At 35.6% G+C, this 288,358-nt stretch overlaps 1 protein-coding gene and 1 non-coding gene across 4 annotated transcripts; one reads left to right on the top strand and one right to left on the bottom strand.

Moving 5' to 3' along the window:
* The first annotated feature begins 6,942 nt into the window (after nt 1-6,942).
* Nucleotides 6,943-14,682, top strand: LOC107951949 (putative metallophosphoesterase At3g03305). Of its 3 annotated transcripts, none has more exons than XM_016887138.2 (5): nt 6,943-7,371; nt 11,591-11,838; nt 12,345-13,919; nt 14,360-14,479; nt 14,617-14,682. In XM_016887138.2, the coding sequence occupies exons 1-4, from the start codon at nt 7,107-7,109 to the stop codon at nt 14,474-14,476; spliced, it is 2,205 nt and encodes a 734-aa protein (XP_016742627.2). In that variant the 5' UTR covers nt 6,943-7,106; the 3' UTR covers nt 14,477-14,479; nt 14,617-14,682. The 3 variants fall into 3 exon arrangements, with proteins under 3 accessions (XP_016742627.2, XP_016742626.2, XP_016742628.2); XM_016887137.2 differs by having other exon boundaries at nt 14,360-14,484; XM_016887139.2 differs by having other exon boundaries at nt 6,964-7,371; nt 14,360-14,484; nt 14,603-14,682.
* Nucleotides 14,683-167,580: 152,898 nt separating this feature from the next.
* On the bottom strand, nt 167,581-167,687 carry LOC121217194 (small nucleolar RNA R71). The gene has a single exon (XR_005913347.1). It is a non-coding gene; the product is annotated as a small nucleolar RNA R71 (small nucleolar RNA).
* Between the last annotated feature and the right edge of the window lie 120,671 nt (nt 167,688-288,358).

The raw sequence follows: 288,358 nt of genomic DNA, 5'->3' as shown, positions 1-288,358 counted from the left end.
AATAAATAAATAAGAAGTATGTGCAGTATGATTTTTGCCAGTTGTAAATTTTTGTTAAGTATTTAAGTATTGTGGCATCCTATATCTGGGTATGATAAATTGGGTTAGGTATAAGGTGTTACAACCCCATAACCAACCCAATTGCGAAATCCAAGCTACAAGATGCCACATTCGTTGCCAGAGCAACTACGATCAAATACTTTAGTTTACACCATTATACATTTAATTACAAGCAATTCATGCATATAATATGATATAAAATCATTTCTGATTTTAAACAAGCTTACAAAAACTCTATTGTTAACTCGAGGTCAAATTACAACCAAATTTTAAAGTTTTCAAAATCTCAGGTTAACATCACGGCTTCAGGGGTTCTCAACGTAACATAATGACTTGGTGTTGTCGCGACAAGAAAGGTCCAATGTCGCGATGTAACCGTCTGTTTCTAAATGGTCAAGCTTTGCTACCTATTTGCAATCACCTAAACATCTCAAACACATTTGCAATTATAATTTCAGCCAAATAGACACATCCAATGAATTCAATTATAGTTAAAGTACCTTTTATACATATATACTTTACATCCATTTCAAAAATTTCATTTAAGTACACAATTCATTTCATCATACTCGTCATTGAACTATTTGACATATATGCCCATGTATATAGATACATTACCATATAAACTAATAGCATACCACAAGTTATGCCAAACCAAATATTGTGACATTCTCAATTTCATATACTTAAACATATGACCATTTCCAAAATACCAATTCCAACTTCAAAAGTTCACATGATCACATATTATATCAAAAACTGACTCAACCTAGGTACATGTTATATAATGAACAAAAAGTGACTATACAAACATTGTTGAGTCGGGGATCGCTTTCTGGATGTTGGAATCACTTCTCAAGACCTCAAACTGAACCTATACTTGTGCAAGGGAAAACAAGCCCTACACTGAGCAATAATACTTAGTGTAATTTCCATGATTAAAAACAATATAAAACAAGTTTATATCAATTGTATATATATTCAATAACAAATTCTAACATCAAGTAATACGTATACAATTCATACTAATTCTCAATCCACATATCAATATGTATATGCTACAAGGTGTACCATTCATGCCAAAAGAATCAATTATTCATTACCACAATTAACAAGCTATTTGAACATATTCTACCAATGTCATTAATGTTCACATTTCTATTCCATTTAACATATTCAATCCAAAATTTTATTTCATTTTCGAATCAAAATAATTCATTAGCCATCTTTCCATATCAGCTCTCAAGCTCGTTTAACTGGACGCATGGTCTTTTGTATGCTATAAATATTCATATATCACAATTTACTTTTGAATCGTCAAATCATGATATCAATTTAATTCATATTTCAATTAACTTATTCACATGTTATAACTCTATTAATTTGGCTTGGACTCGAGCCAAATACATAGATTAACCAACCTGCATCCCAATTTAGCATCATAGTGCATTATTGGATAAACCAAAGAAAATATACTAGCACACATAGTGCGTTATCAGATAAACCGAATCAATCATATTGGTACATAAGTGCATCATCGGTTAAACCAAAGTAAGGGAAACTAACACATATAGTGCATATTGGTGCACAAAGCACATCCTGGCCCACAAGCGCATACTAGTGTCACGGGGCTAGACCTTTCGTCTCGCAATCCGTACGGCCTTAGGAAATTTGCTCGTCCAAACTCGCCCAAGTCAGCCTTTGCACCCAAAAATGAGGATTCCTTAAGAACTCCTCTAAGGCAGCAATTTGTATAGTGGAAGCGATTATGCCAAAAGAAACTATAAATAAGCAAAAGAAAGCCAAAGAAAGAATGCACACAAGGTGTTTGAGTAAATGCCCAAGAATTCTATTACTCTTAAGAATTCAACATAAAATAGATGGTTTACAAATGAGGAGGAGGCTCTCTATTTATAGTTGAGCTCCCCCAGAACCGACAGTCAAGATACATTTACATCGACGGACGAGATTAACGATATCCCATGAATTAAGGGATTTACAAGATATGCCTTATCAAATCTAATCTAATCTTTACAAGATATGATTCTCTCTATCTTTTAAGATTAGTTGCCTAAAATAGCCTAAGTTTCCATATCTTCGCTATTGGGCCATCCAGGCTTCAATCTGACAGGCTTTTCTAACAATTCTTTGAATTGGGCCAGTTCTTGAGGTCTGAATGATCCCCATCTAATTGATCGACCTCCATGGGTCGCATCTTGTGCCATGGTCACGGGCTTGGAACTTTGGCCCGTGACATTCTCCCTCACCCATTCTCGCAACGCCTTAGTTGCGACTTTCGAATGGCACTGAATTGATTCATCTCGAAACTCTCTCGTTGCCTTGGCTTCTTCTTGACTTGCCTTGTAATCGGGTTGTCCCTTTCTTCGGAACCTTTGCCTTGACTTTCGTCTCCTCTTAACTTGAACCATTGCACTCGTGGGTACATCTCGTTGGCAAGAAGTCTCCACTTTAACTTGCCCCAATTCTAACTTGGTCCCATTCGAATCCCCTCGATTCGTACATCTTGGCTTCGTTCCACCCATAGTCCCTCAGCCTTCTTGCTTATGAACTTTAAAAGGGCCCCTACGATCTTGCCAAGCCAACAAGTCAAAAATCATAACACTATCAGTGTGTTTGCAATATACCTTACTCATGGCATCCACTCGTCTCGATTGCTTTCGCATGACTTCTTTCTCCTTGAAGTCTGATGCACAATCCACCTTCCCCAAAGGTGGCGCTTCCACAGTCGACTCTACAGGTCTCATATCAGACTCACGCTCCACTAGCTTTTTCGAAGGTTCTGTCGAGTTAATGCTTCCCCCATAGGAAACATCTTCGACTAGTTGAATTGACGAAAACACTTTGGTCCCAACCTTCATATCCCAATGTACTGGCACAACAATCTTTGACGACGGACCAGTGACAATATGGATTTCATCAGCCTATGGAAACAGCACTGTCTGAATCCTGTCAAGGAAGTTCAAGCCAAGCACATAATCATAATCATCTAATTGGATTACTTCAAAGTCTTCCTTGCCTTTCCATTCGCTGATTTGTAGCTCCACATTACGAGCTACTCCCACAGTTGGGGCCTCCTCAGAATTTACTGTCTTGATCTTTTTATTCGATTTCCTAATCGATAGACCAAGGTTCTTGGCAGCCTTTTTTGATATGAACAAGTCTGACGCTCCCGTATCAATAAGAGCACTCAGCTTCTGACCTGCAATGTTGATGTCCACAAACATCAACCCCTCTCTACTATTCCTTTTGTTAGGAATAAGAACCATCGAACCGACCCTCAATGTTCTTCCCTTCATAGGCTTCGCCTCTTCTTTCGGCTCAACTTTCATTTGGATAGCCGATATCATCGATCTCTTCGGACATTTACGCAACATGTGTGGTCCTTGAAAAAGAAAGCATTTTATTTTCTCCCCCTTGTCCCTTGGGTTGTTGGATCCCCGCTTCACATCTTGTGGTCTCTCATTGCCACTTGTGCTATCAGTTCCTCGCTTCGTATCTCGTGGTTTCTCATTGCCACTTGTGCTATCAGTACTGCAGCCATCATCGCTATGTCCCTCTTCATCTTTCTCATAGTTTCTCTCACCATTGCACTTTTCATTGGGCTGAAACGATTCAAACTTATTTTTTAGACCAAGTTCAACAAAGGACTTTGCTTCAACCATGGCTACAGTAAGTTCGGTGATCCTTTGCCTATGCAATTCTTGCTTTGCCCACGACTTTAACCCATCCTCGAACTAATAGAACGCTTCTTTCTCGTTCAAGTCGGAGATTTGAAGCATCAACTCACTAAATGTCTGAACATACTCCCGAACAGCGCCTTGTTGCGTGAGACGGCGCAACTTAGCCCGAGCTTCCTTCTCGGCATACTGTGGGTAAAATTGCTTCTTCAACTCTCTTTGGAACTACTCCTAAGTCCCAATTACATTCCTCCATGTTTCTCATCCGTGGACCTATGACGCCACCACAAGAGAGCCACATCGGTAAAATAGATTGAAGCAGTGTTTACCTTAATTGCATCATCCTCGATGCCCATTGCTCGGAAGTATTGCTCCATTTCCCACAAGAAGTTGTCCACGTCTCTCGCGGACCTTGCACCTTTGAACTTCTCCGGTTTGGGAATATCCATTGCTTGTTGCTTCGGCTTTGAAGACAACATCCCATTACTTAAAGTAGCTTTGTAAATTGTGAGCTCCCCCTTAAGCTCTTCGATTTCTTTCTTCATGGCTAACATCATTTCCTCGAGATTCTCATCCCTCTCTGCCAGCTTTTTCATAGTGGAGTTCACTAACTCATTCAACTTTTCTGCATTGGCCCCGAGAGAATCCAACACAAAATCTCTGAGTTGCTCCTCTATTGAGTCGAACCCATCTGTGCGTCCCTCGACCAATTCAAGCGTCTCCTTCATGTTCCCTACGGACTCCTCAAGTTTAGCAACTCGATCTTCCAACGCTGACAGCATGTCCCTCGAGCGACTTGCTTTTCTACCCCTCCCATGGGTCTACATTGGCTCATTCTGATCAACAACTTCTTTTGACATCCCAACAGTGCCTTCGAACCAATAGCTCGGATACCACTTGTCACGGGGCTAGACCTTTCGTCTCGCAATCCGTGCGGCCTTAGGCAATTTGCTCGTCCAAACTCGCCCAAGTCAGCCCTTGTACCCAAAAATGAGGATTCCTTAAGAACTCCTTCAAGGCACTAATTTGTATAGCGGAAGCGATTGTGCCAAAAGAAGCTACAAATAAGCAAAAGAAAGCCAAAGAAAGAATACACACAAGGTGTTTGAGTAAATGCTCAAGAATTCTATTACTCTTAAGAATTCAACATACAATGGATGGTTTACAAATGAGGGGGAGGCTCTCGATTTATAGTTGAGCTCCCCCAGAACAGACGGTCAAGATACATTTACATCGACGGACGAGATTAACGATATCCCATGAATTAAGGGATTTACAAGATATGCCTTATCAAATCTAATCTAATCTTTACAAGAAATGATTCTCTCTATCTTTTAAGATTAGTTGCCTAAAATAGCCTAAGTTGCCATATCTTCGCTATTGGGCCATCCAAGCTTCAATCTGATAGGCTTCTCCAACAATTCTTTGAATCGGGCCAGTTCTTGTGGGCTGAATGATCCCCATCTAATTGATTGACCTCCATGGGTCGCATCCTGTGCCATGGTCACGGGCTTGGAACTTTGGCCCGTGACACTAGCACACGAAGTGCATACTGGCGCATAAGCGTATTCTTGCACACGAAGTGCATAGTAGCACACAAAGTGCATATACCTATACAACTAATAGGATACCAATAATACAATCATATCATATAACCCATTCATATATCATCATTCTTAATTCATTTCATTCTCAATCCATATAACATATTATTATCAAATTCATATCATCGCATATTCAACACCATTGTTCCATACCATTTCTATCATCAATTCCTAATATAAGGCATTTATCTAAGAGTTTCCATTACCATTTATCCTTCGTTTGTTGACATGGGGACACCCATGCGTTTATTTTGTATTTTTAAAACAATGGTTAAATTTTAGTTTTGGTCTCTCTATTATGTCTAAAATTGAAATTTAATCTCTATAGTTTTATTTTTAACATAATTTGGTCTATATATTTTTATAATATTATTGATTCGTCTAAATAGTTAATATTGTCAACTTTTTAATTAAAATATTACGTATTTAGGAGTCTTAAAAATTGACATATGGTTTCCCATTTCTTTTAGGTTTCCATTGTCTTATATATATATATATATTATAAGACAATGGTCAAATTTTAATTTTGACCCTTAGACTATACTAAAACTTTAGATTTAATTTATATACTTCAGTTTTTGACATAATTTAGTCCATCTACTTTTATAATTTCATTAGTTAATTTAAATAATTAATATTACTAACTATTTAAATCAAAATGCTAACGTCAATTTTTTAAGAACACTATTCTAGTAGAAAGAATTTATTTTATCATGATGAATTTGAATTGGTGCTTTTAAGGAAAAAAAATCTTAATCAATATTTTTAATGTTGTTTTTATTATTACATGACTACTAAATGAATATATATATATTTTAAATTTTAAAATGTCACGTTAGAGAATTTAATTGAAGAAATATAATGGTGGTAACAATAGGCTTGAAAATTTTAAATCCAAAAGCAAACAAATTAAATTCCTAAAAATAAAAAAACAGGAAAATTCCAAATGTACAAAATATAGGATTTAGACCATATTTTAACTTTCAAATTTTAACTTTGTAAATTAACAAATATATAATCTACCCAACATGAAGCATAGGGTGAGAACCATACTAGTTATTATAATTTGAGGGTTTTTTGGTCAAATATAATTTGGGTCTATTATGATTTTTTTTTGTATGTATCATAACTTATAAAAGTTTTTTATGAATATTTTTTTTATGTATGTATCATAATTGATAAAAATACCTTAATACTAAGAGTTAGGTTGCGCTTTGCCCCATTTACTCAAAAAAGGTAAAATTAGTCATTATTGTTAGATCAAAGAGTAAACGAGTCCTTTTATTAAAATATTTATTAATTTTTACGGTTGAAAACTAATCCTTATACGATAGTATGACGTACACGTAACATGCCATGTGTAATTATCGAGTTATTTTATTAACCACGTCAGCTTTTAATAATAGAAATTAATATAATTTTTAATAAAAAATCGATTATTAAGTTACAAAAATTAATTCACATTTTTTGTGTAGAAGATGGAAAATGTGAGTTTCGATGGTCGATTTACCACCATAACCCCCATCATTCAATCTGAAACTTGTAAAATTATAAATAGATAAATAACAAGAAATACGGATGAAATACTACCATAAAACTAGCTCGTTGAAGGCAGAATCAAAAACGGTTGCCCAAAAACTAAAAACTAAAAACATAACCAAACGGTCCAAAGACCAAATTCCAAATCAAACCTCCGTCTCTGTTCTCAGAGTCAAACGCAAGAAAATTAAGAGTAGTTGTGAACATGGGCATTCTCCTACAGCTTTTGTTATGCCTGATTATACCCATTTGTTATGCCCAACATCAACACCAAACATCCTCCTCCTCTTCGCGTAGAACAGTTATAGATGTAAAACACGGTCCGGATTCAGTTGTATGGGCTGTTCAACTCTCTGATCTCCATTTCAGTGTTCACCATCCTCAGAGAGCCATCGACTTTCGGAACCTTGTTCCTCCTGCTCTTTCCATGATTAACCCTTCTCTTGTCCTCATCACTGGTGATCTTACAGGTTTAAATTTCATTTCTAGCTTGATGAGATTTTCATGTTTGAGTGTTTCTTTTATGAGAAATCATGATCCTTAATTTTGGGCTTGTGTTGATTTTTTTTAAATGTCTTGATTTCGCGTTCTTTTGTCAAGCGCTGGGTCATGGGTTTAGTGGCATTATATGATGCCACTAAATGTGCTTATTTTGGTCATTGACTTCATTGGCTTATTTATTAAATTTGGTTGGAACGGGGTAGTATTTGGTAAAGAGCCTGTTAATGTATATTGTGCTTGTAAATTAGGTGCTTGTTTGATTGAACTGGGAACTGTTAAATGACTTTTCCTATAAATTAAAATGCTCAGTTTAGAAATTTTATGTTCATGTATGACTTTCCCACCTCTGTTTATAGTATTCTACTTTATAGATATTACTGCTATTAAGGCAAAATGTTGGAAAAGACAACACTATGCCACAATTTTCTTGCTACTTTGTTATTATGTCTATCTACTTGCATCCCTCTGTCTTCTGTTTTTACCCATTTACAGAAAATTATACGAGATCCTTCCCCGGGGGGGGGGGGGAAGGAACATCTCTATGTACTTCAAATTAGTAGTTTGGTTTCTATTGTTTTCTCCCACTGGAATTGAGTAACAAATGGTCACAGAGCCCAGAATTTGCATAGTGTAGGTTTTTCCTGATCCTGTAAGCTCAAATCTGTTCCAGCTTTTTCAGGCCCCTTCTGTCTATTCTAATATTATCTTGCTGATGTTAGATCTTAAGGTCACAAACATGCATCCAAGGTGTATAGGATGGTAAATTCATGAACTTTTGCATTAATCAGTATTATGACTTATGGCATCACTGACTTGGTACAATATGAGTGGAGTATGAAATATGTTGTTTGGTATGTATGCTTATGGTGTTCTCACCAACTTTAATGTTGTTAAAGGGTGCAAAGCATATTGTAGGTGCTAAAACTAAGATGTATAATTATGATAATAAACTTTTTGGTCTAGTTCATCCTGCAAAGCAGGTAATGTGATACCTCACACCCGTTTTGACATCCGGTATGGATGGAAGATGCCACCGGAGCACAAACCAAAAGGAAATCTTGAAAATAAATAAGATTTAAATCTTTGAATCAATTTCATAAATTCAGATAAATGAAATAAAATCAATTTAGAGGTTTTAAATTCAAGTCGAAATCATTTAGAAACAATTCCTGGGTGATTGGAGGTGTCCAGGACCAATAACAGGATTTAACGAGTCCAAAGTTCCAAAATAGTGCAGGGGTACTGTCTAGGGGCTAGGTATCAATACCTAAGCCCCATGTTCCGATACCCTTGGGCAAAGTATAAGTACCTGGGTGTTAGGTATATCAGCACCTGGTTCCAAGTACCGTAGTTTTTAGCTACTGACTTTTTGGGATCCAATTCTTTAATATATGTACCGGAACCTGGATCCTTGGGACCAAATTTTTGGTCACTGACTTGTAAAGTTCTGATATCCACACCCTAAGTTCCGAAACCTGGATGTAGGGGGCCAAAATTTCACAAAGAAGCAACCTCAAACACACTTCAAATCACCCTAAAACAATCCAAACATAAAACTTTCACGAGGGATCAATTCAAGGCATATAATAGTAATCCCAAACACATTCTAACTTACCCTAAATTTAACTAATACTGAAGACATTTAAAAATCATATTAAGACTACCAAAATGAGTATCATGCATAGCCACAAATAGCTCAAATCAAGATAATTAAGAGCACGCATGCTTTTTTAGTATTGGTGATCATCTAAGTTTTTAAGCCAACCAAATGTATACTACAAGGTAAGCATCAAAATCATCCAAAATATCAAGACTCATAGTAAGATAAAACTAGTCTATATGCATACAATAAGAATGACCCTCTAGTACATGCCACTAGGAGGCACTTATACAAATAGACAAATTTCATACTCTTCGAGCCTAGCTAGTGGTGATGTGATTTGGAAAGGACGTGTTGGCGTCACGAACGCTTCTCAAAACCTACTCGCAAATAAGCAATAGCGCGTTTAGCTTAAAGCTTAGCAAGAAAATAGAAAACACTCGCTTACCTTGCTCTGAGAATGAAAGGGCTTGCAAAGACAAATAAAGCTATAATCTTGTCATTAACAATTCTAATGGCATGAAAGTTCATTAATCATAAACAAAATCAAATAATAAAGATTTGTTAATACATATCTTAAACAAATAGTTATACCACAACACTTTTAACGTCATCTAATTACAAATTCCAAAATTTATGTGTGTAAGAGATCTCATGTCAACATTTTCATTAATAACCAACAATTATCTTGACACATTTGTCAAGTCAAATCATAGTATCATCAATACATAGCCCTCAGTAATCTTAGTGAACTATGATTTGGACACTTAGGACTCCCACCCTGACTCCACATATATTGCACTTCAAGTGCATTTCCATCCTCAACACCAACATCGTTCCATATCATATCGTCGCCACAATGCACGCAATCTAGTATGTATTGGCATGCCAACCATAACCTAGCTATTTTATAGAGTTTACAAGGGCAAAACTTTCAATAATTAACCAATTTAAATTAGCAAGACCCTTGGCCCTCCAAGTCATGTATACATTCATATACATGTACCATTAAAATTGTTTATTCCACATATCAAGCAATATGTGAACTTCATGACTCATGTCACATATATCCTATTCCCATTATGCACATTTCGTATCAACATTTGTTTCTCACATAGTTCATATCATTTCACAATCAAAATCCCATATGTTACATTTCTTGTTAACTATTATTAAACTTCACCTTAAAAGAAATAATGTTTCATGCCATTTAATAACCATTTCACTACATATATACATATACACACACCCATCTCTCTCTCTCTCTCCCCCTATATATATATATATATATTAAAAAGAAGTAAACATTTTCCTTGAGATTCTTACCTTCCAAAATGTACATAAACAAAAGGAAGGCTTCTTCCTTTTTCTTCAACCGTCAAGCCCCTCTTTTCCTTTGCTTGAATTTCCACCTTCAAGCTTTTTCTCTTTGATAATATGAATATCCATAATAAATGCAAGAATCATAAATGACCATATTAATGGCTCAACCACAAGGAATGCACAAAAGTGATAAGTGTGCCAAGATGAAAAATGCCAGAGCTCTTACCTTACTATAAGTTTTCTCACTCTATTCAAGCTTCCTCACTCTAGATATTTAAACCCTAAGTGGTAGGTGATGGGAAAAAGATGAAAGGATTGGCTCAAATGTGTGTTTTATAAGCAGATTTCAAGAAAGAGTGAAGAGAAGGGGTGGATTTGAATGGATTTAGAGGAGGAGATCAAAGAAATAAAAGAAGGGAAGGTTTTTTTTTTCTCACCTTGCAATGGCTGGCTAGGAGGGATGAAAACGGGGGTCTTCTCCCTTTTTCTTGTATTTTTAAATTGTAAAGAAGAGTCAAAGTCAAGTTAGTAAACAAGTCAAAAAGAAATGCGTGGTTAATATTTGTTCTTAATTAAGAAAAATGATCTAATGGCTCATAGTTCATCCCATCACCACCATAAATCATAATTTCCAATATTCTAACATGTTCTTATACAAAATATCTAAAATACCCTTGTGGGAAAAATTACTTTTACCCCTCACTAAAATCTTACCCAACCAAGTCCAAAAGCTTAAAACATATCACTATATTGTCTCATCATACAATAAATGCTCAAATCTCATTAAATTCAAAGAAATCATAATTCTACAACCAAATTATGGATAGAATTCTCAAAATCAAATCATATGGTAAACTGGAAAAATTTTAGGGTGTTATTTGCAAATTTTTCTCCTGTTGTTGGCAAATATGCATGATTTTCTTATAGTCATGTCTTTTGTTGAATAGTCAAAACATTGAGAGCTAAAATGCTTGACATTATCCTCTTTTGTTACTGATAAAAGTACAACTAATAACAATATAAAAAATTAAAGTAAAACTTCAATTAGATGGACATATTTTGTGCCTACCGCCTTAGAAAGGAAGCGTGCCTAGGTGGCTAGGCATGCGGCTAATCAAATGAGCTTTAATTGAAAGGTTCTGAAGCACTTTTATTGTTTGGCACTAAGGTGTGATATCTAGGCATGTGTCTAGACACATGCCTTTTGACCAATTTTATGATCACAATGGATTATTCATCTTAAATAAAATATTTTCTATCAACAGATGGGAAAAGCAAGGATTTGTTAGTAATGAAGCAAAATGAAGAGGAATGGGTAGAATACAAGAATGTAATGGAAGATATTGTGAAAAGAAGTGGACTCGATAAGAACATCTTCTATGATCTTAGAGGGAATCATGATAATTTTGGCGTACCAGTGATTGGTGACTCATTAGATTTCTACTCAAAGTATAGCATCAATGGGCAATTGGGAAGGAGTGGACATGTAAATGGTGTCACACTCACTCTTCAGGTCACTTGCTCTCTCTCCCATTTTATGTGTGATTTATGGTTTTATCTGGAAAGACAATGTTAGATTTTTAACTGGAAATATAGGTCTTGTTTGTTTTCATATCTGAAAATTTGTTCAGATTTTGTGCTGCCTGACTGATTGGCTCTTTATTTTTTTATTTATTCATTCGTGTTGCTGTATTTCAGATTAGTGGTTAAATTTCAAATTCACGTAAATATTAATATTGCTGGCTTTCATATATGCAAATATTTGCTTTAATCCATGACTGGCTGCAGTTTTCTCCACTCATCTGCAGACAATTAGTTAAAATCTGCATGAGAAAAGTGCATGGAACTCTAGGTTTTCACTTTCTGTTTCCCATGATGCAAAATGATGAATGATGATGAGATTGAAAACTTCTATCATGAATTCTGAGGACAGGCTCAAATGCTTGTTAATCCATTCATCCTATTTTAAACTTAGGAAATGTTTTGGTTATTTATCTTATTAGTTTGTGACATCACCAGGCTGGTAAGCAGAAGCATCTGTTCGTGGGGTTGGACAGCACCATGTCTGTTGGGTTACGAGGTCCGACTAATCTTTTTGGGCATCCAACTGACCAACTCTTGGCTGAAGTAGATTTGGAGCTATCGCAATGGGACTCTCAACCACTTAAACCAGTAAGCAAGATATCTTTTGGACATTTCCCTCTTTCATTTTCAGCATCCTCTCAATCTGGGAAGACCCTGAAAGATATTTTCCTAAAGCATTCCCTTTCTGCTTACGTATGTGGGCATCTTCATTCAAGATTTGGAAAGAACTTAAAGAGGTACCACTTGTCAAGTCATAGATTTTTATCTTCTCAGAAGTTTTTCCAGTTTAATTTAAATCAAAATCCTTCAGAAGGCAGTAAGAATTGTTCATTTGGAGCTCCTCCGGTTCAAGAATTTTGGGAATGGGAAATGGGTGACTGGAGGAAGACTAGAGCCATGCGAATCTTGGCCATTGATAGAGGTCATGTTTCGTTTGCTGATATTGACTTTCAGTCAGGGTCCAAAAAGACTATTATATTACCCACATTTCCACTTGACTCACGTTTCATGTCAACATCTTCATCGCACCACGAGTACGAATGTGAACATATGCTCCCTTCATCTTATGAGACAGTGAGAGCTCTTGTGTTTTCTGTTTCTCCAATTGTGTCAGTTGTAGCTAGAATCTACGATACAAGATATGGAAATCTTGACATTGTTGTGGATGCACCAATGACCAATCTTGGAGATGAGTCCTCTAGGGGAGATCTTTATGCAGTTCCTTGGAACTATAAGGCATTCCAAGACCCATCTGCTGATAGATTCTGGCTGCAAATAGAAGCAACTGATATCATGGGCCGGACAACTATAACTGAACTAAGACCGTTTTCTGTAAATGGGCTTCATGGTAAGGTATCGTGGACTTGGAAGGAGTTTTTTGTCATGGGTTGTCAATGGGAAGCCTTGTATTACCCAATTCTTTGGGTGTCTCTGTACTTTCTACTCTTAATCCTCCTTATCCCTAGAGCTTTTCTCTTTTTCTCTAGGAAACAAATAACTTACAAGAATGTTCTTGCTTCAAAAGGCTTCATAAGTGGCGTAGGATTGGTTTTGCAAGAGCTCTGCAATGTTCCTATAGCATGGTTTGGTTTCCTGGGATATTTATTCTACCTGATTATGTTTCCCTGGTTTACTGGACAAGTTTTTACTGATGGTGAAGATAAGGGATACATGACATACATGGGCTGGGTAGTGAAATTTTCTGATAATAAGAGCAACCATGATTATATTGGATCTCCTGATGTCATGGTAGTTGTTCTTCCTCATCTCATCTTTGTGGTCTTGCCGGCTATTTTATCCTCTGGAGCTCTGGCAGCTGAGAGAGTTGTCCATAGAGGCAAGTTTCTATCAGTTTCAGGAAAGAAAAAGGATGACTACAGCGGACTGGATCAGAGATCTGTTAGGTATGATTCCCGAGGCAATAGAAGATCAAAATTCCATTTTGGTGGGCACTGGATTCGGTTAATTCTATTGGTTCTTTGCTTGGTTATCTGTTGGAAGCATTTCAAGGTAAATCGTCTAACCCCTATCAGGCTAATATGGAACAAATTGGATTTTAAGATACTAGATCCACATCAGTTGGTACCATTTCCTCTAAAAAACTGTGGGAATGAATCACATAAACATGGATTCCTTTCTCACACGTAATTGTGGGTATTATATTCTTCATTCTATAATTTGAAAAGATTGCAGCTAATGACTTAGTTGGCTAACCATTTATATCTTGTCTGCTAATAGTTTTTTTAAGTTGATGGATCTCACTAGACATACTATGTTCAAACTCTCATCTGGTAAAATATGTAATGATTTTGGAAGGCCATAAGTAGATCTTTTTCATTTTCCACCCCACTTTTTGTTAATGCAAAGATGTAAACGATATACTCATTCCCAGTTCCATGATTTCTCTTGTACCTATCTCTTACTTCAATATGTTGCCTTCTTTCCTGCAGAATTGCAGAGCCCTGATGAAAGCTTATGAGATGAATCCATTGCTCCATTTTCCGGTGTATACTCTTGGGATTCCACTATTGTTGGTTTATGTTATCCACAAAACTAAGAGGAATTAACAAGTACAGTAGGTTTTCTCTTCTCCATTTCTGTTTTTCATGCTGTGTCACAGACAGCCCTTTGTAATATGGCATAAATGCATTTCCAGTATGCTTGGCTTAATATTTGGCCTAAAACACAGTCAGTCTGCTGCTTGCAGATGTTCAACGCTTCCGCTGAAAGTACATCGAAAGGATCTCGAAGATGGTTACACCATTAACCTGTTGAAAACTCAGCTGAAGACACCTGGTTTAGTTGAAAACGTAGTTTTAGCCTGTTAGCTACGGTAAATACTAACTGGCAATTAACAAGGGAAGCTTTTGGAAGATGTATTCTCTTTGGATATTGGACCTTTCTGTTCTGATTACGATTTTGCCATGTACCAGAATTGACGATAAACAAATGTGGTACCTGAAGGCCTCTTGATAGTAGGACTACATAAGGTTCAACTTGATTCTGAAAAAGAAAACGAAATGGAAGAGATAAAAAAAATAGGAACAAATTTCAAAATTACACATGAAATTTGATTTATGTGCAATGTAATGTCTTTTGATTTGGTGTAATTATGAAAATAAAAAGTTTATATAAATCTAATTATAAAAATAAATTTTCTCAAAATTTGCATAACATATTGCAATTTTTGTCAAAAAGAAAAATAAATGATAAAATTTTACAAAAGTAAATTAAAGTTGGCCGATTGGGATTATTCAAACTACCTTCCATGACAGACATGAGGTGAAATTTGTTCTGAACGTGAAAGACCAATTAACCATGCAAAACAGTTTGTAACATTCATTTAGATTTAGCTTAAGTTTCTTAAATTTTAAAATTTATTTATTTACATTTATAACATAGTTAAGAAAGAAAGATACACGGTAAAATCCTTGTAGATGTTCTACTCCAATTTTGATTTTTTATTTCTATTATCTTTTGGTTGGGGTGGGAATTTTTTTTAATGCTAAAAATGGGAAAGAGAAATGAAACGAAAGAAAGTCAGACGTGGAAAAGAAAGACAAAAAAATGTTGTAATTTTTTTTTTGTGTTTAAAGTACATTAAATTTAATAATATAAACTTGCATAAATTTTTTACATTTTAATAAATTATTTAATATATTTTTTATGTTAGTATTCACATATAAATTTAAGTCAAATATTTAGGAAAGAAATTCACTTCCACTCTTTTTCAATCACATATTGGTTGTTTATGTTATTTTTTATATTATATTTTAATTATTTTTGCAAAACTTTGCCTAAAGAATAATTAATCAGTGATCAATTAAAATAATTATTATGCTTTTCCGATGTAACACTTCAAATTTTTTTATGTCGAAAAACTTAATTTGGGGCCAAAAATTTAAGCCGACTTATTATGTGAAGTTAAATAGTAAGATTTCTAAGAATGAGTTTTGGGTTAAGTCGCGAATCATTAATTAAAGTAATTATTATGTTTTTTTAGTGTTATTTAGTGGGTAGTGAGATAATGATTAAATTGAAATGTTTATAAAATTTATGAGATTAATATGTAAATAGAAAAAGTTGAATTTTGTGACATAAGAAATTTTAAAAGGTAATTTACCAAAATCCCATTAACAAATGCACCATTGGCAGTTTTTAAAAGGGGTGAACAGTTATTGGGTTTTGCTTTTCAATCTTTCTCTTGAAATTCTCTTCATCTGTTTTCTAAAATCTTAGATTTCAATCATCCAATTTTGAAAGGTATTTTCCAATAAATCCATCAATGTTTTAAGCATTAAAACTTTTTTATTTTTTATTTTTGAATAAAGGGATTTCAAAGCATTTGATTTTTTTTAAAAATAGTATCAATTAAACTTTTATATTTTTTTCACTCAATTGAGCTCTTAAACATTAAAATTTTAACTAATTAAAAATTTTGACCTTTCACGGTCAACCGTTATAGAATAATGACAATTATTTTTTTTAGTTTTTTGCCACATGGAATGTCCAAATTGTGCCACGGAAAAAAAATGGTATTTCACATATAAAATTATTAAAAAATCATTAAAAAAAACACTTAATGGTATTTTTGGCCCTTAAATTTAAAAAAAAAATTAAATCCCTTCAAACTTTTTGCACCCAATTGAACCATTGAACTAATAAACTGACAAATAAGTCTTCTAGCTAACATTGAGCATTAGTAGTTAACGGCAATGCTGACATGGCCATTAACAATGCCATGTCAACACACATAATCACGAATTGCTGACATGGCAGTACCATGTCATTGTCGGTTGCTAATGAAGCAACAAAAAGTTTAAAAATATTTTAATATTTTAAAATAAGTACACAATGAATTTGGACAAATTGTTGTCTAGGTTAGTTCGAATCTAGACAACCGTTAGTCTAGATTCATTTTGGAATTATAAAAATATAAAAAATTATTTAAAATCATTAAAATTTATAAAAAACTTATAAATAAATTAAAAAATAAACTTTTATAAAATTTATAAAATAATTTATTAAAAACCATAAAATTTAGAAAAAATAATTTATAAAAGTTTCTAAAAATGAATTAAAACCCATAAAATTTTATAAAAATAATTTTCTTGTTTTTATTAAATTATTTGACTAATATAACTTATTTTTAAGTATATCAAATATTGAAATCCCGTTTATTCTCATGCCAACTATTGAAAGTTCTTCTAAAATGTTAGACCTTGTAAATAATCAAAGGCTAAACTTTAATAAATATGAGAAAAATAATTTTAATAAAATTTTATAAAATATTTAATTATTTTTATAAAATTTTATGGTTTTTAATTAATTTCTAACAACTTTTATAAATCATTTTTTCTATTTTTTATGGTTTTAATAAATTAATTTTTTATAAATTATATGCTTTTTAATTTATTTCTAATAAATTTTATAATTTTAATTTTTTTTATTTTTTATAATTCAAGAATGAATCTAGACACTTGGGTGTTCTGATTCAATTGAACTTGGACAGCCATTTGTTTTCATAAATTGCGTAAGAGACATCTGCTTGTTTATTAAGTTGTAAACAATACTAAAGCCAACAAAGTCCTTAGACAAGTTTTTGAACATTATCTCGATTTGAGTATTCACATCTAGTCTGGCCCTATTATCTTCAGCCTTAGCGAAGTACCCCATAAGCGAAAACATATAGTTTTTAATCGGAGTATCAAGCTGGTAATAGCAGATTGTCAAGCCAAGATAGTTTGGCCTCCAATCATAACTTCTAGCTTGTCCATCATCTCTTTAGTGATTCCATAGTATACAACAACGAGCTAACTCATTGGAATCCTTCCATCGAGTTCCAACCTCAAGTTGGTTTACACTAGGCCATTTAGTATTAATGATTGTTTTGTGTTTCTCACAACTGAGAACAATGTGAAGATTAATCTGATTTATTATATTGAATTGTTTCTGGGCTTTCGCATTACTCTCTAGAGAAGGCTTCTACTTACATAGGCTATTGGGTGTCGGACTCCACTTTATCGAAAAGTAGAACCTCTTGTAAAAATATAACTCTACAAGAATGAATTTATGATGATCAAGGCCCATGTTGGTTATCCTCTCGAAGAGTACATCTGCCATATGTAACATCCCAAATTAGGGTCTAGTCAAAATAGTGGTTTTGAGACTACAAATCCAAAATAGATATAATTATTTTGTAATTATTTGATGACCCATGATATGATTGCATGTTCGTGTAAAATTTCTATGAAGAAATTCTATGCCTAAAGTGTCCAATTTGACTTTAGGGACTAAATTGAGTAAGTTGTAAAACTTGTGTTCTAGAAGCTTTAAGCATGAAATTGGAGTGGATTATTAATTAAAGGTCCTTAAATAGCAATTTGACCAAGTTCTAAAATTTTGGACAAAAAGGGGCATGAATAGGAAATTTTGAAAGAAAGGCCTTAAGGGCATTTTGGTCATTTGGTAAATAAAAGAATAAAAAGGGAAAAATGAAGAAAAATTTTCTCATCTTCTCCATGTGTGTGCCGAAATTCCAAGAGACACAATAGTTAGGGTTTCTTCACTTTTCAAGCTCAAAAGTAAGTGCATCCTAGTCTCGTTTTTAATGTTCTTTGCATTTTTGAAGTTGTCATCAATCGATCTACCTGTTTCTAGCCATATTTTGAGCTAGGGTTCATGTATGAAATTTGACCCATGTGAGACATGGTTGTATTTTGATATTTAATGGAGGAATATGAAAGTTTGATGTATGATAAACATCTTTTACTAAGTGATTTTTAGTCAAAACACCTAATAAGGACTTGTTTGTAATAGGTGTAAAAATGAGTAGTAAAATGTGAAATAAAGGAAAATGTGGATTGATATGAACATTGTAACATCTTGAATTAGGGCCTAGTCGGAACAATAGTTCTGAGACCACAAATCTGAAATAAAAATAATAATTTTATGATTGTTTGATGGTCTATGATATGTTTGTATGCTTGTGTAAAAATTTCATGAAGAAATTTTATGTGAAAAATGCCTGATTGGACTTTAAGGACTAAATTGAATAATTTATAAAACTTGAGTTCTAGAAGTTGATGTGGATTATTAATTAGAGGCCCTTAAATAGAAATTTGACCAAGTTCTAAAAATTTGGACAAAAATGGGCTTGTATGGTAAGGTTTGAAAGAAAGATTAAGGGCATTTTGGTCATTTGGTAATTAAATGGACTAAAAGACAAAATAAAAGCCAAAATTTGTCCATCTTTTCTTCCCCATGGCCGTGTGAACCAAGAAGACACCATGGCTATTGTTTTCAAATTTTCAAGCTCAATAGTAAGTGTATTCAAGCCTCGTTTTTGATGTTCTTTGCATTTTTGAAGTCCTCGTAGGATGATCTACCAATTTCTACCCATATTTTGAAGTAAGGTTCATGTTTAAAATTTGAACCATGCATGGCATGCTTGTGTTTTGATGTTTAATGGAAAAATATGAAAGTTTGATGTGTGTTTAACATCTTTTACTAAGTGATTTTTCATGAAAACACCTAAAAAGGACCAAAGTGTAAAATATGAAAAAGTGAGTAGTAAAATCTGAAATAAAGAAAATGTGGGTTACTATGAGAAGGAATATGAATTGCTAGGCTTGGGTAATCAAGAAAATGCATGCATTTCATTTTACGAGCCTAGGGACTAAAGTGTAAATATGTGAAACTTTAGGGGTGAAAGTTTAAGGGCAAAATTATAAATTTGCTAAAGTATGATTTTTGGCTCAATTTGAATAATGTGAGAGTTAAATAAATTATACTTGATATGTTAGATCAAGAGAAACGAGATTTGGGCTTAGATCGGGAAAGATCGAGATTATAGACTAAATCAGAATAAATAGCCGTATTCGCATTCGAGGTAAGTTCCTGTGATAATAATAATGCAATGCTATACTTGAATTATAATGTTATACTATTATCTCATAAATTGAATTATTTGTTAAATGGATGTACACGACGAGAACTCGACAAGTAAGAACCTACGATAATGTTATCGTTGTTTGTGATTGAACCTAAATTGGTATGTTAATTCGATTAAGTGGAGTTAAAGGTTATTGATGCTAGGTATGTAATGATGACATACCCTATAAAATTATATTTTATGCTATGCATATGAAGTGATCTACGATATGTCTATGACACGTGATGACAATGTAATGAATTGTGATTTTGAGTTAAAAAGTGATTATCATGATTATTATCATTATGTGAAATCATGAGCTTAGTTACCATCATGAGATATGTGATTTGATCCTAAGAACAAGTTCGATGAGATGTGTGTTCAAAGAAATCCTAGTTGAACCTTAGGAATAGATAGGATACAAATGTCATGACATTAGGGTTATTGCGATCCCGTATAAGACCATATCCGGGATATGACATCGGCATCGATGTGAGATCCTGTATAAGACCATGTCTGGGACATGGCATCAGCATCATTATGAGAACCCATATAAGACCACATTTTGGACCTGGCATCGACGTCGTATGAGGTCCCGTATAAGACCATATCTGGGATATGGCATCGGCACCGAGTTAAGATCCTATGTAAGACCATATCTGGGATAAGGCATTGGCATCGTATGATATGTATGAGATATCCTGAGTATCCTTTAGTATTCCAAGTGGTTCAATGGGTAGTTTAGTGGATAAATCGACATGAATCAAATGAGTATGACAAAGGTGAGGAAATAAGTTTGCTTATAATGAGGCAGTACAGGTATGCACTAGAAACTAATGATTAACGAATCCGGTGCATGATGAACATATGTAAGGCTTGTGGGCCAATGTGACTGAAGATTTAACGTGTTCATCCAATGAAGTTTGTGATTCGTTGATTGATGTTAAGCTATATGAATCGAAAACATGAATATACATAAGTATGATGCACTTTTGGTATATGTGCTGAGATAATTAGCCAAGTGTGGAGATGTTTATTTATGAAGTGATTATGTCTACTTGACTAAAGCCTAAGTAGGATGAATTATGATTATAGTTTAAAAAGAATAAATTTTATAATGGAGTAGTTTGCTATTTCGAGAGCATATTGATGAATTTTGATAAGTGCATGATAATGAAATACTTATTATTTTCATACGGACTTACTAAGCTTAAAGCTTACTCCCTCCTTTCCATTTCTTTTAGTGTTGTCAGGTTAGCTCGGGGTTGGAGATTGTCGGAGGCAGTATCACACTATCTAGCTATCAATAGAGGGTATTGATATATTTTAAGTGTTTCTGAGTGAGTGGCATGTATAGGGACTATAGGGACTTAGTTATTATGATGTGTGCTCTTATGATTTGGCCAAATGTATTGGCTTATATTGATTTATTTGTATATGGCCATGAGATGTGGCTCATAATGATTATGGTTTTTAAGTTTATCTATCCATGCTATGTGCTATTATTTTGAGATGTGATGTGATTATGCTTGTTGCCATGAATGATTAGTGCTATGACATATGTACATGATGAATGCTTTATGACCAATCGAAATGGTCATAGCCAAGGAGCAATTGTGTGATATGGTAATAAGATGATGATGATTAAATATGAGTGCTTGATGATCAAGTTAGGATTAATTGATAAGTTGATAATAATGAATAAATGGTAAAAGTGGTCATCAAGATGACAAGGGCACAAAATATGAATTGTTGTGTCTAGATTTGGGATTACATGAGTATGTGAAACATATGAATGATGACGTACTAATGCTAAGAACATGTCTTAAGGAAGAATGCTTAGTCATTAAATTGATGTTATGATATGCGTTTTTGATGTGTTTAAGTGTGTGAGGAATTAAGGGTAGTTAAAGGCTTGGAAAATTGCCTAAGTGCTAGCCACACGGGCAGACACACTGCCGTGTGTCTCAGTCGTGTGAAGGACATGACCTGGAGACATGGACATGTGTCCAATACGTGTGAAGTCTACACTTAATTTGCGAGAATTTAATTCGTCACACGGCCTAGCACACGGGCGTGTGGCTTGGTCGTGTGGTTCTTTTGGTTTGATGATGTCATAAACAGAGAGTTACACGGCCTGAGGACACAGGTGTCTCCATGTGTCCACACGGGCATGTGACCCTATTTCATGGAAAATTTTTTAAGTTTTCCCAAAACCTTTCAAAGTTCTCACTTTAGCCCCTAATTACTTTTAATGCATGTTTAGGGCCTCGAAGGCCCGTGTAAGGGACGTTATGCATGTGTTTGAATGATATGGATTTCAATGAAATTTGGTAGCCAAGTTTTGCATGATTGCTTATGATTAAGTCTAGTAATGCCTTATACCCTGTCTTGGTGTCAGACACGAGTAAGAAGTGTTACAAACATGGTGTAGGTTCGGCTAGGCTTGGGTAACAAAAAAAATGCATGCATTTCATTTTACGAGCTTAAGGATTAAAGTGTATATAAGTAAAAAGTTAGGGGTAAAAAGGTAATTTTACCAAAGTATGTGTTATGGGTTGATATGAGCAATGTGTGTATTGAACAAGTTTACGAGGATTAAGCTCGTTTCTATCATTTTGTACCGAGGTAAGTTCATTTTCAAATAATGTAACATGTACCATACTTTAAATGCTTTAATATTGCATGTATGATAAGTACATACATATTTAATGTGATGTTGTATCATGTGTTTATTGCCTAAATTTTATCATGAATTATACTTTGATTATTCCATGAATATGTGATTGGTGCTATGAGTATTGAAATCGACATTACGAGCAAGTTCGATAGAAATGTGGTATCGAAGAATCCCGTTTGAACATTAGGAATAGTTTAGGATACAAGTGACATGTCACTAGGAAATATGTGATCTGATCTCATGAGTTATGTTCTGAGTTCATGATATATGTGACATCTGAACTCATGATTTGAGGTCTGAGTTCATAATAAATATGACCATTGTTTTGGCGTTCCAGGTACTGGTCTTGTATGTTCTACTGGGGGCTGGGAAGTCTGGCATGAGTTGTGGATACTTGACAGCTTGTATGAGTAGCCCGTGTAGCTACATCCTAACCTATAGCTTGTGCAAGCAAACCTGTGAGATGCAAGATTATGTTCATTATGCTAAATGTATGATTAATACTTGTTTAAGTTGCATTTTATTTGCATGCGAACTTACTAAGCTTTAATGCTTACCTCGTTTCCTTTCCCTTTCTTATAGTGTCACCAAGCTAGTTCGGGGATCGGAAGATGTTGGAGACTCAATCACACTATCAATTTTGAGTATGGCATGTATAGGGACTTGGTCTTTTTGTTATGTGTCATATTGATTAGCCAAATGAGTTGGCTCATGAAATTATAGTGATTATTTCGTATATGCTCATGAGAGGTGGCTCATATTGATTATTTGGGTTGTAACCCTAATTATTGGTGCATGCATGCAAATGTGTTTATGCTTTAATGTGGTTATAGTTGCTTATGGTTAATGAGTGTGATGTATGGCATGTATGTTTGGTGTATGAAATATGATTAATGTGTATGAAAATAAAGGTGATGCAAGTTTGTAACTTGAAAGTAGGTTAGTAAAGATGATAGACAAATGTGAAATTGGTGTGGAATGCCATATGAAAGCATGATAGTTTGAATAGGTGATATGTTGACATTACCAAGTTATAAATTAACCATGTATGTGAATGCTTGAGTAACCAAATGTGCCATGAAGTGAGTCTAAAGTGTGTGAGTGCTTAAGGGTGGCAAATGGCTTGGAAAACAGCCTAGACATTGACTACACGGTTAGAAACACGGGCATGTACCTTGGCTGTGTGTGACACACGGTCTGCCCCATGGGCGTGTGATCCGGCCGTGTGTCCCTTGCACCCTAATTATGCAAAACAGAATGCCCAGTAGTAAACACACGAGCAGATACATGGCCGTGTGAAGGACAAGGCCTTAGGACATGGTCGTGTACCCAGGTTGTGTGAAGTATGCACTTAATTTTTGGAATTTAATTCACCACACGGCCTAAGCACACGGCCGTGTGACTTGGCCATGTGACCTTATTTTGTTGATGATGTCATAAACAGAGAGTTACACGGGCTGAGGACACAAGCGTGACCCAAGCCATACAGGCGTTTGTGACCACACGACCTACCTACACGAGTATGTGACTATCTAAAAACAAGGAAATTTTCTAAGTCTCCCTATTATTTTTAAAGTTCTCGGCTTAGTCCCGAACTACTTCCAAAGTATGTTTTGGGCTTCGTAGGCCCATATAAGGGACATTATGCTTGTAAATGAAAAATTTTAAATTTGGACGAAAATTCATGTCTCAATTTTGTATGTTTGAATGAGTTTAAGTCCGATAATACCTCGAATCCTATCCCATCATTGGATACGAGTAAGGGGTGTTACACCATAAGCGTGTTTCCTTGCCTCTTGGTAAAATATAACAATCTCGACTATTTGGTAGTCGTGCCTCCGGATAGTTGGAACAAATCCTGGAAGACTTTTAACAAAGGGCACATACTTCTTGCTTAACAAAGGATGAACTCTATGATGATCCACCAAGAGGCCCTTGACAACTACTTAGGAGCAAGGTTGTAAAAGTTAAGTACTTTATGAGTGAAAGCATGTAGTGGCAGGGTAAATCCACCTTCAAGCGCATGTAGCGACAAAAAGAAGATCAATCCCTCATTATCGTATCCAGGACCATAAACATCGTTGAAGGTGTATGTTCCCTTCATAAGGCTAAAGGCTTACTTTTGGTGTTTTAATAATAAACCACGACACCAGAGCAACAATTTTACTTCCCTCTCTTTAGTGGTATATTCAAATGCATCTCCCACCATAAATTCCCTCATCTCCCTTGGAGGATTCCTTTTCCTCTTCTCACTATTGTTAAAGTGGTGGCCTTTCTGTTGCGATTACCACTGGCCATCAAAATAAAAGCGGTCATAGGCAGGTGAAAAAAAAAGGAAGAAATATTACCCTAGCAAAGAGAAAAATCCCCAAATCCAAGTAGAAATTAACACCTTCAATCTGATCTGTTTTGCCGGATCCGAATCTTGGGCATTACTAACAAATACAGACACAAACTTAGTCTATTTATACGAATTACAGGCAATTATGCCTTATTTAATTACAAAATTTCTAACTTGAATACATGAGTATGTACAAGAAGTGAATACAACTACAACACGTGATAATTAAAATACAACAATATTTAATTTGAAATCCTAATCTATTGCAGACGCCCCAAGGTATGGAATTCTCGATGACAATTTAGACTTTGATCGTGCCGCCAAACTTTCTTTATATGCATAATAACTTGATACACCCTTTCCTTTGACGTAGTCTTGGCATTATTCCTCTTGGCGTATACTCGTATTCAACCTGAAAAAAGTATAAACTCATGTAAGCTTATATGAACTTAGTGAGAGAAATGCTTTCACCTGTGCAGTAATTGCTCATTGTTATTGATGAATCATTTTGACAATCTCATTGTTGTTTTCGTTCAACTTGTCTCTGGCGAACGCTTTTCTCAAATTTCGTTCTTCATTCACTATAGGTTAACATAACATACTCTAAAATCATTACTTACCTATTAACATCTTCAATACATCACTTACATTCTTCAATATGATCTTTCATAAATTTTTATCCATTTCTTTCTAGAGGTCCTTACAACCGAAACACCATTACTTTTGCATGCATAACTCAAAGCCATTGTTTTATCATAATTCATGAATGATCAAGTACACAGATAACAGATACCTCTTTCAAATATCAAACTTGGAATACTTACTCAAAAACCACTTTTCTTATGTTAACCCATCACCTCTCTATATCTCTTCAATTCCTATTTCTTTCTGATCACACTTACAAACCATACTGAACGTACCAAAATGATTTAATATAGAATCCACCACAAGAATCATTTCTTTAGGGTACGCCATTGAGAGCTTTACTATGATACACCACAAGGGCATTATTTTCAGAATTCTCCATGTAAGTCATTCCTTCAGAGTGCGCCACAAGGGTTGATCTCTCAAATTATTTCCATAAAGGCTATCATTGCAGGGTTCACCATAGAGGCTATCCCATCATAACTCACTACAAAGGGTTTTCTTTCTTGATGTGTTTACAATATGGATTTGCCTAATCTCACTTCATGTGAGGTTTGCCCATCATCATCTTGGCACTAGCAAAGAACCCTATTAGGTAATCACCATCCTTTAGTTCCTTTCAGAAGGTGCCATGGCCATGGACTTTCCATTTCATAGTTTGTGTTTAAAGTCCCGACTGACCCATTTTGACAACTCCACTGAGAAAATACATAGACTCAATTTATAGACTCTTCATGAACTGGCATTTTAGACTCACTTTGTAGACCCTTCATGCACTTACTATATACATTCCAAGCATGTATACATAACCATATTTCAATATCACATTATCTATACACCATTCATCATATACTTGAACCTATTAATTTCCATATGAGATATACATACTATTCTCGGCAAACAATCATGCATTCACAAATATCCTTTTGTAATTACTCATATAGCCATACACATAACATACCATACCTTTCATGATTTTAGTTTTATATTTCAGTTAGTATGAACAATACACATGCAAGGGTCAGAATAACATCACGATTTTGGGTACAGTCAGAATAGCGGTTTCAAGACCACAAATCTGAAGTAGAAATAATTATTTTATGAATGTGTTGAGGTCTATGATATGTTTTCATGATTGTGTGAAAATTTCACGAAGAAATTTTATTGATAAAGTGTCCAATTTTACATGTAGGACTAAATTACAAAAGTTGCAAATATGTGATTCTAAAAGATTTAAGAATGAAATACCTATGGATTATTAATTAGAGGTCCTTAAATTGCAATTTGACCAATTTCTATTTTTATGGACAAAAATAAGCATGAATAAGAAAATTTTGAAAGTTTAATAGGAATGGCATTTTGGTCATTTGGTTAATAAAAGAATAAAAAGGGAAAATAAGTAAAAAAATCATGTCTATCTTCCACATGCTTAGCTGAAATTCCTAAGGTCACCATAGCTAGGGTTTCTTCACTTTCCAAGCTTTACATTTTTGAAGTTATTATCAACCGATCTAGCCATTTCTACCATTTATTTGAGTTAGGGTTGATGTCTAGGGTTGACCTATGTGTGACATGCATGTATTTTGATGTTTCATGGTAGATTATGGAAGTTTGATGTGTGAAAAACAACTTTTACTAAGTGATTTTTCATGAAAACACCTAAAAAGGAACTATTTGTAAAAGTTGTAAAATGTGTAGTAAAAATCTAATTTTGATGAAAAATGTGGGCTGATATGAGCATGTGCGTGGGTCGGCTAGGCTTGAGTAATAAAGAAAATGAGTGAATTTCATTTTACGGGTCTAAGGACTAATTTGTAAATATGTGAACGGTTAGGGGAAAAATTATAATTTTTCCAAAGTATGGTTTTTGGACTAATTTGAATAATGTGATAATTAAATGATCTAAATTTGCTATTATAGATAAAGAAAAACGGAGTCCGGACCTGGACCGGGGGAAAAATAAGGTTATGGACTAAATCAAATTCGTATTTTGTACTGAGGTAAGTTCATGTGTAAATAATGTAATATTATAATCATATTTTTAATGCATCAATGTTGTATGAATTGTATAATTGAGTCGATGAATACATTTGACAAGTTCTGACAAGAAAGAGAAAATCTTGTATTAACCTTAGGAATAGTATAGGATACGAGTGACATGTCACTAGGAACCCTTGTGATATATGTGATTTATGTGGTCCGGTGCTGGTCTCATACGTCTACCAGTGGCTAGGTAGTTCGGCATGTGTTGCCGATACCTGACAGCTTGTGTGAGCAGCACTGCGTAGTTATGTCTTGACCGTCAGCTTGTGTGAGCAGACCCATGATTAGCTCGAGAGCAAGCCTTTGTGTGATATGAAATATGAGGTAGCTATGGCTACATATGTGGCACTTGTGTGCAAATACCTTTCGTGTATCCGTTTAGTATTCCAAGTGTTCAACGGGTATGTCAAGAACGAGAAAGAGTATGTTAAGTCACGAGTTGGTACAGGTATGTACGAAAAACTCATAAGAATGTGATTGTTAAGTGATGAGCTTCTGGTAAGATTAGGAATGATAAAGTTATGCTTATGAAACCGTGATGATAAATATGTGATTTTAGTTAAGTTAAATTGTATGATATTCATGCTAAATGTTGCTTAATATTGTTTATTATTGCATGTGGACTTACTAGGCTTTATGCTTACTCCCCTTCTTTTCCATTTTTCTCATGGTGTCGCCAAACTAGCTCGGGGATCGGAAGTTGTCGGAGCATCGATCACACTATAAAATTAATCCTTTAGGTATTTATGATTTCACATTTTGAGTATGGCATATATAGGGGACTTGGTCTTTTTGTTTACGTGTCATATTAATAATTTGACCAAATGCGTTGGCTTGTAATGGTAATTGATTCATTTTGTAAATGGCCATTTGGTATTGGCTAATATTGATTAAGTATATATATATACATATGATGTAACAACCCAGTTTTAGCTAAATCAGAACAATGGTTTTGGGACCACAAATTTGAGGTCGTAATATTATTTTAATATTATTTTTGGTGTTTACAGTGTGAAAATTTTGTTAGCTAATTTTATCATTTAATAGCTCAATTTGAGAAAAATGACTAAATCGCGTAAAATAAAAAAGTAGCATGCTATAAGTTAAAAGTGTTAAATTGCTATGGTTGATTAAATGTGAGGTCCTTATTATGTTATTGGACCAATGATAGTGGTGTTGATCATAAATGACCTTATGATATGTGAACTATGTTTTATTTTACTAAGGTTAATTATGTAATTTGGTAATTAAGTTAATAAAAATTAAAACAAAACAAATGATGTTCATTTGTTCATCCTCTTTGACAGAAATAGAGAAAATAAAGAAGCTATTAAAGCATTAGGTATTCGGCACCTTTAATCCTTGATTAATGTATGATTTTTGATGATTTCGACGTTTTTGTGATCGTTGCTTTGAGTACTAGCTGGCCCATGCCTCAATTTTTGAAAGTGTTGATGATTTTAAAAGTTTCCATTGATGAATTCATGTGTTCTTGAATGTTTGATGATGGAAAATGAGTTTTTGTTGATAGATTATCATGTTTTGTACAGTGATTTTTAGTGAAATTGCATAAAAGGAACTAATTTGTGAAAAGTGTAAAATGTGTGGTTAAATGTGTGAAATATTGAAAATAATGGGCTATTAAGGAGCCTATAGATATTTGGCTAGCTTGGGTTTAGTTGAAATTGTTGTAAATTGTGTTTTTATGAACTAGGGACTAAACTGAGAAAATGTGAAATTACAGGGGTTAGTGTGTAAAATGTCCCAAATTGTGTGTTTTGGATGAAATCGAATGAATTGAGGAATAAAAGAGTTAATTTTGAATGTATATAGATCAAGAACGAAAGAAATCGGATTTAGATCAGGGGAAATCCAAAGTTATCGAATAGTCAATCTAGTCCCTCTATTCCTACTACGAGGTAAGTTCATATGCAAATAAATGTCTTTAAATTAAATTGTATGTGTTTACTTGCCATTGAATTGTTATGAATGTGAAACGAGCAAATATGATCAAGAAAAAATGAAGTTTCGATATCCGAAATTCCCGTACGAACCTAGGAATAGTGTGGGATACGAATGTCATGATATTAAGTTATCGAGATATGATTACATGTAAGACCATTTCTGGGACATTGGCATTGTGTCGCTGTAACACCCCTAACTCGAATCCGATCGCCAGATTAAGGCTAAGAGGTATTACCGAACTAAACATTTAATAATCTCATTCACATTGTAAATAAACATAAATAGAGATCGAGCTGAAATACATACTGATATTTAAGTTATACGCCATTTTCGTATGGCCAGAATATTTACAATTTCAAAACATCATTATCATCAGCCTAACCTATACATGCCATATCGAGTCCAAAATATAACTGTACCCAAAAAGATCGATAGTGTGATTAACTGCTGACGATCCTCGAGTCGGTGGCCAGAATCAACAATCTATAAAACAAAGAAATAAAGAACAGAGTAAGCTTTCAAAGCTTAGTAAGTTTTAAGCAATACAAACAATTAAAACTTGTCATTTAAATCGAGCATTTAGTATCACAAAACTAATATTCTAATTAGTTATCACTTGGTCGAATATACACAAGTACACCAATTAAAAAAAACCTATTGGCCGAATATATATGTATATAAATATATGAATACACAAAGAAATTTCAGCACATACTTTACTTTACTTTATAGCTCATACAATTAATTTAAGTCACATACTTTCATATAATGACAGACATCGACTGAGTAGGTCATGCTCTTATTCGTAGATATAGTAATCATTCACACACATATATCGTTCTTTGATACTAATAATTCACCTTAAAAATCAATTCACATGCGAGTACATAATACGTACCTGACTATCATAATGTATCATACATAATCAATAGTAGTTTACCTCGAACTTTCGAATTCATAATCTTACTTGAATCACCGGCGTTAAGCCTGCTAGGTTTAAAACCCGAATCCAGCACCAGCACAAAACTTGCGGGATTTTAAGCTCAAATATAATACCAGCACTAAGCCTGCGGGATTTAACCCGGATATAATACCAGCACGAAGCCTGCGGGATTTAACCCGGATATAATTTCAGCACGAAGCCTGCGGGCTTTAACTCGGATATAATACCAGCATGAAGCTTGCGGGATTTAACCCGGATATAATTCCAGCATATAGCCTGCGGATCTTTAAGCCCGGATACACATCAAATATCATGCATATTTAATCATATATTAACACATCTCAATCAACATATCACATTAGTAGTCATTTGCTACATTCGGATACAAGCTCCATATGAACATCATCGTTTACATTTCGGTTCAAAAGTCATACATAAATATCACATATCCATTTCACCATTCAAGCTTAACCCATAGTGACCATTCAACTATATGTCATATACATAAATTATTTATCACACAAGTTAATTCAAGTAGAACCAAAAGGTCACAATTCATCTAATATATACATATCAAGGCATCATCAATTATATACTAAAGGTGACTACTTAAAACTTACCTCAGATATACTTAACGGTTGCAGAAAGGCTACTCAATTACTCTCTCCTTTCCCCTATCTAACTTCGACCGTCTTTGCTCTTGAGCTTAATAAAACAAATAGATTTGTTTAATTACTTACTCAACTTTATTTCTTAATAGTCACATTTGACAATCATATATAACTTCAATATGTATTATATTTTATAAAATATGCCATGACTCGGTTCCATGCTTATTTAATCTATATCTAATTCACACATACAAGCAAAGGTTCACATAACTTATCATGCTTCCTTATACATGAATTTAACCATATTCCCGAATGTCTCTATAAGCACAAGGTACATACATAAGGCATATATATATACCTATATATGACTATCACAATTTAATCATTTACTCATATTTATGCACAACCGCGTATACACATGCATATATATAATGCATGCTTTAAAATCATGTACTTTTATTTATTTTTCAATTTTACACTATAGCTCCAAGACATATAACTAACTCCGAATGTCAACATATTACACATTTACCACATTACCAATTGCCATTTATCATCAATGCCGCACACACAAATACATACATACTCATATGCATAAAATCCATTTATGATTAATATATAACCCATTCAACCCTAACTACTCAACTTACCTTTCATATTCAATTCCATTTTATGACCGAATGTAGCAAAATTCATATAGGTTTCACCTATGCCAAACAATGACCGAACCATCTAATCATGCTTATGGCCAATTCTATCTTGCTCAAATCAAGGTCATAATTCACTTAAAAGAAATTCTAACCTTTCATACACTCATATCCAATGTTCTAAGTAATGCCGAATGCCCAAACTTAACCAAACTCAAAATTTAACCTTCATCATTTTAATTAATCAATACCTATTCTTCAAAACCTCAAATATAAGGTAATTAGCACCTATACACTTATACCGAATTAGCTAGCACATATAGTCTTTGGCCGAATGTTACTAAACTCAAGTCACCATAATCTTATTATTTATCACCTTATATAATATTATCAAAATGGATTAATTATACTTATATATATACTATCAAAGACAAACATAATAATTTCACCTATGCATAACATTACTCACATTCCATGACTTACATTATTCAAAATCATACCCTTAAAAAAATCATGTACAATGCCAAACCCTTAGATATTCAACCATCTAATTTATTCATTTCAAATCACCTTGTGACAGCCCTAATGTGACCCTAGTCGGAAAGTGGTTTCGGGACCACAAAACCGAGTCATAAAAATAATTAATTGTTATATTCTATGCTTATTATGTGTGTACATGTATATGTGGAAGTTTCATTCCCTAATTTTGCCAATTGCATGAGGAATTATTAAATAGGGATCAACATGAGACATGGTGAAATATGATAGGCTAATTTTAAAGGGCTTATTAGTGCATGTCAACACAAGGGTGGACTTGCATGTCAAATTGCCCAATTCCCTTATAGTTGCCGACCAAGATAGATTGATGATGGGCAATATATTTGTTTGAATTAGATATTATAATAAGAAATTGGGTTATTGGAGATAAAATAAATTAAAGAAAGGAATTAAAAAGGAAAAAGATGAATAAAATAAGGGAGGAAGAAGGAGTGTTCATCCTTTTCCTTGTTACAATTGCCGTGAGTGAGGGAAAGAAAGGTGAAGAAGTTCGGCCATGCTTGTACTTAGGTTGAGGTATGTTTGATGTTATTTTTTTTGAAATTCATGCATGTTTTTAGTTGTTAGTTTAAGTTCTACCTAGCCCATGGTTTAAATTTTTGCTATTGATAGAGATGATATTCGACCATGGGTGTTGTCTTTCTTGGTTGGTGTTTTGATGTTGTGGTGATGAGGCATGAAGATAATTGAGCTTGAGTGTTTAATAAAAAGGATTGGATGTGAGAGTGTGTGAGGAGTAGAAATGATGGGTCTTAGCAACTTCATGAAGGTTCGGCCATGGTGCTTAAATATTGTACTTGTGTTTAACCCTAGGATTAATTAGTTATATGGTTAGTATAGGTATGGGTGACCGAATATGAGAGCATGAATAGATGAAGAGTTTGGTGAATCGATATGTGGTAAATGTTAAGTGTTAAATGAAATGGAAATGATAGATTAATGTTGCACATTCGGCTATAGTTAGGCATGTTGATGATTTTATCTTGACTTAGATGAATTATAGGTGATAGTATAGATATACATATTCGGCCATCACTTGGGAGCTTATGTGATGTTGAGTTTAAAATTAGCAAAGGTGATTACCGAATGTCCAAGTATGCATATGCATGTGTGATTAGATTATTGATAGTATGGTAATTGCATAAGGTTATTAGCCGAATAGCTAAGAACATAAGGTAGCAAGATGAAAATTTTACCATGTCGTTTCGTATGTCATAAAATCATTAAAATGTGGATACCAATATATGTAGCAAAGCGGTTAAATGAGTTAATTTATTTGTTTAAGCTCAAGATCCTAAAGGAGAGGCGTCCAACAAGGGAAAATCGAAGGTCATCGAGTAGCCGACTTGGAACTATTTTACCTAACACAAGGTAAGTCATTAAGCATATCTTTGGTATTGATTTAAATGATCGTAATACCTATGCAATTGTGTTTATTGAGATGAAATGTATACAAATGTATATGTATGTAGAGATGAAATTGTCGAATGTAAAAAGGAAGTGAAGCATATAGAGTGGCTGGTTTTCGGCACTAAGTGTGCGGGCAATAAGTGTTCACGGTTGTGAGATTGGCACTAGGTGTGCGAACTTGAAATGCATGGCACTAAGTGTGTGCGGTTGATTATTAAGCACTATGTGTGCGAACCCACTATATATTTTCTATAAATTATTTACATTAAGGGTGCGACTTTACCGAGTCGATTTTGGACAGCGGAAAAGGTAAGTACCTTGAGTTCATGGCTAATAGGCGCTATGTTTATATTTGGAGTTGAGCTTGGTAAGTTTTGAACCTATGTGATGATTATAGTTGAAGTCACGTACATAAGGTTCATCGTGGAATAGGTGAAAGGTCGTTTAATTGTATGATTGTAACGAAAATAAAATGATGTATGAAAGGTCAATGTAGGACTTGGTATGAGATTGAACCGTAAGGTTTAAGGAACTATGGTATAGTTCGGTATGGATGGAGTACTTAGCCTCATTTCATTGTTTCCTGTTGTGATAATTTTATTAATGGATGGTTGTGGAATGCTTATGGCTTACTGAGTTATATACGCATTCGGTGTTTGCTTGTCACCTATTTTAGGTTTCTTGGACTCGTCTTTTTGCCGTGCTCGGGACCGTCATCGAAGTCATCACACCGGCTAGCAACTTTTGGTACTTTCTTCTTAGTTGGTCTAGGAGAACATTTCGGCATGTATAGGCTATTATGTTTTGTTTGAAATTTGGTATGTAAACTTTTAGCCATGCGAAAATGGCATAAATGTTCGTTTGGATTTGGTTCTATGATGCTTGGTCACAAGTCTTGGTAATTCGGTTGGGGTTGAGTATTGGTTGAGGTCTACTCGATTATTACGCCATATGTCATGGCTAATTTATTTTCGGTGTTAAATTCATGATTTGGTAATAGTGTAGTGGGGAGATGCTCGGTGATGATTAGTCTTTGGCATGGCTAGTCATGGTCATAAATTGTGACATGTATGATGAATTATTAGTTAGATCAAGGAAAAATCACAAAATAGGCATAGTCTGCTTTAGTAACAGATGCTGACAGCAGCAGTGTTGTGAGATTGAAAAATCACTAAAAATAGTAGAAATGGAATTAAATAATGAATAAATTAGGTAATCGAAGCTTGATGAGTCTATTTTCATATGGAAGAAACGAAACGACCATATGAACTTTATGTTAGGAGATAATTAAATTCTTGTGAAACAGTGCCAGAGCAATTTCTGGATCCCCTGTTATGACTTAGAAAATTCACCGTAAATTTTATCGAGATAATTAGAGGTCGTGACTTATATTTACAGATTTTTTATCGAGTCTAGTTTCATTAGAGACAAACGGAATAGGCATTGAAGCCCTTTACAGGGAGATATTTAAATCGTAAGGTACAGAGGTCAGTGTAGTCGAACCTTGAAACAGGGGAAACTTTAACAAATAAACTGTACTAATTGGCCCAACCAAAAATTCTAAAAAAATACCACCATATAGATGTATGAGTATAGTTTCGGGGAAAATTTACAGAATTGGATTTCTAGTTTCAGAACTCAAAATATTATTTTTAAAGCGACCACGATACAATAGCCAGCTTGCCTGGAACAAAAAAAAATATAGGGGGAAATAAATGAAATAAGCCGGTAACACCTCGTGTTCGATTTCCGGTAACGGCCATGAGTTCGGGGTGTTACACACCCAAACGGCATTTGCTCACATTTTAGCATTTAAATAAAAAACACTTGTTCAAGTCATTAAGCAAGTCCAAGTTCGACTATTACACATATAAGTACTAGCAATTTAAATTTTTGACTAGCTCAAACTTCTTTCATCAACAATTCTTCATCAAAACATAAAGGCAATAATCCAATCCCTTCCTTATCTACCATAACCGAATGCTCAATTCATCACCCAAAATTCAAAGTTTTGACATGGGCTAAGTAAGAAACTTGATAATTAACTTAAAACAAGCTAAAATTTCAAAAATCTAACATAATTTACTAACCTTCCTCAAGCTTAAAATGACCGAATGTCTTGCCCCTTTTTTTTTTCCTTTAAAATTCGGCTAAGAAGAACAAAGATGAAACTTTGTTTTCTTCACCCTTTTTTTATTTTATTATATTCATCAATATTATAAAATACAAAGCCATTTAGTTGCCATTAAACTAATAAATAATACATATATTTTATATTAAACATCAACATGGCCGGCCACTACATTAAAAATGGATAATTTGACATGCAAGTCCATTCTTTTTATATCATGCATTAATACACCATTTTTAAATTAACCTATCACATTTCAAAAATGTCTCACATAAGTCCTATTTAATAAATTTCACATACAAATGACAAAATCAAAGCAAGAAACTTTCACACATGCATTTACACATATAATAAGCATAGAATATAACGATTAATTATATTTTATGACTCGATTTTGTGATCCCGAAACCACTTTCCAATGAGGGTCAAATTAAGGTTGTCACAGTCGTGCCCCGAATTTAGGCCTAGAAGTATTGGGCCTTGTGTATGGGTCCGTAAGGAGGTTATATATAAGCATTTAACTGTACAAGGAAATAACACAATTAAATGTCTGCTTTGGTGGTAAATGGCCCTGAGAAGTGTTGGAGAAATCTTGGGTTCAAACCTGGGCTTTAGCAAAAATTTTGGTTTTAAGTGAATAAAACCCCGAGTGCTTGGATGAAGGCCTTTTATATTATTGTGGTAAATAATGACATAAGGAAGCATGTGGTCTAGTGGTTGTGGCATCATTAAGGTTACAAGGAAGCCTGGGTTCAAGTCTTGGCTCTTGCAATTTATTTTGGTTTTTCTTTTAAAGGAACCTGGACTTTGGCCTATATACCTTATAATTAATTGAGGCTAAAATGGTGACACAAAGAGCCTTGTGGTGTAGTGGCAAGGTGGCGTGTTGTGTAACTGTGATGTCTAAGGTTCAAGTCTTGGGATACGCAATGGGGTATTTATCTTGCTGTTTGAGCTGTGTAGAAGGTGGAGTTGGATTGGAACTCTGTGGTTGAAGTGGTCATATAAAAATGAAGAATTTTCCTAATGGTTGAAAGTAATCCCACATCGGGAAGCTAACATGAGAATTGGTGAGAAGCTGACTTTAAATAGAGCGAAGAAGATGAGTTGGTGAGGGAAAAAGTGATTACGACTCTATGCAGGATGTGCCAAGGTTAGTGATCGTGGACTTCTGTAACACCCCGTACCCGAGTCCGTCGCCGGAGTTGGACACGAGGGGTTTGCAGACTTAAATCACTTCTTTGCACAATCCATTTTAAATTTTCCAGGCAAGCTGGCTAACTGCGTCACTGTCACCTTAAAAATCATATCTTGAGTTTCACAACTCAAAAATCAGCTTCGTGATTTTTCCCTGAAAATAGACTCATATATGCATCTAAAAAATTTTTTCTAGAATTTTTGGTCAGACCAATTAGTACAGTTTATTAGTCAAAGTCTCCCATGTTATAGGGATCGACTACACTGACCTTTGCGTATTACGACTTGGATATCTCCCTGTACAGGGCTTCAATACTGATGTCGTTTGTTTCTATAGAAACTAGACTCAAAAAGGAATATATGCATATATGGCATGACTTCTATTTATCTCTGGTTAATTTATAATGAATTTCCAAAGTCGGAACAGGGAATCCAGAAACCGTTCTGGCCCTGTCTCACGAGAACCTGAATAACTCTTAACATACTGTCCATATGATCGTTTTGTTACTTTCCTATGAAAATAGATTCATCACGGTTCGTTTACATAATTTATTCACTATTTAATTCCATTCCTACTATTTTTAGTGATTTTTCACATCCACATAACTACTGCTGCCAGCATCTGTTTTTTTAAGGTAAACTTTACCTATTTCATGATCCTCCATGGATCAACTAGAGTTTGTCATACATATTCCAAAAGTGATCAAGAATAACCCTTCCCATGGCTAACCGTTACCAACATTTCCATACCTCTCGACGGAAAACATACAAAACGATTATAATGCTATGATCAAAGTATATTTAAGCCATTTTCGCATGGCTATCCAAATTTACACAAAACCGAAGGGTACATGACCAACAACAAAAGGGTAGTCCTATACATGCCATTTCAAAGTTCAACCAAAATTGTACCAAAAGGGGGCTTTGATAGTGTGGGAGACTTCGACTTCCAAAAATCCCGAGTCCGATAGCTGACGAGCCAAAATCTATAAAACAGAGAAACAAAGAAACGGAGTAAGCAATTTATGCTTAGTAAGTTTTGAGCAAGGGATTCCAGCACAACAAAAGTATAGCATTCATATAGCTAAACGGATAATTTCATATGCACAAATTTTCAATATCATACTTACTTCACATTACCAACCCTTATGTTCATACACAAAAGATCAACTTAGCCAAAGGCCGGTAGCTCATTTATCGACTGAGCGAATACAGATGTGTAAGGGATCAACTAATTCAAAGCACACACTAAACATACCTCATCGCTGGGATTTTACGAGCGTATTAATTTAAATTTTTACAGCAAGATCGCTCGTTCCCAAATCAAGCATCTTCGGGGTTTAGCCGGATATAACCACTCGCACAAGGCCTTTTGGTCTTAACCCGGATATGGTCACTAGCATAAATGCCTTCGGGACTTAGCCCGGATATAGTCGCTAGCACAAATGCCTTCGGATCTTAGTCCGGATGTACTCGCTTAGCACAAAAGCCTTCGGGACTTAGCCCGGATATCATTCGAGTAACCATGCACATATATCAATAAATCATGACACATTCATATTTCATTTTCATTACCAAAGCTCAAACACAAGACACTTATCACATTTACAATTTCGGCTCAATGGCCACATATAAGAGCATGATTTTGATTTACTTAAGACATAATCTAATCGAATCATAATTTAAGTCCCATTACTCGAAAACTTACCTCGGATGTTGTCGAACGATTCCGATGGCTATTCGACCACTTTTTCCTTCCCTTTATCGGATTTAGTTCCCCTTTGCTCTTGAGCTTAATTTAACAAATAAATTGATTTAATCATTTGAGCATCGAAAAGAGGAACTCAAGGTACTTGGCCCACATATATTCATTAGACATTAAAGTCACATATGTACGGAATCATGAATCAAACTCAACACATTAGTTAATACTCTCTTTAGCCGAATTTTCTAAGTCAAGATAAAGCCTTCAATATGCTTACCTATGGTCGAACAACACATCAACCTATGTACTCATTCATGTGGCCGATTATGCATGTCTATGTTGAGGCCAATTATATACTCAATACCACACACAAATGGCATACCTTTTACTAACTAATGCATTACATATTATAACTCAATACGCATCCATCATGTACTCCATAACCGAAACACCATCATATGTAAATATATACCTTGAGATATTGTATATGTCATACCAATACGTCATGTGCAAACATATATATATATGTGCAAGAGCCGAATCTCAAAGTTGATTATAACTAAACATGAACATAAATCCAAAACACAAATCTTACCTACCATGCAATAAGCATAAATCATACTTATGGATATACCATGGCCGAATACATCACAACACCATACCATTTCAATTTTGGTCATGGTTAAACAAAGAACTTAATGTCTCACTTAAAAATGCTAAAAAGAAAATCCAAGAGTCATCAATCCACCATCACATGTATCATTAACAAGCTTCATATTTAGCATGCAATGGCATTAACAGAAAATCAACCTAGGCCGAATACCATCCCCATGACATAGCAAAGATTTGAACCATGGGCTAATTAGAACTCAAGCTAGCAACTAAAAACATGCATGAATCTCATGGCACAGCCTCAAACATACCTTAATCTAGACACAAGTATGGCCAAACCTCCTCCTAATCCTCTTCCAAACCAAACATGAAGCAAGAACTCCTTCCTCCTTCCTTAGAATTTTCGGCCAAAAGAAATGAATTCCTCCTTCCTTAGAATTTTCGGCCAAAAGAAATGAAAAAGGATGAACAAATTTTTTTTTCTTTTCTTTAACTCACGGCAATGGGGGGGGAACACTCACACATATTCTTTCTTTCTTTTTTCCATTTCTTTATTACCCATACTCCTTATTTTATTTTTCCTAACATACCTCACTAACATAACATGTTTGTGACATGTTTCCACTCATAGCATGGCCAGCCACTACTAATTAGGGGGGGAAATTTGACATGCAAGTCCTCCCTTTTTATTACATGCACTATTAGATCCTTATAGATTAGCCTATCACATTTCAAAACTGTCACACAAATCCTACTAACTGAATTCACATGCAATCGACTAAATCGAAGCTTGAAATTTTCACACATTCATAATTACATATTCTAGACAATAAATATCACATTCAAACATTTTGGTGACTCGGTTTAGCGGTCCCGAAACCACTTCCCGACTAGGGTCAATTTTGGGCTGTCACAACTCTCCCCCACTTAAGAAATTTTCGTCCCCGAAAATCTTACCGGTAAATAAGTTTGGGTATCGTTCTTTCATGGCATTCTCGGTTTCCCAAGTAGCTTCTTCGACTCCGTGTTTGAGCCATAACACCTTTACTAACGGAACCCTTTTGTTTCGCAACTCTTTCACTTCACGAGCTAGGATACGAATCGGTTCTTCTTCATAACTCAAGTCAGATTGAATTTCAACTTCTGATGGATTAATCACGTGTGACGGATCAGATCTATAATGTCGAAGCATCGAAACATGAAAGACGTCGTGAATCTTTTCAAGTTCAGGGGGCAAAATCAATCTATACGCAACTGGACCAACTCGTTCGGAGATTTCGTACAGCCCAATGAATCTCGGACTCAACTTGCCCTTACGGCCAAATCTGAGTACCTTTTTCCAAGGCGAAACTTTAAGAAACACTTTATCTCCCACCTGATATTCAATGTCTTTTCGTTTCAAATCCGCATACGATTTCTGACGATCTGTGGCTGCCTTCAGACTTTCACGGATTACCTTTACTTTCTGTTCGGCATCTTTAATCAAATCAACTCCGAAAATTTTACTTTCACCGAGCTCGGTCCAAAACAATGGTGTACGGCATTTACGACCGTACAAAGCCTCGTAAGGTGCCATCTTAATACTTGATTGAAAACTATTGTTGTAAGCGAATTCAATCAAAGGTAAATACCGTTCCCATGAACTACTGAACTCGAGGATGCAACATCTCAACATATCCTCAAGTATCTGAATTATCCGCTCGGATTGACCATCAGTCTGGGGATGAAAAGCGGTGCTGAAATGCAATTTGGTACCCAAAGCTTCTTGAAATTTCTTCCAAAATCGCGATGTGAATCTTGGATCTCTATCCGACACGATAGAAATAGGTACCCCGTGTAATCTCACAATCTGAGAAACGCACAATTCAGCTAGTTTATCCAATGAAAAATCCGTACGCACGGGGATAAAGTGAGCCGACTTAGTCAGTCTATCAACAACAACCCAAATCGCATCCTTCTTACTTGCTGACAATGGCAGTCCGAACACAAAGTCCATTGTGACTCGATCCCATTTCCACTCGGGTATCATGATCGGCTGAAGTAATCCTGAAGGCACTTGATGTTCCGCTTTCACTTGTTGACATATTAAACATCTTGAAACAAAGTCGGAGATGTCTCGTTTTATACCATGCCACCAAAACCGACGTTTCAAATCGTTGTACATTTTCGTACTCCCTGGGTGAATTGACATTCGGCTACAATGGGCTTCGTTCAGAATCATCGAAATGAGTTCCGAATTCCTTGGAACACACAAACGACTTCTGAACCTCAAACAATCATCATCATCAATTTGAAACTCCGATTCCTTGTTTGGAACACACTCAGCCCGTTTTGCAACCAATTCATCGTTGACTCTCTGAGCTTCACGAATTTGATGAATCAATAATGGTTCGGCCTTTAATTCAGCTACTAACACATTGTTGGGTAGAACAGACAAGAGTACATTCATCGCTCGTAAAGCAAACAGTGATTTCCGGCTTAAGGCATCCGCAACCACATTAGCCTTTCCCGGGTGATAGTCAATGACAAGCTCATAATCCTTTAACAACTCGGGCCAACGTCTTTGTCGTAGATTTAAGTCTCTTTGAGTCATCAAATATTTGAGACTTTTGTGATCCGAAAATACATGGCACTTTTCACCAAATAAGTAATGTCGCCATATTTTTAAAGCGAATACGATGGCAGCTAGTTCGAGATCATGGGTCGGATAATTTTTCTCATGTGGCTTTAATTGTCTCGACGCATAGGCCACAACTCGACCTTCTTGCATCAATACTCAACCTAACCCAAGTAGGGACGCATCACTATAAATGACAAACTCTTTGCCTGATTCGGGCTGCACTAGAATTGGAGCTTCGGTCAAATAAGTTTTCAGTTGATCAAAACTTTTCTGACATTTTTCCGTCCATTCGAACTTAACATCTTTTTGAAGTAGCTTCGTCATCGGTGTGGCTATCATCGAGAAACCTTTTACAAACCGTCAGTAGTAACAGGCAAGTCCCAAAAAGCTCCGAACCTCAGTAATATTTCTCGGAGGCTTCCAGTTAAGTATGGCTGAAATTTTGTTTGGGTCAACTCGAATACCCGATGCGGATACCACGTGGCCCAAGAAGCTAACCTCTCTTAACCAGAACTCACACTTACTGAACTTAGCATATAACTGCTTATCCCGTAAAATTTGCAACACTAATCTCAGGTGCTCAGCATGTTCGGTCTCATCTCTTTAATAGACCAAGATGTCATCAATAAACACAACTACGAACCGATCCAAATACTGTCTGAAGATCCGATTCATCAAGTCCATAAATACCGCAGGGGCATTAGTGACCCCAAACGGCATCACTAAGAACTCGTAGTGGCTGTATCTCGTTCTGAAAGCAGTTTTGGGTATATCCGAATCTCGAATTCGCAACTGATAATAACCCGATCTCAAATCTATCTTTGAAAACACTGAGGCTCCCTTTAGTTGATCAAACAAATCATCAATACGCGGTATCGGATATTTATTCTTTATTGTCACTTTATTCAGCTGACGATTGTCGATGCACAACCTCATGGTTCCGTCCTTCTTCTTCACAAACAATACTAGTGCACCCCAAGGTGAGAAACTTGGTCGAGCGAAACCTCTATCAGTCAACTCTTGCAACTGAGCTTTCAACTCCTTTAACTCGGTTGGTGCCATACGATACGGAGCTATCGAAATTGGCGTAGTTCCAGGTACAAGCTCAATACCAAACTCTACCTCCCGAACAGGTGGTAAACCCGGTAATTCTTCAGGAAAAACATCCGGGTATTCACAAACCACCGGCACAGATTCGGGTTTCTTTTCTAATTCTTTGTCATCAAGTACATACGCAAGGTATGCTTCGCACCCTTTTCTTACATATTTCTGGGCCAACATTGAGGATATTACAGCGGGCAACCCATCCAAGTCCGTAGACTCAACTCGGATCATCTCGTTATTTGCGCACCTCAAATCCATAGTCTTGCTTTTGCAATTCACAACCGCATCATGCACGGTCAACCAATCCAAACCAAGAATAACATCAAATTCATCAAACGGCAAAAGCATCAAGTCCGCCGAAAAACAGGAACCTCGAATTACTAGGGGACATTTCTTACACATTTTGTCGACAAGCACGTAACGACCCAAGGGATTTGACACCCGAATTACGAACTCAGTAGACTCAATAGGTAAAGTCTTACTGGATGCTAAGGTTTCGCATATATAAGAATGAGTAGAACCAGGGTCAATCAAAGCAATCACATTAGTATCAAAGAGAGTAAAAGTACCGGTAATAACATCTGGCGAGGAAGCATCCTCGCGTGCGCGTATAGCATAAGCCCTAGCAGGAGCGCGAGCCTCAGATCTGGTCGTAGCATCTCTAGATCCTCTCTGACCACCACTAGCATTGCCCGTATTTCTAGATGGTCTACCTCGAGCAGTGGTAGCACTCGGTTTCCCACTTTGATTTACATTCTGTTCAGACAACCTCGAGCAATCTTTAATGAAGTGGTCAACTGATCCGCACTTGTAACAGGAGCGGTCATGGAATCTACAACTCCCCGAATGCCATTTACCGCAATATCGACATTCCGTTCTGTCCCGACGATCATTTCCAACACTGGCGACCGAAGTGACTCGTGTGCTCACAGGGGGTCGATCGCGATCTCGTCTAGAGAAACCCAAAGTGTCCCTAGACCGGCCTAAGTCATCTCTAAATTTCTTCGATGACTGTGGGAAGGACTTCCCCGAAGACCTCTTACGAAACTCCTTTGCTCCCATATCAGCTTTTCTTTTCTCCATACTTAGCTCCTCGGCTTTACAAGCTCGCTCAACAAGTACCACAAATTCTCGGATTTCCAAGATGCCAACATACAGCTTTATATCATCATTTAGTCCATCCTCGAAACGTTTACACATCACAGCTTCTGAAGAAATGCATTCTCGCGCATATCGGCTAAGCCTCACAAATTTTCATTCATAGTCGGTAACCGACATGGAACCTTGTTTGAGTTCAAGAAATTCCTTCTGTTTTTGGTCAATGAATCTCTGATTGATATACTTTTTCCGAAACTCGGTTTGGAAAAACTCCCAAGTTACTTGCTCTCTAGGCACAACAGAAGTCAACGTATTCCACCAATAGTAGGCAGAATCACGTAGCAAGGAGATAGTACACTTTAGGCACTCATCGGGTGTGCAAGATAGCTCGTCGAGTACCCGGATAGTGTTGTCCAACCAAAATTCAGCTTGCTCGGCATCATCGCTGTCCGTAGCTTTAAATTCAGTAACCCCGTGTTTTCGGATTCTGTCAACTGGGGGCTTATTTGACCTTATTTGGTCAGTTGCCGGAGGTATTGTAGGTGCGGGGGTGGCATTAGTCGGGAATGGAGGTTGTGGAACAGCCGTATTAGTTCGAATGTATTGGTTGAACCAATCATTCATTACGCTATAGAAAGCTTGTCTAGCTTCGTCATTCGGATTACTAGCAATCGGTTGAGAGTCCGCCGGAGCTGTCCCTTGTGCGGGAGCAGGCGCCACACTCTCAAGATCATCAGCTACCGCTCGGTCGGGATCGGGATCCATTACTATAAATAAACACATTTTCAATCGTCAGAAATCACCACACTATCAAATAATCACAAAATGGCATGTATAGCTAGACCCAAACGTATTACGGTAGTCCTAGAATCGAATAAACCGTAGCTCTGATACCAATAAAATTGTAACACCCCGTACCCGAGTCCGTCGCCGGAGTCGGACACGAGGGGTTTGCAGACTTAAATCACTTCTTTGCACAATCCATTTTAAATTTTCCAGGCAAGCTGGCTAACTGCGTCACTGTAATCTTAAAAATCATATCTTGAGTTTCACAACTCAAAAATCAGCTTCGTGATTTTTCCTTGAAACTAGACTCATATATGCATCTACAAATTTTTTTCTAGAATTTTTGGTTGGGTCAATTAGTACAGTTTATTAGTCAAAGTCTCCCATGTTACAGGGATCGACTACACTGACCTTTGCGCATTATGACTTGGATATCTCCCTGTAGAGGGCTTCAATACTGATGTCGTTTGTTTCTATAGAAACTAGACTCAAAAAGGAATCTATCATATATGGAATAACTTCTAATTATCTTTGGTTAATTTATAATGAATTTCCAAAGTCGGAACAGGGAATCCAGAAACCGTTCTGGCCCTGTCTCACGAGAACCTGAATATCTCTTAACATACTGTCCATATTATCGTTTTGTTACTTTCCTATGAAAATAGATTCATCAAGGTTCGTTTACATAATTTATTCACTATTTAATTCCATTCCTACTATTTTTAATGATTTTTCACATCCACATCACTGCTGCTGCTAGCATCTGTTTTTTTAAGGTAAACTTTACCTATTTCATGATCCTCCATGGATCAACTAGAGTTTGTCATACATATTCCAAAAGTGATCAAGAATAACCCTTCCCATGGCTAACCGTTACCAACATTTCCATACCTCTCGACGGACAACATACAAAACGATTATAATGCTATGATCAAAGTATATTTAAGCCATTTTCGCATGGCTATCCAAATTTACACAAAACCGAAGGGTACATGACCAACAACAAAAGGGTAGTCCTATACATGCCATTTCAAAGTTCAACCAAAATTGTACCAAAAGGGGGCTTTGATAGTGTGGGAGACTTCGACTTCCAAAAATCCCGACTCCGATAGCTGACGAGCCAAAATCTATAAAACAGAGAAACAAAGAAACGGAGTAAGCAATTTATGCTTAGTAAGTTTTGAGCAAGGGATTCCAGCACAACAAAAGTATAGCATTCATATAGCTAAACGGATAATTTCATATGCACAAATTTTCAATATCATACTTACTTCACATTACCAACCCTTATGTTCATACACAAAAGATCAACTTAGCCAAAGGCCGGTAGCTCATTTATCGACTGAGCGAATATAGATTTGTAAGGGATCAACTAATTCAAAGCACACACTAAACATACCTCATCGCTGGGATTTTACGAGCGTATTAATTTAAATTTTTACAGCAAGATCGCTCGTTCCCAAATCAAGCATCTTCGGGGTTTAGCCGGATATAACCACTCGCACAAGGCCTTCGGGTCTTAACCCGGATATGGTCACTAGCAAAAATGCCTTCGGGACTTAGCCCGGATATAGTCGCTAGCACAAATGCCTTCGGATCTTAGTCCGGATGTAGTCGCTTAGCACAAAAGCCTTCGGGACTTAGCCCGGATATCATTCGAGTAACCATGCACATATATCAATAAATCATGACACATTCATATTTCATTTTCATTACCAAAGCTCAAACACAAGACACTTATCACATTTACAATTTCGGCTCAATAGCCACATATAAGAGCATGATTTTGATTTACTTAAGACATAATCTAATCGAATCATAATTTAAGTCCCATTACTCGAAAACTTACCTCGGATGTTGTCGAACGATTCCGATGGCTATTCGACCACTTTTTCCTTCCCTTTATCGGATTTAGTTCCCCTTTGCTCTTGAGCTTAATTTAACAAAATAAATTGATTTAATCATTTGAGCATCGAAAAGAGGAACTCAAGGTACTTGGCCCACATATATTCATTAGATATTAAAGTCACATATGTACGGAATCATGAATCAAACTCAACACATTAGTTAATACTCTCCTTAGCCGAATTTTCTAAGTCAAGATAAAGCCTTCAATATGCTTACCTATGGCCGAACAACACATCAACCTATGTACTCATTCATGTGGCCGATTATGCATGTCTATGTTGAGGCCAATTATATACTCAATACCACACACAAATGGCATACCTTTTACTAACTAATGCATTACATATTATAACTCAATACGCATCCATCATGTACTCCATAACCGAAACACCATCATATGTAAATATATACCTTGAGATATTGTATATGTCATACCAATACGTCATGTGCAAACATATATATATGTGCAAGAGCCGAATCTCAAATTTGATTATAACTAAACATGAACATAAATCCAAAACACAAATCTTACCTACCATGCAATAAGCATAAATCATACTTATGGATATACCATGGCCGAATACATCACAACACCATACCATTTCAATTTTGGTCATGGTTAAACAAAGAACTTAATGTCTCACTCAAAAATGCTAAAAAGAAAATCCAAGAGTCATCAATCCACCATCACATGTATCATTAACAAGCTTCATATTTAGCATGCAATGGCATTAACACAAAATCCACCTAGGCCGAATATCATCCCCATGACATAGCAAAGATTTGAACCATGGGCTAATTAGAACTCAAGCTAGCAACTAAAAACATGCATGAATCTCATGGCACAACCTCAAACATACCTTAATCTAGATACAAGTATGGCCAAACCTCCTCCTAATCCTCTTCCAAACCAAACATGAAGCAAGAACTCCTTCCTCCTTCCTTAGAATTTTCGGCCAAAAGAAATGAATTCCTCCTTCCTTAGAATTTTCGGCCAAAAGAAATGAAAAAGGATGAACAAATTTTTTTTCTTTTCTTTAACTCACGGAAATGGGGGGGGGGGGAACACTCACACACATTCTTTCTTTTTTTTCCATTTCTTTATTACCCATACTCCTTATTTTATGTTTCCTAACATACCTCACTAACATAACATGTTTGTGACATGTTTCCACTCATAGCATGGCCGGCCACTACTAATTAGGGGGGAAATTTGACATGCAAGTCCTCCCTTTTTATTACATGCACTATTAGATCCTTATAGATTAGCCTATCACATTTCAAAAGTGTCACACAAATCCTACTAACTGAATTCACATGCAATCGACTAAATCGAAGCTTGAAATTTTCACACATTCATAATTACATATTCTAGACAATAAATATCACATTCAAACATTTCAGTGACTCGGTTTAGCGGTCTCGAAACCACTTCCCGACTAGGGTCAATTTTGGGCTGTCACAACTTCGGCGTGTTCTCATAAATAGGTGTGTATTTCGCACTACTCTAACTGTAGAACGGCAAATGCCGGAATGCCAAAATACCGGTCACAAGGCGATGGTAGCCACACGAGCATGGGAGCGCACGTGTGGGAGCTTTGACGTGATGGTTGAGGCCATCATGAGTGCTCTGTGGGCTTAGGTTGCTTTGGGCCACGATGGGCCATGTGGCCCATGGGCCCAAGTGGATAAATTGTATGATTGTGTAGTAAATATTGGATTGGACTATGTGAATCTCATATCTGTAGGCTAGTATTACTGAAATGCCCATGTAGGGTAGAATTACTAAAATACCCTTGGTTTACAAAATTACTGAATACCCTTGGTTTAAAAAATTACCAAAATACCCTCGATTAGAAAAATTACCAAAATACCCCTAGTTTATAAAATTACCAAAATACCCTTGATTTGTGAAATTACCAAAATACCCTCGACCTGTGAAATTACCGAAATACCCTCGATTTCTAAAATTACCAAAATGCCCTTGATTTGGAAAATTATCGAAATACCCTTAATTTAGAAAATTACAGAAATACTCCTAATTTACAAAATTACAAAAATACCCTTGACTTTCAAAAATTATAGAAATACCATTGGTTTGCAAAATTATCGAAATACTCTTGGTTTGTAGATTTACCAAAACATCCTTGTAGGGTGAAATGACTAAAATACCCCTAATAGGTAAAAAGACTGTTCTGCCCCTCTAGGGTATATGACTCACTCATAATACAATTTGATTGGTTTGACTATGTTTTGACTGAGAATGTATGACTGTGATTGGACTGTTGTGACTATGATTTGTATGATTTTGTATGCCGTGTGTATATTTGCTGCATTCATATAATATTATGTTGCACATGGGTGGGGATTATGAAACGGAGGAAGAAATTGAGGATCGCATGGTTGCTTGACGACCGTGGATCCACCGATTGTGGATCTCATGGTTGCTTGACGATCATGGATCCACTGGTGGCTTTTAAGCCCAATATATGATTATTGACGACTCTGTCTCGATCATATTTACCCGAGGCTGTGTGCAGACTATATTACCGTCGTTGATGGCTATGCCAATTATTCTAATTATGGCTTTTCACCAACCTACATATAGCTCTGTACCAACCTGATTATGGCTGTGTGCCAAACATATTTGCCTAAGGCTATGTGCCAATATATGATTATTAACGACTTTGTGTCAATCACATTTACCTAGGGCTGTGTGCCGGTTATGTTACTCTAGTTAAGGGCTATGTGCCTAACATAATGCAGTTATCGATGGTTTGTGCCATTGTGCCATTCTGCTTACGGCTTCCAGCCGTCTTGTTATCTGGCAGTGTTGCTGCGATGTTTACAGCTATGTGCTGTCCTGTTTACGGTTATGTGTTGTCCTATCTACGGCGTTGAGCCATCCTGTTGACTTAGTGCCGCAATTGGTGCTAAGCTTGGTGTGTTGGCTGGATTTATCCCCACATGGTGTGCTAGTTGGTACGGGTGGTGTGTTGGTTGGATTGGGCTGGTAATCTGTCTGCATATCTTCATATGATACTGATTCTGTAATCGGCTCTAGCCCAGACTGATTCTAAATTCTGTCTGTTTACTAACTGTTTTAGTTTAATAGGGGATTACACACTGATTTTTCATAAACTCACCCCGTTTATTAATTGTGCAAGTAATCCCCAGCATTAGGAGGATCGGTGCTGCGAAGGACTTGGAGGTGGCCATACAACTACTATTGTTTCCGACTTTCTTTTAAGTTATCTATTTACAAGTAGTTATATTTGATATGGGTTGTAACAAGGCCTCTTTTAATTTCTGGTTCTAAATTTGGAATTTTATATACTGTTTTATAACTGCTAGAGTAAAACACAGTTTTCTTTTCCAAAACAATAACTGTTTTTCAAAATATCACGTTTTCGTAAAACTTTAAACTAAGCTTCTGCAGCAAATAAAGTTTTAAAGGTAATAATGTTTTACAAGAGAAAGTCTTTTAATAAACCAACGAAAACTGAGGTTTTCACAAGTTTTAAAATGGCCAGAGGTTTTAAATAGTAAGAAGGGTTTTCAATGAGAACATGGTTTTCGAAAAACACTTCAATGTGACACGCCAGATTTCGGCCATAGCGTCTAGGCCGGGTTTGGGGTGTTACACATTGTATTGAGATTACGTGTAAGACCATGTCTAAGACATTGACATCGTGAATCAATTTCATGTAAGACCTTGTCTAGTATAATGGCATCGATATGTAATAACATGTAAGACCATATCTGGGATATGGCATTGTATGAGTTTATGTGATTTTCAAGTATCCTTAACGATTCTGAATGGTTCAACGGGCAAAGTCAAGTCAAGAAAGAATATGTGAATGAGCTAAGTGACTCAGGTACGTACGAAATTCGAACAAGTATTGAAAAGTTTGTAAATTTATATTCAATCAGAAAGGTTTGTAAATTTGAATGTGATTAGCTATGTTTAGCATATTGAATTGATATGCAAATATTCATGTGATGACTTTATTTGTATGTGGCTTACTAAGCTTTTAAAGCTTACTTTGTGTGCTCTTCCCATGTTTTATAAATTATCAAAGCTAGCTCAGACTCAGGGGTCGTCGGGAAACATCATCACACTATCGATCATCTCGTTGGTACTTTTAAAGCTTTGTATATATTGTATATGGCATGTATAGGCTAGTGTCATTTTGGTATGTTTTAAGTCATGATATTAGCCATGAGATTTGGCTTGTAAATGTTGATATGTATGGCCATTTAAGTTGGCTTAAATTATATTTTTGTTAAATGATATGTGTGATGTATATAATGTCCTAAGTGTTGGCTTGTTTGGAATGATGGTATGGATGCTCTTTTGGATAGTAATATGTTGTGGTATTATTTCTTGGAAGTTGGTATATTTTGGTATGATTTGAGGATGATGAATTGGTATTTTTGAGAAGCATGATTTGGTTGATAAAAAGGTAGGAAAATTTATTTAGGAGTTAAGTAAGTTTTGATGATTTTTGCATATTAAATTGGTATGTTTTTGAATATGGATTTGAGTATTTGAAATGGTTGTGGATAGATGGCATGATGTGTGAATGGAATAGCATGTTTTGGTTGCTAAAATATGTATTGAAATGGTATCATATGGGTTGCTTTGTGTACATGTGAGTAGGGTGGCAAATTGGCTTTTCAAATGGCCTATATTTGTCCACAAAGGCAGAGACACGGGCAAGTGTCTCAGCCATGTACGACACACAGTCATGCTACATGGCCGTGTGTCCCCTGGGGTACCCTTCGAATTAAAGTTAGTATACCCTATAGGTTTGGTATGGTCGAGACACACGGCCGTGTCTATTGGCCGTGTGTGGCACACAAGTTGGTACATGAGCGTGTGGTTGACCGTGTGACCCAAGTCAGTAACCTCCCTAGTTTTGCCATGGCCATGGTACACGGGCGTGTCCTTGGCCGTATGGCACAAGTTAGTATGTATGTCCTGTTTGCACACGGCCTATGACACGGGCATGTCTGGTAACCGTGTGAGGCACATGGCCTGTTCACATGGGCATGTGACCTTTAAAAGTTTGAAAATGTTATAAGTTTATCAAAGTTTTTGAACGTTATTGGTTTAGTGCTGAACCACTTCTAAGCATGTTTTAAGGTCTTGTAGATCTTATAAGGGACAATTTGTTTGATATGAATGTATTTTGATTATGATTGCATATATGTATTCGAATGAGGCACAAGGCCTGTTCACACGGGCGTGTGACCTTTAAAAGTTTGAAAATTTTATAAGTTTCTCAAAGTTTGTGAATGTTATCAATTTAGTCCCGAATCACTTCTAAGCATGTTTTAAGGTCTCGTAGGACCTTATGAGGGATAATGTGTTTGATATGAATGGATTTTGATTATGATTGCATATATGTCTGTGAATGAGGTGTGTTATCTGGTAATGCCTCGTACCTTTATTCCAGCATTGGATACAGGTTAGGGGTGTTACATTTAATTGATATTAGAGCTACGGTTTAGTAGATTCTAGGACTAACATTGCATGTGAGAGTCTAGCTATACATGCCATATATATAAACTGTGATAGTGTGATGATTCCTGGAAGTTAAAATGTGTTTTTATATAGTAAATGTATCCCAATCGTGCAATAAATGACGATGTTGAAAGTAATGCGCCCGTTCCCGCTCAAGGGGTAGCGCCAGTCGATTCTAAGCCTATTTCAAGTAGCCAAGGGGGAGAGGCTAAGCATGCGTTCTTCCAAATGATGAGTGAGTGGTTCGTGGAGTTCGTTCAAATGAATCCGGCTACTCAACAACCTCCACCCCACCTGTTCCTCAACAAGTCCCAGTTGTGCCACAAGTGATAGATCCGATTTGATTAAGTAAGCCACCAATGGATAAAAGACGTAAACACGGGCCCGAAGAGTTTCGGGCTATAGTTGATGATAATGCTGAGAGGGCTGAGTTCTAGCTCGAGAACACAATCAGAGTATTTGATGAATTGTCCTATACTCCAAATGAATGTATCAACTATGTTGTATCCTTACTCAGAGACAATGCATACTATTGGTGGAAAATGTTGATATCTGTAGTTCTGATGGAACGAGTCACCTGGGAGTCTTTCTAATTTGAATTCCAAAAGAAGTACATAAGTCAACGATTTCTTGGTCAGAAACATAAAGAGTTTCTAGAATTGAAACAAGGTGGAATGACTGTTACTGAGTACGAAAGAGAATTTGTACGATTGAGCAAATATGCTCGGGAATATGTTTCTACTGAAGAGATTATGTGTAAGTGGTTCATTGATAGGTTGAATGAAAATATAAAACATCTAGTTGGGATTCTGGAAATCAAAGAATTCATTGTTTTAGTTTAGAGGGCTTGTAATGCCAAGGATCTCAGCAAAGAAAAGAGAAAAGCTAATTTTGAAGCAAGAGATTCGAGAAAGAGATCAACTAGTAAATCTTATCAGTCTGCAACGAAGAAATTTCGAGACTTATTTATTCGTTCCAATGCATTTATGGGACATGCAAACAGAGGTCGAGTGAGACAATAGTCTAGCTTCAAAGCTCCAGCTACTTTGATAGCTAGTGTTGGGAGTGTGAGACCTAATCGACCAGAAGGTAAACATTGTGGTAAATGACATCCCGATGGTTGTAGATTGAATGATAGGGCTTTTTTTAAATGTGGTTCATTGGATCATTTTATCTGTGATTGTCCTGAGTTGGCTGAGCAAGATACAGTATAGAATATGAGGCTGAGTAACACTGCAGCTAGAGGTAGACCACCCAGAAACAAGGGAAATATGAGTGGTGGTAGAGGTGCGACACGAGACACAGTTGCAAGATTTGATGCTAGATCCCTTACACGAGCTTACGCTATTCATGCTTGTGAAGAAGCGTCATCTCTAGATGTTATTACCTATACTTTTACTCTTTATGATACTAAAGTTATTGCATTGATAGATCCAGGATCCAATCATTCGTATATATGTGTGAATTTAGTATCTAGAAAGACTTTGCCTGTAGAGTCTACTGAATTTGTAATTAGATTATCGAACCCCTTAGACAAGTGTGTGTTGGTTGATAAAGTGTGCAAGAACTATCCATTTATGATTCAAGATAATTACTTTCTGGCCGATTTGATGTTGTTACCATTTGATGAATTTGATATAATTCTAGGTATGGATTGGTTAACGTTGCATGATGCTATTGTGAATTGCAAAAAAAAAAATGATAGACTTGAGATGTCAAAATAGTGAAATTATCTGGATTGAGTAAGATGACCTCAATGGCTAGTGATTACATCGATGTTAACTCAGAAATATGTAAGAAAGGGTTGTGAAGCTTACTTGGCTTATGTACTTGATACGAAAGTGACTGAAAAGAAGATTGAATCAGTGTCAATTGTGTGTGAGTATCCATATGTGTTTCTTGAAGAGTTATCAGGTTTATCACCGATACAAGAGGTTGAGTTTGGTATTGAGTTAATCCCCAGAAAAACTCCTATATCGATAGCTTAGTACAGAATGTCTTTGATAGAGTTAAAAGAATTGAAATCTCAATTGCAAGAATTAACCGGTAGAGGATTTTCATGACCGAGTTACTTAACCTGAGGTGCTCTTGTATTGTTTGTGAAAAATAAAGATGGCACGATGAGAATGTGTATAGACTACAGACAACTTAACAAAGTGACGATCAAGAACAAATACCCCCTACCGCGAATTGACGATTTGTTTGACCAATTAAAAAAGGCTACAGGGTTTTCAAAGATAGATTTGAGATCGGGTTATTACCAGTTGCGAGTTAGAGACTCTGATGTGCTAAAGACAGCTTCCTGAACGAGGTACATACATTACAAATTTTTAGTTATGCCTTTTGGACTAACGAATGCACCCGCTATCTTTATGAATTTAATGAATCGTATTTTCAGATCGTACTTAGATCGATTTGTTATTGTGCTTATGGATGACATATTGATATATTCACGAGATAAATTTGAGCGTGCCTAATATTTGAGAATTGTATTGCAGACTCTGCGTGATAAACAATTATATGCAAAGTTCAGTAAATGTGAATTCTGGTTCCGTAAGGTTGGTTTTCTAGGGCATACTATGTTAGCATTGGGTATTCTAGTCGATCCAAGCAAGATTTCTACGATTATGGATTGGAAGCCTATCTGAAGTCCACTGGTTTCTAGGACTAGCTGGCTATTACCGATGATTTGTAAAAGGCTTTTTGATGATTGCGACTCCGTTGACGAGATTGCTTTAGAAAGATGTAAAGTTTGATGGTCTAAGAAATGTCAGAAAAGTTTTGATCAGCTGAAAACTCTTTTGACTGAAGCTCTAATGTTAGTACAACCAGAATCGAGTAAAGAATTTGTGATTTGTAGTGATGCATCATTGAATGGTCTGGGTTGCGTTTTGATGCAGGAAGGCAAAGTCATAGCTTATGCCTTGAGACAGTTGAAGTCGCATGAAAAGAATTATCCGATGCACGATTTAGAGTTAGCAGCAATTGTGTTTGCGATGAAGATTTTGTGCCATTATCTGTTTGGTGAGAAATGCCATGTTTATTCAGATCAAAAGAGTTTAAAATATCTGAAGACTCAAAAAGATTTGAATTTAAGGTAGCGGATATGGTTAGAATTGCTAAAAGATTATGAGCTAGTAATTGACTACTATCCAGGAAAAGCAAATGTTGTTGCTGATGCATTAAGCCAAAAATCTTTGTTTACTCTACATGCAATGAATACTCAATTGGCTCTATCTGATGACGGCTCAATTATAGCTGAATTGAAAGTGAGACTGTTGTTTTTACAGCAAATTTGTGAAGCTCAGAAAGTTGATAATAAAATTTTAGCAAAACGAGCCCAATGTAATTCAAATCTTGATTCAAAGTTTCAAGTTGATTTAGATGACTGTTTAAGATTTAGTGGTCGAATATGTGTTCTGAGAAATTCAGAGTTGATTCAGATGATTTTGACTAAAGCACCTAGAAGTCGTTTGTCTGTTCATCTGGGAAGCACGAAAATGTATAACGATATGAAACAACTATATTGGTGGCATGGTATGAAACGTGACATTTTAGAGTTTGTTTCTAAATGTTTGATTTGTCAGCAAGTTAAAGCTGAGCATCAAGTGCAGTTTGGTTTATTACAACCTACTATGGATATTGTGTCAGGATTGCCCCTATCTCCGAGCAAGAAAGATGCAATCTGGGTAGTAGTTGACAGATTGACAAAATTGACTCATTTCATTCCTGTATGAATGGACTATTCGCTTTAAAAGTTAGCTGAGTTGTATATCTCCGGGGTGGTAAGATTACACGGTGTAACACCCCTATCCCGTATCCGTCGCCGGAATAGGTAAAGGACATTACTAGACAAACAAAACATTTCACACCAATTCAGAATCACAAATATCATATAACCTCATTTCATAAGCAATCATCTCTTAAGATGGTCCACGAAATCTAAAATGTACTTTTAAGAAAGGTCTGGACTAAAACGAACACATTCAGAATTTTCAGAACTTAACCAAATCTTTCAAAACTGTTAAAGTCACACGCCCGTGTGACTAAGCCGTGTGACACACACGGGCACTCAATATGCCCATATGATCCAACAGTGCTAAAAAGAGGTCCTATACTGACTTTTTTCACATGGCCAACAGACACGGCCGTGTGTCACAGCCGTGTGGTACTTAGCTAGCTACTGACTTAAGCCCACGGCCAACAAACACGCCCATGTGCTATGGCTGTGTGGCACAATGTAGGCTTGGTTTAAGCCAATTTGCCACCCCTTTATGGGTCATTCCTACTAGCCAAATTAAACAACATTCCTACAAAAATATTAAGCCAATTTCATGCTCAAAACATGCTTCATTACAACTATTTCATCATCATTCAACAACTTATTCAAACCATACCAAAACTTAACACAAACATACCATTTGATAGCCAACTTTATTGCATAACCTATATTTACAATTCAAAACTTAATACATAAACCTTCTACCTATACATGCCATACTTTAAAATATTTACACTTTCAAAAGTACCAAAATGAGATCGATAGTGTGGTGACGATCCTTGACTATCCCCGAGCCTTCAGTAGCTACGATAACTGTAAAATAGGTAGAAATCAGATCGAGTAAGCTACAGAGAGCTTAGTAAGCCAAATACAGTTGGTTTAACTACTAAAGCATAAAAGTACAATTCAACCATAAAGATTCATAACCATTTCATAGAACAATTCATAAGCTTAACCGTGCTATTTTGTTTGCATTTATGTCATGCTTTATTTCCAAATTCCATACATATTTCACAGAGATTCATATTCAAAAATTTAGTATGATTCATACGTACCTATATAGATTCGAACATTTCACCATTTCATAAAATGCATATACTCTTGAATATCACCTGTTTAATACATATTACACCTTAGTTGGCCGACGCATATAAACCAAACTCCTTAACATTACATATATTGGACATACCTTTTATATAAGTCCAAACCAAGGTCAATTGTAAACATAACCATGAGCATTATAATCAACCGTATTCATTATCTCATCTTAACAAAGCATATCAACCAACTTTACACATATTTATATATATAAATACCATAGCCGAATCAACTAATATACTTACGAACATGTATATTTATTTGTACCATGACAAATACATCATATACTTAGATATATAAATGCAAAAGCTGAATCATCAATCAATTTATTCAATAAATAAATCCAGCATCACATCGAATTTACTTATCAACCAAATTTAACTATTACTATCATCATAAGTCATAACTGAATCATTTTAACTAAGAGTGACACATCAACATAATTCATACCATATGTATGTCATGTCCAACTGTTTCAAACCACATCCAAATCATCAAGCAACTTCAACGTACAAAGGCACATATCACATATACTTCTATCCATGAATAACTTTAGCCGAACCGTTCACATGCACATCCTAAGTCGTCAACCATTTTTAAAGCATATAGTAACTAACACAAATATTTTACATTCATAGTACGTAACCTCATGACTAAAATGGACATAAACCATACTTACCATAATCGAATTCAAACATAAAAGATTAGCTATTTTCACATGGCTTAGATTACACACAACCAAAATCCAAAATTTCAAAATGTAATCTAGCCTATACATGCCATAGGTCTGAATATTTAGCTTATAAATACCAAAGACAGTCGAAAGTGTGATAAGCTTCTCTGGCGATTCTTGAGCTCGTAACTTGAATCCAAAATCTATAAAATACAAAACAAACATACACACACAAAGTAAGGTTTTATAGCTTAGTAAGTCATAAGCAAATAAACCATTCAAGGACATAATCCATACATTTAAACTATATCAAATTATACTATCATATTCAAATTAAACTTCAATTTTATGATTTAACATTTATCTTATATTTTCACATATAACTTATTTATGGCTGTATATATATATATATATATAAATTATCAAGGTACCTTTCGGTTTCAAAGCTCAATCATTAAATGACCAGTATACACATAAACATATACTCATGAATTAAAATATAGCTTCTTATGCATAATCATATCAGTGACCTAATGAACATTTATATATATATGGATACATTAACAAACTATCATTCAATGGCTAAGCCAAAACATCTTTATCATACCAAATACACATATACTTATATGCATATACTCGTAAGTCAAAGCATAACAATTACACATACATGTATTTATATCAATGGCCGAACATACCACCAATTGCACATATTCAAAAATCTTTTCAATAATACTTATATTATTTATTCACAAGGCTGAATACATTTTTCACATTCACTTACATTCTTCCTTCACTTCAAATATGAGTTGCAACAAATATTAAGTAACTTACTTACCTTGTTCAAGTAGGTGATAAACCAATTCATACCTGATCACTTTAGCTCATTTTACACATTCGATCACAACTTATCGATGCCCGATGAACCATTCAGAATTGGATAAGACACTCCGATAATCACACATATCGTACAATGCCAACGTCCTAGACGTGGTCTTACATGTAATCACATACCGAAGCCACTATCCCAGACAGGGTTTTACTCGCACACATATATCAGAATCACATTTCGATGCCAACGTATAAAACATGGACTTACTCACACACATATATCGGAATCACATATCGCTGCCATGGTCTTACTCGCACATCACATATCAGAATCACATATCGATGACAACGTATTAAAAATGGTCTTACTTGAGCACATATATATGAATCACACATCGATGCCATGGTCTTACTCGCACATCACATATCAGAATTCACATGTCAATGCCTCATATACATCCTTGTATCAACTTTGAATTGGTCAGAGCATACATATGTTTATTAACAAAATTATCATTTACTACCAAAATCACAATATCATCGTATAATCGAATGTGTATATATATGTCCATGATTCATACTTTAACATCACATACATAAACATATCTTATTTAGCCGAATATAAACTTGCAATTTATATACAAATAATCAATATTTTAATATGTATAGCTCACGTCACCACTTTCAATACTAGAACTCATTCATTACTTTATCATCAAACGTAAATTATTTTCATTACTCAATGCCAATTCATAATTTACTTCATATTATTACAGCTATTTATTGATCACATATATACTAAAATTTGACCACATCTATTTGCTTATAAACTTACCGCGGGCGTTATAAAACGGAACGGGATAGCTAGCCGACAACTTTTGTTTTCCATCGATTAAAATTTGATTTCTTTGGTTCTTGATCCAAACATATTCAAATTAAGCTCATTCAAACATATTTTCATTCAATTTAGTCCAAAAACATATAAATGGGAAAATTACCATTTTATCCCTAACATTTACACTTTTTACAATTTAGTCCCTATTGCATAAAACACAAAATATGCAAAATTTCAACACACCCATGTTAGGTCAAATCTTACCCACATTCATACAAGTCCATATATTTCATTTATTTCACATTTTAGTCCTTCAAATCATTATTTTTGAAATTTAGTCATAATTACTCAAAATCATCAAAAATTCCAATACAAAACATGTTAACTCAAAACATATCTTTCATATTTCATCATCAAACAACAAAAATCACAAGCTTTCAACAATGGCATAACTCAGAAAATTGAACACCCTGAATTTGGGCCTAGAAGTTTTGGGCCTTGAGCATGGGAGCGGTTGAATGCAGCTTATAATATTTTGTTTTGCATGTAAATTTCATTAATGAAGGCTTGTTTTAGTGGTTAAGTGCGCTGAGAAGTGTTGGAAAAGTCCTGGGTTCAAACCTGGACTCTACCAAAAATTTTGGTTTAAGGTGAATCAATGTAACACCCCCAACCCGAGACCGACACCGGAGTCGAACACGAGGTGTTAACAGACTTTAAACCCTTTATAAAAATATTTCTCAGACACTGCCAATCTGCGTACTAGTCGCTTTAAAAATCATATCTTGAGTTTCACAACTCGAAAATCAGTTTCGTGATTTTTCCCTGAAACTAGGCTCATATGCCCATCTACATATTTTTTTCTAGAATTTTTGGTCGGGCCAATTAGTACAGTTTATTAGTCAAAGTCTCCCATGTTACAGGGATCGACTACACTGACCTTTGCGCATTACGACCTGGATATCTCCCTGCACAGAGCTTCAATACTGATGCCGTTTGTTTATATAGAAACTAGACTCAGAGAGGGATCTATCCATATATGGTATGACTCCTAATTGTCTCTGGTTAATTTATAATGAATTTCCAAAGTCGGAACAGGGAATCCAGAAACCGTTCTGGCCCTGTCTCACGAGAACCTGAATATCTCTTAACATACTGTCCATATGATCTTTTCGTTGCTTCTATATGAAAATAGACTCATCGAGCTTCGAATACATAATTTGTTCATCAATTAATTCCACTCCTACTATTTTTAGTGATTTTTCAATCTCACGTCACTGCTGCTGCCAGCATCTGTTATGAAAGCAACTATGCCCATTTCGTGATTTCTCCTTGATCTAACTAGTAATTCGTCATACATATCACAAATTATGATCATGACTAGCCATGCCAAAGGCTAATCATTGTCAAACATCCCCCTACTACACTATTGCCATATCATGAATTTTAACACCAAAATAATCAACCATGACATATGGCATAAAAATCGTATTACCAAGACTTACGACCCAACATTAGAACCAAATTCAACCGAACATTATGCCATTTTCGCATGGCTAAAAGTTTACATACCAAACTTCAACAAAACATATTAGCCTATACATGCCGAAATGTTCTCTTAGACCAACTAAGAAGAAAATACCAAAGGTTGCTAGCCGGTGTGATGACTTCGACGACGGCACGATCACGCAAAAAGAGACGAGTCCAAGAAACCTAGAATAGGTGACAAGCAAACACCGAATGAGTATATAACTCAGTAAGCCATAAGCATTCCACAACCATCCATTAATAAAATTATCACAACAGGAAACAATGAAATGAGGTTAAGTACTCCATCCATACCAAACTATACCATAGTTCCTTAAACCCTATGGTTCAATCTCATACCAAGTCCTACATTGGCCTTTCATACATCATTTTATTTTCGTTATAATCATACAATTAAACGAACTTTCACCTATTCCACAATGAACCTTATGTACGTGACTTCAACTATAATTGTCACATAGGTTCAAAACTTACCAAGCTCAACTCCAAATATAAACATAGCGCCTATTAGCCATGAACTCAAGGTACTTACCTTTTCCGCTGTCCAAAATTGACTCGGTAAAGTCGCACCCTTCATGTAAATAATTTATAGAAAATATATATTGGGTTCGCACACATAGTGCTTAATAATCAACCGCGCACACTTAGTGCCATGTACTTTAAACTCACACACTTAGTGCCATGCATTTCAAGTTCGTACACTTACCTTTTCCGCTGTCCAAAATCGACTCGGTAAAGTCGCACCCTTAATGTAAATAATTTATAGAAAATATATATTGGGTTCGCACACATAGTGCTTAATAATCAACCGCGCACACTTAGTGCCATGCACTTTAAACTCACACACTTAGTGCCATGCATTTCAAGTTCGCACACTTACCTTTTCCGCTGTCCAAAATCGACTCGGTAAAGTCGCACCCTTAATGTAAATAATTTATAGAAAATATATATTGGGTTCGCACACATAGTGCTTAATAATCAACCGTGCACACTTAGTGCCATGTACTTTAAACTCGCACACTTAGTGCTGTACAATTTAAACCCGCACACTTAGTGCCAATCTCATGACCGTGAACACTTATTGCCCGCACACTTAGTGCCGAAAACCAGCCACTCAATAGGCTTCACTTCCTTTTTACATTCGACAAATTTCATCTCTACTTACATATACATTTGTATACATTTCATCTCATTAAACACAATGGTATAGGTATTACGATCCTTTAAATCAATACCAAAGATATGCTTAATGACTTACTTGTGTTGGGTAAGATGGTTCCAACTCGGCTACTCGATGATCTTTTCTTTGCCTTTGCTCGATTCTCCTCCTTTAACTCCTTGAGCTTAATCAATAAATCAACTAGTTTAACCGCCTTGCTAAATATTTACAATCCAATGACACATGCATATGTATGTTAGTATATTCGGCAATCACCCTTACTAATCACCCACTTGATCAATTATGGAGAATCAAAGTTAATATCACAATGTGTACCCTATATGGCCCATTATACATAATCAAATTTAACATCATCTATATATTTACTCATATGGCCGAATATACCTAATCATACATACACCTAAGCAAAAATAATTTCTAAAATCTTTATATCATTTATACACTAGTAAAGCATCCTCTCCCTTTCCATCAATTTAGCATATGCATTACTCATTAACCTACAAAAATTATATTCGACCTTAGCACACAACTTGCTAGCCGATTCTTCCCCATCTAGCAACCAATGCACATATGTGCTCACTCAAAAATGCTAAAAAAAAGAGATTCAAGAATCATCAATCCACCATCACATGCATCATTAACAAGCTTCATATTTAGCATGCAATGGCATTAACACAAACTCCACCTAGGCCGAATCTTAACTCATCTTCATGCCTCATCACCACAACATCAAACATCAAAATACCAACCAAGAATGTAACATGCATGGCCGAATATCATCTCCATCATTTAACAAAGTTTGAACCATGGCTAGGTAGATTTCAAACTTACAACTTAAAATATACATGAATCTCAAAGAATAATATCAAACATACCTCAATCTAGTTACATGCATGGCCAAACTTCCTCCTAATTCTCTTCCAAACCAAACATGAAGCAAGAACTCCTTCCTCCTCCCTTAGAATTTTCGGTCAAAAGAGGATGAAAAAGGATGAACAAGTTTTTCTTTTCCTTTCTTTAGCTCACGGCAATGGGGGGGGGAAACAACCACTCATTTTTTTTGTTTTTCCTTTCTTTATTACCCATACTCCTTATTTTATTTTTTTCCTACATACCTCACTAGGCCAACATGTTCCCAACATGTTTCCACCCATAGCATGGCCAACCACTAGCTCAAATTTTGGGTAATTTGACATGCAAACCCATCATTTTCACAACATGCATTAATAGACCATTTTAAATTAGCCTATCATATTTTCACCATGTCTCATATCGATCCCTATTTAATAATTTCTCATACAATTGGCAAAATTGGAGAATGAAACTTCCATATACTCATGTACACACATAATAAGCATAGAATATGGAAATTAATTATTTTTATGACTCGGTTTTGTGGTCCCGAAACCACTTCCCGACTAGGGTCAATTTTGGGCTGTTACAATCAAACCCTGGGTGTAGTAGGTAGGCCTTAAGAATATTGTTGGAGAAATTATGCAACAAAAAGCCTTGTGGTCTAGTGGCAAAGTAGCGCCACATAAGAGGCAGGAAGGTGGCGTCATAGAGGTGGCAAGGAGGTCCAGGGTTCGAAACTCATGGCAATCAAAGAGCATTTATTTTGCTAACAAGGGGCGGCAAGAGTTGGAGTTGAATTTAAACTTTGATGATGGAGGGGTCCCACATCGAGAAGCTAACATAAGAGTAGATGCGAAGCTGGCTTTAAATAGAGAGAACCATGAGGAGAGTAAAGGTACCTTTCTTGATTGATCCATTTCACTTTATGGCCTGCTCATTTGGGTTGGGCGTCGGCTAAGAGCGCTCGGAGCACGGATTAACTCCAGTCTCCTATCAGGTGTGTATTTCTCACTACTCTAGCTATAGGATGGCTACTTCGGGCCACGATGGGCCGAAAGGGGCCATGTGGGCCCAGTGGGCCTACGGTCCCAATTGGATAAGTTGTTTGATTGTGTAGTAAATATTGGACTAGGCTAGGTGAATCTCATATCTATGGCTAGATTTGGGCTAAAAGGGCCACACGAGCGTGTGGGCCAATTTGGGCCGAGAATAGGCTTTAGGCCCATCCGTATTGTTATCCCTGTTTAGAATACTTTAGTTTACCAAATTACTGAAATACCGTCGACTTGTAAAATTACCAAAGTACCACAGATTTATAGAGTTACCATTTTACCCTCGATTTACAAAATGATTGAAATACCCCTGTACGGTAGAATTATTGAAATACCCCTGTAGGGTAGAATTACTGAAATACCCCTGTAGGGTATATTTATTGAAATACCCCTGTAAGGTAGAATTACTGAAATACCCCCGTAGGGTAGAATTACCAAAATACCCCTGTAGGGTAGAATTATTGAGATACCTTTGTGGGGTAAAATTACCATTTTGCCCCTAGGGTGTTAAATGACTTTTTGCCCTTGTGGGCAAGTGACTGACTTGGACTGTGTGGTTGACGGATTTTATTTTGAATATATGTTGATGATATGAATGACTTGACTATGATTGTTTGATTCAAATATGGGCATGACATTCTGCATGCATGACATGTTGCATGGGTTGGGATTTTGTACGGAGAAAGATCTGATCTGTTAGGATCGCATGGTTGCTTGACGACTGTGGATCCACCGATGGCTTTTAAGCCCAATATATGGTTATTGATGACTCTGTGTCGATCATATTTACCCGAGGCTGTGTGCTGACTATATTACCGTCGCTGATGGCTATGTGCCTAACATGATACAACTACCAATGGCTTAAAGCCAATTATTCTGATTATGGCTTTGCGCCAACCTAAATATGGCTCAATGCCAACCTAATTATGGTTGTGTGCCAAACGTATTTGCCTAAGGCTATGTGCCAATATATGGTTATTGACGACTCTATGTCGATCACATTTACCTAGGGCTGTGTACCGGTTATGTTACTCTTGTTGATGGCTATGTGCCTAACATAATACAATTATCGATGGCTTTGTCCACGTATTCTGTTAAGTGGCTTTGCCACATTATCTATTTGTGGTGGCTATGCCACAAATATCTATTCTGGTGGCTATGCCACAAATACCTGTTTTAGTGGCTCTGCCACAATATCTGTATCTGGTGACTCTGTCACAATATCTGTTCTGGCAGCCATGCTGCAAATTCTATGGTGTGTAGTGGATGGGTGGGTTGAGTTGTCTCTCCACATGGTCTAAGGTTGGTACGGGGGTGTATACAGATGGATTGGGTTGGGATTGCATTCACATTCTGATTCTGATTCTGTTACTTGATACTGATTCTAATTCTGTCACCTAATTCTGATTCTGATTCTGTCACCTAATTCTGATTCTGATTCTGTCACCTGATTCTGATTCTGATACTCATTTTGATTCTAGTTCTAATAATGTTTCTTCTTCTGTAATGGGCTAAGGCCCATCTGGTACTATCTGTTATAATAGGCTACGGCCCAATTGATACTGAAACTATAAGTAGGGCTGGTGCCAGACTTTTAATTCTTTTATATGACTGACTGTTCCTTTTATATAGTAGGGGATTTCACACTGAGTTTTCGTAAACTCACCCCATTTATTAACCTTTCAGGTAATTTGCAGCCTTAGAAGGATCGGAGCTATGAGGGGCTCGGAGGAAGCCACACACACTGTTTATGTCACAGTTTTGATTATTACTTTTAAATGTTTTATGTGGCTTGTAGTAAAGCCGTTGTAATTTTCTGGATATCAAATTTGGAATTTTATTTATTGTTCTTATAATTGCTAGTATTAGAACACAGTTTTCCAAAGCAACTACTGTTGTTCAAAACATCACGTATCCGCAATTGTTTTTAAATTAAGCTTTCGCAACTACCAAGATTTTTTAAAAGTTGTTAAGAATGTTATTCAGCTGAGGTTTTCTAACAAGGTTTAAAAAGGGTCTAAGTTTTTAATTATTAAGAAGGGTTTTTAGTGGAAACATGGTTTCCGAAAAATACTTCAATGTGACACACCAGATTCAAGCTAAACTTCTAGGCCGGGTTTGGGGTGTTTCATTTAGTGGAATCAGAGCCTGGGTTGCAGCAACTCGACTGTGGATTGGGTTTTCAAAGGTTGAATTTCAGAAAATTATTTTCAACCACATGCTTTGTTTGAAGTATTTCTCTTAAAAAGTGTGGCACATCGAGCTTCCGGCGCCGAATCCGTAAGTCTTCTGAATACTTTTGTCTATTTAGAAATTGAAATGCTATGGATTCCTTAGATATTGGTCTGAATTTAAATTTGGTATTTATTTTATGTGGATGTGATGTTTGGATATAGAAATTTTATGTATGTGTGATAAATATGTGTCTGCTTAAGTGAATAAGTGTTGTATGTATGAGATGTTTCAAGTTTTAGTTGAACTGTGATAGTGATAGTAGGATCAGAGTGCACAGCGGTAGCGTAGTGGGGTAGATGTTACACGGTTACCCTGTTAGATGGAAATTTCGGGGACGAAATTTCTTTAAGGGAGGTAGAGTTGTAACACCCTGAATTTGGGCCTAGAAGTTTTGGGCATTGAGCATGGGTGCGGTTGAAGGCAGCTTATAATATTTTGTTTTGCATGTAAATTTCGTTAATGAAGGCTTGTTTTAGTGGTTAAGTGTGCTGAGAAGTGTTGGAGAAGTCCTGGGTTCAAACCTGGACTCTACCAAAAATTTTGGTTTAAGCTGAATCAAACCCTGGGTGTAGTAGATAGGCCTTAAGAATATTGTTGGAGAAATTGTGCCACAAAAAGCCTTGTGGTCTAGTGGCAAAGTAGCGCCACATAAGAGGCAGGAAGGTGGCGTCATAGAGGTGGCAAGGAGGTCCAGGGTTTGAAACTCATTGCAATCAAAGAGCATTTATTTTGCTTATAAGGGGTGGCAAGAGTTGGTGTTGAATTTAGACTCTGATGATGGAGGGATTCCACATCGGGAAGCTAACATAGGAGTGGATGCGAAGTTGGCTTTAAATAGAGAGAACCATGAGGAGAGTAAAGAGACCTTTCTTGATTGTTCCATTTCGCTTTATGGCATGCTTGTTTGGGTTGGGCGTCGGCTAAGAGTGCTCGGAGTGCGGATTAACTCCAGTCTCCTATCAGGTGTGTATTTCTCACTACTCTAGCTGTAGGATGGCTACTTCGGGCCGCGATCGGCCGAAAGGGGCCATGTGGGCCCAATGGGCCTACGGGCCCAATTGGATAAGTTGTTTGATTGTGTAGTAAATATTGGACTAGGCTAGGTGAATCTCATATCTGTGGCTAGATTTGGGCTAAAAGGGCCACACGAGCGTGTGGGCCCATTTAGCCGAGAATGGGCTTTAGGCCCATTCGTATTGTTATCCCTATTTAGAATACTTTAGTTTACAAAATTATTAAAATACCCTCGACTTGTAAAATTACCAACGTAACCCCAATTTACAAAGTTACCATTTTACCCTCGATTTACAAAATGATTGAAATACCCCTGTAGGGTAGAATTATTGAAATACCCCTGTAGGGTAGAATTACCAAAATACCCCTGTAGGGTAGAATTACCGAAATGCCCCTGTACGATAGAATTACCGAAATACCCCTATAGGGTAGAATTACCGAAATACCCCTTTAGGGTAGAATTACCGAGATACCCCTGTAGGTTAGAATTATCGAAATACCCCTGTAGGGTAGAATTACTGAAATATCCCTATAGGGTAGAATTACCGAAATACCCCTGTAGGGTAGAATTACCGAAATGCCCCTATAAGGTAAAATTACCGAAATGCCTCTATAGGGTATAACTATTAAAATACCTCTATAGGGTAGAATTACTGAAATACCCCTGTAGGGTAGAATTACCGAAATACCCCTGTAGGGTAGAATTACCGAGATACCCTTGTGGGGTAAAATTACCATTTTGCCCCTAGGGTGTTAAATGACTGTTTTGCCCTTGTGGGCAAGTGACTGACTTAGACTGTGTGGTTGACGGATTTCATTGTGAATATATGTTGGTGATATGAATGACTTCACTGTGATTGTTTGATTCAAATATGGGCATGACATTCTGCATGCATGACAGTTGCATGGGTTGGGATTTTGTACGGAGGAAGATCTGCTATGTTAGGATCGCATGGTTGCTTGACGACTGTGGATCCACCGATGGCTTTTAAGCCCAATATATGGTTATTGATGACTATGTGTCGATCATATTTACCTGAGGCTGTGTGCCAACTATATTACCGTCGCTAATGGCTATGTGCCTAACATGATACAACTACCAATGGCTTAAAGCTAATTATTCTGATTATGGCTTTGCGCCAACCTACATATAGCTCTATGCCAACCTGATTATAGCTGTGTGCCAAACGTATTTGCTTAAGGCTATGTGCCAATATATGGTTATTGACGACTCTGTGTCGATCACATTTACCTAGGGTTGTGTGCCGGTTATGTTACTCTAGTTGATGGCTATGTGCCTAACATAATGCAGTTATCGGTGTCTTTGTGCCACGTATTTTGTTAAGTGGCTTTACCACATTATCTGTTTCTGGTGGCTATTCCACAAATATCTGTTCTAGTGGCTATGCCACAAATACCTGTTCTGGTGGCTCTGCCACAATATCTATATCTAGTGACTTTGTCACAATATCTGTTCTGGTAGCCATGCTGCAAATTCTATGTTGTGTAACGGATGGGTGGGTCGAGTTGTCTCCCCACATGGTGTAAGGTTGGTACGGGGGTGTATACGGATGGATTAGGTTGGGATTATTCATATTCTGATTCTAATTCTATTACTTGATACTGATTCTTATTCTGTCACCTAATTCTGATTCTGATTCTGATTCTATCACCTGATTCTGATTCTGATTCTCATTTTGATTCTAGTTCTGATAATGTTTCTTCTTCTGAAATGGGCTAAGGCCCATCTGGTACTGTCTATTATAATGGGCTAAGGCCCAATTGATACTGAAACTGTAAGTAGGGTTGGTGCTAGACTTTTAATTCTTTTATATGACTGACTGTTCCTTTTATATAGTAGGGGCTTTCACACTGAGTTTTCGTAAACTCACCCCGTTTATTAACCTTACAGGTAATTTCCAGCCTTAGACGGATCGGAGCTACGAGGGGCTCGGAGGAAGCCACACACACTGTTTATGTCATAGTTTTGATTATTACTTTTAAAAAGGGTATAAGTTTTTAATTATTAAGAAGGGTTTTTTAATGGAAACATGGTTTTCGAAAAACACTTCAATGTGACACGCCAGATTCGAGCCAAACTTCTAGGCCGGGTTTGGGGTGTTACATTTAGTGGTATCAAAGCCTGGGTTGCAACAACTCGGCTGTGGATTGGGTTTTCAAGGATTGAAATTTAGAAAATTATTTTCAACCACGTGCTCTGTTTGAAGTATTTCTCTTAAAAAGTGTGGCACACCGAGTCTCCGGCGCCAAATCCGTAAGTCTTCTTAATACTTTTATCTATTTAGAAATTGAAATACTGTGGATTCCTTAGATATTGGTCTGAATTTAAATTTGGTATTTATTTTATGTGGATGTGATGTTTGGATATAGAAATTTTATGTATGTGTGATAAATATGTGTCTGCTTCAGTGAATAAGTGTTGTATGTATGAGATGTTTCAAGTTCTAGTTGAACTGTGATAGTGATAGTAGGATCAGAATGCGCAGCGGTAGCGTAGTAGGGTAGATGTTACACGACTACCCTGTTAGATGGAAATTTTAGGGACGAAATTTCTTTATGGAAGATAGAGTTGTAACACCCTGAATTTGGGCCTAGAAGTTTTAGGCCTTGAGCATGGGTAAGGTTGAAGGCAGCTTATAATATTTTGTTTTACATGTAAATTTTGTTAATGAAGGCTTATTTTAGTGGTTAAGTGTGCTGAGAAGTGTTGGAGAAGTCCTGGGTTCAAACCTGGACTCTACCAAAAATTTTGGTTTAAGGTGAATCAAACCCTGGGTATAGTAGGTAGGCCTTAAGAATATTGTTGGAGAAATTATGCCACAAAAATCCTTATGGTCTAATGGCAAAATAGCGCCACATAAGAGGCAGGAAGGTGGCGTCATAGTGGTGGCAAGGAGGTCCAGGGTTCGAAACTCATGGCAATCAATGAGCATTTATTTTGCTAACAGGGGGCGGCAAGAGTTGGTGTTGAATTTAAACTCTGATGATGGAGGGATCCCACATCGAGAAGCTAACATAAGAGTGGATGCGAAGCTAGCTTTAAATAGAGAGAACCATGAGGAGAGTAAAGGTACCTTTCTTGGTTGATCCATTTCGCTTTATGGCGTGCTCGTTTGGGTTGGGCGTCGGCTAAAAGTGCTCGGAGCGCAGATTAACTCCAGTCTCTTATCAGGTGTGTATTTCTCACTACTCTAGCTGTAGGATGGCTACTTCGGGCCGCAATGGGCCGAAAGGGGCCATGTGGGCCCAGTGGGCCTACGGGCCCAATTGGATAAGTTGTTTGATTGTGTAGTAAATATTGGACTAGGCTAAGTGAATCTCATATCTTTGGCTAGATTTGGGCTAAAAGGGCCACACGAGCATGTGGGCCTATTTGGGCCCAGAATGGGCTTTAGGCCCATTCGTATTGTTATCCCTGTTTTCTACTTTAGTTTACCAAGTTACTAAAATATCCTCGACTTGTAAAATTACCAAAGTACCCCCGATTTACAGAGTTACCATTTTACCCTCGATTTACAAAATGATTGAAATACCCCTGTAGGGTAGAATTATTGAAATACCCCTATAGGGTAGAATTACTGAAATACCCCTGTAGGGTATAATTATTGAAATACCCCTGTAGGGTAGAATTACTGAAATACCCCCGTACGGTAGAATTACCAAAATACCCCTGTAGGGTAGAATTACCGAGATACCCTTGTGGGGTAAAATTACCATTTTGCCCTTAGGGTGTTAATGACTGTTTTGCCCTTGTAGGCAAGTGACTGACTTGGACTGTGTGGTTGACGGATTTATTTTGAATATATGTTGGTGATATGAATGACTTGACTATGATTGTTTGATTCAAATATGGGCATGACATTCTGCATGCATGACATGTTGCATAGGTTGGGATTTTGTATGGAGGAAGATCTGATCTGTTAGGATCGCATGGTTGCTTGACGACTGTGGATCCACCGATGGCTTTTAAGCCCAATATATGGTTATTTATGACTATGTGTCGATCATATTTACCCGAGGCTGTGTGCTGACTATATTACTGTTGCTGATGGCTATGTGACTAACATGATACAACTACCAATGGCTTAAAGCCAATTATTCTGATTATGGCTTTGCGCCAATCTACATATGGCTTATGCCAACCTAATTATGGCTGTGTGCCAAACGTATTTGCCTAAGGCTATGTGCCAATATATGGTTATTGACGACTCTGTGTCGATCACATTTACCTAGGGCTATGTGCCGGTTATGTTACTCTAGTTGATGGCTATGTGCCTAACATAATGTAGTTATCAATGGCTTTGTGCCACGTATTCTGTTAAGTGGCTTTGCCACATTATCTGTTTCTGGTGGCTATGCCACAAATACCTGTTCCGGTGGCTCTGCCACAATATCTGTATCTGGTGACTCTGTCACAATATCTGTCCTGGCAGCCATGCTGCAAATTCTGTGGTGTGTAGTGGATGGGTGGGTCGAGTTGTCTCCCCACATGGTGTAAGGTTGGTACGGGGGTGTATACGGATGGATTGGGTTGGGATTGCATTCACATTCTGATTTTGATTCTGTTACTTGATATTGATTCTGATTCTGTCACCTAATTCTAATTCTAATTCTGATTCTGATTCTGTCACCTGATTCTGATTTTGATTCTCATTTTGATTCTAGTTCTGATAATATTTCTTCTTCTGTAATGGGCTAAGGCCCATCTGGTACTGTCTGTTATAATGGGCTAAGGCCCAATTGATACTGAAACTGTAAGTAGGGCTGGTGCTAGACTTTTAATTCTTTTATATGACTGACTGTTCCTTTTATATAGTAGGGGATTTCACACTGAGTTTTCATAAACTCACCCCGTTTATTAACCTTACAGGTAATTTCCAGCCTTAGACGGGTCGGAGCTACGAGGGGCTCGGAGGAAGCCATACACACTGTGTATGTCACAGTTTTGATTATTACTTTTAAATGTTTTTATGTGGGTTGTAGTAAAGCTGTTGTAATTTTCTGGATTTTAAATTTGGAATTTTATTTATTGTTCTTATAATTGCTAGTATTAGAACACGGTTTTCCAAAGCAACTACTGTTGTTCAAAACATCACGTATCCGCAATTGTTTTTAAATTAAGCTTCCGAAACTACCAAGATTTTTACAAAGTTGTTAAGAATGTTATTCAGCTGAGGTTTTCTAACAAGGTTTAAAAAGGGTATAAGTTTTTAATTATTAAGAAGGGTTTTTAATGGAAACATGGTTTTCAAAAAACACTTCAATGTGACACGCCAGATTCGAGCAAACTTCTAGGCTGGGTTTGGGGTGTTACAAAATATTCACCAAAATAAAAAATTCAAGCATGGGTTTACTAGTACTCAAAGCAACGATATCAAAAACGTAAAAATTATCAAAAATTGAGTAAAAACAAACCTTGAATCCAGCTTGGAAGGTGGCCGAATATTTGAAAGCTTCAAAACCCTTTTTATTTTCTTTTGTTTTGGAAAGAACATGATATAAACACTAAATGGCTTTTAATTTTTATGTTATAATATAACATATATTACTTAATGTTTAATTTACAATTTTAACCTTAATAAATTAATATGAAAAGTATATAATAAATGCCTAATGCCATCCATTCATTTGGTCAATGGCATAATTGCAACATAAAACCTCCATATTAAAAGAACAACAACAATATGGCCCTTTTAGAATTAACCGTCAAATTTTTATTTTACGCGATTAAGTCCTTTTATTTAATCAGGCACTCAAACGATAAAATTAAATCACGAAAATTTCACAGATATTAATTCAGACATAATAAACACAGAAAATAATTTTAAAATATTTTTTGACTCAGATTAGTGGTCCCGAAACCACCGTTCTAATTAGGGTCTAAATCAGGCTATTACAACTCTCCCCCTAGGGATTTTCGTCCCCGAAAATCTTACCGATGAATAGATTTAGATAATATTCTTTCATTGCGTCTTTCTTACTCAATGTCAATGGTAATCTGGATATAAAATCCATCATCACTCTGTCTTATTTCCACTCAGATATAATAATCGATTGAAGCAATATAGAAGGTACCTGATGTTCAACTTTTACTTACTGACAGACTAAACATTTCAAAACAAAATCAGAGATATCTTGTTTCATACCATGCCACAAGTAAAACCATTCATTGATGCATTACTGAAAATCATAAACTTTTTCTTCAACTTAGTCTGAATCAGAGCTGATGTTTCAGTTGACAATATCTTCGTGCAAAATAAACTTCAACAATCGAACTAACATTAATTTACCACAACATTTCTTAGATAGAATTGTTCCTAAAATATAATTTTGTATCAAGTCTTCAAGAGTATGAATTCTTCCTCCAAACTATCATTCATTTCACACATGTGTGTTCAAAGTTTATTTCCAATCCAGTGAATAGATTCAAACACATATAACCCAGTTAACTTTTCAATCAAATAATTTCAGATCAGATTAAACTACTGAATCAATCTTATCGAAGAAATCTTTTCTTCTCGTTAAAAAGAATAACCCAAACATATCATTATACAGATACCACAATCATCAAATAGAAATCATATGTCATAACAAGACTGACGTCTTACTCGTAACAGTGGATAATATCCCGACTGATAATAAAGTATCTGAACCCAGAAGAAAATCAAATATGATTTAAACAGCGATTAATGTAGAAGCATAACTTTTATAACTCTAATAACAGTATTGCAGTACTTCCCAAATTTCTAGAACAGAAATTATGATTATAACAGATATAGCCATTTTCGTCAAATAGATATCCCGTATAGATAATCATATAGAATCATAAGAAAACTAGAATAGTGAAATTTCAACGTATGAAGCCACATAGGACTTCTGAAAATTACAACCCATATATAATGATAACAATTTTGATGATATCCCAGAAATTTTCCAAGAAGAATGACGTCACTCATAAATAGTGAAATTCACAATAACAGAAGCAATATAATCTTCACATATGTTCAACAGAACAATAGCCAGTAGAAACATAATATTAACATTATACAGAGTTTTACTGTCAATTTTAATATCCACACAATGGAATAAATATCAGAGAAAGACAGAGCAATGTCGAACATAACCCAAACAAACCAACGATGCTTTCCTCTATAAACATATTTAGTTACTATTCTCATACGGTAAGAATTCCTTCTGAACTTAAACAGTTATATATAATTTCAAAAATAAATATACATGTAGAATACTCAGAAGTAGTCATAGTAACTGCCCGATTATAACCACAACACTTAGCCATCAATACAATTCAACCATTATTTTAACTATCCAATTCTGCCATCAGAAATTTTCATATTATCCCTTCACTAACAAAAGTCAATCCAGAAAAGCTTCTAGCTAATATTTTCCTTAGATACCATACCTAAATAGATCATTTGGTCAGAGATAACTTCTTCTGTAACAATGATTTTACATAATCTGAATAGTTTTTAAAACTATCCAATACCTCTTTTAATACCGTCTTTATTTGCTGATTCATTCACTTTTCTAACCTCATTATTGATCTTCCAAACACGAACTTCTGTAATTCCACACTCATGAACTTATTCAACCCAAATCTTACAAATTTCACGTAATATTTCACTAATAAGGGGGTTGAGGGTAACAAAGCCTCAAATTTAACTTTCACATAAATACATATAACACATACTTTCACAAATAATCAATTCATTAATAATTTCACATTGTCCAAACATTGTACAAACATTTTCTTTTAATCACTTTTGTTCTTAGCATTTAATTCATATACCAACTCAATTCATTACTTCACAATCAAAACATTTTAGATAGCAATCACAACTCAAATATCATATTCTATATACTCATATAATTGTAACATTTCTCAACATCAATATATCATACATTTTGATCCAGACCTTTATGAGTTTCAACACATCATCAACACTTCCATTTAAACATTTGAGTACACATTCTATACTATCAAAATTAGCTCGCTTGAAAACTTATCTGTCTCATCAAAATAATTTTTGTCGGAGTCAGGAGATATCACTGTAACGCCCCGTACTCGAGACCGTCGATGGAGTCGAACATGAGGTGTTAACGGGCTTAATTCATTACATAAACAGCTCAAACAATTTATTTTTAAAATTTCCAGTCAAGTTGGCAATCTGCATCACAGTTGATTAAAAATTCATATCTCGAGTTCTGAAACTTCAAATTAAGATCTGTAAATTTTCCCTAAAACTAGACTCATATATATATTTACTACTTTTTTTATAGAATTTTTGGTCGAGCCAATTAGTACGGTTTATTAGTTAAAGTCTCCCCTATTTTAGGGTTTGACTACTCTAACTACTGTGTATTACGAATTAGATATCTCCTTGTACAGAGTTTCAATGACTATACCGTTTGTTCCTCATAAAACTAGACTCAATAAGGATTTCATACATGAAAGGAAAAACTCCTAATTGTTTTTTTACAATTTATTGTGAATTTTTAAAATCAAAATAGGGAATTCAAAGATCGCTCTGAACATGTTCCACCAAAACTTAAATATCTCATAAAATATAACTCATTTAGCTGTTTCGTTTCTTCCATATATTCATACTCATCAAGCTTCGATTCTATAAATTATTCATCATTTAATTCCATTTATACTATTTTTAGTGATTTTTCAAATTCACGTCACTACTGCTGTCTGAATCTATTTTATGGTAAATTTTATCTATTTCATGGTTTCCATGGATTAGCTAGCAATTTGACATACATAACACCAAATATGATCATGATTAGCCGTTCCAATGGCTAATCATTACCAAGAATTTCCATACCACTCAATAACCATATCATAAGACCATATATACGAAATGACTATAATGCTATACATGCCATACTCAAAATATACAAGCCATTATGCCAAGATGGTATACGGATAGTGTGAGCGAGCCTCCGACCGTTCCCGATTTTCGAGCTAGCTTGTCAAAACTATAAAGAATGAAAAGGAGGGAGTAAGCATAAATGCTTAGTAAATTCACATGCAAATAGCAAGTAACATAACCATATAAGCAGACATAAAACATCATTTGCATAATCATCACCAAGACATTCATATCATATTTTCATTTATCATCTTACCATATTGTTGTTATATTGAGTTTTCAACCCGAGGGTTAAGTACATACCTATTCAAAGTATCCATTTCACAACACTTACCAATACGTCCCTTTCATCTCGAGTATTCCTCCATTTGAGTAGAAATTTACCCGTTGAACACATCGGAATATAATTCGGATACATGGAAAGTTTGCACATAAGTGCCACATATGTAGCCAAGCTACCATGTAACCCGCCCATAAGCGAACTCGGACTCAACTCAACGAGCTCAGGCATTCTCATCCATAAGTGAACTCGGACTCAACTCAACGAGTTCGGGTGCCTAGTTACATCTCACGAACTCGGACTCAACTCAACGAGTTCGGATATTCGCATCCATAAGTGAACTTGGACTCAACTCAACGAGTTCGGATGGCCAAATATCCCAGTGACATGTCACTTGTATCCTAATCCATTCCTAAGGTTCAACGGGACCTTTTCCCAATCATGTGTCTCAACCATCTTCTACGGAATGCCAATACCGATACTCGGTAGTATTTCACATTTTCCAAGTATATCACATAATTTGACATATTATCAAACAATTATCACAAATATAATATTTCATAATAATTATCATATCATTTAAATAACATTAAAACATTTAAATAATAACTATGTTACCAACATTTACATATGAACTTACCTCGTATGCGAAAATGGCTACTTTTACCATTTTGTCCACAACTTGGTATTTTCCCCATTTTAGCCTGAATTTCAGTTTTCCTTGCTCTATCATTTAAATATAGTCTAATTAGGACTCACATTACTCAAATTGACGCAAAATCATATTTTGGAAAAAATACAATTTTGCCCCTAAACTTTCGCATATTTACACTTTTGCCCCAAAGCTCGTAAATTAAACTTCAGCCTATTTTCTTATGTTTTATGACATGCTGACCATTTTTACCTTCTATAGAAACATCAAATTCTCACTCTAACATGTACTTATGGACACTAGGTAGTTTTACCGATTATGTTGTTTTACTCGTTTTTACATAAAATCACTTAGCAAAAATTGTTTAACACAATTTCAAGCTTCAGATTCTACCATAAAACATCAAAATAAACACATTTAACCTATGGGTATTTTTCCAAATATGAACCCTAGCATGAATTATTGTTAGAATAAGCTAAATCAAGTTACCGGGACTCCAAAAACGTAAAGAACATTAAAAACGAGGCTAGAACGGACTTACAATCGAGCTTGGAAGCTTGAAAAACCCTAACCATGGTTTCTCCTTGCATATTCGGCCATGGGGTTGAAGATGGACACATTTGGGTTTTAAAATTTGTCTTTTAATTCATTTTACCCCTAAATGACCAAAATGCCCTTTTTTACTATTCTCTAAATTTTTACCCTTCCAAGCCCATTTTTGTCCAATTTTTTTAGAAATTGGTCAAATTACTCTTTAAGGACCTATAATTAATAATCTAATTCAATTTTATGCAAAATGCTTCTAGAACACAAGTTTTTCAATTTATTCAATTTAGTCCCTAATTTCAAATTAAGCACTTTATGCATAGAATTTCTTTACGAAATTTTCACACAATCATGCAATCATATCATAGACCTCAAAATAATTATAAAATAATTATTTCTATCTCAGATTTTTGGTCTCGAAACTACCATTCCGACAAGGCCCAAAATCAAGATATTACAACTCTCCTCCCCTTTAGGGATTTTCGTCCCCGAAAATCTTTCTAGAAAAGTGGTTTTCACTTTTAATCTCATATTCGGTGACAAAGAACTTTCGCTTAGGCTGTACCTCCAATACATCTCTTTAATTTCTAATATGATCTGAAAGTTTACAGTCTCAACTCTCAACTGTTCTTAAATTTTCAACCCTTCTCAATTTCCCATGATATCATGACATAAAACCCGGATCTCAACTTTATTTAATGGAGACCGGAATTCCAAGAAATCCAACAATCAAAGAGACCTGAAATTCCATGAATCTGATGAGTAGGAATTCATTCAATACCGATATGATTTATATATCTCGCCAAACATTTAACAATAGGATACATCACATTTTCCTCTTTCCGCCATGGAAATAATTCTGATATGGCCTCAAGAATAATCCTTCTCATTTCCATCCCAATATCAACACTGACAAGGATAATTTTGATAGATCCCAGTGCTCGGCTTTAACCCCTTTAACAACTCAGATTTTATGTAACATCGAATGCTCTAAACTATCACATTACCTCACTGTCTTGAAACACATCACAATTCATACAACAGTACATTACGGAAAGTCAGGAAGTCTTTACTCAATGTAGACTAGTCTAGTTCAGACGCTTCGGTTACCAATATTCTCATCTATCCGAACTTTGTCAACATGTAATAAACTTTTCAGCTTTCACAAAACGAAAACCTTATCATTCGTAGTGACTTTAACAAATATCAAACTCTTTCTAATAAATATACACTTCTCGTTCAGACTATTTAATAAATATACACTTCTCGTTTAGACTATTTACTCTTTTATCCGTACAAAATGAAATTCTATTATCATACTTGGGAAAAATAATCCTGACATAATTGTCACATGAAATCTTTCAAACAAATAATTCACCATACCGACTGAAACTTGCGCTTTTATCACTTATGCCTTTACTAATGTCAAATCCTTACACAGATCAATTAGAAAAAAAACCCCCGATACTAAAATCACCACATTACCAAGATCAAATTAGAAGTATAGTCATATTTGACATGATTATCATGAGCTGAAGGACGCACTTCGAACATGAGTCATAATTGACAAATTATGGAACAAAGATAACATGAAAACCGAATAAAGAAATCCAGAATAAAAAGATCCAGGATAAAGAAACCTAAGATACGATACTCTGCCGGAGAATTTAAAACCAAACTCATAGAGAAAATACAGAATACCCCGATAATTCTTCAAGAAAGAAAGTCCAAAAGAAAACATCATTTAATCCCACTGGAATCAAATATAACAAGAACAATATATCTTCCCATACATATATATCAGATGAAGCATCAAGTAGAAGAAACAGAATCATAATATCATATGTATTTTCTCATCAATTCTTATCAGACGAAATGAAATAGAATACCCGATGAAATAGAGCAATATAAATTATAAACCAGTCAGACTACCAATGCTTTCATCCAACACCAGAATTAGAAGACATTCCCATGTAACAAGAATTTCTTCAGAAGATCAATAGCCATAGAAATATTTCTGAGAACGGGTAAACACATAGAACATCTCAAAAGAGACTGCTAAATCTGTCCAGTCATAACTGTCACACTCAAATAGTTCACATTTCAAATATCATTTCCCCAACTAGTTCTGCCATCACAAATTTCATATTAAACCATTCACTAAAGAAGGCCAGTTCTAAATAAATTTTGATTTACACTTTTCTCGACCTTGCACCTGAGTAATTCGATTTACCAAAGAGAATTCCTTCTTTAACTGGGACAGTGCATAACTCCAATAATCTTTACGTCAATCTGATACTTTACTAGCTCTGACTTTACTTATCAGCTCATTTTCAATCTCTGATCATACTTATAATTATTCTATCACTGAACTTTTTGGGTTCTCAACCGGAAACTTATTCAATACAAATCTCATGAAATTCCATTATAAGGACCATTTCGGTAAGGGGGAGGGGTTGTAGGACCTCTGACTCGACTTTTTTTATACATACACATATGACACAACTTCCACCATCATAACAACATCTTCAAAATCATGTCATTCATTCAGGCAATGCAACATTCATGTTGGCTTACACCAATTTTCCTATTGTCCCATTTAGACAATATACTTATGCATACATTCTATGTTTTCTAGATAGCTTTACTTATCCATTCATTTAATTAAATTAAGTCATGCTCATGACATCATATAAGGCCAAACAAACATAGATATTTGCATCACAATCACAACTTTCATTTCGTGCATCATCAGGTACATATCATTACAATCATATAATTCAGTCCAACAATTTAACATAGATAACTTCATTTCATTATAATCCTTTATCTCATAAAAATTATATATCATTAACATTCATCAACATTCGACGTCCAATCAAGATAAGAACATTTTCATTCGTATCATAATATTATGACCTTTATTCATGCCTCTACTACTTTCTATTTATTCCGTTCATCTTATCAAGTAAGCCACATACACTACATCATATGAGCATTAAGCAAACATGGATATTTATCACATATGTATCATAAACTTTTATTCATACTTTTTTGAACCGAGACTTATCATAATCATAATTTTACTCAAACACCTTCACATAACATTGAACATGGTCGGCGCAGCTCGGTTGGAGAGTACCCTGTCTAAATAAGACGGTACTCATACGCGTCAGAAGACATCACACTATCACAGATCAACGGCATGTATAGCTAAACTTTTACACATGCTAGGTTAGTCCGAGAACCGACTAAACCTGGCTCTGATACCACCAAATGTAACGCCCCGTACCGAACACCGTCACCGGAGTCGAACACGAGGTGTTAACGGGCTTAATTCATTACATAAACAGCTCAAACAATTTATTTTTAAAATTTCCAGTTAAGCTGGCAATCTGCGTCACAGTTGATTAAAAATTCATATCTCGAGTTTCAAAACTTGAAATTTAGATCCGTAAATTTTTCCTGAAACTAGACTCATATATATATTTAATAATTTTTTTATAGAATTTTTGGTCAATCCAATTAGTACAGTTTATTAGTTAAATTCTCCTCTATTTTAGGGTTTGACTACTCTGACTCCTGTGTATTTCGAATCAGATATCTCCCTGTACAGAGTTTCAATGACTATGCTGTTTCTTCCTCATAAAACTAGACTTAATAAGGATTTCATAAATGTTAGGAAAAACTCATAATTGTTTTTTTTCAATTTATGGTGAATTTTTAAATTCAGAACAGGGGATTCAGAGATCGCTCTAAACCTGTTCCACTAAAACTTAAATATCTCATAAAATATAAATCATTTAGCTGTTTTGTCTCTTCCATATGAAAATATACTCATCAAGCTTCAATTCCATAACTTATTCATCATTTAATTCCATTTATACTATTTTTTATGATATTTCAAATTCACGTCACTACTGCTGTCTGAATCTATTTTATGGTAAATTTTATCTATTTCATGGTTTCCATGGATTAGCTAGCAATTTGACATACATAACACCAAATATGATCATGATTAGCCATTCCAATCGCTAATCATTACCAAGCATTTTCATACCACTCAATAACCATATCATAAGACCATATATACAAAATGACTATAATGCTATACATGCCATACTCAAAATATACAAGCCATTATGCCAAGATGGTATACGGATAGTGTGAGCGAGCCTCCGACCGTTCCCGATTTTCGAGCTAGCTTGTCAAAACTATAAGGAATGAAAAGGAGGGAGTAAGCATAAATGCTTAGTAAATTCACATGCAAATAGCAAGTAACATAACCATATAAGCAGACATAAAACATCATTTGCATAATCATCACCAAGACATTCATATCATATTTTCATTTATCATCTTACCATATTGTTGTTATATTGAGTTTTCAACCCGAGGGTTAAGTACATACCTATTCAAAGTATCCATTTCACAACACTTACCAATACGTCCCTTTCATCTCGAGTATTCCTCCATTTGAGTAGAAATTTACCCATTGAACACATCGGAATATAATTCGGATACATGGAAAGTTTGCACATAAGTGCCACATATGTAGCCAAGCTACCATGTAACCCGCCCATAAGCGAACTCGGACTCAACTCAACAAGCTCAGGCATTCTCATCCATAAGTGAACTCGGACTCAACTCAACGAGTTCGGGTGCCTAGTTACATCTCACGAACTCGGACTCAACTCAACGAGTTCGGATGGCCAAATATCCCAGTGACATGTCACTTGTATCCTAATCCATTCCTAAGGTTCAACGGGACCTTTTTCCCAATCATGTGTCTCAACCATCTTCTACGGAATGCCAATACCGATACTTGGTAGTATTTCACATTTTCCAAGTATATCACATAATTTGACATATTATCAAACAATTATCACAAGTATAATATTTCATAATAATTATCATATCATTTAAATAACATTAAAACATTTAAAATAATAACTATGTTACCAACATTTACATATGAACTTACCTCGTATGCGAAAATGGCTACTTTTACCATTTTGTCCACAACTTGGTATTTTCCCCATTTTAGCCCGAATTTCAGTTTTCCTTGCTCTATCATTTAAAATATAGTCTAATTAGGACTCACATTATTCAAATTGACGCAAAATCATATTTTGGAAAAATTATAATTTTGCCCCTAAACTTTTGCATATTTACACTTTTTCCCCAAAGCTCGTAAATTAAACTTTTGCCTATTTTCTTATGTTTTATGACATTCTGATCATTTTTCCATTCTATAGCAACATCAAATTCTCACTCTAACATGTACTTATGGACATTAGGTATTTTTACCGATTATGTCGTCTTACTCGTTTTTACATAAAATCACTTAGCAAAAATTGTTTAACACAATTTCAAGCTTCATATTCGACCATAAAACATCAAAATAAACACATTTAACCTATGGGTATTTTTCCAAATATGAACCCTAGCATGAATTATTGCTAGAATAAGCTAAATCAAGTTACCGGGACTCCAAAAACATAAAGAACATTAAAAACGAGGCTAGAACGGACTTACAATCGAGCTTGGAAGCTTGGAAAACCCTAGCCATGGTTTCTCCTTGCTATATTCGGCCATGGGGTTGAAGATGGACACATTTGGGTTTTAAAATTTGTATTTTAATTCATTTTACCCCTAAACGACCGAAATGCCCTTTTTACTATTCTTTAAATTTTTACCCTTCCAAGCCCATTTTTGTCCAATTTGTTTTTATAAATTGGTTAAATTACTCTTTAAGGACCTAAAATTAATAATCTAATTCAATTTTATGCAAAATGCTTCTAGAACACAAGTTTTACAATTTATTCAATCTAGTCCCTAATTTCAAATTAAGCACTTTATGCATAGAATTTCTTCACGAAATTTTCACATAATCATGCAATCATATCATAGACCTGAAAATAATTATAAAATAATTATTTCTATCTTGGATTTTTGGTCTCGAAACCACCATTCCGCCAAGGCCCAAAATCAGGATATTACAATCACACTATTACAGGTTAAATATGGCATGTATAGCTAGACCCACATACACTATGGTAGTCCTAGAACTGACTAAACCTAGCTCTAATGCCAATAAAATGTAACACCCCTAACCCGTATCCGTCGCTGGAATAGGGTCCTGAGCTATTATTGAACAAAAGAACAACTCTGAACATTCACTCAAGTCATATTCATATATGTAAACGAATGTCCAAGTAATTGTTAATCATGAATTTATTAATACATAATATAAAAAAAATACAAATCATATAATGAACATAGTAATGATATTCGAATATCTAGTAAACATCAATCATTTTAAGTCATATTTCTATAATGTATAAATTAATTCAAATAAAATCTAACACATGGCATTTTAGTCATTAACTTATACTGCATTAATAATCCATAAATGGTTAAATAAATTTCAATAAATAAATAAAACTTATACACATTTTAATCATATTGAAATGGAACTATTGCCGAACATCAATAATGATGCTAATTAAGCTTAGTTTACATACTAAAAGAATACTTAATCATTTATTTATAGTTATCCATTTTATAACACAAGTAGCGACTTGAATTGCACTCATTTTACATGCCAAAATGTATATACACAACTAGTCTTTTTAGCCAATTCAAACATTTAAACATTTCATAAAACGCATATACTCTTGAATATCACATGTCTAATACATATTAAACCTTAGTTAGCTTAATAACCATTATTTATCTTGTGGCCGACGCATATAAGCCAAACTCCTTAACATTACATATATTGGACATACCTTCTATATAAGTGCAAACCAAGGTCAATTGTTTAAATAACCATGAGCATTATAATCAACCGTATTCATTATCTCATTTTAACAAAGCATATCAACCAGCTTCACACATATTAATATATATAAATACCATAGCCGAATCAACTAATATACTTACGAACAGGTATATTTATTTGTACCGTGATAGATACATCATATACTTAGATATATAAATGCAAAATCCGAATCATCAATCAATTTATTCAATAAATAAATCCAGCATCACACCGAATATACTTGTCAAGCAAATTTAACTATTACTATCGTCATAAGTCATAACCGAATCATTTTAACTAAGAGTGACATATCAAAATAATTCATACCATATGTATATCATGTTTGACTCTTTCAAACCACATCCAAATCATCAAGCAACTTCAACGAACAAAGGCACATATCACATATACTTCTATCCATGAATAACTTTAGCTGAACCATTCACATGCACATCCTAAGTCGTCAACCATTTTTAAAGCTTCTCTGGCGATTCCCGAGCTCGTAACTTGAATCCAAAATCTATAAAATACAAAACAAACATACACACACAAAGTAAGCTTTTCTAGCTTAGTAAGCCATAAGCAAATAAACCATTCAAGGACATAATCCATACATTTAAATTATTTCAAATTATACTATCATATTCAAATTAAACTTCAATCTTATGATTTAACATTTATCTTATACTTTCACATATAACTTTTATGGTTGTATACATATATAAATTATCAAACCATCTGTAACACCCCAAACCCGGCCCAAATGTTATGGCTGAATCAAGAGTGTCACATTGCACAACTTTCCGAAAATATGAACTCTGTTGGTTTTGAATAGTTAAAATCCTATTGTGGTTTGATAAGTATGTTAAATTCCTTGTTATTAATCTATCAACTAGTCAAAACATTTGTCATATTAAATTGCCAATATATTATTACACTGATTTAAACGTAGAAGCCTTTCAAAACTATTAAGGTTAAATCGTGTGTCTTTGCAAATAATCGATCCTTTGAATACCTGTCTTCCCCCTAGACTAGCAGTTTAATGTAAGCAAGCAAATGCCCTATTAAAATTTAAATCCATAAAAAGCCTTATTACAGAATTAAAAACCCAAAATGAAAATTCAGATAAAAGTAAAATCATGCCTAGCATAATTACGGTCATGTGGCCACCTCCGAGTCCCTCATAACACCAAATCCTCTAAAGCTGGGGATTACCAGCACAGTTAAAAAAAGGGTGAGTTTACAAGAAACTCATTGTGTAATCCCCTATCTAACAGTCAAAATACAGTACGCAGTAACAGTCCGGGCCTGAGCCCATTACAGTAACAGTAACAGTGTCAGTGCAGTAATGCAACAGTGAAACCCACCCCAACCATGTGGGGACAAAGTCGACCCACTCAGCCAGACACACCAATATCAGTATCGCAACAAAGTTGCCAGTAGCGGTATCGTAGCAAAACTTCCAGTAATCAATATAAAGGCTAAAGCCAACAGTACAGTATACTTCCTCCATAAACAATACCCTAACCCCATGCGATATGTCATGTTATAATCTCATTCATGAATGCAGAATGTCATGCTCAGAGAGAACAGTCAAATCATAGCACAAATCAGTCTTTTACCCTCGAGGGGTAAAATAGTCATTTTACCCTATAGGGGTATTTTGGAATTTTTACCTGCCTTGGGGTCTAGGTACTCTTATCGATCCATCAGAAGGTCTATAGTATCCTTGAGCGAACCGTGTAACCTCAATGATCCTAATAGTGTAAATGGGCCTAAGGCCCATTTTGTAGCCCATGTAGGCCCATACGCCTGTGTGGCCCATCAAGCCCAAAATTTACCACGACCATGCGAACTACACAGCCTAGTCCAATAATTACCATATATTGCAAAATTTATCCATGTGAAGCCCACAAACCCATTAGGCCCACACGGCCTATTTCGGCCCAACACGGCCCAAAATAGCCTAAGCTCATGAGGACGCCCATGGTAGCCTCTACAGTCTTACGCCAATGATTCGTGGGCTTGGTTTGCCACATGAGCGTTCACACGCTCGTGTGGCCTCAAACGCCGTATTTTTGGCTTTTCAGCTTTTGCCGATTTACAGTTGAAAGGAGGTGTGATTACACACCTGGTTGCAAATACTTGCAAAAAGCCTTCGTACATCAACCTACATTAATCAAGACGTTTGGTTAAATGTTTGGCACTAGAGTTAACACCCACATACTAATACTTAATCCCAAAAAGAATAGCATCAACACTTGCCTTAATCCTCGAATGCAGTTTAACCCGTCAATAATTTTAATCGTAGGCTCGCCACACCCTCTTTTACTAAAAAGCTGCATTATCCAGGGTACCTATTAACAACAATCGCATAAACCAAAGACTTGAATTGATACCTATTGCCTACATAAAACTCAAAACTAGAGGTAGGGCTTTCGGCCAACACCCCAACCTGTTAGCCCACATACTTACTCTAAGTCGAGTGAAAAGAAAATGATTTCATCAGCTACAAATCACCCAAAAACGCCTTCACTTCTCGAGGAAATTTGAGACTCAAAAGAATAGCACACCTAAAAGAAGATGACAAGAATCAGCCATAAGGGAATAAGAGAAGGGAGGACCATTCGGCTTTAAGTAGAGGTTACATAAAAAGGTTAATGAACAACAAGCTAGAGTCGAATGTACGTACCACAGTCATCAAGCCACAACAAGATGAAAAGATGAGGAGGAGAAGAGGTAGTGAGCAATCGGTTCACCAACAAAAATGGACCAAAAAGGGAACAAAGAAAAGAAACACAGAGAAGAGAGAAAAAAGAGGTTCAGCTAGGAGGAAAAACCGAAAGGCAGAATAATGAGGGTGAGAAAAGGTGTATTCGGCCTACCAAAATAAAGAGATTGAGGGAAAGAGACTTGGTTACCCGAGAACAAAAACCACAAACTCAAGAGGTACAAAGAAGCACTCAGCTTACTAGCAATTGACCAAATTGTGATTTACGTTGTTATGAACCAATAATATTCGGCCAGAGAGAAAAATGCAAAAGAAAAGTGACCAAAAGAGAAACTAAAACAAGGAATACTCCATCAAAAGAAGTTACAACCGAAATTCTGAGTAGCTAGAAACCCAATTCGACACTACCACATCCACACCCTCAAAATCCTTGTTCTTCTCCTAATATCTCTCCCTGATTCTCTCCACAAAACACTCCAACATCCCATTCAGACTCTATACAAACTCTCATGACCAATTGAACCTCAAAGTCTCTGTCTAACTCCACTACCTACCTAGCTTACACAGCAAAATAATTACTCCATTGCACAACCCAGGACTCGAACTCAAGTCCCTCAGTAGAAGCAACATGCCACCTTACCATTAGACCATATGCTCTCTTTGTGTCATAAAACTAGCACTATTATTTATAAAGCCTATATGATAGTGTCCAGATTCATTTAAGAGCAATACTAAAAATTTTGTAAAAGTCAAGACTTGAACCCAGGCTTCTCAAACACTCCCAACCCACTCAAATCACTTAGCCAATAAAGCAAACATGTAATTCGTGTCGGATAATTCAAAATTAAAGATCCTAAATTTTTAGGGTGTTACAACTCTACCCCCTTAAAGAAATTTCGAGGTTGAAATTTACCTGATCAAAATAGATGTGGGTATTGTTGTTGCATAGTCTCCTCCGGATAAAGATAGCGAACTCATTTAGAAGATTTTATGAGAAGCACATAGTGGTAGTTTGTCCGTCCATTCGGGTAGTGTAAAGATGTACAACGACTTTAAGAAAATGTATTGATGGTCAGGTATGAAAAGAGATATTTCAGAGTTTGTTTCCAAGTGTTTAGTGTGTTAGCAAGTAAAGGCTGAACACCAGGTACCTTCTGGGCTACTTCAACCAATTACGGTTTTAGAGTGGAAATGGGATCGTATCACCATGGATTTTGTGACCAGCTTGCCTCTAACCTCGAAAAAGAGAGATGCAGTATGGGTTATTTGCGATAGACTCACTAAGTCAGCCCACTTCATACCAGTGCGTACCGACTACTCCCTTGAGAAATTAGCTGACTTGTATGTTTCCGAAGTTATGAGACTACATGGTGTACCGTTGTCGATTGTTTTAGATAGAGACCTGAGATTCACCTCGAGATTTTGGAAGAGGTTGCAAGGGGCTTTAGGAACCAAGTTGAGTTTCAGCACGACTTTTCATCCATAGAGTGATGGACAGTCAGAAAGAGTAATACAGATCTTAGAGGACATGTTGAGATGTTGTGTTCTTGAATTCCAAGGAAGTTGGGAAAAATACATACCATTGGTTGAATTCGCCTATAACAACAACTATCAGTCGAGTTTGAAAATGGCGCCTTATGAGGCTTTGTATGGGAAAATGTACCAAATGTCCTTATTCTGGACTGAGTTGAGAGAGAGTCAAATTCACAGGGTTGATTTGTTCAAAGAGGCTGAGGAAAAAGTTAAGGTGATTCGTGACTGTTTGAAAGCTGCCTTGGATAAACAAAAATCTTATGCGAATTTGAAATGAAGGGAGATTAAATTTGAAGTCGGGGATAAGGTATTGTTGAAAGTTTCTCTATGGAGGAAAGTCCTCAGATTTGGTAGAAAAGGAAAGTTGAGTTGTCGTTTTCTAGGACCTTATGAGGTTACCGAGAGAGTAGGGCCTGTTGCCTACCGTTTGGGTTTGCCGCCAAAGTTAGAAAATTTTCATGATGTATTTCACGTGTCCATGCTACACTGATACAGATTAGACCCTTCACATGTAGTTACACCAACTGAAGTTGAGATTCTTCCAGATATGACTTATGGTGAAGAACCAGTCAAGATTTTAGCTCGAGAGGTCAAAGAGTTAAGAAATAAGAATATACCACTTGTCAAGGTTTTGTGGCATAGACATGGAATTGAAGAAGCCACATGGGAACCCGAGGAGTCTTTGAGAAAGCAGCATCCGAACTTATTCACTGGTAAGATTTTCGAGGACGAAAATCCCTAAGGGGGTAGAAATGTAACAACCCGATTTAGGGCCTAGTCAAAACAGTGGTCTCGGGACCAAAAATTTGAAGTTAGAAAATTATTTTTATTATTTTTATGAGGTTATTGTACGATTATATAAGTGCATGCAAATTTTGGTAAGTTAATTTTAGCGATTTCTAGTCCAATTTCGAAAAATGACAAAATCGAATAAAAGGCAAAAGTTACATTTTAGTACCCAAATGTGTTAAATAGCTAGAGAATCAAAATTGAGGGCTTTTAAAGGGAAATTACACCCTTTTTAATAGTGTTAACTAGCCATGGAGTGAGAGAAGACAAAATTGTCAAAGTTAGGTGAAGCTTAGGTTACCAATTTTGACTAGTTTCATTTTTAATAAAAGAAAAAGAAAAAGAAGGAAAAAGCTATCATCTTTTCTCCCTTCTTAGCCGAAGATATCAGCAAATATGTGGGGTTTAAGAGCTTGAAATTTTAGAAACTTGAAGCACTCATAAGTAAGTGATTTTGAAAATTTCTCTTAATGATTTTTGCATTTTTGAGACCCTTGAAGCATGAGCTTTCAAATGAGGGTGATATCTTACAAAATAGTCAAGAGTTTAGGATTTTTCCATGGATGTATTTATGATATATTCTGAGTTTTTATGGAAGAATATGAGTCCTAGTTGTGTTATAAACAACTTTTGTGAAAGGTGTTAGCATGAAAACACCTAAAGGGACTATTTTGCATAAGTTGCAAAATAGGTAGTTAGTGTGTGAAATAGTGAGAATTTGGGATTTCCCTAGTAGTAAAAAGAGTTTATCTAGGCTTGAAATACGAATAAATTTGATAAAAATCAATTTTCGGGCATAGGGGTAAAATGGTCATTTTGCCAAGGCCTAGGGGCAAAATGGTCATTTTACCAAAGTTGTGATTTATGAATGCCTAATTGTGTTAAGTGACTAAGTGGATGCATATTGTTATTATAGATCACGATTTTCGAAAACTGAGCCTAGACCGGGGCAAAGCCAAGCAATCCGAATAAGCCAACTAGTCAAGAACTTTTTGTAAACTAAGGTAAATTGTATGTAAATGATATTGTATTCATTTTGTCATTGAATTGATAATGTATGAGTTGTTAAGTTATAAATTGAGAATGCCTTGTAATATTATTTGAGATAGTAGAAATATCCCGTTGAAACCTTAGGATATGAACTGGATATTCGTGCCAAGACATTGGGTGATTTGTGCACTAGTGTAAGACATGTTTGGGACATGCTTCAGCCACATTATGAGAGCCAGTGTAAGACCATGTCTGGGACATGGCATCGGCACAAAGATGAGTGGCAGAGTAAGACATGTTTGGGACATGCATCGGCCTCGACAGAGATAGCCAGTGTAAGACGTGTCTGGGACACGCATCGGCTAAGAGTTGTGTTAGTGAAAGACATGTTTGGGACATGCATCAGCATGCATCTATGAGAGCCAGTGTAAGACCATGTCTGAGACATGGCATCGGCATAGAGATGAGTGCCAGAGTAAGACATGTCTGGGACATGTATCGGCCTCGACAGATATAGCCAGTGTAAGACGTGTCTGGGACACGTATCGGCTAAGAGTTGTGCTAGTGTAAGACATGTCTGGAACATGCATCAGCATGCATATATGAGAGCCAGTGTAAGACCATGTCTGGGACATGGCATCGGTAATATATCCCATGTTGAAGGTTCATAGAATATCCAGTAGTATTCCAAATGGTTCAATGGTGAAAGTTATAGTTCAATTTTGATAAAGAAAGGATGATCATGTTGTGAGTGTTACAGGTACCTATATGATAAGCATGAGTAACGAGCTTAATTTAGAAAATGAGACTTGAGTAGATGATAATGGGTAAGTTAAGTTATGTTTACCTTTGAGCTATAAGCATGATGGCAAATGGTGAGATTGGTTGTTGTGTATTTATTTATATGCAGCTTACTAAGCTTTATGCTTACTCTTTTTCCTTTCCCTCTTCTTTCAGTATCGTCAGGCTAGCTTAAGGATCCCATAAAGTCTGAGATATTGATCACACTATCAGCCGTAGCACTCGGTATAGTTTGATTTATATTTTTGAAGGTGGCTTGTATAGGTCTAGACTAGGATGTTGTATTAAGAGAATTATTCATGTATTTTTAGCTTAAGTCAAAGGCCCTTCACTTTGTATCAAGCCTAGAATAATGGCTATTATTCATTTTGATGAATGCATATAATGTTCTTTATATGGATGAATTGGTGTCCATTGTGATGAAAATTGTATATTGACATGATCTTGTGTAGGTTGTGCAAAATGGGTGACAAAATGGCTTGGGAAATAGCCTAGTTTGTCCACACGGGTAAGACACACGGGCGTGTGTCTAGGCCGTGTGTGACACACAGCTCACGCCCATGGGTGAGTGTTATGGTCGTGCCTCCCTTGCACTTAAAACTTTAAAGTCATTTTAGTACATGGGCAGGCCATATGGGCGTGTTCCCGGGCCATGTCATAAAGTCAGTATGCATGCTAGTAGTACACGGACAAGAGACACGGCCATGTGTCTTGACTGTGGGAAGAACACGGTTATAGGACATGGGCGTGTTCTTGGGCCGTGTGGTTTTGACAAAATGCCTAGGTTTTCAGACACAGGTTTGGGACATGGGCGTCTCCTCGCACACGGTCGTGTGGAGCCTTGATGCATGAAATTTTCTAAGTTTTTTCATGAGTTCTCGGTTGGGTTCCGAACCACCCCGGATGTATGTTTTGGGCCTCATAAGCCCGTATATGAGACAGACTACTTGTGATAAGAGAAGTTTTTAAATTGTTTGAGATTTCACGGCCCAGTTTTATTCAGTTGGTTGAGTTTAAATCACCACGAACCCTATCCTAGCGTCGGATACAAGCGAGGGGTGTTACATATAGTGGAAATGTGGCGGAGTCTAGGGCTACACCTTATGTGTTTATTTTATCAAACTTCTATTTTGTAATAAGTCTGTAGTAATAAGTTATTTTAAATACTTTCCTTTGTTTTTGGATATTAAGTCCTTCAGTTAAAGAAATAAATAAAATGTAATATTTAAAGTGTTCAACTGATTAGATAATTTGTTAAGTATTGTGTTTCGTAACACCCAAGATCCGAGCCTGATGAATCGGGTCGGGCTAGAGCGTTACAAAACCTATGCCAAACGAGTGTCTAACAGAAGCTTTAATCACCACTCCATTCAAGTTAAGATAGAAGGAAATAATTTAAATAATTCTTATCAATCCACGAATGATTTTATAGACTAATTTGTTCAAATATCAATTCAAAAATATTTTTTTTAAAGTAATCAAATACGAATTCAAAATCAAATTGCAATCATACATTAAGACAAATCCTTTAAATAAAACATTTAAAATTCAAATAGAGTAGTTTTTTTTTTAAATATTGTATTTTATTTTTTTTTTCAGCCAAATGAACTTGAATTCTAAATCGGCCAGTGAATCTACCCTTTTAAAACACACAAAATATAATTATATATTAAGTTAAGAATAATGTATATAATAAATATATTTTTTTTAAAAAAAATTAGTATGAATATTATTTAGATAATTTTAAAAGATCATTATGAATGATAAAGATGAACATAAATATTTTGTAACATTAAAAAACAATTTATACAAAACATTAGATGAATTGATATATTGTAAAAACATCTTATAAAAATAATTACGTAAAAATAAAATGCTTAAATTACCAATAAATGAAATGTCAATATATATAACAAACTAGTAACAAATAAATATTCATATAAATATATAATAATTCTGTAATAGCAATTTAAGCATAAAAATTAACACAGACAAAAATAAAAGTTTCTTTTCCGACCTTTCTCTTTCTTTTTCTCTATCTCCTTCCTTTCTCCGTTTACTCCACATCTCCAAAAAAAAATAAAATAGCTATCATATTTTAAAGACCAATATTTACATTACATCATCGTATACTAGTTTAATATAGACTTTAGATGTTGACTAAAAAAACTTAATACAAATTGAACTAGCAGCACCAATACTCACCGAATACTATAATGTCTATTGGTAGCATTGGTGAGATTTGATAATTTGTGAATTTATATTTTTTTTATAAATCCCTAACAAATAATGATCGTGTTTACTGTAAAATATAATAATTCATAATTTTGTAAGTTCATAATTTATATTATATTTCTTTCAAAAAAGTAATTATATTAATTAATTTTCACTATATTTCATATAATTTTTTGCTTATGTCTTATTGTATTATATAGTAATTATATTCATTATATTATATTTAAACATCATAATTGTATCAAATTTACTAGATCTAAGATCGAGTAGACACACTATGAAAAATAAAATAAAATAAAGTAAAATAAAATAAATAACGCACAGATTTTTACGTTGAAACCCTTTTGGGAAAAAACCACGAGCAGAGGAGAAGTAAATTCACTATGTCGAATTCGAATGATTACAAGAGGAATAGACTATGTCTATTTATAGGCTTGTAAAGCAATATTCTAATAGGAGTGTAGTAAGATTGAAACATCTTATTCTAATCACTATAAAATAGATGGAGTTTAATAAGGTTTTAAAAAACCTTATTCTAAAACAAAATAACAGAACTGTAGCTCTATATAGATTTTACTTTTATTTTATTTTACCATTGTATTTTATTTAAATAAGGATTCGGCTCACTTAATTCTAACAATCTCCACCTTGACACGAATTCTTAATGAACAAGTTCTTCATCATGAACTCTCAACGAACAAGTTCTCCATCTCCTCCATAAAACCCCTTAAGGGTTTAACTTCAACAATAAACACCAATCAAGTCTAAGCAATGCTCAAACTTGGTTATAGGAAGTGACTTAGTCATCATATCTGCAGGATTTTCATGAGTAGTAATTTTGCTCACAACAATATCACCACGAGCAAAAATATCACAAACAAAATGATATCGAACATTAATGTGTTTTGTTCTCTCATGAAACATTTGATCTTTTGTAAGGAAGATTGCACTCTGATTGTCACAAAATACTGTACTGATTTGAAGGTCTTCATTGAGTTCACTAAAGAGTCCCTTCAACCAAATAGCTTCTTTACAAGCCTCAATAATTGCCATGTACTCAGCTTTGGTGGTAGACAAAGCGACTGTAGTTTGTAAAGTGGCTTTCCAACTGATTGCACAACCTCCGATTGTAAAGGCATAACCTATGAGAGATCTTATTCTATCAAGGTCTCCAGCAAAATTAGCATCAACATACCCAATGACTCCATCTCTAGTTCTTCCAAACTAAAAGCAAACATTAGTAGTACCTTGTAAGTATCTTAAAATCCACTGAACTGCTTTCCAGTGTTCTTTAGCAAGATTTGCCATGTATCTGCTAACTGCACTGACTGCATATGATAAATCTGGACGTGAACAAACCATAGCATACATGAGAGATCCCATTGCACTAGAGTATGAAACATGTGACATGTACTCAATCTCATTATCTGATTGTGGAGACAAAGCTGATGAAAGTCTGAAATGGGCTGCTAAAAGAGTACTAACAGGCTTAACACTCTATATATTGAACCTGCAAAGAACTTTCTCAATGTACGACTTCTGACTTAGGTACAAATTACTTGTTTTTCTATCTCTGAGGATCTCTATACCAAGTATCTTCTTTGCTGGTCCCAAATCTTTCATCTCAAATTCTTCACTTAGTTGGGCTTTGACCTTTCTTATCTCTACTTTATCTTTTGCTGCTATCAACATGTCATCAACATAAAGAAGTAGATACACAAAAGAACCATCACTGTTTTTCTTAAAGTAAACAAAACTGTCAAAACTACTTCTTTTGAAATCATGAGAAGTCATAAAGGAATCAAATCTCTTGTACCACTATCTTGGTGACTATTTCAAACCGTAAAGGGACTTTTTCAACAAGCAAACATAGTCTTCTTTTTCTGAGACTGTAAAATCCTCTGGTTGTTACATGTAAATATCCTCCTCAAGCTCTTTATGCAAAAATGTAGTTTTTACATTTAACTACTCAAGCTCCAAATCATGCATGGCCACAATACCAAGCAAAGCTCGAATCAAACTATGCTTAACAACTGGGGAGAACACATCTGTGAAGTCTTCACAGCTTTATATCTAGGTTCTTCAACTCCTGGAGTCCCTTCTTTCTTTTTAAACACCCATTTCCAACGAACAACCTTTTTACCTTTAGGAAGTTTCACAAGATCCCATGTTCTATTTTTATGGAGTGATTCCATCTCCTATTGCATAGCAAACATCCACTTTTTCTGAGTCTTCACAGCTAACCGCCTCAGAATAATTAGATGGCTCTTGATTCGCATCTATATCTTCAGCCACATTTAAATCATAAGCAACTAGATCAGCCTCAGCATACTTTTTTGGAGGTTTAATTTCTCTTCTAGTTCTGTTTTTGGCAATAGAGTATTGCGATGAAGAAGCAACTTAATTCTCAATTTTTGCACTGGCTTGAGAAGTCGACTCTGTATTAATCTGACGCTCCACCTACTTTTGATTTTCTTTATTGGAAGAGTCTTTAAGGGATAAGTTAAGCATCATAGCAGTTTCATCAAAAACAACATCTCTTCCAATAACAACTTTTCTATTTTCTAGACACCATAACTTATACCCTTTTACACCAGCTTTATAACCAAGAAAAACACATTTAATGGATCTTAGTTCCAATTTTCCATTATCAACATGAGCATACGCAGGACACCCAAAAATCTTTAAATCAGAATAATTAGCAGGATTACTAGACCATACCTCTTGTGGAGCCTTTTTTCTCAATGGCAACGAATGGGGATCGGTTGATCAAAAAACATGCAGTAGAGGCTGCTTCGGCCCAAAACAACTTTGGTATGTTGGAATTTGACAACATACATTGAACCATCTCCATGATCGTTCTATCCATTCATTCTGCAATGCCATTTTGCTGTGAAGTATGGCCAACTGTCAAGTGTCTCACGATCCCTTCTGACTTGCACAATCTATTAAAATCATCAGAATAGAACTCTAAGCCATTGTTTGTGTAGAGGTATTTTATTTGTTTTCCCTTCTATTTTTCAATCATAATTTTCCAAGACTTAAATGTGGGAAACACATTGATTTTCTGCATCAAGAAGAACGCCCAAACTTTTCAGGAAAAATCAACAATAAAGGTTAGCATATAATTAGCTCCACCTCTTCAAGGCACTCTGGATGGCTACCATAGATCAGAATGAATATACTCCAACGTTCCCTTCGTGTTATGGATTCTTATAGTGAATCGAACTCTCTTTTTCTTCCCAAAAATACAATGCTCACAGAAATTTAGTTTGCAAATTTCTTGCCCATCAAGAAGTCCTTTTTTGCTTAATTCTGCCATGCCATTCATATGCCCTAGTCGAATATGCCAAAGTTTAGTAATATCATCATCTGACAAGGAAGAGGAAGCGACAGCTGCATCACTAGTAATAGTAGAACCCTGCAAAACATATAATTTGGCAGTCTTTCTCTACCCTTTCATCACAACAAGGGAACCTTTGGAAATCTTTAAAACCCCACTTTTAGCTGTGTATCTGTACCCTTTTGAATTAAGAGTACTCAACGGAATTAAATTTCTTTTCAATTCTGGAACATGTCGTACATCACTAAGTGTTCTGACAATTCCATCAAACATCTTAACTTTAATTATTCCAACACTTGTGATTTTACACGAAGCATTATTTCCCATCAAAACAACACCTTCAGACACTATTTCATAAGTTGTAAACCAATCCCGGTTGGGACTCATATGGAAGGTGCAGCCTGAATCAAGTATCCACTCCTCGCTCACTTTAATATTGTTGACTGAAGCGACTAGAATTCACCATTGTTGTAGTCTTCTACAACATCAGCTTCACGGAAATTTTCTGGTTGTTTTCCCTTTTGATTCGTAGCCTCCCTTTTAATCTTGTTTTGTAGCTTATAGCACTCAGATTTAATATGCCCTTTCTTTTTGCAGAAGTTACAAGTTTTACCTCTGTTTGAAGACTTTGATCTACCCTTAGACTTACCGCGAGGATTCCGTTCCTGTGTCCTTCCATGATCATCATCAACATCGATCTTGTCTCCCACGAACAGTGAGACCCTTTCCCTGAGAGTCAAGTTTAACCACAAGATGCTTCATCTTATCATATCAGGTCAAAGAATCATAAACCTCATCAACTGTGAGAGATCACGGCTATATAAAATCGTGTCTCTAAAGGTTGAATAAGGCAGGAGCAACGAACAAAGTAGAATCAACCCTAGATCTTCGTTATCATACTGAACCTCCATGGCCTCCAAGTTTGAGAGAATTTCTTTAAACACTGTTAAGTGTTCGTGTACAGACGCACCTTCTTCCAAACGATGAGCATAAAGATGCTACTTCATATGCTACTTGCTTGTTAGAGTTTTCGACATACATATTTGTTCTAGCCTCTTCCATAATGCAACGACAGTCTTCTCTTTCATTACATCCTACAAAATTTCGTTGGAAAAATGCAGATGTAATTGTGTTAATGACTTTCGATCCTTACGCTTCTTCTCTTCATCTGTTCATGTCAAAGGCATCTTATCTGTCCCTAGCAGGGCATCCTCCAGATCCATCTGTGCAAGAACTGCTTGCATCATAATCTTCCAGAACGCAAATCTGGTGTTGCGATCCAACAGCGGAATTTCATACTTCAATGATGCCATTACCGTGATCGAGATGAACAACCTGGAAGCTCGGATACCAATTTGTGAAAAATAAAGTAAAATAAAGAACACACATAGTTTTACGTGGAAACCCTTTCAGGGAAAAAACCACGAGCAGAGGAGAAGAAAATTCACTATGTCGAATTCGAATGATTATAAGAGGAATAGACTATGCCTATTTATAGGCTTGTAAAGCCATATTCTAATAGGATTGTAGTAAGATTGAAACACCTTATTCTAATCAATATAAAATAGATGGAGTTTAATAAGGTTTAAAAAACCTTATTCTAAAATAAAATAAAAGAAGTGTAGTTCTATATGGATTTTACATTTATTTTATTTTACCATTGTATTTCATTTCAATAAGGATTCGGGTCACTTAATTCTAACAGACGCAAAACCTTTGGCATCACAACAATGCAAAGCCAAATCATAAATCATGATTAAGTGGAACCAAGTTATGTAAAAGAAAAAGATAAATAGTATTAATCATGTTGCATTAATATGAAGAGGTTTTTATATTTATATAAGAAATATATCATCACATATTATCAAAATATTCTTTAACTTCCACGTTGCCAGGGATTAACAGCTTCTTGGAGAAGGCGACGGTAGGAAATAAGACCGGGAACCTCTGGATGGTGAGTTGTCATAGCAACATCGATTTGGATCACCTCTTCCATCACCACTATGCCGATTAGAGCCAAACAAATTAACCATGTTTTCATATTTGAGACTACCATGATTGGTCTTTGGTTTCATTGGAATAATTTTTATATCACCTATTTATAAGGTTCTGGAATGAGACCCTATTTTAGAAATTACGTCAAATTAGGTGATATTGTTTTGATCTTTTCTTTTTTAATTTCTTGTTGTTTAAATTGTAAAATGTGTTAATTTTTTTAAATAATAAAGTTTAGAAATTGGACCCAGTAATCTAAGGTTTTTTCTCAATTAGTTGAATATTATGGAATGTGTTTGTGTGTGCACGTGTGTGTGTTTTGGCAAAAAGAAAGAGAGTTGAGCTCCAATCTCAATATGATGCAATCTTAATTACATTATATCTTTCCTATGTTATACCTAGCATATCATTAAGAAACAAAATATATCATCCGGTGGTCCGGAATCCAAGCAGAGTCTCATTGTTCCATGTATAATATACATATATGTTATAACGTACTTTCAAATAAATAGTTTAGTAATAATTTTTTTGTTTATATATAAAAACATATTTATATATTTTTATTATTACCTCTACCTTCATATATAATTAGTTTTAATGCCTAATGTGAAGCAAGTGATTTTACGCGGTTAATTTTTAATTAGTCCTTTATAAATATTGTATTCTTAATTAATGTAAAATAACATTTCATATTTGAATTCTTGATTATTATTAAAAAATGATAGTATATTAAAGCATTTTTAACATATTCATTGTACAATAAAGTTTTGCTTCATCTAATTAATTGAAAGTAGCATTGCTCAAAATAATAAGTAATTAACTTAATTTGTAACACCCCCTACCCGTGTCTGACGCCGGGACAGGATACGAGGCATTACCGAACTTAAACGCAAGCAATCATGCAAACTGAGCCATAAAATTTCATTTATTTTTCAAATCATTCAATCACATGCACATAGTCCCTTATTTGGGTCTACGAAACCCAAAACATACTTTAGAAAAGGTTCGGGACTAAACTGAGAACTTTGGAAAGTTCTGGGAAAACTTAGAAATTTTTCTCATGAAACAGGGTCACACGCCCGTGTGGACACAGGGGCATGCTCGTGTGCCATCAACACGTCCCTGTCCTCAGGCCATGTAACTCTCTATTTATGACGTCATCAAACAAATTGAACCACGTGGCCAGGCCATACGGTCGTGTCACCAAGCCGTGTCCTTCACACAGTTGAGACACATGGCCATGTCTCAACTCGTGTAGTCAATACTTAGGCTATTTTCCAAGCCTTCATGTTACCCATAAATCCTTACAACCTTATATACATTAAAGCCACAAATCATGGCATCACTTTAGTGATTAAACACTCTTTATCAAGACATATTCATAACATTTACATGTCCTCTTACATGCAATGCATCTACTCATGAAATACCAATATTAGATTCCTTAATTCACATTCATAAGACTTGTCATATTGATGACCACTTTTACCATTATACTGTGGTTATTAACTTATCCATCGAGCACTCATGTTCAACCATTATCACGTTGTTTTTATAACGTATAATAATTTCATTATTATGACCACCTCAATTGGTCATAGAGCATACATCCAACACACATATCATACTACCAAACATGCATGTCAAACAACATATTCAATCATCGTATCATATGCATTAACATATGACATGATTACCTAAACTTACAAACCATAATCAATATGAGCCACATCTCATGGCCATATATAATAGCTCAATATGGGCCAATACATTTAGCCAAATCATAATAACACATGTCATAGAACTAGGTCTCTATACATGCCACTTACCTAAAAGTTCTAACATATGTATCAATACTCTGAAGGTATTGGCTTGATGGTGTGATGCTGCCTCCGACGATCTTCAACCCCGAGCTGACTTGAGAACACTAAGGAAATGGAAAGGAGGGAGTAAGCTTTACGCTTATTAAGCTCGCATGAAAAATAATAAGCAATGTATTAACATGCCATTTTCAAATTCTTTCTACTATTCAAAGTCTAGTCAAGCTGTTTTCTCGAGTTATAGTGATTAAATTATTTATATATGGAGCTACGGAACTCCAAATTAAGATCTACTAATTTTCCCTAAAACTAGACTCACATATATTCTTACCATAAAATTTTTAGAATTTTTGGTCTAGCCAATAAGTACAGATTATTCTTCAAAGTTACCCATGTTTTGCTATTTGATAGCTTCGACCTTTCTTTACTAAAAATTAATTATCTCATAGTACGAGATTCAGATAATGTTCTCGTCTATTTTTCACGAAAATAGACTCATTAATTAAGGATTTATTCATATGAATTCAACCCATAATTATTTTTTTACAATTTCTAGTGATTTTCCAAAGTTGAGACAGGGGGCCTAAAATCACTCTGACTCAGTCTCACAAAAGTTCAAATATCTCATAATATGAATTTCCTTTGCTTACACTGTTTCATCTATGTGAAACTAGACTCAATAAGATTTAATTTCATATTTTATTGAGCCTCTATTCGACTTTCACAATTTTTGATTGGTTTTCAAGGTCGGACTACTACTACTGTCCAAAACTGTTTTAGTGCAACAAAATGATAATCATCGTAAGATTGCCATAAAAATTATTCACATATGAATCACTCATTCATTTGCATTCTTACCACAAATCCATTTCATTTCACATGTCAAACACATGTTAGTGGGTTTTGAGTATGTACCTGTGCTATCTCTTAGCACAACCAGTCGTCCAAACATGACAATCATATATATATAAAGAACTTTTAATTCATTTGTCGTATTAATCCCGTTGAATTTCTCAGAATCCCGAAGGATGTCCCATTTACTATCAATCCATATAAGTGATCATTTCAAGTACGAACTCTCGCAAACCTCGCATCCTACGACAGGATTACCAGTCCAGGCTAAATCCTTTGCAACGACAAATATTCCAACGAGCTCGGATCTGAATTACTAGTCCAAGCTAATTTCAAATCCTAAATCGGATTACCCGTCTAGGTTAAATCTGTAACACCCCTAACTCATATCCGTTGATAGAATGGGGTTAAGAGGCATTACCGAACAAGACACAAATTCGGAACATTCACATTTACACATGTGTTATATTCACATAACTAAAACATAAATCTGTTTAAACATTAATCACATAATTTAAACCAGAAAATTCAAAGTCATATTCATTGATATACATGTGCTTAATAACCAAACATATCATATAACAAAATTTATTTCATATTAACATATACGGCATTAGTTTATGAAAATATAATCAATATACATTTGTATATTTACCATATTACCCTATATCATGGTACAATATTCATTATCATAAAAGATAATAGCTAGCATTACAACATGGCCAAATATACTTCTTTTACATTAAAAATTTATGTACATATTACCAAAACAAAATGAACCATTTTGAGTACAAATATCAACCAAAAGTACACTTATTTTGCATGCTTATTACTATGTTTATAATTACATATTCACTATCAAACAATTAGCCAACATACGGCCAATAGAAAATAACTTCAATATGACTTTTAAAAATTTTATTCATTCATTGATATTCATGACCGAACCTAAATAGCTAATTCATAAGTAAACATATCCTAAGTAAACACTTTTATTTTGACTAGGTTTAGTCGTATATAATCATGCATTGAAACCTATTTTAACTCATTAAATAACCAAGAAATTGTACACATACTTCCTCACACATGACACTAACATTTAACTAAATAATCATATTCATGACTATACCAAGTTTCATCATTTCTCAAACAGAAACACATATTAAAACATCACATGTATACCATGAAGCATAATTTCTACGTTAGTTCTAAGTATAAACGAATGCACATAAGTAATATCATATATAACCAACCAAAACAATTATATAACCTATTCATTACTTTTCATTTAACAACCGAACATATAAAGCTAATATTGAATCAAATACATATAGACCACAGAACATACTTACCAAAATATACTTACCCCATGTCAAATTACTCAATCATCAATTAACCTAATAGTCAAGCCAAACCGTATAAACTAATACCACACATATATATACCATGAAATACACTTCCACATTAAATTTAAGTCATGGCCATAAACACTCAAACTCTAACATTATAATCAAGCCATTTTTGCATGGCTTATATATATATAGACAAACCAAAATCCAACATTTCCAAGTAATATCTAGCCTATACAAGCCATAGGTTTGAAATTTGGCTTATAAAGTACCGAAAATAGTTGATAGTGTGATAGACTTTGCCGACGACCCCCGAGCTCGTAACTTGATTCCAAAATCTATAAAATAGATACAAACATACACACACTGTAAGTTATCACAGCTTAGTAAGTCATAAGCAAATAATAACTTAATCTAATTAAACCAATTTGTGATAACATAATCACATTTTATATTCATAGGCCGAATATAATCATTACATATATTTGCACATAAATCACAAATAAGATATCACTATACATAACCTTTGGCCGAATGTACTTTTCATATACACATATATTCTCATTTACAATATATATGATTTGCAACACATTTCAAGTAACCTACTTACCTTATTTAAAATAAGTAATAAGCTATCACATACATAATCACTTTAGCTCATTTTACACATTCAATCACAACTTATCATTGCCTGTTGAACCATTCAGAATTGAATAGGATACTCGGATAATCACACATATCGTACAATGCCAACGTCCCAGACGTGGTCTTACATGTAATCACATATATCGATGCCAACATCCCAGACGTGGTCTTACATGAGAACACATATATCGAAAATCTTATGTCATGACATATGTATCCTAGCTATTCCTAAGGTTTGTACGGAGCCTTCGGACATTGTAACTCGGTCGAATCGAACTCGTATAGATAGCTTTCAAGCATATTCACATTCGGCTTTCATATATAAATTTTCATATAATTCATTTCAGCATATAAAACTCATATTTATTTAAAATTATCATCTATTTGCTTATAAACTTACCTCGGGCAACGATAATAGGAACGAGACGACTAATCGACAACTTTGGTTTTCCCCCGATCCAAATCTGATTTCTTTGGTTCTTGATCTAAATATATTCAAATTAAAATCATTCAAACATATTTTCACTCAATTTAGTCCAAAAACACATAAATAGGCAAATTACCATTTTACCCCTAACATTTTACACTTTTTACAATTTAGTCCAAATTACACAAAACACAAAACATGTAAAATTTTCAGACACCATACATTTCATTTATTTTACATTTTAGTCCCTCAATTTATTATTTTTGCAATTTAGTCCTACTTACTCAAAATTATCAAAAATTTCAATACAAAACATGTTAATCCAAAGCATATCTTCCATATTTCATCAACTAACATCACAAAGCTCAATTATTCATCAATGGCATAACTCAAAATATTCATCAAAATTAGGAATTCATGCATGGGCTTTGTACATTACACTGCAACGATCTCAAAAACGTAAAAAAAATCAAAAATCAAGCTAGTTACATACCTTAATCAAGCTCCAACAATGGCCGAACCTATGAAATCCTTATTTATTTTTATTTTCTTTTATATTCGATCATGCAAAAAGAGTATGAACACATGGTTTTAATTTTATGTTTTATTTTATACATATTATTACATATTTTACTAAATTAACCTTTATAAAATAATTATACAAACCATGTCCTTAACAGTCCATGATTTATAAATATGGTCTAATTGCAACATAAATACCCCATGCAATAAAGAAAACAACAATTCGACCCTTACAAATTAAACCATCAAATTTTCCTTTTACGCGATTAAGCCCTTTTATTAAATCAGACACTCAAACGACAAAATTAAAACACGAAAATTTCACAGATATAAATTCACACATAATAAACACAAAAAATAATTTTTAATATTTTTCTGACTTGGATTCGTGGTCTCAAAACCACCATTCTAAATAGGGTCTAAATCGAGCTGCTACAACTCTCCCACTTAGGGATTTTCGTCCCTAAAAATCTTACCAGTAAATAGGTTTGGATAACTTTCTTTCATTGCATCCTCTGGCTCCCAAGTTGCTTCTTCAACTCCGTGTTTATGCCACAATACTTTCACTAACGGAATTTTCTTATTTCGTAATTCTTTAACTTCGCGAGCCAGAATACGAATCGATTCTTCCTTATATGTCATAATAGACTTAATCTCAATCTCTGACAGATTAATCACATGTAAGGGATCAGATCGATATCTAAGAAGCATCGAAACATGGAATACATTATGGATCTTTTCTAACTCAGGTGGCAACAAATGTCTATAAGCAACCGGCCCAATACGCTTTATAATATCATACAGCCCAATAAATCTCAAACTCAATTTGCCTTTACGACCGAATCTGAGTATTTTCTTCCACAGTGAGACTTTCAAAAAGACATTGTCCCTGATCTGAAACTCTATATCTTTTCATTTTGAAGTCCGCATATGATTTCTGACAATCTAACGCTATTTTCATACTTTCACGAATTACTTTCACTTTCTGTTCAGTCTCTCTAATCAAATTGACCCCATGTAACTTGTTTTCACTGAGCTCGGTCTAATACAATCGTATACGACATTTATAACCATACAAAGCCTTGTAAGGTGCCATTTTGATACTCGATTGAAAGCTATTGTTGTATGCAAATTCAATCTAAGGTAAGCATCGTTCCCACGTACCTTCGAACTCGAGAACGCAACATCTCAACATATCCTCAAGTATCTGAATGATTCTTTCAGACTGACCATCTATTTGTGGATGGAAAGCAGTGCTGAAATGTAATTCCATACCTAGAGCATCTTGCAGTTTCTTCCAAAATCGCGATGTACACCTCGGAAATAGGTACTCCGTGCAATCTCACAATCTGAGAAACATACAATTCAACTAGCTTATCAAGCAAGTAATCTATGCGAATTGAAACAAAATGAGTCGATTTAGTTAATCTATACACAATAACCCATATTACATTTTTCTTACTAGGTGTCAATGGCAAACCAGATACAAAATCCATCGTGTCTCTGTCCCATTTCCACTCAGGTATCATGATCGGCTAAATCAATCCAAAAGGTACCTAATGCTCGGCTTTTACTTGCTAACAGACTAAACATTTCAAAACAAAGTAAAAAATGTCTCGTTTCATACCATGCCACCAATAAAGTTGTTTCAGATTATTATACATTTTCGTACTACCCGTGTAAACCGATAACCAACTGCTGTGAGCTTCGTTCAAAATCATCTGAATCAACTCTGAATTTCTCGAAACACATTCGATTTCTGAACCTCAGACAACCTTCAGCATCAATTCAGAACTTTGAATCAACATTCAAGTCATATTGAATTCGCTTTGCTAACAAATCATTATCAACTTTTTGAGCATCACAAATCTGTTGTATATATAAAGGTCTTCCTTTTAACTCAGCTATTATCGAACCATCATCAGACGTAGCCATATACACATTCATTGCACGCAAAGCAAACAGTGATTTTCGGCTTAGAGCATGAGCAACAACATTAGCCTTTTCCGGATGGTAGCCAATCACAAGCTCGTAGTCTTTTAACAACTCTAACCAGTGACGCTGTCTCAAATTTAGATCTTTCTAAGTCATTAAATATTTCAAGCTCTTGTGATCAGAATAAACATGACATTTCTCACCAAACAGATAGTGACACCATATCTTCAATGCAAACACAATAGCTGCCAATTCTAGGTCGTGTGTTGGATAGTTCTTTTCATGTGGCTTTAACTGTCTCGAGGCATAAGCTATGACTTTGCCTTCCTGCATCAAAACACAGCCCAAACTTTTCTTTACTCGATTCTGCCTGAACTAGCACTGGAGCTTCGGTCAAAAGGGTTTTCAACTGATCAAAACTTCTCTGGCACTTTTCTGACCACTCGAACTTAACTTCTTCCTGTAATAGTTTTGTTATCGGGGTTGCAATCATAGAGAAAACTTTCACGAACCGTCTATAGTAACCAGCAAGTCCCAGAAAACTTCGGACTTTAGAAACATTTCTCAGAGGTTTCCAATCAAGTATAGCTAAAATTTTACTCAGATCTACCCGAATACTTGATGCTAATACAACATGCCCCAGAAAACTAACTTAACGTAACCAAAACTCACATTTGCTAAACTTTGCATACAACTATTTATCTCAAAAAGTCTGTAACATAAGTCTCAAATGTTCGACATGCTAAGTTTCATCATGGGAATAGATCAAAATATGATTTATGAACACAACCACAAATCGATCCAGATATTGTCTAAAGATCCGATTCATCAAATCCATAAAAAAAAGTAGGTGCATTAGTAAGTCCGAAAGGCATAACCAGAAACTCATAATGTCCATACCTCGTTCGGAAGGCAGTTTTTGGCACATCAGAGTCTTTAACTCGCTACTGATAGCAACCTAATCTCAAATCTATCTTTGAAAACACTGTACCTCCTTTCAGTTGACCGAACAGGTCATCAATCCGTGGCAATAGATATTTATTCTTTATAGTCACCTTATTGAACTGTCTATAGTCGATACACATTATTGTAGTTCTGTCTTTCTTTTTCACAAATAAAACTGGTGCACCCTAGGGAGAGAAACTGGGTCATGCAAAACCTCTATCTGTTAACTCTTGCAACTAAGCTTTCAATTTTTTTTAATTCAGTAGGTGCCATTCTGTAAGGAGCTATCGATATCGAAGTCGTCCCCGGCACTAACTCAATACCAAACTCTACTTCTCGAATAGGTGGCAAACCCGACAATTCTTTAGGAAACACATCCAGATACTCGCACACAACTGGTACTGATTCAATCTTTCTTTCAGCAACTTTACTATCAAGCACATATGCAAAGTAAGCTTCACAACCCTTTCTCACATACTTTTATACTAACATCGAAGATATCACTGCCGGTAAACCATTCAGATCATTAGATACAATCTGAATAATCTCATAATTCTAACACCGTAAATCAATAGTCTTTCTTTTGCAATTCTTACACACTTTGTCAACTAGAACATACCGGCCCAAGGGATTCGATACTCTAATGACAAACTCAGTAGACTCAACAGGAAAAGTCTTACTGAATACTAAGGTCTCACACACATAAGAATGAGTCGAACCAGGATCAATCAATACAATTACACTAGTATCATAGAGAGTGAATGTACTAGTAATAACATCTGGGGATGAAGCCTCCTCGCGTGCGCGTATAGCATAAGCTCTGGTAGGTGCATGAGCCTTAGATCGAACTGCTGTGTCCTTAGTTCCTTTCTGACTGCTACTCACATTACCCGTATTTCTGGGAGGTCAACCTCAAGCTGAAATGTTACTTGGTCTAACATTCTGTACTGTGTTTTGTTCAACTAACTCAGGGCATTCACGAACGAAATGATCCATCGATCTACATTTAAGACAGGCCTGATCATGCAATCTACAACTGCCAGGATGTCGTTTACAGCAATGTTTACACTCGGGTTGATTTGATCTAACAATACCAACACTAACTACTGAGGTAGCTCTCGAGCTCATAGGTGGTCTATCTCGATCCCGTCTAGAATAACCCACAGTAGCCTTTGAACGGCTAAAATCATCTCAAAATTTATTTGATGCTAATTGAATTGACTTACTCAATGATCTCTTATGTGAATCTCTAGCTTCAAAGTCAGCTTTTCTTTTCTCTTTCTCGAGCTCTTCGGCTTTGCATGCTCGCTCAACCAGTACTACAAACTTTTTTATTTCAAGTATGCCAACTAGCAGTTTAATGTCTTCGTTCAACCCGTCTTTGAATCTTTTACACATTATGGCTTTGGTCGAAACACACTCGCGGGCCTATCGAATGAGTCTCACGAATTTCTATTCATATTCTGTCACAGTCATGAGACCCTATTTTAACTCGAGAAATTCTTTGTGTTTCTGGTCAATAAATCTCTGGCTAGTGTATTTTTTACGAAACTTAGTCTGAAAGAACTTCCAGGCTACCCGTTCTTCCGGAACCACTGATACGAGTGTATTGCACCAGTGATATACGGTGTCTTGTAGCAAGGATATGGCACATTTCAAACACTCATATGGAGTACAAGATAGCTCATCAAACGTACAGATAGTATTATCAAGCCAGAATTCAGCTCGGTCGGCATCATCATCATAAGTAGCTCTGAATTCCTCAACCACGTGTTTTCTGATTTTATCAATAGGGGGCTTATGTAATCTCAATGGATCAATCACTTGAGGTATAGCAGGTATCGAAGAAGGATTAGTTAGGGGTGGAGGTTGTTGTACAGCAGGATTCATCTGAATATATTGAGTAAACAAGTCATTCATCATTTGGTAAAAGGTTTGTTTAGCCTCTCCCTTTTGGTTACTCGAGGCCAGTCGAGAATCAACTGGCACTATCCCTTGCACGGGAGCAGTGCTATACTTTCGACATTATCAGCTATGGCTCTATCGAGACCCATTTACTATGCGAAAACACATTTTCAAATGTTAGAAGTCATCACACTATCGTAGTATATGATATGGCATTATAGCTAGACTCACACGCGCTACGTTAGTCCTAGAATCGACTATACCGTAGCTTTGATACCAATCAAATGTAACACCCCTAACGCGTATTCGTCGCTAGAATGGGGTTATGAGGCATTATTGGACAAGACACAAATTCTGAACATTCACATTTACACATATGTTATATTCACATAACTAAAACATAAATCTGTTTAAACATTAATCACATAATTTAAACCATAAAACTCAAAGTCATACTCATTGATATACATGTGCTTAATAACCAAACATATCATATAACAAAATCTATTTAATATTAACATATGTGGCATTAGTTTATGAAAATATAATCAATATACATTTGTATATTGTACCATATTACCCTATATTATGGTATTATATTCATTATCATAAAAGATAATAGATAGCATTACAACATGGCCAAATATGCTTATTTTACTTTACAAATTTTTGTACATATTACGAAAACAAAATGAACCATTTTGAGTACAAATATCAACCAAAAGTATTTTGCATGCTTATTACTATGCTTATAATTACATATTCACTATCAAACAATTATCTAACATTCGGACAATAGAAAATAACTTCAATATGACTTTTAAAACTTTTATTCATTCATTGATATTCATGACCGAACCTAAATAGCTAATTCATAAGTAAACATATCCTAAGTAAACACTTTTATTTTGACTAGGTTCAGCCGTATATAATCATGCATTGAAGCCTATTTTAACTCATTAAATAACCAAGCAATTATACATATACTTCCTCACACATGACACTAACATTTAACTAAATAAACATATTCATGACTATACCAAGTTTCATCATTTCTCGAACCGAAACACATATTAAAACATCATATGTATACCATGAAACATAATTTCTGCTTTAGTTCTAAGCATAAACGAATACACATAAGTAATATCATCTATAACCAACCAAAACAATTATATAACCTATTCATTACTTGCCATTTAACTACCGAACATATGAAGCTAATATTGAATCAAATACATATCCATCATTCATCACCCAAATTATTCCACATTTCATACTTCCAAAATGAACTAACTATTAAACCGATTATACATTATAATTACCATTTCACATTACCAAATCATTTAACTAAACATCACAAACATATAGACCACAGAACATACTTACCAAAATATACTTATCCCATGTCAAATTACTCAATCATCAATTAACCTAATAATCAAGCCAAACCATATAACCTAATACCACACATATATACACCATGAAATACACTTCCACATTGAATTTAAGCCATGGCATCAAGCTATTTTCGTATGGCTTATATATATACACAAACCAAAATCCAACATTTCCAAGTAATATCTAGCCTATACAAGCCATAGGTTCAAATTTTGGCTTATAAAGTACTGAAAACAGTCGATAGTGTGATAAACTTTGCCGATGATCCCTGAGCTCGTAACTTGATTCCAAAATCTATAAAACAGAGACAAACATACACACACTGTAAGCTATCATAGCTTACTAAGTCATAAGCAAATAATAACTAAATCTAATTAAACCAATTTATGATAACATAATCACATTTTATAGTCATAGGCCGAATATAATCATTACATATATTTGCACATAATCACAAGATATCACTATACATAACCGTTGGCTGAATGTACTTTTCATATACTCATATTTTCTCATTTACAATATATGTGATTTGCAACACATATCAAGTAACCTACTTACCTTATTTCAATTAAGTTGTAACATCCCGAAAATAGGGCCTAAACGGAACAATTGTTGTGAAACCATGAATCCGAGAAGAAAATTTTATTGCGATTAATTTTATGATTTACCGAGTGATTAGATGCATGTGTTAGAATACCGATAAGAAATTTCAGTTATTGCATGTCCGATTTGCATATTAGGGTTAATTGCAAAAGTTGATAAATATGAGTTCTATATGCTAAGGGATTAAATTGAAGTGCATAATTGAAGTAGAGGTCCTTAAATGGTAATTAGACCACTATACCTTCATGGACAAAAATGGATATACATAGGTAGAAATAACTAAAAATTTTAATGAAGGGCATTTTAGTAATGTGTCAAATAAAAGAATTAGAAAGGGAAAAAGATGGCAAAAATGTCCTCATCTTCTTCCTTAGGCTGAATTTCAAGGGTTCTCCATAGCTAGGGTTTGTTTCAAGCTTCCAAGCTCCATAGTAAGTGATTCCAAGTCCCTGTTTTAATGTTCTTTATGTTTTTGGAGTCCTGGCAACTTGATTAAGCTTATTCTAGAAATAATTTAACCTAGGTTTTATATTTGGAAAAATACCCATAGGTGAAATGTGTTTATTTTGATGTTTTATGATATAATATGAAGCTTTAAATTGTGTTAAACAACTTTTGCTATGCGATTTTACGTGAAAACAAGTAAAACGACAAAATCAGTAAAAATACCTAATGTTCATACGTACATGTTAGAGTGAGAATTTGATGTTTCCATAGAAGGGAAAAATGATCAGCATGTCATAAAACATAAGAAAATAGGATGAAGTTTAATTTCTGAGCCTTGGGGAAAAAGTATAAATATGTAAAAGTTTAGGGGAAAAAGTGTAATTTTTCCAAAGTTTGAGTCAAGGAATGTTTCAATAAATGTGAGTATTAAAAAAGCTAAATCCTTTATTATAGATCAAGAAGAACGAAATTCGGAGTTAGACCGAGGAAAGAAAAAGATAGTGGACTAAATCGATATAGTTGATCGTATTTTGTTTCGAGGTAAGTTTGCGGTAAATAAATGCAATATTCTATTATTTTATGTTAATGTTTTTAATTTCCAGCATGTGTATATTTATTTTATGAAATTATTCAAAGAATACTCAAGCATGAATTGACGAAGAAGTAATTTCAGAAAGTCCCGGTTGAACCTTAGGAATGTGTAGGATACAAATGTCATGACATTAGGGTTTCAGGATACCATGTAAGACCATGCCAAGGCATGGCAATTGGTAAGGTTTCTAAAGTTTCTAAGGCAAGGATACTATGTAAAACCATGTCAAGACATGCCATTGATAAGTTACTATAAGGAAAAGTTCCCATGTAAGACCATTCCAAGGCATGGCATTGGTGGGTTCATAAGGCAAGGATACCATGTAAGACCATGTCGAGACATGGCAATGGTAAGTTTCAAAGGGATACCACGTAAGACCATGACAAGTCATGGAAATGGTAAGGTACCCGTGTATCCTTAGTATTCTAAGTGGTTCAACGGGAAAATTTAAAGAGAATATCAAGGTAAGGTAAGGTAAGACGAGTTATACTAAAAAGGTAAGACTAGTGCTAGGAGAGCAAAGGTAAGTATATAATGTTCATGTATGCTTGATAAGGAAAAAGGTAAGTAAAATGTATTAATAAATTTGATTAAGTAAGCAAGTATTTAAGTAAGTGAGTAAGTGAAAAAGTTAAAATATGTCTATGACAATTAATGTAGTTGCATTAAGTAGTATCATGCCAAGTAGTAAGATAATTATTATGAATTTTGTTATTTATTTGCATGCAAACTTACTAAGCTTAATGCTTACCCATTTATTTTCCTTCTTTTTATAGTTTTGTCAAGCTAACTCAGGGATCGTAAAGTACGTCAGAGGTCCGGGAAAACTATCACAAGGATTATTTTGGTATAGATAGACGTTTCATTTTGAGTATGGCATGTATAGCATCGTAGCCATTTTGTGTGTATGATCTTATGATATGGCTAATGAATGGTATGTAAATGCTTGATAATGATTAGCTATTGGAATGACTAATCAAGGACATGTTTGGTGTTATGTATGCCTAAATGCTATTTATTCCATGGAAATCATGAAAAATGTGAAATTAGCTTTAAAATAGTATCGGACAGCAGTTATAACGTGAATTTGAAAAATCACTAGAAATAGTAAAATGGATTTAGATAGTAAATAAGATATAGAATTAAATCTTATTGAGTCTATTTTCATATGAAAGAAACAGAGTAAATAAAGGAGTTGTATTTTATGAGATATTTAAATTTTGGTGAGATAGGGTCAGAGTGATTTCAAAATCCCCTGTTCTGAATTTAGAAATTCACTAAAAATTGTACAAAAATAATTAGGAGTTATACTTTTTATGTATAGATTCCTTATTGAGTCTAATTAAAAGGTATGGTTATTTGAATTCTGTACAGGGAGAAAATTAATTCGTAGTGAACAGAGGTCAGAGCAGCCAAACACTGAAACAGGGGAAACTTTAACTAATAATCTGTACTAATTGGCTGGACCAAAAATTCTGAAACAAATTTAGTAAGAAGATATATGAGTCTAGTTTCATAGAAAATTTACGGATTTGAATTTTGAGTTTTTTAACTCGAGTTATAATTTATTTAGTGACTATGACGCAGATGGATAGTTCATTTATGAAAGATGAAATAAATTGTTTTGATTTGTTTAAGTGATCGAAAATTTTTTATTGATTCCGGTTTGTTCTCGAACCGTTTCAATTTCATGTTTTAGGGTCTTGAGGATCATTTTTAGGGACATATTGAATGAATAAAACTAAATTAATTTTAAAAGCAAATTTTTATGCCCCGAATTAATAAGTTAAGTCGGGTAACGCCTCGTGCTCGACTCCGGCGACGGTCTTGGGTAAGGGGTGTTACATTTATTGGTATCAGAGCAAAGGTTTAGACAGTTCTTAGAATATTTAGTATAAGTAAGAGTCTAGCTATACATGTTATACTTATATGTTGATAGTGTGATGACTCTTGACGATTTTAAAGTGTTTTCTTTTATAGTTATGGATCTCAAACAAGCTGGTTCAGATGATGTAGAGAGTAACGCGCCCGCTCTCGTAGAAGGGACGGTGCCACTAGATAGTAGTGAAATGCCCGTTACAGTTAGTCAGGGAGGAAGGGCTCGAGAAGCCTTTTTCCAAGATATGAATGAATGGTTTGCCAAGTTTGTTCGTACGAATCCGGCTGTTAGACCTCAACCACCTCATGATCCTCAGACCACCCATGTAGCTCCCCTAGTCACAGGTACGGTTATAAGAGAAAAGCCACCAGTTGATAAAATCAAAAAACAAGGAGTCGAAGAGTTTCGAGCTACAAAAGATGATGATGCAGAAAAGGTAGAATTTTGGCTCGAGAATACTATCAGAGTCTTTGATAAGTTATCCTGCACACCTAAGGAATGTATGAAATGTGTTATATCATTTCTTAGAGATTCGACCTACCATTGGTGGAAGAAAGTTGTATCAGTTGTACCAAAAGAGAGAGTTACTTGGGATTTCTTTCAAGAGGAATTCCGTAAAAAGTACATCAGTCAAAGCTTTGTTGACCAGAAAAGAAAAGAGTTTCTAGAGTTGAAACAGGGCAATATGACAGTGACTGAATATGATCGCGAGTTTGTTAGACTCAACAATTATGCTTGAGAATGTGTGTCTACAGAGGCTATTATGTGCAAAAGATTTGAGGATGGGCTTAATGATGATATCCGATTGTCGGTTGGTGTCTTAGAAATAAAAGAGTTTGTTGTCCTAGTTGAGTGAGCCTGTAAGGCAGAGGAGCTATTAAAAAGAAAGGGAAAAGTTGAAATTGAGACGCAAGACATGAAGAAAATACCAATAAGCAAGTCATTTCATTCTACATCCAAGAGGCCTAGAGAGTTCTCCACTAGATCTAATTTTTCAGCTAGATATTCTAGCCAAAACAGAGGCAGAAGATTTATGAGTTTGAAAGCTCAAACCATTTGATTGCAAGTGTTGGTAGTGTTTAGCCTGATAGACTAGAGTGTCCCCGACGTGGTCGACGTCACCAAGGTTAGTGTCGAGAAACTGAGACAGGTTGTTTCCGATGTGGTGCACCAGACTATTTTATTCAGGAGTGTTCCGAGATGATTAAAAGAGAAGCAATACCGAGTGTAAGATCAGGCAACACTCCTGTCAGAGGCAGACCACTGAGAAATCCGGGAGCTGGGGCAAGTAATAGAGGTACATCTAGAGATTCAGCAGTGAGGCCAGATGTTAGAGCACCTCCGAGTACCTATGCTATCCGTACTCGCGAAGAGGCATCCTTCCCCGATGTGATTGCGGGTACATTTTCTCTCCATGATACTAGAGTTATTGCTTTGATTGATCCGAATTCAACCCATTCATATGTTTGTATGAGTATACTTATAGAATCTACAGAATTTTTTATTAAAGTATTTAATCCATTAGGCAAGCATGTATTAGTAGATAAAGAATGTAGAAATTGCCCTTTGATGATTAGAGGTCACTGTTTCCCGGTCGATCTCATGTTATTGCCGTTTAATGAATTTGATGTGATTCCTGGTATGGATTGGTTGACTACACATGATGTGATAGTGAATTGTGGAAAGAAATTCATTGAGTTGAAATGTGAAAATGGTGAAATTCTTCGGGTTAATTCAAAAGAGTCAGATAGTTCATTTGCCATGATTTCTGTTATGTCTGCTCAGATATGTTTGAGAAAAGGGTATAAAGCTTATCTTACTTTTTTGTTGAACACTAAAGATCTAGAATTGAAAATTGAAGCAGTGCCTGTGGTATGTGAGTTTCCCGATGTGTTTTTGGAAGAACTACCAGGTTTGTCTCCTGTTAGAGAAGTTGAGTTTGGTATTGAGTTGATTCCAGGTACCACACCCATTTCTATTGCTCCTTATAGAATGGCCCCATTGGAATTGAAATAATTGAAAGCTCAATTGTAAGAATTAATAGATAAAGGCTTTCCAAGACCCAGTAGTTCACTATGGGGTGCACCAGTGCTATTTGTGAAAAAGAAAAGCGGATTGATGAGATTGTGCATAGATTATCGGTAGCTTAACAAGGTAACAGTAAAGAACAAGTATCCAATGTCTAGAATTGATGATTTGTTTGATCAATTGAAGGGAGCCACTGTGTTCTCCAAGATAGATTTGAGATCTGGATATTATCAGTTGTGAGTTAAAGAGTCAAATGTCCCGAAGACTGCTTTTCGGACTGGGTATGGTCATTATGAGTTCCTTGTGATGCCATTTGGCTTAACTAATGCTCCTGCCATTTTCATGGACTTAATGAACCAAATTTTTAGACCATACTTGGATAATTTTGTAGTTGTGTTCATTGATGATATATTGATTTATTCTCATGATGAGACTGGGCATGCAGAGTATTTGAGAATAGTTTTACAGATTCTGAGAGATAATCAGTTGTATTTCAAGTTCAGAAAAAGTGAGTTCTAGTTACGAGAAGTTGGTTTTCTTGGACATATTGTCTTAGGTGAAGGTATCAGGGTTGATCCGAGCAAGATTTTAGCCACTGTTGATTGGAAGCCTCCTAGAAATGTATCAGAAGTCAGAAGTTTTCTTGGTCTTGCCGGATATTATAGACGATTTGTAGAGGGATTTTCCATGATAGCTACCCCGCTGACAAGATTGCTATGAAAGGATGTCAGGTTTGAATAGAATGAGAACTATCAACAGATTTTTGACAAGTTAAAGGCATTGTTGACTGAAACTCCTGTTTTAGTACAACCAGAACCAGGTAAGGAGCTTGTGATTTACAGTGATGCATCCTTAAATGGACTTGGTTGTGTACTTATGCAGAAAGGTAAGTTAATTGCTTATGTCTCTAGACAGCTAAAGCCACATGAGAAGAACTGTCCAACACAGGATTTAGAGCTAGCTGCAATTGTTTTTGCGCTGAAGATCTGGAGACATCATTTGTACGGTGAGAAGTGCTGAATATTCACTGATCACAAAAGTTTGAAATATTTGATGACTCAAAAAGATTTGAACTTGAAGAAAAGAAGATGGCTAGAGTTGATTAAAGAAGATGACATATTGAATGAATGAAACTAAATTAATTTTAAAAGTAAATTTTTATGCCCCGAATTAATAAGCTAAGTCTGGTAACGCCTTGTGCTCGACTCCGGTGACGGTCTCGGGTAAAGGGTGTTACATAAGTAATAAGGTATCACATACCTAATCACTTTAGCTCATTTTACATATTCAATCACAATTTATCATTGCCCGTTGAACCATTCGGAATTGAATAGGATACTTGGATAATCACACATATCGTACAATGCCAACGTCCCAGACGTGTTCTTACATGTAATCACATATCAATGCCATTGTCCCAGATAGGGTCTTACACGAATCAAATACGATGCCAATGTCCCAGACATGATCTTACACGTAACCACATATATCGATGCCAACGTCCCAGACGTGGTCTTACACGAGAACACATATCTCGAAAATCCTATGTCACGACATACGTATCCTAGCTATTCCTAAGGTTCGTACAGGGCTTTCGGACGTTGTAACTCGGTCGAATCGAACTCGTGCACATATCTTTCAAGCATATTCACATTCGGCTTTCATATACATTTTTATATAATTCGTTTCAGAATATAAAACTCATATTTATTTAAAATTAAAAAACATCTCTTTGCTTATAAATTACCTTGGACAACGATAATCGGAACGGGACGACTAATCGACAACTTTGGTTTTCCCCTGATCCAAATCCGATTTCTTTGGTTCTTGATCTAAACATATTCAAATTAAACTCATTCAAAGATATTTTCACTCAATTTAGTCCAAAAACAAATAAATGGGAAAATTACCATTTTACCCCTGACATTTTACACTTTTTCCAATTTAGTCCAAATTACATAAAACACAAAATGTGCAAAATTTGCACACACCACGCTTTGGCCGAATGTTCCTTGTGTTCATATAAGTCCATACATTTCATTTATTTCACATTTTAGTCCCTCAATTTATTATTTTTTCAATTTAGTCATAATTACTCAAAATCATCAAAAATTTCAATACAAAACATGTTAATCCAAAACATATCTTCCATATTTTGTCAACTAACATCACAAAGCTCAATTATTCATCAATGGCATAACTCAAAATATTCATCAAAATCAGAAATTCAAGCATGGGTTTTGTACATTACACTGCAACGTTCTCAAAAATGTAAAAATTATCAAAAATCGAGCTAGTTACATACCTTAATCAAGCTCCAACAATGGTCGAACCTATGGAAACCTTATTTCTTTTTCTTTTCTTTTATATTCGGTCATGCAAAAAGAGTATGAACACATGGTTCTAATTTTATGTTTTATTTTATACATATTATTACTTATTTTACTAAATTAACTTTTATAAAATAATTATACAAACATTATATTCATGTCCTTAACCATCCATGATTTATAAATATGGTCTAATTGCAACATAAATACCCCATGCAATAAAGACAACAACAATTCAACCCTTACAAATTAAACCATCAAATTTTTATTTTACACGATTCAGCCCTTTTATTAAATCAGGCACTCAATGTAACACCCCAAACCCGGCCTAGACGTTATGACCGGATCTGATGCGCCACATCGAAGCGTTCAAAACATTTCATATTACTTAGTTGGAAAACTTAGTTGGTATTGTAAAAGACACTTTTAAAAGTAGGTTAAAGTGAATGGAAGCTGTGCACCAGGTAGGAAACCAAGAAGAAGAGGAGGTGAGCCCGTCGGACTGCTTAAGTACCAAGCTCCCTTCGGATCCAATCCTAGACATGCACACTGCCATTGCCACACTCTAATATCTCGTATCATTTTGAGAAAACTGTTTGGTTATGTCCATCTTAAGAAAATGATTAAGGTTGAAAACATTTGCTTAGCGGAAGTCTTACTTGTATTCGTGTTATTTTGAAATCACTTAATGTTTTTGAAAACGCGTCCTAGAGCTAATCTATTTCGTTAGTTATCATAGATCAGTTTTATCATAATAGAACTAAATAATAAAGAAACAACCCAAACCATAAAAATAATTAGCGGCCTTATTACAAAATAAAACCCAAAACCATAAACGAAAAATATTGAAAATCTAGTTCACCGGAAAAAAACGAATTTGCAGAAAATGTGTGGCCACTCTGAATCCCGCCCAGCTCCAAGTCCACCAACTAGGGCTCACCTGCAAGGATGGAAGAAAATGGGGTGAGTTTGGGAAAGCTCAGTGTATACAGAAACCCATCCAAAGCCCAAATCAGCTCGAGCCCATTGGGCCTAAGCCCCACTCAGATTACAGTACACAGTGGACCGAAGCCCTTTTCAAAATACAGTAGCAAGGCCTTAGCCCCTTTTTACATAACAGTGTGGCCCATAGGCCCAGTTCAGTACATAAGTAACAACAGTAGTAATGCATGCAAACCTATCTGGGGAGACTACTCAACCCACCAACCGCTACACTGCCCCGTACCAGCCCTACACTCCATGTGGGGAATATCTCAACCCACCCAGCCCTACACTCCACAGTTGCAGCAACGCTGCTCGAATATCAGTAAGTTGAGGCAAAGCCTCCAGTACGTGGATGAACCAGTTTCAATAATTCCTCCATCAATACCCCAATCCCATGCAACAGATATTAATAAAAACATATCATGTACAATACAGTATCATTCAATCATGCAGTTTAGCCAATTTAAAAACCTAGGGGTATATCGGTAATTTTGCTCTTTAGGGGTCATTTTCGTAACTTAGCAACTACACAAATTACTTCAAAAATTTTCAACAGTTTTATGCAATTTGGTTCCACCATCTAACTAACAAGCTAATTTGCCCATCTCCTACCCATATTGGTCCGTAAGCCCATTGGGCCCAGTTTTGGCCTATCTGGCCCCTTTTTCCGAAGTACGCTAAAATGTCACACGAACTTACTTACCACTTTGCGGTGCTAGATCTAACAATTACTCTATGTCTTGAGAGCATTCACATACTCACAGGCCTATGAAATGCCGGAATTTCGGTATTTCGGCTTTTGCCGAAGTGAACTAAGAAAGGGTGTTCGGTACACACCTGATTCGCGACGACTGCTACCAAGATCCCTTTCGATGTCCTACAATTGATTAGCACAGTTCTTATTTACAAACCATAATCACTAAACCCAAAACTTGCTCAACCAAAGTCGAACCATGTTCCTAAAAAGCCTTTGAACCCTTACCTTTTTGCCAAAACCGACAGGTAGTTCCGAATCCGATTGCTCCAATGATTCACGCTTTTGATCAAACGCTTAAGAAGACTTTAATCACCGAAAGAAAACATCAGTTACAAACCCTTAAAGCCTTATGCTCAAATCGACAGCCTCCCTAATTTTTAGGGATTTCGGCTTTTCCTAACATCGTAAAATAAGAACAGATCTGAGATGATAAGTACTTACCCCTTACTCCTACTTGATTTCCATGCAATCCGGTGCAGATTTATCCTTAGAACAATGGTAAAACCCGAATCCAAGGGTTGAAGAAGTTTCAGCTTTAAACCCCTAAACCAATGGTACTTTCGGCTTTTGGGTGGTGAAGGAGATGACGATATGAGGCTATGACCTTGAAGTAGAATTGCCGTCAGGTATCTAGGATTAAGAAAAGATAATCGTAGATTTAATAAAACAAAAGAACATAGAAGGACCTGGCTTTGAAGAAATCGGCACAAGCAGTGATCACAGGATTTCGGCTTTTGCGACTTCGGCAAAGGTGCTGATGAATAGCAGGTTTGATGGACGGCTTTGGAGAAGAAAGTAGAGAAAGAAGAACAGGATAGGTGAAAGTTTCGGCTAGGGAGAAAAAGAGAGAAAAAGAAAAACCCTTGTGGTGCCTGAGCAGAAGAAAACGGCACCTCACAAAGCCCTAGGTTCCGAAATATTAACCTAAACCCTCTGCCGAATTTTCCCTCTTCAATTCCCTAAATTCGGCCAACTCTCAGTCTCTCACCCAATCCCTTAAATTCTCCCCGTATCACTCCTTAATTCAAGCATTTAGACTGATTCAAACTTTCCTTTAGCATAATCCACTTGGACTCCAACACTTACCCCTCCAGCACTTAAAAATAAATGCATCTATTTGCCAACACTGGGAATCGATCCCATGCCTTCCCTAATGCTCCACCCGCCACCTTTTTAGGAGCCTAGTGGCGTCACCCTTGCCACTCTACTAAGGCTCTTTTTGTGGTGCCATTTACCCATAACTCTATACAAGGGCCATCTAGCCAGAACCCCTAACTCCTAAGTCCAAAAATTCAAAAATTCAACCGGGTTTTGGCCAACACATGGGCCTTCTATAAACCCATTTACCTACCCAACACATTAATTTCACATTCAAATACAAAATTTTAAAATCTTTACAAGATATTGAAAACCGCTAATAAATCCGAAAATCAGGACGTTACAACTCTACTCTCCTTAAAGAAATTTCGACCTCGAAATTTTACCTTATTAGAACAGTTGAGGGTACTGTTGACGCATAGCCTCCTCAGTCTCCCATGTAGCTTCTTCTTTGCCATGGTTCCTCCAAAGTACTTTCACTAGTGGAACTGATTTCCTTCTCAACACCTTGACGTCACGATCAAGTATTTGCACAGGTTTCTCTTCGAATGTTAAATCTGACTGTACTTCGATTTCTGCAACTGGTATGATATGAGTTGGGTCAGATCGATACCGCCTCAGCATAGATACATGAAAAACGTCGTGGATACGATGCAGTTCTGGTGGTAACTCTAGCTGATAAGCCACTAGTCCAACCCGCTTAACAATTCGGTAAGGCCCAATAAACCGTGGGCTCAACTTACCCTTCTTACCAAATCTCAAAATTTTCTTCCAAGGGGAAACCTTCAAGAAAACCATATCCCCAACAGTGAACTCAATCTCTTTGCGCTTCAGATCCGCATACGACTTCTGTCTATCAGATGCCTCCTTTAACCGATCCCTTATCAGCCTAACCTTGCTTTCAGTGTCTGCCACCAATTCCGGTCCAAGCACTCATCGTTCACCCAACTCTGTCCAACACGTCGGCGTACGACATCTTCGCCCATAAAGCGCTTCATATGGTGCCATCTGAATACTTGCTTGGTAGCTGTTATTGTAAGCAAACTCCACCAGTGGCAAGTAGTCCTCCCAACTTCCACGAAAATCAATGATACAACCTCTTAACATATCTTCCAGAACCTGAATAACCCTTTCTAACTGTCCATCTGTCTGTGGGTGAAAAGTAGTGCTAAAATCCAATCGTGTACCCAACACTTCCTGCAACTTCCGCCAAAACCGAGATGTAAACCTAGGTTCTCGATCAGAAATTATCGACACTGGCACCCCATGCAGTCGCACTACCTCCACCACATATAACTTGGCCAACTTTTGCAGTGAGTAGTCGGTACGAACAGGTATGAAATGAGCAGATTTTGTTAACCTATCCACAACCACCCACACTGAATCTTTCTTGGTGGGTGTCAAAGGTAACCCACTCACAAAGTCCATTGTTACCCTTTCCCACTTCCATAGCGGAATTTTTACAGGTTGCAGTAATCCCGAAGGCAATTGGTGCTCAGCCTTAACCTGCTGGCACGTCAGACATTTCCCAACCAATTCAGTCACCTCTCGTTTTAATTCGGGCCACCAGTACACCTCTCGCAAGTCTCGATATAACTTATTCCCCCCAGGATGCATGGCATAGAGTCCACCATGAGCCTCTTTTAGAATGAACTGCCTCAATTCGGGGTCCTTTGGAATACAAACCCTTCCACGAAAGCACAGAACTCCTTCAGTGTTCAACACAAAACCCTCGTGCTCACCATTTTTAACTTGCTGGAACCGAAGAACTAATGAATCGTCCTTCAACTATTTTTCCTTAATCTGCTCAGTCCAAGTAGGCCTTACTTGCAGTTCTGCCAACAAGCTTCCATCGTCGTACAGACTTAATCGTGCGAACAAGGCTCTCAAATCAGTAACAACCCTTCGACTCAACGCATCCGCCACCACATTAGCCTTTCCTGGGTGGTACTCTATCGAACAGTCGTAGTCTTTAAGCAACTCCACCCATCTTCGTTGCCTAAGGTTCAACTCCTTCTGAGTTAACAAATACTTTAGGCTCTTATGATCTGTGTATATGATGCACTTTTCCCCATATAAGTAGTGTCTCCAAATTTTTAACGCAAAAATCACCGCTGCTAGCTCCAAATCATGCGTAGGGTAATTCACCTCATGAGCCTTAAGCTGTCGCGATGCATAAGCGACCACCTTGCCCTCTTGCATCAGTACGCAACCTAACCCCACATGCGACGCATCACTGTATACAGTAAAGTCCTTCCTAGACACCGGTTGAATCAACACTAGAGCTTCGGTCAATACCTTTTTCAACTGATCAAAAGCTTTTTGCTGTTTCTCGGTCCAGACAAATGGTACTCCTTTCCTTATGAGTTTTGTCAAGGGTGCCGCCATTACCGAGAAACCCTCTACAAACCTTCTGTAGTAACCTGCTAACCCTAGAAAACTCCAAATTTCCGATACTGACCTAGGTGGCTTCCATTCCAGAATTGCTTCAATTTTACGAGGATCCATCTTAATCCCCTCGGCAGAGACCACATGCCCTAAGAAGGTTACCTCCTTCAACCAGAATTCACACTTGCTGAATTTTGCGTAGAGCTCCTTTTCCCTTAACACTTGCAGCACAATACGGAGATGCTCATCATGCTTCGCCTCCGTTTCAGAGTATACCAGGATATCGTCGATAAAGACGACTACGAACCGATCCAAGTAAGGTTGGAATACTCGGTTCATCAGATCCATAAAAGCTGCAGGTGCGTTCGTCAGCCCAAACGGCATGACCACAAACTCATAATGTCCATATCGAGTTCGGAATGTTGTTTTATGAATATCCCCTTCTTTTACCCTTAGCTGATGGTATCCAGAACAAAGATCGATTTTGGAGAATACCGAAGCTCCCCTCAGTTGATCGAACAGATCGTCAATCCTTGGTAGTGGATACTTATTCTTAATCGTCAGTTTGTTCAACTGGCGATAATCGATGCACATGCGCATCGTTCCGTCCTTTTTCTTCACAAACAGGACCGGTGCTCCCCAAGGAGACACACTAGGCCTAATGAAGCCTCTATCTAACAACTCTTGGATTTGAGCCTTCAGTTCCACTAACTCCTTCGGTGCCATGCTATAGGGTGTAATAGATACTGGAGCTGTTCCAGGCAACAAATCGATTCCAAACTCAACTTCCCGATTCGGAGGTAATCCAGGAAGCTCTTCCGGAAAAACATCCCGGAATTCCCTAACAGTTCTAGTGGTCTCCATAGTCAGATCCTCAGTTTCAGCTTGGCTTACAAAAGCCAGATATGCCTCGCACCCCTTGCGCATCAGTTTCTCAGCCCTCAACGCCAATACTACATTGAATAAGTAATCCCTCCATTCTCCAATAATCATTACCTCTTCATCATTGACAGTCCTTAACACCATCCTCTTAGCTGCACAATCCAAAGTTGCCTTATGCTTGGTCAACCAATCCATCCCTAGTATCAAATCGAATTCTTCAAGCGGTAACTCCATCAAATCCCCACAGAAAACCCCGGATTGAATCTCTAGAGGCACCTCCTTGAAGAGTTTCTCTACCTTAACCGAATGACCTAAAGGACTTATCACAGACACCCCACATACAGTCTCCTTGGAATACACACCCAGTACCCCAGAAATGTTATATGCCACATATGAATGGGTTGATCCCACATCAATCAGAGCAGTATAAGGTACACCATAGATAAAAAACGTACCAGTTATGACATCAGGTGCGTCACCCTCCTCGCGGCGACGAGCAGCATACACCAAAGCAGGCTGACGAGCATCCGCGTTACCAATACCCCTGCTGGGTGCCCCACGTCCACGGCCATTACCACTGCGACCTTGTCCACGACCTCTTGGCAGCGGCGGTCCATCCCTCACAGGTTGAGCCGGTCGCACAGCCCCTTGTTCGGCCCCCTGAGCCTGAGTGGCCCTCCTAGGACAATCCTTAATCCTATGCTCCTTAGACCCACAACGAAGACAAGCCCCAGAACGCTTCCAGCAGTCTCCTTGATGCATTCTGCCGCAATCCCCACAAGCTTGCGGTCTACCTGTGTTCACCGGAACTGCTCGAACCGGTTCCTCCATCCTAGCTCTCTTAACATTTCGATTTGCAGCACCCGCTGGTCCTGCATCCCTCCTGAACCGATTCCGATCCCTATCACGATTCTTCCATTCAGTTTATTTCACCTCATCGGCTATCTTAGCCTTCTCTACTAGTGCAGCGAAATCTCGCTCTCTCTGTGGAGCTATGAGCACCCTTAACTCATCTCTGAGGCTATCCTCAAAACGAACGCTGCGCTCGTATTCGGTGGAAACGATGCCATTAGCATACCGACTCAATCGTAGAAACTCTGCCTCGTATTCAACAATGGTCTTATTTCCCTGAGTCAGATTCAAGAACTCCTTTCTGCGTGCGTCCACATAGCTAGCTTCAACATATTTTGCCTTAAAGGTCTGTTTAAACAGCTCCCATGTTACCCTCTCAGCTGGGGTACACTCTCTCACAGTAATCCACCACTGATACGCTTCATCCCGCAGCAACGACACCGCCTCTTTCAACTTCTGTTCTACTGAGCAGTCCAGGTCATCCATGATCCGCTCTGTGGCTTCCAACCAGTACTCAGCCACATTTGGGGCCACTCCAGATACGCCCCTAAAAATCTTAGCTCCGTTGGCCCGAAGTCGTTCAGAAATGGACCCTCAATTCATGGGCCCGATGTTAGCTCTGGCCACCCTTTCCAACACCCTCAACATAGCCTGAGACAAAGCGTCATCCCCTGCGGCCCGATCATACGGCCCATTTTCATTAACCGGTGGTGGACGTACCTCGCCAGCTGGCATGTGTTCAGATGACGCAGATGCAGCTTGAGTGCTACCTTGGCCTCGACCACGGCCTCTTCTCCGAGTAGCCCTTGTACTCATAACGATTTATCTGATTACGAATTTTATGACATTAGTTTACTGGTTCCACTGTTTATTACAGAATGTCTTATGAACAGATAGAGTTTCAGAGTTATTTTCGCGTAATCACGATTTAGCTACGGTCTCAGTTTTGTAGCCCTAATATCAAATTATCAATAGCACTATCTCTAAGGCTCAGTACTATCTACAGTATTACTTCCAGTCCAGTTCCATAAATATTTAAAGCAGAAAAAGAATACTTACAGACTTGGTGCCGGGGATTCAGTGTGCCACTTCCTTATCAGTCCATGTAAAAATTAAAAACCATGTTTTTGTTTACCGAAAATAAAAAGATTTCATTTGAAACACTTTTATTTTAAAACTATTGATTTAACCTCGTTCAATAGAAAAACTTTGAACATCTTTGAAAGACTTATAGAAAAAAACTTTTTTTTTAAAAAAGATTTTCGGACCTGATCCACAGTCGAGTTGTTGCAACCAGGCTCTGATACCACTAAATGTAACACCCCAAACCCGGCCTAGACGTTATGACCGGATCTGATGCGCCACATCGAAGCATTCAAAACATTCCGTATTACTTAGTTGGAAAACTTAGTTGGTATTGTAAAAGACACTTTTAAAAGTAGGTTAAAGTGAATGGAAGCTGTGCACCAGGTAGGAAACCAGGAAGAAGAGGAGGTGAGTCTGTCGGACTACTTAAGTACCAAGCTCCCTTCGGATCCAATCCTAGACATGCACATCGCCATTCCCACACTCCAATATCTCGTATCATTTTGAGAAAACCGTTTGGTTATGTCCATCTTAAGAAAATGATTAAGGTTGAAAACGTTTGCTTAGCAGAAGTCTTACTTGTATTCATGTTATTTTGAAATCACTTAATGTTTTTGAAAACGCGTCCTACAGCTAATCTATTTCGTTAGTTATCATAGATCAGTTTTATCATAATAGAATTAAATAATAAAGAAACAACCCAAACCATAAAAATAATTAGCGGCCTTATTACAAAAAAACCCAAAACCATAAACGAAAAATATGGAAAATCTAGTTCACCGGAAAAAAACAAATTTGTAGAAAACGTGTGGCCACTCTGAATCCCGCCCAGCTCCAAGTCCACCAACTAGGGCTCACCTGCAAGGATGGAAGAAAATGGGGTGAGTTTGGGAAAACTCAGTGTATACAGAAACCCATCCAAAGCCCAAATCAGCTCGAGCCCATTGGGCCTAAGCCCCACTCAGATAACAGTACACAGTGGACCGAAGCCCTTTTCAGAATACAGTAGCAAGGCCTTACCCCTTTTTACATAACAGTGTGGCCCATAGGCCCAGTTCAGTACATAAGTAACAACAGTAGTAATGCATGCAAACCCATCTGGGGAGACTACTCAACCCACCAACCGCTACACTGCCCCATACCAGCCCTACACTCCATGTAGGGAATATCTCAACCCACCTAGCCCTACACTCCACAGTTGCAGCAACGCTGCTCGAATATCAGTAAGTTGAGGCAAAGCCTCCAGTACATGGATGAACCACTTTCAATACTTCCTCCATCAATACCCCAATCCCATGCAATAGATATTAATAAAAACATATCATGTACAATACAGTATCAATCAATCATGCAGTTTAGCCAATTTAAAAACCTAGGGGTATATCGGTAATTTTGCTCTTTAGAAGTCATTTTCGTAACTTAGCAACTACACAAATTACTTCAGAAATTTTCAATAGTTTTATGCAATTTGGTTCCACCATCTAACTAATAGGCTAATTTGCCCATCTCTTACCCATATTGGTCCGTAAGCCCATTGGGCCCAGTTTTGGCCCATCTGGCCCCTTTTTCCGAAGTACGCTAAAATGTCACACGAACTTACTTACCACTTTGCGGTGCTAGATCTAACAATTACTCTATGTCTTGAGAGCATTCACATACTCACAGGCCTATGAAATGCCAGAATTTCTGCATTTCGGCTTTTGCTGAATTGAACTAAGAAAGGGTGTTCGGTACACACCTGATTCGCGACGACTGCTACCAAGATCCCTTTCGATGTCCTACAATTGATTCACACAGTTCTTATTTACAAACCGTAATCACTAAACCCAAAACTTGCTCAACCAAAGTCGAACCATGTTCCTAAAAAGCCTTTGAACCCTTACCTTTTTGCCAAAATCGATAGCTAGTTCCGAATCCGATTGCTCCAATGATTCACGCTTTTGATCCAACGCTTAAGAAGACTCTAATCACCGAAAGAAAACATCAGTTACAAACCCTTAAAGCCTTATGCTCAAATCGACAGCCTCCCTAATTTTTAGGGATTTCGGCTTTTCCTAACATCGTAAAATAAGAACAGATCTGAGATGATAAGTACTTACCCCTTACTCCTACTTGATTTCCACGCAATCTGGTGCAGATTTATCTTTAGAACAATGGTAAAACACGAATCCAAGGGTTGAAGAAGTTTCGACTTTAAGCCCCTAAACCAATGGTACTTTCGGCTTTTGGGTGGTGAAGGAGATGACGATATGAGGCTATGACCTTGAAGTAGAATTGCCGTCAGGTATCTAGGATTAAGAAAAGATAATCGTAGATTTAATAAAACAAAAGAACATAGAAGGACCTGGCTTTGAAGAAATCGGCACAAGCAGTGATCACAGGATTTCGGCTTTTGCGACTTTGGCAAAGGTGCTGATGAATAGCAGGTTTGATGGACGGCTTTGGAGAAGAAAGTAGAGAAAGAAGAACAGGATAGGTGAAAGTTTCGGCTAGGGTGGAAAAGAGAGAAAAAGAAAAACTCTTGTGGTGCCTGAGTAGAAGAAAACGGCACCTCACAAAGCCTTAGGTGCCGAAATATTAACCTAAACCCTCAGCCAAATTTTCCCTCTTCAATTCCCTAAATTCGGCCAACTCTCAGTCTCTCACCCAATCCCTTAAATCTCTCCCCTTATCACTCCTTAATTCAAGCATTTAGACTGATTCAAACTTTCCTTTAGCATAATCCACTTGGACTCCAACACTTACCCCTCCAGCACTTAAAAATAAATGCATCTATTTGCCAACACTGGGAATCGATCCCATGCCTTCCCCAATGCTCCACCCGCCACCTTTTTAGGAGCCTAGTGGCGTCACCCTTGCCACTCTACTAAGGCTCTTTTTGTGATGCCATTTACCCATAACTCTATACAAGGGCCATCTAGCCAGAACCCCTAACTCCTAAGTCCAAAAATTCAAAAATTCAACCGGGTTTTGGCCAACACATGGGCCTTCTATAAGCCCATTTACCTACCCAACACATTAATTTCACATCCAAATACAAAACTTTAAAATCTTTACAAGATATTAAAAACCGCGAATAAATCCGAAAATCAACATGTTACACTCAAATGAAAAAATCAAAACACGAAAATTTCACAGATATAAATTCACATATAATTAACACAAAAAATAATTTTTAAATATTTTTTGACTAGGATTCATGGTCTCGAAACCACCATTCTAAACAGGGTCTAAATCGGGCTGTTACAAAATCCATATTGCACACATATTCTTCGGGAGTCTAGATCACTTTAGGAACATCCGTCTGAGTTAGATCCTTTTTACCGCCAATTCATTTCTAGAAATCCATTGATTATCTTTTTCATTCAACCAGGATTTTCTTCCTCTGTTTTATCAATTACATCAATGTTTCATAAATTTCTTATACAATGGGCATTCAATTCATAGTCACATCAACAACATACAATTCAAACATTTAAGAATATAATTCATCATGTTAATAAAACATTATAACATGATACATCATTGCATTAACCAAGTTAACATTTATCATAAAATTATCAAGTAAGCATTCAAAAGCATTATGTTCACAATATATTCACTATCATAAAGCAAGTCATCATTACATGAACTATCAAACATTTCATGCATTACTAGTCATGTACCATTTTTATCACAAGTTTCATGTACCATTCCTTTATATCATTTTCTCACATTATAAATTCATTCTATCACCTTTTCAATATACTTAATCATACAATTTATGCCTTATTAACAAAGAATTTAATCCTTAAATAACATTGCACTATTATTAACACACGAACTTACCTCGAATATGGAAATGACAAATTTACCATTTTAGTCCATAACCTTGTATTTTCCCTATTTAAGCCCGAACCTCGATTTCCTTGATCTATCATCTCAAATATATAGCCTATTTAGCACTTACATTATTCAAATTGACCCAAAAATAATATTTTGGCAAATTTATAATGTTTCCCCTAAACTTTCACATATTTGTAATTTAGTCCCTAGGCTTGTAAAACGAAATGTGTTCAATTTCTTGATTACCCAAGCCTAGCCGACCCATATTCAAGCTTATGGCAGCCCACATTTCTCATTAAAATAGATTTTTAGTTACCTATTTCACACCTTTTTCAATTTAGTCCTTTTCAAGCTTTTTCATGAAAAAATCACTTAGTAAAAGGTGTTAAACACACACCAATCTTTCATATTCTACCATTAAAAATCAAAATATTAGCATGTCATGCATAGGTAAATTTTTCAAACATTAAACTTAGCTCAAAATAATGGTAGAAATGAATAGGTCATGCTACCGAGACTTCAAAAATGCATTGAATGTTAAAAACGGGGCTCGAGATCACTTACTATTGAGCTTGGAAGCTTGGAAACCCTACCCATGGCTCCCTTCTTCATTCACGCGACCATGGGAGGAAGATGGTCACTAATTTGGCTTTTATTTTGTCTTTTAGTTTATTTTACCCCTAAATGACCAAAATGCCCTTTTTACTAATCTTTCAAATTTTACCCGTCCAAGGCCATTTTTGTCCAAATTTTTAGAAATTAGTCAAATTACTCTTTAAGGACCCCTAATTAATAATATAATTCAATTTCATGCAAATTGCTTCTAGAACACAAGTTTTACAAATTATTCGATTTAATTCTTAAAGTCTAATTAAGCACTTTTCATATAAAATTTCCTCATGAAATTTTCACACAAACATAGAGACATATCATATACCTTATAATAATCATAAAATAATTATTACCATCTCGGATCTGTGGTCTCAAAACCACTGTTCCAACTAGGCCTAAATTCAGGATGTTACAATTCTCCCCCCTTTAGGGATTTTTGTCCTCAAAAATGTTACCAGGAAAGTGGGTTTGGTTGTCACTTAGATCCCTCAATCTCATAATTGATGCCAAAGAACTTTCATTCAGGTTGTGCCTTTAATAAATCTCTCTTTATCTTCTCATACTAGTATCATAGGCGGTTCATTACTATGTTACACATTGGCTAAATTTCAACCTCTATCCGAGAGTGTTCAGATACACAAAGGCCAAATCTATGTCATCATAATTCAATTACTCACATGCTTTAATCTTTTTTATTTCGAATGATGAACTAGTCAGTCATCTTGGCCTTATACTCTCTAAAACCATTTTACAATTCATTTGTTTTCCAACTCAACTCTCAATTGTATTTATATTCCAAAACCTCCTTTAGATTTCCCAAGGTATCAAGCAGTAGAACCTAGATCTCAATCCGATTAGTGGAGATTAGAGTTCCAAGATATCCAACAATCACAAAGACACGGAATTCCATGAATATGGTGAGTGGACATTCGGGCATACCAGCATAATTTACAAATCTCATAACATTTAACAACACGCTACATATCACTTTCCTCTTTCAAGGACAGGAATAATCCAGACTAGAAAATCCTTCTCTATTTCTATTCTAATGCCCAAACGGCAAAAATAATTCTGATGATGCTTACTATACATCCTCAAACTTTCAACATTTCAAGAATTTATACTTAAAGATCAACAATGATCATTTCATCATATTTTTATACTCAGATCTTTCCATTGTATCCAAGTCTTCTAAGAAACATACACTTCTCAATTAGACTATTCGTCTTTTTACCCATGAAGAAATAAAGTCTTATTTTCAAAAATGAACATCTCATTAAATATTAAACATAAATTCCACATAAATTGAACAGTCAAGTCGACCTTATTCATTCGTAATTGATTTTTCAAGAAATCCTCTCTTCTAGTCAATAGAATGATTCAACATGCATCATTCCAAGTTCACTCATCATGCTAACCGAAGACCATAACAAATGCATTAGAATAAGTAATACTAATACCTTCACTGAATACATTAACTCTGATTAACTTACTTGGGAAAAGAAATCCACCATATAAATTGGGACTTGAAGTTTCACCACATTATCAGGATCAATTCGGAGGTATAGTCATACTTGTTCTATATATATATATATCAATCACAAGCTAGAGGTCATGCTCTAAATGCAAGCCATGATCAACAAGTTACAAGATAAAAATAACCAGAAAACCAAGATAGAGAAATCCGAGATGGAGAAGCCCAGAATAAATAAATCCAAGATAAAGAAATCCATGATAAGGAAATCCAAATTATAATACTGCATCAGAAGACCAAGAACAGGACTCATAAGAAAATATGAAGACCTCAATGGTCCCTTAGAGAAAAGAAATCCAGAAGAAAATATCATTCTGACCACCAAAGATAGATGCAACAAGAATAATAAACCTTCCCATATACATATCGAAAAAATCAACTATTAGAAGAAACCGAATCATAGCATCATAAACACGTTCTCATCAATTCCCAACAAACGAAAGGTAATTGAATACCAGAAAGAAATAAGATCATGTAGATTATGTACCAATCAGACTGACAATGCCTTTGTCTATCATTAAGATTAGGGAACATTTTCGTATTACAAAAATTCATCAGAGAATATACAACCACTACAACAAATTTCCAGAAATAAATGGACTCATAGAGTGCCTTAAAAGAGACAGTCATCATCTGCTCACTATAATTACCATACTCAAACATCTCACATTTCGAACCTTATTCCTTTAACTAATTTCTGCATCAAAATTTCCATATCATTCTTTTCACTAAAAGAGATCAACTCCTGAGGGAATTTCAATCAATACATTTCTCGACGTCATACCAGGATAGATCATTTTACCAAAATTAACCTATTTTACTAACTGCAATGTTGCGAAAATTAAACAATCTTTCGATCAATCCCATATCTTTCTAGCTCATGTCTGTACTTATCAACCCATTCTCAATCTCTAATTATGCTTATAACCATTCTATCACTGAACTCTTTAGTTTATCACCCGAGAACTCATTCAACATAAATCTCAGGAATTTTCATTATAAAACACCACTTTGGTAAGGGGGAGGGAGTCGTAGAGCCTTTGACTCGACTCTCATATACATATACATGTGACACAATTTTCATCATAATAGCAACATTATCACAATCATGCCATTTATTTCGGGTAAACTAACTTTCATATTGATTTTACGCTCACTTTCCAATTATCTCATTTTAACAAGAATACTTTGCATGCATTCCATGTTTTCTGGATAACTTTACTTATCTATTCATTTAATCATACAAGTCATTCACATGATATCATACAAGGGCCAACAAACATGGATAAGTTTATAACAATCTATACTTTTACCTTTTACACCATCATTTAGACATATCATTACAATCATATAAATCAGTCCAAGCAATTTAACACATTTACTTAAGCTACACGAGCTTATCAACCATAATCTTTCATATAAGCACACGTGAATATTCATTCCATCTATATCTTTGGTAAGTTACTTAAACACATGCATTTACTCAAGTAATTTAGCCACGTACATCATGGAATTATCAATCAATCATAGGTAAGCTTATTATGCCATATAATCCTTTATCTCATTTCAATAATTCTTTACAATCCATCAAATTTTAATATCCAATCAAGACTATGACATTTTATCCATAACAGGGTATTATGAATCTTATTCGTACCTTTCCAAGTTTCAACTTCTCATAACTGCACTTTACTCAGATACCTTCTTATCACAATCAATATGGTCAGATGAAGCTCGGTTGGAGAGTATATTTTTCTAAACAAAGTGGCTATCATACGCATCGGGAAACATCACACTATCTTATATCGGTGGCATGTATTGCTAGACTCTCATACATGTGCTAGGTTAGTCTGAGAATTGACTAAACCATAGCTTTGATACTACTAAATGTAACACCCTTTACCCGTGTCTGATGCCGGGACAGGATACAAGGCATTACCGGACTTAAACACAAGCAATAATGCAAACCGAGCCATAAAATTTCATTTATTTTTCAAAACATCCAATCACATGCACATAGTCCCTTATTTGGGTCTACGAAACCCAAAACATACTTTAGAAAAGGTTTGGGACTAAACTAAGAACTTTGGAAATTTCTAGGAAAACATAGAAATTTTTCTCATGAAATAGGGTCACACGCTCGTGTGGACACAGGGGCACGCTCGTGTGCCATCAACACGCCCATATCCTTAGGCTGTGTAACTCTCTGTTTATGATGTCATCAAACAAATTGAACCACACGGCTAGGCTTACATCATTTACAATTCCTTTGCTTACATCATTTCCTTTATGTGAAACTAGACTCAATAAGATTTAATTTTATATTTTATTAAGCCTCTAATTCTACTTTCACAATTTTTGATGGGTTTTCAAAGTTGGACTACTGTTGCTGTCCAAAACTGTTTTAGTGCAACAAAATGATAATCATCGTAAGATTTCCATAAAAATTATTCACATATGAATCACTCATTCATTTGCATTCTTACCACAAATCCATTTCATTTCAAATGTCAAACACATGTTCGTGGGTTTTGAGTACGTACCTGTGCTATCTCTTAGCATAACCACTCATCCAAACATGACAATCATATATATAGTAAGAAATTTTAATTCATTTCTCATATTAATCCCGTTGAATTTCTCAAAATCTTGATGGATGTCCCATTTACTGTCAATCCATATAAGTGATCATTTCAAGTACGCACTCCCACAAACCTCGCATCCTACAGCGAGATTACTAGTCCAGGCTAAATCCCCCATAGTATAAACTCATAGAGTAAATGTCAGGATTACCAATCCAAGCTAAATCCCCTGCAATAACAAGTACTCCAATGAGCTGGATCTGAATTGCTAGTCCAGGCTAATTTCAAACCCTAAATCGAATTACCCGTCCGGGCTAAATTCATATTGCACACATATTCTTTGGGAGGCTAGATCACTTTAGGAACACCCGTCTAAGCTAGATCCTTTTTACCGTCAATTCATTTCTAGAAATCCATTGATTATCCTTTTTATTCAACCGAGATTTTCTTCCTTTTTTTTATAAAATACATCATTGTTTCATAAACTTCTTATACAATGGGCATTCAATTCATACTCACATCAACAACATACAATTCAAACATTTAAGAATATAACTCATCATGTTAATAAAACATTATAACATGATACATCATTGCATTAACCAAGTTAACATTTATCATAAAATTATCAAGTAAGCATTCAAAAGCATTATGTTCACAATATATTCACTATCATAAAGCAAGTCATCATTACATGAACTATCAAACATTTCATGCATTACTAGTCATGTACCATTATTATTACAAGTTTCATGTACCATTCCTTCATAGCATTTTCTCACATTATAAATTCACTCCATCACCTTTTCAATATACTTAATCATACAATTTATGCCTTATTAACAAAGAATTTAATCCTTAAATAACATTGTGCTATTATTAACACACTAACTTACCTCGAATACAGAAATGACATATTTACCATTTTAGTCCATAACCTTGTATTTTCTCGATTTAAGCCCGAATCTCGATTTACTTGATCTATCATTTCAAATATATAGCCTATTTAGGACTCACATTATTCAAATTGACCCAAAAATGGAAAATTTACAATTTTGCCCCTAAACTTTTACATATTTGTAATTTAGTCCCTAAGCTCGTAAAACGAAATGCGTTCAATTTCTTAATTATCCAAGCTAGCCGACCCATATTCAGGCTTATGACAGCCCACATTTCTCATTAAAACAGATTTTGAGTAACCTATTTTACACCTTTTTCAATTTAGTCCTTCTTAGGCTCTTTCAAATTTTACCCATCTAAGGCCATTTTTGTCCAAATTTTTAGAACTTGGTCAAATTCCTCTTTAAGGAACCCTAATTAAAAATCTAATTCAATTTCATACAAATTGCTTCTAGAACACAAGTTTTACAAATTATTCGATTTAGTTCTTAAAGTCTAATTAAGCACTTTTCACATAAAACTTCCTCATGAAATTTTCACACAAACATAGAGACATATCATATACCTTATAATAATCATAAAATAATTATTACCATCTCGGATCTGTGGTCTCGAAACTACTATTCTGACTAGGCCCTAATTTAGGATGTTACATAATTAAAATAAATTAATAATTTTAATAATTCAAATATAGTCCTAATAAAATATCTATAATATTTATCGAAGTATTTATGAAAAATATAAAAAACGACATTGTAAATTAAACCTTACATTATTCAATTTTTAATTTTTTTCTTAACAGTAAATAAATTGACCATGATAATTTGTAGATAATATATAATCACTATAAATGTTATTATGTTACATTATTTCATATTATAAACTATATTAATTATTCATTAAAATAATTAAAATTTAGTATTTAAAAAAGTAGTATAGTTTTTTTTCTTTTACTATTTGGTTAACCGAAACACAATAATTTAAATAGAGAATAACTCAATTTAAAATTTGAACATTTCATTTTTTATTATAGAAATTGATTTAAATTTTTTTATTACTAAAATCTAGTATTCTTATATAAATATGATAAATTTTAATATCAAATAAATTTTAAATTAATTATTTTAGTAAAATTAAAATTCATATTGATAAATGTAATAAATTTTATAAATAAAAATATTTAAAATTATAAATCCAACAATTTAATTAACAACAAAGGTTATAGAGTCATTTCAATGTTTCTTTTGACTTGTGTTTTTATATAAATTATAGATATATGCATTTTCAAATTGTTAAATTTGTAATTTATCTATATTAGTATTTAAGTGCAAACACCAACTAATAGAGACTGCTACAAGTATTTGGTTGAATACTTGCTTATTTCATTCAGTTTTGATCTAATTAACCTAACCTTATCAATATTAGATTAATTTCATAAACATGCTGCACATTCATCTATGTCTAGAGATTATACGCATGTAATTCATAAATATCATTGAATGAAACAGTAAATTAAAACTAATCTTGGCTTAGTCATTAAAGGAAATAAAGGTTTCATCAAGCAATCCCAACCTTATGAGATTAACTCATGGGCTATAAAATAACATCAAAATTTAGAATACATTCAACATCATTCTTCTCAATTCAATTCACAAAATAGTAAATAAAGAAGTAAAAAGAAGAACTTAAGGAAGATGGATTTCGCCTATCCAGCCCCACAACTTCGACGTCGTAATCTAATGGTGGCCAAGAGGAACTACCTTATTCTTTTCTCTTACGATTTTGCCTTGTTCACAACCGTAACTCTACTCCCGTTCAAGGATCTTTTTTTTTCAATTGTCTCCTCAACTATATACCCAATTTTTAGTTTTTATTTTTATGTTTTATATCTCCTCCCTTAGGGTAGATCCATCATCCCATGATCCAATGATATTTTTCCTCTTTTTTAGGTTGAATTTTTTGGTACACATATAGCAGGACTGCTAACGGTTAAGTGTTTACTAGGTCGCTTCTTGGCATTGCCACGACATTCGTGTTGGTAAACTATCCAACCTTTTGCCACGACAAACCTTCACTTCTTTATTTCTTTTCCTCATTCTACATCTGCCACTTAACAAACAAGTCATTCCTGCAAACAATTAGTAGTAACATGTAATAACCTTTAAGCACAGTCCAAACCTTTTAATGCAATTTCCTAAAAACACTAGAGGAAAATCCTAAAATGCACTAAACTTAGCTAAGTACAGGAAATTAACCAGGTCTAAAGGCATAAAATATAACTCTTTTCAAAAGTTATCACGCCATCAAACCTAAGTTATTGCTTGTCCTCAAGTAAGATATACATGAATGCATATATGCAAGAATTGTCCATCGCACATAACCACCTTGAACTACTGGTCTACTCAAAGAACAATATATACATCAGTTCTCAGTAATCTTCTTTCTCCAAAAACTTGTTCAAATGTCATAGGTTTGCTCAACAAAGGTAGTACAAAAAATTTCATCTTAAAAACAAAATTTCCTAAGTGCTCATGTTTGCTTTCTGGCCACAGCAAACATCTCCTAATTCACTTAGTGCATTTGTTACCTAAACTCAAGTTGCTCTATGGCTACTCAAAATGTATATATATTATTCATATATATTTGTTAAATTAACGTAGGGGATTTAGCATGTCACAAAATTTTGTGACTGGATAATCACAATGGAGCAAACACTGAATTACCGAGTACTTAATCATGTCACAATTTAAATAAAAATCACTCTTGAAGATAAGGCTTTTAACTTAGAAGATGAATTGAGCAAACAACTACCTTTTTAGCTACTCAACCTGCTACTACAATCGAGTGCCCTTTATTCTTTTTTTCCAAGTACACACTCTTACTCAAACTCACCTTTCTAATCAACAACACAATGGAGCAAACAAAGTAATGTTGACTTACTTGGAAATTCTAAGCCTTGGAGTGCCTACTGTCCTTTATTTAAGTAATGCTTTGGCAATTTGACTGAGTTTGGCTTCAAGAGTCCCTAAGATCATTGAAAAAAACTCGTTATAGCCCAAAGCTAACTGAGGTTAGGACATCTCATGTTTAGGAATTAAATTTCAAGCAACCTATCCAAAGCTAAATTCCCCTAATCCACTGTCTCATGTTCTAAATTTATTAAATAAATTTAAGCTCATCACTGAACATCACAAGTAAAAGTTGTACTCATCATAGGCAAATTAGTCCTTGGTAGTTATGTGGCAAAACAAAATTCACTACAATGAACATGCTTACTAAATATAAACAAAGTGTTTACTAAATAGAAAATGCATCCTAAATGCTCAATACACCCCTAACCCAAAAGGGTGTATTGTTCCCAATTCATTTACATGTTGGAAACATGAATGCAAGAAGATATATATGAACAAAAAATGACATGCCAAAATAAATGGAATTCATGATGCAAGGAAATGAAGAAAACTTCCCTGGCTTGGAACATTGTAATGCCCCAAATTTTGATAATTTGTTTATGAAAATAATTGACACACAACTGTAACACCCCAAACCCCGCCTAGACGTTATGGCTGAATCTAGCGATGTCACATTGCAGTGTTTTTCGAAAAACATACTTTCGTGGAAAACCCGTTCTATATATTTAACCTCTTTGTATGTTTCTGAGTCATGTCATTCATTTCAGAACTTGCGTCACTATCCAAAAAGTATTTACTTTAAAATCGATATTTATTTTTAAGAATATCATTTACTAGCGGAAGCTTTTTAAAACAATTGCGTACTTGCGTTTACTTTGTAAAAACATTGTTTCTTTTGAAAACTCGAGTGTTCCTATCTATAGCAGCTATAAACCAAAGCAAATAAAACCCAAAATTAAAAGTTAAAAATTTAAAGAGGCCCTATTACATAAACAAATACCCAAATTAAATTACTTATAAAAATAATCAACTATGATAGTGAATGCGGTTGTGTGGCCGCCGTTGAGTCCCTCGCAGCATCGATCCGCCTAAGCTTAGGGTTTACCTGTACAGATAATGTAACACCCCGAACCCGAGGCCGTCGCCGGAGTCGAACACGAGGTGTTAACAGACTTCAAACCACTTAAAAAATTTTCCCAGACAAGCTGCCAATCTGCGTACTAGTCGCTTTAAAAATCATATCTTGAGTTCTGAAACTCGAAATCCAGTTCCGTAAATTTTCCCTGAAACTAGACTCATATACCCATCTACATATTTTTTTCTAGAATTTTTGGTTTGGCCAATTAGTACAGTTTATTAGTCAAAGTCTCCCATGTTACAGGGATCGACTACACTGACCTTTGCGCATTACGACTTGGATATCTCCCTGCACAGAGCTTCAATACTGATTCCGTTTGTTTATATAGAAACTAGACTCAGAGAGGAATCTATACATATATGGAATGACTCCTAATTATCCCTGGTTAATTTATAATGAATTTCCAAAGTCGGAACAGGGAATCCAGAAACCGTTCTGGCCCTGTCTCACGAGAACCTGAATATCTCTTAACATACTGTCCATATGATTGTTTCGTTACTTTTCTATGAAAATATATTCATCAAGGTTCGTTTACATAATTTATTCATTATTTAATTCCAATCCTACTAGTTTTAGTGATTTTCCCAAATCTACATCACTGCTGCTGCCAGCATCTGCCTTTAAGGTAGACTTTACCTATTTCATAGTTTCCATGATTCAACTAGCCCTTTTAGCATAAATAGCACAAATTATGATAGTGATTAACCATTCCATACCAAATGATTATAACATTATGCTCAAACATATATAAGCCATTTTCGCATGGCTATATACATTAACCAAAATATTCTTCCGCCACTAGTCTATTTTATACATGCCATAAGATAATCCAAAACATAGCAGTACCAAACAGTGGATAGTGATAGTGTGACTAGTTGCTGACGATCCCCGAGCCTGTAGCTTCGCAATGAGATCTATAAAACAGAGGAAACAGAGTAAACGGAGTAAGCATTACAATGCTTAGTAAGTTTTAAGCAGTGTCAACAGATAACAATCAAATTATAACATAGTTGTTCGTATTTTTATTTCACTCTTCCTTCGGGCATACCATCCCTTTACCGAATATGCACATCTCATCATATACAATAGGCAGATAAACTTTCACATAAAAGTGAGCTCATGTGACATAGATATATCGTATGATTTCACATCACCTCTCACACTGATCCGATGTCACATAATCATAGGAATAGTCTCATAGATTGCTCTCGTATGCATCACATAACTACCTTATGATTTAGTGCAAATCAAGCTCACATATAAACTTGGAGTACATACCTGTTTAACCATTCGCATTGAATATATTTATAAGCAATTCTTATTACGAAGTCTTACCCGGACATAATCTCCACACGAAGTTATCGGGTCTTACCCGGACAAAATTCCCACACGTAGTCATCGGGTCTTTAGAGCTCGGATATAATACGAGCACGAAGCTTACGGACATTAATCAGTGATAATATTCTCGCATAAAGCCTACGGGGTTTTAACCCGGATATAGTACTGACACAAATGCCCTTCGGGACTTATCACATTTATGCACTTTCACATCCATCACGTTGGCCACTCGGCCCTGTCACATATATACACTTTCACATTCATCACATCGGCCATTAGGCCTTACCACATATATACACTTTCACATTCATCACATCGGCCATTAGGCCTTATTACATATATACACTTTCACATTCATCACATCGGCTATTAGGCCTTATCACATATATACACTTTCACATTCATCACATCGGCCATTAGGCCTTATCACATATATATACACTTTCACATTCATCACATCGGCCATTAGGCCTTATCACATATATACACTTTCACATTCATCACATTGGCCATTAGGCCTTATCACATATATACACTTTCACATTCATCACATCGGCTATTAGGCCTTATCACACATATACACTTTCACATTCATCACATCGGCCATTAGGCCTTATCACATATATACACTTTCACATTCATCACATCGGCCATTAGGCCTTATCACATATATATACACTTTCACATTCATCACATCGGCTATTAGGCCTTATCACACATATACACTGTCTTGGCTGAATCTACATCTATCATTTTCCAATATCACAATTTAGAATTCACGTATGGGTTTAATCAATAGCTTATGAGCAACTAGAACAAGTTTATCAAGGTTTACAACACAATCTCAAATTCAGCACAAGCTGTTTTTCCTGAGCAATAGTCACTAAATCATTTATAACTGGAGCTACAAAACTCCAAATCACTTTCCATTAATTTTTCCTGAATATAGACTCGTATATCTTCCATCCATAATATTTCCATAATTTTAGGTTTGGCCAATCAATACCAGGTTTTTCTTAAAGTTTCCCCTGTTTCACTATTTGACTAATCTGACCACTCTTCACTACGAATCAGATTTCTCATTTTACAGAATTCAAAATGTGTTGTATTTGATTTCATTTGAAGCTAGACTCATTAAGGAGTCTAAGCATATAAATTTTATCTTATAACCATTTTTGTACAATTTATAATGATTTTCTGAAAACGGAACAGAGGATTACAGTGTCATTCTGCACTGTCTCACACAACTTTAAATATCTCATTATCGGAAATAAATTTTCTTACACGGTTTCTTTTATAAGAAACTAGACTCATTAAGATTTAATTTCATAATTTATTCAGCCTCCCATTCAACTCCAACAATTTATGGTGATTTTCTAAATTCATGTTACTGCTGCTGTCCTGAGCAGGTTTATCACAATTTTACTCTTCTGACATATCCTTTTAGCACTTCATAATATCATATCCATTTGGCAACATATCATATCAATAACTTACCTATACTTCATAATAGCCATTAGGCTATATGCATAAAAAATTTACAATAGAGTTATGATTCTTTTAATATGTGCTTAACATATCATACTCAATCACATTATAGGCTTTAATACTTAAAACTTACCTCGATCGCTAATGTACGTCAATTCCGACTATTCGACCAATTTCCCTTTTTCCACGATCCGACTTTGTTTCCATAAGCTCTTGATGCTCAATCAACAATTTTTAACTTCAAATTTGCAAACAGCAATGTCATCACTTTACATAACAGAAATTAAATTTCATTACTTAAACTATCCACGACAATCACCTTCCGAGCACCTTAATTTTCTTTAAGCTAAACCACCTCATAGTATACATATACACATTCGGCTAATTATAAAACAAATCAGCACTCATAACCGAATCATTGACTAAAATCACATTCGGTAATATGCTTTTAAATAATTTCAATATTTATTAACATCTAAAACTAATTTGCTTGGGGTGCCACGAATTATTCAAATCGGCCGAATATCATTGAATCTCTAAAATCATGCTTATAACCACTTGGCCGAGTTTCAAATTTCAAAGCCACATATATATATTATTCAAAGTATTTAACAACACTTAAAAATCCAAAACCATAAAACTCAATTCATATAACACCAAACTCAATGCTAAATCACCCTAGGCACATTCGGCACTAGCACAAGCACACACACATTTAACTTTTCTAAAATTCAACTTTAACAAGCTTCCTATGCTTCCATGATAAAAACCGAATGCTCATCTTACCACCAACATGCATATTTAATTATCTCAAGCCTCTCTTAATCAATTTTATTCATAATAGCATGAACTCAACAATCCATTACTCATACAAAACAACATAACCGAAAACCTTACTCATTCCAAAAATTCAAATCTCAACTTGGTCACAAAAATAACTTGATATCTCACCAACACAACATCAACACCAAGCAAGAATGATGCATCCATGGCCGAGTGTCATTTCCATCACATAGCAAGATTTAGACCATGGGCTAGGTAGAACTCAAGCTAACAACTAAAACATTTATGCATCTAATGGAACATCATCAAACATACCTTAGCCTAGTTACATGCATGGCCGAACCTCTTCAATCTTTCTTCTTCCTTCCTTCTTAAAATTTTCGGCCAAGGATGAACCAAAGGATGAACACTTTTTTTTTGTTTTTCTTTTCTTCAACTCACGGCAAGGGGGGGGACAATCACACATATCCTTTCTTCTTTTTTTTTTTGTTTCTCATCCTACTAACACTAATATTTTATTGCCCATGCTCTTTATTTTATTGTTTCCTCCCATGATGCACCAACACAACATGTCTATGACATGTTTTGCCCATCACCCTTTGTCCATCCTAATGTCATGGCCGGCCACTACTAGATGGGGGGGGGGAAATTGACATGCAAGTCCCCCCTTTTTCAACATGCACTAATAGGTCCTTATGTTTTGGTCTATCACATTTCAAAAATGTCACACATAAGTCCTATTGACTAAATTCACATGAAATTTACTAAATCGAAGCTTAAAATTTTCACACATTTATTTTAGACAATAAATATCATGTTCAAATAATTTGGTTACTCGGTTTAGCGGTCTCGAAACCGCTTTCCGACTAGGGTCAAATTAGGGGTGTCACAACTCTCCCCCCTTTAGGGATTTTCGTCCCCGAAAATTTCCACCGATGCATAGTTTAGGATAACGTCCTCTTATTGAATTATATTCATATAAACATTAGCTTATCGATAGCAATTGTAATTCATTATTGATTTCGCATCGATCTATAAAATCATTTTCTTATCTTAAAACAAATACATAAACATTTCTACAGGTATGCACAAATATCTCATTTTCTTGATTTCATACGCAATAATCACTTAACTTAATTCACAAATGCATTTCAAACACATATTAAGCACATATTAACATGTATAATTCACATCATCAACCCACATTTTCATTCATGAATAAGCTGTAACCTAACCGAAAGTACACATATACTCAAACATCCCAATAAATATCCTTTATAACTTTATCACATCTCAATATTCAACTTAACTCATTTCCAAACGAAAAGTCAACTTCCACGTACCTGAACATTTAGTTCATTTAGCACATTCAATCATAGTTAACGTTACCCGTATACAGTCGAATAGGCATAAAGCCTAATATAATACACTGGCATGAGATTTATTCTAGCGCATAACTCGTATATCCAAAATTATCAACATTCATCAAAAATTCTTTCAAACTTTCGAATGTCGAAACTTAATCAAAATAATTTCTTGAACAAGATTAACAAAATAGTGTCCCATTCAGCAATAGCACATATAGCTCTTACAATGCCATATCCTAGATATGGTCTTACATATTCTCACATATCGAGCCGATGCCATGTCCCAGACATGGTCTTACACACTATCTCAAATCAATGCCTTCGTCCCAGACGAGGTCTTACATGAATTCCACTTCACACACTTAGTGCCCACTGACCGATCTCGCACTCATAGTGCTCGGTTAAAGGAATTCGCACACACACAGTGCCTCTAATCATTCACACACATAGTGCTCTTATTCATTCGTTATTACACATTGAAATGACTTAACCAAGTCTATAAACATCATGTATGTACACTTGTAAACATATCATCTCATTTAAATTTGAATTCGTATAGTAATGAACACTTAAACTTTGCTCAAATTACCGGTACGAAGCCTACTAGGCACGAAGGCACGAAGGCCCGAATACACGTCACCAGCATGATTGCTCTTCGGGACCTAGCCCGGATATAACACCAGCATGAATGCTCTTCGGGGTTTAGCACGGATATATCACTAGCATGAATGCTCTTCGGAACTTAGTCCGGATACATCACTAGCACGAATGCTCTTCGGAACTTAGTCCGGATATGGTCACTTAGCACAAAGCCTTCGGGACTTAGCCCGGACATCATTCAAATAACCATGCACATTTAACAACAAATCATGGCACATTCGTATTTCATTTTCGTTAGCAAAACTCAAACACAAGACACTTATCATTCTTGCAATTTCGGCTCAATAGCCACACACAAAGAGCATGATTTTGATTTGCTTAAAACATGATCTAATCAAATCATAATTTAAGCTCTATTACTCAAGAACTTACCCCTTTCCGCTATCCGAAATCGACTCGGTAAGGTCGCACCCTTAATATAAATAATTGATAGAAAATATATATATAGTGGGTTCGCACACATAGTGCTTAATAATCAACCACGCACACTTAGTGCCATGTACTTTAAACTCGCGCACTTAGTGCCATGCATTTCAAGCCGGCACACTTAGTGCCAATCTCACAACCGTGAACACTTATTGCCCGCACACTTAGTGCCAATCTCACAACCGTGAACACTTATTGCCCGCACACTTAGTGCTGAAAACCAACCACTCTATACGCTTCACTGCCTTTTTACATTCGACAATTTCGTCTCTACATACATATACACATATAGCAATACACATTAGTATATCATTTACATTACTTGAATACAAACACAACATACTTATCGACCATTCAACTTCCAGTTGCATAGCCACATACAAAAATCACATTTATAGTCATAACACTCCTTCAAAATTGCATCACTTATACCCTTATAATTCAATCCAAATCGAAATTCAAATACGAGTACATGATACGTACCTGATCAACTTAATAATTTAGGCATATCTAAATGAAGTTATATCACAAATTCTCATAGTCAGAAGCTTGCTACAGCTCGATCGGGATCAAGATTCATTACAATACAGCAAACACATTTTAATAGCCAAAAATCATCACACTATCATTTTATCACTTTATGGCATGTATAAATAGACTCACGCGTGCTACGTTAGTCCTAGAATCGACTAAACCGTAGCTCTGATACCAATCAAATGTAACACCCCGAACCCGAGGCCGTCGCCGGAGTCGAACACGAGGTGTTATTCAAACCACTTAAAAAAAATTTCCCAGACAAGCTGCCAATCTGCGTACTAGTCTCTTTAAAAATCATATCTTGAGTTCTGAAACTCGAAATCCATTTCCGTAAATTTTTCCTGAAACTAGACTCATATTCTCATCTACATATTTTTTTCTAGAATTTTTGGTCGGGCCAATTAGTACAGTTTATTAGTCAAAGTCTCCCATGTTACAGGGATCGACTACACTGCCCTTTGCGCATTACGACTTGGATATCTCCCTGCACAAAGCTTCAATACTGATGCCGCTTGTTTCTATAGAAACTAGACTCAGAGAGGAATCTATACATATATGGCATGACTCCTAATTATCTCTGGTTAATTTATAATGAATTTCCAAAGTCGGAACAGGGAATCCAGATACCGTTCTGGCCCTGTCTCACGAGAACCTGAATATCTCTTAACATACTGTCCATATGATCGTTTCGTTACTTTCCTATGAAAATAGATTCATCAAGGTTCGTTTACATAATTTATTCATTATTTAATTCCAATCCTACTATTTTTAGGGATTTTCCCAAATCTACATCACTGCTGCTGCCAGCATCTGCCTTTAAGGTAGACTTTACCTATTTCATAGTTTCCATGATTCAACTAGCCCTTTTAGCATAAATAGCACAAATTATGATAGTGATTAACCATTCCATACCAAATGATTATAACATATGCTCAAACATATATAAGCCATTTTCATATGGCTATATACATTAACCAAAATATTCTTCCGCCACTAGTCTATTTTATACATGCCATAAGATAATCCAAAACATAGCAGTACCAAACAGTGGATAGTGATAGTGTGACTAGTTGCTGACGATCCCCAAGCCTGTAGCTTCGCAATGAGATCTATAAAACAGAGGAAACAGAGTAAACGGAGTAAGCATTACAATGCTTAGTAAGTTTTAAGCAGTGTCAACAGATAACAATCAAATTATAACATAGTTGTTTGTATTTTTATTTCACTCTTCCTTCGGGCGTACCATCCCTTTACCGAATATGCACATCTCATCATATACAATAGGCAGATAAACTTTCACATTAAAGTGAGCTCATGTGACATAGATATATCGTATGATTTCACATCACCTCTCACACTGATCCGATGTCACATAATCATAGGAATAGTCTCATAGATTGCTCTCGTATGCATCACATAACTACCTTATGATTTAGTGCAAATCAAGCTCACATATAAACTTGGAGTACATACCTGTTTAACCTTTCGCATTGAATATATTTATCAGCAATTCTTATTACGAAGTCTTACCCGGACATAATCTCCACACGAAGTTATCGGGTCTTACCCGGACAAAATTCCCACACGTAGTCATCGGGTCTTTAGAGCTCGGATATAGTACGAGCACGAAGCTTACGGACATTAATCAGTGATAATATTCTCGCATAAAGCCTGTGGGGTTTTAACCCGGATATAGTACTGACACAAATGCCCTTCGGGACTTATCACATTTATGCACTTTCACATCCATCACGTTGGCCACTCGGCCTTGTCACATATATACACTTTCACATTCATCACATCGGCCATTAGGCCTTACCACATATATACACTTTCACATTCATCACATCGGCCATTAGGCCTTATTACATATATACACTTTCACATTCATCACATCGGCTATTAGGCCTTATCACATATATACACTTTCACATTCATCACATCGGCTATTAGGCCTTATCACATATATATACACTTTCACATTCATCACATCGGCCATTAGGCCTTATCACATATATACACTTTCACATTCATCACATCGGCCATTAGGCCTTATCACATCTATACACTTTCACATTCATCACATCGGCTATTAGGCCTTATCACACATATACACTTTCACATTCATCACATCGGCCATTAGGCCTTATCACATATATACACTTTCACATTCATCACATCGGCCATTAGGACTTATCAAATATATATACACTTTCACATTCATCACATCGGCCATTAGGCCTTATCACATATATACACTTTCACATTCATCACATCGGCCATTAGGCCTTATCACATATATATACACTTTCACATTCATCACATCGGCCATTAGGCCTTATCACATATATACACTTTCACATTCATCACATCGGCCATTAGGCCTTATCACATCTATACACTTTCACATTCATCACATCGGCTATTAGGCCTTATCACATATATATACACTTTCACATTCATCACATCGGCCATTAGGCCTTATCACATATATACACTTTCACATTCATCACATCGGCCATTAGGCCTTATCACATCTATACACTTTCACATTCATCACATCGGCTATTAGGCCTTATCACACATATACACTTTCACATTCATCACATCGGCCATTAGGCCTTATCACATATATACACTTTCACATTCATCACATCGGCCATTAGGACTTATCAAATATATATACACTTTCACATTCATCACATCGGCCATTAGGCCTTATCACATATATACACTTTCACATTCATCACATCGGCCATTAGGCCTTATCACATATATATACACTTTCACATTCATCACATCGGCTATTAGGCCTTATCACACATATACACTGTCTTGGCTGAATCTACATCTATCATTTTCCAATATCACAATTTAGAATTCACGTATGGGTTTAATCAATAGCTTATGAGCAACTAGAACAAGTTTATCAAGGTTTACAACACAATCTCAAATTCAGCACAAGCTGTTTTTCCTAAGCAATAGTCACTAAATCATTTATAACTGGAGCTACAAAACTCCAAATCACTTTCCGTTAATTTCTCCTGAATATAGACTCGTATATCTTCCATCCATAAAATTTCCAGAATTTTAGGTTTGGCCAATCAATACCAGATTTTTCTTAAAGTTTCCCCTGTTTCACTGTTTGACTAATCTGACTACTCTTCACTACGAATCAGATTTCTCATTTTACAGAATTCAAAATGTGTTGTATTTGATTTCATTTGAAACGAGACTCATTAAGGAGTCTAAGCATATAAATTTTATCTTATAACCATTTTTGTACAATTTATAATGATTTTCTGAAAACGGAACAGAGGATTACAGTGTCATTCTGCACTGTCTCACACAACTTTAAATATCTCATTATCGGAAATAAATTTTCTTACACGGTTTCTTTTATAAGAAACTAGACTCATTAAGCTTTAATTTCATAATTTATTCAGCCTCCCATTCAACTCCAACAATTTATGGTGATTTTCTAAATTCATGTTACTGCTGCTGTCCTGAGCAGGTTTATCACAATTTTACTCTTCTGACATATCCTTTTAGCACTTCATAATATCATATCCATTTGGCAACATATCATATCAATAACTTACCTATACTTCATAATAGCCATTGGGCTATATGCATAAAAAATTTACAATAGAGTTATGATTCTTTTAATATGTGCTTAACATATCATACTCAATCACATTATAGGCTTTAATACTTAAAACTTACCTCGATCGCTAATGTACGTCAATTCCGACTATTCGACCAATTTCCCTTTTTCCACGATCCGACTTTGTTTCCATAAGCTCTTGATGCTCAATCAAAAATTTTTAACTTCAAATTTGCAAACAGCAATGTCATCACTTTACATAACAGAAATTAAATTTCATTACTTAAACTATCCACGACAATCACCTTCCGAGCACCTTAATTTTCTTTAAGCTAAACCACCTCATAGTATACATATACACATTCGGCTAATTATAAAACAAATCAGCACTCATAACCGAATCATTGACTAAAATCACATTCGGTAATATGCTTTTAAATAATTTCAATATTTATTAACATCTAAAACTAATTTGCTTGGGGTGCCTTGAATTATTCAAATCGGCCGAATATCATTGAATCTCTAAAATCATGCTTATAACCACTTGGCCGAGTTTCACATTTCAAAGCCACATATATATATTATTCAAAGTATTTAACAACACTTAAAAATCCAAAACCATAAAACTCAATTCATATAACACCAAACTCAATGCTAAATCACCCTAGGCACATTCGGCACTAGCACAAGCACACACACATTTAACTTTTCTAAAATTCAACTTTAACAAGCTTCCTATGCTTCCATGATAAAAACCGAATGCTCATCTTACCACCAACATGCATATTTAATTATCTCAAGCCTCTCTTAATCAATTTTATTCATAATAGCATGAACTCAACAATCCATTACTCATACAAAACAACATAACCGAAAACCTTACTCATTCCAAAAATTCAAATCTCAACTTGGTCACAAAAATAACTTGATATCTCACCAACACAACATCAACACCAAGCAAGAATGATGCATCCATGGCCGAGTGTCATTTCCATCACATAGCAAGATTTAGACCATGGGCTTGGTAGAACTCAAGCTAACAACTAAAACATGCATGCATCTCATGGAACATCATCAAACATACCTTAGCCTAGTTACATGCATGGTCGAACCTTTTCAATCTTTCTTCTTCCTTCCTCCTTAAAATTTTCGGCCAAGGATGAACCAAAGGATGAACACTTTTTTTTTTTGTTTTTCTTTTCTTCAACTCACGGCAAGGGGGGGGACAATCACACATATCCTTTCTTTTTTTTTTGTTTCTCATCCTACTAACACTAATATTTTATTGCCCATGCTCTCTATTTTATTGTTTCCTCCCATGATGCACCAACACAACATGTCTATGACATGTTTTGCCCATCACCCTTTGTCCATCCTAATGTCATGGCCGGCCACTACTAGATGGGGGGGAAAATTGACATGCAAGTCCCACTTTTTTCAACATGCACTAATAGGTCCTTATGTTTTGATCTATCACATTTCAAAAATGTCACACATAAGTCCTATTAACTAAATTCACATGAAATTTACTAAATCGAAGCTTAAAATTTTCACACATTTATTTTAGACAATAAATATCATGTTCAAATAATTTGGTTACTCGATTTAGCGGTCCCGAAACCGCTTTCCGACTAGGGTCAAATTAGGGGTGTCACAGATAAATAGATGGGTCAGTTTACAAAAACTCAGTGTGTAATCCCATATAAGCAAACAGTCAGAAAACAAGCACAGTTTGGGCCTAAGACCTTTTTTAGAAACAGTGACAATATCAGTTTGGGCTTTAGCCCATCTCAATTCAGAAATAGTAATCTGTGCAGTAACAGTAATTAGTGCAGTAACAGTATACAAGTCCTACCCATCCAGCCTCTACACTCCATCTCCGTTCAACCCTACACCCCATGTAGGGATATAATCAACCCACCCATCCCTACACTCCAGAATTAGAATCGGTTGTGGCACTAAACAGTAATATGCAGCTAGGTTGCCAGTAATTTAGGCTCGAAGCCTTTCAATACACTTCCTCTGATCAGTATAAACCCATCCCTATGCAATGCAGCATATAGTCATACCATGTCATATCATAGAATCATACATGTATCCATTACAGTTTAAATATCATGCTAAAGTATGGTCATACATGCACATATATATATACACATCACATAGGGGCAAAACAATCCTCTTACCATATAAGGGCAAAATAGTAATTTTACCACATAATGCAAAAACAATCATTTTACCATATAAGGGCTAAATAGTCATTTTACCACATAAAGGCAAAACAATCATTTTACCACATAAGGGCAAGACAGTCATTTTGATCAATCAGGGGGTCTAGGTAAACTTATCGACCCAACAGTAGGTCTACAGTCGTCTCGAGCGATCCATGCAACCTTAACAGTCAACAATGAAAATGGACCCAAGGCCCATAATGCGGGCCCACACGCCCGTGGAGCCCAAATAGCCCAGAAATGCTCATGGCCATGTGAGCTACACAACCTGGCCTAATATTCTCCATACATCCGCGTAGTTACTAGGCCCACATGCCGTGGGGCCCACACAGCCCATTACAGCCCAACACGGCCCAAAATGACCTAAGCCCATAAAATCGCTCATGGTGGCCTCTACGATCAAACGCCTATGCTTATGCATACGGGTTACCACACGAGCGAGCGCATGCCCGTTTAGCATCGATGGTCACTTATTTCGACTTTTGCTAATTTACGATTAGAGGTAGTGTGTTACACACCTGATTGTGAAAGTGTGCAACTGGCCCACGAGTACTCCAACCTATATCAAACAGAAGCTTCATTAACGATCAAGTTGAAGTGAACCCTAACCAAAACACTTATTCAAAAGATTACCTATCACTCGCCTTAATCGATTGACTGAAACTTGCATAAGAGATTGGTTGCAACCTCTAAGGATTACCTGAATTCAATAGAGACTTGTTATCTAACACCAAACCCGCAAATAATTGAATCAAGTATAACCACTTACCTAAAGCATAGAACTAGGAATGAGAGACAGAAGAATTCTGCCAACATCTAAAAGCACACCTTTAAACCGAGGCACGAGATGGAACAGTCGCACCCCTTAGAAGAAAACGATAGAAAAGAGGGGTGTTAAATAAAAGGCTATTACGGTAGAAGGAGAGAAAAGATGAAAACTGAGCACTTGAACATGAGATGGAGTATTCGGCTAACACCAAAAGTTGAGAGAGTATTCGGTTCTAGTAATGGAGAAGGGGAATTGAAGAAAGTCTAAAGAGTAGGGAGAAGAGAAGACAAGGTGTTTGACCAAAGAGCAACAACTGATTGAGGAGAGGAGAAAGGTATTCGGTCAAGGAACAAAATTGAGGGAGAGAGCACAAGGCAACGAGAATCGGCCAAAGACCAAGGCTAACAACCGAAGGAGTTAGAGAGAGAGGAAGGGAATATTCAGCAAAAGTATAAAGAGGTAGAGGAAAGAAAAAGAATCAGTTAGACAATGGTTTATAGGGGAAAGCAAAATCAATAAATGAATTGAACCTGAATGGCGCTCGAAATCAGCCAAAAATGAAAAGATACCGTAAGACTTACTAGAACAATTTGTGTGACAGCCCTAAATTGACCCTAGTCGGAAAGTGGTTTCGGAACCATTAAACCGAGTCACCGAAGTATTTGAATATGATATTTATTGTCTAAAATATGTGAATATGAATGTGTGAAAGTTTTAAGCTTCGATTTAGTCGATTGCATGTGAATTTAATTAATAGGACTTATGTGTGACACTTTTAAAAGGTGATAGGTTAATCTATAAGGACCTATTAATGCATGTTATAAAAATGATGGGTTTGCATGTCAAATTTCCATTTATAATAAGTAGTGGCCGGCCATGGTATGGGTCATTGATGATAATATGTATTTTCTATTAGCATTATTAGTTTACAAAATAAAATAAGGAATTAAGAATAATAAAACATGTGGTAAATGGGAGGAGAAACCAAAGTTTTCATCTTTGCTCCTCATTGCCGTGACTAGGAGAGAACAAGCTTGGAAAAAATTCAGCTATGGTGGTTAGCTAAATCAAGGTAAGTTCAAGGATGATTCTTGGATTTCTAGCATTTTTTTTGAGTTAGTCATTAAGCTCCTTGCTTAGCCCATGTCCAAATTTTGAATCTTGTTGGTAACATGAGTAATCGGTTAAGAGAAAATGTTCAAGAAATGGTTGTTGTTCATGTTATTTGGATGAAAAGAAAAAATTGGTAGTTAGGTGAAGTAGAGTCTAACAAATGAGCACATATGTGCATTAGTTGCTAGATGGAGAAAAATCGGCTAGCAAGTTGAGTACTAAGGCCGAATATGATTTTGGATATTATTGGGCAATGTATGTGTTTTGAATTGATGGAATGGAGAGGATGCTTTAATTGTGTTATGAACAATTATATGTTAAATTAAGGTTTGCTAAGCTAGCTATTAAGGTTAAGTGCAAATGTTAGTATTTGATTGCTAGTGTATATACGTGTAATAGCCGAAATGAAGATGCTTGATGTCATGAATAAATGTTGTTTATATGTTTGGGATTGAGTAAAAATTTGATGTTTAATCACTTAAGGATTCGGCATTGTTTAAGATAATTTACTTAAAATGTGATTTTGAATGTTATGAGTATTGGGATGTAAGTATATGTGTGTGCTTGGTCATAGGAGTTTGCTATGAAATTTTGTTTGGTTGAGTGATGAATGGCCGAATGAACTATAGGCTAGGGTGGATAAATTTTTGTACATAAGTAGTGTGTGTGACTATTGGTTAATGAATATTCGGCATAATGGGGTTTATGAGTAAATGGCATAATATATATATGTGTGAATATGTGGTAGTGCATAAAACAAGAAATCGATTAAATTGGGATGGTCACACATAGGTATATTCGGCTTGTAGTTTTATAAATGTGATATGAGTATTTTGTTTGTAAATGAGTAGTAAATATGTTAAGAATGGTTCTAAAATGTATATGGATGCCGTGTGATTGTGTTTGATTGGGAAGTAAATTGTTTGATTTAGCTCAAGAGCTTAGAGGATCAAAGTTGGATAAGGGAAAGGAAAAAGTGATCGAATAGCCGTTGAAATCGTTTGACAACATCCGAGGTAAGTTTTCGAGTAATGAAACTTAGTTTATGATTTGATTAAGTCATGACATATAAGCATAACAAATAAACGGTGATATAATGATTCTACTTGAATTGTATATTGAGGTGATTAGTTTATACCTATGACGGGTAGCCGAATGTGTAAAGAGATCATGTTATAAAGCAAATCAAAATCATGCTCTTTGTATGTGGCTATTGAGCCGAAAATGGTAATGGTTGATAAGCGTCTTGTGTTTGAATTCTAGTTATGATAATGAAATATGGATGTGTCATGATTTATTGGTATATGTGCTTGATTATTCGGATGATATCCGGGCTAAGTCCCGAAGGCATTTGTGCAAGTTACTATATCCGGGCTAAGTCCCGAAGGCATTTGTGCGAGTAGTTGCTATACCCGGGCTAAGTCCCGAAGGCATTTGTGCTAGTGACTATATCTGGGCTAAGTCCCGAAGGCATTCATGCTAGTGACTATATCCGGGCTAAGACCCGAAGGCATTTGTGCGAGTTGCTATATCCGGCTAAATCCCGAAGATACTTAGGTTTGGAAGCGAGCGATCTTGCTGTAATAATTTCAATTAATACGCTCATAAAATACAAACGATAAGGTATGTTTCGTATATGCATCGGAAAGGTTGATTCCTTTCAAATAGTACTCGCTCAATTGATTAACGAGCTTCCGGCCTCTAGTTAGGTTTGATACCCTGTGTATGAATATATTGGTTGAAGCGTGAAGAAATTATGATTTTGAGAATGTGCATATATGAAATTATTCATTTAGTCATATAACGCTATACTTTAGTCGTAAATAATTTCGTTACTCAAAACTTACTAAGCATTAAATGCTTATTCCGTTTCTTTAATTCTCTGTTTTATAGATTTTTGTTCGTCAGCTATCGGACTCGGGATTGTCGAAGTCGAAGTCGTCCACACTATCTAAGCCCTTTTGGTACTCTTTTAGTTAAACGTTGATAATGGCATGTATAGGACTAACCTTTGTTGTTAATCAAGTACCTTTGGTAATGTGTATATATTCGGATAGCCATGCGAAAATGGCTTAAATATTTTGAGCATAGTATTAAAATCATTTTGTATATATATGGTTATTGAGAGGTGTGGAAATGCTTGGCAATGATTAGCCATTGGAATGGTTAATCACGATCATATTTGGTGCTATGTATGTCAAATGGCTAGTTGAATCATGGAAACTATGAAATAGGTGAAATTTACCTTAAAATAGATGCTGACAGCAGCAGTGATGTGAGTTTGAAAATTCACTAAAAATAGTAGGAATGTAATTAAATAATGAATAAATTATTTAATCGAACCTTGATGAGTCTATTTTAATATGGAAGAAGCGAAACGACCATATGAGTCGTATTTTATGAGATGTTTAAGTTTTCGTGAAACAGGGCCAGAGCGGTTACTGGATCCCCTGTTCTGAATTTGGAAATTTACCATAAATTAACCAGAAATAATTATAAGTCATGCTTTATATGTACAGATTCCTTTTTGAGTCTAGCTTCATTAGAAACAAACGGCATATGTATTGAAGCCCGGTACAGGGAGATATCTAAGTCGTAATGTATGAAGGTCAGAGTAGTCAAACCCTGAAACAGGGGAGACTTTAACTAATAAACTGTACTAATTGGCTCAACCAAAAATTCTAAAAAAAAATCTGTAGATGGATATATGAGTCTAGTTTCAGGGAAAATTTACGGAATCAGTTTTCGAGTTTTTTAACTCGAGATATGATTTTTAAGGTGACAGTGACGCAGTTAGCCAGCTTGTCTGGAAATTTTAAAATGAACTGTGTAAATAAATGAATTAAGTTCGTTAACACCTCGTGTTCGACTCCGGCAACAGTCTCGGGTGCGGGGCATTACAATTTGGTCTCTAAAGAACAGAAAAGAACAAATGTTGACAGTTACCGAAAAGTGAAGAGCAATTTTCCAACCCCAAAACAGAATGCACTGAGTGCCTACAATTCCCATTCAGCACCAACTCCTCACCCACCAAAAATCTCCATGATTTTCTCCTATAATCTCTCCTAAAATCCCTCCAACTGATCATACCTCTCCTCAACTACTCCATTTGAATTCCCCTCAACCACTTCAGTATTTCAGTCAACCCACAACACTCCTACGACACAGCAGCAAAATAAAACACCTACTGCGCCCACCGGGATTCGAACTTCAGACCTCAGGCACACACCATAGGCCACATATTCCCTAGGCCAGCAGGCTCATTCTGTCATGTTTTACCCATTTTTATTTAAAAGCCTATTGCCTAGAGACAGTATTTATTCCTTTAAAAACAAAACTTTTCCGCAAGCCAAGGCTTGAACCCAAGACTTCTCAGACACTTCCCAGGACACTTAACCATTGAAGAAGACATGTGTTTGTGTCACCTTCTTACATAATTTAAACATTTATGTGCAGCCTTCTAACTGTTCCCATGCTCAAGACCTAATACTTCCAGGCCCAAAATTCTGGGCGTTACAACAACTGTGTATCTGCTTCAGTGGTTAAGTATTCTGGGTGTGTGTATGTGAGGTCCCAAGTTCAAGCACCATCTTTGAATAATTTTGGTTTTTTCTTGAATTTAGCATTAACTTCTAGTTAGTAGGTTTATATTAAGTTATTTGTAATTTCATATCAGAATGGGCCTGCTGGTCTAGTGGTTAAGTGGAGTGTAAAAGCTATTGGTGGTCTTAAGTTCGAATCCTTGCGTGAGCGTAGGTTTTGTTTTTGCTGGGTTTTATGGAAGAGTTTTTGTGGAATTAAAATGCTAAGGTAGTTGAGATTGTGTTTTAGTGGGAAGTTGAGAAAAATATCCAATTAGATTGAATTCTTTTTTAATTCTCCTTCTGTCGAATTTCCTGTTCAATTTCTTAAGTTTTCTTTAAGTTTTTTTTTCTCTATTCTTTTCCAAACTTTCGATTTTGGTTGACGATTCTTTTGACTCATGTTCTCTTTTCTACCGTGCGATTTATCTCATTTGGTTATTGTGGGTAAGTTCTTTTGAGGTTCTGGACTTATGGATATCAATTTCAAGATTAGTAATATGTTGTTTCCTTGTTTAGGTGCTATACGAAGGGGCTAAAAGTTGGTAATCGATTCTCCTGTAGTTCGGAAGCTTCGTTGTTCGGCTGAAAGTAAGGATTTTGGTAGTTTTTGAGAATGGATAAATGTGTTAAGGGTTAGGATTGTGTCGCTTTTAACTGCTAATGTGGTGTTTTGTTGGGTAATATTTAGGTTTTGAAAGGCTCGGGAGTGGTTTCGCATCAACTGATATCAGGTGTGTACCTAAAAATATAGAAAACGAGAAACGACGAAAGCTGAAAAATGATTCTGTCAATGCCATAAGGGCGTGTGGTCACCCGTGTGGAAGTACACAGGCGTATAATGGATGAGCCAAGCCGTGCGTGCAAGACACGGGTGCATGACATGGTCGTGTGATGGCCGATGAGGCCGTATGTAACACACGGGCTCGGCCTATTAGGCCGTGTAAGCCACACAAGTGTGTGGACCCACACGGGCAGGCCACATAGGCGAGTGAGACCATTTTTCTAAAATAGTTCTATAAGGTTGCACGGGTCACCCAAGTTGACTGTGACTTACTGTAAGGTCGATAAGTGTTACTTAGACCCGTATTTATGTGATCTGATTATATAGTGTCTGGCTAAGCATGATATCTTTACTGAACTGAATGTATGATCGGTTAATCGCATGTTGCATGTCATATTTGTATGTTGCATTACACCGGGGGGTTGATGATATTTCGGAGGAAGTGTCTGAAAGGTTTAAAGCCTGTAATCTGGCAGTTCAGCTGCATTATTTTGTTTATGTGCCGCATTTCAGTACAATATGGTGTATAGGGATGAGTGGTTGATTTTATCCCAGCATTGTGTGTAGGGCTGGATAGAGATGGTGTGTAGAGGCTAGTGGGTAGGATTCTGATATTCCGTTCTGCATCTGTATCTGATTGGGCTAAAGCCCTAGTTTATATCTGGTTCTGCATCTGAATGGGCTAAGGCCCGAACTGATTTTGTAGTGGGCTCCGGCCCCAGACTGTTATTTTTTACGTCTGGTTATTATTCTGTATATTTGATATCTATGGGGATTACACACTGAGTTGCGAAACTCACCCTTTCTTATTTAATCTGACTAGGTAATCCCCAGCAGTAGGCGGATCGATGTAGCGGAGGACTCGATAGTGGCCATATGTAATAACTTTAGACTATTTCTATTGGTTCTTTCCCGATTTTGATTATTTATTTATTTGGGGATTTTGTTGTAATTTTGGGACTTTAGACTTTTTGGCTTTTAATTTCGGCTTTTAAATTGTTGACGATTTTATTACCAATAAGCACGATTTAAATCTGGTTTTCATTAAAATAAACATTTTCCTAGAATAGAAGGTTTTCATAAAAGAAACATTTTAATCACAATAAAGACCATGTGTTTTTACTCCATGGTAAAACAAAGATTAAGCAACTGGAACAGTTTTACTCGTCATTTTCGTTTTCAAAAACACTCTCATGTGACATCACCAGATTCGTCTATAACGTCTAGGCCGAGTGTAGGGTGTTACAAACATAGTATTGTTACTTTATTCTTTCTTATGAGTGGATTTGCGTGCACTGTGTTTGTAACTATTGTGTGTAAATAACTAATGCAATTGTGCAAGTGTACACGTCATTCAAGTAATAAAGTGATAAGTATCGTCTCTATAGGGATCGAAAATTGGTAAGAAATTGAGTACGTTATTATAATCCTATTAACTATACTAAATGGCAGGAAGTACTCTCAAGTTAAATAGGATGCTTGTATAATGAATTAATGAAATCAAATGCTAAAAACCAAAGAATTGATATGGCAAATAAAATGTAGTGGCAAATTACAGAGAAAAGCAAGAGTAATTCTGTTGTTGAATGAATAGGACTAGAATTATTCAGGTGAAATGCTCATATCAAATTAATGTCATGGCAAAATATTGTCTAACCAACTACTCAGAGAGTCAATACTATAACCTTTCTCTTTCAAAAGCTAGATCTTAAGCTAAAAATCTAAGTTACTATATGTCTATAGAACTCTGGACTAATAATTGCAATGAATGTTCTTCTTTGCACAACTCGCAACATTTATGTCTAGAGTGCTACAAATATTATGTCGAGTAATAGCTTGCATCAAATAATTCAATGTCTAGTATATTTAACCTTTTCAGAATTAAAAATACAACTAAGAACACAACACACAATCAACTATGTCTAGAGCTTGCATGCATGCATTTTAAAATAAGCATAAATCGAATGAAATAGTGATATAGGCAATCTCAAATCATGAGCATGAAAGATTATAAAACTGCAACACCCCTAACCCGTATCCATCACCGAAACAGGGTTTCAAAGCATTACCAAAACATTCAGAAACTTTTACAGATAAATCATGCAAGTTACTATTAAGATTCCGAAATCTTTCTTAATGTCCCTTAAATGGACCCTCAAGGCCCAATATGTGACAGCCCAAAATTGACCCTAGTCGGGGAGTGGTTTCGGGACCGTTAAACCGAGTCACCGAAAGGTTTGAATGTGATGTTTATTGTCTAGAATATGTAATCATGAATGTGTGAAAATTTCAAGCTTCGATTTAGTCGATTGCATGTGAATTTAGTCAATAGGACTTATATGAGAAAATTTTAAAATGTGATAGGTCAATGCATGAGGACCTATTAGTGCATGTGGAAGAAAAAGGGGACTTGCATGTCAAATTCCCCTTCCCTAATATGTAGTGGCCGGCCATGCTATGGGTGGAAACATGTCACCAACATGTTGTGTTAGTGATGTATGGTAAGGAAAATAAAATAATAAGCATGATAATTAAATAATGAAAGGAAGGGTGATGAAAAAAAAAGAAAAAAAAAATAATAATGGTCTCATGCATACACCCCATTGCCGTGAGCTAAAGGAAGGAAAAGAAAGGTTTTGTTCATCCTTTTTCAACCTCTTTTGACCGAAAATCCTAAGGAAGAGGATTAGGAGGAAGTTTGGCCATGCATGTAACTAGATTGAGGTATGTTTAATGTTATTCTTTGAGATTCATGTATATTTTAAGTTGTAAGTTCAAAATCTACCTAGCCATGGTTCAAACTTTGTTAAATGATGGAGATGACATTCGGCCATGAATGTTACGTTCTTGGTTGGTATTTTGATGTCTTTGGCGATGAGGTAAGGAGATGGTTGACTTTGGGTGTTTAATAAAAGGGTTTGGATGTGAGAGTGTGTGAGAAGTAGAAATGAGGAGTCTTAGCAACTCCATGAAGGTTCGGCCATGGTAGTTTGAGGATTAGAGATTTTATTTCTTGTTAAAAATTTGATGAATCCTAGTGTGTGAAGTGTTTGAACCAACTAAGGATTAATAGATGCATGGGTACAAAGTAGGAAGAATCGGCTACTATGGTTGACACCAATGCCGAATGTAAAGATGTTATAGTAAATAATGTATGTGATTTGAGTTGATAATGTGAAAAAGGATAATTAGATGTATTATAAATGATATAAAGATTTTAGAAATTATTTTGGTTAGGTGTGTGTATGATTAAGTATATTCGGCAATATACTTAAAGTGAGTACTTGATATTATATGGGAGTATGTATATTCGGCCACATGAGTAAATATATATATGATGTTAAATTTGATTATGTATAATGGGCATTAAGATGTGGAACTTAAGAAATGTAGTCATATGTGGAATTACATGATGTTATAGTTGACATTGTACACACATACATCCATTCGGCCATCAACATGAGTAATTAGTGAGGATGGTTGCCGAATATACAAACATACATAAGCATGTGTAATTGAATTATGAATGTTTAACAAGATGGTTAAACTAGTGAATTATTGATTAAGCTCAAGGAGCTAAAGGAGGAGAATCAAGCAAAGGCAAAGAAAAGATCACTGAGTAGCCGAGTTGGAACCGTCTTACCCAACACAAGGTAAGTCATTAAGCATGTAGTTGGTATCATTTCAAATGGTCATAATGTTTATGTATTGATGCTGAATGGAATGAATAAATATACATATATATATATGCATGTACGTATGTGATGATGAAATTGTTGAATGAAAAGAGGTAAGATGTACTGAGTTGTTGATCTCGGCACTAAACGTGCGGGTATAACCATTTATGACCATGAGATTGGCGCTAAGTGCGCGGGATTAAATTGTACAGCACTAAGTGTGCGATTTGACTATGTTGCACTAAGTGTGCGAAATGAATATGATGCACTAAGTGTGCGAATTGACCATGCGGCACTAAGTGTGCGAGTTTGACTATGTAGCACTAAGTGTGCGATTTGATTACGTAGCACTAAGTGTGCGAGTTGATTATATAGCACTGAGTGTACGGACTCAATATACATTCGTGAATCATTATGGACACTATGTGTGCGACACTATTGAGTCGATCGCGGACAGCGGATCGGGTAAGTGTCTTGAGTACATGGCTAATAGGTGCTATGCTTATACTTGGTGTTGAGCTCGGTAAGTTTGAACCTATGTGACAAATATACTTGAAGTCACGTACATAAAATTTATCGTAGGATGGGTGAAAGGCCGTTTAGTCGTTTGATTGTAACGAAAATAAATTAATTTATGAAAATGCTTCAATGTCCTATTGATGAGTATATGGAATGTGAATGCATGAATTGATATGAAACTGAATCAATAGGTTGGAGGAACTATGGTATGGTTCGGTATGGATGGAGTAAATTGTCTCGTTCCATTTTGTTTCCTCTTGTGATAATGTTATTGATGGATGGTAGTGCATTGCTTATGACTTACTGAGTTATAAACTCACTCGGTGTTTCCTTGTCACCCATTATAGGTTGCTTGGACTCATCTATTTTTGCGGGGTCAGGCCGTCATCGAAGTCATCACACCGGATAGCAAGTTTTGGTACTTTCTTCTTAGTTGGTTAGAAGAACATTTTGGCATGTATAAGCTATTACGTTGTGTTTGAACTTTGGCATGTAAACTTTAAGCCATGCGAAAATGGCACGAATGTTCGATTGAGTTGGATCAAGGGTAGGCATGAAATGGACCTAGTTACTTTCGTAACAGATGCTGGCAGCAGCAGTGTCATGAGATTAAAAAATCACTAAAAATAGTAGGAGTGGAATTAATTGATGAATAAATTATGTAATCGAAGCTCGATGAGTCTGTTTTCATGAGGAAGTAACGAAAAGATCATATGGGCAGTATATTAAGAGATAATCAGATTTTTGTGGGACAGGGCCAGAACGGTTTCTGGATTTCCTTCTCCGACTTTGGAAATTCATTATAAATTAACCAGAGATAATTAGGGGTCGTACCATATATGTACAGATTCGTCTCTGAGTCTAGTTTTCAAAGAAACAAACGGTATGAGTATTGAAGCCCCGTGCAGGGAGATATCCAAGTCGTAATGGGCAAAGGTCAGTGTAGTCGACCCCTGCAACATGGGAGACTTTGACTAATAAACTGTACTAATTGGCCAGACCAAAAATTATAGAAAAAAATACATAGATGGGCACATGAGTCTAGTTTCTGGGAAAAATTACGAAACTGATTTTTGAGTTACGAAACTCAAGATATGATTTTTAAAACGACTAGTACACAGATTGGGCAGTGTCTGGAAAATAAATTTTATAAGGGGTTAAAGTCAGTTAACACCTCGTGTTTGACTCCGGTGTCGGTTTCGGGTTCGGGGTGTTACACAATATGAACTTGAGAAACAAATCGGGACTTAATCAGAACCTCTGAGAATTTTTCACGACTTATCAAAATTTTTCCAAGGTGCAGGGCACACACGCCCGTGTGACCCTAGGACACGCCCGTGTTAGAGGTCGTGTTCAGACCCGTGTAACTTTCTAACTTGCACACATAGCCATGCCACACGCCTGTGTGCTAGGCTATGTAGCACATACGTATTGGGACACATGCCCGTGTCTCTGCCCGTGTGCTCAATTCTGATCATTCTGTTTCTCAAAATTAAGGTGCAGGGGACACACAACCTAATCACATGCCCATGTTAGCAAGCCGCGTGTCACACTTGGACTAGACACACGCCCGTGTGTCTGCCCATGTGGACAAAATAAAGCCATTCCTAGCTTCATTTCTCACCCCAAAATTTGTCATAATCCTACACCACATCTTGCATTCATAACCCAACAAATCCAAGCATTTTATTCAAGTTAATTCTATCATTTAACATGATATATCATCACATAAAATACTAACCATTTCATGCATTCTAATCAAGCATATTCCATCCATCATCATGGCATATCATTTCATGCATACATGTTTACAATCTTGCCTTAGTTATGGTCTCATGTTAGACATAATTTTATCAACTACTTAACGTATATGTTGCTAACATAATATGACATTACAAGTATATCCAAACAATCTTTACTAGCCATTGCAATGGCTAGATTACAAGCATCATGTATGTTTACATGCCAATATGGTCAACATATCCTATACATGCCATTACAACCGCAATTGAATTACCATACTATACCGACATAGGCCGGTAGATAGTGTGAGTGATCTCCACCAAGCTTCTAGTCCAACGAGCTTCCGATTACTCTAAAATAGGGGAAAATAAACAGAGTAAGCATAAAAATGCTTAATAAGTTCGTATAACATGGTACTTAACTTACCATTCATCCTATTTGAGGTAACTAAGTAAGGTATAATCAACCATTTTGATCTCAAGCCTTACACATCCTCATTGCCCTTGTTAGTCATTTTTTCCGTAGTAATATCAAGACATGTATGGGCTTAACAATAATCAAGTTTCCAAGCACATATGTTTTCTGATAAACCATAAATTATACATATTTTTACCCCATGTTTAATGCATTTTATAGATGATTTCTCATTAGAATTGGTGAATTCGATGCTCCTAATGCTTTAATTTCATATTTTGTACTCAAGAGAGCCCCAAGAGTCAAAAGGAGCCAAAAACGAGCCAAAAGGGACAAAACGGATCAAATCGAGAAGATGAAACGGCCTAAGCCTTGCCACACGGGCAGCTCACACGCTCGTGTCTTTCGAGGGTGTCGACCAAGGCTTTCACAATTCACACGGCCTGGCCATTGACCCACACGGTCGTGTGCAATTTAACAGATTGAACATGGCCTTGCAATCACGTCACACGGGCGTGTCCTTGTTGAGCCCAAGTTAAGTCCAATTCGGAAAAGGCCACTTTGGAGGAATTACCCCAAGGAAGCTGATTGATCCATCTCAGAAGCCTGATTCATCATCAAGACTGAAGATCTCTCCTCAATTCCCTTTCAGGAGTTTTGGTTTTCTTTATGTTTTGTATTCTTCATTCTTCTGAGATGTTTTCTCATTTAGTTATGAACTAAATCCCCTAAATACCTAAGGGGAATGAAATCTAAGACGAATCTTGTTATTATTTTCTGAATCGTATAATAAATATTTAACTTGTTCTTAATTATGTGTTCTTAATTCTTACTTTGATATCCCAGGATACTAATTCAAGACACGCTCTTATTCAAAGGAGGAATAGACCCTGTCTAAAAGTACATTTTCTATAATTAAGCGGAGTTGATTGCGCGCTTAGAAATAGGGTGACAAGATTTTGTAGGATTAGGGTGAAACCTAATAAGGGGATCCATGGATCGAGTTAATGCAACCCTAGAGTGTTAATTAGAGAAAAGCCTCGGTTATTCAATCTAGGGATTAGACGTTATTAGTCTTGAATAGGGATAATAACATAACTTAGGGATCTCTATGGAACAAGTTGAATGAATAAATCGTCTGATTCGGAGCCAGAATAACAAGTACAATCTAAGTGGATTTTTCTTTAGGTATTGTCTCAAGTCAGTCATTTTTCCCAAAAGCAATTCCCCAATTCTTTTCTCTGTGCATTCTTAGTTTAAATAATTAGTTAATTAAAACAAACCCTTTTATTCTTAGGCTAGATAATAAAAAGATAGTTATTACTAGTACTTTTGGTTCCCTTGGGTATGATATCCCGGTCTTTCCATTACTATACTATTGTTCAATAGGTGCGCTTGCCTTTTCGTCATGATAATAGTTAGTCTAGGTTTGATCTTCATTATAAATATTTATTACTTGTTACGAATCATGCGATCAAGTTTTTGCCGCCGTTGCCGGGGAACTGAAATATTAGGAACACTAAATTTTTATTACTTTAGCCATTTATTTTCCTTGCAATTTTATTTTATTTTATTATTTATTAATTTACTTTTTTCTCTCTCTCTTGACAGGTTTTTATAGTTTATGACTAGAAGAAACCCATCATGACCATTACTCTTTGACGAAGAAATCAATCGTACAATTCACAAAAGGCAAAGAGAAATAAGGCGTAGTTTACGCTACACAGAGAACGAGCGAGAAGACGATACTCAAACCCCAACGGACGAGAAGGCTGAAACTCAGGCAATCAGTTGCCTCCTGCAATTGCAGCTAATCAAAATCCTGCTCCATGTACTATGTATGACTATGCTAAACCTTCTTTAATAGGAACTGAGTCTAGTATAGTTAGACCCGCTATTTTTGCGAATAATTTCGAACTAAAACCTAACACAATTCAGATGATACAACAGTTTGTTCAGTTTGATGGTTTGCAGGATGAGGATCCCAACATGCACTTGGCGAATTTTCTTGAATTTTGCGATACATTCAAAATCAATGGTGCTTCTGATGATGCCATACGTCTTCGGTTATTTCCCTTTTTACTGAGAAACAAAGCTAAACAGTGGTTGAACTCGTTACCACAAGGGTCTATCACTACTTGGGAACAAATGACCGAGAAATTTTTACTAAAATATTTTTCGCCGGCTAAAACGGCTAAATTACGTAATGATATCTCTTCTTTTGTGCAGATGGATTTAGAAACACTTTACGATGCATAGGAGAGATACAAGGACTTACTGAAAAGGTGCCCTCACCATGGGTTACCGCTTCAGCTGCAAGTTCAAACTTTCTACAATGGTGTAAATCCCTCGATAAGACAAATGATTGACGTAACTGCTAGTGAAACTATCAACAATAAAACACCGAAAGATGCATATGAATTTATAGAGGAGATGTCATTGAATAACTATCAGTGGCAAGTTATGAGGACAAAGCCAACGAAAACAGTCGGCATCTATAACATCGATTTAGTCACCATGCTCTCACATCAGGTAGAACTTCTCAATAAAATGATTGATAGTTATATTGGTTCTACGCAGGTACATCCAGTAATGAGGTGTGACTCAAGCAGAGGAGGTGTGCATACAGAATATCAATCTTTCAATCCCACAACCGAAGAGGAACAAGTCAGCTATATGGGTAATAATAACTTTAGATCTCAAAATAACCCATACAGTAATATTTATAATGCAGGTTGGAGGAACTACCCAAAATTTTCCTCAGGAGGTCAAGGAAATCCAAAGCCACAAAATCCTCAGGGTTTTCAACAGCCACCTTATCAACAGGAGAAAAAACCAAACCTTGAAGAGATGCTTTCTAAATTCATCTCGGTGTCAGAAACCCATTTCCAAAATACCGAGATAGCACTTAAGAATCAACAAGCATCGATCCAAGGACTCAAAACTCAGATAGGCTAGCTATCCAAACTAATCTCCGAACGACCACAAGGTAGCCTGTGACACCCCTAAAGTGACCCTAGTCGGAAAGTGGTTTCGGGACCACTAAACCGAGTCATAAAGATAATTAACCGTCACAGTTGATGCTCATTATATGTACATATGCATGTGTGAAAATTTCATGTTTGAATTTTGTTAATGGTAAGTGAATTTTATCAAATAGGACTTATGTGAGAAAATTTGGAAATGTGCTAGGCAAATGTAAAGTGGCCTAATAATGCATGTTGTGAAATGATGGGTTTGCATGTCAAATTCCCCACTTTAGAGGAAGTGGCCGGCCATGAGGGTATGGGATACAAAGCATATGCATTTTGTATTAATATTATAATGACTACATGGTTTTATAATAGGAAATAAGTATTAAAAAAAACATATTAAAGACATTTTATGCTAATATGTGTGGGAAGAATAATAAAATATGAGGGGAGTGGGAGGAGAAACCAAAGTTGTCTCCCCCTTACTCCCCATTGCCGTGACTAGAGAAAGGGGAGGAAAAACAAAATTCTTCCTTTGTTGTTCAACATGGCCAAATGGAAGGAAGAAGAAGAGGGGAAGTTCGGCCAAGGTGGTTCTTGAGATTAAGGTATGTTCAATGTTGCTTTTGGAGGTTTACACATCCTTTGGAGGGTTAGCCTACTTCTATTTATCTCATGGATGAAATTAGAGTTGTTGGAGAGTTAGGATTCGGCTAAGAGGCTTCAAAATTTTAGTTGATGCCTTGATACTACTAGCATGTTAGCTATATGGATGTGTTAAATTACTTGAAATGCTAGATAAATTTGAACTCCCTACCAAATTCTTTAGGCAACCCATGTTAGAAATTTCGGTATTGAGATGTCTAGATCTTTCAGCCATTGTAGCTATGGAGGAATAAAGTTTTTGTTTCTTGTTAAATTGGATGAATCTTGTTGTATGAGTGCTTAAACAAACTATGATTAAATGGATGCATAAATTCAAAGTGGGAAGAAATGGGCTATTATATTTGATGCTAATGCCGAATATGAAGATGATGAACTTGAATAAATAATATTCAGCTAGCATGATAAGTTATGAAATATTAAGTAGATGATATAATTGATTGATGAAGTGGCTAATAAGGATTTCTAATGAAATTGTTGCCAAGGCCGAATGTATCATGAAGTAAATAAAAAAATTTTCTAAATGTGCATTATGTGCTTATATGTGTATTCGGCCAGGGAAGTTTGACATGAAACTTTGATAGGTTTGAGAGATGAATGACCGAATGAGCTAGAGGTTATGTATGGATGAATTTTATGCACATGTGTGTGTGTGGCATTAGTAGCTAATGGCATTCGGCATTGTTTAATTAAAATTAGAAATGAATGCTTGAAAGTTAAATAGGTCACTCTAATGACCAAATATGCTAAAAGCTAATATATGGACAAATGATACGAACGAATTGGTTTTTGAAATGTATATGGTTGCTATATATATGTGTTTGATTGAGAAGTAAATTTGTTTGATTTAGCTCAAGAGCCTAGAGGATCAAAGTTGGATAAGGGAAAGGAAAAAAAGTGATCGAAGAGCCGTCGTAATCGTTCGGCAACTTCAGAGGTAAGTTTTAAGTGATTAAACGTTGAGTAAATTCAATTATAAAGGGACATGATGAGTTGATTTAATAAGATATGATGTGGCCATGATATGTTCTAAGCTCAAATGGTAAGTTCTTAAGTGTTTGAGCTTGGGAATTCAAGGGTAATTTGAAATAGTCTGCTTAGGACAGCAGCAGTAACGTGACTTTAGAAAATCACCATAAATTTATGGATTTGAATTAGAGGCTGAATGAGACATGAAATTAAAGCTTAATGAGCCTAGTTTCTTATAAAAGAAACCGTGTAAGCAAAGGAATTTCCGATAATGAGATACTTAAAGTTGTGTGAGACAGCGCAGAATGACACTGTAATCCTCTGTTCTGTTTTTAGAAAATCATTATAAATTGTACAAAAATGGTTATAAGATAAAATTTATATGCTTAGACTCCTTAATGAGTCTAGTTTCAAATGAAATCAAATACAACACATTTTGAATTCTGTAAAATGAGAAATTTGATTCTTAGTGAAGAGTGGTCAGATTAGTCAAACAGTGAAACAGGGGAAACTTTAAGAAAAATCTGGTATTGATTGGCCAAACCTAAAATTCTGGAAATTTTATGGATGGAAGATCTACGAGTCTATATTCAGGAAAAATTAACGGAAAGTGATTTGGAGTTTTGTAGCTCCAGTTATAAATAATTTAGTGACTATTGCTCAGGAAAAACAGCTTGTGCTGAATTTGAGATTATGTTGTGAACCTTGATAAACTTGTTTTAGTTGCTCATAAGCTATTGATTAAACCCATACTCGAATTCTAAATCGTGATATTGTAAGTTATGAGTATTCGAATATGAAATGATAGTAAGGCCTAATAGCCGATGTGATGAATGTGAAAGTGTATATGTGTGATAAGGCCTAATAGCCGATGTGATGAATGTGAAAGTGTATATGTGTGATAAGGCCTAATGGCCGATGTGATGAATGTGAAAGTGTATATGAGTGATAAGGCCAAATGGCCGATGTGATGAATGTGAAAGTGTATATGTGTGATAAGGCCTAATAGCCGATGTGATGAATGTGAAAGTGTATATATGTGATAAGGCCTAATAGCCGATGTGATGAATGTGAAGGTGTATATATGTGATAAGGCCTAATAGCCGATGTGATGAATGTGAAAGTGTATGAATGTGAAAGTGTATATATGTAATAAGGCCTAATGGCCGATGTGATGAATGTGAAAGTGTATATATGTGATAAGGCCTAATGGCCGATGTGTGAATGTGAAAGTGTATATATGTGACAGGGCCGAGTGGCCAACGTGATGGATGTGAAAGTGCATAAATGTGATAAGTCCCGAAGGGCATTTGTGTCAGTACTATATCCGGGTTAAAACCCCGCAGGCTTTATGCGAGAATATTATCACTGATTAATGTCCTTAAGCTTCGTGCTTGTACTATATCCGAGCTCTAAAGACCCGATGACTACGTGTGGGGATTTTGTTCGGGTAAGACCCGATAACTTCGTGTGGAGATTATGTCCGGGTAAGACTTCGTAATAAGAATTGCTTATAAATATATTCAATGCGAAAGGTTAAACAGGTATGTACTCCAAGTTTATATGTGAGCTTGATTTGCACTAAATCATAAGGTAGTTATGTGATGCATACGAGAGCAATCTATGAGACTATTCCTATGATTATGTGACATCGGATCAGTGTGAGAGGTGATGTGAAATCATACGACATATCTATGTCACATGAGCTCACTTTTATGTGAAAGTTTATCTGCTTATTGTATATGATGAGATGTGCATATTCGGTAAAGGGATGGTATGCCCGAAGGAAGAGTGAAATAAAAATACGAACAACTATGTTATAATTTGATTGTTATCTGTTGACACTGCTTAAAACTTACTAAGCATTGTAATGCTTACTCCGTTTACCCTGTTTCCTCTGTTTTATAGATCTCATTGCGAAGCTACAGGCTCGGGGATCGTCAGCAACTAGTCACACTATCACTATCCACTGTTTGGTACTGCTACGTTTCGGATTGTCTTATGGCATGTATAAAATAAACTAGTGGCGGAAGAATATTTTGGTTAATGTATATAGCCATGCGAAAATGGCTTATATATGTTTGAGCATAATGTTATAATCATTTGGTATGGAATGGTTAATCACTATCATAATTTGTGCTATTTATGCTAAAAGGGCTAGTTGAATCATGGAAACTATGAAATAGGTAAAGTCTACCTTAAAGGCAGATGCTGGCAGCAGCAGTGATGTAGATTTGGGAAAATCACTAAAAATAGTAGGTTTGGAATTAAATAATGAATAAATTATTTAAACGAACCTTGATGAATCTATTTTCATAGGAAAGTAACGAAACGATCATATGGACAGTATGTTAAGAGATATTTAGGTTCTTGTGAGACAGGACCAGAACGGTTTCTGGATTCCCTGTTCCGACTTTGGAAATTCATTATAAATTAACCAGAGATAATTAGGAGTCATGCCATATATGTATAGATTCCTCTCTGAGTCTAGTTTCTATAGAAACAAATGACATCAGATTGAAGCTCTGTGCAGGGAGATATCCAAATCGTAATGCGCAAAGGTCAGTGTAGTCGATCCCTGTAACATGGGAGACTTTGACTAATAAACTGTACTAATTGGCCCGACCAAAAATTCTAGAAAAAAATATGTAGATGGAAATATGAGTCTAGTTTCAGGGAAAATTTACGGAACTAGATTTTGAGTTTCAGAACTCAAGATATGATTTTTAAAGCGACTAGTACGCAGACTGGCAGCTTGTCTGGGAATTTTTTTTTAAGTGGTTTGAAGTCTGTTAACACCTCGTGTTCGACTCCGGCGACGGCCTCGGGTTCGGGGTGTTACATAGCCTACCAAGTAATACTGAACCTAATCCGAGGGAACACCTCAATGCAATTAGCACTCAAGATAAGGAAGGATTCATTGCACTTGAGCCAGAAATACAGCAAGACAACGCGATGAACAAAGGACGAGAAGAGGTAAACAATAATGATCCCAAATAGGTAAGTACAACTCATGAACCTCGTGTGTCATATCCTAAAGCGATGATGAAAGATAGAACAGAAGAACAATTCGGTAAGTTTGTCAAACTCTTAAAGAAATTACATATCAACGTACCCTTTATTGAAGTTCTTTCCCAGATGCCCAACTCAGCAAAATTCTTAAAGGAACTTCTGAGCAATAAAAGGAAATTAGACGCTACATCACATGTGGAACTCAATGCAGTCTGCTCAGCTATTTTAAAGAATGAGCTACCTAACAAATTGAAAGATCCAGGGAGTTTTACAATTCTTTGCTAAATTGGTAGTCTAACTGTGAATAATGCTTTAGCTGATCTAGAGGCCAGTATAAATGTTATGCCATATAAAATGTTTAAACGACTAGGTCTCGGTAAACCCTAATAGACTAGGATGAGCATACAATTGGCTGACAAAATAGTTAGATTTCCTAAGGGTATTATTGAAGACATTCTCATTAAAATTGATAAATTTATTTACCCAGTAGACTTCGTTGTCTTAGATATGGATGAGGATAACGAGGTACCTCTAATTTTAGGACGACCATTTTTAGCAACTGCCAGAACCATTATTAATGTAGGCACAGGAGAGCTAACACTTCGTGTAGGTGACAACGCAGTAACACTCCAAGCACACGACTCAGTTAAAACCCCTAAGACTCAAGATAATGCTATAAAAACTGTCGATGATAAAACTAATATTCAATCGTCCTTGCAGGAACTTCCTCGAACAAATACAATAGAGACAGTGCACTACTATCATGAAGAGAACAAAGACGTCCATGAAGAATGAAGACTACGAATAGATGAGCTAGACGAATAGCGAGAACACAAACCGAGAACACATGATAAACTGAAACTACGCAAAAACAAGCCCGATACCTCTCCTAATCAACTTCAGGTCGGCGATACGGTCTTACTAGATGTCGTTGATCCTCACATTGTCACTAGCACACCAAATGAGGAAATCCCTCTTACGGTACTTAGTATTTTTCCATTCGGTACAGTGGAGGTGAGTCATCCCAAGTTCGGCATTTAAGGTAAACAACACCCATTTAAAATCTTATTTTAAAATTGACAACAGGAACGAGGAGTTTGAACTCCTCGAACCACCATGATCATTCAACGGAGAGGTAAGTCAAGTTTAGACTATAAATAAGCACTTCTCGGGAGGCAACCCGAGCACTAAAATATTTTGATTTCTTTATTTTTATTTTCTCACACTTCGAATCAATTAACTTAATCTTTGAATTGCAAAGTTTTTCAGCACACACGGCTAGGCACACGGGCATGCCTAAAGCCGTGGCCAAATAGGGGAAGCGACATGGCCATCCGATACGGCCGTGTTAAAGCAGGACATGATTTCCTCAAAACAGGGGGTGCGCTAAATCCCCACGGCCGTGCGACATTGGTGAACTTGATAGGAACACACGGGCGTGGGAATGAAAACCCACGAGCGTGCCAAGGACAAGGCTCAATTCTGTTTCTACGACATGGGCGTGTCCACATCTCATCGTCAGTCCCACCTCGCGAACTATCCAGCGATGAGGATATTTATAAATATTTATTTATTTATCATTTTATGTTTTTAATTGAAACTACTTTTTATTTTTATTTTTATTTTTTTAGATTTTAGAATTTTATTTTTAATCATGAATTTTGGTTATTTCTTTTCAAGTACTTATTCTTCCTAATATCCCCTAAAAAAAGTTCCTAATTTTATCACAGTTATATAGAACTCCTAAGCTCATCATCATATAGGAACTACAACTCCACCGGAGAAGGTTCTCCATGACTGCCATGTCTTACTCGACCATGACCATAGCTACCACTAGATATAATATTCTTTTGGCGCAGGACTTTTGGCCTAATGAACCTCTACGACCGCCGGAGTATCCTCCTCCACTCTCAAACCGATCACTCTCCAAAACTCTAAGTTCGAGGAATTCATCAAACAGGATATTTCACTTCTCTCCCTATCTTATTCTCTAACATCTATCTTTATACATTGAGGGAAATGTACATCTTAAGTGTGGGGGGTATTCATTAATAATCACCTTGTTCTCATGAAAAACTCTCATATCATATTTAGGATAAATTTTAATTGATTTATGATTCTGATTAATATATCTTGAATTAAAACATAGGGATTTATGCATTGGTTATTTAAACTTTAAGACAGTAGAGAACCAAGTATGATAAGTTGATTTTTAAGAAATTAAAATTATAGGTTGTTTCCCCAAGTCTAGGTATTACTTTGAATTAGAATTCACAAGTCTAAACATCAAAAAGCCATAATTTTTGTGAGATTTTTTAGCCTTTTGAGCATCTATTCATCCTTTCATGCTCACTTTTATTATTGCTTTGAGTACGTCAGTATTAAACTGTTATTCTAGAACTTGCTTGATTATGCATGTCGAGACCACACCATTTGATTTGATATATCAAAATGATTAAGGCACATAGGATTAACCCACTCATGCCATGAAAAGCCTACCTCTACGATTAACCCCTAGTAGATCCCCCAAATTAATTTGATCCCTATTTTTGTCGAGATCTGAGTTGGAAAAGTTACTTAGCAATGTTTTTCTTCTTTATTTAACTTGTTCTTAAAAAAAAAGCTATGTATACATATTAGTAATTCCAGATTCTGAGAAGAAGCTCTGTTGTATGCAAGTGAAGGTTAACTCTTTTTCTAGGTAGGAAATTTTTCAATTCAATCTCGATTTGAACCCTTTCTTTCAGCTTGTGAACACACCCCCTAACCAAACCTCATTACAACCCTCTAAAGACCTTTTGATTGATGTATCATCTTAAATTATAGTGGTGGAGATTTGATTTTCATGCAAGCCTATGGTAATGACTTTTCATTATTGACTATTGAGTGCTTCATTTATTATCCTTAAACACCTCAAGTTATATGAGTGAATCTGTAGTGAGGATGTGAAACTCTATGATATTTTGAATCAAAGGTAATTACTTAGATGAGGTGAGACACCCATGTTTGCATGAATAAAATACTCAACTTGGAACGTTTGAAACTTTTATGTTCTTTTAGTTGAACTCTCAATGTATGATTACCTGTGGATTATTTTGAGATATTATCGATAAGAATTATAAGTTGAGAAGAATTTATCTTGATTATGAGTTGAGAATTTTGCTTGAAGACAAGCAAATGCTTAAGTGTGGGGGTATTTGATAAACCGTAAATTATACATATTTTTACCCCATGTTTAATGCATTTTATAGATGATTTCTCATTAGAATTGGTGAATTCGATGCTCCTAATGCTTTAATTTCATGTTTTGTACTTAGGAGAGCACCAAGAGTCAAAAGGAGACAAAAAAGAGCCAAAAAGGGACAAAATAGACCAAATCGAGAAGAAGACACGGCCTAAGCCTTGCCACACGGGCAGCTCACACGCCCGTGTCTTTCGAGGGTGTCGACCAAGGCTTTCACTATTTACACGGCCTGGCCATTGACCCACACGGCCGTATGCAATTTAATGGATCGAACACGACCTAGCAATCACGTCACACGGGCGTGTCCCTGTTGAGCCCAAGTTAAGTCCAATTTGGAAAAGGCCACTTTGGAGGGTTTCTAGGCATTCCAAAGCCTATAAATACGCACTAGAGGAGGAGAAAAAGAGAGACAGAGAAGAGGGGTAAGTAATTACCCCAAGGAAGCCGATTGACCCATCTCAGAAGCCGGATTCATCATCAAGACTGAAGATCTCTCCTCAATTCCCTTTCAGGAGTTTTGAGTTTTCTTTATGTTTTGTACTCTTTATTCTTCTGAGATGTTTTCTTATTTAGTTATGAACTAAATCCCCTAAATACCTAAGGGGAATGAAACCTAAGACGAATCTTGTTATTATTTTCTAAATAGTATGATAAATATTTTACTTGTTCTTAATTATGTGTTCTTAATTATTGCTTTGATATCCCAGGATACTGATTCAAGACACGCTCTTATTCAGAGGAGGAATAGACCCTGTCTAAGAGTACATTTTCCATAATTAAGCGGAATTGATTGCGCGCCTAGAAATAGGGTGACAAGATTTTACCAGATTAGGGTGAAACCTAATAAGGGGATCCATAGATCGAGTTAATGCAACCCTAGAGTGTTAATTAGAGAAAAGTCTCGGTTATTCAATCTAGGGATTAGACGTTATTAGTCTTGAATAGGGATAATAACATAACTTAGGGATCTCTATGGAACAAGTTGAATGAATAAATCGTCCGATTCGGAGCCAGAATAACAAATACAGTCTAGGTGGATTTTTCCTTAGGTATTATCTCAAGTCAATCAATTTTCCCAAAAGCAATTCCCCAATTCTTTTCTCTGTGCGTTCTTAGTTTAAATAATTAGTTAAGTAAAACAAACCCTTTTATTCTTAGGCTAGATAATAAAAAGATAGTTATTACTAGTACTTTTGGTTCCCTTAGGTATGATATCTCGGTCTTGCCATTACTATATATGTTCGATAGGTGCGCTTGCCTTTTCGTCGTGATAATAGTTAGTCTAGGTTTGATCTTCATTATAAATATTTATTACTTGTTATGAATCATGCGATCATTTTCCCCATCATGTATTCATTCAACATACATAATTCATCTCATTAATTCGAGTATAATTTCATAATAGTTCATTTTGAGTTCAGATAATTTTGCATCAGAACTTTAAATATATTACTTGGAATATCAAAGTCACGATTAGTACACTCTAGGTATACAAGTCTATAATCAAGAACAAACATTCTCATCAAATAGTTTCCATGTACAAATATTATCATCTCATATTTCATATATCACTTGTCATGTTTCATGATTTTCTTGCATTTCAGTAATATTTTTTCATTTCATATTTCCATATCATATACACCATTCCATGTAAATTTGTCTTAAATTTATATTTGCCCCTGCTAGAGCCTTGCCCGTTGAATTTATTTGAATTATCGATGGATACATAAGTAGTACACTCGAGGTGTATGAATCAGGATCGGTCAATTCATATTCAATGGTACCCATAAGGTACTATTTCAGAGGGTACACTATCGAGCCACATATATATACTACAGGATTACCAGTCCAGGCTAAATCCTTTTTATGACATATGCTCTAAAAAGCTTGATTTGGATTACCCGTCTGGGCTAAATTCAATCCATAATATATGCTTAAGAGGACTTATATTAGGATTACCCATCCAGGCTAAATCCTATCAGAATTGAGGTCGAAGGATTACTAATCCGAGCTAAATCCTATCCGCAACAGATGTAGGACCTCTTTCATTTTGGGAAATCACATATCCATTGATTTTCCATTTATTCAACTGGGATTCAAACACTTTTCAAGCATTATTAGGCATTTGATTATTTCATATCTCTGTAACATTTATGTAATTCGAGTAAAACACATTCCACATTCATGTCAAGCATACAAGTAACATTTTATCAACCATTTTCATTTATCAGGCTATATTGAGTAGGTGATCATTTCACATATTTATGACATTGATAAAATTCACAAACACAACATTTAAATCAAGAATAAAAACATATTCAATTTAGTTACACAAACTTACCTCGACAAAAGTTCGTGTACGTAAAATCTACTAACCCGACATTTTCCTTATTCCTTGTTCTAACTCCAAATTTGGTCTTTTCGAATCTATACGAGTAAATTTAACATCAATTTATCACATTCTATATTCAAGTGGACTAATTTTTCATCATAGGCAAAATTACAATTTTGCCCCTAACTTTTCCAAAAATTACCATTTTGTCCCTAGGCTCGAAAATGAAATTCATGAAATCCGAACCACTACCCAAGCCTAGCCTAATTACACAATACAACTTTTATAGCACATACATTTCACAAATTTTAGCATTTTCCATGGATATTCACCATTTTTCATTTTAGTCCTTAAATCAAGTTTTCATGCAAAATCACTTTGTAAAAGTTGTGTATCTTTCTTCAATCTTTCATTTTCTACCATAAATTTCAAATTTCCAGCATAAACATCCTTGACCCAATTTTTATACCATGATAATTTTTCAATTTGATCCCCCAAATAGATAGTTTTGGCTATCCCAGTTTCAAAAATATCAAAATATGATTTTTATATTCTTTTCATCTTTTTAGTTAATTAATATTTTCACTTTCCAATTTAATCCCTAGCCTTTTTCTCATTTTCCATGGATGAATCATCCAAAAATATCTACATACTTTTTATTAATGGTCTAATTACTATATAATGACCTTCAATTTTGAATTCCATAGCTATTTGATCATTCTAGCTACTAGAATCCAACTTTTGCATTTTATGCGATTTGCTCATTCTCGTAATTAAGCACATAATCAGTAAAATTTTCTTTTCAAAATTTTCACACGAAATTTCTAGTATAATATGGATCATATAATAAAATAAAAATAAATTTTATTTTTTGGCTCGGATTTGTGGTCCCGAGACTAGTGTTCTGATTTCACTGAAATTGGGCTGTTACAAAAACATTCACCCAAATAACTCCAACCTAAAAAAAAAATTAGTTCATGGGTGGAAAAGTTAACACCAAATTAAAATCATTATTCAACATTAAAACAACTTTGAATAACAGAAATTAGGAAAACAAAGGTAGAAATTGCAGGATTTCTCGCCACACTTGAGCTTCTCTTTTATCTTCCAGTTGTATGTGAATCTAGGATAGATGTCTCTTCCCCTTTTTCACGTTTGTATTCTACTCTCTATAGCTGCTACCCTTTATTTCTTTGGAATTCATCAATGGAGTTCTTCTCTCTACAGAAAGAGGATTGCTATCACCAATCTCTTTCTCATGTTGATTTCTCCTCCTCTCCTTTTCTTTCTTCTCTCTTCTTTTTTTGTTGGGTAGATCCATCCCACCTCAGCAAACATTTTCTGTAACACCCCTAACCTGTATCCGTCACTGGAATAAGGTTATAGAGTATTACCGTAAAAACTTAACTTAATATCATCAATTTCCAAACATTTCATAATCATAGCAAAATCTATTCAAATACATGAATATCACCCCTTATTTGAGCCATTGAGGCCTTAGAAACACTTTAGAAATGATTCAAGACTAAATCAAGAACATATGAAACCTTAAGGAAAAAGTTGAAAAGAATTCACACTGCAGAGGTCACACGGCAGTGTGCCTCACACTGCTGAGACACACGCCCGTGTCTCAGGTCGTGTAACATTTGAAATAGGGACACACGGGCATGTCCTAGCCTGTGTCCGTGCTCGTGTGACTTTCTGACTTGGGTCACACCGTCAAAGCACACGCCCGTGTTCTAGGCCTTGTAACTTTCTTAAAAAAAACCATTAAAACCTACAGGGGACACACAACCATTCGCATTGCCTTGTGTCACACACGGCTGAGACACACACCCATATCTTAGGCCATGTGGACAAGAAATAGGCAAAAATCAGGCCATTCCTTTCACCCATTTCCAAAAAGTACCTATAAGCCAAATGCACCTATGAACAAGGTACCAAAACATGCCAAAACATGCATAATAAGACCATTTCAATAGACCATAAATCTATACAACCAATATGCCATTAAGACACCTCAATCACAATCTATCAAATCTAACCAACATATGCTGTAACACCCTTCACTCGTATCCCTCGCCGGAACAGGGTTCAAGGTGCTACCAGATTTAAACTCAACCATTTATATAAAACCAGGCCGTAAAAAAATTTTGATTAATTTTAAACTTTTCATACATGCGTATAATATCCTATAATCAGGCTTACAAGGCCCCAAAACATTTGTGAGGCATTATTAAATATTTACTAATATCTTAGTCTTGAATCATTTACTTACTCAACAATAAATCACAATTCAAATTCTAAATATACATGCTATAAATCACATCACAGGAGATAATAACATACAAGCATATGAATAATCAAACTACCTTAATAACAAGCCAAAGTCTTTGGCTTAAACATAATATTAAATACTCAACTTTACAACCCTATACATGCCATAGACTCGAAACACTAAGATTTACTTACGCCGATAGCGTAGACTCGACAATGTGATGATAGCTCTGACGGCCTTCAACCCGAGCTAACCTGGCAACCCTAGGGAATATGGGAAAGAAAAGGGGAGTAAGCTTTATGCTTAGTAAGTTCATAAGAAAACAATAAGCAACTCATTAACAAGTTTTATCAATGTTTGCAACATAATCACAAATTCACTACAAGTTGTCTTCCTGAGCAATAGTCATTAAATTATTTATAACTGGAGCTACAAAACTCCAAATCAATTTTCGTTAATTTTCCCTGAAAATAGACTCATATATCTTCCATTCATAAAATTTAAGAATTTTTTGTTTGGCCAATAAATACCATATTTTTCTTAAAGTTTCCCCTGTTTCACTGTTTGACTAATCTGACCACTCTTCACTACAAATCAAATTTGTCATTGTACAGAATTCAAAATATGTTCTCGTTGATTTCATTTGAAACTAGACTCATTAAGGAGTCTAATAATATAAATTTTATCTTATAACCATTTTTGTAAAAATTATAATGATTTTCTAAAAACAGAACAGGGGACCCCGAAGTCATTTGACTCTGTCCCCCGCCACTTCAAATATCTCATTATCAGCAATTCTTTTTCTTTACATGGTTTCTTTTATAAGAAACTAGACTCATTAAGCTTTAATTACATAATTTATTCAGCTTCTAACTCAACTCCCACAATTTATGGTGATTTTCCAAAATCACGTTACTGCCGCTGTCCCAAGCAGATTTATTACAAATTTACTCTTTCACACATTCTTTGCATTCACATTATTTAAACATGTATATCACCAATCAATTTCATCACATATCTATAATTTCACTTAAGCATAATCTCAATACAATACATCATGCTCAATTATTCGCACACAACCGTTCAAATTAACAATTATAAGATGGTTCTGCACATAGCCCACCCTTATCGATAATTTACGATGGTTTTACCCTTACTCACATATATGACATAGGCATTTAAATACTTCAGTGTCAACTTTAATTCAACCGAATTCGACCATTGTACCATTTTATAACCACAGTTACTTTCGTCATTCATATGTAAATGGTATTTCACATAATTCATATAACCTTTCACCATGACTGAATACACACATACACATATGACACCTTCACCTATGCTTCTCATTTCACATTCATGATTCAATTCCAATCGATCTAACATGCATAAGTATATATCACATACCTGGCCAACTTAATGTATTGAATGAATTCAATTGCTGATTTAACACAAGGTCTCATAGTCTTAGACTTTTATCAAATCACCGGCATTTAGCCTGCTAGGTTTTAAACCCGAATTCATCACCAGCACGAAGCCTGCTAGACTTTAAGTCTGAACTCATTCACCGGCATTTCACCTGCTAGGCTTGAAGCCCGATATCATTGCACCTGAATTATAGCCTGCTAGGCCCGAAGCCCGATATTATCTCACCGGCATTATAGCCTGCTAGGCCCGAAGCCCGATAATATTATTCACCAGCTTAAAGCTTGCTAGGCCGAAGCCTGAATATCACATTTCGATAAACAATTCACCTGTTCTTTCATACTTTCATAACTTATACTTCAATTACGTATAATTGAAATACATATCTATGAACAAAGATTTCATCCTTTCAACCACATAGGGTTTAATTTCCACATTGGAACACATATCTTAGTACATCATTTAATAGTATCAAAGTCGACTAGATATGCTAGTCACATACGGCTCATAACTTTAATTTAATATTCATTCAACACAAAGAACATATGTATATATATACAATCAAACATCTTCTTAATTATGATTATTCAACTCTTAAGCATATAACATGATCAAACACAAACACTTAAGAACTTACCTTGGATTTTATCGAATAACTACGGATTGACTAATCGACTAGTTTCGCTTTCCCTTTATCCAAAATTGGCTCTTATGCTCTTGAGCTTGGATTAAACAAATTTAACTTATTGTTAATCAACTAATTAAGCATTGTATTATGAGTATATTCAGCTTTCACACATATTAAACATAGTAATAATCATGCACATTATAATCAAAGTGCAATTAATCCCATACACAAAAAATATACGACACTTCATTTCTATCTACTTATATACACGTATCACAAAAGACCATTTCATACTTTCTATCACCTAAATAAACAACAAATTTTCCAATTAATTTCTTAAGTCCACATTCGGCATCTATATCCACAATAACACATGAGTCGATTACTATAAATCATCTAATTCAACTTTCAATAATCTCACTTTGCAAACAATCACTCATTTCATTCACCAAAATGTCATTCGGTAATTATTCAAACAGAATTATCATTTAAACATTTTTCACCTAAATCACACAAACATATCATGCTAGCACATAACACCAATACCCGAATAACATTTTAAACACTTATTTAATTCATTAACTATTTGATCATTCGGCAATTATATCTCCCATTCAAGCCTTATTTTAAAACTACCATGTACAATTCTTGCATTATACTCTAATACCCGATTACCATCTATCTATCTAACCACAACTATCCTTATTCATCAAGCTCAACTCATCTATCATCACATTTAATACCAAAAACATTAAACACCTTCAAAGACACTCAAACAACCCATATATTTCACAATTTCACATTCTAACCACTAAATTTCCACATTTCACAATTTAATCCAAAATTGACTTTTTTACCAAAATTCACTTAACAAAACTTATTAATCTAACATCAAAGATTTATTTTCTATCATTAAACATCAAGATACTCAAACATTCAATAATGTAACCATCCAAATACTTTAACAATTTTAAAATTAGAGGTATGGGCTAGCTAGATTACGAAGCAACAATCTCAAAAACGTAAAAATTACTAAAAATCGAGTCAAAATGGACTTACCAATTTCACATGCAATGGCCGAATACTTTGAAGCTTCAATGGCTTCTTTTTCTTTTAACTTTTGGCAATAGATGATCAGAATGAAGCCAAATTTTTATTTTGTTTTATTTATTAAAACACTTATTAGCTATTTTACAATATTAACCTTCAAAAACATTTAAAACTACTCCAACTACCCTTCCACTATCATCCATTAACACAAAAAATGGTCTAATATTCTTATAAATACTTTCACTTTAATAAACCATAGCTATTAGACACCTTAACTAATAGCACACAAGTTTTAAACTTTACGCGATTTAGTCCTTTTTGCTTAATTTACTATCGAAATGATAAAAAAATTTTCAACGAATCTTTAATACCATCTTATTGCCACTCCGTAAATATTTATAAAAATATTTACGACTCGGTTTATAGAAACGAGGTTTTGATACCTCATTTTCTAAACCCACTTGACCTTAAGGTCATACCACTTGAACTTAATAAATCGCTTATAAAACGAAAATCACAATATCAAAAACATTTTTAAAATCACAATTAGCTTGTAAATATTAAATATAATATTTACAAACCTACTCGTCGGATTTAGTGGCCCCGAAATCACTGTTCCGATTAACCCTAAAAATGGGCTGTTACATATGCATAATTGACCATTCATCTAGCATTCATATCTAACCTATTTCCATACTAAAACTTACTACAACTGACCACTTTCAAACATGCCAACACATACCACTTTGGTCATAAACCATGCATCAATTTGACCATATAAACACCAATCATTATAGCATTAAAGTGCCAAAAGCACACCAACCAAATTACCATATTTACAAGCCAAACAAAACAACTTGTTCATTAAACACAATTTACCTATACATTCCATTTTAACCATGAATAAAACATCAAAATCTATCTATATAATCAATGGATAGTGTGATAGGTCTCTAACGAGCTTCCTAATCGATCGAGCTTCTGATAATGTATAAAACATAGAAAAGAAAAACATCATAAGCATATAATGCTTAGTAAGTTCGTAAATTATGAACATAGCTTACCATTTCAATGCATAATCTTAAAAATAGACATGAATTAATCCTACATAGCTTGGCACAAGCCTAAGCATCATTAACAACACAAGTTAGTGATTTAACACTTAACTTACCAAAATCATTTTATGGTAAGATAAATTTCATGAACAAAGCATACTTGAATTCATACTTTTCATAAACAAGATTATACATACTTTTATCATCAACAATTCATACCTTTCTATAAGTTCTTAACTTAACCATTGGAACACTTACCGTTCCTTCCCTTTTTAATCCCGTTGAAACACTTAGAATAATATTGGATACGCAGGAAACTCACACAAAGTGTGCTAAACATATGGTCAAAACCATTTCCTTTCCTTTTTCTTTACATAGATGCTCACTCGAGCCATAAATGGGTCTGCTCACACAAGCTGACGATCGGAATATAGTTACACGATGTCGCTCACACAATCTGATGAGTATCCGCAATAAATTCCTAAACTCAGTCATCGGTAGGACATTCAGGACCAGCACCCGAAACATGGTAACCCTAATGATATGTCATTTGTATCCTATATATTCCTAAGGTTCAAACGGGACACGATAGTCGCATAATGTCATTGGATTTCCATTGTGACATGATATGATGAATAGCATAATAACATTTAAATCAAATAACATTAAAATGCTATTTAAACATATAGACTTACCTCGAATGCAAAGATAAGGAAATAGAATCAACTAGTCTGAGACTTTATCTTTCCATCAATCTAAATCCGTACGATGCTTAACTTGATCTAAATAAACAAATTTAATCCATTTAATATTCATTCTATTCAATTCAATCCAAAATTCATACTTTTGCAAAATTACACTTTTACCCCTATTATTTTAATTTCTTTACAATTTAGTCCTTATGTTTGAAAATTAAAATTCATGCAATTTCATCCACATACCATACTAGCCGATTTACCTAGGAAACAAAGCATCAATTCACAATTTCATCATAATATTTTACTATTTTTACATAATAGACCCTAAATGATAATTTCATCAAAAATCACTTTACAAAAGTTGTTTATTTAACAATAATGACTTATAATCTTTCATAAATTTTCAAGAATCAAACAAACACATTCATTGGAAAACCCTAATCCTTTAATAATTTTGTAAATTAGTGCCTGGGCTAGCTAAATTATGTTACAAAGATCCCGAAAACATAAAAATAATTATAAATGGATCAAAACAACACTTACATACAAGGAGAATGTCTAGCCGAATCCTTCAATGGAGTTTTTTCACTCTAGTTTTTGGTGGAAAAGATGAACAACCAAGTTGATGTTTTTTTTTCAATTAATTTACTAACATATATTTATTAAATTATAATCTTAACCTTTAGTTATAACATCAAATTCACTTAATTCATGCCCATAAATGTCCACTCATAATAACAATGGTCTAATTAACACAGAAATCCCTTAAAAATTTAATTTCATAGCAAATAGATACCTTTAACTATTAGAACTCTACTTTTACACCTTTTACGATTTAGTCCTTTTTACTTAATTAAGTATGCAAATGATAAAATTTCTTAACGAAATTTTTATATGACACTACTAGCATACTGTAGACATTGAAAATGGGCTATTACATTTTTCATTCCTCGTTTCAGGTTGCTTTTTATGGTACATGCACTGCCGGCTAAGAATGACGTGGATAAATTTCTGAGTCATCTTCTTGGAATTGCCATGGCATGGCAATCAATCTTGCCATTTGCCATGTCAATGTTTCACTTCCCTTATTTTCCCTCTTCATCTTCTTCCTCTTCCTACTCTTGTGTTTAAACAAAACCACACCTTTCCTCCACAAGTGATAAAAGTAACAAATAATGACTAATATATCGCAATCAAAACTTTGTTATGTAGTGTTCTAAAAATATCTTAAAAATGAAAATGTATTAACTTAATTACAACCAATTAATTCCATTTAGAGGCTTAAGTATAACATTTTTCAAGAGTTATCACACCCCCAAACTTGAATTTTTGCTTGTCTTCAAGCAAATGATGCTTGAATATGCATAAATGTATGGAATTTCCAAAACAATCAATCACCCATTGTATTGCCAAATCATAATAAGCATACTGTGTACCTTTATTCTCAACAATCTTTTCCTAAAATAAGGAAAACTTACTTATAGTTGTTGTAAACCTATTTAGCAAATGCAATGCAGAAAATGGTTCCTAAAGGTAAAATTCTCTCAATATTTCAACAATTAAAACTATAACAGATTTCTCTCAATATACTTAGGTTATCTTTCTCCTAAACTCAGTTTTTTTAAACACTTATTCAATTTCCAACACAAAATTTTTCTAAGGAATTGATATTGTCATATGATTGTATACTTGGAAACCTCAATGTAGTATACATTAGATTGCCATGTCTTATATCATGTCACAATTTTAATATACATCACTCATGAAACAACAACTTTTAATTAAAAAGATGGATGGAGCAAACAACTACCTTCTTAGCAATTTAGCCTCAAGATTCAGTGGAGTGTCCCTAAAATATGTACACTTTTTTTTAGACAAACACTCATATTTGAACTCATTTTTATGGTCAACAATATAATGGAGCAAACAAAATATTACCGACCTACTTAACAGGTTCAAACTTTGGAGTATTCATATTATTTTACCATAACAAAAATTATACCTTATTATTATATTGAAATTAAGTCAAAAAGTCCTAAATTTATTCAAAGAATGCTACTATAGCCTAATTGCATTTATATTTCAATTATTCTACTTTTAGGAAGTCTTTTTCAACAATTTTTCTATGCCAAACATGCCTAAACAACTGTCATCATATTTTCTAAGTTTACAAAGAAGAGTTACTATCCTTATTGAACATCATTGATAACCATATACTCACATAATTAGGCAGTTGAATGGCAATTAAATGTTATGGCAAAAAGATTGTATGGACAATTAACAATGCAGTATATATGCACAACACACCCCCAAACCTAAGGGATGCTTTGCCCTCAATACATGAACATGACAAAGTAAAATGAATAAAAGCTACATGAATGCATGAAATCGTTAAAAACCAAAATGAAGGATCATGAAAATATAAAAATCAAAGCTTGGAGGGGAAGGAAATTACTTCACTTAGGTTGAGTGGATTTCCTTGCAACTCTTTTGTAACGCTACTTCTTTTTTGTTAAACCAACATCTTCTTGGACTGCTTTTCCAGTAGCCTTCTTGAATCTTTTTCGTTAAAGCTGATTAATGGGCACATCATTTGTATCATTAGTATCTGACATCGTGAGTTCACATTCTTGTTCAATCATTGGTGCCTTGGATTGTGGTGCTTTTGTAGTGGTAGTTGGTGTAAAAGTATGCTGCCGGTCATCGTCCTCCTTGTCAGAATCAAGGTGTACAAACTCTATCAGTTCTTCATCTTCTTCTTTGTCATTAGATAAAATTTCTTCAGAAAATATAAGAAATATAGTGGTTGTCTAGTTGAAGTTGTTCTGAAGAGCTTTCTTGAGTGCAGCATCGCATTTCTTCACATATTCCCAATATAAAGTCGTTTTGGCTTTTGCTATGGCAAAATCAGTGGAGATGCGATTTTGCTACCTTGCCACCATACCTAACTAATGTTGGAGTTTCTTGAGAGAATTTAGTACTAGTTTTTTTATTAAGAAAAGTGTGTGGGGCTTCAAGTGGGGGTGATGATGTAGATGCTGGACCAGATGGCCGCAGCATATCATCACCTAAGAAACACATGATAATTAATTTAGTTATGATGCCTTTATTGTTTATGGTCTCCCCATTTCTATGGACAATGACATTAGCACACTGACAAAGAGCCTTGAGAAGAGACGGGAAATTTAAACTACTGACATTCTTCTGCAATGATGAACTTCATGGAAAATTATTCTTCCAACATTGATTCTTCTACTAAACATAATCGAATGTAGTAAAAACATATTTTCTTTGGAAATAGTAGAATTGTGAGTGGAGGGACTCAGTCGAGATTTTAGAAAATGATACCATACTCTACAATAAGGCTTTAGGGCAACTCTATCAATAGTGTAAAATTTATGACTAGATACAGTCCATTTAGTTCCCTCAATACAAAGATCTTGAAGAACCTATTATAACCATTCTACTGTAATCTTTGCCATAAACTCAAAATATTCATCAAGACCCTCAGACATATTGTAATGGGCATTGATAGAATCCTCGTCAAATCAAACAGAAACAACTATGACATAGATGAAGGCATTGTTAGGAGATGTTAGATGCACATAAAATTCTCTTTCCATTTTCGGAAGAACATCATTCGGGTGTGAGCAAAATAGTTTCCAGCCATGTTTTTCCACTATTGAAGATATAGAGGTATCATAACGCAAGAAGGTTGAATCTTGAAAAAGGAAGCCTTTTTTCAAAATAAAATGGTCTTTTGACTATGTTTTTCAAATATTTTTCTTCAGCTATTTTGTTAAAAAAGGTCTTCGTAGGTAAGGATGTAAAGGAAGATGGTGTATTACAAGCCATTATGACAAAGGGATATGAACTATGAGAGAATTATTAAGAGGTTTACAGTGATGAAAGTGAAAACCTAATAGAGAAAATTGACAAAAACAAGAACTAAGGATAATTTTAAGGAGAAAATTAATTATCTATGTTCAGATAGTTAGAGAAAAGATCATAGTGACATGGTTGAAAATATTTACTTGACCCAGCACATAAGTAAATTGAGTGGGAACCAGAAAAGAAATAACAAAATTATTAAACAAAATTGCATAAAAGAAGTAGGCGCTACTTTCAAAGTATTTTTAGTCTGGAAAAAAGAACTTGTAAAAGAAGGAAAGAATAAACAGTTAAATAAATTTATTGGGTAGCAAATAAGAAAAGTAAAGAAAAAGAAACAAAGAACAATTTTTGCAAAAGAATAATTATTAAGTATTGTACAGAGAAATGGAATTTTTGTCATGCATTATAGGAGTTGCAAAATAGTGTTTTAGGCGTTGACCATTGTCTTTGAAAGTGGATCTTGGTTTTTCATCTTTCATGTCGACAGATCCATGAGGATATATACACACGAGTAGGTGATGAGTGGTAGCATCACCTCAATCCATGTTTAGTTTCTTGGTTGTCCAAAATGCTTTGTGTTCTAGCTCAATTGGAAAATAACATGGTTTACCATAGACAAGCTTGAAAGGTGACATTCCTGATGGTGTCTTGAAAGCTATGCGATAAGCCCACAAAGCTTTATCCAACCTTGCTGACCAATCATTGCGATTGGGATTGACAACTTTCTCCAGGATCTGCTTGATTTCTCTATTGAAAATTTCATCTTGTCCATTTTTTAGGGGTAATATGACGTGGAAATTTTATATTTAACTCCATATTTTGTTCAGAGTGTTGGCAACTAATCTACAATCAAAATATGAGCCTTCATCACTAACTAAGGCAAGAGGGGTACCAAACCTAGTAAAAATATTTGTATGCAGGAATCTCAACACTGATTTGGCATTATTTGTAGGTAAAGCCACAACTTTAACCCATTTGGGGACATAATCCACATCGACAATAATATAGATTTTTCCCTAAGATAGTGGAAATGGACCCATGAAATCAATTGCCTAGACATCAAATAATTCCACCTCTAAAATATTCTGCAATGGCATTTTGTGTCTTCTTGATAAGTTACTAATTCTTTGACGGCGATAACAATTTTGACAAAACTCACTAGCATCATTAAACATGGTGGGCCAATAAAAACCAGATTGGAGAACCTTTGTAGCAAATCTCATGCTTCCAAAATGTCCACTATAAGGTGCAGAATGATAGTGATGTAGGATACTTTGAAATTCATCATTTGGGATACATCTTCGAATTACTTGTTCTGCACACTACTTGAATAGAAATGGCTCGTCCCAATAATATTGCTTAACATTGTGAAGGAATCTCCTTTAACCTTGATGTTGAGCGTAAGTAGTAGCAACCCACTGACTAGAAGGTTAATAATATCAGCATACCATTGCAATGCCATAGCCAACAATATCTGCTCATCAGGGAATTTGTCTTTAATCATTTGACTATCACCATACTTATACCCTACTTCTAGTCGTGACAAGTGATCAACCACTTGATTTTCAGTGCCTTTCCTATCTTTGATTTCCAAATCAAATTCCTGTAGTAACAATATCCATCTAATGAGTCTAGGTTTGGCCTCATTTTTCGTCACCATGTATTTAATGGCAGAATGGTTTGTGTAAACTATGACTTTGGTGTCTACTAAATAAGCTCTGAATTTTTCAAAGGCAAACACCACTGCTAACTATTCTTTCTTCGTGGTGGCGTAATTGAGTTGTGAATATGTCACTGTGTGATTGGCATAATATATAAAATGAAACATCTTGGATTTTCCTTGCCCCAACATTGCTCCGACAGCAAAGTCACTTTCATCATACATTAGTTCAAATTGTAGAGTCTAGTCTACTACAATGACTATAGGTGCTTTAATTAATCGCTCCTTTAACTCTTTGAATGCCTTTGAGCATAACTCATCAAAATGAAATAGTCTGTTTTGCTCCAACAATTGACATAGAGGCTTTGATATCTTAGAAAAATCCTTGGTGAAGTGATGGTAAAATCTAGCATGACACGAGGAAACTTCTGATTCCTTTCACTAAAGTGGGTGGTGGCAACTTTTTAATGACTTCTATTTTTTCTTTGGCGATGAAAATTCCTCGTTATGAAATCTTGTGGCCCAAAAAAATGCCTTTACAAACCATGAAGTGGTGTTTTTCCCAATTTAGCACCAGATTTGTTTCTTGACATCGGTAAAGTACTAACTCTAAAATTTTTAGGCAATCTTCAAAAGTGTCACCAAACACCAAGATATTATCCATGAATACTTCAAGGAACTTCTCCACAATGTTAGAAAATATTGCCATCATGCAACACTGGATGGTTGCCGGGGCATTACATAACCCAAATGGCATTCTTTTGAAAGAAAATGTTCCATAAGAACATGTGAATGTAATCTTTTCTTGATCAGTAGGAGATATAACAATTTGGTTATACCTTGTGTAACAGTCTTATATTTTTATGGCCTACAGTTTTATACAATAATTCTGTGAAAATTTCGTTAAAAAATTTTGACGTTTGAGCACTCAATTTAGTAAAAAGGACTAAATTGTAAAAAATGCAAAACTTGAGTTCTATAAGCTAGAGGTGTCTAATTGCTATGAAATTTTAAATTATAGGTCCTTAGATGGTAATTAGACTATTACTTAAGTTACTGGACAAATATGGACATGGAGTAAGAGAAATTTTAGTGTTTTAAGAAAAGGGCATTTTGTTTATTTGGTAATTAAATGAATTAAAAAGCAAAAATCAAGCCAAAATCTTGTCCATCATTTTCTCCCATGGCCAAATATCCCTAAGGAAGACATAGCTGGGGTTTGTTCATCTTTCGAGCTAGATTGTAAGTCCGTTATATCCCCGTTGTTAATGATTTTCATGTTTTTGATATCCTTGTAACCTAATCTATCTTTTCCAAGGACTATTTTGAGGTCTTGTCAAATTTTAAAATTTTACCCATGATAGATATTTGTGTATTTTGATGTCTACTGGTAGAAAATGCATGTTTGGTTTTAGATAAACAACTTTTACTAAATGATTTTTGGTAAAAATGTCAAAAAGGACCTATTTGTAAAAGTTATAAAATAAGTAGTAAATGTGTGATTAAGTGGAAGATGTGGGCTGGTATAAGTATGAAAATGGTTTGGCTAGGTTGAGTTTTGAAGAAATTGAATACATTTCAATTTACGAGCCTAGGGACTAAATTGTAAAAATATGAAACATTAGGGGCAAAAATGTTATTTTTTCTATAATATGATTTTTGGGCTAAATTGAATAATGTGAGTATTAAATTAGTTAAATTTGTTATTATAGATCCAAACAGAATGAGGTTCGGACCTAAATCGGGGGAAAAATAAAGTATTTGACGATTAGGTCTAATTCTACTATTTTTGTACCGAGGTAAGTTCGTATGTAAATAATGCATTGTTATGTTTACATTTTAAATGTTTTAATATTGTATGAATTGTGATAGACTATTTGGACATATTTGACAAAGTTTCAACAAGCGAGAATTCTTGGTTTAGCCTTAGGAATAGAATAGGATACGAGTGACATGTCACTAGGAACCCATGTGTTTATGTGATCCGAGTGCTGGTCTTGTACGTCCTACCAGTGGCTGGGTAGTCTGGCATGAGTTGTAGATACTTGACAGCTTGTGTGAACAGCACTATGTAGCCACGTACTGACTGACAGCTTGTGTGAGCAGGCCAGTGAATAGCTCGAGAGTGAGCCTATATGTATTATGAGATGTGAGGTAGCTTTGGCTACATATATGGCACTTATGTGCAAGATTTCTGAGTATCCGTTAATATTCTGAGTGTTCAACGGGAATTTCAAAGTTGTGAAAGGATATGGTTATGTTGTGAGTTGGTACAGGTATGTACGTAAAGTTCATAAATAATGAGCTCGATATGTGATGAACTCTTGGTAGGATTGTGATTGAGTAAGTTATGATTTTGAGATTTTGATAACGTTCATGCTAATCGTAGTCATGTTAATTGTATGTTAAATGTGTGGTTATGATGCTTATTATTTGTATAGGAACTTACTAAGCTATATAACTTACTTCCCTTTCTTTCCCTTGTCTTATAGTGTCACCAAGCTAGCTTGGGGTTCGGAGACCCCTTCGGAGATCCACTCACACTATCAACAATTATTTTGGTACCAATGAATTCAACATTTTGAGTTATGGCATGTATAGGGGACTTGGTTATTTTGTTATGTGTCATAATTGATTTGGCCAAATATGTTGGCTTATATTGGTTGGCAATTCATTTTGTATAAGGCCATTGGAAATGGGCTAATATTGGTTATAAGTATATTTATATAATGATGCATTTCATGAATGATGTGTTGATGTCTTGGTTGTGGATGTTGGTTGTATATATATGCTTGGATTGGTGCTATGCTATGTTGTGTAGGTGTGTGCATAAAAGGCAGCAAAATGGCTTGGTAAATAGCCTTATTATTGTCCACACGAGTAGACACACGGGCGTGTGTCTAGACTATTTGCAACACACGGCTTGCCCCATGGGCATGTGTTCCTCTGTGTGTCCCCTGTACCCTAAATTTTGAGAAACAGAATGCTTAGAATTGAACACACAAGCAGAGACATGGGCGTGTGTCTCGGCCCTGTGGATGGCACGGCCTCGAACACCGGCGTGTGCCCTGGCCGTGTTAAGTCTTCACCTATTTAATAAAAAACCATAAATTTTAAATCGACCGCACAGCCTAGCACACGGGCGTGTGACTTGACCGTGTGTCTTCAATTTGTTCTTGGGTGACAAACAGAGAGTTACACGGGGTCGAAACACGGGCGTGTATGACCACACGGCTTGCCCACGCGGGCATGTCCCATACCCACACGGGGCGTGTGACCCCTATTTAGTGAAAAATTTTCTAAGATTTTTGTAAAATTTTTTATGTTCTTAGTTTAGTCCCGAACCACTTACAAAGCATGTTTTGGGCTCGTAGGCTCGTATTATGGATTTTATGATTAAATACAAAAAGTTTCAATTTAGACGAAAATTCATGGCTCGAAAATGTATGTTTGCTTGTGTTTAAGTTCGGTAATGCCTCATACCCTATTCAGGCGTCGAATGTAACACCCCTAACTCATATCTGTTGCCGGACTAGGGTTAAAGGCATTACCAGACGAATCGGAGCATTTAACTTTCATTTCATAATCATCAAAGCAACAGAGATCAACATCAATATAGAGTCCCTTATATAGGTCTTCGAGACCTAAAACATACTTTAGAAAGGGGTCGAGACTAAACCGAACACATACGAAATTTTTTTCCAAAACTTAAACATTTTTCAAAGAAGTACAGGTCACACGCACGTGTGCCTTACACGGCATTAGACATGCCCGTGTGCCTAGGCCATGTCAAAACAGGGCATACATACTGACTTGCTTACACAGCCACAAGACACGGTTGTGTGCCTTAGCCATGGTCGAGCCTAACCTGGGCCACAAGGCTAGCCACACGCCTGTGTGCCTTGGCTGTGCTCGAGCTTGACTTACAATTGTAGGGTACTTCAGGGGACACACGGCTGTGCAACATAGCCATGTGTCATACACAGCTGAGACACTCGCCTATATCTCTACCCGTGTAGACAAAAATAGGCCATTTTAATAGCCAACTTGCCACTCCAATTGGGTCAAACCTACAAGCACCAAACCAATCATATTTGCACAGCATTTTATGACGAATTCACAACCAAAACATAAGCCATTCATGATTTATCAATGCCAACCAAATTTCCATCTCAATTCATCAACCAAATCATAACAAATCTAAAATAAAATCATATCAAACATATGTTTCAATTTCATGATCAAAACTTATCAATTACCATAGCTAACACATGCCAAAAGCTTTCCAATCCTACCATTTCTTATATTCATACATAAACACACTAAATATATCATATTGCCTCATAATTCATATACCAAAACCATATCATAAACACATCCATACCAAGCCATATCACATGGCTAAATATATATACATCACAAAACATACCTTAAACACTTCTAGCCTATACATGCCATATTTCAATATATACATTTTCAAAAGTACCAAAATAATGTTCGATAGTATGGTGACAATCCTCAACGATCCCTGAGCTCACAGTAGCTTCGTTATCTATAAAACAATGCAAACACACACACAAGTAAGCTTTCAAAAGCTTAGTAAGCCAAACACAAATAAACTTATCATTTAAAGCATATATACATCATCAAATTACTTATACTTTGGAGCCAATTACCAACACAAACCTCATATTCATATACATGGATCATAGATCATCATTTACACATATACTTACCCTTCATTTTCAAATATAGTACACAATTCAAACGTACCTGAATAGGATATATATTCACTTATTCATTCATTTTCTTGGAATGCCCGTTGAACCATTCGAAAATGTAAGGATACACGGATAGCTCAGAGAACATATACAATGCCAACGTCCCAAACGTGGTCTTACATGTAATCAAACATCGATGCCACTATCCCAGACTGGGTCTTACATGAAATCAGATATGATGTTGATATCCTAGACATGGCCTTACACGTAAAACAGAAGTCGATGCCAACGTCCCAGACGTGGTCTTACACGAAATCCTATGTCATGACATATGTATCCTAACTATTCCTAGGGTTCGTATGGTGCTTTTCAAAAATCGAAACTTTGTCGATACTTTATCGAATAGCTCATATCAAGCTTGAATATTCATTCATCACAATTCGATATCATATGAACAATAATGAATCAATTCAAACATGTTTATTGTATATTGACTTACCTCGTACGAATTCGGATGAATGAAATCGGTTACTCGACAACTTTCGACTTCCCCAATCTAACTCTGTTTTCTTTAATTCTTAATCTAAATAAATTCAAATTTAAATTATTCAATCATAAATTCATTCGAAACAATCCATAAACACGTATTTAGGGCAATTTACAAACTAGACCCATTTTGACAATTTAGTCCCTAATTCACAAAATCACAAAATACACATAATTTGCATATACTCATGCTTGGCCAAATATTTATAGCACTCATACAAGTCCACACATTTCATTTATTTCACATTTTAGTACCTCAATTTACAAATTTCATAATTTAGCCCATTTTACTCAAAATCATCAAAAATCCAAAGACAAAAAATATAAACCCAACATCAAACTTTCATATTTCATCCTATAACAATATAAAGCTCATGAATTTATCCATGGTACATTTCAAAATCAGCATCAAAATTAGAAATTGAGGCATGGGCTTGATAGTATACGAAGTAACAATTACAAAAACGTAGAAATTATCAAAAATCGAAGCAAAAAGATACCTAAATCAAGGCTTGCAAGTGCCAAACCCTAGATATTCTTTTCTCTTTTCTTTTTCTTGAATTTTCGGCCAAGGATGATAGAAATATGATAATTTTTTTTTAACTTTGGTTTTAACTAATATAAAATTAATATGCTTTTTACCAATTTAACCTATTATAATTCATTAAAATTCCACCAACTAATGCCCTTTTATGTCATTTAATTCATTCAATGGTCAAATAACATCATAAGGACCTCACAATCATAAAGCCAAATCAAATAGGCACTTTCAACATATAGCAGACAACTTTTACATTTTACGCGATTAGGTCCTTTTTCAAAATTAAGCACACAAACATTCAAATTTCCATACGAGATTTTCTCACATTCTCATTCACATATCATAAACATGAAAAATAATATTTAAATATTTTTTGACTTGAATATGTGATCCTAAAACCACTGTTCCGATTAGGGCCTAAACCGACTGTTACATCAAATACGGGTAAGGGGTGTTACATTTAGTGGTATCAGAGCTACGATTTAGTCAATTCTCGGACTAGCGTAGCGTGTGTAAGAGTCTAGCTATACATGCCATATATGAACTGTGATAGTGTGATGACTCCTGACAATTTTAAACTGTGTTTTCATATAGTAAATGGATCTCGACCGAGCTATAGCTGATGATGTAGAAAGTAATGAGCCGGCTCTCGCTCAAGGGGCAGCGTCATTTGAAAATAGACCTCCCATGGTCAGTCAGGGAGGAAGGGCTAGAGAAGCCTTCCTCTACATGATGAACGAGTGGTATTTGGAGTTTGTTCGAATAAATCCGAATGCTTAACATCCTTCACCCCCTCCTTATCCTCAACATATTCTTGTAGTTCTTAAAGGTATGGATTTGGTAAGACAGAATAAGCCTCCAGTTGATAAGATTCGAAAATAAGGAGCTGATGAATTCAGGGCTAATGTAGATGATGACCCCGAGAAAGCTGAGTTCTGGCTTGAGAATACTATCAGGGTATTTGATGAATTATCATGTACGCCCAAAGAATGCTTGAAATGTGTTGTATCATTATTGAGGGACACTGCATATCACTAGAGGAAGACACTCGTATCTGTGGTACCAAGAGAGAGAGCTACATGGGAATTCTTTCAGTTGTTCATTGACCAGAAACGTAAAGAATTTCTTGAGCTGAAACAAGGCCAAATGTCAGTGACAGAATATGAACGAGAATTTGTCAGGCTCAGAAAGTATGCCCAATAATGTGTTTCCTCCGAGGCTATTATGTGTAAAAAGGTCAAAGATGGGCTGAAAGAGGACATCCGACTGTTAGTTGGAATCTTGGAACTAAAAGAATTTGTTGTATTGGTTGAACGAGCTTGCAAAGCTGAAGAGCTAAGAAAAGAGAAAAGAAAAGCTTAAAGTGAGGCCAGAGATACAAGAAAAATGCAAATGAGTAAGTTATTTCAATCTTAGTCAAAGAAATCTAGAGAAATGAATTCTCATTCGAATGTATCAGCTGGGTATTCGCACAAAGACCATGGGAGGCAATATTTGAGTTTTAAATCTCAAGCTACTTCAATGGCATGTGTGGGTAATGTTAGGTCTAACAGACCAGAATGTAAGCATTTTGGAAGAAGACATCCCAATGAGTGTAGGATGAATGACTGAGCTTGTTTCAAGTGTGGTTCTTAAGAATATTTTATCCGAGGTTGCCCTGAGATGGTTGAGAAAGAACAATTTCAGACTGCAAGGCTGAGTAATACTATTAATAGAGGTAGGCCACCGAGAAATACTAGGAATGGAACTACCTGTAAAGGTGTGATGAAAGATACAGCTGTGAGATTTGAGGCCAGAGCACCTGCTAGAGCTTATGTCATCCGTGCTTGTGAGAATGCGTCATCTCCTGATGTGATTACCGGTACATTTTCTCTTTATGATACAAATGTTATTGCATTGATTGATCTTGGATCGACTCATTCTTATGTTTGTGTGAATTTGGTATCTAGTAAGAGTTTGTCTATCGAGTCTACTGAATTTGTGATTAAAGTGTCAAACCCCTTAGGAAAATATATGCTAGTTGATAAAATTTGCAAGAATTATTCTTTGATGATTCGAGGTCACTATTTTCTTGCTGACTTGATGTAATGGCCTAAATTCAAGGTTATCAGAATAGTTGTTTCGTAACCACAAATTCGATTTAAAGAGAAATTTATTTCAATATTTTTGCATGAAACTTGATATGATAGGAAAAATTTATGAAAATATTGATAAAAAGAATTACCGATTTAGTGGTTAGTTTGAAAAAGAAATTATTGAAGAAATTGGGTAAAATAAGGTATCGGGACCTCTATCTCGGAAAACTAAGTCAAAAATAATTTTATAAATATTTATGAAATGTTAGTAATGTGGTATTAAAATTTCGTTAGGAAATTTTAATGTTTGGATAGTTAATTAAATGAAAAGGACTAAATTGTAGAAGGTGTAAAAGTGGATGGGATGATTAAATAGCTTAAGTGTCTAATGAGAGAGGATTTAAAAGGCAATTAGACCCAAAATTTATTTGGGTTGGACGGCAAGGGCATGAAATCAGTAGGAAAATTGATAATTTAAGGGCAAAATTGGAATATTGCAAAATTAACTAAATAAAGCTAGGACTGAATAGGAAATATCTAGGTTCCTCTTCAATTCCAAAAGCTAAAAATGCCATAGGAGGGTTTTCTAAGCTGGTATTCCATAATTTTTGCACCAAGTGAGTTAATCCTTGCCTTTTTCTTGTAATTTTTGTGTTTCTAAGACTTTTACAACTAGGTCCTACTATTAAATTCATTAGTTTTTTATTTCATGGATGAAATTGCAAGTCACCATGGCTGAGAGTTGTAAGTTTATGATGAAATAGAATGAAATTAAAGCTTTAATTTGTTTATGAGATGATATTATTAGGTAATTTCAATAGAAATTGATTTTTAGGACCTAATTGTGAAAATGTTTGGAATTAAAGTCTATTACTGAAATTTTGATTCCTAAAGATTGTAAACTAGTTTAAGGTGATAGAATAAAGTGTTAATTGAGCAAAATCAGCTCAATTGAGAGGCTAATTGAGTAGGGATGAAATTGTTATTTATTAAAAGCTTAAGGGAAAAATGGTAATAAACAGCTTGCACTAAAACAATATTGGAAGCAGCAGTAGACTAACTTTTAAAAATCACCATAAATTTTAAGAATCGAATTAGAAGATGAAAAAAATATGAAATTAAAGCTTATTGAATCTAGTTTCTCATAGAAGAAATAGTGTAAGCAATGGATTTGTAAATCATGAGATATAATGAATTTTGTGAGACAAGGTTAGAATGAATTTGAGTTCCCCTGTTCTGACTTTTAAAAATCATAAAAAGTTAAATAAAAAAAATTATGGGATTAAATTTATATGTATATAATCCTGAATGAGTATTTTTTAATAGAAACAAACGGAAACATCATCTGAATTCTGTATGAAGAGATAATTAATTTTTAGTGTAGAAGGGTCAGAACTGTCAGACAGTAGAACAGGGGTGACTTTAAAGAATAAACTGTACTTATTGGCTAAACCAAAAATTATGAAAATTTTATGGTAAAAATATATATGAGTCTAGTTTTAAGAAAAATTAACATATCTTAATTTGGAGTTTCGTAGCTCAAGTTATAAATAATTTAGTGACTATGACTCAAATAGACAGCTTTGAATAAACTATAAATAATAATAATGAAATTATAGAAATTGTTGCATATGAACATGAAATGTATTAAATTGATAATTAAATTTATTTATTTAGATCCAGAAGATTCAAATACGAAGCTAGATTGAGGAAAGGAAAAAGTTCAAGATTAGCAGATTTTTATACACGAACAAGTATCAAGGTAAGTTCGTGTAACTTGAATTATATTCTTAAATGCTTGAAATGTATGTTATTGATGTGAATATGATTTGAATGTTCATTGTATGAAAATTGATGAAATATTGATATATTTGATAAAAAGGGGAAGAAATCCTTGTTGGATGGAAAGAAAATTCGATGGATCTCTGAGAAGGAATTGACGGTAAAAAGAATCTAGCCCGGACGAGTGATCCTATCCTGATATAGCCCTCCCGAAGAATATATGTAGAACGGATTTAGCCCGGATAGGTAATCCGAATTAGGATCTGAATTTAGCCTGGACTGGTAATTCAGATCCAAGCTCATTAGAGTAATTGTCGTTACAGGGGATTCAGCCTGGACTGGTAATCCCGACAATACTCTATGAGTTTATATTACAGGGGATTTAGCCTGGACTGGTAATCCCGCTGTAAGGATGAGGTTCGCGGGAGTGTGCTCTCTGAAATGGAAATGTGCGCACATGAATATGAATTGACGGACCCAAAAATGTACACTAAAAGTGTACCTCTGAAAAATCCATCGAAATTTCGAGAAATTCAACGGGATAAATATGGAAAAATAACAAGGGAATGGAAATCATGGTATTCATGAACACATCAATCATGATATATATTATTGATACATGGAAATTATTGTACAAACTTGAATGTTGAATTTGTGCATGTTAGGGTAATAATGCATTGAATGGATATATGAATGTTTATTGTATTGTATTGAAAATATTAGGTAAGTGTAATTTTTGTTACATGAGCTTACTAAGCACAAAGTGCTTACCTTGTTTCCTTTTCCCCTGTTTTGTAGTGTTAAGAGCTCGGAGGTCGGATTTGGTCGGAGACACATCACACTATCAACCTTAGAATTTCGGTATATAAAGAAACTTTATTTTGGAAATCAATGGCATGTATAAGTTAATAAAGTAAATGTTAACGTGAAATGAAAGTAAAGTTAGCCATTAGTATGGTTAACAAACCTGGTTTTGGGTATGTGATGACGTTATCTTATAAATATGCATGAATTTATCTTGAAAATATGTTGAATTGGTTTGGTTGATGTGGATTGGTCTCGATTTAATATTGCAGGGAAGGTTAGATATTTATAAATGGGCTATATTGAATATATATATAAAAAAAAGAAATCGTAAACTCCGGTAATACCTCGTACCCTATTCCGGCAATGAATACGGTAGGGGGTATTACACTTGATATTGTTACCATTTGATAAATTCGATGTTATTCTAACATACCTAACCCATACCTGACGTTGGAATAAGGTTACGAGGCATTATTGAAAATCACACACAATTCACATGCATTCGTGCATTCATAATCAAAATCTTTTCATATCAATCACATTGTCCCATGTATGGTCCTATGAGACGTTAAAACATGCATAGAAGTGGTTTGGGATTAAACTGATAACATTCACAAACATTGGGAAACATAGAAAATTTTCAAAGATATAAGGGTCACATGCATGTGTGAACAGACCGTGTGCCTCACACAGCTACCAAACACGCCTGTGTCACAGACCGTGTGAAACAAGGCATACATACTGACTTGCACCACACACAACCGTGTGCCAGGCTGTGTGAATCTAAAGGGGTTAGAGACTTAGGTCACACAGTCGACCGCATGCCCATGTGCCAGCCCGTGTGCCACACACGACCAATAGACACGCCCATGTGTCTAGACCGTGTGAAAACTGTAGGGTATATTGAATTTAATTCGAAGGGTACCCCAGGGGACACATGGCCGTGTAACATGACCATGTGTCGCACACGGCTCAGACACACGGTCGTGTCTCTGCCCGTGTGGACAAAAATAGGCCATTGGAAAAGCCAATTTGCCACCCTACTCTCAAGTACACAAAGTAACCCAAATAATACCATTTTAGTACATCTTTAAGCAACCAGAAACATGTCAATTCATACTCATATCATGCCATCTATTCCTAATCATTCAACCACTCAATTCCATATTCAAAACATACCAAAACAATGTACCATAATCATTACACTTTATCTCATTTCTAAATACATCAATTCATCAATCTATCATCCATTTCAAGCCACTTAATATACCATATGGCCATCTCAAAATCAATCCACAATATGCCAACTCCCAAACATTATTACCACAATTAATAACCAATCAAAAGAGAAACCATTCCAACAAACCAATACTTAGAATATTACATACATCACATATATATATCTTCCCAAACACAATTTAAGCCAACTAAAATGGCCATATGCATCAACCTTCACAAGCCAAATCTATGGCTAAAATCACAACTCAAAACATATCAAATTGACATTAACCTATACATGCTATATACCAAATATACAAAGCTTCCGAAAAATACCAACGAGATAATCGATAGTGCGATGATGTTTCCCGATGATCACAGAGTCCGAGCTAGCTTCGATGATCTAGAAAATCATGAAAAGAACACACAAAGTAAGCTTTAAGAGCTTAGTAAGCCATATACAAATAATCATAACACTTGAGATAAACTTAAACCAATTCATCCATAGAAAGATCATACAAATCACAATTTCACTTCATCAATCACATCTAGTTCACTTGTTCATAGTTCACTTGCATATAATCACATTTTTATTCTTATAATTCACATGTCATCATTTATAACATACTCACCTTTCATTCTTGAATAACGTGTACATTTCATACGTACATGAATCGGATACTCATTCACATATTAATTCCCTTCTCGATAATGCCCGTTGAATCGTTTGGAATTGATAAGAATACTCGGATAACTCGTAAAATCGATACATTTCCATATACCAGATATGGTCTTACATGTTATCAAATATTGATGCCACTGTCCCAGACAGGGTCTTATATGAAATTATATAAGATGCCAATGTCCCAGAAATGGTCTTACATGTAAATCTCAAATCGATGCTGATGTTCTAGACATGGTCTTACACGATATCACATCTTGGAATCCTATGTCATGACATATGTATCCTTTTCTATTCCTATGGTTCGTACGGGACTTTCAGATGTTGTAATACTGTTTATGCTTTCTCAATTTCACATATTCATCTTCCATGGCCATTCATTAAATTTCAATATCATATAAGCATGAATAAATCAATTCAAATGCATTTATTTGCATATGAACTTACCTCGTAGTCGGAATAGACAAATTGTATCGATTACTCAATAACTTTCGATTTTCCCTTATCCAAATCCAATTTCTTCCTTTCTTGATCTAAATTAATAAAAATTTCACTAATTTAATCACACATTTAATCAATTCAATCCACAAATACATAATTAGGCATTTTTACACTTTAGCCCTTATAATTTCACACTTTAACATTTTAGTCCTTATTTCACAAAACAAAAAATATACATAATTTCCTTATACACATGCTTGGCCGAATATTCCATTAATTCATATAAGTCCATATCTTTCATTTATTTCACATTTTGACCCCTCAATTTATAAATTTCACAATTTAATCCTTAATACACATTTTTATCAAAAATCACATAATTAAACATAATAATCTATCAACAAAGATTTATTTTTCATCATCAAACCACAAAACTCTCAAGCTATCAACAATGGAAAATCACAAAATCCACAACCAATTCAAAAATTCAAGCATGGGCTAGCTAGTATTTGAAGCAACGATCTCAAAAATGTAAAAATTATCAAAACCCGAGCAAAACCCATACCTTATTTAAAGAAAACCAAGGCCGAACCTGGCTTGCTCTTTTTCTTTTTTGGTTTCAGTCAAAAGATGAACAACATGCATGGCCATTTTAATTTTTTTTGCTTTATTATATTATCATTTATTAACTTAATTACCTTATTAACCTTAATGAAATAATATAAAAGCTTTATAATGTTTGTCCACTACCATCCATGCTATTATTTAATGGCCTAATTTCATTTCAAGGCTTCCACATTAAAAAGAACATAGCAATTTAGTACTTTAACAAATAGCAAGTCATTTTTGCATTTTACGCGATTAAGTCCTTTTATCAATTCGAGCATGCAAACAATAAAATTTTCACACGAAACTTTCACACATATCAATTAACATACAGTAAACACCTAAAATGACATTAAAATAATTTTACGACTTCAAATTTGTGGTTCTAAAACCACTATTCCAATTTAGCTAAAACCAGGCTGTTACAACTCTCCCCTCTTAGGGATTTTCGTCCCTGAACATCTTACTGACGAATAGGTTTGGGTATTTCTCTTTCATAGCATTCTCGGGCTCCCACGTAGCTTCTTCAACCCTGTGTCAATTCCCTAAGACTTTCACTAAATAAATTTTCTTATTTCTCAATTCTTTAACCTCGCGATCTAAAATCCGGATCGATTCTTCTTCGTATGTCATATTAGGCTTAATTTCAATCTCAGACAAAGAAATCACATGCGAAGGATCTGATCAGTATTGTCGAAGCATCGATACGTGAAATACTTTATGAATCTTTTCTAACTCAGATGGCAAGAACAATCTATAAGGAATCGGTCCGATACGCTCAATAATCTTATACGACCCAATGAATCTCAAACTTAATTTGCCTTTACGACCAAATCAGAGTATTTTCTTCCACGGAGATACTTTCAAAAACACTTTATCCATGATCTGAAACTCAATATCTTTCCATTTCAAGTCTGCGTACGATTTTTGATGATCTGACGCTACATTCAGACTTTCACTAATCACTTTACTTTCTGTTGAGTCTCTTTGATCAAATCGACCCTGTGTATCTTATTCTCCTGAGCTCAATCCAATACTAAGGTGTTCGGCATTTGCGACCATACAAAGCTTCGTACGGTGCCATTTTTATACTTGATTGAAAGCTATTATTATACGCAAATTCAATCAATGGCAAATATCATTCCCACGTACCTTCAAACTCAAGAATGCAACATCTCAACATATCCTCAAGTATTTGAATAACCCGCTCAGATTGACCATCTGTTTACGGATGAAAAGTAGTACTAAAGTGTTGCTTCGTACCTAATGCATCTTGTAGTTTCTTCCAAAACCACGATGTAAACCTTGGATCTATATCAGAAACAATAGAAATAGGTACTCCATGCAATCTCACAATCTGAGAGATGTACAATTCAACAAGTTTATCAAGTGAATAATCTGTACGCACAGGAATGAAATGAGTTGATTTTGTTAGTCTATCAACAACCACCCATATCGCATCTTTCTTACTCGAAGACAGGGGCAAACCTGATACAAAATCCATTGTAATTCTATCCCATTTCCACTCAGGATTCATAATCGGTTGTAATAACCCAGACAGTACCTGATGCTCAGCTTTAACTTGCTAATAGATTAAACATTTTGAAACAAATTCTGAGATATTACTCTTCATACCAGGCCACCAGTAAAGCTGTTTCAGATCGTTATACATTTTCATACTTTCTGGATGTACAGATAACCGACTATTATAAGCTTCCTTCAAAATCATCTAAAGCAACGCTGAGTTTTTCAGAACACATATTTGGCCTCTGAATCTTAAACAATCATCAGCATCAACTCGAAACTCTAAATTAGAATTCAAATCACATTAAGCTTTTTTAGCTAACAATTCATTATTAACTTTCTGAGCTTTACAAATCTATTGTAAAAACAACGATCTCACTTTCAACTCAGCTATAATCGAGCTGTCATCAGAAAGAGTCATCTGAGTATTCATCGCACGAAGTGCGAACAGAGATTTCTGACTTAAAGAATCAGCCACAAAATTAGCCTTTCCTGGATGGTAGTCAATCACTAACTTGTAATCTTTCAACAATTCCAACCATCTTTGTTGCTGCAAATTCAAAATCTTTCTGAGTCATTAAGTATTTTAAGCTCTTGTGATCAGAATAAACATGACATTTCTCACCAAACAGAGAGTGGCGCCAAATCTTCAACGCAAACATGATAGCTACTAATTCCAAATTGTGCGTCGGGTAATTCTTTTCATGCGGCTTTAATTGTCTCGAGGCATAAGCTATGACTTTACCTTCCTGCATTAAGACACAACCCAAACCATTCAACAATGCATCGCTATAAATTACAAATTCTTTACCCGATTCCGGCTGAACTAACACTGGAGCTTCAGTTAATAAAGTTTTCAGTTGATCAAAACTTTTCTGGCATTTATCTGACCACTCGAACTTAACATCTTTCTGAAGTAATCTTGTCAACGGAGCTGCAATCATTGAGAAACCTTTTACGAATCATCTGTAATAACCAGTGAGTCCCAAAAAACTTCAAACTTCTGATACATTTCTCGGAGGCTTCCAATCCAATATTGCTGAAATCTTACTCGGTTCTACTCGAATACTCGATGTTGACACAATATGCCCCAGAAAACCAACTTCATGCAACCGGAATTCACATTTACTGAACTTTGCAAAAATTTGTTTCTTTCACAAACTTTGTAGCTTTGGATTCATCACGGGAATAAATCAAGATGTCATCTATAAACACAACAACAAATCTATCCAATACGATCTGAAAATCCTATTCATTAGATCCATAAAAACGTCAGGTGCATTTGTTAGTCCGAAAGGCATAACTAAAAACTCATAATGTCCATACCTCGTTCGAAAAGTAGTTTTTGTCACGTCGAAGCCTTTAACTCACAACTGATAGTAACCTGATCTCAGATCTATCTTTGAAAACATTATAGCCCCTTTTAATTGATCAAACAAATAATCAATTCACGATAATGGATATTTGTTCTTGACCGTTACTTTATTGAGCTGTCGATAATCGATGCACATTCTCATAGTTTCGTCTTTCATTTTCACAAACAAATCTGTGCACCCCAAGGCGAGAAGCTCGATCGGGCAAATCCTCTATCCATCAACTCTTGAAACTGAGATTTCAATTCTTTTAATTCTGTTGAAGCCATTCTGTACGGAGCTATTGATACAGGAGTTGTTCTCGGTACTAATTCAATACCAAACTCTACCTCTCGGATCGACGACAAACCCAATAACTCTTCAGGAAACACATCCAGATATTCACACACAACTGGTACTGATTCAATCTTCCTTTCAGTCTCTTTCGTATCAAGCACATAAGCTAAATTAGTTTCACAACCCTTATGTAACACCCCTTACCCGTATCCGTCGCCGGAACAGGGTACGAGGTATTAACAAATTACAGTATATACTATTAAAAAACCCAAACAAAAATATGGCGTGCAATTTGATCATGAATCATTATAACATATGCCATTAACAATACAAACCAATTTCAAAGACTTCGTACAAAATGATTAGTTTGATACTATAATTAATATTTTAAACCTAGACAATTATGACACGTAACAAAATAACTAAGTCTACTATACATGCCATATTTCAAAATGTTGAGTTCAAATACCAAGAGTATTGATAGTGCGGGCAGATCTTCAACGATCTCTAACTCCTGTGCTAGCTGGATGACACTATAAGACAAAAGAGAGAAAAGAAAGTAAGCTTATAGCTTAGTAAGTAAGTATATAAATAAAAAATAAGGAATCTAATATGTTTACAACATAATTCAATTATATCATATTTTTAATTTTACTATTTACTCCGATTTGATCAAGCTGTCCCTCCTGCGTCATGATCACTAAATAAATCATAACTCGAGTTACAAAACTCGAAATTCAAATCCATAAAATTTCCCTGAACCTAGACTCATAAAAATTCTTACTACTTTTTTTCTAGAATTTTTGGTTTAGCCAATTAGTACAGTTTATTAGTTAAAGTTTCCCCTGTTACACAGTTCAACTAATCTGACCTCTGTCAACTACGAATTGAATTTCTCTCAGTACACAATTCAAATAACCATGAAACCTATTTTATTTAAAACTAGACTCAATAAGTAATTTAGGAATATAAACTATATTTCTTAATTTTTTTGTACAATTTTTAATGATTTTTCAAAGTTGGAACAGGAGATCACATAGTCATCCTGAGCAAATCACACACAATTGTAAATATCTAAAAATATAGAATTCCTTTGCTTGATTTGTTTTTTTTTTATGAAAATAGACTCATTAATCTTTAATTTCACCCTCTAATTAAATTCCTTCTATTTTTGGTGATTTTTCAAAATCACGTCACTGCTACTGTCCAAAACAGTTTTAATGCTAATTTCACTCTTTCACACATTCTTTGTACTAACCTCATTTTAACTTATATATATATCACAAATCATTTTCACCACAAAGCCATCCCGTTGAACAATTCGGATTAATACTCGATACTTGATGGTTTCAGCACACAGCCCCACCATCATATTTCATTTAATTCGGCTCTCTTGTACATATGGTGAACACTTAGTACCACTCATGCGACCTAGCCAATTTGTCTCATAGCTCTCTTGTCTACATGGTGTCCTTCACTTGGAATCACGCATGCGACCTAGCTACATTTATCTCTCCCGTAGCTCTTTTGTCTACATGGGATACATCCCGTATCACACATGTGACCTAGCTACTACGTAGTATCTCGTAGCTTTCTTGTACACATGATGTGCAATCAGCACCATACATGTTACCTAGCTACGCTCCATCTATTCTATTCGATCTTTCCGAATGTTCAACCGGGATTTCTCTCTCTATTACTTATTTCCATTCTTCCAATAGTCGATTTATACTTCAACATCAGCTAGTATATATAAATATAATAGGCTGAAATATAAAAATGTAAATGAAATTAATGTATTATTTACATACAAACTTACCTCGGTGCAAAATATGGAAATTTTGCAATTTAGTCCAAAACTTTTTCCTTCCCCCGTTCGAGGTCGATTCCACGCCTTTCTTGATCTATAACAATATATTTAGATCATTTAACACTCGAACTATTTATTTTAATCCAAAAATCACATTATACAAAAATTACATTTTTGCCCCTTAACTTTTACAAAATTACGATTTTTTACCCCAAGGCTCAGAAATTTAATTTCAGCCCTTATTCTTATGTTTAATAACCTACTGATCATTTTTCTCTTCTATGGCATGTAACACCCCTATCCCATAACCGTCGCCGGAATAGGTAAGGGGCATTACCGGACTTGTAACTCAATTCAGAACAGTAAAAATTTGAACTTTTTCTTGAAATAAAGATCATTCATTTAAATAAGTACTAAGCACAGCTAGGGATAAAATTTAAACTTCTCTAAGTAAACATTCAAAAGATGCCATTTTCGCATGGCTTATATACATTAACCAAAAATATTCTTCCGCCACTAGTCTATTTTATACATGCCATAAAATAATTCTAAACATAACAGTAACAAGCAGTGGATAGTGATAGTGTGACTAGTTGTTGACGATCCCCGAGCCTGTAGCTTCGCAATGAGATCTATAAAACAGTGAGAACAAAGTAAACGGAGTAAGCATTACAATGCTTAGTAAGTTTTAAGCAGTGTCAACAGATAACAATCAAATTATAACATAGTTGTTCATATTTTTATTTCACTCTTCCTTCGGGCATACCATCCCTTTACCGAATATGCACATTTCATCATATACAATAGGCAAATAAACTTTCACATAAAAGTGAGCTCATGTGACATAGATATATTGTATGATTTCACATAACCTCTCACACTGATCCGATGTCACATAATCATAGGAATAGTCTCATAGATTACTCTCGTATGCATCACATAACTACCTTATGATTTAGTTCAAATCAAGCTCACATATAAACTTGGAGTACATACCTGTTTAACCTTTCACATTGAGTAAATTTATAAGTAATTCTTATTACGAAGTCTTATAGCTTTAAACTCTCCTCGGATTATCGGCGGGACCTTTAGCTCAGATGAAATCTCCACACCAAGTCAGCGGGTCTTAACCCGGACATAGTCACCACATATAGTCATCGGGCCTTAAATCTCGGATTTACATCACAGAGTTTCATGCATATTTATTCACATGTTACAGCATTCACATCGACTATCATATTTGTAATTTATTTACCTCATCAAATATCTAATAAAACACACCTTCCGCCGTTTGTCATTTGGCCACAATATATATATACACATCTCATACATATCTCGAATTAGCCATTTGGCTTTACCACATATCCATCTCATACACGTTTCGCATTAGCCATTCGGCTTTATCTCATATCTATCTCATACACATTTCGCATTAGCCATTCGGCCTTACCACATATATACATGTTCACATTCATCACATCGGCCATTCGGCCTTATCTCATATATGCATGTTCACATTCATCACATTGGCCATTCGGCCTTATCGCACATACGCATGTTCACATTCATCACATCGGCCATTCGGCCTTATCACACATACGCATGTTCACATTCATCACATTAAAATCCTAAATCAAAATATAAATTTTCATGTATTCACATCACAATTATCCAAATATACTTCACATACCACATATACTTTCACGTATACACTTTGTCTTGGCTGAATCTACATCTATCATTTTCCAATGAATAATTCAATTTCATGCCATACTATCATTTCATATTCAAATACTTATGAACTTACAATTTCACAAATTTTAATATCAAAGATCCATCTATCACTCATATATCATTTTACAATATCACAATTTAGAATTCACGTATGGGTTTAATCAATAGCTTATGAGCAACTAAAACAAGTTTTGTCAAGGTTTACAACATAATCTCAAATTCAGCACAAGCTGTTTTTCCTGAGCAATAGTCACTGAATTATTTATAACTAGATCTAAAAAACTCCAAATCAATTGCCGTTAATTTTCTCTGTATATAGACTCATATATCTTCCATCCATAAAATTTTCAGAATTTTTGGTTTGGCCATTCAATACCAGATTTTTCATAAAGTTTCCCCTGTTTCACTGTTTGACTAATCTGACCACTCTTCACTACGAATCAAATTTCTCATTTTACAGAATTCAAAATGTGTTGTATTTGATTTCATTTGAAACTAGACTCATTAAGGAGTCTAAGCATATAAATTTCATCTTATAACCATTTTTTTACAAATTATAATGATTTTCTAAAAACAGAACAGGGGATTTCGGAGTCATTCTGACACCGTCTCACACAACTTTAAATATCTCTTTATAGGAAATTTCTTTGCTCACACGGTCTCTTTTATAAGAAACTAGACTAATTAAGCTTTGATTACATATTTTATTCAGCCTATAATTCCACACCAACAATTTATGGTGATTTTCTAAAATCACATTACTGCTGCTGCCTAAGCAAATTATTACAATTTGCTCTTAAATTTCCAAGTCCAAACACTTATGAACTTACCATTTGAGTTTAAAACATATCATGGCCCCATCATATCTTATTAAATCAACTCATTATGTCCTATTATGATCGAATTTACTCAACGTTTAATCACTTAAAACTTACCTCGGAAATGGTCGACGACTAGATATCCACGGCTATTCGTTTACTTTCTCTTTTCCCTTATCCGACTTTGATCCTCTAAGCTCTTGAGCTAAATCAAACAATTTACTTCCCAATCAAACACAATCACACGGCATCCATATACATTTTAGAACCATTCTTAACATATTTACTACTCATTTACAAACAAAATACTCATATCACATTTATAAAACTACCTTTCATAAACACTATGTATAAATATGCATTTCTTCACTATTTACTAAGTCAAGCCAAACCACATGACTTATTAATCGTTAATATATATATACAGCATTAACAACTTCACTTAAGCTTAAGTATAAAATTTGGTCTTACCAAATTTTGCACATTTTACCAAAATAATAACTACCAATTTTACACATAAGTGCCGAATCAAATCATACCATAGTTACAATATCACTTGACTAATGAAATATCCAAAATATCAATCTATCATTTACCAAATTCATAAACCACATATAAGGCACATTTTAAACTCAAGCATGTAACTTAACAACTTAACCATTAGTTGCCGAACCACAAACAAAACATATCATAGGCATGTAAAAACATATTTTACCAGTTGATAGCCAAATATAAATATACAACCCTTTACCATTTCCAAAATACCTATGCATGGCCAACCTTTTAACCATATATTCGGTCATAAAATTTATTCCTTAATAATTCAACCAATTTCACAATTTAAATCAAAACTAATTGCATCATTTATAACCGTACCTAAATGAACATCAAATAGTATACAAAACATATTCATACGTTAACATCTAAAACCTTACTTTAACAACCAATATGCAAGATATCACATATACATAACTTAGCTTATGAAAGCATATGTATTATATCATAAACACATCTTTTACCAATTACCTCACTTAAGCCAAATTTTATAATCAACCACAAAAAAATATACCACAAATCATACTTCCAAAATGAGCTACTTCCATGGCCGATTATATTTCATCATTAACATATCTCATTTTCGAATCATATAATCAATATCACATACACATCACCCAAACACAAATCATACCTATCATATAACAAGCATAACAAAATAAACCAACCATGTCAAATATAACCATAATTTGATCAAACCTTGAAACCGAACTTAACAAAATAAACAAGCCATTGAATGATTAGAACTTGAACTAACCACCTTCTTTATACATATTTTCCAAGAATTTCAAGGTACTTACCTCTTCCAAACCTCAAAATTCTAAGTTTAATCTATGGGATAAGTAGAGTTTGAACTAATCATCTCAAACATGCATAGATTTTCAAGAATCATTCAATACGTACCTCATTCTAGCCATCTTCTAAGCCAAAAATCAAGGCAACCCAACTTTCTTCTCCCTCCCTTTAGGCTACGGCAATGGAGGACAAGGATCAACCAACTTTTGATTCAATTTTCTCTATGACCGAATGCACATACCTCAAATTTTTAGCTTGCTATCTTGCCGAAATCCTCAAAACATATTTCTTCTTTCTTTCATTTTTTTTTCGGTCAAGAAGAACAAAGAGGATGAAGCCTTTTTTTTTGTCTTCATCATTCTCCCTTCCATTATTTTATTACCATGCTCCTTATTTTATCATTCCTCCCATGAAACACCAACATAACATGTTATGACATGTTTTGCCCATCACACTTTGTCCACCCTATTTGTCATGGCTGGCCACTACTAATTAGGGGGGAAATTGACATGCAAGTCCACCCTTTTTATTACATGCACTAATAGATCCTTATGTTTTGACCTATCACATTTCAAAAGTGTCACAAATAAGTCCTATTGACTAAAGTCGCATGCAATTTACTAAATCAAAGCTTAAAACTTTCACACATTCATATTCACATATAATAAACATAAAATATGACGGCTAATTATTTTTATGACTCGATTTTTGTGGTCCCGAAACCACTTTTCGACTAGGGTCAAATTAGGGGTGTCACATGGCAACATCAAATTCTCACTCTAACACATAGTTATGAACAATAGGTATTTTTATCGATTATGCTGTTTTACTCGTTTTCGCTAAAAATCGCTTAGAAAGGATCGTTCTCCTAACTTCAAACATTCATATTCTACCACCAAACAACAAAATACATGCCTATCATTCATGGGTAAATTTTTTAACATAAACCCTAACTCAAAATAATGGTAGAAATAGGTAAACCGAGCTACGAGGATTTCAAAAATGTGAAGAATATTAAAAACGGGGCTTGAAATCACTTACTATGAAGCTTGAAAGTTGAAGAAACCCTAGCTATGGAGGAGAGCAAATTTCGGCAGCAACTAGTGAAGATGATGACGAATTTTGGGTTATTTTTCCCATTTTATTTCATTTAATATACAAATGACCAAAATGCCCTTACTACTAAATTTTTAAAAAAATTCCCTCCATGTCCAACTTTTTTCCATAACTTAGGAATTGGTCAAATTGCTATTTAAGACCTCCTAGTTAATATCTCAAAGCAATTTCATACTAAAAACTTCTAAAACACGAGTTTTGCAATTTATTCGGTTTAGTCCCTAATCTCAACTTAAGTGCTCAATGCATAGAATTTCATCACGAAATTTTCACGAAATCATGAAATCATATCATAAACCCCAAAATAATTATAAAACAATTATTTCTATCTCGGATTTGTGGTCACGAAACCACTATTCCGATTAGGCCCTAATTCGGGTTGTCACAATTCTCCCCCTTTAGAGATTTTCGTCCCCGAAAATCTTACCGGTAAAGAGGTTCGGGTACTGTTTCCTCATAGCTTCCTCAGGTTCCCACGTAGCCTCTTCTATCCCATGTCTGTGCCACAATACTTTCACTAAGGCTATACTTTTATTTCTTAACTGTTTAATTTCCCGAGCCAAAATCTTTATTGGTTCCTCCTCATAGGTTATATCTGCTCGAATCTCAATTTCTGTTGGAGAAATCACATGTGAAAGATCAGAACGATAACATTGCAACATTGATACATGAAACACGTTATGAATTCTTTCTAACTCTGCCGGTAAGGCCAACCGATATGCCACTGGTCCAATCCTCTCAGTAATCTCGTACGGCCCAATAAAATGTGGACTCAACTTGCCTTTTCGGCTAAATCTCAGAATCTTTTTCCATGGTGACACCTTCAAGAACACCTGAAATTCAATATCTTTTCTTTTTAAATCTGCATATGACTTTTGTCGATCTGAAGCAGCTTTCAAGCAATCCCGAATTACTTTTACTTTCTCTTCGGTTTCTTTAACTAGATCAACTCCGTGAATCTGTTTCTCACTAAGTTCGGTCCAATATAAAGGAGTCCGACACTTGCGATCATACAAGGCTTCGTACGGTGCCATTTGTATACTTGATTGATAACTGTTATTGTAGGCAAATTCAATCAAAGATAGATATTTCTCCCAACTACCTCCAAATTCTAAAACACAGCATCTAAGCATATCCTCGAGTACCTGGATTACTCTTTTCGACTGACCATCTGTTTGTGGATGAAACGCAGTACTAAAGTTCAATTTTGTACCCAAAGCTTCTTGTAACTTTTTCCAAAATCTCGAGGTAAACCTCGGATCTCTATCTGATATTATAGACATAGGTACTCCGTGCAACCTCACAATTTTAGCAATATATAATTCAGCTAATTTATCAAGTGAGTAATCGATACGTACTGGTATAAAGTGGGCTGACTTTGTTGACCTATCAACCACTACCCAGACATATCCTTCTTTTTAGGAGTCAAAGGCAAACCGGTTACAAAATCCATGGTAATCTTATCCCATTTCCACTCAGGCACCATTACCGATTGGAGTAGTCTTGAAGGCACTTGATGTTCAACTTTTACTTGTTGACAGATCAAACACTTGGTTACAAATTCAGAAATGTCCCTTTTCATACCTGGCCACCAATACAACTTCTTTAAATCATTATGCATTTTTGTGCTACCAGGGTGAACTGACAAACAACCACTGTGTGCCTCATGTAATATTTTCTGAATCTATTCATCATTTTTCGGTACACATATCCTGTCTCGAAACATCAAACAGTCATCTGGTCCAACTCGAAAATCTGAGTTGTAACCTGATTCGCATTGAGTTCTCTTGGTTCGCAACTCACTATCGTTCTTTTGAGCATCACAAATTAGCTGAAGAAATAACGGTTTAGCCCTCATTTCTGCTAAGATTGACCCATCATCAGACAATGCTAACCCCGTATTCATGGCTCTCAAAGTAAAAAGAGATTTCCTGCTCAAGGCGTCAACAACTACATTTGCTTTTCCCGGATGATAATCAATCACTAGCTCATAATTCTTTAATAATTCAAGCCATCTCCCCTGTCGAAGAATCAAATCCTTTTGATTCATCAACTACTTCAAACTTTTGTGATCAGTAAAAATTCGGCATTTTTCACCATACAAATAATGTCGCCAAATCTTCAAGGCAAAGACAAAAGCGGCCAATTCCAAATCATGTGTAGGATAGTTCTTCTCATGCGATTTTAACTGTCTCGAAGCATAAGCTACCACTTTACCCTCTTGCATCAACACACATCCAAGGCCTGTCAATGATGCATCACTATAAATTACGAACTCCTTCCCTGGCTCGGGCTGTACTAAAATTGGTGCTTCAGTCAATCGTGCTTTCAACTTTTCAAAACTCTGTTGACATTTATCAGTCCATTCAAACTTAACATTCTTTTGTAACAACTTAGTCATAGGAGAGGAAATCATCGAAAATCCCTCAACAAAACGTCTATAATACCTGGCCAAGCCTAAAAAGCTTCTAACCTCGGATACATTCTTTGGCGATTTCCAATCAACGATCGCGGAAATCTTGCTCGGATCCACCCGAATACCATCACCTGAGACTATATGTCCCAAAAATCCAACTTCACGAAGCCAGAACTCACTTTTACTAAACTTAGCAAACAGTTTCTTTTCTCTGAAGATCTGTAATATGGTTCTCAAGTGTTCGGCATGTTCAGACTCATCCCGAGAATAAATTAGAATGTCATCTATAAACACTACTACAAAATTATCCAAATATGGCCGAAAGATCCGGTTCATCAAGTCCATAAATATAGCTGGAGCATTTGTTAAGCCGAAAGGCATCACAAGAAACTCATAATGTCCATACCTTGTTTTAAAGGCGGTTTTCGGTACATCCGACTCTTTAACTCTCAACTGGTAGTAACCAAATCTCAAATCGATCTTTGAAAATACTGTGGCCCCCTTTAACTGATCGAATAAATCATCAATCCTCGGCAATGGGTACTTGTTCTTTATAGTCACTTTATTAAGCTGATGGTAATCAATGCAAAGCCTCGTTGAACCATCCTTCTTCTTTACGAACAATACAGGAGCACCCCAGGGAGAGAAACTCGGTCTCACAAATCCCTTATCTGTTAACTCTTGCAACTGAGCCTTCAATTCTTTTAATTCAGTCGGAGCCATTCTATATGGAGCAATCGAGATTGGTGCAGTACCCGGCAACAAATCAATAGCAAACTCTATCTCTCTGTTCGGAAGCAACCCAGGCAATTCCTCTGGAAATACATCTGGAAATTCACAGACTATCGGTACTAATTCAAACTTCAGTTGAGGCAACTCAGTATTCATTACATAAGCCAGATAAGCTTCACACCCTTTCCTCATGTATTTCTGTGCAGACATGTGCGAAATCACCATAGGCAATTTATTTGATTCATCTGTTTCAACCCACAGAATTTCTCCATTTTCACATTTCAACTCTAGTGTTTTTTGTTTACAATCTACCTTGGCATCATACAATGTCAACCAGTCCATTCCCAAAATAACGTCAAACTCATCAAATGGTAACAACATCAGATTAGCCAGAAAATAGTGACCTTGAATCATTAATGGGCAATTCTTGCAAACCTTGTCAACTAGCACATATTGGCCTAAGGGGTTCGACACTTTAACCGTAAACTCAGTAAACTCAACAGGCAACTTTTTATTAGATACTAAATTCATGCAAATATAGGAATGAGTGGACTCGGGATCAATCAATGCAATAACAATAGTATCATAGAGAGAAAATGTACCAGTAATGACATCGGGAGATGATGCATCCTCTCGGGCACGTATAGCATAAGCTCTAGCAGGTGCTCTAGCTTTTGATCTCGTCGCTAAATTTTTCATCGTAGTTTTACTGCTAGTCCCACCTCCAGTATTTCTCGGTGGTCTACCTCTGCTAGCGGTGGTATTCTATCTAGCACTCTGAAATCTTTCTTCTTTAACTTCTTCCAGACAGTCTCTAATAAAATGCTCATGAGAACCGCACCTGAAACAAGCTCGCTTGTTTCCCCAACACTCACCATAATGCTGCCTGCCACATTACTGACACTCGGGATTTCTAGGTCGCGCATTACCCACACTTGCCACCGAAGTAGCTTGAGCTTTAGACCCTGAATATGCTCTACCACGATCTCTGTGTGAATCCCCAGTTGAAACTGTCATTCGAGGGTTTGTCTCTTTGGACCTCTTTGATTGAGATTGAAATGACTTGCTTATTGGCCTTTTTCTGGCATCTCGAGCCTCAATAGCAGTTTTTCTTCTTTCTTTGTTCAATTCTTCGACTTTAAGAGCTCGATCAACCAATACTACAAATTCTTTCAACTCCAAAATTCCCACAAGCACTTTAATGTCCTCATTTAGCCCATCCTCAAACCTTTTGCACATAATGGCCTCGGTGGACACACATTCCTGGGTATACTTGCTGAGTCTTACAAATTCGCGTTCATACTCTGCCGTAGACATCTTGCCCTGCTTCAATTCAAGGAACTCCTTCCGTTTTTTATCAATAAATAGCTGACTTATGTATTTCTTTCTGAATTCTTCCTGGAAGAAATCCCAAGTAACTCTTTCTTTTGGCACCACTGCTACCAAAGTCTTCCGCCAATGGTAGGCCGAATCTCTCAAAAGTGATACAGCACACTTTAAGCACTCCTCGGGTGTACATGAGAGCTCATCAAATACACGGGTAGAATTGTCAAGCCAGAACTCCACTTTCTCGGGATCATCATCGATCTTTGCTCTAAACTCTTCAGCCCCTTGTTTTCAAATCTTGTCAACCGGAGGCTTGTTCATTCTTACCAAATCTATGCATTGAGTAGCTACAAGAATCGTCTGAGGTACGGGAGGGGGTGGAGGAGGTTGAGCATTTGGATTTGCTTGAATAAACTCAGTATACCAATTGTTCATCATTTGGAGAAAGGCATCCCGAGCCTCATCTCCCTGTCTCAATGTCTCAGGTCTACTTTCCACAGGCGCGGTCCCTTGTGCGGGAGCCGGTGCATTACTAGTAGCATCATCAGCCGCAGTTCTGTCAGGATCCATTACTGTATTAAAACAAAACACAGTTTAGAATAATCAGGAGTCACCACACTATCACAATATTTTTATGACATGTATAGTTAGACTTTTAAACACACTTTATTAGTCCGAGAACCGACTAAACCATAGCTTTGATACCACTAAATGTAACACCCCTTACCCATATCCGTCGTCGGAACAGGGTACGAGGTATTAACAAATTATAGTATATACTATTAAATAAAACCCAAACAAAAATATGGCGTGCAATTTGATCATGAATCATTATAACATATGCCATTAACAATACAAACCAATTTCAAAGACTTTGTACAAAATGATTAGTTTGATGCTATAATTAATATTTTAAACCTAGACAATTATGACACGTAACAAAATAACTAAGTCTACTATACATGCCATATTTCAAAATGTTGAGTTCAAATACCAAGAGTATTGATAGTGTGAGCGGATCTTCAACGATCTCTAACTCCTGTGCTAGCTGGATGACACTATAAGACAAAAGAGAGAAAAGAAAGTAAGCTTATAGCTTAGTAAGTAAGTATATAAATAACAAATAAGGAATCTAATATGTTTACAACATAACTCAATTATATCATATTTTTAATTTTACTATTTACTCCGATTTGATCAAGCTGTCCCTCCTGCATCATGATCACTAAATAAATCATAACTCGTGTTACGAAACTCGAAATTCAAATCCGTAAAATTTCCCTGAATCTAAACTCATATAACTTCTTACTAATTTTTTTCTAGAATTTTTCGTGTAGGCAATTAGTACAGTTTATTAGTTAAAGTTTCCCTTATTACACAACTCAACTGATCTGACCTCTGTTCACTACGAATTGAATTTCTCTCAATACACAATTCAAATAACCATGAAACCTATTTCATTTAAAACTAGACTCAATAAGGAATTAAGGCATATAAACTATATCTCTTAGTACAATTTTTAATGATTTTTCAAAGTTGGAACAGGGGATCACATAGTCATCCTGAGCAAGTCACACACAATTGTAAATATCTCAAAATATAGAATTCCTTTGCTTGCTCTGTTTCTTTTATATGAAAATAGACTCATTAAGCTTTAATTTCACATCTCATTCAACCTCTAATTAAATTCCTTCTATTTTTGGTGATTTTTCAAAATCACGTCACTGCTACTGTCCAAAACAGTTTTAATGCTAATTTCACTCTTTCACACATTCTTTGTACTAACCTCATTTTAACTTATATATATATCACAAATCATTTTCACCACAAAGCCATCCCGTTGAACAATTTGGATTAATCCTCGATACTTGATGGTTTCAGCACACAGCCCCACCATCATATTTCATTTAATTCGGCTCTCTTGTACACATGGTGAACACTTAGTACCACTCATGCGACCTAGCCAATTTGTCTCATAGCTCTCTTGTCTACATGGTGTCCTTCACTTGGAATCACGCATGCGACCTAGCTACATTTATCTCTCCCGTAGCTCTTTTGTCTACATGGGATACATCCCGTATCACACATGTGACCTAGCTACTACATAGTATCTCGTAGCTTTCTTGTACACATGACGTGCACTCAGCACCATACATGTGACCTAGCTACGCTCCATCTATTTTATTCGATCTTTCCGAATGTTCAACCGGGATTTCTCTCTCTATTACTTATTTCTATTCTTTCAATAGTCGATTTATACTTCAACATCAGGTAGTATATATATATAATAGGCTGAAATATAAAAATGTAATTTAAATTAATGTATTATTTACATACAAACTTACCTCGGTGCAAAATATGGAAATTTTGCAATTTAGTCCAAAACTTTTTCCTTCCCCCATTCGAGGTCGATTCCATGCCTTTCTTGATCTATAACAACATATTTAGCTCATTTAACACTCAAACTATTTATTTTAATCCAAAAATCACATCATAAAAAAACTACATTTTTGCCCCCTAACTTTTACAAAATTATGATTTTGCCCCAAGGATCGGAAATTTAATTTCAGCCCTTATTCTTATGTTTAATGACCTGCTGATCATTTTTCTCTTCTATGGCAACATCAAATTCTCACTCTAACACAGTTATGAACAATAAGTATTTTTATCGATTATGCCGTTTTGCTCGTTTTCGCTAAAAATCGCTTAGAAAGGATCGTTCTCCTAACTTCAAACATTCATATTCTACCATAAAACAACAAAATACATGTCTATCATTCATGGGTAAATTTTTAAACATAAACCCTAACTTGAAATACTGGTAGAAATAGGTAAACCGAGCTACGAGGATTTCAAAAATGTGAAGAACATTAAAAACGGGGCTTGAAATCACTTACTATGAAGCTTGAAAGTTGAAGAAACCCTAGCTATGGAGGAGAGCAAATTTCGGCAGCAACTAGTGAAGATGATGACCAATTTTGTGTTATTTTTCCCATTTTATTTCATTTAATATACAAATGACCAAAATGCCCTTACTTCTAAACTTTTAAAAAAATTCCCTCCATGTCCAACTTTTGTCCATAACTTAGAAATTGGTCAAGTTGCTATTTAAGACCTCCTAGTTAATATCTCAAAGCAATTTCATACTAAAAACTTCTAAAACACGAGTTTTGCAATTTATTCGGTTTAGTCACTAATCTCCACTTAAGCGCTCATTGCATAGAATTTCATCACGAAATTTTCACGAAATCATGAAATCATATCATAAACCCCAAAATAATTATAAAACAATTATTTCTATCTCGGATTTGTGGTCACGAAACTACTATTCCGATTAGGCCCTAATTCAGGTTGTCACACCTTATTCACATATTTCCGAGCTAACATCGAAGAAATCTCTACTCGCAAACCATTCAAATCATTAGACTCAATCCGAATTATCTCATCATTTTGACATCTCATATCAATCATCTTTCATTTGCTGCTCACTATCGCATCATGTAGTGTTAACCAATCCATACCCAGAATTATATCAAATTCGTTGAATGGCAACAACATCAAGTCAGCCGAAAAACATGAATCTCGAATCATCAACGGACAGTTCTTGCACACTTTATCAACCAATACACATCTGCTTAAAGGGTTCGATACTCTAATGTCAAATTCAATAGACTCTACAGGAAAGTCTTATTGGATACTGAAGTTTCACATACATAACAATGAGTCGATCCTGGATCTATTAATGCAATTACATTAGCATCATAGAGAGTGCAAGTACTGATAATAGTAACAATAATAACATCAGGAGACGAAACTTCTTCACGAGCGTGAATCGCATAAGCTCTAGCAGGTATACGAGCCTCAGATTGAACAACAATGCCTTTAGTTCCCCTTGGCTACTACTCACATTACCCGTGTTTCTGGGTGGTCTACCTCTAGTTGCAATGTTACTCGGCCTCGTATTCTGCACTGTATCTTGCTCGGCCAACTCAGGACATTCACGAATGAAATGATCTAATGATCCACATTTGAAACAAGCTCAATCATTCAATCTACAATTGTCAGGATGTCATTTACCGCAATGTTTGTACTCAGGTTGATTTGATATGACGTTCCCAACACTAGCCATAGAGATAGCTTTTGAACTCACAGGTGGTCTATCTCGATCTCGTTTAGAGTAACCTACAGTAGTCTTTAAACGGATAAAATCATCTCAAAATTTCTTTGATGCCATCTGAAATGACTTACTTGATGATCTTTTCTGTATCTCTCTAGCTTCCGAGTTTGCTTTTCTTTTCTCTTTCTCGAGTTCTTCAGGTTTACACGCTCGTTCAACAAGCACGAAAAACTCTTTTATTTCCAGAATCCCGACTAATAAGCAGATATCTTTATTCAAACCATCTTCAAATCTCTTGCACATAATTGCTTCAGTCGAAACACATTCTTATGCATATTGACTTAATCTCACAAATTCTCATTCATATTCCATAACAGACTTACGACCCTGTTTCAACCCAAGAAATTCTTTGTGTTTCTGATCTATGAACCTCTGACTAATGTACTTCTTTCTAAACTCAATCTGAAAGAACTCCCAAGTGACTCGTTCTTTCAGAACCACTGATATCAACATTTTCCACCAATGGTACGCCGTATCTCTCAGAAGTGAAACAGCACATTTAAGACATTCATCAGGAGTACATGACATTTCATCAAACACTCGTATCGTATTCTCGAGCCAAAACTCAGCTCTCTCAGCATCATCATCAGTAGTAGCACGAAACTCTTCAGCCTCATATTTTCTAATTTTATTAACCGGAGGCTTACTCAATTAAATCGGATTCACAACTTGTGGCATGACAGGGACTTGTGGAGGATTATGCGTGGGTGAATATTGTGGAGTAGCTGGATTATTTCTAATATACTCAGTGAACTACTCATTCATTATTTGGAAGAAAGTTTGCTTAGCCTCTCCCTTGTGGCTACTCGTAATCGGCCTAGAATCAGCCGGCGCTGCCTCTTGACTAGGAGCAGGCACATTACTTTCCACATCATCAGCTACAGCTCGATCGAGATCCAATTACTATACGATAAACACATTTTAACTGTCAGGAATCATCACACTGTTGTAGTTTTTATATATGGCATGTATAGCTACACTCTCACACGCTACGTTAGTCCGAGAATCGACTAAACCGTAGTGCTGATACCAATTAAATGTAACACCCCTAACCCATATCTGATGTTGGAATAAGGTTTTGAGGCATTACCGAAAGTCACACACAATTTACATACATTCATACATTCATAATAAAAATCTATTCATATCAATCACATTGTCCCTTGTATGGTCCTACGAGACCTTAAAACATGCATAGAAGTGGCTCCGGATTAAACCGATAACATTCACAAATTTTGGGAAACATAGAAAATATTCAAAGATATAAGGGTGAAATGCTCATATGAACAGGCTATGTGCCTCACACGGCTACCAGACACGCCCCTGTCACAAACCGTGTGAAAACAAGGCATACATACTGACTTGCACCACACGACCGAGGACACACTTGTGTCCCAGGCTGTGTGAAATCTAAGGGGGTTACTGACTTAGGTCACACAGAAGACCACAAGCCCATGTGCCAGCCCTTGTACCATACACGGAAAATAGACAAGCCTGTGTGTCTAGGCCGTGTGAAAATTGTAGGGTATATTGACTTTAATTCGAAGGGTATCCCAGGGGACACATGGCCGTGTAACATCACCGTGTGTCGCACACAGCTGAGACACATGCTCGTGTGGACAAAAATAGGCCATTTGAAAAGCCAATTTTCCACCCTACTCTTAAGTACACAAAGCAAGCCCAAATAATACCATTTTAGTACATCTTGAAGCAACCAAAAACATGCCAATTCATACTCATATCATGACATCTATTCATAACCATTCAACCACTCAATTCTATATTCAAAACATACCAAAAGAATGTACCATAATCATCACACTTTATATGATTTCCAAATATATTAATTCATCAATCTATCATCCATTTCAAGTCACTTATTATACCATATGGCCATCTCAAAATCAATCCACAATATGCCAACTTCCAAACATTATTACCACAATTAACAACTAATCAAAAGAGCAACCATTCTAGCTAACCAATACTTAGAACATTACATACATAACACACATATATATATCTTCCCAAACACAATTCAAGCCAACTAAAATGGCCTTACACTTCAATATTCACAAGCCAAATCTCATGGCTAAAATCACAACTCAAAACATATCAAATTGACATTAGCCTATACATGCAATATACCAAATATACAAAACTTTCAAAAAAACACCAACGAGATCATTTATAATGCGATGATGTTTCCCGATGATCCCAGAGTCCGAGCTAGCTTCGATGATCTATAAAAACATGAAAAGAACACACAAAGTAAGCTTTAAGAGCTTAGTAAGCCATATACAAATAATTATAACACATGAGATAAACTTAAACCAATTCATCCATAGAAAGATCATACAAATCACAATTTCACTTCATAAATCACATCTAGTTCACTTGTTCATAGTTCACTTGCATATCATCACATTTCATTCTCTTATAATTCAGATGTCATCATTTATAACATGCATACTTTTCATTTTTGAATAACATGTACATTTCATCGTACCTGAATTGGATAATCATTCACATATTAATTCCATTCTTGATAATGCCCATTGAACCATTTGGAATTGATAAGGATACTCGTATAACTCGTAAAACTAGTACATTGCCATATCCCAGATATGGTCTTACAAGTTATCAAATATCGACGCCACTGTCCCAGATAGGGTCTTATAGAAAATTATATACGAATGCCAATGTCCCAGACATAGTCTTACACGTAAATCTGAAATCGATGCCGATGTCCCAGACATGGTCTTACACGATATCACATCTCAGAATCCTATGTCATGACATATGTATCCTATTCTATTCCTATGGTTCGTACAGGACTTTCAAACGTCGTAACATTGTCGATGCTTTCTCAATTTCACATATTCATCTTCCATGGCCATTCGTTACATTTCAATATCATATAAGCATGAATAAATCAATTCAAATACAATTATTTGCATATGAACTTACCTCGTAGTCGGAAAAGACGAATTGGATCGATTACTCGATAACTTTTGATTTTTCCTGATCCAAATCTGATTTCTTCCTTTCTTGATCTAAATTAATACAAATTTCCCTAATTTAATCACACATATAATCAATTCAATCCACAAATACATAACTAGGCTTTTTTACACTTTAGCCCTTATAATTCACACTTTGATATTTTAGTCATTATTTCACAAAACACAAAATATACATAATTTCCTTATACACATGCTTGGCCGAATATTCTATTAATTCATAGAAGACCATATCTTCCATGTACTTCACATTTTGTCCCTTCAATTTTACAATTTCACAATTTAATCCTTAATACACATTTTTATCAAAAATCACATAATTAAACATAATAATCTATCAACAAAGATTTATTTTTCATCATCAAACCACAAAAATCTCAAGCTATCAAAAATGGCAAATCACAAAATCCACAACCAATTCAAAAATTCAAGCATGGGCTAGCTAATATTCGAAGCAACGATCTCAAAAACGTAAAAATTATCAAAACCCAAACAAGATCCATACCTTAATTAAAGAAGACCAAGGTCGAACCTAGCTTGCTCTTTTTTTCTTTTGTAGTTTCGATCAAAAGATGAACAACATGCACGGCCATTTTAATTTATTTATTTTTATTATATTATCATTTATTAACTTAATTACCTTATTAACCTTAATGAAATAATATAAAAGCTTTATAATGGTTGTCCACTACCGTCCATGCTATTATTTAATGGCCTAATTTCATTTCAAGGCCTCCACATTAAAAAGAACATAGCAAGTTAGCACTTTAACAAATAGCAAGTCATTTTTGCATTTTACGTGATTAAGTCCTTTTATCAAATCGAGCACGCAAACAATAAAATTTTCACACGAAACTGTCACACATATCAATTAATATACTATAAACACCAAAAATATTATTAAAATAAGTTTACGACTTCAGATTTTTGGTTCCAAAATCATTGTTCCGATTTAGCTAAACTAGGCTGTTACAGTTATTTTGGGTGTAGACTAGTTGAGACTGCATGATGCCATAGTGAATTGTAGGCAGAAAACTATTGAGTTGAAATGTGAAAATGGTGAGGTTCGTTTGGTTGAAACTGACGAATCAAGTGAATTTCCTATTGTGATTTCATCTATATCTGCTTAGAAGTATGTAAGGAAAGGTTGTGAAGCTTACCTTGCTTACGTGTTGAATACAAAGATGTCTGAATTGAAAATAGAATTAGTGCTGATAGTTTGTGAATATCCAAGTGTTCTCAGAAGAGTTGCCAGGGTTACCACTAGTTAGAGAAGTGGATTTGCTATTAATTTGGTAACTGGGACTTCATCGATATCGATTACTCTGTATAAGATGGCTCTGACTGAATTGAAAGAATTGAAAGCTCAGTTACAAGATTTGATAAATAAGGGTTTTGCGAGACCGAGTTTTTCTCCCTGAGGTGCTCTAGTGTTATTTGTAAAAAAGAAAGACGGATCTATGAGGCTTTGTATTGATTATTGACAGCTCAACAAGGTGACCATAAAGAACAATATCCCTTGCTGAGAATTGATGACTTGTCTGATTAGTTGAAAGGAGCAATGGTATTCTTGAAGATTAATTTGAGATCGGGCTACTATCAGTTGAGAGTTAAAGAGTCAGATGTGCCGAAGACTGCTTTTAGGGAAAGGTATGGGCATTATGAATTTCTTGTTATGCCTTTCAGACTAACTAATGCTCCTACCATTTTTTATGGACTTGATGAATTTAAATTTTCAACCGTATTTAGATAGGTTTGTGGTTGTGTTAATTGATGACATTCTGATTTATTCTCGAGATGAGTCCGAGCATGCCGAGCACTTGAGAACTGTATTACAGACATTGAGAGATAAGAAATTGTTTGCTAAATTTAGTAAAAGTGAGTTTTGGCTCGGAGAAGTCAGATTTTTTAGACATTTTGTTTCAAGTGATGGTATTCGGGTTGATGCAAGTAAGATTTTCGACATTGTTGAGTGGAAACCACCAAGGAATGTATCTGAATTTAGAAGCTTTTTGGGCTTAGCTGGTTATTACCGATGTTTTGTCAAAGGATTTTTGATGATTGTCACTCCTATGACCAAGTTGCTGTAAAAAGATGTTAAATTTGAATGGTTCGAAAAATGTCAGCAAAGTTTTGAGAAATTGAAAGCATTACTAACTGAGGCACCAGTTTTAGTACAACCTGAATCGGGAAAAGAATTTGTAATTTATAGCAAAGCTTTATTGAATGGTTTGGGATGTATGTTGATGCAAGAGGGCAAAGTGATAGATTATGCCTCGAGACAGTTGAAACTGCACAAGAAGAATTATTTGACACATGATTTGGAATTGGCTGCCATCATTTTTGTTTTGAAAATTTGGCATCATCATTTGTACGGTGAGAAATACCATATCTTTACCAATCATAAGAGTTTAAAATACTTGATGACTCAGAAAGATCTGAACATGGGACAACGGAGATGGCTTGAGTTACTGAAGGATTATGAATTAGTGATTGACTATCATCCGGGAAAGGCGAATGTAGTCCCAGATGCCTTGAGCAGAAAGTCCTTATTTGCTTTAAGAACTATGAATACGAGATTGACCTTGTCTAATGATGGTTCAATTTTGGCCTAGTTGAAAGCTAGACCTGTATTTACTCAGCAAATTTGTGAATCAAGTAGTAGTACAGACTTTCGTTTCGGTTCAAATGGTTGTTTGATGTTCCGAGATAGAGTATGTGTACCGAAAAATAATGAACTTATTCAGAAAATTCTACACGAGGCACACAGTGGTTGTTTATCAGTTCATCCAGGTAGTACAAAGATGTATAATGATTTGAAGAAATTGTATTAGTCATCAGGTATGAAAAGAGATATTTTTGATTTCGTATTGAGATGTTTTATGTTCCAGCAAGTAAAAGTCGAAGACCAAGTGCCTTCAGGTTTACTTCAGCCAGTAATAGTACCCGAGTGGAAATGGGATAGGATTACAATGGACTTCATAACAGGTTTGCCTTTGACTCCAAAAAAGAAAGATGCTGTTTGGGTTGTTGTTGATAGATTGACAAAATTGGATCATTTTATTCCGGTACGTACTGACTACTCACTTGATAATTTAGCTAAATTGTACATTTCTGAGATTGTGAGATTGCACTGAGTGCCTATTTCTATTATTTTAGATAGAGATCCGAGATTTACTTCGAGATTTTGGAAGAAATTACAAAAAGCTTTGGGTACGAAGTTAAATTTTAGTACCGCTTTTCATCCGCAGACTGACGGTCAATCCGAAACAGTAATCTAGATTCTTAAAGATATGCTCCGATGTTGTGTTCTAAAATTTGAAGGTAGTTGGGAGAAGTATCTACCTTTAGTCGAATTTTCTTATAACAATAGTTTTCAGTCGAGTATAAATATGGCATCATATAAAGCATTATATGGCCGCAAGTGTCGAACTCTATTGTATTGGACAGAACTTAGTGAGAAATAGATTCATGGGGTTGACCTGGTTAAAGAAACCAAAGAAAAAGTGAAGGTAATCCATGATTGCTTGAAAGTCACTTCAGATCGACAAAAGTCGTACGTAGATTTGAAAAGAAAAGAAACTGAATTTCAAGTTGGTGATAAAGTATTTCTGAAAGTATCTCTGTGGAAGAAGATTCTAAGATTTGGCCGTAAAGGCAAGTTAGGTCCACATTGCATTAGGCCGTATGAGATTATTGAGAGAATAGGGCCAGTGGCATATCAGTTAACTTTACCGACGGAGTTAGAAAGGATTCATAATGTGTTTCATGTGTTGATGTTGCGATGATACCGTTCTGATCCCTTACATGTGATTTCTCTGACAGAGATTGAGATTCGACTTGATATGACTTATGGTGAGGAACTCATCAAGATTTTAGCTTGAGAAGTTAAATAGTTGAGATATAAAAGTATAGCCCTAGTAAAAGTTTTATGGCAAAGACATGGGGTCGAATAAGCTACATGGGAACTCGAGGAAGCTATGAGAAAACAGTACCCAAACCTATTATCTGGTAAGATTTTCAGGGATGAAAATCCCTAAAGAGGGGAGAGCTATAACAGCCCGATTTTGGGTCTAGTCGAAACAGTGGTTTCGAGACCACAAATCTAACGCAGAAAACTTTATTTTTCTTATAATTTTATGGTCTACAATTTTATGGAATGATTCAGTGAAAATTTCGTTCGAAAATTTTGGCGTTAGGGTACTCAATTTAGCAAAAAGGACTAAATTGCAAAAACTACAAAACTTGAGTTCTATAAGCTAGAGGTGCTAAAATATAGCTTTGAACCCAAAACTTGTAATTTCTTCCAAAACCGCGAAGCAAATCTTTGATCTCTATCTGAAACAATATTTAGGGGAACACCATGTAATCTCACAATTTCGGAAATATACAACTCAGCTAATTTATTAAGCGAGAAATCTGTACGTACCAGAATGAAATGAGCTGATTTCGTCAATTTGTCAACAACAACCCAGATCACATCTTTCTTTTTCAGAGATAAGGGAAAACCCAATACGAAATCCATTGTTACTCTATCCCATTCCACTCAGGAATCACAATAGGCTGTAATAAACCTGACGGCACTTGATGCTCAGATTTGACTTGCTGACAAATCAAACATTTCGAAACAACTTCTGAGATATCTCATTTCATTCAGTGCAACCAATAAATTCATTTCAAATCATTATACATTTTCGCGCTTCTCAGATGTATTGAGAAACATATGCTGTGTGCTTCATTTAGAATCTTCCGAATAAGCTCATAATTTCTTGGCATACATATTCTATCACGAAGATCAAACAGTCATCTGGTCCTATTCGAAACTTTGAACCATAAGTCGACTCACGCTAAGCTCATTTTTCTTGCAATTAATTATCAAATTTTTGAGCCTCACAAATCTATTGTAGAAATAACGGTCTCTCTTTCAACTCGGCTATTATCAAACCATCATCAAACAAAGCTAATTGTGGGTTCAAAGCAAGCAAAGCAAATAAGGAAATCTGACTCAAAGCATCAGCAGCTACGTTCGCTTTTCCCGGATGATAGTTAATCACTAATTCTTAGTCTTTTAGCAATTCTAATCATCTCTGCTATCGTAAATTCAAATCTTTCTAAGTCATCAGATATTTCAAGCTTTTGTGGTCGGTATAAATATGGCATTTTTAACCAAACAACTAATGAAGCTAAATTTTCAATGTGAACTCTATCGCGGCTAACTGTAGGTCGTGCGTCGAATAAATCTTTTCATGCGGCTTCAACTGTCTCGAGGCATAAGCTACAACTATGCCTTCCTGCATCAAAACACAACCCAGGCCATTTAACGATGCATCACTGAAAACTATGAATTTTTTACCTGACTCAGGCTGAACTAACACTGGTGCCTTTGTCAATAATGCTTTCAACTGCTCAAAGCTCTACTGACACTTTTCTGACCACTCAAATTTAACATCTTTTTGAAGAAATCATCAAGAAGCCTTTCAAAAATATTCTATAATAGCGGCTAGTCCTAGAAAACTACGGACTTTGGATACATTTCTCGGAGGCTTCCAATCTATAATCACAGAAATTTTGCTAGGGTCAACTCGAATACCCGCGGCTGAAACTATATGTCCCAGAAAACCAACCTCTTGTAACCAAAACTCACATTTGCTGAACTTTGCAAACAATTGTTAATCTCTCAAAGTTTGTAACACGATTCTCAAATGCTCGGTATGCTCAGATTCATCACAAGCGTAAATTAAAATGTCGTCTATAAACACAACTACGAATCGGTCTAAGTACGACCTGAAAATCCAGTTCATCAAGTCAATAAAAATAGCAGGTGCATTTGTTAGTACGAAAGGCATAACAAGAAATTCGTAACGTCTGTACCTTGTTTTAAATGCAGTCTTTGGCACATCTAAGTCTTTAACTTTCAAAAACACTGTTGCCCCTTTTAACTGATCAAATAAATCATCTATTTGTGGAAAAGGGTATTTATTCTTGATTGTCACTTTGTTGAGCTGGCGATAGTCTATACACATTCTCATCGCGCCATCTTTCTTTTTCACAAATAACACCAGTGCACCCTAGGGAGAGAAACTCGGTCTAGCAAAACCTCTATCTGTCAACTCTTGCAATTGAGCTTTCAATTCTTTTAACTCTATCGGAGCCATTCTGTACGGAGCTATCATTATTGGCGTTGTTCCCGGTACTAATTCAATTCTAAACTCAACCTCTTTAATAGGTGGTAAACTGGATACTCATGCACAACCGGTACTAATTCAATCTTTGTTTTTGTCACTGTCGTATCAAGTTCATAAGCAAGATAAGCTTCACACCCCTTTCTCACAAATCTCTGAGCTAACATAAACGAGATCACAACTGGCAAACTATTCAGATCATCAGATTCAATTCTAATAGTCTCGTTATTTTGATATTTTAGTTCAATTGTCTTTCGTCTACAATTCACTATAGCATCATGCATCATTAGCCAATCCATACCCAAAATCACATCAAATTCATCGAATGGCAACAACATCAAACTAGCTGGAAAACAGAAATCCCGATTCATTAATGGAAAATTCTTGTAGACTTTGTCAGCCAAAACACATTTGCCTAAGAAGTTTGATACTCTAATAACAAACTTAGTAGACTCTATAGGCAAAGTCTTACTAGATACTAAATTCATGCATATATAAGAATGAGTTGATCTTGGATCTATCAATGTAATCACATTAGTATCATAGAGAGTGAAAGTACCTTTTTCATGAGCGCGAATAGCGTAAGCTCTAGCAGGTGCTCTGGCCTTGGATCTCACAACTGAATCCTTTGATGCCCCTCTACTACCACTTATATTTCCAGTAATTCTAGGTAGTCTACCTCCATTCGACGTGTTACTTGGTCTCACATTCTGAACTTTATCTTTCTTATCCTGCTCAGGGCGATCTCAGATGAAATGATCTAGCGAACCATATTTGTAACAAGCTTTATTACTTTTATTCTAGTATTCTCCAAAATGTCGTCTCCCACACTACTGACACTCGGGTTTGTTGTCTTTCACACTGCCAACACTCGATACTAATGTAGCTTGAGCTTTAAATCCTGAGTATTGTTTTCTACAATCTCTATTCGAATATTCGTTTGAAGCATTTGGGCGAGCGTACAAATCTTTGGATTTCTTTGATGAAGATTGATACAGCTTACTTATCAATCTTTTTCTCGAGTCTCTACCTTCTAAATCTATTTTCTCTTTTCTTTGCTAAGATCATCGGCTTTAGAAGCCCTTTCAACTAGAACGACAAATTCTTTCAACTCTAGAATTTTGACTAGTAGTTTTATATCTTCGTTTAACCCATCAATGAACTACTTACACATAATCTCGTCAATAGAAACATATTCCCTAGCATACTTACTCAATCGTACAAATTCTCTTTCATATTCTATCACGGTCATTAAGCCTTGTTTTAATTCTAGAAACTCTTTGTACTTTTGATCAAGAAATCTTTGACTGATGAATTGCTTTTGAATTTCAGATTGAAAGAACTCCCAAGTAACCTGTTCCTTCGGAACCACATATATCAACATATTCCACTATTGATATGCGGTGTCTCTCAGCAATGATACATCACATTTAATACATTCATTAAGAGTACAAGATAATTCATCAAATACTCGAATCATATTTTTAAGCCAGAACTCAGCTCTCTTAGCAACATCATCAGCATTAGCTCTGAACTCTTTAGCCTCGTGTTTGCAGATCTTGTCAACTGGAGGCTTATTCAACCATATCGAATCTATAACTTAAGGAATAACAGGGATTTGTTGAAGAATAAATGGGGGTGGAGGTTGCTGAGCAGCTGGGTTCGTACGAATGTATTGAGTGAACCATTCGTTCATCATTTGGAAGAAGGCTTCTTTAGCCTCTCCTCCCTGACTACCTATCACGGGTCTAGAATCAGATGGCACTTTCCCTTACGTGGGAGCAGGCGCATTACTCTCAACATCATCAGTTATAGCTCAAACGGGATCCATTACTGTACGAAAACAAAAATTAAGTTGTCAGGAATCATCACACTATCACAGAGTATATATGGCATGTATAGCTAGACTCTCACACACACTACGTTAGTCCTAGAATCGACTAAACTGTAGCTATGATACCAATAAAATGTAACACCCCTAACCCGTATCCGTCGCTGGAGTAGGGTTACGAGGTATTACCGATCAATTCACAACATATAGCATACATTTATCAAACATAAAGCATTCATTCTCATAAATCATTCAACACAATCACATTGTCCCTTATAAAGGCCTATGATGCCTTAAACATGCTTTAGAAGTGGTTCGGGACTAAACCGATAACATATGAAAATTTTGGAAACTTAGAAAAATTTAAACCATACAGGGGTCACACGCCCATTTGCCTGCCATGTGGAAATAGGGCATACATACTGACTTGTATCACGGTTGATGACACGCCCGTGTGCTAGGCCGTGTGAAAACTGGAGGGTATACTGACTTGGGTCACACGACCGACCATACGCCCGTGTGTCTAGGCCGCGTAACTCAATGACTTGATTTCTAAGCATCATTTGGGGACACGACCATATACCATGACCCTGTGTCACACACGGCTGAGACACACGTCCATGTCTCTACCTGTTTGGAGAAAAATAGGCCATTTGCAAGGCCAATTTGCCACCCCAACTAAGTATACATATAAAAGAGCAAATGTTACCATTTCATCATACAATTAGGCAGCCAAAATCATCCACCAAATGCACAATTCATACCATTATAATTTCATCTATTCCAAATCTCAAATCACTACCATTTACTTAGCCAAATACGTGCCAAAACAATATCAAACAATATGGCTCATTTACCATAATTTACACATACATAACTTACCCTATAAATAACCAACACAACATCTAAAATCATATCTCATCAAGGCATTTCTCAAGCATTTATACTCCACAAATCAATTAACCATTTGAGCAACTATAAAACCATCACCACATTCATACCAAAACATACCAAAATAAGGCATCACTCATTAAAAACCAAAACATATACATTTACAAGTCATTTTAAATGGCTAACTTTATAAGCTTCACATATACCATAACGATCAAAGTCCCTATACATGCCATTTACTCAAAACTTAACTCAAAAGAATTATGTTAAACGACTTGAGCTAAGTGATTTTAAACGAAAATAGGTAAAATGACATAATCGGGAAAAATACGTAATGGTCATAAGTACATGTTAAAGTGGGAATTTGATGTTGCCGTAGGTAAATAAATGATTAGCATGTCATAAAACATAAGAATTAGGGATAAAGTTTCATTTTCGAGCCTTGGGGCAAAAGTGTAAATATGCAAAAGTTTAGGGGCAAAATTATAATTTTGCCGAAGTTAGAGTTAGGGACTGTTTTGATAAATGTGAATATTAAATAAGTTAAATTTGCTATTATAGATGAAGAAGAATGAAATTTGGGGTTAGACCAAGGAAAGAAAAAGGTTGAGGACTAAATCAAAATATTTGATCGTATTTTGTATCGAGGTAAGTTTGCGGTAAATAAATGCAATGTTTTATTATTTATAACTAATGATGTTATTTTTTAGCATCTATATATTTATTTTGTAAATTTATTCCTTGATAATTCATTTAGAATGTTGTTATTTATTTACATGCAAACTTACTAAGCTTTATGCTTACTCCCTTTCTTTTCTCTCTTTTTTATAGTATCGCAAAGCCAACTCGGAAAATCGCAAGGACGTCAGAGGTCACCTCACACTATCAACGACCTATCTCGGTATTTTGTGACTAGAAATACTTTATGTTATGGCATGTATAGGGACTTGGCTATTTTGTGTGTATGTCCTTATGATATGATTAAAGAATGGCATGTGAATACTTGGTAATGATTAGCTTATGATATAGCTAAATAAGAACATGTTTTGGTATTATGTATGCCTAAATGAGGTTTGATGCAAAGAAATTATGGAGTAAAAGTTGGCCATGGAGCAGTTAGGAAACAGCAGCAGTGATGTGGTTTTGAAAAATCACTAAAAATTGTAGAAATGGAATAAAATGGTGAATGAGATATAATTAAAGCTTATTCAGTCTATTTTCATAGAAATAAATAGAGCAAGCAAAGAAAGTCTATATTCTGAGATATTTAAATTTTTGTAAGACTGGTTTAGAGTGACTTCGTGATCCCCTGTTCCAACTTTGGAAAATCATTAGAAATTTTACAAAAAGAATTATAAGTCATAGTTTATATTTCTAGATTTCTTAGTGAGTCTATTTTCATTAGAAACAAACAGAAACATTATCTAAATTCTGTATAATGAGATAATTGAGTTTTAGTTAAGAGAGATTAGGTCCACTAAACTGCCAAAAAGGGGAACATTTAATGAATAAAATGTACTAATTGGCCAAAAAATTTTTTTGGAAACATTATGGTAAGAAGATATATGAGTCTAGTTTTAGGGAAAATTTACGGATTTAAATTTTGAGTTTTGTAACTCGAGTTATAATTAATTTACTGACTGTTACGTAGATGGACAGTTTTATTATGAATAGTGAAATAAATTGTTTTGATTTGTGTAAGTAATTGGAAAATTTTTTAATGTTCCCGTTTGGTCCCGAACCGTTCCAATTGCAGGTTTTAGGGCCTCAAAGGCCTTGTTTAGGGATTTATTGGATGAATGCGTGCGAATTAATTTTTAAAAGTAAAAAAAAATTATGCCCTGAACAAGTAAGATAAGTCTAGTAACGCCTCGTGCTCAACTCCGGCGACGGTCTCAGGTAAGGGGCGTTACACTTACTGTCCATCAACTCAGGAGGAGCTTACTGGTCATAGCTTGAAAGATTGAATATGATGATGAGTTGATGGATTACCAATTAATACACCTAGTGTGTATCACCCGTGTATTTATCGATATTCTAATAGGTTCAACGGGCATAAATTCTGTTATTGATTATGTGAAAAATCTATGTTTTATACAAATGAATTACTGTTATAGGGATGAAGTACTGTTTATACGGATGAGTTACTGTTATCGAATGAATTACTGTTTATATGATTGAGAGTGAAATGTTACAAATGATGTACATGATATATGTGAATTTGATATGACACAATGTATTGAGTATTAAATTGAGATAATGGATGATTACATGCACTTATGTGACTAACTTGTTGATGATGTTTGTCTATAGGAGTGAATTTGATATACTTTGTTTAATTATTTGGTTATGTATAAATGGTAAGTTAAATTCTGAATTATACAGGCTTACTAAGCTATAAAGCTTACTTTGTTTCTTTTCCATGTTTTATAGAGGTTCAATAGCTCGCTTGATTAGAATAAGTCAGAGTTACACACCACACTATCCAGTTGCTGATTGGTACTTTTGAACCCGTAGATATTTGTAAATATGGCATGTATAGGCTAGATATAAATATGATAGTTTGGTTACTTGAGATAGTCATTTTGGTACATATTGTGGTATAAGATTAAGCCATGTGATTTGGCTTAGCTTGGTATAATGTTTTGGCTATGTATAAGTGTTCAATATGGTATATTTTGGCAAGTAGTAAATGGAATAGAAATATGCAATGTTGTCTTGATATGTGATAGGCATATGAATGAAAATGATTATAATTGAATTGGTTTAAATTGTGTATGAAATGTTATGGATTGGCTGCCTATTGAGATGTCAAAATGTTGCAATTTATGCTTGTGCATGTATGTATAAATAAGGTGGCAAGATGGCTTTGCAAATAGCCTATTTTTGTCCACATGGGCAGAGACACAAGCGTGTGTCTCGGCCGTGTGTCCCCTGGTGTTGAAATTAAAATCAAGTCAGTATGCTCCATATGGTTTCACACACAAGCATGTGACTTGGCCGTGTGGCATAAGGCAGCATACCATACAGGTTTGGCACGACCTAACACATGGTCTGCTATTTGGGCTTGTGTGGCCACTTTGAAGGGCACACGGGCTAGACACACGGGCGTGTGGTTGGCCGTGTGACCCAAGTCAGTATGTACCCCCTATTTTCACACGGCTGGTGACACGGACATGTCTAGTGGCCGTGTGTCCTCTATTTTGAGAAAAATTTTCAAAGTTTTGTGAAAGTTTATAAGTTATTAGTTTAGTCCCGAACCCTTTCGTAAAGTATGTTTTAGGCCTCATAGGCTATTATAAGGGACAAATTGATTGAGATTGAATGATGATTGTATGAATTTATTAAATGCATGAGAAAAGTATACCTATATGTGTTATAAGTTCGGTAATGCTCCGTAACCCTATTCCGACATTGAATACGGGTGAAGGGTGTTACACGGTTTGGCCGTGTGTCCCCAACTTCTTAAAATTTTAAAAATAGAATGCTTAGAATTGGTCAACAGGCATAGACATGGGTGTGTGTCTCAGCTGTGTGAATCATGCACCTATTTTTGAAAATTAAATTGTCCACACGTCCTAGCACACGGACGTGTTGCTGGCTGTGTGACCTAAGTCAGTTGCTACCCTAATTTGAGCATGGGCTAGGACACAGTCATATGCCTTACATCGATTACCCACACGGCCTAAGACACGGGCGTGTCACTTGGCCGTGTGAGTCACACAGCCTGAGCACACGGACATGTGTCCCCTATACCTAAGAAAAATTTGGAAATTTCGTGAAAATTTCTCTGAGTTCCCGGTTTAGTTCAGACTTGTTTCTAATGTATAAATAGGACCTTAAGGGTCCATTTAAGGAACAACATGATTGAATTACGATTTATTTCTGATGTGAATAGTAAAAGAAATGAAATAATTGTATTTGTTTTGTAAATTTTGGTAATGCTCTGTAACCCTGTTCCGATGATGGATACAGGTTAGGGGTGTTACATTTATTGGTATCAAAGCTACGGTTTAGCTTATTCTCGGACTAATGTAGTAAGTACGAGTTTAGCTATACATGCCATTATATAATTTGTGATAGTGTGATTATCCTGACTATGTAAATGTGTTTTTCATTTAGTAATGTCATCCAACTGAGCTAGAGCTGAATCCGAGGAAGTTGAGAGCAATGCTCCATCTTTAGTTCATAGAGCTGCATCTAGTAGTAGTAAAAGGCCTATATTTAAGGGCCGAAGTGAGGAGGTAAAAGAATCCTTCTTTAAAATGATGAATGAGCGGTTTGCAGAATTTTTAAAAACAAATCCTGTTGTACAACAACCTCCCCCTCCTGCTCCTCAATTAGTTCCAGTGATTCCACAGGGTGTCGAACCTGTTAGAATTTGTAAGCCTCTACTAGATAAAATTTGAAAATATAGGGCAAAAGAATTCAGGGCAACCGCCAATGATGATCCGAAAATGGCTGAATTTTGGGAAGAAAATACCATCAGGGTTTTAAATGAATTGTCTTGTACACCTGAACAATGTCTAAAATGTGTTGTATCTCTGCTAAAAGACTTAGGCTACTAGTGGTGGAATACCATAATTTCTGTTGTACCGAGGGAAAATGTTACATGGGAATTTTTCCAGACAAAATTCAAAAAGAAGTACATTAGACAAAGATTCCTTGATCAGATAAAGAAGGAATTTTTAAAACATAAACAGAGGAATATGACAATATCCGAGCATGAATGAGAATTTTTCAGATTAAGTAACTATGCTATGGAATGTATCTAGATTGAAGTTGCTATGTGTAAACGGTTTGAAGAAGGATTAAATGAAGACATAAAGTTGTTAGTTGGGATTCTGGAATTAAAAGAATTTGCTGGCCGACTGGGCACATAAAGTTGAAGAATTAAATAAAGCGAAGAGGCAGACAGAGATGGAAGCCTGAACTTCGAGTAAAAGATTTATAGGAAAATCACAATCGTCGACTTCAAATAAATCAAAGAAATATCATGATTGTTCTGTCTTATATGTTGCATATTCTGGAAAAGACTGAGGCTCTCAACATTCTAACCTGAGATCTTCATATCCATCAGTAGCAAGTGCTAGAAGTGTTGGTAGTCCCTAACCTAGAAGTAAACATTGTAATAAATTTCATTTTGAGGAGTGTCGTATGAGAAGCGGAGCCTACTTTAGATGTGGTTCTCTTGACCACTATCTTAAAGATTGTCCAGAAAGGCTTGAAAAAGATAATGTTCTAATTCGTAGCCGAGTAACCCCAGCCCGAGAGGTAGACCACTTCGTCATCCTGGCAATGTCTGTGGTAGTCGAGGTGCTACAAAAGATTCAACTCCTAAATCTGAAGCACGAGCACCAACCAGAACATATGTTATACGTGCACACGAGGATGCTTCTACACTTGATGTCATTACTGGTACTTTTTCTCTTCTTGATACTAATATTACTGCTTTGATTGATCTTGGCTCAACACATTCATACATATGCACAAATTTAGTGTCTGTTAAAAATTTACATATTGAGTCCACTGAATTCGTGGTTAAGGTTTCAAATCCCCTGGGCCAGTATGTGATAGTGGATAAAGTTTGTAAAAATTGCCCATTAATGGTCGGGGTTATTGTTTTTCTGCTGATTTAATGTTGTTTCCATTTGATGAATTTGATGTGATTCTGGGTATGGACTAGTTAACTTAACATGTAACACCCCTAACCCGTATCCATTACCGAAATAGAGTTACAAGGCATTATCGGATAATACACTTTAATCACAATCATTTATACATCCATAATCCAAAATCTATACAAATCATGCACAATGTCCCTTATAAGGCTCTACGAGACCTTAAAACATGCTTAAATATTGTTTGGGACTAAACCGATAACATTTGCAAACTTAGGGAAACTTAGAAAATTTTTCCAAGATTTAAGGGTCACATGCATATGTGAATAGGCCATGTGCTTCAGACGGCCACCAGACACGCTTGTGGCATAGGCCGTGTGAAAACAGGGCATACATACTAACTTGCCACACGGCCGAAGGCATGCCCATGTGCCATGGCCGTGGAAAACTAGGGAGGTTACTGACTTGGGTTACACGGCCGACCATACGCCTATGTGCTAGCCCGTGTGTCTTATACGGCCACTAGACAAGCCCATGTGTCTAGGCCAAGAGGATACCTCAGGGGACACACGCCAGTGTCTCTGCCCTTGTAGACAATAATAGGCCATTTGAAAAGCCAATTTGCCACCCCTTACACAAGTACACATAGCAATGTAACACCCTTAACCCGTATCCATCGCTGGAATGGGGTTACGAGGTATTACTAATTCTAACACAATTCAGATCAGATTTTTTTATATACTTAAATAATTCATGTCAGATCTGTACAAATTTATAACCCAAATTCATAAGCAAAGTCCACATTATCAAGGTTATATATAAAATCTATATCATTCGTAACATTACATGATTAAAACATAATCCAATATATATATAAACAAATTATATATATACAGAACATATAACAAAATAATTATTTCATTAATTGAATATCGAACGTATTATTATATAGCTTTTGCACATGTACAAATTAAACAACAAACGAAACAAATTTCAATACTATATTTTTCATTCATTTATGCGGCATTGATATAATAGTCAATATGAAATTTACATGTTATGCATATTAATGCAAATTAAAACATCTATTCGGATATATATGGATATATATATATACTTAAGCACATTTCACTAAGCATTATGGCAAATCATATTTACAGTTTAATATACAGCCAAATATATATAAAAGGCGCAAACAAATTTTACCAAGTTCAAGCACATTACATCATACCATTATTAACCATTTTCGAACAAAAATAACAATTCATTTCGTATCAAATTCACAAGCTAAGAATTATATTTAAACCTTATTCTAGATTACAAATAAACAACCAATTCACTTCACATCTATTCAACTATTGAATTAATCACATAAGATCATACCACATCTAATAATACCTTGACTAATTATTCCATTTCATAATTTTTATTAGGTCATTAATATACATACAAATAATTCACACCATTTTTATATAACTTAATAAACCAAATTTATAAATATTAAGGCCAAATCAAAATATGACAACTTCACAAGTTATACACCATGCTAAAATATCATACACAAGAATCATACCCATTTCATCTCATAAAATATGCCATAAAAACATATCATAATATTTAATAACATAACCGAATATACATTATAACCATTATAACTTATTTATCGAATTTTATAACAAACATAATTCATACTATTACATATATATCAGCCGATTCACTCTACCACATCCAAAATCATCAAACAACTTCTGTAACACCCCGAACCCGAGACCGACACCGGAGTCGGACACGAGATGTTAACAAACTTTGAAAAATTTTTCCAGACACTGCCCAGTCTGAGTACTAGTCGTTTCAAAAATCATATCTTGAGTTTCACAACTCGAAAATCAGTTTTGTGATTTTTCCCTGAAACTAGACTCATGTCCCCACCTATGTATTTTTTTTCTAGAATTTTTGGTCGGGCCAATTAGTACAGTTTATTAGTCAAAGTCTCCCATGTTACAGGGGTCGACTACGCTGACCTTTTCCCATTACGACTTGGATATCTCTCTGCACAGAGCTTCAATACTGATGCCGTTTGTTTCTGTGGAAACTAGACTCAAAGAGGAATCCATACATATATGGTATGGCCCCTAATTATCTCTGGTCAATTTATAGTGAATTTCCAAAGTCGGAACAGGGAATCCAGAAACTGTTCTGGCCCTGTTCCACAAGAACCCGAATATCTCTTACTGTACTGTTCATATGATTGTTTCGTTACTTTCATATGAAAGTAGATTCATCAAGGTTCGATTACATAATTTATTCACTATTTAATTCCACTCCTACGAATTCTTGTGATTTTTCCAATCCACACCACTGCTGCTGTCAGCCTCTGTTTTCAAAGTAAACCTTACCTATTTTCGGGGTTTCATGGACCAACTAGGGCCTTGTCATACATATGCCCACATATGATCATACTTAGCCATTCCAATGGCTGATCATTTGCTCAACACTTCCATTCCAACTATAGTTACATCATGAAACCATCTATACATTCATAAACACGAATGGTCTAATGCCATACTCCACTTCTACAAGCCATTTTCGCATGGCTGTACACTTATACATTTCATAAAGTACTCGAAAAACAAAAATGGGTAGTCCTATACATGCCATATCAAAATTCAACCAAAATAGTACCCAAAAGAGCCTTTGATAGTGTGGGCGATTTCGACTTCAAGATCCCGAGTCCGATACCTGGAGAACCAAAAAATCTATAAAACAGAGGAGCAGTGTAACGAGTAAGCAATTTATGCTTAGTAAGTTTTGAGCAAGGAATTCCAGCATAAACAAAGAATAACACACATTTAGCTAAACGGAATATTTCATAATAGACAATTTACCGATATCAAACTTGCTTCACAACATTAACAACCCTTATGTACATACACAATAGACTAACTTAGCCGAAGGCCGGTAGCTCGTTTATCAACTGAGCGAACATTTATTTGTAAGGGCTCGATTAAATTCAACACATACGTAACATATCCCCATATTGGGATGTTTTTCGAGTATTCGCTGGAATTTTACAGCAAGCTCATTCATTACCAAATCACGTACCTTCGGGATTTAACCGGATATGGCTCCTCGTTCAAATGCCTTCGGGACATAGCCCGGTTTTAGTAACTCACACAATGCCTTCGGGACATAACCCGGATTTAATAACTCGCACGAATGCCTTCGGGACTTAACCCGGATTTAGTATCTCGCACAAAGGCCTGCGGGGCTTAACCCGGAATTTGTATCTCGCACAAATGCCTTCGGATCTTAGTCCGGATATATTCACTTAGCACAAAGCCTTCGGGACTTAGCCCGGACAGCATTCAATTAATCATGCACATCTAACAATAATTCATGGCACATTCATATTTCATTTTCATTTGCGAAACTCAAACACAAGGCACATATCGTCCTTGCACATTCGGCTCAATAGCCACACATAGAGCATGATTTAATCACATCGTAATTTAAGCTCTCTTACTCAAGAACTTACCTCGGGTGTTGTCGAACGATTCCGCTAGCTATTCAACCACTTTTTCCTTCCCTTTATCGGATTTATTTCCCCTTTGCTCTTGAGCTTAATTAAACAAATAAATTGATTTCATCATTTAGGCATCAAAAAGATGAACACAAGGCACTTAGCCCATATTTATACATTAGACATTAAAGTCTCATACATGCAAAAATCATGCATCAACACAACATATTAGCTAATTTCTTTCCCCTTGGCCGAATATGCATGTCTATTTTTGGGGTCGATTTCAACACTTAATACACACATATACACACTAGTAAAGCATCCTCCCCCTTTTCATCAATTTAACACATGCATTGCTCATTAACATGCAAAGTTACATTCGGCCTTAGCACACATCTTGCTAGCCGATTCTTCTCCATTTAGCAACCAATGCACATATGTGCTCACACAAAAATGCTAAAAAGGAGGTTCAAGAATCATCAAGCCATCATCACATGCATCATTAACAAGCTTCATATTTTGCATGCAATGGCATTAACACAACCTCCACCTAGGCCGAATCTTAACTCATCCTCATGCCTCATCACCACAACATCAAACACCAACCAAGAATGATGCATCCATGGTCAAGTGCCATTTCCATCACATAGCAAGATTTAGACCATGGGCTAGGTAGAACTCAAGCTAACAACTAAAACATGCATGCATCTCATGGAACATCATCAAACATACCTTAGCCTAGCTACATGCATGGCCGAATCTCTTCACCTTTCTTCTTCTTTCCTCCTTAAAATTTTTGGCCAAGGATGAACCAAAGGATGAGAAAATTTTTTTTCTTTGTTTTTCTTTCTAATTTAGGCTAAATGAAGGTGAGAAAAGGATGAACAAAGATCTTCTCCTCCCTTTTCTTTAGCTCACGGCAATGGGGGGGAAAAGAATCAACTACACACTTTTTTTTTTGTGTATTCATCATACTCCTTTTCATTATTTAATTTCCATGCCTATTATTTTATTTTTTTCCACCCATGATGCACCAACAAAACATGTCTATGACATGTCTTGGCCATCAAACTTGGTCTACCATGCTTGTCATGGCCGGCCACTACTAGTAGGGGGGAATTTGACATGCAAGTCCCCCCTTTGTCCACATGCACTAATAGGTCCTCACACATTGACCTATCACATTTTAGAATTTTCTCACATAAGTCCTATTGACTAAATTCACATGAAATCAACCAAATTGAAGCTTGAAATTTTCACACATTCATAATTACATATTCTAGACAATAAGTATCACATTCAAACATTTCGGTGACTTGGTTTAGCGGTCCCGAAACCACTTCCCGACTAGGGTTAACTTTGGGCTGTCACAACTCTCCCCCACTTAAGAAATTTTCGTCCCCGAAAATCTTACCGGTAAATAGGTTTGGGTATCGTTCTTTCATCGAGCTCTCGGTCTCCCAAGTAGCTTCCTCGATCCCGTGTTTGAGCCATAACACCTTTACTAGCGGAACTCTTTTGTTTCGCAACTCCTTCACTTCACGAGCTAGGATATGCATCGGTTCTTCTTCATAGCTCATGTCGACTTGAATTTCAACCTCTGATGGGCTAATTATATGCGATGGATCAGATCGATAGCGTCGAAGCATCGAAACATGAAAGACGTCATGAATCTTTTCAAGCTCCGGGGGCAAAATCAATCTATACGCAACCGGACCAACTCGTTCGGAGATTTCGTACGGCCCAATGAATCTTGGGCTCAACTTGCCCTTACGGCCGAACCTGAGTATCTTTTTCCAAGGTGAAACCTTAAGGAACACTTTGTCTCCCACCTGATACTCGATGTCTTTTCGTTTCAAATCTGCGTACGACTTCTGACGATCCGTGGCTACCTTCAGACTTTCACGGACTACCTTTACTTTCTGTTCAGCATCTTTAATCAAATCAACTCCGAAAATTTTACTTTCACCGAGCTCGGTCCAAACAATGGTGTACGGCATTTACGACCGTACAAAGCCTCGTAAGGTGCCATCTTAATACTTGATTGAAAACTATTGTTGTAAGCGAATTCAATCAAAGGTAAATACCGTTCCCATGAACTACTGAACTCGAGGATGCAACATCTCAACATATCCTCAAGTATCTGAATTATCCGCTCGGATTGACCATCGGTTTGGGGGTGAAAAGTAGTGCTAAAATGCAGCTTGGTACCCAGAGCTTCTTGCAATTTCTTCCAAAATCGTGAGGTGAATCTCGGATCTCTATCCGACACGATAGAAACAGGTACCCCGTGTAATCTCACAATTTGATAAACGTACAATTCAGCTAGTTTATCCAATGAAAAATCCGTACATACGGGGATGAAATGAGCCGACTTAGTCAGTCTATCAACAACAACCCATATTGCATCCTTCTTACTTGCTGACAAGGGCAGTCCGGACACAAAGTCCATTGTGACTCGATCCCATTTCCACTCGGGTATCATGATCGGCTGGAGTAATCCTGAAGGCACTTGATGTTCCGCTTTCACTTGTTGACATATTAAACATCTCGAAACAAAGTCGGAGATGTCCCGTTTCATACCATGCCACCAAAATTGACGTTTCAAATCGTTGTACATTTTCGTACTCCCCGGGTGATTTGACATTCGGCTACAATGGGCTTCGTTCAGAATCATCGAAATGAGTTCCGAATTCCTTGGAACACACAAACGATTTCTGAACCTCAAACAATCATCATCATCAATTTGAAACTCCGATTCCTCGTTCGGAAAACACTTAGCCCGTTTTGCAACCAATTCATCATCGACTTTCTGAGCTTCACGAATTTGGTGAGTCAATAATGGTTTAGCTTTTAATTCAGCTACTAACACATTGTCTGGTAGAACAGACAAATGCACGTTCATCGCTCGTAAAGCAAACAATGACTTCCGGCTTAAGGCGTCCGCAACCACGTTAGCCTTTCCCGGGTGGTAATCAATGACAAGCTCGTAATCTTTCAACAACTCAAGCCAACGTCTTTGTCGCAGATTCAAGTCTCGTTGAGTCATCAAATATTTGAGACTTTTGTGATCCGAAAATACATGGCACTTCTCACCAAACAGATAATGTCGCCATATTTTTAAAGCAAACACGATGGCAGCTAGTTCGAGATCATGGGTAGAATAATTCCTCTCGTGTGGCTTCAATTGTCTCGACGCATAGGCCACGACTCGACCTTCTTGTATCAATACGCAACCCAACCCAAGTAGGGATGCGTCACTATAAATGACAAACTCTTTACCTGATTCAGGTTGCACCAAAATTGGAGCTTCAGTCAAATGAGTTTTCAGTTGGTCGAAACTTTTCTGACATTTCTCCGTCCACTCGAACTTAACATCCTTTTGAAGTAGCTTCGTCATTGGTGTGGCTATCATCGAGAAACCTTTCACAAATCGTCGGTAATAACCGGCGAGCCCCAAAAAGCTCCGAACTTCAGTAATATTTCTCGGAGGTTTCCAGTCAAGTATGGCTGAAATTTTGTTCGGGTCAACTCGAATACCCGACGCGGATACCACATGACCCAAGAAGCTAACCTCTCTTAACCAGAACTCACACTTACTGAACTTAGCATATAACTGCTTATCCCGCAAAATTTGCAGCACTAGCCTCAGATGCTCAGCATGTTCGGTCTCATCTCTTGAATAGACCAAAATGTCATCAATGAACACAACTACGAACCGATCCAAATACGGTCTGAAGATCCGATTCATCAAATCCATAAATACTGCAGGGGCATTAGTGAGCCCAAACGGCATCACTAAGAATTCGTAGTGACCATATCTCGTTCTGAAGGCAGTTTTAGGAATATCTGAATCTCGAATTCGCAACTGATAATAGCACGATCTCAAATCTATTTTTGAGAACACTGAGGCTCCCTTCAGTTGGTCGAACAAATCATCGATGCGCGGCAACGGATATTTGTTCTTTATCGTCACTTTATTCAGCTGACGATAGTCAATGCACAACCTCATGGTTCCGTCCTTCTTTTTCACGAACAATACTGGTGCACCCCAAGGTGAGAAACTTGGTCGAGCGAAACCTCTATCCGTCAGTTCTTGCAACTGAGCTTTCAACTCCTTTAACTCGGTTGGTGCCATACGATATAGAGCTATCGAAATCGGCGTAGTCCCAGGTACAAGCTCAATACCAAACTCTACCTCCCGAACAGGTGGTAAACCCGGTAATTCTTCCGGAAAAAACATCCGGGTATTCACAAACCACCGGCACAGATTCGGGTTTCTTTTCTAATTCTTTGTCATCAAGTACATACGCAAGGTATGCTTCGCACCCTTTTCTTACATATTTCTGTGCCAACATTGCTGATATTACAGCTGGCATCCCCTCCAAGTCCGCAGACTCAATTCGGACTACCTCGTTATTTGCGCACCTCAAATCAATAGTCTTGCTCTTGCAATTCACAATCGCATCATGCGCGGTCAACCAATCCAAACCAAGGATAACATCAAATTCATCAAACGGCAAAAGCATCAAGTCCGCCGGAAAACAGGAACCTCGAATTTCCAGGGGACATTTCTTACACACTTTGTCGACAAGCACGTAATGACCCAAGGGATTTGACACCCGAATTACGAACTCAGTAGACTCAATAGGTAAAGTCTTACTGGATGGTAAGGTTTCACATATGTAAGAATGAGTAGAACCGGGGTCAATCAAAGCAATTACATTAGTATCAAAGAGAGTGAATGTACCGGTAATAACATCAGGCGAAGAAGCATTCTCGCGGGCACGTATAGCATAAGCTCTAGCAGGCGCACGAGCTTCGGATCTGGTTATATCATCTCTAGATCCTCTCCGACCACCACTAGCATTGCCCGTATTTCCAGATGGTCTACCTCGAGCAGTGGTAGCACCCGGTTTCCCACTCTGATTTTCATTCTGTTCAAACAACCTCGGGCAATCTTTAATGAAGTGGTCAACTGATCCGCACTTGTAACAGGAGCGGTCAGGGAATCTACAACTCCCCGAATGCCATTTACCGCAATATCGACATTTCGTTCTATCTCGACGTTCATTCCCAACACTGGCGACCGAAGTGCCTCGTGTACCCACAGGGGGTCGATCACGATCTCGTCTAAAAAGGCCCGAAGTGCCTCTAAACTGGCCCGCATCATCTTTGAAAAGATGTAACACCCCGAACCCGAGACCGACACCGGAGTCGGACACGAGATGTTAACAAACTTTGAAAAATTTTTCCAGACACTGCCCAGTCTGAGTACTAGTCGTTTCAAAAATCATATCTTGAGTTTCACAACTCGAAAATCAGTTTTGTGATTTTTCCCTGAAACTAGACTCATGTCCCCACCTATTTATTTTTTTCTAGAATTTTTGGTCGGGCCAATTAGTTCAGTTTATTAGTCAAAGTCTCCCATGTTACAGGGGTCGACTACACTGACCTTTTCCCATTACGACTTGGATATCTCTCTGCACAGAGCTTCAATACTGATGCCGTTTGTTTCTATGGAAACTATACTCAAAGAGGAATCCATACATATATGGTATGACCCCTAATTATCTCTGGTCAATTTATAGTGAATTTCCAAAGTCGGAACAGGGAATCCAGAAACTGTTCTGGCCCTGTTCCACAAGAACCCGAATATCTCTTACTGTACTGTTCATATGATTGTTTCGTTACTTTCATATGAAAGTAGATTCATCAAGGTTCGATTACATAATTTATTCACTATTTAATTCCACTCCTACGAATTCTTGTGATTTTTCCAATCCACACCACTGCTGCTGTCAGCCTCTGTTTTCAAAGTAAACCTTACCTATTTTCGGGTTTCATGGACCAACTAGGGCCTCGTCATACATATGCCCACATATGATCATACTTAGCCATTCCAATGGCTGATCATTTGCTCAACACTTCCATTCCAACTATAGTTACATCATGAAACCATCTATACATTCATAAACACGAATGGTCTAATGCCATACTCCACTTCTACAAGCCATTTCCGCATGGCTGTACACTTATACATTTTATAAAGTACTCGAAAAACAACAATGGGTAGTCCTATACATGCCATATCAAAATTCAACCAAAATAGTTCCCAAAAGAGCCTTTGATAGTGTGGGCGACTTCGACTTCAAGATCCCGAGTCCGATACCTGGAGAACCAAAAAATCTATAAAACAGAGGAGCAGTGTAACGAGTAAGCAATTTATGCTTAGTAAGTTTTGAGCAAGGAATTCCAGCATAAACAAAGAATAACACACATTTAGCTAAACGGAATATTTCATAATAGACAATTTACCGATATCAAACTTGCTTCACAACATTAACAACCCTTATGTACATACACAATAGACTAACTTAGCCGAAGGCCGGTAGCTCGTTTATCAACTGAGCGAACATTTATTTGTAAGGGCTCGATTAAATTCAACACATACGTAACATATCCCCATATTGGGATGTTTTTCGAGTATTCGCTGGAATTTTACAGCAAGCTCATTCATTACCAAATCACGTACCTTCGGGATTTAACCGGATATGGCTCCTCGTTCAAATGCCTTCGGGACATAGCCCGGTTTTAGTAACTCACACAATGCCTTCGGGACATAACCCGGATTTAATAATTCGAACAAATGCCTTCGGGACTTAACCCGGATTTAGTATCTCGCACAAAGGCCTTCGGGGCTTAACCCGGGATTTGTATCTCGCACAAATGCCTTCGGATCTTAGTCCGGATATATTCACTTAGCACAAAGCCTTCGGGACTTAGCCCGGACAGCATTCAATTAATCATGCACATCTAACAATAATTCATGGCACATTCATATTTCATTTTCATTTGCGAAACTCAAACACAAGGCACATATCGTCCTTGCACATTCGGCTCAATAGCCACACATAGAACATGATTTAATCACATCGTAATTTAAGCTCTCTTACTCAAGAACTTACCTCGGGTGTTGTCAAACGATTCCGCTAGCTATTCAACCACTTTTTCCTTCCCTTTATCGGATTTATTTCCCCTTTGCTCTTGAGCTTAATTAAACAAATAAATTGATTTCATCATTTAGGCATCAAAAAGATGAACACAAGGCACTTAGCCCATATTTATACATTAGACATTAAAGTCTCATACATGCAAAAATCATGCATCAACACAACATATTAGCTAATTTCTTTCCCCTTGGCCGAATATGCATGTCTATTTTTGGGGTCGATTTCAACACTCAATACACACATATACACACTAGTAAAGCATCCTCCCCCTTTTCATCAATTTAACACATGCATTGCTCATTAACATGCAAAGTTACATTCGGCCTTAGCACACATCTTGCTAGCCGATTCTTCTCCATTTAGCAACCAATGCACATATGTGCTCACACAAAAATGCTAAAAAGGAGGTTCAAGAATCATCAAGCCATCATCACATGCATCATTAACAAGCTTCATATTTTGCATGCAATGGCATTAACACAACCTCCACCTAGGCCGAATCTTAACTCATCCTCATGCCTCATCACCACAACATCAAACACCAACCAAGAATGATGCATCCATGGTCAAGTGCCATTTCCATCACATAGCAAGATTTAGACCATGGGCTAGGTAGAACTCAAGCTAACAACTAAAACATGCATGCATCTCATGGAACATCATCAAACATACCTTAGCCTAGCTACATGCATGGCCGAATCTCTTCACCTTTCTTCTTCTTTCCTCCTTAAAATTTTTGGCCAAGGATGAACCAAAGGATGAGAAAATTTTTTTTCTTTGTTTTTCTTTCTAATTTAGGCTAAATGAAGGTGAGAAAAGGATGAACAAAGATCTTCTCCTCCCTTTTCTTTAGCTCACGGCAATGGGGGGGAAAAGAATCAACTACACACTTTTTTTTTCTTGTGTATTCATCATACTCCTTTTCATTATTTAATTTCCATGCCTATTATTTTATTTTTTTCCACCCATGATGCACCAACAAAACATGTCTATGACATGTCTTGGCCATCAAACTTGGTCTACCATGCTTGTCATGGCCGGCCACTACTAGTAGGGGGGGAATTTGACATGCAAGTCCCCCCTTTGTCCACATGCACTAATAGGTCCTCACACATTGACCTATCACATTTTAGAATTTTCTCACATAAGTCCTATTGACTAAATTCACATGAAATCAACCAAATTGAAGCTTGAAATTTTCACACATTCATAATTACATATTCTAGACAATAAGTATCACATTCAAACATTTCGGTGACTCGGTTTAGCGGTCCCGAAACCACTTCCCGACTAGGGTTAACTTTGGGCTGTCACAACTTCAATACATAAAACACATATCACAAAGACCCTTCATCCATGACACATAGCAATATAACCAAAATGAACTTAAACCATAATCAAACATAACCGAATTCAAGCATGGAAGTTAAGCCATTTCCGCATGGCTTAATTTATACAAAACCGAAATCCAACTTTTCAAAACATAATTCAGCCTATACATGCCATAATTTGAGTTCGATTATTTAAATACCGAAGTTGTAGATAGTGTGATAGACTTTGCTGACGATCCCCGAGCTTGTAACTTGAATCCAAAATCTATAAATAGAAACACACATAAAAACACAAAGTAAGCTTTTGAAGCTTAGTAAGTCATAAGCAATTAAACATCCCAAAATTATTATCAAATTATTTAAACTAAACTAAATTATAGTATCATAATATATATCATATTCACATATATGAAATTCATTATAAATATATATTTTCATGCTCAATTATCACCCTGGCAGAATACTCATGAAGCCAAATTATCATTATTATCATTTATACTCCACAACCAACTAGTTACTGTAACTTACTTCACATACCCATTAACATATAAACTCATATGTAATCGCATAGTTTCATATGCATATATTAACCATGAAGTTGAATACATATAATCATGCATGCCTAATACTAAGTTTCATTTCAATAAAAATTTCAAGGCCAATTCATCATATTCATATATTAAATATATAATCGAAATTACCTAACCATATATGCACATGTTTAAAGATTATTCAAGATAAACAAGTTACTAACTCACAAAGTCAAATACACATATCACATTCGCATATAGTCTTCATTTGCACCCTTTCAAGATTTGCAACAATTAATCAAGGAACTTACTTACTTTACCTCAAATAGGTAACGAGTTAAATCTTACCTGGCATATAGCTCATTTTACACATTCGAACTCAATTTACCCTTGCCCGATGAACCATTTGGAATTGGATAGGACACTCGGATAATCACACAAATCGTACAATGCCAATGTTCCAGACGTGGTCTTACATGTAGTCACATATCGATGCCACTGTCCCAGACAGGGTCTTACTCGTAAACACATATCAGAATCACATATCGGTATCATGGTCTTACTCGCACACATATATCGCAATCCTATGTCATGACATATGTATCCTAACTATTCCTAAGGTTCATACGGGTCTTTCGGATGTCGTAACTCTGTCGAAACAAATTCGGAAATATAGTAGCCAAGCTTACTCACATCCGACTATACCATATATAAATTTACATATTTCATTTCAGCATATATATTTAGCATTTAATTAAAACTAAGTACGTCTATTTGCTTATAAACTTACCTCGGACGATGAAAAACCGAAATGGAACGACTAATCGACAACTTTAATTTTCCCCCGATCCAAATCCGATTTTCTCTTTTCTTGATCTAAATTAATATAAATTAAATTTATTTAATCAAATATTCAATAAAATTCACCCAAAAACACATAAATGGGCAAATTACCATTTTACCCCTAATATTTTCACTTTTTACAATTTACTCTAAATTGCACAAAACACAAAATATGTAAAATTTGCACACACCATGCTTAGGCCGAATATCCTAGTGTTTATACAAGTCCACACATTTCATTTATTTTACATTTTAGTCCCTCAATTTATTATTTTTGCAATTTAGCCCTAATTACTTAAAATCATCAAAAATTCCAATACAAAATATGTTAATCTAAAACATATCTTTCATATTTAATCAACTATCATCATAAAGCACAAATATTCATCAATGGCATAACTCAAAATATTCATGAAAAATCAAAAATTCAAGCATGGGCTTTGTAGATAACATAGCAACGATCTCAAAAACGTAAAAATTATCAAAAACTGAGCTAATTACATACCTTGATTGAGCTTTACTAATGGCCGAACCCTAAACTTGTTTCTTTCTTCTTCTTTTTTTATGTTTAGGTAAAAAAGAACATAAACCACTATGGCTTTTATTTTATGTTATATTATAACATATATTAATATATTATTTAATTTACATATTTAACTTATTATAAAATATGCAATCATTATGAATCATGGCCATCACCGTCTATGACTAATACATATGGTCAAATTGCAACATAAATCCCTCAATTTAAAAAGACAACAACAATTTGGCCCTTTTACAATTAACCATCAAATTTTCATTTTATGCTATTAAGTCCTTTTATTTAATCAGACACTCAAACGACAAAATTAAATCACGAAAATTTCACACATATAAATTCACACATAATAAATACAAAATATAATTTTAAAATATTTTTCTAACTCAGATTCATGGTCCCAAAACCACCGATCTGATTAGGGTCTAAATCAGGCTGTTACATAGCAATCAAAATATACCATTTCAATACATATCTAGGAACCAAAAACATGCCAATTCAAACACATATCAAGCTATATATCATCAACCAATTCAACTACTAAATTCCATACACCAATATACCAAATCCATATACCTAAAATTATGACAATTTGTATAAACCTCAAATGCAATAACTCCTCATCTTGTTATCTATTTTATGCCTCAAAATACCGTTTAGCTATATTACCAAGTAGAGCAAACATATCCACAACAAACCAATATTTAAGGCATAATACACATCTCATATATCACTTTTCAAGCACATTACTTAGGCCAATTTAAATGACCAAATACATTGCAAAAGTAAGCCAGTTCACATGGCTAAATTCATAACTCAAAACATACCAAATTCAAAACCAAACCTATCAAAACTAGTCTATACATGCCATATATCAAAAGTACAATCTTACAACGTACCGAAATAGAGATTAGATAGTGTGACGATGATCCTTGACGATCACCGAGCTCGAGCTAGCCTTATATATCTATAAAACAATGAATAAACACACAAAGTAAGCTTAGACAGCTTAGTAAGCCATAAGCAAAAAAATCAACACAAAAACATACATAATTCATTTCAAAATAACTGAATCTAATTAATTTTGTACACATATATCGTCACATTTTTCATTTAGTTCATATGATCACATTAAGTATTCACACTTACCTTATTTTTTTCAATAAACAAATAAACTCCATACGTACCTGAATCATTTAGCCCAAATTCACATTTGAACTCGTTTTGACATTGCCCGTTGAACCATTCGGAATCGTTAAGGATACTCAAAAATCATATAAGCTTGTACAATGCCATATCCCGGATATGGTCTTACATGCTATCACATATCGATGCCATTGTCCCAGACAGGGTCTTACACGAATTATATACGATGCCAATGTCGCAGACATGGTCTTACACGTAGTCTCATATCGATGCCAATGTCTCAAACATGGTCTTACACAAAATCACACCTCAAATATCCTAATGTCAAGACATACGTATCCTATACTATTCATATGGTCCGTACAGGGCTTTCGAACATCGTAATTTACTTAATTCAATCTCGAACAAGTCCTTAAATGTTCAATTCAATTCGACACATACATATTTATTATAATTCAATTTAGCACATTTAAAGATGTATACATTCACATTTAACAACATTATTTACTTATGAACTTACCTTATACGAAAACGATCAGACCAGAACGACGATTCAACAACTTTCGACTTCCCCCAATCCAAATCTGATTTCTTCCTTTCTTGATCTAAATAAATTTAGATTTCACTAATTTAATCACACATTTAATCAATTCAATCCATAAATACATAATTAGGCCTTTTTATATTTTGGCCCTTATATTTTCACACTTTCACATTTTAGTCCTTATTTCACAAAACACAAAATATACATAATTTCCTTATACACATGTTTGGCCGAATATTCCCATATTTCATATAAGCCTATATCTTTCATTTATTTTCCATTTTGACCCCTCAATTTTCAAATTTCACAATTTAATCCTTAACAAGCATTTTTGTCAAAAATCACTTAATTAAACATAATAATCTATCAACAAAGATTTATTTTTCATCATCAACCCACAAAAATCTCAAGCTATCAACAATGGCAAATCGCAAAATCCACAACCAATTCAAAAATTCAAGCATAGGCTAGCTAGTATTCGAAGCAACAATTTTAAAACATAAAAATTATCAAAAACCGAGAAAATTACATAACTCAATCAAGTAAAATGAGTGTCGAACTTTAAAAGCTCTCAAATGGTTCTTTCTCTCTTCAATATTCGGCCAAAAGATTAACATACATGGCCATTTCATGTTTTGTTTTATTTTATTGTCATTTATTAACATAATTACCGTATTAACCTTAATGAATTAACTTAAAACTTTATAATGCATGTCCATAAATGTCCATTATCACATTCAATGGTCTAATATCAACATAAGGACCTCTCATTTAATGCCTCATAGCAATTAGACGCTTTTAACTTATAGCATGCCACTTTTGTATTTTATGCGATTTAGTCTTTTTTGTCAAAATAAGCATCCAAACGATAAAATTATTTCACGAAGCTTTCACACATATCTATTCAGATGCTGTAAACACCAAAAATAATATTAAAATAATTTTTTGACCTCGAATTTATGGTCCCAAAACCACTGTTCTGATTTAGCGAAAATGGGATGTTACAACTCTTCCCTCTTTAGGGATTTTCATCCCCGAAAATCTTACCAGCAAATAGGTTTGGTTATTGCTTTCTTATAGCATCCTCGATTCCCACATAGCTTCTTCAACACCATGTTGATGCCATAATACTTTCACTAATGCTATTCTTTTATTTCTCAACTCTTTGATCTCACGAGCTAAAATTCAGATCGGTTCTTCACTATACGACAAATCTGACTGAATCTCAACTTCTGTCGGAGAAATAATATGCGAAGGATCAGATCGGTATCGTCGAAGCATTGATACATGAAACACATTATGAATCTTTTCTAACTCAGACGGCAGTGAGAACAGATAAGCAATTGGTCCAACTCGCTCGATGATCTCATACGGTCCGATAAATCTCAGACTCAATGTCTTTACGACCAAATTTGAGTATTTTTTTCCACGGAGATACTTTCAAAAATACTTTATCTCCGATCTGAAACTCAATATCTTTTCGTTTGAAGTCTGCATATGATTTTTGATGATCTGAAGCTGTTTTCAAACTTTCACAACTCACTTTCACTTTTTGTTCAGTCTCTTTAATCAAATTGACCCCGGGAATCTTATTCTCGCTGAGCTCAGTCCAATACAAAGGTGTTTGGCATTTACGTTTGTAAAATGCTTCTTAAGGTGCCATTTTTATACTCGATTGAAAACTATTATTATACGCAAATTCAATCAATGGCAGGTATCATCCCCACGTACCTTCAAACTCAAGAATGCAACATCTCAACATATCCTTGAGTATCTGAATAATCCGCTCGAATTGACCGTGTGTTTACGGATGAAAAGCAGTACTAAAGTGTAGCTTTGTACAGAGTGCATCTTGCAATTTCTTCCAGAAATGCAACGTAAATCTCGTATCTCTATCCAAAACAATAGAAATAGGTACTCTGTGTAATTTTACAACCTCGAAAATGTACAATTTAGATAATTTGTCAAGCTAATAATCCATTCGTACGGGAATGAAATGAATTGATTTGGTGAGTCTATCTCACCCATATCACATCTTACTTACTGGGAGACAAAGGCAAACCTGATACAAAATCCATAGTGATTCTGTCCCATTTCCTCTCAGCAATCATAATCAGCTGCAGTAACCCAGATGGTACCTGATGCTCAGCTTTGATTTGCTGATAGATTAAACATTTCGAAACAAATTCAGAGATATCATGCTTCATACCAGGCCACTAGTAAAGCTGTTTTAGATCGTTGTACATTTTCGTACTTCCCGAGTGAATAAATAACTGGTTACTATGACCTTCATTTAAAATAATCTGAATCAACTCTAAATTTCTAAGAACACATATTAGGTCTCTGAATCTTAAACAACCATCAACATCAACTCGAAACTCTGAATTAAAATTCAAATCACATTGAGCTCATTTTGCTAACAATTCATTACCAACTTTTTGAGCTTCGCAAATCTACTGTATAAATAATTATCTTGCTTTCAACTCAGCTACAATCGAGCCGTCATCAGATAGAGTCATCTAAATATTCATCGCACGTAGAGCAAATAAAGACTTCCGACTTAAAGCATCAGCCATAGCATTAGCCTTTCTCGGATGGTAGTTAATCACTAGCTCGTAATCTTTCAACAATTCCAACCATCTTCGTTGTTGCAAATTCAAGTCTTTCTAAGTCATCAAATATTTTAAGCTCTTGTGATCAGAATAAACATGACATTTTTCATCGAACAGATAATAGCGCTAAATCTTCAACGCAAACACAATAGCTACTAATTCCAAATTGTGCGTCGGGTAATTCTTTTCATATAGTTTCAATTGTCTCGAGGCATAAGCTATGACTTTGCCTTCCTACATCAAAACATTGCCCAGACCATTGAACGATGCATCACTACAAATTACAAATTCTTTACCTGATTCTAGCTGAACTAACACTGGAGCTTCAGTCAGTAAAGCTTTCAGTTGATCAAAACTTTTCTAGCACTTGTCCGACCACTCGAACTTAACATCTTTCTGAAGTAATCTCGTAAATGGAGTTGCAATCATTGAGAAAACTTTTACAAATCGCCTGTAATAACCGGCGAGTCCCAGAAACCTTCAAACTTCAGATACATTTCTCGAAGGCTTTCAATCCAATATTGTTAAAATCTTACTCGGATCTACTCAAATACCTTATGCTGACACAATATGCCTCAGAAAACCAACTTCTCGTAACCAAAACTCACATTTACTGAACTTTGCAAAAACCTATTTATCTCGCAAAGTCTGTAGCACTATTCTCAGATGTTAGGCATACTCGGATTCATCTCATGAATAAATCAAAATGTCACCTATATACATAACAACAAATCTATCCAAATACAGTCTGAAAATCCAATTCATTAGGTCCATAAAAATAGCAAGTGCATTCGTTAGTCTGAAAGGCATAACTAAAAACTCATAATGTTTGTATCTTGTTCGAAAAGCAGTTTTTGACACATCAGAATCTTTAACTCGTAACTGATAGTAACCTGATCTCAAATCTATCTATGAAAATACTGTAGCCCTTTTTAACTAATCAAACAAATCATCTATTTGTGGCAGAAGCTATTTATTCTTAAAATTTGCTTTATTGAGCTGTCGATAATCGATGCACATTCTCAGAGTTTCGTCTTTCTTTTTCACAAACAAAACCGGTGCACCCTAGGGAGAATAACTCAGACGTTCAAAACCTCTATCTGTCAACTCTTGCAACTGAGCTTTCAACTCTTTTAATTCGGTCAGTGCCATTCTGTACAGAGCTATCGATATCGAAGTTGTTCCCGGTGCTAACTCAATACCAAATTCAACTTCTCTAATTGGTGGTAAACTCAGTAATTCTTCAGGAAACATATCCAGATATTCACACACAACTGGTACTGATTCAATCTTCTTTTTGATCACTTTAGTGTCAAACACATAAGCAAAATAAGCTTCACACCCTCTTCTCACATATTTCTAAGCTAACATCGAAGAAATCACTGTCGGCAAACCATTCAAATCATTAGACTCAATACAAATTATCTCATCATTCTGACATATCATATCAATTATCTTTCGTTTTCACTTCATAATAGCATCATGCAGTGTTAACCAATCCATACCCAGAATTATATCAAATTGGTCGAATGGCAACAACATCAGATCGGCCAGAAAATAGATATCTCGAATCATCAACGGACAGTTCTTGCACTCTTTATCAACCAAGACATATCTGCCTAAGGGGTTCGATACTCTAATCACAAGTGTAATAGACTTTACAAGCAAAGTCTTACTAGATACTAAAGTTTCACATACATAAAAATGAGTCGATCCTAGATCTATCAATGCAATTATAGTAGTATCATCGAGAATGAAAGTATAGGTAATAACATCTGGAGACAAGGCTTCTTCGCGAGCGCGAATAGCATAAGCTCTGACAAGTGCTCGGGCTTCAGATCTCAGAGCCGTGTCTTTAGTCATTTTCTGAATACCATTCACATTACCCGTGTTTTTGGGTGGTCTACCTCTAGCTGCAGTGTTACTCGGCCTCGTATTCTGTACTGTATCTTGCTCGGCCAACTCAAGACATTCAAGAATAAAATGATCTAATGATCCACATTTGTAACAAGCTCAATCATTCAATCTACAATTGTCGGGATGTCATTAACCGCAATGTTTACACTCAGGTTGATTTGGTCTGAAGTTACCAACACTAGCTATAGAGGTAGCTTTCGAACTCACAGGTGGTCTATCTCGATCTCGTCTAGAGTAGCCCACAGTAGTCTTTGAACGGCTAAAATTATCTCGAAACTTCTTTGATGCCATCTGAAATGACTTACTCGATGATTTATTTCCTACCTCTTGAGCTTCTGAATCGGCTTTTCTTTTCTCCTTCCTGAGCTCCTCAACTTTACACGCTCGTTTGACAAGCACAATAAACTCTTTTATTTCCAGAATCCCGACTAACGAGTGGATATCTTCAATCAAACCATCTTCAAATCTGTTGCACATAATTGCTTTGGTCGAGACACATTCTCTTGCATATTGACTTAATCTCAAAAATTCTCGTTCGTATTCCATAATAGACTTACGGTCCTATTTCAACTCAAAAAACTCTTTTTTGTTTCTGATCTATGAATCTCTGACTGATGTACTTCTTTCTAAACTCGGTCTGAAGGAACTCCCATGTGACTCGTTCTTTCGAAACCACATATATTAACATTTTCCACCAATGATACGGTGTATCTCTCAAAAGTGAAACAGCACATTTAAGACATTCATTAGGAGTACATGACATTTTATCAAATACTCGTATTGTATTCTCGAGCCAAAACTTAGCTCTCTCAGCATCATCATTAGTAGTAGCACGAAACTCTTCAGCCCCATATTTTCTAATTTTATCAACCGGAGGCTTACTCAATTGAATCAGATTCACAGCTTGTGGCATGACAGGGAAATATGGAGGAATAGATAGGGGTGGAGGTTGTGGAGCAGCTTGATTAGTTCTAATATACTATGTGAACCACTCATTCATCATTTGGAAAAAGGCTTGCTTAGCCTCTCCCTCGTGGCTACTAGATACAAGTCTAGAATCAATTACACTACCCCTTGAGCGGGAGCTGGTGCATTACATTCCCAATAATCAGCTACGACTTGATCGAGATCCATTTACTATATAAAAACACATTATAATTGTCAGGAATCATCACACTATCTCAGTTTACAAATATGGAATGTATAGCTAGACTCTCACTCGCTATGTTAGTCCTCCAATCAACTAAACCGTAGCTCTGATACTAATAAATGTAACACCCTAAACCCGTATCCATTGTCGGAATAGGGTTACAAGGCATTACTGGATAATACACTTTAATCACATTCATTTATACATCCATAATCCAAAATCTATACAAATCATGCACAATGTCCCTTATAAGGCTCTACAAGACCTTAAAACATGCTTAAACAGGTTCGGGACTAAACCGATAACATTCGCAAACTTAGGGAAACTTAGAAAATTTTTCCAAGATTTAAGAGTCACACACCCGTGTGAACAGGCCGTGTGCTTCAAGCGGCCACCAGACACATTCGTGGCACAGGCCGTGTGAAAATAGGGCATACATACTGACTTGTACCACACGCCCGGAGACACGCCTGTGTGCCATGGCCATGGGAAAAGTAGGGAGGTTATTGACGTGGGTCACACGACCGACCACACACCCATGTGCTAGACCATGTGTCTCACACGGCCAGTAGACATGCTCGTGTGTTTAGGCCGTGTTAAAACTATAAGGTATACTGCCTTAATTCAAAAGGGTAACCAGAGGACACAGGGCCATATAAAATGACTGTGTGTTGCACACAGCCAAGACACACACCCATGTCTCTGCCCGTATGGACAAAAATAGGCCATTTGAAAAGCCAATTTGCCACCCTTTACATGAGCACACATAAAAATAAAAAATACTATTTCAATACATATCTAGGCAACCAAAAACATGCTAATTCAAACACATATCAAGCTATATATCATCAACCAATTCAACTACTAAATTCCATACACCAATATACCAAATCCATATACCTAAAATCATCACAATTTGCATAAACCTCAAATGCAATAACTTCTCATCTTATTATCTATTTTATGCCTCAAAATACCATTTAGCTATATTACCAAGTAGAGCAAACATATCCACAACAATCCAATATTTAAGGCATAATATACATCTCATATATCACTTTTCAAGCACATCACTTAGGCCAATTTAAATGACCAAATACATTGCAAAAGTAAGCCAATTCACATGATTAAATTCATAACCCAAAACATACCAAATTCAAAACCAACCCTATCAAAACTAGACTATACATGCCATATATCAAAAGTACAAGCTTACAACATACCGAAATAGAGATTTGATAGTGTGATGATGATCCTTGACGATCCCCGAGCTCGAGCTAGCCTTATATATCTATAAAATGAATAAACACACAAAGTAAGCTTAGACAGCTTAGTAATCCATAAGCAAATAAATCAACACAAGAACATTTATAATTCATTTCAAAATAATTGAATCTAATTAATTTCGTACACATATATAATCACATTTCTCATGTAGTTCATATGATCACATTAATTATCAACACTTACCATATTTTTTTCAATAAACAAATAAACTCTATACGTACCTGAATCATTTAGCTCAAATTAACATTCGGACTCATTTTGACATTGCCCGTTGAACCATTCAGAATCGTTAAGGATACTCGAAAATCATATAAGCTCGTAGAATGCCATATCCTGGATATGGTCTTACATGCTATCATATATCATTGCCACTATCCCAGACAGGGTCTAACACGAATCATATACAATGCCAATGTCCTAGACATGGTCTTACACGTAATCTCATATCGATGCCAATGTCCCAGACATGGTCTAACATGAAATCACACCTTGAAAATCTATCTCATGACATACGTATCCTATACTATTTTTATGGTCCATACGGGGCTTTTGAACGTCGTAATTTACTTAATTCAATCTCGAACAAGTCCTCAAATGTTCAATTCAATTCGACACATACATATTTATTATAATTCAATTCAGCACATTTAAAAATGTATACATTCGCATTTAACTACATTATTTACTCATGAACTTACCTTATACGAAAATGATCAGACTGGAACAACTATTCAACAACTTTCGACTTCCCCGATCCAAATCCGATTTCTTCCTTTCTTGATCTAAATAAATTCAGATTTCACTAATTTAATCACACATTTAATCAATTCAATCCACAAATACATAATTAGGCCTTTTTATATTTTGGCCCTTATATTTTTACACCTTAACATTTTAGTCCTTATTTCACAAAACACAAAATATACATAATTTCCTTATACACATGTTTGGCTGAATATTCCCATAGTTCATATAAGCCAATATCTTTTATTTATTTTCTATTTGACCCCTCAATTAACAAATTTCACAATTTAATCCTTAACAATCATTTTTGTCAAATATCACTGAGTTAAACATAATAATCTATCAACAAAGATTTATTTTTCATCATCAACCCACAAAAATCTCAAGCTATCAACAATGGTAAATCACAAAATCCACAGCCAATTCAAAAATTCAAGCATAGGCTAGCTAGTATTTGAAGCAATGATCTCAAAAACGTAAAAATTATAAAAAAAACCGAGCAAATTACATACTTCAATCAAGTAAAATGAGTGCCGAACTTTCAAAGCTCTCAAATGGTTCTTTCTCTCTTCAATATTCGGCCAAAAGATAAACATACATGGCCATTTCATGTTTTGTTTTATTTTATTATCATTTATTAACATAATGACCATATTAACCTTAATGAATTAACATCAAACTTTATAATGCATTCCATAAATGTCCATTATCACATTCCATGGTCTAATATCAACATAAGGACCTCTCATTTAATGCCTCATAGCAATTAGAAACTTTTAACTTATAGCATGCCACTTTATCATTTTACGTGATTTAGTCCTTTTGTTAAAATAAGCATTCAAACGATAAAATTATTTCATGAAACTTTCACACATATCTAATCACATGTTGTAAACACCCAAAATAATATTAAAATAATTTTTTGACCTCAAATTTGTGGTCCCAAAACCGTTGTTCTGATTTAGAGAAAAATGGGTTGTTTTACAGCATGATGCAGTGGTAAATTGTAAACAGAAGTACCTTGTGTTAAAATGTCAAAATGGTGAATTACTTCATGTTGAATCTAATAAACTGGACGGTGTGTCCAATGTAATCTCAACTATATCAACATAGGAATATGTCAGAAAGGGGTATGATGCTTATCTTGCATATGTGTTGGACACTAAAGCGTCTGAATCGAAGATTAAGTCTGTAACACCCCTCACCCGTATTCATTGTCGAAATAGGGTTATGGAGCATTACCAAAATTATAACACAATTAAACATACATTTTTCATACAATTTTTCCATTTCAAATATAAAACAATCACTATCATTTATACCGTCCATAATACGAGCCTACGAGGCCCAAATCATGCTTTAGAAGTGGTTCAAGACTAAACCGATAACTCAGGAAACTTTTAGAAAACTTAGAAAATTTTTTAAATTACAAGGGACACATGCCCGTGTGGCCCTGCCGTGGGTCTCACATGGCCAAAGACAAGCCAGTGTCACAGGCCATATGGACATTCAAAATGGTATCACATAGCCGTGTCTCAGCTCGTATCTTACCCCATGTAACTCTCTAACTTGGGTCACACGGCCAACCACACGCCCGTGTGACCAGCCCGTGTGCCCTTTGAAATGACCTCACACGCCCGTGTGCTAAGGCGTGTGCAAGGCTGTGCCAAACCTGTAGGGTATACTGACTTATGCCACACGACCAAGTCACACGCCCGTGTTTTGGGCCATGTGGAGCATATTGACTTGATTTCTAATTCAACACCAGGGGACACACGGCCGTGTAACCTGACCATGTGTCACACATGGCTGAGACACACACCATGTCTCTGCCCGTGTGGACAAAAATAGGCTATTTACCAAGTCATTTTACCACCCAAATTTGCATACACCTACACCAAACCAAATGGCACACAAAATGGCACAAATAAGCATTCATCCAACCTTAACCAAGCATAAATTATACCATTTTAATACCAACATATATAAGGTACACAAATACCCCAATACGCCATTCAATTTCATACCAAACTTCACATTCATAATTCACCTAATAATCATTTTCAAACATGCATTATTTTGCCTAGATTCACTAGCATATCAATATTCAAGACTTATCCATTAGATATCCATAATGCCTATACATAACAAGCATCTTCTATCACTAATCAACCACACATCACAAGATCAATTAAACATATATATACATGAGCAAAACATGCCAAATTCAAGCCAATTCATATGGCTAAAATCATAATACATCCTTCATTATTTACAAGGCAACTCAAAAGGTTAAATTCATTACTAAAATATTCAAAAAGACCAAACTCTTATACATGCCATATAACCATAAACATAGACTCAAAAGTACCAAAGTGATAGCTTGATAGTGTGATGAGGTCTTCGATGATTCTTGAATCTGAGCTAGCTTTGATTTCACTATAAAACACGGAAAAATAAACAATGTAAGCTCTAAAGCTTAGTAAGCTCGTATGAAAATAATAAGCAAACTTTACCATTCAGTTATAATTCATAATATGAACATAACATGCTATAAAACATTTAACGACAATGTTAACATATATTCAATCACATAATTAACCATAACTCATAACTTCCATGGATTCGAAGCTTATGTAGTTTACGTACATACCTATACTGATACTTGTCTATTTCTCACCATTTCATATCTTCAATATACCTATTGAACCATTTAGAATACTATCGAATACTTGGGAAATCTTGTACCTCAAGTGCCACATACATAGCCAAAGCTATCTCAATATCGTATCACATAAAATGCTTACTCTCGAGCTAACAACAAGTCTGCTCACACAAGCTAACGGTCATGATGAAGCTACACGATGCTGCTCACACAAGCAGATGAGAATCAACAACACATACCGGGTAACTCAGCCACTGGTAGGTCGTACGGACCAGCACCCAATCACATAAATCCTAATGACATTTCAACCGTATCTTAATCTACTCTTAAGGTTCAACCGGGATTTTTCAATGTTAAATCTTTTTCAAATATGTCCGCAAGGTTGTATTCACAATTTATGCAATATTAAAGAATTTAAAACATAAATATAACAATGCTTATTACATACGAACTTACCTCAATTGTTAAAATGATGGAACGAATCAGTCCAAAACCTTGTTTTTCCCCCAATCTAAATCTGAATTTCACTTTTCTTAATCTAAATGTAATCAAAATTAATTTATTTAATTATCATTCTATTCAATTTAGTCTAAAATACACATTAAAGAAACTTTACACTTTTCCCATAATATTTCAACATTTTTACAATTTAGTCCTTGTAACACCCCTAACCTGTATCTGTCGCTGACTAGGGTTAAAGGCATTACCGGACAAATCGAAACATTACAAAATCATAAATCATATCATAGCAATACATGCACAAATAATCCCTTTAGAAGGTTTACGAAACCTTAAACATGCTTTAGAGAATGATTGGGACCAAATTGAATACATACAAATTTTTTTGAAACTTAACTAAATTTTCTAAGTTACAAAGGTCACACGCCTGTGTGAACAAGCCGTGTGCTTTACATGGCATTAGACGTGGCCGTGTGTCTAGACTGTGTCAAATCAGGGCATGCATACTAACTTGTCCACACTGCCACAAGACACGACCGTGTGCCAGGCCATGTGAAAATTAGGGAGGCTACTGACTCGATCACATGACCAGTCACACGCCCGTGTGTCTAGCCCATGGTCGAAACTGACTTGGCCACATGGCCTAGCACACGCCCGTGTGTGTGACCGTGTGGTCTATCCAGGCTCATTTCGAAATGACCCTCGAGCAACATGGCTGAGACACACGCCCGTGTCCCTACCTGTGTGGGAAAAAATAGGCCATTTGCAAGGCCAAATTGCCACCCATTAAGGGTCCTCCCTACAAACATCAAAACCACGTCATTTTATACCAAATTCTCAACCATTTTAAAACCAAAACATACATCATTTATACCAATTCATTACCAACATATTTCATTCTTGAAACACATACCAAATCATATCATTCCATAAGTAAAAAACATACCAAATTATATGGTTTATGAACCTTCATCACTCAATCAAATCTCATGCCAAATTCTTACTAAATTCTCCAAATAAGCACAATTCAAAAACTTACCAATTTGACCAATTTCTTTGGCCATTAATGAACACATCAAACATACCACTATTGCATCACATATCATATACCAAAATAAAACCATAAGTTCAACCATAATTAAGCCATATCACATGGCTAAATATAAACTTCACAAAACATATTCAACTACCTCTAGCCTATACATGCCATACTTCAATATATACATTTTCAAAAGGTACCGAAATATAGTTCGATAGTGTAGTGACGATCTTCGACGATCCCCGAGCTCCCGATAGCTACGATGTCTATAAAACAATGCAAACATACACAAAATATGCTTTCAAAAGCTTAGTAAGCCATATACAAATAAACTTATCAACTTAAACATATAAACATCATAAAATACATATACTTTATGGCCAAGATACTAACATATACCACATAGTTCACATACAATTCACATATTTCCACTCCATTTACTCATATAACATTTTTTTCTCATAGTTATACCATATGTTCACAAAGGTACATGTACTTACCTTTCATTCTCAATATAGCATACAATTCAAACGTACCTGTATAGAATATGCATTTCACGTAATCATTCGTATCTAGAAATGCTTGTTAAACTATTTGAAATCATAAGGATACGCGGATAGCTCGGAAAGCTCGTACAATGCCAATGTCCTAGACGTGGTCTTAATGTAATCAAATATCAATGCCACTATCCCAAACAGGGTCTTACATGAAGTCAAGTACGATGCCAACATCCCAGACGTGGTATTACACGTAAATCATAAGTCGATGCCAACGTCCAGACGTGGTCTTACACGATAACACATATCGGATCCTATGTCATGACATATGTATCCTAACTATTCCTAAGGTTCGTACGGGGCTTTTCGAACGTCAGAACTTTGTCGATACTTTTTCAAATGTCTCATATTCAATGCATTAAGCCATTCATCATTGTTCAATAACATATAAGCATAAATAAACCATTCCAAATACATTTATTTGTATATAGACTTACCTCGTACAGATTCGGATAGACAGAATCAGCTACTCGACGGCTTTTGACTTTCCCCAATCTAATTTTGTTTTCATTAATTCTTGATCATATAAATTCAAATTTAAATATTTTATTTACCAAATTATTCAAATCAATCCACAAACACACATTTAGGGAATTTTACAAATTAGCCCTCATATTTTCACATTTTGACAATTTAGTCCAATTACAAAATCACAAAATACACAAAATTTGCATATACCCATGCTTAACTGAATATTCATAACACTCATACAAGTCCACATATTTCATTTATTTCACATTTTAATCCCTCAAAAACTCATTTTCACAATTTAGTCCATTTTACTCAAATTCATCAAAAATTCAAAGAAAAAATATACTAACCCAAAACATATCTTTCATTTTCCATCAACTAAAATCACAAAGCTCACAATTTAATCAATAGCTCAACTCAAAATCATCCACAAAAACATAAATTAAGACATGGGCTTAGTAAAACACAAAGCAACGATCACAAAATCATAGAAATTATCAAAAACCAATCAAAACACATACCTTAATCAAAGAAAGCATTGACCAAACCCTAGGTATTCTTTTTCCTTTTCTTTTTCTTTTATTTTCGATTGAAGAACACTTAAAATGAGCTAATTATAACATTTCTTTTATTTAACACATATTAATTCATCAATTACCAATTTACCCTTGCAATATAAACATTTAAAACATTAGCATTAAGTCCATTAATGTCCACTCATGCTTTCAAAGGTCTAATTGCATCAAAAGGACCTCTCCTTTAATAAGACAAATCAATTAACCACTTTAATAAACAGCAGGTAACTTTTACATTTTACACGATTAGGTCCTTTTATCAAATTGAGCACACAAAGATTAAATTTTCATACGAAACTTTCACACATGCTAATTCACATATCATTAGCACAGAAAATAATATTAAAATATTTTTTGACTTGGATTTGTGGTCTCAAAACCACTATTCTGACTAGGGTCTAAATCAGACTGTTACAATTCTCCCCCTTAGGGATTTTCGTCCCCGAAAATCTTACCGGCGAATAGGTTCGGATATTGTTGTCTCATAGCATCTTTGGGCTCCCACATAGCCTCTTCAACACTGTGTCGATGCCACATCACTTTATCTAACGGAATTTTCTTATTTCACAATTCTTTGACCTCACAAGCTAAGATGCGGATCAGTTTTTCATCGTAAATCATATCAAAATGAATCACAATCTTAGACTGAGGAATTACATGCAACTGGTCTGATACGCTCGATAATTTCATATGGGCTGATAAACCCGGACTCAATTTGCCTTTCCTACCAAACTGAAGTACTTTTTTCACGGGAATACTTTCAAAAACACTTTATCGCTGATCTTAAATACAATATATTTTCTTTTCAAATCCGAATATGATTTCTGACGATCAAAATCTACTTTCAAACTATTTTGAATCACTTTTACTTTCTATTCAGTCTCTTTTATCAAATCGACCCTGTGAATCTTATTATCGCTGAGCTCAGTCCAATATAGAGGTGTACGGCATTTACGACCATATAAGGCTTCGTATGGTGCCATTTTGATGCTCAATTGATAACTGTTATTATAAGAAAATTCAATCAAAGGCAAATACTGTTCCCATGTACCTTCAAACTCAAGAATGCAACATCGCAACATATCCTCGAGTATCTGAATAATCCGCTTAGATTGACCATCAATTTGTGGGTGAAAAGCAGTACAGAAGTGCAATTTCGTACCTAAAGCATCTTGCAATTTTTTCCAAAATCGTGATGTGAATCTCGAATCTCTATCTGACAAAATAGATAATGGCAACCATGCAACCTCACAATATTGGAAATATATAACTCAGCTAACTTATCAAGTGAGTAATCTGATCGTACCAAAATAAAATGGGCTGATTTCTTTAATCTATCAACCACAACCCAGATATCATCTTTCTTTCTCGGAGATAGGGGTAAACCCGAAACAAAATCCGTGGTCACTCTATCCCATTTCCACTCCGGAATCATAATCAGTTATAACAAACCAAATGGCACTTGATGTTCAACTTCAACTTACTAACAGATTAAGCATTTTGCAACAAATTCAGAGATATCATGCTTCATACCAGGCCACTAATAAAGCTGTTTCAGATCATTATACATTTTCATACTACCCAGATGAACAGATAAACAACTGTTATGAGCTTCATTCAAAATCATCTGAATCAAATCTAAATTTCTTGAAACACAAATTCAATCTCAGAATCTGATACAATTATCTTTATCAACTCTGAATTCTGAATTAGAATCTAAATCACACTGAGCTCGTTTTGCTAAAATCTCATTATCAACCTTCTAAGCTTCGATAATCTATTGTAAGAACAATGGTCTTGCTTTCAATTCGGCTAAAACTGAACCATCATAGACAAAGCTAAATGAGCATTCATAGCACATAATGCAAACAATGCTTTTCGACTTAGAGCATCAGCAACAAGATGGGTCTTTCCCGGATAATAATAAATAACAAGCTCACAGTCTTTTAACAATTCTAACCACCTTTTTTATTGTAGATTCAGATCTTTCTGAGTCATCAGATATTTCAAACTCTTACAATCAGAATCTATGTGACATTTCTCACCAAACAGATAGTGGCGCCAAATTTTCAAAGCAAACACAATCGCAACTAATTCTAGATCATGCGTCAGATAGTTCTTTTTGTGTGGCTTTAACTGCCTCGAAACATAAGCAGTAACTTTCCCTTCCTGCATCAAAACACATCCCAAACCGTTCAACGAAGCATCACTATAGATTACAAATTCTTTACCCGATTCGGGTTGTACTAACACTAGAGCTTCAGTCAATAGAGCTTTCAACTGATCAAAGCTTTTCTGACACTTTTCAGACCATTCAGACTTCACATCTTTCTGAAGCAGTTTCGTTAACGAAGTTGTAATCATAGAAAAGCCTTTCACAAACCGTCTATAATAACTGGTAAGTCCCATAAAACTGCGAACTTTAGAGACATTCCTCGGAGGCTTCCAATCCAAAATAGTTGAAATTTTGCTAAGATTAACTCGGATACCTGATACTGATACAATATGGCCCAGAAAACTGCCTTCTCGTAACCAGAATTCACATTTACTGAACTTTGCATACAATTGCTTATCTCGTAAAGTCTGTAGCACTATTCTCAAATGTGTGGTATGCTAGGATTCATCACGCAAATAAATCAATATGTCATCAATGAATACGGCAATAAATCTATCTAAATACGGTCTGAAAATTTTGTTCATCAAATCTATAAAGATAGCAGGTGCATTAGTTAATCTGAAAGGCATAACTAAAAACTTATAGTGGCCGTACCTCATTCTGAATGTAGTTTTCAAAATGTCTGAATCTTTTACTCGCAACTGATAGTAGCCTGATCTCAAATCTATCTTTAAAAACACAGTAGCTCCTTTCAATTGATCAAACAAATCATCAATTCGAGGCAGAGGATACTTATTCTTGATAGTCACTTTATTCAACTGACGATAATCTATGCACATTCTCATCATACCGTCTTTCTTTTTCACAAACAAAACTGGTGCACCCTAAGGTGAGAAACTTGGCCTAAGGTCTAAATGGAACTATTACAATCCTTATCTCATAAAAATACAAATTCATGAAATTCAACTTATACCCACGCTAGTCGTATTTCAATTAAGTCTCTAGCAGTCCATATTTTTCATTTATTTCTCAATTTAAACACAAAATTTACACCTTTCACAATTTAATCCCTAATTGGAAATTTTATCAAAAATCATTTTATCGATGTTGTTTATCTAACAACAACTGTAACATCCTGATTTTCAGATTTATTTGCGATTTTCAATATTTTATAAAGATTTTAAAATTTTGTATTTGGATGTGAAATTAATATTTTTGAGTAGGTAAATGGGCTTATAGAAGGCCCATGTGTTGGCCAAAACTCGGTTGAATTTTTGAATTTTTGGACTTAGGAGTTAGGGGTTCTAGCTAAGTGGCCCTTAAGTGGAGTGATGGGTAAATTGCATCACAAAAAGAGCTCTGGTAAAGTGGCAAGGGTGACGCCACTAGGCTCCTAGAAAAGTGGCGTGTGGAGCATTGGGGAAGGCAAGGGATCGATTCCCTGTGTTGACAAATAGATGCATTTATTTTTAAGTGCAGGAGGGGTAGTGTTGGAGTCCAAGTGGATTCTGCTAAAGGAGAGTTTGGATTAGTCCAAACGCTTGGATTAAGGAGTGATAAGGGGAGAGATTTAAGGGATTAGGAGAGAGGATAGGAGTTGGCCGAATATTGGGAATTGAAGGGGGAAAAATCGACAGAGGGTTATGAGGTTAGTATTTCGGCACCTAGGGTATTGAGTGGTGCCGTTCTTTTCTGCTCAGACATCACCAGGTTTTCTTTTCTCTCTTCTTCCTCTCTAGCCGAAACTACCACCTCCCCTATTTTTCTTTTTCTATTTTTCTTCTCCAAAACCATTCATCAATTCTGCTGTTCATCAATACTTTTGCCGAATCCATAAAAGCCGAAATCCTGTGATCACTGCTTGTGCCGATTTCTTCAAAGCCAGGTCCTTCTATGTTCTTTTGTTTTATTAAATCTACGATTATCTTTTCTTAATCCTAGATACCTGACGGCAATTTTACTTCAAGTTTATAGTTTCATATTTTCATCTCCTTCATTACCCAAAAGCTGAAAAACCATAGATTTGGGGGCTTATAGCCGAAACTTCATAACTCCGGGAGTCGACTTTTACCGTCGTTTGAAAGATAAATCTGCACCAGATTGCGTGGAGATCAAAAAGGAGTAAGGGGTAAGTGTTCATCATCTCAGATCTGGTCATATTTTACAAAGTTAGGAAAAGCCTAAGTCCCTAAAATCTAGGGCGGCTGTCGATTTGGGCATGTGGCTCTAAGGGTTTTTAACTGACATTTTCTATCAATGATTAGTGTCTTCTTAAGTGCTGGATTGAAAGCGTGAATCATTGGAACAATCGGATTTGGAGCTAGCTATCGATTTTGGCAAAAAAGGTAAGGTTTCAAAGGCTTTTAGGGACATGGTTTGAGCATGGATGAGTAAGTTTTGGGGTTTAGTGATTATGGTTTGTAAATAAGAACTGTGCTAATCAATTGTAGGACATCGAAAGGGATCTTGGTAGTAGTCGTCGTGAATTAGGTGTGTACCGAACACCCTTTCTTAGTTCAATTCGGCAAAAGTCGAAATGTCGAAATTCCAGCATTTCATAGGCTTGTGAGTATGCGAATGCTCTCAAGACATAGAGTAATTGTTGGATCTGGCACCGCAAAGTGGTAAGTAAGTTCGTGTGACGTTTTAACGTACTTCGAAAAAAGAGGGCCTCGATGGGCCAAAAACTAGGCCCAATGGGCTTACGGACCAATATGGGGAAGAGATGGACAAAGTAGCCTGTTAGTTAGATGGTGGAACCAAATTGCATAAAACTGCTAAAAATTACTGAAGTAGCTTGTGTAGTTGCGTAAGTTACGAAATTACCCCTAAAGAGCATAATTACCGAAATACCCCTAAGGTTTAAATTGGCTAAACGGCATGATTGATTAATACTGTATTTTACATGATATGCTTGTATTAATATATGTTGCATGGAATTGGGGTATTGATGGAGGAAGTATTGAAAGTGGTTCATCCACGTACTGGAGGCTTTGCCTCAACTTACTGATATTTGAGCAGCGTTGTTGCAACTGTGGAGTGTAGGGCTGGGTGGGTTGAGATATTCCCCACATGGAGTGTAGGGCTGGTATGGGGAAGTGTAGCGTTTGGTGGGTTGAGTAGTCTCCCCAGATGGGTTTGCATGCATTACTACTATTGTTACCTATGTTATTGAACTGGGCCTATGGGCCACACTGTTATGTTAAAAAGGGCTAAGGCCTTGCTACTGTGTTCTGAAAAGGGCTTTGGTCCACTGTGTACTGTTATCTGAATGGGGCTTAGGCCCAATGGGCTCGAGCTGATTTGGGCTTTGAATGGGTTTCTGTATACACTGAGTTTTCCCAAACTCACCCCTTTTTCTTCCATCCTTACAGGTGAGCCCTAGTTGGTGGACTTGGAGCTGGGCGGGATTCAGAGTGGCCACACGTTTTCTGCAAATTCGTTTTCTTCTGGTGAACTAGATTTTCCATATTTTCGTTTATGGTTTTGGGTTTTTTTGTAATAAGGCCGCTAATTATTTTTATGGTTTGGGTTGTTTCTTTATTATTTAATTCTATTATGATAAAACTGAACTATGATAACTAACGAAATGGATTAGCTCTAGGATGCGTTTTCAAAAACATTAAGTGATTTCAAAATAACACAAATACGAGTAAGACTTCCGCTAAGCAAACGTTTTCAACCTTAATCACTTTCTTAAGATGGACATAATCAAACGGTTTTTTTCAAAATTATATGAGATGTTAGAGTGTGGCAATGGCGGTGTGCATGTCTAGGATTGGATCCGAAGGGAGCTTGGTACTTAAGCAGTCCGACGGACTCACCTCCTCTTCTTCCTAGTTTCCTACCTGGTGCACAGCTTCCATTCACTTTAACCTACTTTTAAAAGTGTCTTTTACAACACCAACTAAGTAATACGGAATGTTTTGAACGCTTCGATGTGGCGCATCAGATCCGGTCATAACGTCTAGGCCGGGTTTGGGGTGTTACAACAACCATGCATTTTCTACCATCAAACATCAAAATGCACCTATATTCCTCAATGGAAAAACCTTAAACCTTTAACAGGCTAGCTAGATTAAGCTACAACGATCTCAGAAACATAGAAATCATTAAAATGGGACAAAAATAAACTCACATGCACTAGATGAACTTGGCCAAATGTTAAGCACCTCCCATGGCTATTTTAGATTGAATTTTCGGTGGATGAATACATTAAGGAAGAAGACACATTTGTTTTTCTATATTTTACAATGTTTATTAATCAATTTACTTATTTAACCTATAATAAACCATTAAAAATCACTTAATATATGTCCATAAATGTCCACTAACATTAAAAATGGTCTAATTACCATATAAGGACCTCCACTTTAATATATCACAGCTATTAGACACCTTTAGCTAATAGAACTCAAATTTTAAACTTTACGCGATTTAGTCCTTTTTATCAAATTATGCACTCAAACGATAAAATTTCTTAATGAAATTTTCATACATTAATACTATCATGCTGTAGACCTTAAAATAATAATAAAATAAATATTTTGACCTTAGATTTGTGGTTTCAAAACAACTATTCTGATTTGACTAAAAACAAGCTATTATAACTCTCCCTACTTAGGAATTTTTGTCCCCAAAAATCTTACCAGAAAAGAGGTTAAGGTACTATTTTCTCATAGCTTCCTCAAGTTCCCACGTGGCTTCTTCGACACCATGCCGTTGCCAAAGTACTTTCACTAAAGCTTACTCTTATTTCTCAACTCTTTAACCTCTTGAGCTAAAATTATGATCGGTTCTTCGTTGTACGACATATCAGGTTGAATTTCAATCTCTGCTGAAGAAATTACATGTGATGGATCTGATCGATACCATCGTAACATCAACACATGAAATACATTTGGATCTTTTCTAACTCTGACAGTAAAGCTAACCGATATGCTAGTCCTATTCTTTCGATGATCTCATGTGGCCTGATAAATCGTAGACTCAATTTGCTTTTGCGACCAAATCGAAGGATTTTCTTCCATGGAGATACTTTCTGAAATACTTTGTCGCCGATCTGAAATTCAATGTCTCTACGTTTCAAACAATTTCTGTCGATCCAAAACTGCTTTCAAACTGTCGTGAATTACTTTCACTTTCTTTTCAGTCTCTCTAATCAAATCAACCTCGTAAATCTTTTTCTCATTAAGCTCAGTCCAGTATAATGGAGTTTGACATTTACGACCATATAATGCTTCATACGGTGCCATCTTTATGCTCAACTGAAAACTGTTGTTTTACATGATTTCAACCAAAGGTAAATACTTCTCCTAGTTACCTTCAAACTCTAAAACACAATATTGAATCATATCTTTGAGAATCTAAATTATTCTTTTAGACTAACGATTTGCGGATGAAATGTAGTACTAAAGTGCAAACACATACGCAAAGCTTCTTGTAATTTCTTCCAAAATCGTGACATAAGCCTCGGATCTCTATCCAAAATAATAGAAACTGGCACCCCGGGCAATTTAACGATCTCAAAAAAGTACAACTCAACCAATCTATCAAGTGAATAGTATGTACGTAAAAAGAAATAAATGTGTAGACTTCGTCAGTCGATCAACGATAACCAAAACAACATCTTTCTTTTTTAGAGACAAAGGTAATCCTGATACAAAATCCATCGTAAGTCTATCTCATTTCCACTCTGGTATTGTAACACCCCAAACCTGGCCTAGATGTTAGGCCTGAATCTAGCGTGTCACATTGGAGTGTTTTTCGAAAACCCTATTTTCATTGAAAACCCTTCTTAATATTTAAAAATACAAAAACCCAGTTTATTTTAGTTTAATTTCAAAGCGTGGTTCATTGAAAAATAATTTTATTCCCAAAATCTCTTTTAGTTACGGAAGCTAGTTTTAAAATACTTACTAGAACTTAATGTTAAAAAAAAGTTAATTTGCGAAAGCATTTTGAAAATGTTGCGGAAACGTAGTGTTGTTTTAAAAACAATTAACATTTTGGGAAAACCGTGATTTAATTCAAACAGATATAAGTCAAAGTAAGTGATATCCAAAGTTAAAATACAAAATACTCAAAAATTAAAACCCAAAACGGAATCTAAATCATAAATAAAGTTCAAAGCATAATAGGACTGCAGTCGTGTGACCATTTTCGAGTCCCTCGCAGCACCAATCCTCCTAATGTTGGAGATTACCTGTACAATTAATAGACGGGGTTAGTTTATGAAAACTCAGTGTGTAATCCCCTAAAATAAAAACAGTCAGTACGATAACAGAATGCAGAAGTAGTCTAGACCAGAGCCATTTTTAGTAATAGAACAATGTGGGCCTTAGCCCAATACAGCAACAGAAACTGAGTACATGTGGGCTTGAGCCCATTACAGTGACAATATCAGTAACAGAAATGAAACAGTGCAATAATGCAATCCATCCCAATCCAGCCAACACACCACCCATACCAACCAACACACTATGTAGGGATAAAATCGACCCACCCAGCCGGCAAACCAATATCACAGCATAGTTGCCAGAAATGATAACGCAGTACAGTTGCCAGATATATACACGGCTTACAGCCATCAGTAGCAGTAATTTGATTGGCACAAGCCATCAGTAGCTGTAATATGATTGGCACACAGCCATCGGTAAATATGGTCGACACAGAGTCATCAATAAATATGATAGGCACATAGCCACTGGTAAATACGATTAGCATGAAGCCATAAACAAGATGGCATAAATCCATATTTAGGTCGGCACAAAGCCATAATCAGATTAAGCGGCATTAAGCCATCCGTCAGTCCACAGACGTCTCGTGCGACCCATACGACCTTAACAAATCAATACTAGATCCACATCCGTCTCGTGCAACCCGTGTGACCCTATTATAATAGTACTTCGTCTATATTAATGTCCCAACCCCATGCAATATGTCATGTATGTCATGCTCAATCATTACACGTGTATACAGAATGGCCATGCTCAGTAATAGTCATTTAAAAATATATTAAAAGCATATCAGTTTTACAACCACAGTCAAGTTAGTTAAAACACAGTCATACAATCACAGTTAAATCAGTCAAATTCATAGTCTAAGCCGGTCATTTACCCACAAGGGCAAAACAGTCATTTTACCCTACAGGGTATTTCAATAATTTTACCCTATAAGGGTATTTTGGTGATTTTATAAATTGGGGGTATTTTAGTAATTTTATGAATCGGGGGTATTTCGTTAATTTTACAAATCAAGGTCTTAACGACCCAACAAAAGGTCCACCGTCGCCTCGAGCGACTTAAGTAACCTAAACAGACCTAACGGTGTAAATGGGCCTAAGGCCCATACTCAGCCTAAGTGGGCCCACACACTCGTGTCGCCATTTAGACCAGAAACAGCCCCAGCTATGCAAATGTCACAGTCCAAACAACACTTACCACATCACATACATTTTATCTGTGTGGGCCCACAAGCCCATTGGGCCCATAAGGCCCATTTCAGCCCAATGAGGCCCAAAACAACCCAAGACCATGAGAGCGCCCGTGTGGCCTACAGTCTAACTCCCATGTTCATGGGCTCGATTTACCACACATGCAATGTACGCCCATGTGGCATCATACGTCATATTTTCGGCTTTTCGACATTTTACCGACCTACAGTCATAGCAGTGTAAACAAAAAATACTTCTGGCTTCCAAACGATTATCGAAAATCGCATACAAAAACACATGCTTTAGGCTTTTCAGCCGATCATCAAACATAGCATACAGTTACACACCTGATCACGTAGAGTAGTAAGAATCCACGATTGTCAGAACCTAAATTCAAACATAACATTCAGTTAATCACTAATCAAATAGTGATTTGCCTACTTAATCCAAAGTTTGGTACCCTTCCCAACCTGGCGGAGCGTCCCGAACCGCCGATACCCTACCTTGCTTAAACTTAGGGGCGGAGGCTACGCGTCCACTCCCAGTCGGCACCACTATCATCACTTTATTGCTAGAACCCTCTTTGCTCATTGCAAGTTCGATTAACAGAGATTACTTGCCAAGTCGAGAACAGAAATGGAGAGAGTATGGGATGTAGAAGCAGAGAATCCGTTAAACCAAGGCTAAACCAAAAAGGGTTTGAGAGGGGGAAAAGAAGAAAGAGTATTCGGCCAATGATTGAAAAGGAAATATCAGAAGAGGAGGAGAGCAGAGATTCGACAATTATGAGAAAAGATTCAGAGGAAGAAACTAAATTCGACTTAAAGAAAGAAATAAGAATGCCCAAAATGAGAGTGCCTATTCGGCCAAAGCAAGAAAAGAAGTCAATATTCGATCCCAAAAATTGAGCAAGAAACACAAGAGAAAAGGCAACAGAGAATTCAGCACACAAGGAGTAAAAACCAAAACTAGATGTCAAACACCACCAACAACCCGAAATTGAGCAAAGAAAAACCGAAATGTGACCACAATTTCCCCTAGCCAAAATTCTCCCTTTCCACCATCCCAATTTGGCACAAACACTCCTACCATGCAACTCTCCTATTTCAAATTCCTTGATTTTCTCCCCAAATCACTCAACATCCAATTCAACTTTCCTTGAAACACTCATGACCAATTCAACCTCAGAGTCACAGTCCAACTCCACCTCCTTCCAAGCTCAGCCATCAAAATAAATAATTCCTTTACCTATGCCACAAATTGAACCTTATACCTCATGCACACCACACAGGCCACCTTGCCACTAGACCACAAGCTCCTTTTGTGATATATTTTAACCATAAATATTTAAAAATCTTACTTCCAAGCACCAAGGGTTTTATTCACTAAAATAAAAATTTAGCTAAAGCCTAGGTTTGAACCCAAGACTTCTCCAACACTCCCAAATATGACCAAATACTTAGCCACTAAAGCCACTATGCAATTTGTGATATTTCTTGCACACATAATGTAACGCCCCGTACCCAAGACCGTCACCGGAGTCGAACACGAGGTGTTAAAAGACTTAATTCATTACTTAAACAGCTCATACAATTCATTTTAAAATTTTTAGACAAGCTGGCTAACTGCATCACAGTCGCTTTAAAAATCATATCTAAAGTTCCAAAACTCGAAATCCAATTCCGTAAATTTTTCCTGAAACTAGACTAACATATCTATCTACTAATTGTTTTCTAGAATTTTTGGCCAGGCCAATTAGTACAGTTTATTAGTTAAAGTCTCCCCTATTTCAGGGTTTGACTACTCTGACCTCTGTCTATTACAAATCAGATATCTCCCTGTACAGAGCTTCAATGACTATTTCGTTTGCCTCTAATAAAACTAGACTCAATAAGGAATCTATACATATAAATCATGACTTCTAATTATCTTTGTAAAATTTATGGTGAATTTCCAAATTCAGAACAGGGGATCCAAAAATCACTCTGGCCCTGTTTCACAAAAACTTAAACATCTCATAAAATATAACTCATGTACCTGTTTTGTTCCATCCATATGAAAATAGACTCATAATTCTTAAAGTCCATATTTTATTCACCATCTAATTGTATCTCTACTATTTTTAATGATTTTTCAAACTCACATCACTGCTGCTGTCTGAATATATTTTATGGTAAATTTTACCTATTTCATGGTATCCATGGATTAGCTAGCAATTTAGCATACATAACACCAAATATGATCATGATTAGCCATTCCAATGGCTAATCATTACCAAGCATTTCCATACCACTCAATAACCATATCATAAGACCATATATACAAAATGATTATAATGTTATACATGCCATACTCAAAATATGCAAGCCATTATGCCAAGATGGTATACGGATATAGTGTGAGCATGCCTCCGACCGTTCCCAATTTCCGAGCTGGCTTGTCAACACTACAAGGAATGAAAAGGAGGAAGTAAGCATAAATGCTTAGTAAGCTCACATGCAAATAGCAAGTAACACAACTATATAAGCAAACATAAAACATCATTTGCATAATCATCACCGAGACATTCATATCACATTTTCATTTATCATCTTACCATATTGTTGTTATATCGAGTTTTCAACCCGAGGGTATAGTACATACCTGTTCAAAGTATTCATTTCACAACACTTACCAATACGTCCCTTTAATCTCAAGTATTCCTCCATTTGAGTAGAATTTTACTCGTTGAACACATCGGAATATAATTCGGATACATGGAAAGTTTGCACATAAGTGCCACATATGTAGCCAAGCTACCATGTAACCCGCCCATAAGTAAACTCGGACTCAACTCAACGAGTTCAGGCGTTCGCATCCATAAGTGAACTCGGACTCAACTCAATGAGCTCGGATGCCTAGTTACATCTCTCGAACTCGGACTCAACTCAACGAGTTCGGACATTCGCATCCATAAGTGAACTGGGACTCAACTCAACGAGTTCGGATGCCCAAACATCCTAGTGACATGTCACTTGTATCCTAATCTATTCCTAAGGTTCAAACGGGCATTTTCCTCGATCACACATCTTTTCCATCTTCCACGGAATATCGAAATTGATACTTCGGTGATAGTTCATACTCATCAAGTAATTCACATAATTACATATTATTCAACAATAAGCACAAAGCATAATATTTCATGATAATAATCAGCATCATATCATATAAACAACATTAAATTGCTTAAAATGACAATTATGTTACTACATTTACACATGAACTTATCTCGTATGCGAAAATGGCCACTTTTACCATTTCGTCCACAACTTGGTATTTTCCCCATTTTAGCCCGAATTTTAGTTTTCCTTGCTCTATCATTTAAAATATAGTCTAATTAGGACTCACATTATTCAAATTGACCCAAAATCATATTGTCTAATTAGGACTCACATTATTCAAATTGACCCAAAATCATATTTTTGCAAAATTAAAGTTTTGCCCCTAAACTTTTGCATATTTACACTTTTGCCCCAAAGCTCGTAAATTAAACTTCAGCCTATTTTTTTATGTTTTATGACATGCTGATCATTTTTCCCTTCTATGGCAACATCAAATTCTCACTCTAACATGTACTTATGACTATTAGGTATTTTTACCGATTAAGCCCTTTTGCTCGTTTTCACTTAAAATCGAGTAGCACAAGCTGTCTAACATAACTTAAAACCTCATATCCTATCATAAAACACCAAAATACACAAATTTCACCTATGGGTATTTTTCCAAATATAAACCCTAGGTTAAATTATTGCTAGCATAAGCTAAATCGAGCTACCGGGACTCCAAAAACGACGCTAGAACAGACTTACAATCGAGCTTGGAAGCTTAAAAAACCCTAGCCGTGGTTTCTCCCTACTATATTCGGCCATGGGGTTGAAGATGAGCAAAATTGGCTTTTAATTTTGTATTTTAATTCATTTTACCCCTAAATGACCAAAATGCCCTTACTACTAAACTTTCCAAAAATTCCATCCATGTCCAATTTTTGTCCATAGACTTAGAAATTGGTAAAATTGCTATTTAAGACCTCCTAATTAATATTTCAAAACAATTTCATACTAGAAACTTCTATAATACAAGTTTTACAAATTATTCGATTTAGTCCCCAATTTCAATTTAAGCCCTTTATGCATAAAATTTCTTCACGAAATTTTCACACAATCATGCTATCATATCATAGACCTCAAAATAATCATAAAATAATTATTTCTATCTCGAATTTTGTGGTCACGAAACCGCTATCCCCACTAGGCCCAAAATCAGGATATTACAACTCTCCCCCCTTTAGGGACTTTCGTCCCCGAAAATCTTACCAGAAAAGTGGTCTTCACATTTAATCTCATATTCGGTGCCGAAGAACTTTCACTTAGGCTGTACCTCCAATAAATCCGTTTAATTTCTCATATAATCTGAAAGCTTACAGTCTCAACTCTCAACTGTTCTTAAATTTTCAACCCTTCTCAGTTTCCCATGATATCATGACATAAAACCCAGATCTCAACTTGATTTAATGGAGACCTGAATTCCGAGAAATCCAACAATCAAAGAGACCTGAAATTCCATGAATCTGATGAGTAGGAATTCATTCAATACATATATGATTTATAGATCTCACCAAACATTTAACAATAGGATACATCACATTTTCCTCTTTCCGCCATGGAAATATTTCTGATATGGCCTCAAGAATAATCCTTCTCATTTCCATCCCAATATCAACACTGACAAGGATAATTTTGATAGATCCCAATGTTCGGCTTTAACCCCTTTAACAACTCCGATTTTATGTAGCATCGAATGCTCTAAACTATCACATTACCTCACTGTCTTGAAACACATCACAATTCATACAACAGTACATTACTGAAAGTCAGGAAGTCTTTACTCAATGTAGACTAGTCTAGTTCAGACGCTTCGGTTACCAATATTCTCATCTATCCAAACTTTGTCAACATGTAATAAACTTTTCAGCTTTCACAAGACGAAAACCTAATCATTCGTAGTGATTTTAACTAATATCCAACTCTTTCTAATAAATATACACTTCTCGTTCAGACTATTTACTATTTTATCAGTACAAAAATGAAATTATATTATCAAACTTAGGAAAAATAATCCTGAAATAATTGTCACATGAAATCTTTCAAATAGATAATTCACTATACCGACTGAAACTCGCGCTTTTATCACTTATGCCTTTACTGATGTTAAATCCTTACACAGAAATTAGAAAAAACCCCAATACTAAAATCACCACATTACCAAGATCAAATTAGAAGTATAGTCATATTTGACATGATTATCACGAGCTGAAGAACGCACTTCGAACACGAGTCATAATTGACAAATTATGGAACAAAGATAACAAGGAAACCGAATAAAGAAATCCAAGATAGAGAAATCCAAGATACATTACTATGCCGGAGAATCGAAAACCAAACTCATAGAGAAAATACAGAATACCCTGATAATTCTTCAAAGAAATAAAGTCCAGAAGAAAATATCATTTAATCCCACTGAAATCAAATATAACAAGATCAATATATCTTCCCATACATATATAGCAGATGAAGCATCAAGTAGAAGAAACAAAATCATAATATCATATGTATTCTCTCATCAATTCTTATCAGACGAAATAAAATAGAATACCCGATGAAATAGAGCAATATAAATTATAAACCAGTCAGACAACCAATGCTTTCATCCAACACTAGAATTAAAAGACATTCCCATATAACAAGAATTTCTTCAGAAGATCAATAGCCATAGAAATATTTCTGAGAACGGGTAAACACATAGAACATCTCAAAAAAGACTGCTGAATCTGTCCAGTCATAACTGTCACACTCAGATAGTTCACATTTCAATTATCATTTCCCCAACTAGTTTTGTCGTCACAAATTTCATATTAAACCATTCACTAAAGAAGGTCAGTTCTGAATAAATTTTGATTTACACTTTTCACGACCTTGCACCTGAGTAATTCGATTTACCAAAGAGAATTCCTTCTCTAATTGGGATAGTGCATAACTCCAATAATCTTTACGTCAATCCGATACTTTACTAGCTCTGACTTTACTTATCATCTCATTTTCAATCTCTGATCATACTTATAATTATTCTATCACTAAAGTCTTTGGGTTCTCAACCGGAAACTTATTCCATATAAATCTCATGAAATTCCATTATAAGTTCCACTTCGGTAAGGGGGAGGGGTTGTAGGACTTCTGACTCGACTTTCTTATACATACACATATGACACAACTTCCATCATCATAGCAACATCATCAAAATCATGTCATTCATTCAGGCAATGCAACATTCATGTTGGCTTACATCAATTTTCCTATTGTCCCATTTAGACAATATACTAAGGCATACATTCTATGTTTTCTAGATAGCTTTACTTATCCATTCATTTAATTAAATTAATTCATGCTCATGACATCATATAAGGCCAAACAAACATAGATATTTGCATCACAATCACAACTTTCATTTCGTGCATCATCATGTACATATCATTACAATCATATAATTCAGTCCAACAATTTAACATAGATAAGTTCATTTCATTATAATCCTTTATCTCATAAAAATTATATATCATTAACATTCATCAACATTCGACGTCCAAATCAAGACAAGGACATTTTCATTCGTATCATAATATTATGACTTTTATTCATACCTCTACTACTTTCTATTTATTCTGTTCATCTTATCAAGTAAGCCATATACACTACATCATATAAGCATTAAGCAAATATGAATATTTATCACATATGTATCATAAACCTTTTTCATACTTTTCTGAACCGATACTTATCATAATCATAATTTTACTCAAATACCTTCACATAACATTGAACATGGTCGGCGCAGCTCGGTTGGAGAGTACCCTGTCTAAATAAGACTGTACTCATACGCGTCGGAAGACATCACACTATCACAGATCAGTGGCATGTATATTTAAACTTTTACACATGCTAGGTTAGTCCGAGAACCGACTAAACCTACTCTGATACCACTAAATTTAACACCCCATACCCGAGACCGTCGCCAGAGTCGAACACGAGGTGTTAACAGACTTAATTCATTACTTAAACAGCTCATACAATTCATTTTAAAATTTCTAGACAAGCTGGCTAACTGCATCACAGTCACTTTAAAAATCAAATCTCAATTTCTGAAACTCGAAATCCAATTCTGTAAATTTTTCCTGAAACTAGACTCATATATCTATCTACTAATGTTTTTCTAGAATTTTTGGTTGGGCCAATTAGTACATTTTATTAGTTAAAGTCTCCCATGTTTTAGGGTTCGACTACTCTGACCTCTATATATTACGAATCAGAAATATCCCTGTACAGAGCTTCAATGACTATTTAGTTTGTCTCTAATAAAACTAAACTCAATAAGAAATCTGTACATATAAAGCATGACTTCTAATTATCTTTGTAAAATTTATGGTGAATTTCCAAATTCAGAACAGGGGATCCAGAAATCGCTCTGGCCCTGTTTCACAAAAATTTAAACATCTCATAAAATATAACTCATATACCTGTTTTGTTCCATCCATATGAAAATAGACTCATAATTCTTCAATTCTATATTTTATTCACCATCTAATTGTATATCTACTATTTTTAATGATTTTTCAAACTAATGTCGCTGCTGCTGTCTGAATCTATTTTATGGTAAATTTTACCTATTTCATGGTTTCCATGGATTAGCTAGCAATTTAGCATACATAACACCAAATATGATCATGATTAGTCATTCCAATGGCTAATCATTACCAAGCATTTCCATGCCACTCAACAACCATATCATAAGACCATATATAAAAAATGATTATAATGCTATACATGTCATACTCAAAATATGCAAGCCATTATGCCAAGATGGTATACGGATATAGTGTGAGCATGCCTCCGACCGTTCCCGATTTCTGAGCTGGCTTGTCAACACTACAAGGAATGAAAAGGAGGAAGTAAGCATAAATGCTTAGTAAGCTCACATGCAAATAGCAAGTAACACAACTATATAAGCAAACATAAAACATCATTTGCATAATCATCACCGAGACATTCATATCACATTTTCATTTATCATCTTACCATATTGTTGTTATATCGAGTTTTCAACCCGAGGGTTAAGTACATACCTGTTCAAAGTATTCATTTCACAACACTTACCAATACGTCCCTTTCATCTCAAGTATTCCTCCATTTGAGTAGAATTTTACCCGTTGAACACATTGGAATATAATTCGGATACATGGAAAGTTTGCACATAAGTGCCACATATGTAGCCAAGCTACCATGTAACCCGCCCATAAGTGAACTCGGACTCAAGTCAACGAGTTCGGGTGTTCGAATCCATAAGTGAACTCGGACTCAACTCAACGAGCTCGGATGCCTAGTTACATCTCTCGAACTCGGACTTAACTCAACGAGTTCGGACATTCGCATCCATAAGTGAACTCGGACTCAACTCAACGAGTTCGGATGCCCAAACATCCTAGTGACAAGGCACTTGTATCCTAATCTATTCTTAAGGTTCAAACGGGCGTTTTCCTTGATCACACATCTTTGCCATCTTCCACGGAATATCGAAATTGATACTTCGGTGATAGTTCATACTCATCAAGTAATTCACATAATTACATATTATTCAACAATAACCACAAAGCATAATATTTCATGATAATAATAAGCATCATATCATATAAACAACATTAAATTGCTTAAAATGACAATTATGTTACTACATTTACACATGAACTTACCTCGTATGCGAAAATGGCTATTTTTACCATTTCGTCCACAACTTGGTATTTTCCCCATTTTAGCCCGAATTTTTGTTTTCCTTGCTCTATCATTTAAAATATAGTCTAATTAGGACTCATATTATTCAAACTGACCCAAAATCATAT

The sequence above is a fragment of the Gossypium hirsutum genome, chromosome A02, assembly GCF_007990345.1.
Source record: "Gossypium hirsutum isolate 1008001.06 chromosome A02, Gossypium_hirsutum_v2.1, whole genome shotgun sequence".
Classification (NCBI taxonomy): domain Eukaryota; kingdom Viridiplantae; phylum Streptophyta; class Magnoliopsida; order Malvales; family Malvaceae; genus Gossypium; species Gossypium hirsutum.
The sequence above is the reverse complement of the archived record's forward strand: the minus strand, read 5'-3'. Positions and strand labels throughout refer to the sequence as shown.

Coding starts and splice junctions, on each gene's coding strand:
- LOC107951949 (XM_016887138.2), top strand. CDS start 7,107: ATGGGCATTCTCCTACAGCTTTTGTTATGCCTGATTATACCCATTTGT. Junction 7,372..11,590: donor CATCACTGGTGATCTTACAG/GTTTAAATTTCA, acceptor TTCTATCAACAG/ATGGGAAAAGCAAGGATTTG. Junction 13,920..14,359: donor TCTGTTGGAAGCATTTCAAG/GTAAATCGTCTA, acceptor TCTTTCCTGCAG/AATTGCAGAGCCCTGATGAA.